The 241,761-nt window shown below is 39.9% G+C and overlaps 4 protein-coding genes across 6 annotated transcripts; 1 reads left to right on the forward strand and 3 right to left on the reverse strand.

Annotated features, from left to right (window-relative positions):
- Positions 1-1,011: 1,011 nt before the first annotated feature.
- On the reverse strand, positions 1,012-44,551 carry ABCD2 (ATP binding cassette subfamily D member 2). 2 transcript variants are annotated; one of them, XM_062018668.1, is made up of 10 exons: positions 43,004-44,551; positions 41,474-41,654; positions 37,118-37,239; positions 33,897-34,065; positions 30,666-30,760; positions 29,129-29,274; positions 13,184-13,329; positions 5,485-5,569; positions 4,773-4,898; positions 1,012-2,138 (listed from the first exon to the last, which is right to left on the reverse strand). In XM_062018668.1, the coding sequence occupies exons 1-10, from the start codon at positions 43,940-43,942 to the stop codon at positions 1,928-1,930; spliced, it is 2,220 nt and encodes a 739-aa protein (XP_061874652.1). In that variant the 5' UTR covers positions 43,943-44,551; the 3' UTR covers positions 1,012-1,927. The 2 variants fall into 2 exon arrangements, with proteins under 2 accessions (XP_061874652.1, XP_061874660.1); XM_062018676.1 differs by lacking the exons at positions 1,012-2,138; positions 4,773-4,898; positions 5,485-5,569 and adding an exon at positions 10,602-10,737.
- Positions 44,552-50,266: 5,715 nt separating this feature from the next.
- Positions 50,267-68,481, forward strand: REDIC1 (regulator of DNA class I crossover intermediates 1). Its single transcript, XM_062019960.1, has 14 exons — positions 50,267-50,611; positions 51,256-51,355; positions 52,087-52,136; positions 54,214-54,349; positions 55,211-55,343; positions 55,818-55,884; positions 56,860-57,060; positions 61,067-61,173; positions 63,688-64,220; positions 64,469-64,535; positions 65,165-65,225; positions 65,891-65,957; positions 67,032-67,114; positions 67,654-68,481. Exons 1-14 carry the CDS (start codon positions 50,267-50,269, stop codon positions 68,479-68,481), a joined length of 2,778 nt encoding a protein of 925 aa, XP_061875944.1.
- Positions 68,482-75,392: 6,911 nt separating this feature from the next.
- On the reverse strand, positions 75,393-228,345 carry SLC2A13 (solute carrier family 2 member 13). 2 transcript variants are annotated; one of them, XM_062018738.1, is made up of 11 exons: positions 227,580-228,345; positions 200,979-201,138; positions 192,789-192,997; positions 157,046-157,154; positions 123,769-123,932; positions 118,229-118,349; positions 106,327-106,452; positions 83,338-83,459; positions 83,071-83,223; positions 81,822-81,950; positions 75,393-78,947 (listed from the first exon to the last, which is right to left on the reverse strand). In XM_062018738.1, exons 1-11 carry the CDS (start codon positions 228,124-228,126, stop codon positions 78,928-78,930), a joined length of 1,860 nt encoding a protein of 619 aa, XP_061874722.1. In that variant the 5' UTR covers positions 228,127-228,345; the 3' UTR covers positions 75,393-78,927. The 2 variants fall into 2 exon arrangements, with proteins under 2 accessions (XP_061874722.1, XP_061874712.1); XM_062018728.1 differs by having other exon boundaries at positions 75,393-81,950.
- Positions 228,346-228,863: 518 nt separating this feature from the next.
- LOC133629362 (IgA FC receptor-like) lies at positions 228,864-229,538 on the reverse strand. Its single transcript, XM_062020046.1, has one exon. It carries the CDS (start codon positions 229,536-229,538, stop codon positions 228,864-228,866), a length of 675 nt encoding a protein of 224 aa, XP_061876030.1.
- Positions 229,539-241,761: the final 12,223 nt, after the last annotated feature.

Here is a 241,761-nt window from a genome sequence, read left to right on the forward strand (position 1 = left end):
ACCTTAATTTCTCATTCCTTTCAAAGGTTCCCAAAAGCATTCCTTTCTGTGTCAGTGAGATGTCCCAGGGGACTCTATAGAGAAAACTGATGAGCAGAATAAACTGTTGTCACCAGGAGAAGTCACAGGGTTACATTCAAGTCACAGACTCTGGAGAAGCAGGACAGGGAGCAGACTTACTCCATTTTCTGGAGTAAAGTGCTATACCAAGCAGCCAGATGACCACAGAGTGAGAAGGAAGATGGGCTAACGGCTAGTTCACTGGGCTGGGATTTGGCAGATGGTTGATTCACATTCCCCTTAAGGAAACAGTTGATACTAACTTCAGGGTGCTCAAACATTCCCAGCTCAGCCAAATACCCCCAAAATATTTCACCTCTTAACAGTTCTTAAAAGCATATGCATTGCCTCTCCTCATACTAAGCACAACACACAGAAATCTTCTAAGGGATCACGCTTCTTCTAGGAAAAAAGACCAAACAAACTTCAGGATTGCTACATCTTGGCTAAGGCTCATTTACCCATCTGCAAAGTCCCCCCCCTTCCCGACCATCACTCCCCAGCTGCCCATGCGCCGTGCACCTGAGGTCAGACAGAGCAGATCAGGAACTCTTAAATCCATTCAGATCTTTATTTCCAGTTCATGGGGATTTTGCCTCTGTCACAGCACTCAGGCCAGCACTGCCCAAGGGGCTTCTGTTCAGCGCACCTGCTGATGGACTGAGGATCAGGTGCCCACTAAACTGACACACGCAGCTGGGACAAGAGTGAGTACACCTGAGAGCAAAGCTGTGAAGGGTGTGCTTGCTCATAGGGAGGGCAGCACTCGGCCACCCTACTCCAAAACGTGGCAGCCACATCAATCAGTGATTACAAAACACTCACCCTTTTCACAGGCCTTTGCAAGTGCTGAGCATTTTAACTGGCAGGACAGCCGTGCCTGAGCATTCAGTGTGGACATTCAGAAAAGGAGATCTTCCTCTCCCACAGTCCTTCCCGCCACAAAGTGTCTCATGGAACAAACAAGTGTCTTTATTGTGATTTTACCAGTGAGGAACTGGGTCAGAACTGAACGCCGGCTGGATCTGACCCACGGAGCAGAGCAATGACTTAGTCAAGTGAAAACTAAATCCCTTGATGCCAGACACAACAGTTCATCCCCTCACCAGAGGTTACTGAATAGGGGACATAAATAATCCCCCAAAAGAACTGATGTATCACGAAGGGCAAAGAGCCTCTGAAGCTATATGTAATGCCATAAAGCACAGCACAAGCCTTTCACATATTTAGCTCTGCCCCTGCTTCTCTGTCACGAGGGCAGCGGACCCCTCAGACAGTTGTCTCTGCTCAGCTTACCGTGTTACTTCCTATGGAAATGCAGGTAGAGCTGTGTATGCCACTCAGTAGTACAACAGGATTCTAGTTTCACATGGGCTGAAAGAATGTTTCTTATACCCAGAAGAGATCTTTGCATGCATCTGCATACTCACCCAGATGCTGCCCCTGCCGTGCTCCATGCCTGAGTTTCACGCCGGGTTTGCTCTGCGTAGCAGGCACATCATACGCACACAGTCACCTGGTACAAGAGCACATTCTGCAGGCCAAGTCTCAGGCAAAAATTCACCTACAAAACCTAAGAGTGCTGGTTGTTCTTTTGCAGTGACTTGGGCTTTCACGAGGAATTAACATAAGCTGCAACGACTAATCTTATACTCTGTGCACTTGCAGATTTTCTTTTCACAGTTCAATCGCTTCCTTCCTTAAGACTAAAATGCTCAAGTCTTACATAGCATTCAGAGCATTATTTTCTGCTGGCTGTGTTTCTCTATGCTCTAAGCCTCTATCACAATGCATGCAAAGGATAATGGCTGAATCTGTAATGCTTTTAACTAAAAAAATACTTTTAAAAACATAAACCATAAATTATTTATTCCTCTTTGTCCATTGTTTTAAGCACTGAGTCTTCTCCCAAGATTTTACACAGTTCATTCAGTCTCTGCTGCATTTTGGGAATTCCTGCGAGCTGGGATTCCAGTCTCTGTTTCTCCTCGCTCAGTGACAAACGGATGGCGGTGTCCAACTGCTCGAAGCGCCAGCCACCCTGCCCGTCAAACTGCAGCAAGTGACTGTGGTACTTCCTGCAGCAGAAATCAGAACATTAGCAATGGCTCAGGGAACACACCAGTCATTTCTGCATGCAGATTGGGATGTGTGTGTCTCTTTCCAATGGTGCCTCTCGGGAAATTGGGAGTTGTCCAGTTTTGGGTCAGTGAAAGACTTTTTGTCAGCAACTGATAATCCCAGGACACCATTTCATAAGGGTGTTGGTTTTTTTTCACAGTCTGTCACCAGGACCTGCCTAGGCCACTTGGTGAAAGCCAGCGGCGAGGTGGCTCTCAGTGGTGATATGAGCTCCCATGGGAGCAGCCACTGCCTGGTGCAGCCTCATGGACTGGCTCCCTGAGGGCACACCTGCAGCCATACCAGCAGCAGCAGGAAGCAGGGCTGTGGAGGGTTCCCTCATCTCCTCCCACCCCTGGTCAACCTGGTGGCCTCCCTCTTTCTGCCTTCTTCTTTGAAACATCATCCGTGGCTACAGTTGCCTTCAATGCAACCACCAGACTCCTTTCTCCCCGGGGGCTTGAAGAGCAGCAGCAGACAAGGCTCTCTTCTCCTCCAGGAATGCTAGTCCCAGTTTATTTTATTTACCTCACTTCCTGAGAGAGATTTTATCTCCTTAGCAGAAAATATTTTCAGGCAGGCAAGGTGTACCTGAAGTTACTGGCAAAACTCTAGTTTGTTCAATTACACCCGAGTTTGTTCCCCTGCATCTTGTCAGGTTGGCTAAAGAAACCTCCAGTGCTAAAACATGGTTCAGTTTGCAAGTGGACAAAATAAAGAAGTCTGTGAGGGAGCCACAGGTCTTTCAGTGACTATCAGGGTGTGTGCCCTGAAAATATTCAACGGTGTATATGTGAATTTTGTCAAGACCTGACAAGACATTTATCCAGGAGGTGCAAGAGGAAGAGCAGAGAGTTCTCTTAGAGCTGCTGGTATGACTGTGTAATCCATCACTATAAATTACAGAAGATGAGACACATCATAAATGAGTGATTATAAATCCCAGCCAGAGAATGTGACATGAGACTCAAAAGAGATCCAGCTCCAGGCTTATATTCACCACTTCTTGCATATTATTCTTTGTGACACCAAAGGACAGGAAACTGAACTCATTCTTTCTTACGACTTCTTTCACACAACTTCCCACCCCATCACCATTATTTATAGGTGAGATGTTCTCAAATACCTGGTTTATTGAGCAGTGGTTTTAAAATAATGCCAAACTTAAAAAAATTAAATGCTACTTTTCTTCTTAAGTGTAATTAAAATTATTTTTAAAACAAAAGTCTACATGACATTTTCTGCCTGTCAAGATACCCATTTTTTCTTAACGTTCATGTCCCAATCCAACAAAAGTCATTTGACAGAATCACAGAGTCTTTAGAGTTGGAAGGGACCTTGAAAGATCATCTAGTCCAATCCCCCTGCCAGAGCAGGACCACCTACAGGAACACAGGAACTCGTCCAACTGGGTTTTGAATGTCTCCAGAGAAGGAGACTCCACAACCCATCTGGGCAGCCTGTTCCAGTGCTCCATCACCCTCACAGTGAAGAACTTCCTTGTATTTCTTTGGAACCTCTTCTGTCCCAGTTTGTACCCATTGCCCCCTATCCTAACGTTGGATATCACTGAGAACAGCCTGGCTCCATCCTCCTGACACCTGCCCTTTATGTATTTGTAAACATTAATGAGGTCACTCCTCAGTCTCCTCCAAGCTAAAGAGCCTCAGCAACTCAGCCTTTCATCATAAGGGAGATGCCCCATTCCCTTAATCATCTTTGTGGCCCTGTGCTGAACTCTCTCCAACAGCTCCCTATCCTTCTTGAACTAAGGGGCCTAGAACTGGTACACAAGGAAAGCTGGGGAAACAGAGAAGCAGACAGATAGAATTTCTTTCCTTTGAGGCAGCAGACTCACAGATTTTTTGTTATCAGTTTAAAAAAAGCAAATAATCTGACATCCAGATCAAGTTCAGAACAAATAGTCTCTGTTAATGTTAGCTCACATCTTCTTGATTTCCTTTTGCCCTTTAAAGCTTTTGTTTGTCCTATATATTCAGTCCCTACGTTTATCTTCTTTGAGGGACTCTTCCATACTTAGTACTGCCTCACTAGAATGTCATTTCTCAGAATTAGAATACTTCATTTTTTTTATAGACAATCAAATTCTGAAAGCTCACAAATCCTGCAGACAGAGGACACAACCAAAGTTAAAACATAAGATATATTAAGCCTCTGGTAGAACAAGGAACAGTTTAACCACTGCCCATGTTTTCCATCATCTCCTTGCCCTGGTAAACCTCCCCAGGGCAGCTCATGTATCTTGTCACCTTACAGAATAATCTGGTGATATCTGTTGTGTCTGTGGTGTGGTGGACTAACTAATTGTCTCTTAGATAGCTGCATGTTGCTATTAATAATTAATAACTGAAACATGCTTAAAAAAATAAGAGGGAGGAATAAATACATGTCAAAGAATGAAAAAATCAATGCTAAAGGCATTTACGTCACCATTACGGCAGACAAGTTATCTTAGAAAGCGGGAGTAGATATTGATTATACAATTGCCCTGGTATGAAGTATAAAAGTCAATTCACTGCTTGTCAGAAAGCTAAAAGCAAGGACCCTGATAAAGCCCTGAACATACTTACCAAAGAGAAGGTCTGTGTGTTATAGAAAGCAGGGATATCCCAGCAGCTTTTGCAGCTTGGAATATCTTTCCTTCAACATCAATGCTTACAGCACTTGTGCATTCATCCAGCAACGCGTACTTCGGCCTTTCAAAAGCAGATAAAGAACATTATTCCTCCATGGCTTGGACAGTATTCCCAAGCACAATATTTAATTGAAAGAACATCAAAAAGGAGAGCTGTGTTTTTGCCAGACTTTCATATGCAGCTGGAAGGTGGCTAGCAGCAACATCTAGTTTCCATGCATTATTCAGGTGCAGAGCCAGCTGACAGGATTAATGGGGTTTATTTCCAGGTCCATCTGAGTACACCGTGATCTAACTTCTATAGTCTAGTTTGACCTCATGTCCATCCTGCTGTCAAGCCATGCAGAACCTACAGCCAAGTCAGAAACTTTCTATCTACTGCTACATATGGACTGGGCTACAGGGATCTAAAGAAAGGAACATCTGGAAAATGTAATGGAATGTTGCCAAAAAGCAAAGCCTATGCCCAAACTAAAAGCAGAGCTCGTCTGAATAAAGGACAAGGTCTGCAGTCCTATGCAACCACCCAACAGTACTGCACATTGCATGCAGATTAGAGGCCACTGCTCCTCAAACTGTAAGAGGAAAACTGCAAAACTCTTCCTTGTTTTCAGCTGCTGCTTAAAAGAACAAATCAAAATGCTTACTTATGGTAAAACATCCGAGCCATTCCCATCCTTTGTTTTTCTCCTCCTGATAAGACATCTTTCCAATCCATGATGGCATCCCAGCCTTTTAAAACAATTAAACCAAAACACATCAGGACAATGTAAGTTTATGAAGGAAAAGCAGCTTCACTTGTGACATCTCTGCAATCTGCAGCCAAAATCATAAAGAGCAATTCCATTGCAGAAGAGTGCTGGAACATATTTTCTGAAATACCTCAGTGCCTTTCCACTGGCACTCAATTGGAAAAATGTCCCAAATATGTTGATTTTGAAAGTGAAATTTAACCTTTTCTTGGTCAAAAACTTTACTTACCATCTCTTTGAAAAAAAAAGGTGTTTTACCTGAGAATAATCAATCATTTTATCCTGTCTTGTTTGCTTTACAGAACAAACTGCCATTCTTTCTTGAAAGATGATAGTGGAAATTTAAAACCATAAAGCCCTACAGAGCAGTGCCAGACTCCACTCACTCCTGTAGGCAAAGATCAGTTGTCAGCAAACTCAACAGAAGCACCGATGCAGGTACAGGGATGCACTCTGTGTGCACAGACAAGCAGCTATCATACAAAACTCCTCACAGACAGCACGATTTCCTAAACAAACTTCCACTACCTTGTACTGAGAAATGACCACGCTGTTATAACACTGAGTATCCTTATTTAATATTCAGCAGAGGCTCTAACTGATTTTTTTCTGGGTCACTTTCAGGTTCATGCAATGGGAGCAAGTCAGTACTGCGGCGTGATTCATTCCCACAATGAAAAACTTCAACCCTACTGAAAACAAGTTTTCAGTCCAACAATCCAGATGGATAAAGTAGCAAAATATGTGATGTAGAGAAAACCTGATACGACATTTCTCTCACTAGATCATCTATTCATGAGACAGGCAGCTGGAGCAGGGCCAAGTGAGGAATAGAACGTTTTTCCAATCCAGCCCTGAAACACTGCAAGCAGAAAATCATCACCACAGCTAAAACCCCTTTTCTGATACTGCCCAGCTGAAAATAAACATTTGCCAGAAAAGACTATAAGCAAGGTCAAGCAAGGAGGGTGGGCTGTGTCATTTCTGATACCTGATCTAAGGTGGGACAAGTGAGGCTTGTGAAGGTGCAGGAGGCCAGGAGTGCTCTGCCCATGCTTGTTGCTACACTAGGGCTTGGTAGGTCTGAACAACACAATCTGGTGAGAGGCTCTGTGACTGAAAACAGGAATTGACAATACTAGAGACTGAATTCCAAGAATTTTCTCTATGCAAAATATGTAATGATTTCTTAATAGATGTGTATACAATTTGATTTAAAACCCAGGTGTGCAGTCATCAGAAATATATCACCTTTAGTGATCCTATTGTTTTTCCTTACTTTCCTCTTCTTCTTGTTCAAGGATCCCAGTGGGCAGACCACCCCCAATATATGGTGCTTTCTATCAGCTGGCTCCTAGCAAAGACCAAGCTGTGTAATGATTAACTGAGTCACCATTTGGATGAACTCTGGTAAATGGAGCAGATACAGAGGCTGCTGCTGAGCAGTTAGGGTTTCTGGGACCACACAGAGAGCTGAAGTGCTGTTCCACCAGCACCTTCAGATTCCAAAAACGGCTAAAACACCTGGAGCACTTCTTTTTGGCAGAGAGTTCTGGGGTCAAGGGATTGGAATGGTCCTTTATGAAAGCCACAGAAACAACTATGCTTCTAAGACAACATTTAGGCTACTGCTTATATTCTGTTATTTTTAAGCTGAGAATATAGATGAGCTCCAGGGATCTCAATTTGAGATAGGGTGTGGGTGGGTGTGCAAGTATGCACATGTCCCTTGGGGAAGCAGTGCCCATGTTCACAGAGTTTCTTCCAGATCAGCCGGCTTGTAAAGACTTACTAAACACAAAAAGGGAATGAAGTTCAAGAAGCAGCATCATCTTGTCATCAAAATTATACAATAATAGGGTTGGAAGGGACCTTTAGAGATCATCTAGTCCAATCCCCAAACCATTCTATTACTTCTTCTAAAGGTATAATGTTTAGCCTCTGTTTACCAGAATACAACAGTCATCTCTGTGTTTGCTTCAACTTAGATTCTAACTGAATATTAGAAGTGCATCTTGTCTCTTTCTGCCTCCCTCCCTCCCCGAACCTTCTTATTTGCCATCTGGAATTTCTCCAACAGAAGATAAGGAAGGATCCATATTAACATTATCCCTTAAAAAAAATTATTCTCTAATGTCTGAACAATTTCCTCTGAACACTTAGAGACACTGTGTCTCACAATAAACTGACTCCCTGCTGTGCATTAACAGTAATGTATCTACTTGTTCCTCTTTTCTCCTGCGGAGGTGTGACAGGTCAGTGAAGCTCGTTAGTGTTCTGAAAATATCAGCCAAGCCAGTGGGTTATGTCACCCATAGCTACATCACTTTGCAAATGAAGAAACAAAAAGGCTTGCCCATGAATGCAGGGATATGAAATGGTTTGTTCACTAACACAGCACAAATCTCTCAGTCAGTACAAACATAATCCTGGCTTTCAGAATCCAAATTCCTTGCCCAGTTTCTTGTTACATGTAGCCTTTGATTGCACAGGGTATGATGTCACTGTGATGGACCTTGGATGTCACAGAAATGCTTTTTGCAATCAGTAAGACAAAGAGCACATGTAACATACAGGGCAGAGTGACTGCAGTAGAAACCCGCACAGATGTCGGCAGAAACTGGTGACAGCCTCACAATAGCAGCATTTCATTTTCTTGTATGGCCTCATTTGGTAATTCATTTTTCCTCAATTTTCTGAAGGAAAAAGCAAACTAAATTTAACAACAACAAAAGGGTTATATCTGAGGTCTGTAGCACTGAGTAACCTTCACCTTTGAGAATCCTCACACTTAAGTGCAATACAGAGCACTCAGCGGCCATAAAAAGATACATTTGAAAGTTACTTCTCCAAACCTACATTCCATGCATCTCATCAGATGTGGACTGGAGTGTTACAGCTTCATGACAAAAGAAAGGCTGCTGCAGCAAACTATAGTCAGAGTTCACCCTGGTTGAGTTTTTGAACATGGAGGCCTCTTGCACAGCCTATGTCGCCAGGCAGCTGTCAAAATGGAAGCGAGAAGGGTGTTGTGCAGAGTGAATATACAATGTCAGAAGGAACAAAGAGACAATCAATTGCCCCAGCTCAGCATGACACTGCAGGGATTTGTGTCTGGATTTCAAAGCCACTGGAAAAGCCAGCAGAGCACCCCAGAGCTCCTGCTGGTACCAGTAACAAAAGCAAATCCAGGGCTAAAATGATCAGATGACAAAATCTCATGTGCCTGTCTAAGTGTTTATGCCTGGCCTCGAACAAAGATTCCCTGGACAAGACCCAAAGATATGACAAATGTACAAAATAATGAGGAATAATTATAATCTGGGGTGATGAGAAACCATAAACAGGTTGAACTTGTTCAGTAGTGCCACGAGCCCAAAGCAGACAGGCCTGGTCACGCGTGCAGCGTGCTGCTACATGCACTCGCAGCTCCTCTCGTGTGACAGGCTATCGGCAGCCTAAGGCTGCATCACGACTGACACTTGCTAAATGTAAATGGATTTTCAAAGCAGGTCAAAAAAGAACCACTTTATGTGTATCTACTGCACATCTCCATGCTATTACCTATGATTTCTGGATGTGTCTTTTCCTCACCTGTGCCGAATACAACTTTCTTTACTATACTCTTTTTTTGCATGAAACTACTGTTCTGGTAGAGTTAGCAACTCTGCACGTGTTGGTGGGAGCACCTTAGTGATAACATAAAGGTAAGTGACAAAACGGCATTCCTCTAGTATCCAGCAAGTGAGAAAAAAATGAGTGTGGGATTCAGTGGGAAGAGAATTCTGCCTCTAGCAGCAAGGAGGGCTGCTGTCAATAGCAGATGCACTGAATTCTTCCAGGGCTTGGGTTCAGGGACGTCGAAGATAGTGGGGTGGGGGATTCTTATTTTGGTGTTTTGGTGTATTCAGTTGTTATCAATCAAAAAAAGTTTCATGAGGGTAAGCAGAAGCTAAATGCCAAACTGGGCTACTTATTCTTGTAACCATTCTAGTTACTTTTATCCGAGTCAAACCTCATTGATATGAAAAGAGGAATTTCTGCCATTAGCAGCAACAAAAACATCAGGGTCTTGTTGGCTACTATACACTTGGAACCTGGTGACCCTTTAACTGATGTGATGTGGAAATAATTCAGCTAAAGACAAGAACATTACATCAGGACAAATAAACCAAGTCAGAGTTGTACATCTCTGGCTCCATCTGGCTTCCTCTTTACTGCCCACAGAGGGAAGAACACAAAACTGCAAAGCATCATATTATACACATGACATTAACGGTTAATTAAAGTATAACCACTTATAGAATCACAGAACTGTTTAGGTTGGAAGAGACCCTTGAGATCATCGAGTCCAACCATTAATCCAACACTGCCAAGGCCACCACTAACCCATGTCCCTCAGCACTACATCTACATGTCTTTTGAATACCTCCAGGGATGGTGGCTCCACAACTTCCCTGGGCAGCCTGTTCCAAGGCTTCATGACCCCTTTGATGAAGAATTTTTTCCTAATATCCAATGTAAACCTACCCTGGACCAACTTAAGGCCATTTCCTCCTGTCCTGTTCCTTGATACTTGTGAGAAGAGACTAATACTCATCTCACTGCAACCTCATTTCAGGTAGTTGTAGAGAGTGATCATGTCTCCCCTCAGCCTCCTCTCTCCAGGCTAAACTACTCCAGTTCCGTCAGTCACTCCTCATCAGACTCATGCTCCAGATCTTTCACCAGTTTCATGGCCCCCTTTGGACGTGCTCCAAATGAGCCAGGGAGCTTACACTCTGGTAGAGGCTTAATACTGCAGGGGACAGGGAAAAGGGGAAGAGACAGAGGTAAAGCTCTGAAGAAGAAGAGGACCTACTGAAAACATATTGAAGAGCAATAGTAGGTCTCTATCACTTAAAGATTGTCAAATACCTAGCTCCATTCTGAGAAGAGTTGATGGAAATGGTTCAAAATAGCATGGACATATCTCATACATCACTGAATAACTTCTGAATAACTAAAGATGATTTCATTGATTTTTTTTCCCCAATGCAGCACATTTTCAGAATTGTACATAACATATAAATAGAAGCTTGCTGGGAATTTTTCAGCAAAATCTTCTTCAATTGGAAAATGTCAGTGTTTGCCAACCATCAAAGCAGCCTGAAAAAAGAAAAAAGGACAGTTTGGTGCAAATTCCTTGTTCTCCAAGCTTTACATGGGTTTCTTCATTATTTTGTAAAGAAAGTTTCATTTTTTAATAGAAATAATTTTAGTTTAAAAATATGATTTTAAGGAAAAGAATAAAATAAAAATTGGCATTTTAAAAAAAACCAGCTATACATAAAGAAAAAACCACAAGTCATCCACTTTCAACAAGTATTTCTCTTGCTTGCAGGTTCAAAAATACAGAATATGAGTCTTTGTCCGAGACTGGGGAGCTCTACAGAACATGTAAGCACACGAAATCCATGTGACGTATCAAATCACATGTCACAGATTTTCTCTCTGCTTCTACCTTGGCACTTGTCTCCTGCAAATGCCCAAGGAGGAAAGGGAACAAGTAGGTGTATTATGGTCCTAAAAACCTCCTGGTATGTGGTAATCTCTGCCCATTTTCCAGCTTTGCCCACTTCTGTCATTTTAGATCACAAAGTACCTAAGACACATTTTTGTAACACTTGTTGGTGCAGACTTTTGCACAGCGTGCCCCTTCTGCTGAGTGGAGTCTCAGCAGAGCACCAGAGAACATTAACAGTGTCCTCAAGGCTATTTTATAGGTTGTGTGTGCCTCGCATGTCAAGTCAGGCAGGCAGAAGAGCAAGAAGAAGGTCAATAATAAACACTTTCTTTGACACAGAATGTGGAGTGAGACTGATCCAAGCCTGGGTTTTCAGGCTGGCAATTGAGTACACTGGCCCTAGCCAACAGCATCTGGTACATGGTGCACAGTCACTGCCCCAGCAGCAGCCAGATGCTCCAGCTGTAGGGTTACAAACCACACCGATGTGCATTCAGAGACTGCTGGAGACATGGCTTTGGCCACACTGTTATATGCTGTCAGTACATCTACAAGTACCAGCAGGCTACGAACACACACTCTACAGGGCCTTCTTGCCACTGACAATTTAACTACTCCTCCTTTTCCCACTCCCCATTCCAACATATCTGCTTGTTCTTCTGCAATCTGGGCACTTCACTTACTTCACTAAGTGACTCAGGAATACTGACAGGTAATCAGAATACTAACCAGGTAACTGACAGTTACAATGTCAGTGCAGGGAGTAGAGGACTTCTCTGCAATTATTCTGGTCACTGAATTTAGTTCTCTGCTCACTGTTTCAATCCTTGTGTCATGTTATCAGATCTGAATAACAGTATGAATCAGAATGATGTCAGATTCTTACTTTCTATTGCAACTTGAGGGCTAAGTCATCATTACACTGTTAACAAATACGTATTAACCCATGGAAAGATAGCATCTATCAATGGGATTGTGAGGTAGAGAACTACCTGCAGACAAAAATTGCTGCTTTAAATGATTACTACTTCCCACTCAAGAGACACGAAAAAGACACTACGTGAGCCTCCATTCATCCTTCAAAAACAAAATCCACCTTCTGCCTTTTGAACAGAGCAACAGGCTGCCATCCAGGAAGGGGAATTTAGACATTTCCTTGTGATTCCCAATGGCTGAAGCACTACTCTGTGTCGTCAGAATGATCCCAAGAGACACCAAGCACACACATTACAAGACAATGCACCTGAAGTACTTCTTCAGAAACGAGCACTGACAGCAGGCAGAGAAAGGCAGAGTACATCCAGCACTCCCTGACTTCAGCTCCTTATAGAGGTTTGAAGATTCTCCTCCTCTCCAAATGTTACTAACTTTGTCCTATATCTGTTTTAAAAGCATAATGATAGGGAGGAAATTCAAACCAGAGATTAGAGGCTGGTGGGAACAAAAGGATGAAAATGATTGCTATGTTTGGGGGAAAAAAGCCATGAAATGCTCCAGTTCCTTAAGACACAAAGGAAGCCTTTGGTATCTTGACATTTACCATGTCAGTGTATTTACAGTCTCACACTCTTAGGACAAAGAACACTGAGAAGTGGTAGATGGCAACACTCAACTGCCAGCCACTGTCATTTGGTTATTTTTAACTTGTTCACCCTGGTTCATTCCTCCTCATGGCACACAGTCCCGCTGATCTCACAAACGAGGGAGGTGAAAGCAGACTTGACTCCCTTTTCATTCATGTGCTTTTGAGTTGACCTAGCTAGTGACATTACAAGGTTTTGACACACATTACATTTTCTGTGAAAACAGAGGAAGGTCAGTGATCTCACAGTACCAGGAAAAGACTGGCCATTACAAGGTAACAAGGATGTTCAGCTTGGGCATGTGTTTACTAGGGAGGAGAGAAGCACCTAACTCTTCTCCCTCTGTCAGCATTAGGAGCAACAACTGTGTGTTTGTGCAGCTCCCACAACCACAAAGGGTCTGGATCCAGTTTCTCCAGTTCAGTAACAAAAAAAAAGCTCAGTCACACTACAGCACACGAGGAACAAACTTTGTAAAAGTTTTTTACAAAAATGTGCAATTTACCTCCTTCTCGTTGAACTATGTGGTACAGGTGAACCATGTGCAGAATACACTCCAGATCTTGATCTTGGTAGCCTTTCTCATGCATGTCATCCACTGAGTCTGGATAGATGACTTGATCTCTTAGCGTTCCAATGGACATGTAGGGCCTGAGAAACAATACAGAGAAACTTGTGATCTGGAGCTGGCTCCAAGCATGCACATCTTGCTGATCTCTGCAGAGTATAATGCTTCAAACACCACGTTGCTAAAACTGGATTTATATAGGAGTGCACCGTGGGTGAATACTTTTCTAAACTTACCCTAGGGCCAATGTATTGTTTCTGTAACAGCTGATTACAGGATAGCAGCAGGGGTAGCATTAGCATAAAAACAAAATGACAGATCAGGCAGAATAAATATCCGCTTCACAGCCCATTCAGAGTGCTTTCACTTGGAATCAGGGAAACTCAAGGCTGTATTCAAGGACTGGCACACTTAGAGATTTACAAATCTAACCCAACATGTTAAAAGCAAATTATAGCTAAAACATGGCAGCTCAAACTGAGAAAGACTTTCATGGTGCAGCACTAGACATCCAAGCCAGGCAGAACACTGACAGCCTCCTTTTCACACTGGTGTCTGGACTGGAAAACTGGGACTGGGTGTAACCTGCCTAACTCTAGAAGCCAGTCTGAACTTCTGAATTACAAAAAAAGCACACAATAGAAAAGTCGATCAGCTTAAACCTCTCAGCACCAGGTTCCCTTTGTCAAGCACAAAGTTGAGCTGCATGTGAAACAGCTTCTGAACCACCACGTTCCAGGACCTTCCATCTTACTAAAGATGGTAATACCATCCATCTCACTAAAACATGATGTCTCCATTTTGAAGCCAAGTCCTCAATCATGGCTATGTCCCTGGAATGGCTGTGCAGAGTCTCCACAGTGTCATGAGCTGTGCCTAGCCTCTGGTACAGCCCAGACCTCAAAAACTCCCCCAGTATATAAACAGTAAAGTCAGCTCAAAGAACAGTTTTACAGCTCTCTAAAAGACATCGGGCCATCCAGGCTAGGATAGCAAAGGCAATCTAAGATGCTTCTATTTGACCATCTCTTTTGATGTTCTTCTTCTAAGGATTTCTTGGGAAGGAAAAATATCCACCCTGCCCCACAGACACTGCTGATAGGTCCTGGAAGCTGGAAACACCCCAGGAATGATCTGTGAGATTTTGAGTTTAGAAAGTAAGGCCAGAGCTGAAGAACAGTAAGGCTCCAGACTCTGTCCTGCTTTCTGTGCCAAGAGTTATACTACCTGCTTGTGGGTTTGGCTGACAAAACAGGGCTAGTCTCATTAAATCTGTGGTGCCAGGTGATGTTGACAGAGACGAGCAGTTAAAATTGGACCAGTAACGAGAAGGCTTCCAGGCAACTAGCTCTTGCCACTGAGAACTGCTTCTAACAACTTCATGTGTAGATGAGGGGCTAGTTTTTCCCCTTGAACAGCTTTGGATCTGTGTGTTGGGAAGGTCTCAGCCATGCAGAGGTTCTCCCTAACAGATATGTAATACCTTAGCAGATTTCTTCACTTCCCTTGGAAGTGTCTCTGCAGAAGGGGCAGATCTACCCATTGTTCCATTGTTATTATGAGAGTCCCTAAAATACACCACAGAGTTATTTGAAAGAATTCATAATGCAACAGATGTAGACTTACAGAACTAAAGCTGCAATGTGAACTGAAAATCACATTCAAGCTGTCATCAGCCTCATTGGTTCGGTGCTGCAGATATCCCTGGTTAACTGTTTGTACCTTCCTGTAGTTGAACTACTTCCACCACCAGCTGGGAAAGGGTGGGAAGTGCAGGGGATCTGGACTGCTCCAAAACATTTGGCTGTCTCCCTGATGTGGGCAGGCACCCAGATAGAGCAAAACCAGATGGAGCAGGTCAAATATAAGCATTGCTGCTCCTCTTTGCTTTCTGATTATTGTGGGAAGAGCACTCCTCTGGGCTGCTGCAAGAACACTAGCAGCAAGTTCAGTGAACCATTTACATTAATGGGGATATTGCAAAATCTCAACTCTAAACATTATGTAACTTCATGAAGTAATGATATATTACATTTCCATCATGCTCTCCATCTAAACTCCCCAAGGGCTTTATTTCTTGCATATGTAGACATCAATTCACTTGCTCCAGACTGCTGCCATCTCTGGGACAGAAGACAGCAGCTCCACCTGCTGAGGCTCAGGAAAGTTTAAATTGAGTTGTGTGTAAGTGTGTGTCCTCTCCCATTTCATCTAAAGAGCTGGCGGGTGTGCTTTTTCTGATTCTCCTCCCCATCCCACTGGGTAACTTAAGGTGAAGCTGCAGGTAAGGACACAGGACAAAGTTACCTATCACATAATTTGCTTGGGGTTTAATATCTTACTCTTATGAAGTATGATCTTGTAACGAGTAGCAGCTCTGAGATTTAACTTACAGCACAAGCGGGAAGGCAGTGCTCAAAAGCACCATGCCAGGACACCTGTTGGCATGTGCTTTATTGAGTCACCAGCACCACTTCCTGGTACAACTGGATTTTCCTTGTGACCTCCCACCTGAACATACCAGTACTACCAAGCATGCCTCTCCCCACCTAATTTGCAAAAATTCAGAAAAACCCAGCCTGCAGGGGAAGAGCAAATCCCACCAACTGCTGACTAACCAGCAGAGAGGAAGAATGGCTTCTGCCTGTCCCAGGAGGAGGGAGAGCACGTTCTGCTTCCTCATCCTACAGCAAGCCACTCATCTCCCTGAGGCGACACTTCACCTGGCTTAGCATGAGATGTCTGATTTTGGGTTCCAACTCCTGCCAACAAAGAGAGGCACCTCTATGGTTGGTTTATCCCATTTATTTTAGGGTGGGGATGGATTGCTTCCTGGAGGCATCTTCTCCCGCAATGGAGGACAGAGCCCAGACTATTAACTTAGACAACTAACATACAAAGTTAGATGAGATCTAATCTAATTTATACTTTCAGAGTCTCATACTAAACCAGATTTCTCTATCTGTAACCTGTAGACAATAACCTCCTTACCTACTGTGGTGCCACAAAGTCAAACAGACTAAAGCCTGTTAAACATCAGATACTCTTGTAACTGAGGTTACATGCATGTGACAGCCACACATTAAGCAGTAAGAACTATGAGTAACTGAATACAGCAACAGGGAAAGTTTGGCTTTGCCAGTAAGCTCCTTCTTAAAATACTGTTCTCATTAAATTTTTAGCAGCTCAAACAACAAACACAATCTTTTTGTCCTCAAGTAATACTCGAATTTAACTGGACTTAATTGATTTCTGATGGAGTTTTTCCTTTCAGCCAGAGTGTCTGGGTTCCAGTCTCAAAGAAAAGACAGTCTCCAAAAGCAACTCCTCTGCCATTTGAAGGTCACATCTTTGATGGTAATAGCTTTGCAATTGTTCTTTCTGAAAAGATTCCTACACTGTTTCAGAGAAACGGGAATTAGATCAGCAATACTTTTTTAAAGCTTTGGTATCAAACCTCCAGAAAGCTGTGAAAAGTTACTGATTCTTACCTGGTTTTCTGGAATTTCAAGGCATTTATTGGAAAAGACACTTTCAGTTCTCATAAACTGATCTCTTTTTAGTCAGTTTGATGGTTTTATTGCATCATCAGTTTCTGCGTGGTGCACTTAGTACCTCACTTTGCAAAGCTATAACTTCATTCTGCTAGTAACAAGCCAGCATCCCTAAGGCTTATAGCTTCCCTGGCAGTGCAGGCTTTCAGGAAAGATAGCATCAAGATGTGCTGAAATCTGAAGCCTGTGATATAGACAATTCCCCAGTGCCCTATTGACACATGACATCGTGTACAATGTTGGCAAAACACTAGAGAAATCATATGGGGAGAAAGTACAAGTGTTGCCAATGATATGGCTTCTTTATTGAGCTCACTTTTGGTGGGGAGAGAAGGGGGCAGGTGCTACAAAACATTCTGTAGTACATACAGTCCCTCATCCTTCCAAACAGAAGACTTACACGCTGAAGCTGTTAGGCACAAAGAGAGAGGTATAATGCCAGTTCAAAGGGACTGTAGATTAACTTTACATACTGTCACCAGGCAGTACTAGCCTCTAGTAATTCTCTGATGTCTTGAAGAGGACAGGGCTTCAATCTTTTGGGTAGCAAGTTAAGGAAGATGACTTGCTTAGATGCCAAGAAATTTCTGTTCCAAAATCAGGACAAGTCACATCACTTGAAATGTTTAGAAATACTTCCTAAATGTATCCAAGGTGTTTTCACCTTCCATGCAAAATAAACTGTGCTGACAGAATTGATAACCTGTTCTGACTCTGTAATATTATTTTTTAAAACTATACCAAATAATCAATATGCACTTAGAGCAAACTAAATGGTCAGAGTCTTAATTATAAGCATGCCGGAATAAGAAAAGGACCAAAAATATAACTTCAAGTGACTGCCATCAAAACTCAAGGGATACTAGTCCAATTTAGGTGCCCAAGGAACTGCTTCCAGCTACAATCTGAAGCTCACCTTGCCTTCCTTGGCACAGGCTGTGATTAACACTTCCTCCATGGAAGGGAAAGTCTATGAACATGTGGCTTGTGATTCTGGAACCCATCTACATGCCTCTGACTGAGCAATCAGGATCCAACCTGCCATTTGCTGTCCAAATGTGTCTGCAGTTATTATTGTATGATTATTCTCAGAGATATCAAAGTTATGCAAGAAAACTATATATAAGGCAACTATAAACTCCTGACTGACCCATCTTTTAAGTTTCTGTCTCTGGCTGACAAGATGTCTCTCTAACATATCCAAGCAGAAGACAGAAAGGTGAACACTACTTGGATTTTCAAAGGAGATTGGGATAGCTTCAGAGTGCAATTTGGAGGGCTGGCTTTGAGATCCAAAGTAAACTGTGTTCCAAATATAGGCACCACTATTCAAGAATATGATACTGCAGCACAAGCTCCAGCCATGGAGGTATCTTCCTAGGAAACTTGGAAGATCTTAAGGAGTTGGTGCTTGCACTGAAGAATCTCCAGTTCAGAAAGCCAAGGGCACAGCTCACAGCTCCAGTTGTGCACAAATGCTGTGTGCACAATCCAGTAGGCAATCCAGTACAGCATGGACATAAGCTTAAGTCCAGCACAAAACCCTGCAGCTACTAGAGGGGCAAGATAAGGTGCTGTATGACAAGCAATGGCTGGCAAATCTCTTCCAAGAGCTGGGTTCAGGCTAAGTTCTTCACAGCTTGCAGGGCACTAGATTCCTATTTTTCTAGGCTACTGTTTTTCTAGGCTGAAGAGGAGTCAAGGGGAGGGCACTTTCTAGTCTTGCCACTGAAGCAAGGAAATCGCTGCTCAGAGGCAGCAATCATGTGTCTAAAGACAGTTATAGGAAAGAACCTAATTATATTCTATACTAGTCAGAGTCCTCAGTTGGAAGGAGGGAGATCTTAGTACCAATCACTGCCATATATCATTTATGTTATTCCTTTTCATCCCAGTGCTCTTTAATATAAAATGCAGTAACTATCCTAATCCTTCAGTAGCATTATAAAAAACCATATTAAAGGGGTTCTAATCTTATTTAGGTGTCTGCTCTCAGAAGAGGGCTTGTTACAGACCAAGGGGTTAGCTCTCCCTTAGCTCTCAGTTTGTCACCTTAAACCTTGGCCGGGGTTCAGCCCCAGAGCTCTCCTTTGCCATTCCAATGCATTAACTCTAGGTGTCTCCCTTCACCCACCACACACACTTTCTTGGATCGTTTTCCAAAAGCTCTGAATCTCTGCCTATCTAGGGAATCCACCCATACTTAGAACTTTCCATCGTGTTGCTGGTGCCAAGATCCTGATTTTCAAGCGCTGTAATACCTCGACTTGGAATCACCTCAGCACAACTCCAGCTCTTGCCATGCTCCTGATTTAGGTGACTATTAAGAACTCCACGATTTTCACAGCAATCAAGCTAGATCAAAAGTGATGCTCAAGAATTGCCAACCTCCATCAAATGATCTGGTTTCCTAATAGTTCTTTGATGATGTTAATAAAATAAATAGCAAAAAAATAATGGTGGTACCACTACTCCAATGTTTCAAAAATAAAATGTCTTGAATGAATGTGAATTAAGTTCTTTCAAATAGTGTTGTATCACTATTCTGACACATAAGGTGGCATCACCAAAGAGTTCAAAAATAATACAATATTTAGCAAAATGTTAAAAAATAAAGTCTCAGCTTATTGCACTCTATCTAGTTCAAGGGAATTTAGGGCCAACTACAGTTTCAGTAACCTTTCCAAAGACATAAATAATTGATCTTGCTTTAAAATACCCTACACTGAACTCTCCACTCAGAACTAGCCACGAACATCCTCTAAATATTTCAGAGCGATCAGTTACCGGAGTGGAATGTAATCAGCTTATAGCCATTAACATGGTTAAGGGGAAATGAAATGCACAGTATGAAAGGCTGAATTCTCAGTGCATATGATTAGAACCTGATATCAAAGGCTGGAAAAAAAAAAATCACACTAATCACTCTGTCTTTCTTTGCAAAGAAGCTATGCACATCTATGGGAGGAAATAACCCAGAAGGAAATCATAACCAGAAGGTAAAAGAAGCCTTTAATTTAAAGTGCTGTTCATGCTCAGGTATCATCTCATCTCATGGTTTACTTATTCACCATTTTCAAGATCACTTACAATATAACTAGAACTGGTCAGATGGCATAAAAGTTTCAGGTGAACAATTCACAAAATTATCTAGCTCAGTCTATTTGTATCTTGTGATTGGCAGACAACAGAAAGAACACAAGAAGACCTGTATAATTAAAAACAAATCCCAGACAATTTCTACCAAAATACGAGCTGCTAATACATTCTGAAATAACTGTACCTCCTGCAATGAACCAAATAAACTAGGCAGACTAATGAAGAAAAAACACTCTCCTTTTCTTAAACATCCATTTTTGAAGGCCGAGTCTTCTCATATCTCAGACAGCCCTGATGATAAAAGAATTACTAGGATGGATAATCACAAAGATCAATGAAGTGAAAAAAGTACAATGAGGTGTTTTGGACAACAGCCTAGTGTGCCAGTCCCATCAGGCATATTCCAGCGTAAGAAGCGTTTCTGATTTTTATCACAGCCATGCAATACAATGAGCAAGGAAGTTTCCCTCTTTTAGAAAGATCTCAAATTATTCATGGCTTTGCAGATGAGAAGTGACACCTTACTTCACAGAGAAGAGGTAGTGCAGGTAGTGAAGCCTCTAGAGCAGAGGATGCTTTTGCTCTGGGTTTCTACAACGTTTAGTTGTTCATGGCATCATTTTTTTCCACACACGGGATATGAATATGCAAGTAACGCTACAGCAATGCAATGTCTCCAGTGAAATACCCTGCCAACAAGTGAGAAGTCACACACTGTACTGCCTTTCTTCTCTAATCCTCTGTGTAACACTGCATTACACAGGACAGAACATGACAATGCAGAATAGAGGCGCACCACCTATATGGATACAAGGAACATGATTATAGCCATTTTCAAAGCGTTATAGGTACCTGAAGTGGCCACAGAAGAGCTGTAGTAATCTCTAGCAGAAATTAAAATTAATAGGGTGTAATTAATGCAAAACATTAGGCAGATAAACAAGCCTAGAAAAGTCTTCCCTCTTGGGAAAGACATGCTCTCATCTAAGGCTAGTGCACACATGTTGAACTGCAGAAAAAAATCCCACCTGCTTCATGCTGCCATGAGACTACGACGTAATTCATGACAAGAACAAAGAGCTGAAAATCCAGTGTCTGGGGAACTTGAGCATTATTTGCAAAAGAGACTCATTTCACTTAAAATTTAGTCATCCTGGTCTGAGTTAGCTGCCCCAGGCTGTCTTTGTAGTCAACAGAGTCCTCTAGTAAACTGGTATGTCCAGTAGGTCCCATGTGTCTCAGATGTTTGCCCTAGGACACAGGACAAACAGCATACAGACCTGAACTGAATGACTATTGTGTAGTGCAGCATTAGTGATGTACAGAACAGTTGACCTGAGTGGGCACAAGCTGGTGTGATGCCTTGTTGCAGCGTGTTGGGCTGTGCTGCACATGTAATTTGGCCTTTAGGCCTCTGCTGTGCTGCACTTATCACTTGCCTGCAAGATAAACTTTGCTGCCTAATCATAACAGAGAGGCCTGCAAGCAGCTCCTACTTGGCATCAGCAATTACACCAGCTGCATGTTCTTGTCTTTATCTTGAAGTGAAGCAGCATGCTCTCATGCTAACATCCTTTTTTTGACAGTAGAAATGATATATGGAATTGTTTACTTCTAAGAAAATCCTATCAGAGTGCTAAAGACCATAATACCAACGAACCTTGGCACAGATGGGATCAAGTGCAGCATAGTCTGACTAGAGGTATGTCTGATGCTGTATAATGCTGGGTACTGATGCAGAACCTGATGAGATGTAAAGGCCATAAAGATAATAAAGGGCCTGAAGCATCTCTCCTATGAGGAAAGGCTGTGAGAGCTGGGACTGTTCAGCCTGGAGAAGAGAAGGCTCTGGGACATCTCATCAATGCAAATAAATACCTGAAGGGAGGGTGCAAAAAACATGGAGACAGGCTTTCCTCAGTGGTGCCCAGGAACATGACCAGAGATGATGGGCACAAAATGAAGTAGGAAATGCCATCTGAGCATCAGGAAACATTTTTTGACTGTGAGGGTGACCAAGCACTACAACAAGCTGTCCAGAGAGGCTATGGAGTCTCAGTTCTTGGAGATATTCAAAAGCCATCTGACCATGGCCGTAGGCAAACAGCTCTGGGTGGCCCTGCTTGAGCACAGGGGCTGGACCAGATGACCTCCAGAGCTCCCTTCCAACCTCAACAATTCTGTGATTACCTATGCTAACAACTTACTTCTTATGTCTAATAAAAGTAATTCTTGCACTACAGAGTTTGAATATCTTTCTTACTGGCATCAACAATGAACACTTTCATTGGTGCACTGCAACAGCACATCACCTCCCAGAGGCAGATAGCTCGCTCATTCCGAAGCTCACACGAGAACGTCTACCTAAATGAACACAGATGAAATCTATCTTTGGTGTATAAATTGAAGGTTTGCTGCTTGAGCTTGTTGGAAGTGAGGGTTGAACACTTGTATTAAAAAAAAAAAACCACAGCTGTTTTCTCTCTGGAAAGTGGGTAGGTACTAGTGAACACTGCACCGGCTCCAAGAAATGCAAAATAGAATCACCATGCTGAGTAAAACTTCCACTTATGTTGGAAACCACAGTGCGTTGGAAGAGGGACAAAGGGTGAGATCCTCAGCCTGCAGGTAGGCAAATACAGAACTAGATCCTAAGAACCGGGTCTGAGTGAGAAGACCATGGAGAGGGATTAAAGTCCAGTATACCTTGGAGCTGGAACATAATTCTGGAGCCCAGGACACTGAGGCAAGCAAAAAACAGAGCTCATAGTGTATGGGAAGGACTACCACCTTCTCTTCAAGAGGAAGATGCTGGCTAGGTATACCCTCTGGACATTTAAAAGCACAGAGCAGTGCAGTGAGAGTTTGATTGCAAATTATGGTAAGAAGGAGAAGAAAGGACTTCTTTGCAGGGAAGATGATACAGTTGCTATTAGAGCTTTCAGCTGTCCTGCTTTCACAAAAGCCAGCATCCTTTCATATCATGCTTTTTATGGCAAGAAGGCTTTGTATTTTAACCAGTGCTCCTAGTGTTACGTAGCCAAGTTGCTTCTCATAACTTGATATGCACAAGGCATTTGAAACATGCATTTTGAGGTAAAATATTATTAAAACAGAAAACATTTGCCATTCTGTTCATCTGTCAAAGACTGTTGTTGCATTGTAGGGCTTTAAGCTGGAGATAATTGTTCAAGCTGGACACAGTAATAGCACATCTCTGCAGAAAAAAATGCAGCCACCAGATTACTCCCTAATATGCAAGTTTGTCCATACCACTGCCAAGCTACACAGCTATTTCAACCTGTAGGTGAATTTGTTCCCCTGACATTGCTAGAAAAACTGAATTTTAAAGGTGAGCATTTGTCTCAGCAAAAGTAACCCAAACCAGATTAAACAGATTGTCAGTTGCTTTGCTGGATGGATCCTATAAATACCAGCCACATACTACTCAGTTCTTATAATCTATTTAGTGACTTTATATTTATAAAATATGTCAAGCTTAACCTGACAATGTACTTAAAAAAAATTCTAAGCTTACTTTTCTCAGCTTTTAAATGAAGTTCCATAAACAGTCTGGCACATATATAGAAATCTAGAAAGGTGGTACAGCCCATTATTGGTGCTGAACGAAGACTTGCAATATTCAAAATTCTATCAAAACAAGCAAGTGGGTGATGGAGGCAATGCAGGCTCATGCTGGCAAGAACACGCTGTCCAAAACACGTTATGAAATACAGAGCAGCTGATTGCCAGAGATCCCAGTAGAAATATTCCTGCAACTGGGCATCCTTGCAGACAAAAATTTAGCTCTTCTGTACCATTGGAGAAAATGTCTCAAGAGAATGTAAATGGAGGAGACTCTACATATTAGTGACAGCAACTTTTGTGCAGGAGCCAAAAGAAGATCACATTGTGCTTTAAGTGAGATATCTCCATGAGTGTGGAGAATGAAGTCTCTCCATCATCTACAAAGAAGGTACAGAATCTGCTTTAACTGAAAAGATCACCAGTAAATAAGAGCCAATACTGAAATCTCTCTACCATGGACTTTCCTGATGATTTAAACTTGTCAACAAGGGTCCCCATTTCAAGTGTGGTAGTGGCTTCTGTGCTTCAGACAAATGTCCACTAGGAAATGCACTAGTCTCCATATGGAGTAAACGTTGAGTATGTATCAACACATCTCAATTCCTTGCCCACATTTAGTCCTCTTAGTATCTCCCATAGCCATAGCTTGCTCCAGATATACCCCGAGTCTGAGGGGACTGAGGGACCAAAACCCTGGAGCATGCTGAAGTCTTCTGCAAACATCAGCTTAACTGAAGCCTTTAAGATTGGTATTGGATTTGTGCAGCTTTTAGATCTGAACTAAACCCCAATGCAGCAAGCTGACTAAAGCCTTCAGTCTGTAATTTCTGCAACACTTTGCTTAATAAGACAATAGACTTGTAAGCTGTGCTTTTATTAGCTGACTCTTGTGTCTGGCCAGTAAGGAAGGCACCCTACATGGTTTGAGACGGAGTAGCAGCTAATCCATAAAGCCATTTTCTACCTCTGACTATTAGCGTAGGTGAATCTTGTTCCCAGCATGCTAACAAGAGGTACCATCACTACTTGTAACCAGCCTGCACACAGACCTGTGAGCAAGTCTTCAGTGGAATGGAGAGGTCTCCCAGTGATCCTGGCAGGCAAAGCTTCAGCTCACCTCCAGGGCAGCAAGAGAAGAACTTTTGTGCTCTAGGTGAGACAAGACAAGACCTCCTTCAATCAAGTACAAGCATTTCTGTATAAGTCCCAGTAAGATGAAATGGCAAAGGCTGTGCCTTGGCTGAGAGGATAGATAGCCTAATATCCCTCTCGGATGCAAAGCCTCACTTTTTAATGAGCAGCAAAATACTGAGTTAGCCTGTCTTGAGTTAAATCATTTGCAAAAACAAGACCAAAGTAGCAGTCAATTTGTTACAGCAAACCTGTATCAGAACAGTATGTATAACTGAATTATGCTATGTCATGTTTTGTGTTAACATTATCTACCACAGACCTTGCTCTCATCTGTCAGATAAGTGGTGAACTTTGGAATTAAACATATTTAAAAGGAGCACCATGAACTCGATAACAATGTCAGACAGAAAGATGCAGTGTGCATCTTTATCTATATAGCATGACATCAACTGATGGCAAAGTACTGAAGGAACAAGTGAATATGGTGCTGTACTATCAGCAAAATGCTGAAGGGCAATAGCAGTTGCCAGTGCAGTGTTGGCATGTGCAGTCAGCACAGTTTAACTCCAGCAGACCCTCACTGAAAGGATCACAGTTAAGAACTCAGCAGTATGAGCTTACAAGAAATTAGGATGTGCAAAATACAACATAGTTTATAAACATTCAAGCCAATCTAAATGAGCTGAGGCAACAGAACTCCGATAGCTATATTTGCACAGCACTTGAGCTACTTTTCTCATCAACACACCACATGCTAATGAGAAGTACTCAGATACAGAAGAACCATACATATACATGCTACATATGTATATCTTTTTATATGTAATATAAGGTGAATGCAACAATTTTGAAAGACAAAATCGCTATAAATTGTAGGTAATTAAGAACTGTAGGTAATCAAGAATTGTCTTAGGGAACAATCACATTTTAATGATAGAGGGCTCTACTAAATACCATCATGCTTAAGGTAACACTGGGATTATGCCATCATCTTCAGGGTTTCATGTGCTTATAATGTTAAAATGTTTTTTTATTTCTATCACTTAGAACTGAAATATTCTTGCTTGGTTTCATCCACATGATCAATGTCCTTGAGGCAAATCACATCAGACATTTGGATTACTCAATAGAGCTAAGAAGAAGAAATATATCTTTGTAGCTGATGCAATTTTGTTTTCTAGCCAAGGATATTTTTAGAATGCAGAAGGAAAAACACCAGACAGGAAAAGACTTGTAAAGGAACTCCAGATAAAACATCAGAAATAGAGCAGACATATGCAAAACCAAATAGGTTAGGAGGGTCAGAAAAACCTTCCAGCTGTTATGTCCCATGCTGTCCTAGCATTAAAAAGAAAGCAGCAAGATACAGGTATATAAATCCTGAATTATGAAGGACTAACAATATTTGATACTAGTGCATCTTTAGTTGCCTCCATTTGAGCATCTGATAAGCCTGGTAATATTAGAGATCTGCTTGAATGAGCAAAAGAAAGAGAAAGAGAATAAAGAATTGGACCATCACTATGATCACTGAGAAAGTAGTTGGGGTTGGTCTCTACAAGAATAGCACACAGAATTAAGAGAAACTATGCCTAGTATGGGAGAAACATACTCCTGTCACAAAAACATCCAAAGTACTGCAGAAGCAAGCTGGAGAGAAAAAACAGTAACAATGGACCAGAAGAAAGAAGTATAATGTATTAAGAACTACTCTGAGCTCTAAGAATGTGAATCAGTAAATCAGTCCTCAAGAAAGACAGAAGACAATGATGGCTATTTTATATATGAACTTTGCTAGGAAGACCTAAGTCATGGCAGAAGGTTATGGAACACCAGAGACTGCATGAGACATTCCTCCATGCAAATCAGACAGTAAGGCACAGCTGGTAGAAAATTATTAATAATTGATATCAATAACCCAGTGGTGATTGCAGCCTTACTGCAGCTTTACAGTGCAGACACACTGGGGAATATTCCTGTCGTGTTGTCAAGGTAACCTGCAAGCATGTAGGTGTGCAATTCTGCTGGCATTTTTATCAAACAAGGGAGAACTAAGGAAATGAGAGCCAACATGTGCAGAATCTGCGTTTCCTTACAATTGAAAAAGCTAAGAATTTTAATTGGAAAGCAAGAAGAGCTGGAGTAAATGTTAGGAGGGATTGTATGCCAGAGTTCACTAATTCCACTGAGATGGAGTCTCCATCAGACCATCAGAGTCTGGGCATCAACAGGACATAGTCTGAAGAAATCAGGCTACCTTCAGATACAGTGCTAATATACTGTTGAAAGGATTGACTGCTTCTTTAATTCTCTAAGTGCTACGTATACATCTTGTGGTCATATTCTTAGCACTGGTACTCATGCTACCCACTATATTTTTTGTTAATGATCAACTGTTTAAAATGATGCTTCTGAATCCTGATTTGGATGATGAATCCTTACCAACTAGAACACTCACAAAGCTTTTTTTTTTTCCATTCATGCTACCTTCTTGACCAGTTAACTAGAAGACAAATACAAAGAGGGGCTTAATGCAAATGTATTTTACTTTGCCAAAGAGAAACAGAGACATGGAAGAAGGGGTATGAGCACACATTCTGCCGGTTACTTAGGCTCCAGTGAGATGTGACAACTTCTTGAGCTGTGACCAGTTCCTAGCACTGCTCCATTCTTGAAAGCAAGCTGCTTTTGGCACCAATATGATGCTGAACTGCTCAAAGCCTCTTAAAGCCTCACCTTCTTCTGCTCACCCTCCTCTTTTACAGGTCTGTAATGGACAGGGGCTGGCCTACACTCACAGAAATCCTTGGACTTCTCTTCCCTGCCCCTCAGAATGGCACTTTGTCACATGAGCATCCACCAGAACTGTGAATGATCATAGACAAATTCTGCTTGGCCTGGCCCTATTTAACGGGAGAAAAGAAATCTCACAATGATTCACAGTAAAATCTAAAAAAAAAGCAGTACAGTGATGCTAAGGAATCTAAAAAGATAAACAGACCAGGACTCTTAAGGCTCTCGTTTTAAAGCCTACATACTGTCAAGTAAAGCTAACTACAAAGTGTATGCAGTGCTGATGAACTTTGGAGCACACAATGAGATAATTCACTTTTATATAAATCATACTTTTGTGTGTAGCTTTTGACCTCAGCCAAGACACAGGATTTCCCACGCATTTCTGGAATACTATGCTGGAACATTACAGAGATGAAAAAACAACCTTTTCAGTCAGCTCCTACTCACTGTGGAGTATTTTGTTACTTAGTAGCCACTGTATTCTCCACCATTCACTGTGTGCAAATGAGATTCCTATATTTGACTCAAAGGGGGTTGATGCAGAATTAAATATAACCATCAGGCTCAACAGTAACTGTGTCTACTCATGGAGAGCTCACTCCCCTGTTCTTAGACCACAGACATAGGTATACAATTAAACACAGTAACGTCATTCTAACTCACTGCCTGGACCACATAAGGCAATCCACACAAAAGTCAAAAAATCCCACAGATCTGTTGCAGAAAGAAAAAAAATTCAGAATAGTTTTTGTTCTGGCTAAGAATGAAACTGATTTTAAGAATGTCCCACAAAATGTGAATTCTGAAATACTGTTTTGAAAACGCTTAATAAGGCATTTTGCTTCAGACTCCTGAATGAAACTCTCAAGTGGCTCAGAAAAATGAAGATGGGTCACAATAAATTATACATATATTTGAAAACAAAAAAAATCTTTGTTACTTTAACCTGCAGCAAGGAAAATCTACTTATCAGTCAATATTTCCATTCAGCTGAACAGCTTGTACATTTTAAACAAGACTGAAAACTGTACCATGTATACTTCTTTTGCCCATGGGAAGAAATGAACTACAGAAAGCAATCAAAGATTCTCAGTGTTTGATTTTGCTTTTGCAAAACAACCTAGTTAGAAGTCTCTAAGGAGATATTCTAGAATCAATTGCATTAAATTATGTTCTGAGAGTCCAACAGCAAGTCAGAATACAAATGAAGCACAAAAAAACATGTTTCTCTGAGTGAAATGAGCACATATTATTAAAAAGGTAATTTGTAGTTAATATTTGATTGGATTCTGGTCTAATAGTGTAAAAGTTGAAGATTTGAAAGTTATTTTGAACAATTCAACACTTAGGAATCAAAACACTCTCACCTGTTTTGATTTTTGGTTTAAAGTAAAATCAGAATTAAGATCTATAGGTCTATTTCAAATTTCTTTCTGGTTCTAGTCTGCTCCCATGACCCTAAACCATCAAGGAGCTCAGTCATAAGAGAGCACAGTCTCCATCACGAGTGTATGTAAGCCCATTCCAATGACTGAAGATTTGCCTCACCAAAGAGAAGGGATGCATTTCTTTTCTATCACTCTCCACACAGCTGAGGTTGTGCTCACCACCCTTTAACCTGGCTGTCCATATCACAGAATGAATATGAGAGAAGCTGGGTCAAAATTCATGTGACCAGAAGAAAAGGTATCAGCTTGAGCAAAACACATACCTTTGTGGTATATAAAACATGTGCTGCGGAGGGGGTTTGTAGAGAACTCCTTCATACACAGGCCACAAACCACTCAGAATCCGGAAGAGCGAACTCTTTCCACAGCCATTGGGTCCCGTGATTAAAAGATTCATCCCCTCCTGCACCTACAATAGCAGTGAAAACACAAAGATGTTACTATGCGGTCTATGTGGCACAACACACTCTAAGACCCCTAGAGGGAGTTACATGAGCATTTACATAAAATTATTAACCATTTCATTAATTACCTGCATGTAGTTATGCAATTAAGCTGGAAATGGTGGGTTAGATATAATATGTGGGCTGAAATAATGAAAATATTTTATTGTCATTATAAAGTCTGAGCATTTCTATAAAATACACTGATTATATCACAACATCAGCACATCACAGACAGATATCAATTATCCTAACACAGACTGGGTCCAAAGGTGTTAACCATGTACAGAGCAGTGCTACGCCCACCAGTGAGATTAATCTAAGCTACAGGAGCCCAATCAAATGACTTGGAAAATTTACTTCACATTGTCCTTTCAAGCTTAATTACCAGTATTATTTTGGCTGTGATGCACTTGGTTTGGCTCACTTCAATACTACCCTGTGCACATCCGAGTGTTTATGATGCATCACCACAGTCATTGTCTATGCTATACATAAATATATTGACTATGTTATCTTTTTCCGTTGTTTTGTCTCCAGAGCCAAATGAATAAATATAACTGTCTCCTTGACCCTAAAGTTTGATTTCATAAATATGAAATTCCTACACTGAAGTCATTGCAAGTTTTGCCAGAGCTACAACCCTGTTCTCCCAGCTGCAAATTCCTGTAACCAACAGAGGTGGCAAGAGGAACACCCTGCTTTAGCTAAATTAAAGGATCTGCTGAAATTACGTATGTTAGAGTTCTAACAACTTCAGCTCTTTTTTAAGTTAATAACATCTGCACTGAAACACAAGATCAGGATATATAAGAAATATATGCTCATGTATATATATGCTCGTGTATAATTTAGTAAAGGTCATTCACTAAAATTGTGAGCAGGTACCAAGTGGAATTTGGAATAGCTTTGTAAAAACAATACAAGTTTTAACTAAATAAAGACTCCATGGTTGGGCTTGTGAACTATACTGTCAACTATTAATTAGAACTGCTCTTTGTGGTGACCAAGCAAAACTACAGACTCAATTTTTTCACTGTTGCTGTGAACTCAGACATTTAAAGGACTCTAAGTGAGTAAAGCATCCCAGTTTCACTGAAATTAAGTAAAGATGGATGCAGACTCACACATACACCTTTGAAATCTCAGGTGCACTAGCATCAGAAATCCTTTGTTCTCTTGCTTTGAGCAGGAGAAACTACATATGGCTGCCTCTATTGAGCTACTATGCCTACCTTTCTGGACTTCCCCTTTTATCCATATGCTCCTCCAAGTACTTAACATAAGGTACATGAATTCTGTGCTGTTTATGTTAATGTGATGGCAACAATCAGAAGATTCTTGCATATCATCTTACTTTGAAGTTTAGTCTGGAAACCACCACATCGCCATTCGGAGTAATAATAGGAACATTTTCACAAATAATTCCATGTTCAACATCAATAACTTTCCCTAGAAATAAAAGATATAAAAAAAAATAATCAGACTTTATGAAACCTTCCATTAAACAATGACATGTGAAAGTCTGTGCATGGCTGAGAAGTATAAACTGGTGAGTATCAATCTCTTTTATGTGCTCCAGGTTCCCCAGTGGGAAATCTGGATGATAATAAATCTTTGCTAGTCAGAAAGACACTGCCAGCAGTCACCAAGAGCGTGCAATGAATCCTAATTTTGATCATAAATAAAATGCACAGTATGCATCACAAATATATAAAGCACTAAAAAGATGTGTTCCTTCACATTCTACCTGGATTTACAGTATTTTGTTTTAATAAGGTGAGCAATATCAAACACTTAAAAGTTCAATGTCTGGACAATTTAATCAGAAAACAGAATCTGCTTTCAATACCTGCTCTGAAACTCAGAGCCCAGTTCAGTCTCCTCCAGCAACGAGAGCAAAGGACTAAACATTTAATGGCTTGCTTCCAGCTCTTTTTGAAGCCAGACACTGTAAACGTGTCTTGTAAGTATTTGAAGAAACTTGTATAACACTTCACTCCAGTAGTTACACTTAATATTTCGATTTCTGGTACATTTAAATATACTGTCTCAATCAGACATTTGGATACTCTGGACTTTGAAATAAATTCTTCTGGAAACAGTAAAAAATTAAACCAACTCCAACTTCTCAGTTGTTAATGGGCCGCTCTAACAGAATCCTAATAGCTGGGCTTCCAGACAATCACCAGAAATTACCTTTACAGACAAGATGCAAAGGAAAGAGATTTCTCTCAGTATTAGAAGGCTGCTTATTTTATAATTTAGACTAATCTGAACAAACTAAAATTGAACTAAGGAAAAGTTTATTACAAAAGGATCTGGTAGCATTTCCTTCACTTCAGGTTAGTTTTACATTTTCCATTAAGAGGGTCTTTGTTCGATTGCTTCCAACTTTGCCAAACTATAAAATCTGGGCAAAAATTTCTGTGCCATATATCAGCCCAGGTATTCTTTTTTTTCCTAAAACAAGTTTCATTTAAAGCAGTTCTGTGGTGTCTAACATAAGATTATGCAAAATGAAAGTGTTTTGCTGTTAAAAAAATTTATTTGGATACAGTCTAAAAATTCTAGTTAAAACAAATGTGGGATAAAAAATAGTAAGCTAAGTATTGAGGAAACTTAATTTTCATTTCCTAACTTCACAGTGTGTACAACTTTAGCATGCTTTTAAAGCATACTGATGTGTAATCAGAAATACATCTTGACAGCGTTTGTACAAGACGTACAAAATTGTATTTCAATTTTGAAATTCTGAACTATCACCTGTTAGAAACATTCCAACAGTTTTCATGTTTTCACAATGCTCTTTTGGATGACAGTAAACACAAGCACAAAACAGACACTCCTTAGTTACAAAAACTTGAACTGGATGATTCAAAATTAAATAACTAGTGTGTGTTCAAAGAGCCTTTAAAGGAAGCTGAATATTAATTATATTGATACTATTTTTTTTCTTTTCTAACAATGCAGGCACACATGTATGTGAGCACGAGTACTTTTACCCACAAATAAATCCACTCTGTAGGGATTTCTGAAGTATCAAGACGAAAAGAAAGGAGGAAAAACAGTATTACAATGCGACTTGTCATAGAAAGTGGCCCAGATTCATCTGGCCTAAATTCTACTTAAGTCCTTGTGCACAATGCTTGGTCTTGGCTAGCTGCCTCTGAGAGCCTACAATCACTCAGGAGCAAACATTAGTCACCACAGCTTAGGAGGAATTCAGACTGGATGAAATGTGGGACTGTAGTGGAATCAAATCTTGGGAAAAGGCTGCAGAGAAAAAAAGGAGTAGGGCATAAGTATACTAGACCAAAAGAGAACGTGAACAGCATGCTTGTATATCTGAACTGTATTTGGTTTTTGTTTTAAAATAGTTACCTAAAGGAGCCACCAAATTACTTTGTTGATCCAGCAACTACAAATGTTTTCTCTTGTACACACCAAATGTAACAGTTACAAAATGCAATTTCTTTTAATGTCAAATATTACCAAGACCTACAAGATTAAGACATCAGCTATTTCCACAGCTACCCACCATGCTGCATCAGATGGTTTGTTATGAAGAACTCTGTCAGATGACCTTTGAGAAATCTGTGCTGAAGGGCAGCACTATTGAAATTGTTGAAAGAAGTAATTTAATAAAGAATATTTTGGTGCATTTAACTCTACCAATGTTTACATTTTCAGAAGCCTAAGGCAGGGAATAAGGCTTTTCAAAACCATAGAGGGGAAAAGCAGAAGGGGTTTGTTGGAGAAACAAGGAAAAGTCCATGGTAAAAGCTGCCTTTTAAGTACCTCATAGAGAAGCTGGACGAAACAGGAAGAGAGAAGCAGTACATAGTAGTGCACAGTAAGAAGTGGACATACACAGAAAATGCTTTGGGGAGAGTGGAGACAAAAAGATAGTGGCACCAGAAAGACACAGGACAGGAATAGGAAGGATAAGGTATACACCGATCACTTAGGAGGTGAGGGGAAGCGTAAAGTACACCAGTCACTAAGGAGATGAGGGGAAGCATAAAGTTGTCAGCCCATTTGAAAATTGAAAGTTGAAAATTCCCACTAAACTATGAAAAAATGAGCCCAGGCTGATGTTTACTCACTGAAAATAAAGTAATATTTTTGTCAAAAATTATTGAACTAATATGTCTTTCTGTCTTGACCCATACAAAACAAAGTGATGAAGATAAAAATGTTACAGTCTCAGTTTTCTGAAACAAGAAGTCTAATGAAAGCAGGCACTGTCCATGTCAGAATAATAATGCCACCACCAATAATAACAGAGTTGAAGTGCCTTTTTCATTCAAAATTTTCACAGAAAACATTTGAGCAATCTTGTGTATTAGAAAAGCACTGTGTAAGAATAGAGTTACAACTTAGCAGGAGGTTAGAATGGAAGGCAATGTGGTCTCTAGGGTATTAAGGATGAGAGGATGATTTGTTGTGCAAACAAAACCACTGTTCATCTTCTGTCTCACTGTACCTGCCCCACACGCAGGGAAATACATACAGATATGAATTAATTACCTTTGATTTCTAAGGGCCCATTTCAGGGAAATACATACAGATATGAATTAATTACCTTTGATTTCTAAGGGCCCATCGGTGTGCAATTCTGCTTTATCTTCATTCTTGCTGTTGTTTTCAGACCCTTGAATAACAGCAGTTCTTTTGTAGATGCCTCTCTTCACCTCATCAAAGACTGAAAACATGTTGTAGACACGGGCAGTGTAGCCTGCAAGCTCAGTAACCTGAGAAACAACAAATGCCTCAATTCAGTTATACTTCACAAATTATGCAAATTAAATGTTTGCCCAAAGACTCGGGAAAATCTTTCACAGCTACTTTGACTCGGTGTTTCTCAAATGCTACTCTGGAAGGATGAGAGATGCATCTTTCAATGCCTATCAATTTTCATTCCTTGAGATTCTGTGCTAACCCATATGCCACCCACAGGTCCTATGAGCCAGCAGAGACAGTTTGAGTGGGACAGATTGCAGCCAATGTAAAGTATGATAGCTCTAGTAAATGAGGAGGATGCAGGGACTGCTCTTTTCTGTGGATCAGTAGTCTTCAAACAGCAGAAAATAGCTGTCAGCATATCTGAAAATAGAGAGCCTATCACAAGGAAAAAAATGAAATCTCTGCATTTCCGAGCAAAATAACATCCATAGAAGTGAGAAAAAAATGGCATCTATAATCATTTATGTTCAATTCCCTGTTTTCCTGAAACCTCCTGTGGGAAAGGTGTGCTCATCTTCATAAAAACAGGCAGCACCACAGCATCCTAATCTAAAACAGGGTGTAAAAAGGAAATTACTCTTCTGTCAACTGTATGATTGAGTACCAGAGCTAAATCTGAGACCCTGGAGTAGAATTGGGCATTTTTTAAGATGGAGAGGTCTCTTAAAAGGTTTTCTCTATTTTTTTTTTGCTCCTTTTCTCACAATTTTCACCTGGTGAAGACTGAAACAACAGATCTCTGGACCTGATAACTTCCTTTTCATAGGCAGCAACTTCACCAAGAGCTCCCAATCTATCTATTGTCAGCAAAGATTTAAACCTGAGCATCTTATAAATGTATTATTAGATCATTTTTAAAAGATTAATTTTTATACTAAATGCAGAAAACATCACAAGAATACCAAGAAAATTAGTTCAAGATTAAAAAAATCGTTAGCTTGCTATGGTTAAACACATACACACCCCAGGACTGAGCTCACTTGCTATGGCATATATAACGGCAGTATAAAATTCTCTATATATTTCATCATTTGTGCCAGATTCAGAAGTGTTAGTTCTAGACAACACACAGCCATCTCTCCACTGGAGATTAACAAGTATGCAATGTCTTGAAAAACTCAGTTTAAAAAGTAATCACTCAATGTTTCAACTCCATCACTGTCCATTGTTTTGCACTACTGATAATTGCATTAACAGCTGTGAAAAGTACTGGGCTAACACTACCTAAGGGAGCAGGTAGCACTGAGGAATAGTAACACCACTCTCCATACAGGAGTCTTTCCAGCAACTTCAGCAGGAGGTGGTGCCAGGACTGAGTGTTCTAAATAGTATTGGCAGGAGCATGGAGAGAATCTTGCTTGTGATGAACAAAACTTGTACAATTGTGACTCAAATAAACATAACTTACAGTAAGTTTCTAAACTATGACCCTACAAACTCACTCTGTCAAAACACTAAATACTACCACCTAAACAACTGCAAAGAGAAGTTGAGCCCTCCTCATCTGCATGCTGAATTACACTGACTCCAAGGAGTCTGCTTCAGTGTAACAGGTGGGCAAGAACTGGAACTTCACTACCATTTGAAGTACACTGTCCTTCAGAAACTGTCTGAATCATGAAATAAGAATGACAATGTAGTTAAAGCACCACAGTGTCTCTTGAAGATAAGCATAAATGTAAAATTGAGATGGAAACTCAGAGAACTGATCTTTGATCTCATGCTGGCTGGATTAAAATCTCACTATGTTATAAACAAAGTGACTTTGTACTTTGTGGGTATTTTTGTTTCAAAAAAATAAAACCACAATGTTTTCAAGTCCCCATGTACACGATACAAATGATTTAAACATTGAAAATAAAGTAGAAATTACATCGGAGTACAACAGGTTATCTGACAGTATCTTTAGAGCAGAGGCCAAAATGGGGAACAGCTAGAGGAGCATAGGTCAAAATCACAGTCCATTAGAAGAACTCCTTTTGAAAAAAGAACAGACTGGGTTTGCCAGAGTCCAGATCTAAAGGTGCCAAACCACCTCTCCATCTCCAATTTACAAAGCTGTAGCTATTATGGATGGATTCCAAGTAGCAGAATCCACAGTCTTTGATTAGCTGCCTAGCTTACATGTGCCTGGAAAAAGGGGTCCCCACCAAAGGGATGAGCAAAAAACAGTTAACACATGCAGAACCAACACGCAGAAGGAAATACTGAGGAGAGTAACACCACTGCCCCACTTTTCTTTTGCTTAACAGATGGCAACTAGAGAAACCCCCAGGATAAAAACTTTACTGGAACTTGTATATGAACCTGAAACAATACCTCTGATCTTCCAGATGGACCTCTCTTGCTTCCAGACTATTTGCTGTCCCAAGGTGGACTTTTTACTGCTAAGATTTCTTTGCAATTTAACAGGTTCACAAGATACTGAAAACAGTCCTACATTTTAGATGGCCAGGAAATAAGTATTCAATTCTCTTCATGTTTCACACAAAACATGACTGGAATAGGTTGCCCAGAGAGGTGGTGGATGCTCCATCCCTGGAAACATCCAAGACCAGGTTGGAGGGGGCTATGAACAACCTCATCTACTTGAAGATGTTCCTGCTCACTGCAGGGGTGGCTAGACTAGACCTTTAAAGATCCCTTCCAGCCCAGACTGTTCTGTGATTCTGTGATACTTCCAACAGAAGAGTCCCAATACATTGGAGGCAGACACCCTGAATTCAGGTCTATGCTCCAAACAGGAACGTGAACCTTTAATCTCTCACATCCCAGGAATTTTATTGCTCTCTGATGGCACCTGAGCACAGGTACTAAAAATGACATTTCTATGTTGCATCATACTGGCAGCTGTGCACTTTGGACTCTTTGTGGACATAACTCTAAAGATCTCTTGAACTATCAGTTCAAAGATCTCCAAGGACCTAGTTGCAATAGGATTTGATTTTTTAAATTGCACTTAAATATATATATATATATATATATATATTATTTGTTACATGTAAATTCTGATTTACTTATTTTTTGTTTTCTGTTTCATGAATAACAGATGTACAGTACCTCTTTGTATGAAGACATAATCCTTTCAATAGCATCTGCTCCAGAGATCAGCAAGTTTCGTGATGTAGTAAAAGCTTCTGTTCTTTCACTAACCATTGCCTGTTTCTGGCCATCTTCCAATTCTAAAAGTAAAAATTGTTTCCTGTTAAAATATTATTCTGAAAATTATCTCTACAAATCAAATAATTATTAGAATGAGAGCCATTATAGGGCAGCTTTTAAATTAAGAAAAAAATTAATTCTACGAGACAACATTTCAAAAGGACTGATGAATGTAACTAGCATAAATAACTTGGTAACAAAGAATAAGTGGCAGTCTATGGAATTCATCTTCTTATGTAAAATATCCTGTTCCTTTATACTGTCTACCTAGATAATTTTCCTTTTAGTATATGATTATCTAACACAAAATTTGCATATTATTAAAAAAGTGGAACCTAAGTAATAATCTGAAACTGATTTTAAATATAATTTTTACTACTTTCACAATCATTTATTTTCAGGTTTTCTTATTTACTGACCTCAGACAAAAGGAAACATTCATACTGTTGGAAATTTGGCAACATGATTGTATTTCCATAAGCAGTATTACTTTTATTATGAAAGGCATAGCTTGACTGATCCATTCAGTGGGATACTTCTCTCTCACAACACAGTTTTTCTCCTCATCTGACTCCAGAACAAAGTTGTGATGCTTTAGGACACTGCATCCTATTAGCAAGAAAAAATTTGCTCCAAAGAAAGTTGTCTCATAAGAACATGTCAGCAGCATCAGTCAAGGAGAAAACATCAGCACAAACTAAAGAAACTATGTGAGAAATAAATGTGTTTATATTTAGCATATCTACATACACTCTTGCCACCATGTGACCAACAGTTTCATTCACTATAGTCAGCTTGCAAGGTTTGCTTCCTGTAGGAATCAAGATTTTAAAAGAAGTGGTTGAATATTTTAAGACTGAAAGTTGTTTCGGTGTGAATAGTTTCATCTACAAAAAAATAAGACAACAATGTGTAATAAACTACTCTGAAAGATTTTTCACATGCAAGATTTGGAATGAAAATTCTCAAGGTTTTATGCATCACATAACTTTATACATATCTTTATATAGTGCTTAAGTCTGTTGCAGAACAAGATCTGGATATTACTTTTTTTCTTAAGTTTGTAAAGTTTTTCTAAAGTTTCTTTCTCAAGCTAAGTTGCTGCTAGGCATCAGGCACAGCAGGGTAACGAGTGAATCCAGTGTGGCAACTCCTGTATTAGCAGTAGTTACTAATACCCACAGTTTATGCAATGTTGATGGTCAAGAAAATCTAGGAGGAATTCCCTGCAAGTGTAATGTGACTGTAAATGTTATGGGCTAAGTCAAGCAATGCAAGAGTATAGCAAACAATATCTTTTTACTTGGTGAGTAACCATCTTTCTTCCCTGACAAGATCAGATCAGATTCTAGAAACCTGGTGTCTAGAAATCTACATGCAGTACTAAAGGCAGATGTGTCATTATTAGTTAAATCTAAATGTTATTTTGTTTTCACTTAAAGATATTCCTACATAATTACATCTGAATCACTGACATGCACTATGGGTAACTAAGGAAAAACCAATTTTTTAAATATTACCTCAAAATTTTGCTTAGCTATATAAACACCCACCATCTATATGTTACTCTTTCTGGCCTCAGATGTTTCTTATAACTATTTTAATTAACCAAGATACATGTTCAAACACCTTAGCTTAAATCACACAGCATCAGTACACCGTCAACTTGTATATAACCAAGCCACCTGAGACACAATGAGAGACATGCCTTTTAAACAAAAATTACAGAACTCTTGCTCATGCATTCCTCACTTATTTTAAAAAGCCATTCCCACTCCAAGAAGAATAAACTTAGGGGGTAGGAAGAATTCAGTTAACTCATTAGTAAAAACTGTATTGAAATTTGCTTCTTACTTCTCAAAGAATCAGTTTTTGCTGACCACATTGGGATTATAGCTAATGCAAGCCATGTAATGTAGAAAAACCACAATTAAATCATTACACAATCATGGATGGTTTAACTATATTAATGCAGCACTCCTCCTATATGTAAATACAGAACTTACTGACAGCTGCCTCCAGCACCCAGGCTAGCTCATCTAGCAACAGTTTATAGAGATCTCTAGAAACCATTGCATCTGTTATTTTAGGAGTATTTGAATAATCAAAATTTCATGCAACTGAGCAGCATTTCACTGTTCCACACACAAGCTCTTATATTACATACCTAACCCACCGAGACTACTTTTCTTGAACTTTTTATCCAAAACATTTTTCATATGGCTGGCCTCCTGTGATACAAGTGGTGCATGGCAACAGGGGCAGACAGTCTCTGCTTCTTACAGAATCTAACATTTTCCTTTTCACCTTCATTTAGGTAATTGACAGTCATACGTGTTTTATATACAACAAAGAGTGTTCATCACATCTAGAGAAATCAAAGTCTTGCTTCCAAAATAGTTACTTTCCACAAAGTGGCAAGAGACATGACATTTGGAATATTGACAGCTTAATCAAAAAAGAATGAAAAATGCTATAAAATGGGAATCTTGTCTTTGCCAGCTAATTTCTTCCCTGAAATATGTAACAGAATTGGCATATTTCAGTCAGAAGTATCATCATCATGGAAGATTCTTTTCTTCTCCTTATTGCAGGGGTTTTTTTTTTTACTTTTTTTACTCCCTTAAGAAGTATACAAAATCTGTTGCTTTACATCTTTAGTCTCAAGTCTGGCAATGCTATCAGTTTTGTGCATATCCCTGATTATGGAGATTTATCCTAAAATAATAAATCCACTACCTCTTTCTTTCAGATACGAACAAACTTGCATCTGGCTTGCTGAGGCACAAAGCACTGTTTTCCCAAGCAGGTCAATGGTAAGTTCAGGTCTGCTTGACCCTTTAACTACCTGTTACACTTCCAGCTGCTCTTGACAAAGTTGATTTGTCAGTATTACATTTGCATTCCATCATTACAACATGCCTCTGTTCTCTAAAATAAGCCCCATGCTTTAACAGTTTAGGTTGCTAGTACAAGTATTTTACTGCTTTACAGCATGGGCCATCGTTGCATCTTTCTTTTCTCCCACATTTGAAAAGTTGTATCAAAAGAATACTCATGTATAACAGGAATTTTATTTAGTTTAGCATGAAGAAGAGTTTTCTTTTTTTTTAATTCATGCAGATATTTACAATGTGTGGTTGAATGATCTTTCTCTTGACTGTACTCATTCCTGTCTCAGCGGAAAGACTCATCACTTTTTTTGTTGTGATGTTAACTTCCACTGTGAGGTGAAATGGCTTTGTACAAACTCTTCTGTTTGGAATAGGACCTTCTGATATTTTTGAAGCTGCTACCAGGATATAGGGCCTTTCTGAGCCATGTGATGGGCAGTGGCTTAGACAGCTTAACACTCATCTATATACCAACACAACTGCAAGTGACCTAAACCATGCAGAAGCTGCACAAAGTCATCCTACGTGTCCAACCAAACCTGTCCAGTTGGACAGCCCTGATTTGGAATACAACAACCATGATCTGAATGAAAAATAATTCATTAATTCCTCATTAAACATACCAAACTCAGAACTGATCCTTCTGCAGACATTGTAGGATCTGTGCTTAAAGAATCCTACAGAAACTGTAATCCATTGTGTGGTTTTAATTGCACATAAGAAAGGCTATTGAGGCAAACCTGCCATTTCTCTTTTACTACCCCTTCTTAATTACTTTTCTCTCTTTTCTCTCTGTTGTTCGTTTTTAAGTAGCACTGCTTGAGTCTCATTTTGCTTCCTAGGAAGTTGTGGATGTCAAAAATTATACCATCCAAGCCTGGAATCTGAATTTCACCTTCTCTTCTCCCAGGAAGCCAGGGAAAAACAATTCCTAACAGGTCAACACATAAGAGAACAATTACCTATAATTAAACTGTGGTTTATGGAAGGAAGAGATAAGCACTCCAGGAAAGTTAATAGTATCATTTTTTAAAGTAGCAGGAAATGCTGCAAAAATCAGCCTACCATCCCAACTGTGGATAGTGAAAAAAGATTGTGATTATCATTATAATCTCATGTGACACAAGGATCCTCTAAATCCTGAATTCATGCTGTTTATCAGGCTTATGTTCAAAGTTGTATCTTTTGCATTGCTCTTCTCTCAGCTGACTTACTATGTCTGAAAGTTATGCACAAAACACAGGTGCTGTAATAAAGTCTAGAATAATAAATAAATATGAATGGTATTCAGGGCAAGTACAGTCTTTTGAGGACATAACTTTCAAGAAACATTTAGAAATTAAGTAAAAACCAGCATTACCGCCATCTGCAAATCCTGTTGCGGTGATGATGGGCACAGCGACCATAATCATACCACAGCTACTCCAGACATACTTCATCAGGAACTGCTCTATCATGATGTACCACAGACGTTTAGACAAAATGAGATTCATTTGATCTGCCAAAGCCTTATAGCTTTTTTGCAGTTGTTTCATTTCTACCTACAGTTGAAAAAGAAAACATTTATACAATGCAACAAAAACGCCTATGTCATGTAAGATACATTCACGAACATGCATGAAATAATCAGTTACCCCAAGCTGTGACTTCTCAGTCACACCTACTGTGTGGTAGCTCATTTTCACAGTACTGTACCCTCACAGCAAAAGTGCTGTGGAAGCTTTCTGGAAGTCAGTGGACCTGGTTCTTATTTACATCACTGTTCCTTGACAGCACATTGGCAAGTTTTCATCTCTTTTAAGATCTCTGATATATACATAAGTAACATATAACAACAGCAGTGACAACAGCTGATTCTAATAAGATTGTTTCCATGTCCTTTTAATAAAACTGTTGATGCAGATTTTCCCAGTAACTGGAACTCCTCATACTGTAAAGCATTTGGCAATCGACTACCTCCAGTGACTTGAAGTTGCAGAGCCGATCCCTGAAATGCAATGCTGCTTGGTTTTGCAAGCAGTCTGAAGGAAGGGAGAACTATCCCAGGTGGGTTAACAAGTCAAAGACAATTGCAAGGCACTATGCATTCAGTTCAACCCAGCGTATGTGAGAACTGAAAAAAAAGTTTCATTTAGCTGCACCTAAAATATTACTAGAGGTAGCTTTTGAGAATGATTGCCTCTACCAAAATAAACCATTTACCTTATATAATCATTGAAAGAGTAATAACTCGAGCAGGTTTCCAACTTTCATTTTCACTTTATATGAAACAACCTTTTCTTCCAAATTGTGTTTGAAAGATGTTACAGCCAAAATCCACTTCTAATAAAAATTCAGAGAGCTCCTTAATAAGGTGGCTTTAAAACAAGCTGTTAGTTTATGTAACTGTGACTGCTGAAGTAGTGTACTTAAGCTATTTTAAGACTCTGATGACTACATCTTTGCTTAGCTATGTAAAACAGTGTCAAAGGGTGTAGTGCTCTCTGGGCTATTACAGAGTTTTCCCCTAGACATTCTGGAGTGCCCTGACTACTATTTTTCCAGCATTAAATCTGGTAGTTCATAAACACGGGTTAAAAAAAAAAAAAAGCCTGCAAAAGTTAAACTGAACGGATCAGGTGGGAGAAAAAAAACAACAGATTGGCTTTCTAGAAAAGCATAGGATCCAGCTGCAGAACAGGAACACTGTCAGAGCACAGCAGAACTGCGGTCTGCTCCCCCGAGATACCGTCTGTGAGACGGCATTTTCCAAAGAAACGGGAAGTGCTGGGCGTTACCAGGTTGAAATGTCAGAGACCCAAAGTGCTCGGGGCAGGCAGCAGAGGAAGCGCCGGCTGGCTCCGGCACTGCTGCAGCGACCCCGACACCCTACGATTTCTTTCCTGCTTACCTTATGCCCTCGGTAAAAAGCGATCTCTTCCACGTTGGCAATGATGCGTGAATGCATGAAGCGCAGATAGCCCTTCTTGTGAGCCTCCTCGGCCACCAGCTTTCCAAACTTGGGCGAGCAGGCTTTGAGCACGCGGGCTGTAGCGTAGACGACAAGCCCAGCCAGGACCGTGGGCCCGATGGGGTTAGCCCCCCGGGACCGTGCCGTACGGATGAGGGTGTAGGAGGTCAGCATAACGTCCAGGATTGGCTTGGTGAGGTTGGAGTAGAGATGTGCCACGGACTGTGAGAACATCATGATGTCCTCGGTGAGGGACTGGTCAGGGTTGGCCAGCCGCCCGTCCATGCTGATCACTCGGTAGTAAGTCTGGTTGGCAAAATAGGTCTCATAGGCGTGATCCACGAGGCGTGTGCGGAAGGCGAGGGCCAGCTTGCACTCCAGGTACCTTATGGTGCTGTTCACGAAAGTGGCCGGGATTGCAATCATCAGCCATTTGATTAATTTGAAGACAAAGCTCTTGGGCTTTTTCTCCACGATGCTTTTCACAATCTTGCCATCGAGGGCGGCCACATAGATGGAGAGGAAGGTCCTGGAAACCAGAGCGACCGAGTGGAGGCAGAGCAAGCCCAGCTCGGCGCTCACCAGCTTTGGGAAGAACAGCTTGCGAAGTTCCATCAGCTGCTTGAAAAATTCCGCGTTGACTGCCGGGGAGGCTCTGCCCTGGGGGCTGTCTGCGCTGTGCGGCGCCTCCTGGCCCCTCTCAGCCCGGCCGGCACCCCGCGAGCCGTCCTTGCCGCCCGCCCGCTGCATGCGCCTGCGGATGATGGGGTAGAGGATTCTGAGGCCGTACGCCGCAGCCAGCAGGCAGGCAGCCCTCTTCCCAGCGCTCGCTCTGCTCCATTGCATCCGCCGGGCCGCCGCATGCAGCATGTGGGTCATCCTGCCCCGCCGAGGCGCCGCTTCGCGCCGGTCCTAACGGGAGCGGCTCATGCCCAGCGGGAAGGCCGGCCCCGCCGGGACCTCATCGGGGTCGCCGGGAGCCCCGGCTGCCCGCCGGCCGCCCTGCCGTGACAGATGCCGACGGAGCCTTGCCTCCGAGGGGCCGATGGTTGCCTTCAAAGCGCGGCGCGTTGCACAACGCAGCCCGGCGCGGTGCAGCCCGCCCCGCCGACCACCATTGGCTGCGCCGCGCGGGGCGGCACCGGCAGCGGCCCGGCTCCCCCGCACGCCCGGGGCCCGGTCGCAGCAGCAGCAGCGGGGGATCTCCAGCGCCCCGCTCCGGGTTCACAACGGGCCCCCCGGCGCCTGGCCCCAGCTGCACCGTTGACCTCCTGACGCTGGGCCCGCCTACACGGCGGGTCCGCGGAGTTCGGCCCGGCAGTGCCCCAGCTCGCCTCGGGCTGCGGCCGGTGCTTTCCTTCCGCCTGCTCTGTGGAGCAGGCGCCGCCTCCGGCTCTGGCCCCGGCCCCGCTAGCGGCGCAGGGCGGGGGACGCGGCGCTGTGGGAGCGCTCGGGCCTTGCGGCAGCCCCGGAGACGCCGGGGCCCCGCGTCACCGCCGGCGCCCGCCCGAGCCCTCCCCAGCCCTCTCCCGCGCCGGGGGGGCTGTAACGTCGCCGCGAGGCGGGCGGCGGGCGCGCTAGGGCCGGGCGGGCGGCTGCGGGAGGGAGCCGGGCGGCGCGGCGGCGCCGGGGCAGCGCTTTCAAAACACGCGTAATTTATTTCCTGACCTCCCGTCCAAAGGAAACCGGTATTGTGCTCTTGCAGCCTCATTAAACAAAAACAACTTCGACCGATTTGCGCGGTCCCTGCAGCAAAACCAGCCTAAACTCACAAAAAGGAACTAACAGTAAAGGCAGTTTTCTTGCTGCCTTATTTTTCTCTTTTCCTAATTTCTTATTCCAGCTTCTTCACTTATTTGGAAAAGGTATTGCATTTGAAATTGCAGGTGGAGGATCAGAATACTTAAAAATACTTGGAGTCCTTTCAGCCTTTGAAAACAAGGTAGTAACTGCATCATCGGGTATACGATAAAGCCTTGGTTTAGGATCTGTGTGTAAAAGCACATTTGAAAAATGTGCCATGATGCGTTTACAGGAGTGCTGAGGAGTCCAGCCTTCCCCTAGAAAGGGAGAGTGAGGCCACCTACCTCCCTGTAACTCAGCATACACAGAGTTAAATCAAGTCACATTACTGTTACAAAACAGCCCTCCTTGGACAGACTGCAATGGTGATGTTTAAATAAGCAACACAAGCTTCAGGGTAAAGAAATTATATCTTTGAATTGCTTTCAGAAGTCAGGCACCACTTACCAAAACATCTAGGTGCCTCCCAAAAAGCCCAGTAAGCCAAGACCTGCAAGACAAGACCAAGATCTATTTCTCACTTCTTCCCAGGAGGTTGCATAAATTGTGTCCACGCTGGGCTGGAGAGTTATGTAGAGAAGATGTGGGGCAATCTTGGAGCTCAAATGAGACCTTGTGTCAGTGAGGACAGGCTAGAGATGTGGATAGAGGTCATTATAGCTTTTTTTAAAAAAAAATACACAAAATACAGCTAGGAAAATGTCAAAGATCTGACCCAAGCAGCAGATGTTGAGTTAGTAGGCAGCCCTTGCTTCACTGCAGATTGTTTTGTTAGTAAAATAGAAAGGCTCTTCAGTGCACAAAGACACTGACAAGACATGCTGGCTACAAAATTGCTTTGCTTAGGATTTTTTATTTCTTAATCATGGTCTCCAGTTGGGTACTTCCCATTCTGTCTTGTGTGTATCACAGCATACTCCTAGATTTTGCCAAACCACAGTTATTTGCAATATTCCATTACTGCAGCATTTTCTTACCAAGGGTAAAGTTGACAAATCTCTTTCAGTTCTGCTATCTGCTAACCTTTCACTTCACCAGCTCCTAGATGACTGAAGCTTTTGGTGATTTGGCAGTAAGTGCAGATGTAACACTCCACAGTCAGATGTGTGGGAACATTCAAAGAAAGTAAATCTGACCATGCAGCGATTCAGTCAATAAAACCAATGTGTTTTCTTCTTTTGAAAGTATGGAGAAAAGCCTAAACTGTTCTTTTAAATACAGCCTATTTTTCTGCTTCTGCTGCCTCCAGAGTTTTGTTCTGCCACAGTCCTTCTCTGTAACCCAGGCACAAATTCCTCTTTGTGGAACGTGGCCTTAGGTGGTAGATTTTTTTTTTTTTTTTAGTGGTGAAGGCAACAATTTTACTACATTTAGTCCTATTCAAATCTCTAAATATTAGTGAAAAAGTAATTACCAAAGCTGCAATAATATTGCTGCAGTGTTCAGTGATCTGTTGATACTAGAACCAGAATATTTTGGGGTTTATTCTCTCTGAAGGAGTACCAGATACATTTTTTTGGTCACATGGTTACTTTTCAAACACATTAAAAGAACATGAGCATTTTGTGAATATAGGAAGAGTAAGAGGAGCTTATCCTATTTGTATAATTATTTGATATTCTGTTACAATTTTTCACCATTTTAAGTCAATATTCCAGCAGAACAGAATGCCTTAATTCTGCTCCCAACAAAAAATGAAATTGTTTGTTATCCAAACAGCGCTTCACTGATGGCTGAAGTAATAGGATCACTGTCTATAGAAGTGATTTGTGCTTGGATACAACTGCAAAGCAGAAATGGGAGCAATGAATATTGGGCTGACTAAACACCATTATTGTTTGAACATGTAGGAACTAGAGTGTAATTATGGCAACACTGATCCCTCTTTTTTATTTTCTATTTTATGCCCACTGACTTCCCCTCCAGCTCTTCATCCTTGCACAGCTTGGTGACTGCAATAGAGATAGTGGAATTCAAACGTGCAGATTATTATGCAAGAGAGGTCAGTCACCCTTAGTCAATGATCATTTTTTGTACCTTTTGATTCAGTTTGAAAATATAAAACGTGCCCATACCTGATGCCTTATATGCTCTTACCACAGAGTCCAATGGCTGTGTCATCAGTTACCTGGAATTTCCTTTCTGCTTATGGAGTTGTGTGCTGTGCTATATAGACATAGAAAATTAAAAATAAAGGTACTAAAAAATAGATATAAATGATACATGTTGCTGTTTGGGATAGTTAACATTTATATACAGGTAGCTCAAGCAGATACTACATAGCTGTTTATATGTGCATGGATAATGTGTGAAACATGAAGTATAAATCCATACAGTGCCCATTGTTTTCAATTACATATTAATCCTGAGCTGTAAATCATTTAAAAAATACAATGTACTATAATGTGGTGAGCTAGGAATGTCTGGCTTTTTTCTTTAATTCTGAGCTATATGTTTACATACTGATGTGAAACTAGCAGGACCCAGTTTGAGCCAAATTCAACAGAGGACGATCATACAAGCTGTTTAAATACCTTACTCTGATGTACTTCCAAAATTTCTGTTGGCTTTAATGTCATCACTTAGATAAGTACAGAAATATACCCACGGAATTGGTTTGCAACATCAAGGCAAAGCAATGACAAATTAGACCTTTTCATCAGAAAAGGGCAGTAAGATAACCTGACCCCTGAAATTTTCTTCTTATTCAGCCTGTTTTAGAGAGGCTGTTGGCTATAATGGTATAACTTAGTAGAATATCCAGACACTGTAATTAATTTAGGATATGGATGGCTAAGCCAAGCAAAAAGCTTCAGTTTTAATGTGACAGATGCAGAAATATTTTGAGGAAGGGTCACTGTGGTGAGACTGGCCTGACCCTACCAAGCAGCTAGTTCCAGCTATTTTGGTCCTAATGAGGCTGTATGGTACCCAGAGTAGGCGAAGATGTGTTAAGGCAAGAGGGTAGAGAGAAGAGGGGAAACAGGAAGGTCTTGCTCTGCTGATTGGCTCCTGAGTGGAGGCACCACAGAGATGGTGTAAATGAGAGGCATTCCTGTACCAGATGCCAAAAGTTGTATGGTCAACATTTCAATGGGCTGCCCAGATGAGTTGGGGAGTCTCTTTCTCTGGAGACATTCAAAACCTACCTGGATGAGTTCCTGTGTGATGTACTATAGGTGGTCCTGCTCTGGCAGGGGGGTTGGACTAGATAATCCTTTGAGGTCCCTTCCAACCCTTAAGATACTGTGATTCATGGAGAAATGAGGTCTTACATCAGAGATACAGTACAATGATTTGGACTGCTTTGCTACATCACATCTAGAGCTGGTCTGATAAAGAAGCAGCATATTGGAGCAGAAAACTCAAGTGCTGAAGGTTGGAAAGCTGTTCTGAAGAAGATCCTGTGTAATACTACCTTAACAAAGGAACATGAGATGTAGGTATTCTGAAGAGTGTCTGTTAAAAAGTCACGAAAAAGGGAAATCTTTAGGGCTTTTTTCTTCTTTATTCTTCAGATTCTGACACATAGAGAAAGTCTCCTTGTTCTGTACTTCACTTTCTAGAGAAGCAATGAAGCTCCTTGAAACATTCTCACGACCTTTTAAAAATTAATAATGTCTTGAAATTATTCGAAAATATGACATGACTCAGAAACGAAAATCAATTATTTTTTTCAAATGTTGACAGTCAAGGTGCAATATTTAGACAATGGAAATCTAGTCTTATACATCTCAGGTTTTGTTTCACTGTTTACTTTGCCTTCATCAAAGAAATACAAGATTTTTTATTTTATGACAATTTCAAAGGTTGTCTAACTTTATCTGCAGAAAATATTTGAGGAGGGAGAAATTTCTTATGTTGAAAACTTAATTGAAACTGCAATGTCAATTTTCCTGGATTCTACAAACTACTTCTAAGTACCAGTTTCAATAAATCAAAGAAAAATGCAGTCTTTTCCTTTAAATCTTGATAATGCTATGGAAGAGTAGGTGTGGTACAGAAAATACCATATGTTAGAAAAACAAAAGAAATTTGATTATTTCATACCTGATACTACCTCTTAGACATAGTCTTAACAATATACACTGATTGGAAATGCAAATGAAATATAAAGGATTATTTCAAGTGATTAAATTAGTCTATCATCTGTCATATTTGCTGTAGAGACACTTAAAGTATAGATATATTTTACTATGAAGATAGCATCATTACAAGAAACAAGTATGCATACTAACCAGATGTACAGGGGCTATGTCGACAACAAAACATTCTGTCCAATAAGTTTGTTCAATTTAATTTGTGATTTTTAGGGAAGCAGAGCTTTTACCTTTTAGAAACTTTTAGCCGTGGATTCTAGTAACATCCTAGCAAAGTTAAAAGTATTAGAAAGAAAAAAACTTGGGTAATTTTTAATATTAAGCTCCTAATATCTGCTCTGACCACTTCTCACACTGTTGTACTAATGGCAAACAAACATTAGTACCCTAGAAAATGTTTGGCTAAAGATAACTCAGTAAGGAAACACCAGAGGGAAAGATTCATATAGAATTTTAATGACTATTTTGTAAATTATTGTCTTCATTTGATGAAACGATGGCAATGAGTCACAAGGAAGGAAGCTGTGGGGTTGCATTGCTGCTGGTATGTCCCAGGAGTACTGGGAACACCCACAGCTCTATAATGCTTCTCAATAAGGGCCAAGTGACACTTTGCCACTATTTACATGCAAAAGCTCATCAGGCAGCACCAAAGGCAATGACACCTACTAGTAGAAAATGCCTATTGCCCCTGAACTACCTGAGGAAGAGCAGAATGGGAAGGTTCTTCTCTCTTGCCCTAAAGATTACTGTAATTGTAATAGTGACAACCTGAGCCTGAAAGACAAAACATAAACAGCTGTGTAATCCTCTCCAATAATTGTAAATTTGATTTACTTGGGACAGCAAGATGTTTGCGATTCCCATGCAAAAGGGCAATGTCTTCTGGCAGCAGCCTGACTGGGAATGCCAGTGGGGGCAACCACAGCATCATCTCCTCCCTGTCAGCCTGCCCTGCTTAACTTTCTGCATCCTTCTCCTTTTGCTGACTTCCCTGTCCCACCCTCTCCTTCTTTCCCAGCACTAGGCAGCCTGGGGCATGGAGAGCAACTGTCCTGAAGCCAAGGGAGGAAGAGCCCTGCAGGAGGGCCCTGTGGCCTTGCCGGGAGGCAGCAAACCACCCCTCTGGGAGCCATTGCCCTGTGCTGGCTATTGGCTCTCCTCTCTGTTCCCAGCACCACACAAGACAGCTGTTCCTCTTTCATCAGCAGCAGAAAATGAACTGGGTCGGTGGCAGCCGGTGAGTGAAATGCTTTGAAAGTTACCAGAAATGGCTCCATGCTGAACCAGTGTCACAGCCATGGTGCCTGAGACAGCCATAGTGTCCCCTCACAGACCAAGCACAGCCATGGTGGGTATGACAGTCATGGTGTCCCCTCACAGACTGGACACAGACATGGTGAGTGTGGCAGTCATGGCATCCCCTCACAGATCGGACACAGCCATGGTGAATGTGGCAGTCATGGCGTCCCCTCACAGATCGGACACAGCCATGGTGGGTGTGACGGCTATGGTGTCCCCTCACAGACTGGACACAGCCATGACGGGTGAGACAGCCATAGTGGATATGGCAGCCATGGTCTCCCCTCACAGACCAGGCACAGTCATGGTGGATGTGACAGCCATAGTGGATGTGGCAGCCATGGTGTGTCCCCTCACAGAATGGCAGGGCATTCTGTATGTAGCAGCCTTGGTGTGCCCTCCTGAACCAAACACGCCTTCCCACTCCAGGCAGGATGGGTCACATTTGGGCCTATTATCTCTGCAGACTGGGGCTGGATGAGACTCTCTGGCCTGGGCCTTTCCTCATACTCTCACAACTGACAGTGATTACCATTTGGGAAAAGAGAGTATAGTTCTTGAGATTCACTGAAATAGTAAAATAATCACTGAGCTGTGCCATCTGCCTGTCTACTATTTAAACTCCAGACATTTTGTCAGGCATTTGAAAGCAGCTTTGCTGAACAGAGCTTTATAATCATCCTGACTTTATGCAGGATAAAACTAAAAGAATGCCTTACCAATCTGGAAGCCTCCCCATAAAAATGAAGTTTCTGCAAGTTGCCTATATGAAGCAGAAAGAAGAGATTCAGATTGGAAAAAAAAACCAACAATAAAACAAAACCGAACCCCAACTTTGTCCTAAATGCCTGCCTATCATACTACTCTGTAAGAAAAATCAGTGTGTAATAGTATTGTGCTTAGCAAACAGCAAATCATCCTGCTGCTTTCTGCTGCTGTTAATTAGCTGTCAGGATTCCTCAGGCAAGTCTGGGATTTGCATTTTAGGTGTCAGAAAAACTATCCATTACTGGGGTTTCTACCCACTGTAAGGGTAAATGTTATGTGCTTATGTTTAGAAAGTGTGTTCTAACTTTAAGCACAATTTAAAAAAAAAAAAAAAACAAAGATAAAAATGTAATTCAAGAGGATACTCCATATTTCTAACTCTCAAAAAAATTCTCAACTTACTGACCCAAGGATTGCAGCCATGGTCACTCTGCTGACAGCAGTGACACGGAGACCCAATTTTATGCACTGTGTCCTCTAGGCAATTAATTTAAGACTATATTTAACAAGTGAGATATGTAGTTTAAGGGTATAATTGTCTTCTATATTGCACAAACAACAGCAGCTAGATAAAACTTATAGTGACGATCTATTTTTGTTACCTTATTTACAAAATAGTCACAATATTCTCTTAAGTCCCAGAAGGTACAAACTTGTACTGTGCTGTTTTCTTTGCTAATATGGTCTTGTAACTATGTGGAAGCACAACAAAGAAAATAGGGAGAAATTAATATACTGACAAAGATTTCTTACACTATTTTAAGAAATTAAGAATTGATTAAATGTTGCATTAGGGGTCAAACATCTAAAAGCTTTTCCTTCTGAATAGTCAATGTATTTGGTACCCTAACATAGAATGTGGCCCTACTCCTAATGGAGTAAACCAGGATCCGTTGAAGTGACTTCAACAGAGATACATTGACTTTACTACCTGAAGGTTTGATCCAATATCGCATCATATCACAATATATCCGTGGCTTAAATTCTCAATAGATGAGAAATTCAAGCCATTCAATATTATACTTTCAGTATTAAAAGAACAATTATTTGCATCTTTCAGGAGCAGAGTCATATTAAAACAGGAAAGAAGAAAGCAAAAGGTAAACAGTTTCAGTCATCTTGGATTTTATGTTGTTATATTAATTCTTTAGTTGATTCCCTTAGGAAAAACTTTCAAAGAATTTGGAGTGAGAAACAAAACTGTAGTGTAACAGTTGTGTTTGCTTCACTGCTGTAAGTTTTAGAGTAGAAGTCTTGTTCCAGGTTTACTACACTAAATTCCAGCAGGAAGAGGAGGGAGTAGGAGAAGGCATGAATGGATAAACAAATGCACCTAAAGTTTTACTGAATTACTTCTATTGGTATATTTTGTTGGTATGTGCAGTTTTGCTTCAAGCCTCACAGTGACAACCATGTGGTCAGCTAGCCTAACACACACATACACAGCTCTTTTTCTGGGCTACATAAAAGAATGATTCATTTAAAGAAGTACTTTTTTTCTGGCATTTGCAAAAGTAGGCCATCTTATTTGTATTTTGAATCTGAAAGTGAAATAACAGAATCAGATTTATTCCTAGCATAGCAGAGGACATGTCTCAAACAGTAAAGAGAAACAAAACAGTTAAGAGAAAATAGTTATAACCAGAGTGAGAGAGGTCAGTTTCCTTCTCAGCAGCAGGGAAAAAAAGTCAGTATGGGGAAGCTCCACCACTGAAGCTGGTACTCCTCATTGCCCAGAACAGATGCACTGGCACAGGAGGAGGAAAAACAAGCTGTAAATATGGAGACAATCTCTGAAATTATAACCTTTACCTGAGAGAATGTAGGAGCAATCAGCTTGCTGTTCCCATTACTTTCCCAGTCTCCTGTAGGCCTGTAAGTCCTCAAAATACGGTTTTCTCAAGGATATATTGGTCTAAGCGACATAATTTATGTTACAACTATGTAATTTGCCTCAGTAGAGGAAAGACAACAGGAAAGGAACCAAGACAGAGTTCTTTTCAGTAATTTAATAATGCACTACTAAACACAGTGGTAATTTTGTAATTGCTATTACACAATTAATGGCAATTTAATAATTTAGAGGTGATGGCAAAAAAATAATTAGGGACATTGAAGGGATATGGATACATTTTGGGGGCGAGAGCTCCAAAGCAATACGAATGTTGAAATGTTGATTTGTACACACGCTGAATTTATGTGACTGCAGATAATCTTCTTAGCTGAAGAATAGGTATTTTCCATAGATTATAACCTCCTAGAAATGTAAAGATTGTGAAATATGAAATTATACTGGAAATTGCTAACAAACATGTTACATATACATTAATAACATGTAACCTGCAGTCATGAAAGGAATTACATTTCAGAAGAAAAGACAATGCTGGTTTGTATTTTGGCATAGCCTTCAGTTTTCAATATCCTTTTGTGATTAAAACAGAGAAATCTTACTGTTTTTATTTATCCATCTGCTCTGCTTGATGCTAATGATTTTAGGATGATTATTAATAGTCTCCTACAAAATGGAGCTTTTAGTTTCCAAAATTTTCCTTAATTATCTGCCTGACATTTTCATAGTGTCAGTCATACCTATTTTTATTCATTGCAACAAAAAGCCTTTCTGAAGTCACAGTCCTAGAGATTTTTCTTCTTTTCTTTTTTGTCTTTTTTTTGTGTGTGTGTGTCACAAGACTATTTTCTATGTTGAGAAAGACAATGTTGGAGAACAATAAACTCTGTGTCATTACAGATGTATGTGTGTATGTAATCTTGCTGATTTATTTGCCTGCTACCTTATGAGCTACCTAAAAAGCCCAAGTTTAAATTTTCTTAAGACTTTTTCCTTGCAACATTTTGATATGCCTTTTATCTTAACAAAACATTTTTATTGATCATGCCCAAAGTCTGAGGCATGAGTGTTTAAGGACTATGTTTTTGGCATGAAGAGAACAGTGATTTAGTTTGACTATTATACTCACAGTCTTTTTCAAGGCAATAAAAATAAACTACATAGCAGTAGGCGGGGTGTGAGAATTCAGAGAGATTTAATCATGTGGGTTTATTATTAGAAATTGTTTACTAAAACTTGCACAGTAATTTCAGAAGAATTCTATATCCTGCTGCTCACGTTGAAGCTTCTGTCAAAAAATTTATTCACTCTTTCAAAAAAAAAATTAGGAATTCTTTGAAAAGAAAAAACTTAAATCAAAGATGAAGCGTCTGGGAGTATCATCTCCTAAAAGTTCAGCAGTCAGTTTGGATCTCCTCAATCTATATGTTGTCAACCAGATATCAACCAAAGACGACAACACCGGTGAGTTCAGTGTAACCATGTTCTGACTTTATAGTCAACGGAATCAGTTATCCTTACCATTACTGCTGTTATTTTAGTTCTTCCACCTATAACTTCATGCTCAAAAAAGTGTTGTTTTTAAAATAAAAAATTGTCAGTAAAAACAAAAATTATGATTGAATAAAAAGTTAAGACACGAGAGGAATCACATAACCTTGGCCACTGCCTACTTCACCTTTAAAGCCTTAAGCATCTTCCTCATTCCATTCATTAATTTTACCCTGCATCCATTTCGTTTTCCCTCTGCCATTGAATTCATCAATTTATATTCCACTTCTATTTTTGTAACTTTTGGGGATATATGGAATAGTCTTTGAATTCTACCCAGAATGTCTTTCTTAAAATCCATCATTAAGCTCCTGAAATTCCATCTCTTTAACTTCAGTCCTAACTTTTTACCTATAGATGTGGCACTTAGGAACATGGTTTAGTGGTGGATGTGGCAGTGCTGGGTTTATGGTTGGACTCGATGATCTGAATGGTCTTATCCAACCCAAATGGTTCTGTGATTCTTGTCCACTGTGACATACACATAAACCAGATTGTGAAGAATTTGCTGCCCTGTGTTCAGTAAGATTAGAAGGTGACTGGGGAGGGCAACAGATCTTGTCAACACTCAGTAGATGACCATAAATAGTTTTATACTCTAATGTCATTTAAAATAGAGCTGTCACATTGCTAGTACCAAAGAAAGCAAAAATTAATATGGCTTGAAATGGATTAAGAAACCTAAAACAACAGCTTTTGTACTCTAATGAAAATTCAGGAAGCTCAAAACTTTCTCCAAGCCCAGCACTAATGTTATGGATCCTTCCACTGCAGAGAACATAAGGAAGCCAGTCCACATTGATATCATTGAAGATGTGAAAGTACCTGTTAGGAGGCACAACATAGAGCTTCCCACATCACCAATACGTCCACAACCTATGTCAAACTTAGATGACATCCAGAACAGGTACTCATGTGAAACAGGCTGTAGTTAAGCTATAATGAAAGGTGTTTTATGGTGGTCTTATATTTGGAGTATTAAGTAAACCATTCTAAAAAGTTTCACAATCACTCCTGGCATTCCAGTGACACTCTTACTATTAGAGACTAAATAAATGTATTCTAAATAAAAAACTGTACATAAGGCTAAGAGGTTTCTTAAAAAATAATGTTTCTTTACTCATGTCAGGTACATACATGGAGTTTATCTCCCAGAGCAGGCCACTCAAAACAGCGTTTCCACTTACATTCTTTTCCCATCCAACTTCAGACACCTTAAAGTGACTGACTCACACCCTGGCTGCTCATAACTGCTTAAGAATCAGGCTTTTTTAACATGCATGGAAAAATAATCTTTTTCTGAAATTAATACTCAGACTATTTTTAATCTTACAAACTGAGATCTCGTATTTCATGAGCTGGTTTTTATTTCTTTTACAAGGTTACAACAGCAAGTATTGGACAGCAGAAGGCAGCATCTCTCAGAAAAAGTAAAATACCAGCATAATGTAAGTTTATTGTTTTTCCTGCTGTTAAACTATTAATGTGCAGCAATGGCTGTATTTTTAAGTGATTTTTCAAAGGGTGACCAAATCTCATGGATACTAAAACATTTGAAATCTTCCTTTTTAAGGCTATATTGTTATTTGCCAGTCATATTTTATATTTGTCCCTGCTGTTTCTTACATATTTCTTGAAAGGCTCACCTTGTTTTAGGTGCTTTCCAAAATACCTAATGTCTGTGCTCTAAGCTAGTCACAAAGGACAGAGATTATGGGAAGGAGACTGAGCCTGACAGCATGTAAATTAAAAAATGTGCAGAAATGTGAAATGATGAAATGTGACAAGTGCAGACAGAAGTCAGTCTTCAAGAAGAACAAGTATAAACTTCAGAGGATACAAATGGGAAGTTCATTCCCTCATTGAAGTCTGAGTGAAAAACATTCTCTAGATGGAATTTAGATGCTTTATATGACCCATTCCACTGTTGGGTGAAAAAACAACTGAACAATAGTGTTAAAAAAATAGATCTGTTAGAAGACGTAGCTGTGGATACAGTGACATTTCATGAGTTTTACCTTCCAATTTCTTCTTGTGTTCTGACCTGCTTGAGTTAGCATTGTTGGTGTCATGACATGCTGGAGTACTCTGCTCAATGAAGTAAAATATTTTTCATTTTACTGCTTAAGAACCAAGTCAGCAGATCTTTTACTTACACATCTAAAGCTAAAAATGTCTCTCCTCAGGATAAGATTTATGTGCAGGCTTGAACTTAGGTAGGTACTTATGTGTTTCCCTGAAACAAGACCCTCTTACCTTATGTTTGTCATCAAAAATCTTATCAGAATACATTAAAATGTTCTCTTGCATGTGGTGTACATGCAGAGATGTAAAAGATACAGGAAGATTTTATTACTTTGAACTTTGCTTAAATCAAAACAGTTTTGGATAAATAAAATGTCTCTTTGCTATGTTTCATCTAGTCATCACAAGTAACAGGATTAATGTATGCTGACTCTCATATGGAACATGAAGAAAACATAGCAGGAGCTTTTAGTGACTGTCCATTGTCCTCTTCTGCTTTTTGGTCCTCTAACTCTACACAACTTTCTGAAGAAAACTTCAACACAAACCTAATGGGCAGCACTTGGGAACAGACCTATGGAGACAAGCTGCAAAATCGGGTTTGATTCATATTTTGTCATTTCCACATAATTATTTTAAAGTCTCTTTCATTTATTTGGAGTGTAGAACTAGTGTAATGATGAAGATAATTGCAAATAATCAACAGTTGTGTTAGGCTGGTGGCAATGAACATTTCATATCTACAAACATATTTCTTTTATTGCTATGAAATATGCTTAACTCAAGCTTTTGTTCACTGAGCTCTCATTATTGCTGATATCCACAGAAAGTTAGTCACATACCACTGGCATGTGCCTTTTGTTTCTGGCTTGCAATGTTGGTGAAAGCAAGCTGAAATGTATTGCAGTTATCAATACAACCTGCTCTACTATACAACTAGAATATATTGGTCTTGTATGATCCCATGCGATCACTGTGACCTAATCTGTAATCATGCAGTGTCCCAGGGTGTAACACAGTTCTTACAGTATTCTCAATGCTCCTAAAAGGATTGATAAAAGCTTGTTTTTTAACTCAAGTTTTAAAAATGATCTAAAGTGATTTCTTCGAATCCACATTACTAACTTTTTCTTAACTTTGAGTTTCTTACAAGAATCATCCTTAGAAAGGTAATAGCAAATCTAATGTGCTTTTAGAAAATGGATTATTAATTGAAAACAATAAAATAAATTCTACATGTATCACCAGTGGTATTTTGAAGTCTTGAGGTAAGTGAGGAAGGAATACTTCAGGGCCTCAGAAGGGGAGCTGTTGTGCTGTTCAGGCAATGGGTACACAGGAACCCACAGGAAACTGACCTGAAGGACAAAATTGCCCAAGAAAGAGGTTTTTAAAACACAAAGACAGTCCACCTCAACGTGCAAGAGAATGAGTAGGTCCTGGAGGCCAGTTTGGCTGCATCGGGTAACTCTGACTGAGCTCAAATGCAAAAAGGAAGTGTGGAAGGAGAGATGGGCAACCCAGGAGGAATACAGAAATACCCCGAGCTCGGAGGGGGCGGGCATTAGTATGGTCAGAGATAAAACTCACACGGGGTGAGGAGGACAGCAAGAAGGATTTCTGTAGGTATGTCATCAGCAAAAGAAAATCGGGAAAATGCTGTCCATGGATAAAAACAGTTGAGACGCAGTAACAAAGGACATGGAAAAGCCCGAGGCACTCAATGCCTACATTGCTTCTGTCTTTTCTGGCAAGGTTGTTTCTTTGGTACATCTTTAAACTCAGTAGAGAGTTTAGGGGAGAGTGGTACAAAACAGTAGCAAAGGAATAAGTTGAGAAATCCTTAGTAACCTGGACATAAAGAAATACATAGGACGGGAAGGGATGTTGTCATGGTTTAGACCTATCAGGGAACAAAAGACCACGATTAGCCTCAAGTACCGAAAAGGCTGAGAATTGCCTAAGGGCAGGGAGAGCTTAATTGCCGCTTAAGGTTCAGGACAAAACAGACCAGGCTACTCGGCTTGGGGAAGAAAACAGAAATTAATTTAATCCAACACCAACTAAAGTATAACCTTAAAACCCAAAACATAACCAAAATAAAACAACACAGAGTAGTACAACAATGAAGAGTCCGACCAGCCCTTTAAGAATATCTTCTTGCCACACCTCCCCTCTTCCCGGGCTCAAGAGCCCTGATCCCGGTGTTTTTACCTCCTCCCCCAATGAACGGCCCCAGGGTGCCGGGAGTGGGGGTTTCAATCAGTCTATTCCCGATGGCTTCTGCCGTTTGTCCCTCCTCAGGACAGGTGGGCTCCGCATCCATCCTCCCTGCAAGTCCGTGGGGTACCTCACACACACAGCAGCCCTGCACGGGCTGCTCCGACGTGCACCCATTCCAAAGGCTGCAGCTCCTCTCTGCCTCCAGCAGGCTCTCCAGCACAGCCTGGGCCATGGCCGTCTCCCCACACAGTCCCTCGCCCGTCCGGGCTCACTCACACGGAGCTGCTGGTAACTCTCAGTCCTGCCATGGGTCTCCATAGGTTGCAGGGGCACAGCTTGCATTCTCGCCACGGCTTGCAGAGGAGTCTCTGGTCTATTGCTTCTCCTTCCTTCCTCCTTCCCTGGCTGAAGGGTCCGCGTGGCCACCTCCATCTTCTATCACTATTACACCTCCTGCCAGCACTTCAAATTCCCGTCCCCTAAATAGTGATGGCAGAGGCGCCAGATTGGCCCAGCCGGGCTGGAGGTGGGTCTGAACCCAGGAGCCAGGGGAGAGTCTGCAAACTCTTTACCGGGTCTTCACTGCAACCCGCTCCCCCTGTTACCAAGCAAAAGCTGCTCCTTGCTAAACCAGAACAGATGCGTCCAAGTATATTGAGGGAGTTGGATGACATTACTTCAGGGCAGATGTCCATCATCTTTCAAAGATGGTGATCAGGAAAGCTTCTCAGTCGCAAAGAAATACACAAATGTTATGCTTACCTGCAAAAATGTAAGCATGGTCTGGGGAAGTATCATGTCATCGCTGTCCCTGAAAGGATTATGGAGCCAGATCTCTTGGAGGCAGTTTAAGGTATATGAAGAACAAGAGGTGACTCTGAACAGACATCTTGGATTTACCAAGGCCATACTGTGCCTCATGAACCTGATTACCTCCTGTGAGGAAATTACTAGTTCTATTATAAAAAGGGAGAGTGGCAGATTTTGTTTACCTTGACTTTAGGAAGTCTTTTGACAAAGTTTCCCATGGGATACTAGTAGATAAGTGGGGAGGAGCTACTAGTGGACAATAAGATTGGTTAAAAAAATGCCTCTGACCATCATACTCCAAATACCTGTCTAGCAGTAAAGTCTAACTGGCAACAGGTCAGTAATGGTGGGGATCCCCAGAGACTGATACTGAGTCCAGAAAATCTTCATTAAAGAGCTGGGCAGAAGGACAGAACTCACCCTCAGCACCTTGGCAGGCTCACACCCAATCAGCACAGTGATCATTGCAGTAGCAGGGCAGCTACTCAGAGAAGCAGAAGGTCACCAGGAACTTCATAGTTTAACATAGAGAAATACAAAGCACTGCACCTTGGGAGGAACAACTGGGAGGAACATCAGGGCAGGTGGGGCAGCGATTTTGCAGAGAAGGGCCCAAGGGTGCTGATGGACAATAAGTTGTACCTGAGTCCCCAGTGCACCCTTGTAGCAGCGTCAGCCAGCTCCTTAGAGGGCTCTATTAGAAACCCCACACTCAGCAGTCAAAGACAAGGGATTATTTACTCCTGAGCAACATATATGAGAACACATTTCAAATACTGTGACCAGTTTTGGGACTGTCAGTACAAAAGAGAGGTCAACAAACTGTAGCAAGGTCAATAAAGGGCCACAAACGTTTTTAGGGGATTGAAGTGCATGATGAACCTGGAGAGACTGAGCGAAGAGCACTTTCATAGCTTGGGAATAACAAGGCCATGAGGGTGTGGGGTGAACTAATTGATGATTTCCACAGTCTAACCAGAGTTACAGACAGCACAGAGCCAGCAGTACATGGTTAAATGGCAAGAAGTAAAAAGTCACAAGTTTCAACAATGGAAATTCTGTTTGTATAGGAAATTCAACATTGTCACAAAAGTAGCTAAGCACCAAAAGAGGCCATCAGGCAGACTGTGGAACCTCAGTCCTGAACAGTCTGGCCTAAACTTAAAACTGGTCCTGCTTTGAGCAGGTTAGACTAGATACCTCTTGAGATCCCCCTGAGAAAACAATTTCTATGATAATGTGATCTTCAGTGGAACTTCAGCTTGTCACAGCCTATGAAGTATGAAAGGATGGGGTGTTAAAAGGACATTTTGCATATTAACAGTGATATGAAAAGATGGAAAAGTATGAGTTATACAGAGCTCAGCTGGGCTGTAAGGAGGTTTCAACTCCTACTGTAAAGATAAAAAAAATACTGGAAAAAAATGTATATTGTTTGCAAATCCACCTTTAGAGTTTCAAACACCACACACCCACACCCACATCCACATATACACACTTATACACACAAACACACACACATATGTATATATATATAAAATGAGAGTCTGACAGCTTCTACTGTTTTCTCAGCCAGGAAATAGTTCTGATCAAGACTCTTGGATTACAAATCCTCCAAGCCAGTGTATTTTCAGGAAGTCTGATACAATGCCTCGAGAGTTGTTTAAGCCATTGCATAGGTAGGCAGCAATTTTATATTAAAAAGACAAATAACAGTCAAGTTTAAGTTAGAAAAATGCTAAGATAATCTGAAGTTTATTGACTTTATTTCTCATTGATTTTTGGTGCTTTTCAAATACACCCTGAAATGAAATGGAAAGACTGAACATACATAAATTTGCTGAAAGGCCAGAAAACGTGTATTTTACGTAGTCTCTTGGAACCATGACCTGTCTTTTGCAACATCACAAATATGATGGTGTGATGTGAACCCAGCCCGAGTGAGAAGCACACATTTACTGAGCGCCCACCAGCAGGGTAGCTGCCCCAGCTCTCATTAGTGCTGGACACTGTGGCAAGTGCTTTGTCTGATGTCCTTGATGCTGTAGCAATTAAGCAACTTCTCCACCTACATTGCTTATATTTGAGTTTCCAGGAGCAAAGCATTTTCTTTTCTTTCATATGTGATCCTATGATAGCTTCTTCTCTTTTTTAAGAATTGGTTCAAGAATGCTTTTATGAAAAGATACCTTTTGTTTCTAAAAGAATGGCTAGAAATCTAGAATATATTTCTTTTTCTATGTGCTGATTAAAAATAGTTTTAATCACAGAGGATTTAGAGCCAGAATCATTTATACTGAACATTTTATTTCAGTTTCTTTCTTAGGGGCTCTTGCCTGGGATCTAGAGGTCTTACAGGCCTAATCCTCCTTTACTCTTTATTTTCTAAGTCTGCTATCTGGTTAAAAGCTCCTGTCAGTCTCTATCTTTGGCTGGATTGAGCCATAAAAGAGGCCATGTATTATTTTTCTCTTCCTGAAGTACCTACAGCCTGTTTACTTTGGGAGTCAAGTGACTGATAAACTCCCTGACCACAAGATAACTAGATGAGCACACCAGCTTCCAGTCTTAGCCACCTTACTTTTCCCTTTTTTTCTTCTGACTTCTCCCCACTTTCTCCAGCAAAGCCTCAACTGAAGATAACATTCTTCTTGCTGTATATCTTGGCGAATTCCTGATGAATATCTTTACATTAAAGCCCTACAAAATCTCATCTCACCTACATCTCCCCTTCATTTCTCCACGGGCCCTCAGGCTGGCACTCATCTGCTTATGGCACCTCTCTCTGTCCATTCATGACTCACCAACATTTCCTTTCCAACTGTTATAGAATCATGGAATTGTTTCAGCTGGAAGAGACCTTTGACATCATTGAGTCCAGCCTTTGTCCTAGCCCTGTGAACCACTAGACCCTATGTACAAATCTATTTGTTCTTCAAATCTATTTCCTTTGTACTGTCCTTGGCATGCATCTGAGAGCTGTGGCACCTCAAGATCATTAACTATTAACTGCAAATTTTAGATGTTTTATTTCCTCATCTACCATTAGCTTTTACTTAGCATCACAAAACATTCAGCTGGAGTGAAGAAGGAGTCTCAGAATTGCTTCACAAAATGTTTTTACTTTCCTCGTGTAGATCTATACAAGTTCCATCAGAAACAAACTGTCGTGTGTTTAGCCTTTTAAAACTGTTGGAGAGGTTTCTGTAAGTCGACGACATTACTTCCTCATTTAAGTTTTCTAGGATCTTTATCTAATGCCAAATATTTGCTGATCAAAACATTTTTTTCTCCAATAAGAGTTTCTTGTACTACATTTCATTTTTCAAGTTCCAATGATATTATTGTTTAATGTTTTTTTTAAAGAAAGAGCCTTTTTTGAATGGCTGTCTTTGCCAATTCTTTCTCTCTGCTTCAGAAATCTCTCAACTTTTGCTCAGATTTTCTGAAAGGTCAGTAAGCAGATCAAGCCTAGAAAAAAGCAGTGAAAATATTAGATTAAGAGCCAAGTAAGTGAAAACATTATAGTTTTCAGGCTGATGATGCCAGCACCTTCAAAGCCACTGCTATCAGAAGTGGGGTACGAGCAAAACAAAATATGTGACTGCCTCCTGACAGTGGGATAGAACAACTCTGGGCTGAGTTAGGACTGCTGCCCACAAGTACAAATGGAAGTCACTTGCTAAAGAGTCTGGGAATTAAGCAGTACACAGAGCTTATCATGGGCATTCAGCGCAAGAGCAAACTCTACTCTGGAAGAACAGATTGTTCTCATGAACAGAAGAAGCTGTCTTCCTCTTTTGCCTTCCCTTTCGGTTTTTTTTCCCCTTAAAGTGGCCTTCTTTGGTCAGCTGGTGGAGCAGCAGTGACATACTGTGGCTGATTTTATAAATCACAGCTCCCTGCTCAGGAGTAGTCCACATCTTAGTATGTTTGGAGACATCATGAAACAGAATCCTTTTTAACCTTAACCCTCTTAACCTTATTAAAAGTGGAAATAAAAGACAGGGGATTTTTTTTCCAGTTGCAATAATATATATTTGGAGACAAGAGAAGTGTGATGAGTAGCAAAGTCTTTGAGATTTTTATCACCCAAATTATGATATTTTGTTGTGTTAGCAGTTAGTATTTTGCTTATTTATATATTGTTTTTTTCTTTTCTACCCTCCCTCCACCTCATCTCCCACCCCCAGGCTAGACTATATGAATCCTGCCAGGAAAAATCCAGTGATAATGACCCTTAACGATTCAGAAAACTGTGAAGGATTAAAAGAACCATTGTTTGATGTTGTGAAAGAAACTATAGAACTGAAAACTCCCCAAGATGGAAGTGATTGTTCCTTTCTGGCACTGTTTGAAGATGAGAGCCAACCAATCCATATTAATCCTTCCCCAGAGCATTGTCATTCTTTCGTTAACCAAAGCAGTACTGCCATTTTTTACATTGATCCTGATGACAGAAATCAAATGACTAACAGAAACGTTCCTTATGATACTACAGAGGCTTATCCTGCAAGCAGCAAAGTAAAATCTTCTGTAGACAGACACCTTGAAGGCATTTTCACTGCTCCAGAACAGGTTTTAGTTGAAAGTAACACCACTTCAAGTGCAAGATACAAGAAAACCAGTGGACTTCATAAAAATCACCTTCAGGACTGTTGTGAGGGACGACACTACTTCATACCCTTTGGCAGGAAAGAAAAACCTGCAAACCTTGAAAAAGTTGGTGTGTATCAATATCTTAATGACATATACTCTGGGGTTTATTCTGCTTATAAAGACTCTGGTTTTTATAACCAGACGTGTGTCTGCCCTGATCAAAACCGTGTCATGAATCTTCAGAATGCAGAAAATTAACTTTAAATCCAGTTACTTACAATATTTTTTATAAGCTGGCAGAAGCATTTGCTTTCAAATTTCATTTATGCTACTGTGGTTTAAAATCAAGGTTTACTTTTTATTTCTTTATTTTAGAGACATTTGCTTATCACCAACAGATTAACTTAAAGGAGAATATGCAGAACTATTCAAGAAAAAAATGGTGAGTTCCATAGAAATTATCACTCTATTAACTAGTGGTTAACTGCTGAATTGGAGAAATCCCACTAAGAGGACAAAGTTTAAACAGTATTACTGAGGATCCAAGTTTACCCAGTGAAAATAGTAGTGAATAATGTGAATAAACTCACATGCATTGTTCATCTGCCTATAAGTACAGAGAACAACTGCTTCATGGGACAATTCCGAGTCTCTGAAGTTAAGCTCTTGCTGTGACTTGCTCTCTAAAAGACTGTCTTTTCTTACTGACTTCCTCCTTCCCCAGAGGAAGTTAGCATATGTTGAATGCCCCATGTCTTACAAAAGATGGTTTTATCAAAGAGACTGATCCATAGCACCCTCTATTTTACAAAGCAGCACCAGCATCTGTTATCTCTCTTGTATTACATTTTGCATTTCAACAGAAGTGAAGCTTTGTGAAATAACAGATTCTTGGTGTTACACCAGATTCAGAAATAAGCTCAATGATCTCAACAGTGGGGAGCATTTTGTGGCTACTGAAGACAATACAAATTGCAGACAAAAAAAAAAGTTGCCACTATTGACTTTAATTTAGAAAATAAAAAGGAGAGGATATCACTTACCAGAGAACTCTGTGTTTGCATCCCTCAGCAAAAAGGAGTCTGTGAAAGAGCCAGCCTGGACGAAGAACCAGCTCTTTGCATTCGAACAGGTAACTTATTTTTTGTCAAACCTACTGTTCATACCATTCATTTAAGGTGAAGGAATGTCCACAACAGTTAGAAACTGAATTTAGCTTCACTGAATTAACTTCTGTGGAAGCTGCTTTTTTTTTGGTCATAATTTAAATAAGTAGTCCAGAAGAAACAGCTTGTAGTTAAGGGGTTCAGACTGACAGCTCTTTCAGGTGCCTCACTTCCCTGGTTTGATTCACACCTGAAATACACTGTGCCAGTTACCCATTGGCCCTCAGGCTTAGACTCTGCAGGCAGCACTCAGACATTAAGCCATGGGGCTGAGGGACAACGGGTCAGTGGTGGCCATGGCAGTGCTGGTGGAACAATTGGATTCAAGGATCTTTTCCAACCAAAACAGTTCCGATTCTGTGACAATATGCAGGACATTTTCCTATTATAAAGATGCTTTATGCCAGTGCACATGTAAAGAATCTTCTACATGTTTTACCTGTAAGTCACCCAGGTACACAGAGCATTGCTCAGGGGGTTTGTACCTCTGAAAACAGTTTGCAGTACAGTGCATTGACTCCTTTATGTAATACAGAAACACAGTGTAATACAGAAATCCAATGTTCCTCACTTAACCTGAGGTGCTGATCCAGATGAACCCTCACTATTAACACTTGCTTATTTTTAAAAGTTCTCAACAGCACAAGAGGAAGAATGTAAGTCTGGAGGGAGTTCAAATCTTCACAAGATGGAGAAGGGTTAGTATCATTTGCACATTATTAATTACAAAATCAGATTTTTCTCTACATGTGAAACTGAAAAGGTTACATTGAAAGCCAGGGAGAAGTGTTTTGGTCTTTTTAGGATGTTAGCATTTGATGAGGGCTTGTACTTTTGATCCACACAGCACTGTAGAAAGAAGACTAGCATTACCAGGTAACTAAGAACCATCTGTGTTTATTTTGCTTTCCCTTAAAGAGATAAATTCAGGTTAACTTCTCTCTGATGAGTATTATATGCATGTTTTTCATTGTCCCACTTCCTCCAAAGTTGTCCTCTAGACTGAAAAGCCATCTCTGGAAGTAGGGATAGCTGCTAAAAGAGAAAATAAATCCAGGAGAGAGGTCAGGAATGTGAGTCTGAACACAATATTCCTAACATTAACCTATAGTGAAAGGGCCAAGTAAATGCCAGTACTTCTCATTCTCTCTATTCCTGCAGATCTCTGCTGACTGAAAAAATCTGGAGATGTTTTCTGTATTAATTATTACCTTCACTAGGTGTTTGACAAGTGCCATTTTGCTGGTCCAGTCCTCCCAAACCTTTGTTCTCTTCCACCAGACGCCGTGCAGTCACTCCGTGTGCGGACAGAGCGAGGGGAGTCCGGAGGGAGGCCCCGCGGCCCTTTTGCTCCCTCAGGAACTGAAGGGTCAGCCCTGTTGGCTGTGATTCAGAGCAGAAGATCTCCCAAGGGCCTCCAGGAGCAAAGCATCCACTGTGCACTGCAGCCAACTGTGCAGGGAACCTGCTGCGTTCTCGCCCCGCCCCTGCTCTGCAAATCCCTCCCGCTCCGGGTAGCACGGCCCTGCAGCTGCTGCAGGCTGCTGAAGCTTTGGGGCAGCCGTGCCACACTAGCTGTTAAGATGTGGTGTCCTGAGAGAAGAATTGGCTTTTGCCAAGAACTAGATGGACGTCACTGACACTTTATTCTTTAAACAGTATCTTAAAGCTGCATCAGAAATAGTAGTGTTTAATTCTGCATGCTGTACTTGAGAGACGCATGTTTGAGGAATTTCTGGTGAGTAACTTTCCTTTTCATCTTGTTTTTGCAGACGTGGAGTCATCTCTCAGCAGCCAGTCTCCCAGTTACTCTCCAAGGCAGACAGAGAGCTGTTTCAGCTCCAGCCCAGACACGGTGAGTGCTGCCCCAGCAGGGAGGTTCATTCGAGCAGCATCTGTATGCTTAAGTCCACCCAAGGGTGGATGTAGCTGAAATCCTATTTATGGGTTTGTTTTATACAAGGCAACTTCATGTGTGAGGACGACAAGGAACTATTAGCTGTTAATTTTCCCAAATAGTTTAGTGGGCTTGTGGTCTGGACTCATGAGAATTCCAGGCCTTGAGGACTGTGGGAGGACGCCAAGCAAGCTCCTGCACTCTTCTTGATGCACAGCTGCCTTACACTGCACACCTGTGAGGCAGTGGGATTTGACACACTGTGTTTTCAACCACTCTTGAACACAAAAATACCACAATCTAAGAATGTAAATTGTGTGTGAGAGGGAAAACCTGCCTTACCCACAGAAGAATATAAAAAACCCACAAACAACTGAAACCAGACAGTCGTGGCTTTTCTGTTTCTTTCATTACCTTAGTTATTAGTTAGCCATTAACTTAGTCCTTAGTTATTGGACTAGTTAAACAGCTGCATTCACACAGTTCCGTTCGAACAGTCTGAAGAGGAAGAGACAGCCAGAACGAACCATCTGAATGAGCAATCCCTGAAGACAGATGATGCCAACCTTGTTTCTGCCTCAGCGAGCACAGAGCCCCTCCGGACCTCTCACACCAGGACCTTCCCTCTCCACCCCGGCAGCAGTTTGCCCAGAGAAGCAGCAAACCGTCCTCAGGAGAAAGACTCTATTTTACGTGCCACAAAGGGGGAAAACAAAAGCCTCCACGCCCTCGCTGAGGGCAGCCTGTTCCCGCCCGCTCTCCGGAGCGAGCTCGGCGCCCGCCGCACCCGGCGGGACGGTTGGTCACAGACGGAGTGCTCAGTCCCAGAAGTGAGGAGAGTGGACGTGGGCACCCAGTGTGGCTCCGGGCTGGTGTGCAGCTGCAGGCGCGCACGCCCCGGCGCCCATAGCCCTGCTGCCCGCAGTCCCGCCGTCTGCAGCCCCGCAGCCCGCAGCCCTACCGCCCGCAGCCCCACAGCCCGCAGCTCCGCCTCCCGCAGCCCTACCGCCCGCAGCCCCACAGCCCGCAGCTCCGCCTCCCGCAGCCCTACAGCCCGCAGCCCCACAGCCCGCAGCTCCGCCTCCCGCAGCCCAACCACCCGCAGCCCCACAGCTCGCTGCCCCACAGCCCGCAGCTCCGCCTCCCGCAGCCCAACCACCCGCAGCCCCACAGCTCGCTGCCCCACGGCCAGACCGCCACATGCCACCCCTGCGGGGCACGAAGCCGCCGTGGCCGCTGAGGCTGAGTACCTGAGCCTGGTTGGCAGGAGGACTCTAGAGGTGCTGAGCTACATCGATATCATGAGGGAGAGGGAGAAGCCGTGACTGCTACAATGGCATGGAAGGAACATAGATGGTTTGGCCTGTTCTCACTGGGTTTTATTTAACTGGCAATTTTGATTTACCTCGCCTGGTTAGACAAAATATTTTTTGCTGTTTGTTTGCTTTAAATTAACTGTTGATCTCCGTCTACTTCCTGCCATCTCTAACCATGGATTTCTGTAGTTCTCCAGCCCTTAACATAGGATTTTGCAACAGTCTAGGATTCCATAGGATTCTTTGTTTCTCTCAGAAGCAGAGGAAAGATTGTTTCACTTCAAAACATATTCAATGTGGCTGTTAGTTCAGAAGTATTGGCTAACTCCTATCTATTTTAACAGACAAAATAGCCTTTTCCAGATGTTTGTACTAAATACAAAAAGGGGAGACAACAGAAGATGTCTGCACACGCAGAACACAATGTAGTTAAAAAAGAACTAATCCATAATTTTTACAAACAAACAAAAATCTTACTTTTCCTTCCATAGCAAGTATATTGATTCATTCTCTGGCTGTTAATACTGACCAATCTTTTCTGTGTTTCTGTATTTTGCCTGAGAATCTGAATGGTTTCCTCTTCATTTCGGGATTTGTGTGAAGCTACAGCTCACAAATAAAAGTTTCTGATAATGTGGTTTCTAGGTGATATTCTTTCCTTCTAAGAAAGTTCCTAGTAAAGATGAGAGGGAGAGACACTGTTACTGACATCTACTTACATGTCCATATGCTTTTGTGTGTGTGTGTGTGTGGTTGACAATAGGTTTTGTGGATGAGGGGCCGTGTGTCACCCAGCTCTGATGAGAACCATCACTGTTGTCTCCCTGCTCATCACCAAACTAGTGGCTGTGGTTTCTGCTGGCTTTTATTTTTAAAGCTGAGAGACACTTTTAAAAGAAGGCATGCGTGCTCAGTTTGTAGGTGGATGGCTGTGCCATTTTAAACATAGTCTCAGAAATTTTGGTGGACTTTTCTGTATGCAAATTAAAACAGCAGTGTCTTTTATATCTCTGCCTTGTGTATGTGGGAAGTGGTTTGCACCACCAGCCTTCTGAAGTGTGTAATGATCATTTAGCCAATCCACTGCCCACTTCCTAAGAAGCAGAGTTTCTTTTTTAGGTTGCCTCGCTTTGTTGCCCAAGTGAGCTCCCTAGTCATTTCTGTTAGCTGAAACTGCAATGTTCATCTTCACAGGAGCTATAATTTATCTGAGCAGTAGTAGTGATGTGCTGGCAGCTCAGCCATGGTGGGTGGTTTGCAGGCACAGCTGTGTGCTCGGGGCCTTTGGGCAGTGCCAGAGTGTCCAACTTCACAGTCCCTCATAGCCAACACTGCTCCAGCTCCTGCCAGGCGCAGTAGCAGGGGCTAGTGAATACCAGGAAGGTGCCCAGCTAGCCAAGAAGGCCAGTGGCATCCTGGCTTGTAACAGAAATACTGTGGCCAGCAGGACCAGGGCAATGATTATCTCCCTGTACTTGGCACTGGTGAGGCCACACCTTGAATACTGTGTTCAGTTTTCAGCCCCTTGCTACAAGACTGACACTGAGGTGTTGGAGCATGTCCAGAGATGTTCACTGAAGCTGGTGAAGGGTCTGGAGCACAAGTCTGATGAGCTGTGTAGCCTAGAGAAAAGGAGGCTGAGGAGAGACTATATTGCTCTCTGCAACTACCTCAAAGGAGGCTGTAGGTGAAGTGAGGTTCAGTCTCTTCTCCCAAGTAATGACAGGAGGAAATGGCCTTAACTTGCATCAGGGGAGGTTTAGATTGATATTAGGAAAATATGTCTTCACCAAAAGGGTTGTCAAGCACTGGCACAGGCTGCCCAGGGAAGTGGTTAAGTCCCCATCCCTGGAGGTACTCAAAAGACAGGTAGATGTGGGGCTGAGGGTTAGTGACAGACATGGCAGTGTTGGGTTAATGGTTGGAGTCAATGATCTTAAAGGTCTTTTCCAGCCTAAATGCTTCTGTGATTCTATGAATAGCACATTACAGCTGAGCACTCCAGCACCGTGTATTGAGTTTATTAGCCTGGCAGATGCAAAACTGCCCCAGCCTACAGGGAACTGCCCTCACCTTGCAATGCAGATCATGCTCCTGAGTTCTGAGAGAGCACCATTGTTGCCAGGACTTTTAAACTTTTGTTTGGTTTACAGTGAAACAATTTCAGGCTCAGATAGATACTCCTGTTGTTCACAATGAGCTTCTGAGTGGGACATATTCCCAGTCTGCCCCTGCGAACCTCCAGGACAAAGTGTGCATGTTCGGACTGGGAAAGGAGACCTGGTGGTACCATCTGGATGTAGTGTATATACATCAGTGGTGGGGGAGGGGTGGTCCAAGTGAAGCAATACCTCTTTACCATCTGGGTTTCAGCCTGGACAGCCCCACTTCCCAGGAGGGACTGCAATGGTGCAGCACAGTGCCAGCCACGTCTCTGTCTGGCTGCACGCAAGAGCTGCAGACACATCTCTGACACTGGGGATATGGCCATCACCACAGATAATCACATTCCAAAGGCTTTGGATGAGAGCATATAGAATCCAATTATCTTATGGTTATAACCTGTAATTGGAAAGCAATGAAAAGAAAAAGCTGTCTTTGTGGTGGTACATGTGCTGCCAATGATATATATATCTATAAGGCAGCATCCTCTTTGTAGCCACCAGAGAAGTATTTTAAGGTTTTTATGTTACTGTTATTGTACTCCAAGGGAATCTTGGAGTGTGTTATCTCCACATGTCAGTGCAGGGATCCCCCTCTGCTCAGGTGCTTTCTTTCACCTCTCACTTGTTGGTGACTTTGGGAAGTGCTGAGTTTGGTATAATGGGAATCCCCTCTCTCTCAGGGTAGCCTCCACTCATGCTTTCTTCAGCTGATACTTCAGCCGCCGATGCTATTAATCCATCAATGTTTTCACCCACACCCAGGCACCATCAGCTTTCTGTGAGGCAACACCACAAGCAAAGATGCTCCTTTTTCCTTCATGTTGAGCCTTCTGGCAGTGTGCTAAACCTTTGGGGAGGCCACAGAAATGAGGGTGTTTTTAACCATGTTTGGTAAGCATCCATTTTAAGTTGATTTTGCTGGGAAAAGGAAAAAGTGTGCCTGTAATTAACCAAAAACAGGAGCGTTGGTTTAACTGTGGCACTCAAATGCTTCTAAATACAGATGGGAAGAAAGACTCTCCTACTGGAAATGTTACCTTAAGCTTCAATCAGAAGCAGTTTTAATATGCAGCTGATAATCTCCTTCCTATAAAATCAGTTCTAATTACAACAACCTCCAAGACAAGGTTTCCTGGGCAAGCACTGACAGAAGTTTTGTTTCATTAATGAGCAGTTTGTTGATGGATATTATTATTCCAAGAGCCTCCACAAACTTTGTAGAAACCCTTATTTCTGTGAAGGATCATTACTGTGGAAAATGAGTAGCTTAAGTCTTCATACAAGTGATTATTTCTCAGGTGGAAGCCGTGAATTGGCTTTTTAAGGGTTTTAGGAGACAGTAGATTCAGAAGGGGTAATGTTTCCTGGAAAGAATATTGAATTCCCTGCATCCAGCACAGGCAAAACACACAAAAGCAAATGTTCCCTCTAAAGCAAATGAGCTCTCTGCAACACTTTGTACTGGGTTTGCCTGACAAGGGCTTGCAGGGGTGGCTTCTGTGAGAAGCCGCCAGAGGCAGCAATTGGGTCTAATTTAACACAACATGGTGCAATGTCCTCAAGCGTGAGGGTGTTTTGTTAAGAAGCAGAAGGGCAGGAGGTGTTGGCAGAGCAGGGCTCAGCCTGGGGCACAATGCCCAGGGCTCACCCTGCTGGGCCTTGTCACCACCCAGCAACTGGCAAAGGCAGCCCGGGACAGGGAGCTGGGCATGGCAGGCAGGTCATTCTCTCTCTAGAGCTGTTTACAGATTAGGCTGTGGACAAACTGCAGTCCAGTGCCGAGGACATGTAAAAAAAAGTAAAATTGAAGAGTAAGCCTAAGAATATCTGACATTCTGGGAAAAAAACACCTTTTAGAGAGAAACTTAGACCATTCAATCTGCTTATCAAAAGGAAAACTGATTTTTCTGCAGAGTTGCCACTGCAGGGAGCAAATACAGGCACTGAGTGCAGTTGATATACCATTGGGTGATGGTGCCCACTACCTGTCCTCCTGCCTGCACAGAGGAAGGAGTGAGACAATGAACAATCCTTGCTGGGCCATAGGGTGAGACATCCTGTCTCTCTTTTCACTTAGTGCCCAGTTGGCCAGAGGGACTGGCTCTGGGAAGTGACACTGGCTCCTAACTTGGGCATGGCAATCCATGCTGAGGTGCTCACGCAGAAGCTGCTGCATCCTCAGCCCTGAGCTCATCTTCTGTCTTTGCTTCCCTCTGCCTAGGATGGCTGGACACTGTCCCCTGCTACTGGGCTGTGGTGTGGCAGAGGCACCATATTCCCACTCTCTCACCTCACTAACCCTCCCCACACCTTATGCCCTACTTGCTCTCTCCAGCTCCTCCCAAGGATTTGCTCCTTGCTTTTTCTGCCCGTGTTTCCTCGGCAACCTGATCCAGTCTCAGTTCCACAGACTCTTCATTCTGGAGTTCAGCTAATCCAGCCCCCTCTGCCCTCAAACTGCTTGTGCATCTGCCACCACCTCCCTGACGGGGCCCAAAACCCTCACTGCTCCTTCAGGTGCGGACCTTCCCCACCTCTCAATCCCCATTTCACCACTTTTGATGAAATTTAAGCAAGTGCATAAACCCTCTTTCCAAGGGAAATGGGCACATGGTTCACCACTTCACTGAAAGAAGAGGAGGCTTAATTTTTCCTTCTCACATCTGAGCCCCCCCAGGGGACGAGCACCAGTGTGCTGCAGCTTCTACTGTCCTTATATTGTGCTCAGCTCCTGCATCCTTGTGTGTACTGTACTCAATTCCATCTTCTGAAGAATAATCCCCAGAACAGGGCTTGCTTGGAAGTTTTTTATTTCCCTGTCCCCTTTTCTACTTGCAATAAAATGTACCTAAGCCCGTTCCTGTGTGGTGATTTTGATGGTCTTAAACATAAGACTCTGAGTAGGTCATTCAGGATGCATATTCCTTTCTCTTCCATCATATAATATATCCTTACTGCTCCGTATAAGACACTCTGCTGTTCTTTTCAGCATCACGGGATATTGCAGTACCCCAAATCAGAATGTGCTAGCTAAGCAGAGGCCTTACTTGCCTGAAACCCAAACCAACCCCCACCTCTCTCCAGAGGTCTCAGAGGTTGCTTTTTTCTTTTTTCCCTATCAAAATCAAGATGCAGAAAATATTTCTGGTAGTTCTGCAGTTAACTCTCAAAGGGCAAAAGCTTTCAAACCTCAGTTCTATGCAGAGCTTCTCCATTAATTAGACACACATGGGTCACAGATAGTTCAAGAAGCGAGTGAAAACCTGCCCTGAAGATCAGTTAATGACCAGCCCCCCAGGGACACTGGTGGAACTGCCTATGGCAAACGTGCTGACCATTACCCCTTGGATTTCAGCTGGTTGCTTGATGGACTGAATGTGTTAATCTCTCTGGGTCAAGCAAATGTGCTGCAAGTGAAACTGCAGCAGCTGAAGAGCCTGAGCACGTTCACGCAGGAGCTCTGTGTGGGCAGGGAGCGGCTGGAGGGATGCCAGCTCAGGGGATGATCACCACCAGGTCTCTTCAACCAGCTCAGAGCAACTCAGTAGGGGACCACCAAGATCAGGGAAAAAGGACTTTTTCCCTTTAAGCTCACCTTTAACTTCTCCACCTTCTTCCTAACTGTAGCAGCCTTGAAAAAAAAGCACTTTGTGCCACGCAGCATTTGCATGGATGACTTTGGTTCAGATTCAGCACCACCCAAGCCTTGATGCCTGGGAGGGTTCTGATCCTGAAAATTCTCACAAAGATTTGGGAGCAAGCGCTGCTACTGCCTGCAGTTCCGTTCTGCAGATGGTAGAAATCAATCTGTCGGTAATTGTTTTGTGATAGCAGCTGGAGCAGAGGGAAACAGGAGACAGCAAAAAAACAGTGTGTGACAGCAGAGGCACCAGTTTTTCATTATCCCACAAAGCTGCCATGTGGTTTTGGTGACAAGTAATCTGAACCGTAGCCGCTTGTCACCTTTATAAGCACTATCAGCCCAAAACCTAGAAGTGTGGTCTGTCAGCACACAATGATTATGGCTCCTCTCTCCCTTCCCAGAGATCAGTGCTGCCTGACTCGGGCTTGCCCACCAGCTTCCTGCTGCCACATCCCCCCACCAGCTGCACTGGTCTCTCTGCATCCTGCATCTAAAGGCTACAGCTCTGTCAGAGGAAACTCTGGACCTCTTGAGGGTTCGACTGTGGTACCTGTGGTAGAGGGAGGTAACCAGGCCAACGTCCTCTTGGTCCCTCAGTTGCGCCATGAAGTGGAGCTGGTGCAGCCCCAGCGCGGCTTGGCCACAGCTCTGCTGCTCTTTGTTCATCATCAAACTGGTTTAAGTGATTTCCTTAGTAAAACACAGAGAGTTAGAACATTTCCCTGTTAGAAACTAGCAACCTCTGCCCTTTCCCCAGTCAATAATCCAGTCTGAAGGTATAAATTGCCATCACAAGACTGGTCTGTGTTTGGGCAGGGGACTTTGAAAACCCATGGTGGAACATTGGGCTAGTCTGTGTAGCTGCATTCAGCTCTTCAAACAAATCCTCCAAGAAGGAGGGGACACTTGTCCAGTGTGCCATCATCACAGAAATGCTCTTAGAAACTGAAAGATGTCATATTAAGACCAAAGTTAGTCTTAACATTCACCTATTTCAGGCAAGTCTATGGGTAATTTTAGCTCATTTTGCTGAGAAATGCAATTTTGCATCTCAAAGAGGCAACCCAAACCAAGGAAACTTTGAGAAAGAGTCTGTTATTAAGTATCTCACCTTTTATTTTGTTCATTTACACTTCTGGCACTGACAATTCTTTGAAGATATTTATTTTTATGTAAAGACCAAACGTCATTAAAGCAATCAGAAGTCAGTTAAATAATTTTACATCACCGAAGTTTCAGAAAATGTACAACACTTTCATACATTATAGGCCTGGCTGGTTGCAAAAGGAAATGGCACATGTTTGACATGGTTAAAGAAATGACTGGGACAACCCAACAACTAGTTTTGCCAACCCTCTCTTTTGTACTGACCACCATAACACACACCCAGGGATTACAGTATGCTGGATGGCACCACGTGCACCTATTATTCAACATGGAGTTATGATTGTCAGTTTGGTCTCCAAAAACATGTCCAATATCCCACACAGAATTTGTCACAAAGATAGGGTTGATGGTTTTGCAGCGGTGTGAGATTCACGATGGAAAGCGGAGCCGTGACTCGTGCCCCTTCCCAGCCATGCCCTGGATGAGCAGGACACTGAGCACATGGAGAATACCCACGAATAACCCTTCAGCTATCATGGCGGGGACTGCCCAGACGCTGGGCCTCAGAGGGCTGGCAGGGTGCAGCCGGCAGGGCCTGTGGGAACACGGCACCCCAGTGCCACAGAACCATCTCTCACACCTGCCGAGGGGCCGGGGAGTTTCTCCTGCAGGAGTCACGACGATGGTCATACATTCAGTCCTCTCCAAAGTCTATGTAATTTTTAAGGCAGCAAGAGAGATTTGCCTTTATTTTAACACTCCAGAAACTGGTGTTTCCTTTAGAAACAGGCAGAGGATATTCACAATTAACGGGAGCGCCCCTTCTTTACACAAATGCCAGGAAAGGCCTAACCGAATTCTGACAAACTGTACCTCAACAGAAGGGAGGAGCGTAACTGAAGCAGGGCTGAGGCTTTCTAACTACATGTGCCAGATCATTCACATGTAACATCCCGTCTAGGGACAATGTGAAAAAGCAGGATTCAGACGAAGCCTGTAATTCGTGAGGCCTGGTGCTGGTCAGACTTCCCCTGGTATGAATGAGCTCTACTGAAGCCGGCGAGCGAGCACCTCTGAAGAGAGGTGTCAGTGAGATACAAACATGCCGCTGGTTCACACTAACAGGTCATTGTGGCTGAAGTTTATTCTCATATACAGAACTCTGGAACACTATTAACACCCATTTACAAAACACTACAGTGATGGTTATTGGCACATAAAAAACTCATTCTCTATATGAAAACATACACAAAATAGATAAGAACTGCCTTTTCTTTAAAATCTATATATATATAGTTGCCTTTAAGGAGTTTTAACCCCCAGTTTCACAAACAACAACATTTCTTTAACAATGTTCACCTAGATTTTACTGTGCTGACATTTGTAACACTGCCACAACCTAGACCACTTTGTGGATTATGCTGAACTGTACTGTATACAAGGCGATGAAGATCAATAGAAAACCACTAAGAGTTTTGCACAAAAATGTGACTTGTTAAAATCCAGAGAACGATTGAGTCACTTTATAGGCAGCAGCTACATGTAAGCTGTATATGTTACCCGCAATAAAAACACATTTTGCCATAAAGCACATATTGTGGCATTATCTGCTTCTGGCCTGGTACACAAAGCTCGATTTTCTTCCCAATGCAGAGGAATGGGTTTGGTTAGGTTGACTCTCTCAGAAAAAAAAAGTGCACAAATATCTTACTCTTTAAAGTGCTTTGCAGAACTGTCTCTTCTGCCATGATTCCTACCCCACAATCTCTGTGCTGTGAAGACTCTGCCACTTTCTCACACAGTGACGTGCAGCTAACAAAGCCTTTTCGGCAAGTACAAGTAGAAATTTCAAGAAGATCATGTTAGAAGAGCGTTGACATTGAGAAGTAGAAAGCTGGGCATAAAGCTGAGAAGTACAGGGGTCTACCTTTTATCAGCCCACTGTGTGCCTGTAGAACTGCACCCAGTACTCTCCTGGCCGAAGGGAAAGCCCTTGCTCAGGGCCCATAGCAACCCCTGAAAATCAGAGCTCCACGGTGCTCAACCTGAGTGACGAAGAAGGGCAAAAGACTTCACCAAGGAAAAAAGTATTTGCTTTGCAAACTCTGTTCCCGCTTTCTCGCTCCTGCACAGGCACAGGAGAGGAGCACTTTTGTGCCTTCTGCTCAGTCTGCCAGCCCCCTCATTCTCATCCACAGCACCAAGCATAGTCCTGTGGTCCCACCATCCTTCTCACACACAGGAGACAAGTCAGAGACTGCTCCTTTGGCTCCGGCCACCCATCTCTACTGAAACATTTCTTTCTTCTCTCTCAACCCTAACTCCTACACCAGTGAAATGCTGCATTTGCCAACCCATGCAAAAACAAGTCATCGTTGGAACAATGATCCTTGGGATGTATCCTCTCTTGTCCTCAAATTTTGGACAGGGTTGTCACTGCAACTCACAAGGCAGTGACATCTATGTGAGCAATCCAGGTAAGGTGCATGTGCAGTGATGTAACCTCGGCCCTCCACGAGTCCCACGGCCTTGCTGGCTTTCTATGTCTATTTTGAAAATAGGCTTGTTTCTCTTGTTAAAAGACTATTTTGATCAACAGAGTGACAAGGGGGAGTAACGAGTGACAAATTGTCTCAACCCCTCCTCAACACTTTTGAATTTCAACACGGTGAACAAACTCCTCTATGTAAATTAAATTTTAAAAGACTAAAAATGCATCAGGACTTATTTTGATACTTGCTGTCAACATGGCGAGTCAGGAGATTATCCAGAATTAAAATCTCTTAAATCATTGTGTATAATCAATACGCCCCACTCTGCCAGCAGTATCACTCCAGCACTCCTGCTGCACAGAATACCTGAAAGAAGCGTGCACTGCTTGTGAAGAAGCGATTTCATATCTTCTGCAGAAAGCTTTCAATCAAACAATGTTGTGCTTAGACATACTATTGATGCTACTTCATAAATTAAAATCCTGTCATCAGAAATTATTCATCTACACCTTATTCTTTTACTTGGAATGTTACTAAGTCTACCTTTAGCAAAAATCTCTTAAAACTTAAAATATGCACAAATATAAAACGTCTTTGCAATATAGAAACTTTTATTTAATCTTCTTCACACACTATAAACGTTCACAGATCTAAAAATAAAACCCTAATTGCCTAAGACTAATTTCAAGTATTTGACCTCATTTGTATTACACATGACGCTTGGTACTTGGTTTACTGTTCCTTAAGGTATGGAATGTTGTCCTGGTGTAAAGCAATCCTAAAAGGAAGACTCAAACCCAACTCTGTAGAAGGGAAAGGGGGAGCGACAATAAGAAAGCAGATGTGTTTTGCACCCTCAATGACAAATAAAATTTACAAGTTCAATCATTGTGCCTCGAGAAAGAGGGTACAGGATGCAAATCTTCAGAAAAGTGCTTTCAAGTAAGACTGTTGTGTGAGCAAACGAGCCCCACGCTGTACATAACTGAGGGCCACTTCTGAGAACGTCCATGAAACAAGGCTGGCAGAGAGAGATGGTCTGCTGCTGCTAAAATGCCCCAGCACTGCCTGTAAAACAGAAGAGGCTGATCTTGTGACAGTGATCTTTCCAGAGACTTTGCTTTGGTTATGCCAAATAAATGCAGAGGTTTCCTCTCCTAGTAGCCCCGACGTGGGAGGGACACCCCCTCTCCTGAACGAAAAGCAAGGGAACCTTCAGAGGGGTAATGGTGAGCATGGGCTTACGCTGTTGGAGGGATCAGAACCAAAGTCCCTGTTCTCAAAAGCCAGTAAATACTCACTGAAACATATCAACACCGCAAGCACAGGTTGTGCATTACACATCTGAGGGGAGATCTTATTAATATTTATAAATATCTAAAGGGTGGGTGTCAGGAGGTTGGGGCATCACTTTTTTCTATTGTAGCTAGGAACAGGACAAGGGGTAATGGGATGAAGCTGAAATACAAAAAGTTCTATTTAAATATAAGAAAAAACTATTTCACTGTGTGGAGCCCTGGCACAGGCTGCCCAGGGAGGGTGTGGAGTCTCCTTCCTTGGAGGTCTTCAAGACCCGCCTGGACATGTTCCTATGTGACCTGATCTAGGTGAACCTGCTTCTGCAGGGGTTTGGACTAGATGATCTCTAAAGGTCTCTTCCAACTCCTACCATTCTATGAGTCTATGAAATAAGGTTCTTCAAATATACATTTTTGAGTTTCAGGAAGAAACCAGTTTGTCCTAATGTGTGCCAAATATCCCTTTTTCTGCTTTCAAGTATTGCACCTTCGGTGAAGGTTTCAAAGAGGTGACAGCCTAACAGAGACATTGCACAGCAGGTGCATTTGCAGACAGGTCTGGAGACCAGAGCATTTTCAACAGCTGATGCTTCCAAGCACAAGAATATTGTGCGCTTCAAAGGGGTGCGAGATGGAAGGTGTGAGAATCCATCCCTCTCACTGGGAAGGAGATATTCAAGGTTAAACCACTCTTTGTAATGAGTTGTTTGAAATTCCCTCTGTCTCCTATGCTTTCCCCTTTTAGCCCCAGTCAAGTCACAGAAGGCTGCTTCAAAATGTGTTCTTTCAAACAAAAATTTCTTTGATTAATGAAATAAAAAAGAAAACAACACCAAATACGCCCAGTTGCTGAACATCAATAGACGGGGAGTGAGAATGCTCCCCTAGAAGGTCAGATAACATGATATCAAACTTCTTTACAACAACAAAACCTCAGTTATCCAACAAAAATAATTTAGTACCAAATGTCCAGTCTCAGTTTTGACAGTAATCCCACATTCAAAACATTTTTCAACCCCAGGAGAGCCCACAAAGCAAATTTGTAAAAGCTAATGAAACCAACGACTTCTTTAATCTTTACACAATGAAAACTAAATGTATTTTTACCAAAGAAATGAGAGGCAGCCCACAGACAGAGGAGATTTTCTACATTCTTTCATGAAGCAAACGTTTCAAAGATAAGAGTTTGAATCATGGCTGCTTTCAAACTCCTATCTCTGAAGACTTAAAGCAGCGAGGACAGGGCAAGAAAAAAAATAACGTAATATTTTTATGTAGCTGCATAAAATTCAATTTGCCAAGGCAAGCAATCATGGCAGCTGGATAAAATACCATTCACATTTTCATCACCATGCTAAAGGCAGCCAAGTTGATTTTTGCGCCTGGCATTTTCTTGACAATTTTGCAATGCTTCAGTAAGGCAATTAATATGAGGTACAGGCTTCTGCCCATTGCTCATATTTCTCTTTAGATCCAGCAAGACACTGGTTGACCAAGGACGTTTGAAGGAAAAACGTGCTGGGATTCATTTACTCCGCACATATGAAGATAAACTGAAGGCAACGTAATTATTCACCAGCAAAAGGCGCGGGAGGGACGACCACTGCACATTTTGCAGCACAAAACCTCTCCCATCCTTTTCTTGCTTTCAGCTCATGATATTTTGTGTTCAAAACTAGGCACAAACCCAAACATTCGAGTGCAAAAAAGGAAAACAAAAACTGTGGTTTTTTCCACGCACCTGAAGCCTCTACACTGTACTCAGCAATATATACCAGTTCCTTTGCACGTGTAGCCACATCCCTGGTTCTGTTTCCCTGCTGTCATGTAGTTAATTTTGGCAGTTTCTCTCACAAACACCAACTCTTGACCGTAGCGTGTACTCAAGGACAGCAGTGGCTACACAACCCAGCGTCATCTAGACCTAAGCCACCCTAGTGAGCCTCCACTCAGCCGAGCATAGCTCTCTGCTTGGTATCACAAAGAAATCGACATGGAAATGCTCTTCAGGTAAATTCAGGAAGTGTTCCCTCTGACAGACACAGCAGATATTTGTATTTTCCTTATCAGTGAAAGTTTTAAATGGTTACCCAGAGAGCAGCTGACGTGTCCCGCAGCAGGGCTTTATCCTAGGCTGCTACGGGACAGGGGTCTGGCAGATGGCGGCTACTTTCTGATTAGCTACTCTATTATTTTATCTTTTGTCAGTATTGAAGATAAGGACAACCCCTGACCATCTGGGACAGCTTTTGGTATTCATTTGGTCCCGTGTACCCTACTAAATACCTTGGGCAGGTGCAGTGTCATGCACACTTGGTGAATCATGTAATTGCAGAATTCAATCTTTTAGAAGCCATGGCTTTCAGTTATCAAGAAAACACTGGTATATTGAATTTTCTCCCAAATGGAGCATTTTTGAATATGAAGGCATTTTTAACCAGACAGTAGAAAGGAGAACCAGACCAGAAGCAGGGCAGTGAGGTCATCAGAGAGCTGCTTTTCCCCCAGAAGGCTTTTAAATGATTAAATACATCAGCAGCTGAAAATTATTCCACATCAGAAGCATCATTGTCAGAAAGATGGTAATTACTTCCCTTCACCCGAATGTACTCGATATACCTCCCTTCATCAGAATCTGACATACCACATGTACATAGCCTGCTTTCAAACAGAGATTCGATTTCCTCTAGCTTTTTCCCTTTAGTCTCAGGAAGGCAGCCGTAGATGAACATCAGGCCCAAGGCAGCAAACCCTGCGTAGAGGAAGAAGGCTCCTGCAACAGAAAACGGTCGGTTACAGCCGTGCCCACCTCTTCTCTGTCCCCAAGCAGAGGGAGGGCCAGGTGCAGCAGGCAGTGGATTTCAAAGGAAGGTGTGAAAGCAAAGGTTGGAGTGGCATCCTTACAGTGAGGGGCTGCAGGGCTGTGGGTGAGGGAAAAGGCCCTTTTATGGCATTGTTCCACAACCAGGTAAATTAACAAAAGTAATTTTATTTCACGTGGAAAATAACACACATCTTTTCTAGGCAAGTGCTTCTGCTGTTAAAATAAACATCAATTAAATAACTGCATACTCAGTAAAACAAATCAGGTATGAAAGGTGAGAACTTTCATCATTTATCTTAACAGCAAAGGACATACCCCTAAAATGAGACATTTAAGCAAAAAATAATTACTCAGGATTAAAAAAATGCTTGTGACTCCTACACCTAATTATAATTTAAAAGTCCTCTGTGGAGATAATTAGCAGTGAGAAAGAGCTCGTTTGCTCCACCACCCACCTCGCCTTGGCGGGCAGAGGAGGTACCAAAGCACCACCAAACCTGCCCCGTGGCTCTAGACCGGTGACTCAAAGGAATGACAAGTAGAGCTGAAAGGCTCTGTACTGGAAGGATGTGAAGGTCATTACAACTCCTTAGCAGCTTAATGTAATATAAATGACTTGTACTGGAGTGGCTGGGCAGTAATCTGACAAACTCCACAGGCTCCAGCAGACAGGACAAAATCGACAGCCGGCAGTGGGGCAGTAGCACCTTACGCAGCTATTTCTGCAAGGACCATCCGATACTGGCCTTGGATACCATCATAAACTGCAAATTTGCAGATGCTGCCTCCTTAAGTAGGAATCAGCATATTTCACTAAGTCAAAACTGGGTGGTGGGGTTTTTTTCCCATCTCCCCTGTTTTAATCAACTGTGTTCTCAGGTAAAGACAGAAAGAAATGTTTTTTTATGAAAGCTGAACCAAACCCTGTGATCCAGACAGGTTGTATCTCTAGATATAGTAAACCACGATGGGTTGAGAACACTGCAAATCCAACAGACTGACTCAGAATCACTAGGCAATCGATGTGCCAATGGTAGTACTGCATGCACAGATGCACAGTGCTTCTTACCATAGTAGGTCAGATACTCAGCTGTGTGCAGGAACGTCAGTGACACGAGCACATTGAACACCCAGTTGACCCCAGAGGAGCAGGCATTGCCTGTGCTTCTAGCCCACAGTGGGTAAATCTCAGAATTGACGGTCCAGGGCATAGGACCCATCCCTAAGAATTAGGAATAAAGATCAACCTCAGTTTAATGGCTGAACTCAAAAGGAAATGTAACACATAGCCTCACTATTTGGCATTTTACAACTGCGAAAACAAGCATTTGCTTACCGGGTGCAAAGAAAACCAAGTACAAAATAAGGCCTAGAAGTGCTGTCCAAGAGTATGGGGTGGGGCAGAAGTTGTATGCCCAAAACAAATCTTCCTTTTTGAATACTGTTTCATTTGAACACCTGAAAAATACAAAACCCCGTTCGTATTAAAGAATTTTCAGGGCAATAGGTTACATTTCAATATAAACATGGCACGTAACGTCTTACAAACAGCAGGCAAATGTAAAACTAAGATGAAAAAACTTTATCCCTGTTAATTTATTAAGGTCTTTGAACCAAATCTTAAATTCAGAAATTTGCTTTATCCCAAGTCTGGTTTTTGGGAGAGCCATCAGCAAAACAGTCCTGAACTTAAATACTTGCCTTACATCACAGATCTCATTCAAATGATTAGTCTTTACTATGCAAGTGGTCATACCAAAGCCAGTAAGACCATAACCACAGAATATCACACAGTGCAGAAAGAGCTGTGCCAAGGTCAAGTGAAGTTATGAGGAAAAGAGACTTAAGACTTTTTCTACACAGTGAAATAATTTAGAAGGGAGTAGCATTTCTAATTAGACAGTAAAAAGAGGAATCAGACCTGTACCCGAGCTACTGAAAGGAAAAGTGTCTCTACTCCAAAGACCATGTGGAAGTTACGTATTTTGACAAATAGGTATAAAATCAGGTATTTCCATTTGACTGGCAATATGATCAATTATTTTAAAGGAGCATTGGTAACTTTTTTTTCTGTTACAATTATTTTAAAATTAGTATTTGTTTAAAGGGACAAGTGATAATTGCCACTAGAGGAACTTTTCAGCTGCAACCACATCAATTGCTGCAGTTGAAAAAACAGGTACTTTTGGAAGAGAAGACTTAGGCAGACATCACTCTTTCATATGCAAACAATGTTATTTACTTGAAGAGAAGAAATCACAGGGAGCTGAGCATCTGTCTGAGTTACAATTTCCAGATCAGGTGACAGCTTATGTGAAGGATAGGACCCTCTCCTGCCAGTATAAAAACCAGGATGAAGACGCCTGCAAGGGATGATACTTGGGTAATGAGTGTTGAGACAGTGGAGCAACAGACACCCTGAAATGTTTTAGAGGATCTACCACTGTTGCAGTTCATTTTCAAAAGCAAATTCCAACAAAACTTGTCTCCTCTAACTTTTCTGTTAAGAAATGAGCAGTCAGCCTCAGATTGAACAGGAATATGCTAAACACTGATGGCCAACTCAACATCACTCCTGGGGCAGAAATCTTCCCTTATGCTGGCATGAATGTACTAACAGAACAACATTTAAAGTGGGATATCACCCTGCAGTTCCAAACCCCATTTCAGGACAGCTGGAAATCCAAAGTTCAAACACATGTGAAAGAGAGAGGTGAACCCAACATCTGAAACTCCAGTCAAACCCTACCACTGCCTTAACCTCAGTAAGCTGTAAGATCTGCAGTTCCACCTCCACTTGAGCAGCACTTGGCCAAGAGGAGCCAGTGCTCCCCACAGAATGCTAAGACCTTGATGTGCTACCAGCAAAGCCTTCCCACGATTTGCTTCCAGTCTTGATGTGAAAAACACATAGAAAACAGGCCACCTGAACATCCCTCTTAGAAAAAAGTCTCTCATGCTGGGACACAACAGGCTCATGGCCTCAGCTGCTGCCCGGCCCCTGGAGCACCCATCAGCCTAAGACACCAGCAGCTTCCATAACAGAGACTTTTCACCTGTTTTCAGACAAAAGCAGAATCATAGAAGTCGATCAAAAATACTGCTGCCATCCCTGCTGCTTCTTCATCTTGCCTCTAAGCATCACCTCAGATTCTTTCTTCTGTCACTTTGCTCTTTCATGGCTCAGCTCTGATCTCTTTCTATGTTATGGGTGCGAGACCCTGATCAGTCCCTGTCAGTGTCCACCCTGATGCTTCCCTACCACTCCACGTGTGGGTTGAACCAGGTTTGAGCTGTGTCTCAGGTACAAGATGTACAGAAGATTGAAATGTGCTGGAGCACCATGTATATGTTTAAACCCTAGGTTCCTTACACATTAAGGAAATGGTATTTGAAAGATGAATTACCAAGCACCTGGTGATCCCAAAGCCCCCTCCACTGAGCCCCACTCTGCTCTGCAGCTGTGCCACCCCAGAGCACAGGACTGCTCATTTTCACACCATTTTAACAACATCACTTTTGCTTCTTTCACTGTTACTCTAATTTCATTTGCAGGTGTTTGGTAATGAATACAAACTGATTAGCATTTTAAAACATCTTGATGCTGAGATTGGTTTCTCCATTCTGCCCAGCCAGATCTGCAGCTCCTCAGAGAGAAGCCTCATGCTTTCTCTCAAATACTACTGCCAAAAAAGATGTACTTGGTTTATTAACTCGCATCCATCTCCATCAGCACAAACCAACCTGCTGATTCACATAGACACATATGCCGGGAGGTCTGGATGTTGCCTTCCCCTACCATCCTTCCCCAGATGTGTCCTACTTTTGACAGGGTGGAACACAAATTATACAAGGGAAAAACAGATGTCTCCAAAGCCTCCTATGGCTGAAGGCACTCATCTATTCTCCATTGACTGCCCATAACTGAGAGAAAATTCTTTGCAAGAAACCAGATTCAGTGCATTGAAACAGGAAAAACAGTACTCGAGACTAGATTTAGCAGAAACCTTGCAGTAACAAACTGCCCTTTGCTTATCCTTCAGTAGCAAACCAGCATGGTACACAGAGTAAAAGCAAATATAACTGCATTTGCTGGTGTCCTGCAGTGCTTCATACATTTAAAAATACCAGTCCTTCAGGGCTGTGGATTTGTCCAAGCTAATTCTATTTGCTATACTGTTATTTCTATTATTTTGTTGATGAATATATTAATAATTACTGTGTAATGCACTGTAAAATTCTGTCCTGCATGTAGGGAGCATCTATGATGGGAAGTCGATGAGCAGCTACCCATGGCTCCACAAGCTGAAGTGCACAGAGGAAAATGCTCTGTAAATGGCTCACAAGTGAAATGACGCAGAGTTTGCAAATACCAATGCGCTGGGTAAGAGTCACACAGTAGAAACAGTGAAGACACATCACACAATTTCCTCTGAAATGACCGCCACAGTGAAAACACAATAGTGCTACACTGAAAATCTTTATGGTGCATTTCTTTCCTTATCTATTTTCTGCAGATAATTGGAGATGCACATCTGTTCTAATTAGTGAAAATCTGACCTTTCAACAACTGCTGCAAACAATTCGACTGACTGGAAATAAATTGGAACAGCAGTAGATTTCTAAATTATGGGGTTTATATACCTGGTTTCATAATCACAGAATCCACCCTTTATTAGATATTGTCCGTAGTTCAGAAGATCTAAAGCTTTGCTCCCCATCTCCTTAAATTACCTTTATGCAGCACATAAAAGAAAGGGAAGAAGAGCTGTGGTGGGTGGTCTGAAATGTTATTGCTTGTAACAACAGGATGAAATAGGATAAGACTATTTCCTTGAGAACTAATCCAAATTTCACTAATACTTGAGCCAATTTGGCTGTAGAATAATTCTCAAGCGCAACACTGAAAAGCACAGATAGGGAAATGGCTAGGCAGTACACAGCAGAGGCAAGGAGCACAGCACAAGACTGTGATTTTTCTTCTCAAATTTCCATTAATTTTTGCTTTGCTTTAGAGTGAGGACTGTGTAGCCCTAAAGATATGGCTTTTGTGGGAATTAAAGGTTTAATTCTGAACAGTTGATATATTTTTAATATGAAAGCTGCTGACTTCTCATTGTCTTTTAAGCCCTTCAGAAGCATCTTAAATGGATTTAGATCAAAAGTCTTAAAAGGTCAAAATTCAAATCAAATCAGGCTAAGGAAATAAATTACTTCTGAAGAAAGGCACTAATGTGATCATACATCTCCTTAAAATGCTTGTTAGAACAGGCATATTTCAAAACTGCACATTGTGCTACGAGATAAAATTTTAATATCAGGTGCTGATGGTAGAGAAAGATTTTAGACCTAATACACAGTGTCACTAATCCTCCATTTCTTTTTTCTAGCAGGAGTAAAACTACTTAAGGACTGCTCTTATGCCAGACTTTTGTGTCTGGGTTATCAAGATTATGATAATCTACAACTTACCAACTTAGTCTCCAGTGTAACACAAATATATCAAGTTTTTCAAAATGTCCTTTAGAGAGATTTTGAAAGCCTCCTGTGTGAGAGTGCTGACTTCTGTATCGTGCCAATCCAACTGAACAATTTATGTCAAACTCATGAACTCACCTTTTCACCTGAAGCCTCATCATGCAAAAGACAGGATCAAAACAGGCATATTTTAGAGTAGATGCTGGTTGGACTGAGAAAGCTTTTTGTGGAAGATGCTCGGGAACAACTAAGATTATTTATCCACAAGAAATTACTCATCCTGTGAAAGAAGAATTTGGGCCTCGACATTTGGGTTAGTTCTCACAACTTTGAGCCCTTCTTTTTTTCCCTGAAGATACTGTTGTCTTAACAGAACCCCAACTATCTTCAAATTACTTAACAGACAGAACTTGGCAAGGTACTAGATTAACTGTGTAATAATTTCACGGTAGTCAGACACGTAACTAAGGAGAACTCTATCCTGTATATCAATGGTCCCTCTAATCCACCTATATACATTGAAAATAATTACATGAGCACAACTCAAAGAAACCAGTGAAACTGTAAGGTATTGTTTGACTATAAAGGAGTATATTCTGATTTAAAGAAAAATTGCTGCTCTTTTCAGTGCTTAATTTTTATATACACACACAGAGCAAGATTCTACCTGAAGTATAGAGCAAAGCATAACTCTTTTTCTGAAAGTGAACAGATTAATTTAAACCCAAGTAATGTCTGAATCAATATTTCCTAAGCTTTCTCTCAGTCCCCTAGCTACTGGCTTCTGTGCCACAGAGAAGATGTACTGTAGCTCTACGCCTCCCTGGAAAAGTTTGCATCTACTGCTTTGACTTTGTAGTTCACATGGAGAAATAACTCATCCACTGAACCAGATGTTGCTGAAAATATGCAGATGAAGCTTCTTACACCAGATGACAGCAATTGAAAAAACCAGAAAAGAACAAACAGATGCATCCTTGAAAAAATGCACCCATAAAATTTCATGATATTCAGCTAGACATTGCTTAACCTTCATTACATAAAAATACCAGCAGCATTTTGGGACATTCATTGAAGCTTTTTGCTGTAACTGGCAAAGAGTTTTTAAAATATTAGCATGCACTTCAAAAACTTGGAAAAATAGTTTAGTTCACAGCAAGAAAGCAAATTGCACCTCAGCAGATGACTGAAAACCAGTTTTTACCACGCTGAGACTCCCTGCTATAGGATCTCTCCATTATACCTATAGAGCTCTGGGTGATATTCTGCACAAAGAACAGAAACCAGGACACTTTAATGGATAAAAGCTATGGTAATTGCCAATGTCCAAAGTATTTTTTAAAATCCTAAAATAAAAAGCCAGTTCTTTTCTCTATGCAACACTCTCAACGCCAAGGTAAGTTTAGCAGCAGCTACCTGTGGCCTAGTAGCCTAGTATGCCAACGTGAGAATTGTTCTCTCCTCAAGCTGAATGACTGGCACTTTGTACTCTGCATCCGGGAAACTGAAAGATACTTTTTTTAAAAAAAACTCAAACCAAACCTAGAAGCTCAGTTAATTTGTCCATTACAGAGCCAAAGAGTTTAGAGATGACTTCTTTATTGAATGCTGTAGGCTAAAGAACTGAGATTCTAGGGACGTTTTACATTGAAATCAGCATTTCTTACAGATCTGCTTGGAGGTAGCACATAACATATAGAAATAGCTGTCAGTTAATCATATGGAGCATCTTTTCCCTCACTGACCATTATCTTCTGATGCTGCTTTTGTCTTGTTTCTTACAAAAGCAACAGAGACTCTACAGACTGCCAAAATCTCCCTCAAATCAATCACACGGAATACTTCACTATGGCTGATACACCCTATTAAATTAAAACTTTACTTAATACTCCATTTACCCAAGCAGAAGATCTTACTGAAGTAATTTCTTTATAGAAATACTTCTAAGACTTAACTGCCTTCTGCCATGCTTGGATGGGTCTACTCTCACTGGATAAAAAAATGGCTGGATGGTTGGGCACTGAGAGTGGTGGTGAATGGAGCTAAATCCAGTTGGTGACCAGTCACCAGTGGTATTCACCAGGGCTTGGTGTTAGGGCCTGTTCTATTTAATATCTTTACTGATGATCTGGACAAGGGGATCAAGTGCACCCTCTGTAAGCTGGCAGATGACACCAAGTTGGGCATGAGTCTTGATCTGCCTGAGGGCAGGAAGACTCTACAGAGGGACCTGGACAGGCTGGAGTAATGGGCTGAAACTAACTGTATAAGGTTCAACATCTACATCAGTGCCAGGTCCTGCACTTGGGCCACAACAACCCCATGTGACACTACAGGCTTGGGGCAGAGTGGCTGGAAAGCTGCCCAGAGGAAAAGGAGCTGGGGACGTTGGTTAACAGCCGGTTGAGCATGAGCCAACAGTGTGCCCAAGAAGGCCAATGGCATCCTGGCTTGTGTCAGAAATAGTGTGGCCAGCAGGACCAGGGAACTGATAATTTTCCTGCACTTGGCACTGGTGAGGCTGTGCCTCAAGTGCTGTGTTCAGTTTTGGGCCCCTCACTACAAGAGGGACACTGAGGTGCTGGAGTGTGTCCAGAGAAGGGCAACAAAGCTGGTGAAGGGTCTGGAGCACAAGTCTCACAAGGAGCAGCTGAGGGAACTAGGGGTGTTCAGTCTAGAGAAAAGGAAGCTGAAGGGAGACATGATCACTCTCTGCAACTACCCAAAAGGAGGTTGTAGTGAGGTGAGGTCGGTCACTTCTCCCAAGAAACAAGTGACTGGATGAGAGGAAATTGCCTCAAGTCACACCAGAAGAGGTTTAGATTGGATACTAGGAAATATTTCTTCACTTGAAAGGGTTGCCAAGCACTAGAACAGGCTGCTCAGGAAAGTGTTTGAGTGGTTCCTGCAAGTATTCAAAAGATACAGATGTGGTGCTTAGAAACATGATTCAGTGCTGACATGGCAGTGCTGGGTTAACAGATGGACTCGATGATCTTAAAAGTCTTTTCCAATCTGAATGATTCTATGATTCTGTAATTCTCAGTCATGTCACAATGCATACCTGCATGCGATTTACTATGCTGTTCTGATTTACCTCAGTTCCTGGACTCCCGATCATAGATGAATATAACTTTTGTTTTTACATAATTATCTATTTAGCTAAAAATCTTTAGAGAGTTTGAATTCAAATACCTGTACTTTCCCAAACTGGAAATTTCAGATTTGCAACTGCATCTGAGTTTGCCCATTAATTAGAGAGCTAAAGCTGTTGTTAAATCTGAATAGACTGGGCAACAGACTACTAAAGCAACTGGTAGAAGCCATTGTTCCCTATGACAGTTCTCAAATACAAATCCCGTGAAATGGGTTCTTAACTGTTTGCCATTCTGGATGTTTCAATATCTTTGTAACCACACATTGGAGGATTCTGAAGGGTGGACAACACAGTTTCCGTGTCTCTTACTACATGAAGAAGTTCAGTTTTCTGTCAGTGCCCAGTTACAACATTGATTAGCTGTGAGTCTGAGCAAGCAGCTTTTGTATGATAACTCTAATCCCCAGTTTCATATCTGTTTCTGGACTGAAGGTTCTCCTTCATATAGCTATATCCTAATCCTGTCCTCTCAAAGTTTGCTGCTGCATTAGACTTCTTTTATCTTGTGCTGGTTGCCTACAAGCCATGCTGCTTGCCTTCCAAGTCCTTTGGCCACTTCCAGACCATTGACTGGTTTTCTATTCTGCTGTCACACCACATGTGTCAAGCTTCATTTTTCATCATATCTACCAGGAAAAGAGAGAGACAAATTTCTGCTACTACCAGACGACTGTCTGACAAGCTTCTCTCATCATCTTTCACACTCACCTTAAGAAATAAACTCAAACCAGGAAAAGGCAGAATAATGCTCATATCTAGTGTTAAAGCCCAACCATGTGAGATTTCACAGTCTACACCAGTCTCAGCTACAGCACACTAAAAACCTGGGAGCAGAAATAAGCTCCTGGTTTTTGTTATAGGACATACAATTCCTTTAATCACACTGTACACAGATTGACTTCTTTTTCTTCCCAAGCGTTTCTTACTCTTTTGAAGTATTAGATAGTAATAGAAGTGTCAGAAATCATCTGAAGACTCTGTGCTCTACAGAGTGTCCTATCCTAGCCCTAATTCTGATCGTGACTGGACACACTTGGTTTACCCCAGTACAAATTAAAATTAACTAGCAATAATTAAGTTGTGTGATTTCATAATCATGACCAAATAATAAAACACTCAAATATTATATTAGTAATGCATAAATTTCTGAGAGGTCACACAACTATGAAAAATAATAATTTGTTCACTTAACTAGCAGTCATACCTACCGAATTTTAATGGGCAGGATTCAAAGTAAAACCTGATCAAAATGCAAAATCTTAATTAGTTTTGAGCATAAGCATCTTAGCTAAATATCACCGTCCTTCACGCGTTCCTACTCACAATCATTTTGACTAATCATTAGACAATAGGTCACAGTTTCAAAATGTGGTATTTTGTGTTTCTTTTTAACATTGGACAGTTTTAGGTACAATATTAGCTGTTTAGTTGAGGAAGAAAAAAGAAGGAATATGGCCTATTTATTCCTCTTTTTTTAGTGAAAAACTTAAAAATTGCTCCAATTTTCAACAGAGAAATAAAGAGACAAAAGAAAGGTAATAAAGTTTTTTGTTTGTTTTTGTTTAAAAAACACTGTTTTCTGAAAAGGGATTATTTATAATATTAACATATTTAAAGAAAGTAACTGAAATAAAACCCTCAAATAACTAAATTTATTACTGAAGAAATTGAGTGCACAGAACACATTCCTATGCAACTTGATCTAGCAGGGGGTTGGACTAGATGATCTCTAAAGGTCCCTTCCAACCCTAACATTCTAGGTCTATTTATATCAAAGTCTAAGACTATACTCAACAAACAACAGGTAGAAGATGAGTTGGTTAACAGCCAGGGAAGGGGTTCACAGGTTGAAATCATAGCTGTAAAAATGAGATGCAGTATTCTCAAGTTAGGAAGCTATGAGAAGAATGGGCTTATTATGTATATGTACTATTTTAAGGTTTGGAAATGTAAAGTTCAGCGGTACTGACAGCAGTGAGTGATGATTCTAAGATGCAGAATCAAACAGATATAAAAAAAATTATCATATATATGGTAAATATAGATATTTATTAATTTTTATATATCTATATATAGGGTAAAACATTTACCATATTTATCATATAAAAAACCTTAGCAAATAGTTCAAAGATGGTTTTTGTAAAGACAGAGTTTTTTAAAATATATATTCTGAAAAGCTTTTCTCAAAGTATGACTCACTTATTAGCTTGATATGTTGCTACTTAGTTGCAGAAAATATTTCTGAAAAACACTGGAGAAAGCTTCACTGGAAGTGTATGTCATACAAGGTTAAAGTGACAGCAGGTAACATTAAAGGAGAAGTAAAGCTCACATCTGCTGTTTTGATGAGAAGACAGAAGAATACATTTAAAGACCAAGACTGTCAGTAATTTTTCCTGCTTTTTCATTTGGAGAATACAAATCCTGATCTCAAAACCATAAAAATAACCACACAAGGTTTCACGAGCACTGAAGTATCAGACAGTCCTTACTGAAATATTCTTAGCATGTATATAAACCTTGGGTTTGTTGCTTTTCAGTGACAGGTGTACCCTGTGCATCTACAAGAGGTTACGCCTGCTGGTTCATCATGAAATTTTGTTTAACTTTACTAATCCTAAATATTTTTTCTTTTGTTCCTTTTTGGTGTTTTGTTCTTTTGTTTTGACAGATTTTACCATTTCTTGCAGCTTCCCAACTACTGATATGCATGAGAACTCCAATCCCTTTTTAAACACAGAGGTGGGCTGCAGTAGAGTGCCATCAACACGTCATGAACCCTCCTAGATCCCAGTGCTGCATTTACAGATGTCTAGGCTAATCCTCACAAAAAGCAAGATCCAGTAAGAGACAGAAAAATATTTAGTTTGATTCTAATTCTCATACAGAAACATTTTAATTGGTTAAATGCTACAGGCAAGCCCTTGCAAGAAATGGCATCTGGGAATATTTAGTTGTTTGTGAAACAGATGCCGTTTCCTAAATCTTAAACACCACGAAAACAAAGCTATGTCTGCATGACAACCAGCAAAAAGGTAGCATAGAGGCATTCTGGAAACAGAATGAGCTATTATTTCCCTCCTGGTAGACACTGGAGTTGAGAAAGACTCATGGACCACCTGTGACCCCTAAATATGCTTTAAAGTTTGTTTAGAGTAGTTTGGTTGCACAGAAATAGTTCCCTTTTGGAACAACTAGCTTCACCAATGAGCACGCAGACATACCCATGCCTTCATCTAGTCATTGCTGTGCCAGATTATTTCTCTTGAAAGGAAGGACTGCTCATCAATGATTTGTCCATTTCTTGGAGAGACAAACCTTTGAGGGATCTGTGGTAAGTGCTCATTTGAAGGTCATCCCGAGGGACTCATGGACCTAACCTGTGCTGCATGATGCTTCGCAATGAAAACCAGATAGATTTGGTCCAGTACTTTCAGGACAAAAATGCTCATAAATATAGGACTCGGGTAATTTTTGTTAACGACAGATTGGCATTTAGCATCTGTGACAGACTAGTATATTAAACATTTTAGTTGTATGCAAACCCTGCTCCTTACCTCAGCACTCCTGGTCTTTCTCTGGATTGGAGCATTTCTACTGCTCCCAATGTTTTTGCGTGCAAGTTCTGGGTCATCCCTGCGCTGAGATGTTTGAGAGCTTATTGATGGAGCACCAGGCTCCAACCAAATCACTGACAGAACTGTGGTAATCAAATTAAATAATCTGTAGATTCTGTTTCCAGATCTAAAAGCATTCATGTTTTTTGACTGTATCTCCTTGCAGCATGAATACTTAATAATTAAATTACTGAAACAAAATGGCCTGAAGATTATGATGCCTAGTGCAACATTTCAGAATTTCATGCAAGTTTATCATTAAATAAATCTCTACCTAATGTTTGATCTTATTTTTCACCTGATTTTACATTTAATTTGCTTAATAATTAGCATTTCTAAAGTTCATTTGATTGCAACAGAAAAAGCAGCCATCTGCCTATTCACTGTAGAAGCATGAATCCTCCCAGGAGACAACTCTTTCCTACAGTATGTTAAGACAAATTGCCTCTATGAACACTGGTGGAAAGGGCTGAGCGTAGGGCTCAATAAGAACAAGTATTAGTATTTTAATATTAATTGAAGTAGTATCAGCAGAACAGCATGCAAGAATTGCTGGGCTGATGTGACTAAGTCTATCCTAAAAAACACAGGCAAAGACCGGCTGCAAATAAGGAACAACAAAGAACTGCATCTTTTACTCCATGAGTCAATAAACTAAAGACAGCTCAAGGCCAAAATGTTAGACATCTGAAGTTGAGCAAAACAAACTCTATCCAGATTTCTTATTCTTACTCACAGTTACAAGCAACCTTCATTGATGCTTGTTCTAGTCACTATGTATCACTAGTATTGTCAAAGGAATGTCATCAGCATCTCAAATGCATCACTGGAGTTACAATTACCAAAAGTAATTCTAACCCCATGGTCAAAAAAGGCCAAAGACAAAGAAAGCTAGGTGGCTGTTGTAACTCAATATGAAGGTAACTTAGAAGAAGTATTCACTGGATAAAATGAAGTTCTATTTCAGTGTTACAGTCTTGATTTTCTGAATGCTTCTGAACACAGCAGAAAACAATAAAGAAACATTAAAAAAAAAGGATTGCTTTTAATTACTCCAAAGTTTTAGATGTACCAAGGTATTGTAAAATATACATTTGCATACATTCATAATACATTCATAAACTTGGTTTATGAAGTTAGTAGAGAATAGTGAGATTTGATAGTTCAATTTAGAAAAACAAAGCAAATCCCACCCAAATCCAAGTCTCAAAACACAGACGCAACATGCTGACACAATCATAACAAGTTACCAGATGTAGCACTGAATCGTGATCATTACTGATCCAATTCATCATCTTAATAACTTGTTTGCCATGTTCCAGTCCTGAAGCCTCTGAAAGGCTGCCTGTCCTGCAAGCTGAGCGCCCGGCAGGCAGCCCAGCTCAGGGTCTGCTGCTGCAGGCTTGCTGCTGGGATTTTAAAACTAGTTCATTTACTGGTTATAGCACACAGCAGTCTCCGCACCTTACAGAGTCTGCCAAACCATTGCTGCATGGAAATGATTTTCCATAGAGCTGTTAAAACCTTAAAATCACAATTAACCACAAAGCTCAATAGGAAGTGAAGGGAGAACAAAGTACCAAAAATTTCCACTGAAACCAAAAGGAAAGTATGGGAAGATAAATATCATTTTCTGAATTTTTGTTGAACCCAAGACAAAAAACCCATAAGGACAGCAAATTTATAATACAGATCAATATTATATGTATTAGCATATCTTTCTTAGTGTTCCCCTGCTCTGTTTAATTTCTAGTTATTGACACATATAGAAAACTTACATTTTAATAGTTCTATTAACAAACTTTTGGCCAACGTAACTTTCCCTCTGAAGTACTGAACTGTTGCATTCAATTTCTGTAATAGACACAAATATTACATTTTAAACTGTCTTTCTGCCATTACAGCTGGAATCTATCCAGAATAAAAATTTGAGATCTTGTGTTCATCACTTTGAATGACAGAAGGGTATTTTTCAAAGGAGCTTTTCCCTGATTCCAGCAGGTGGCAATAGCTCCGCCCTATAAAGCTCAGAGAAACCGGTGCTTCAGAGGGGGAAGGAAACACTGCACCCCTGCCCACACATGCTGTACTGGGGAGGCTCTGAAATAAATCAACCAACAGAGCTGTCCGAAGAACGATTTCTCCACTGCCAGCCTTAACATTCAATGGAAATCATTAATGTCATACGTGAAAATGAAGCCCCAAGGAGATTTAAATAATACTTTAAGACCACTTCTAACAAGAGAATTATTTCATCCCTGATTCATGAGAATGAGCACTTAACGTAGAGCGTTGCTCTGCTTTGATCTGTGCATGCAGGTGCAATATCTGTGTCAAATCTAAGGAAAACACAAAAACTGTAAGTGGTTATACTATCTATAGTTTGTGATCTTTATAAAAATTTCATACCAAAGTCTTCATTGTTACACGCAACTCAAAATTGTGTGATCTGGCAGTAGAAGAACTCAGCAGAAATCAAAGTAATCATCTATTTTCTATGGTCTCTCTCAACTAAAAAGAACTTTACATAAATAAGTGCTTTTAAATGTTATTTTGCCAAGAAAATATGCTAAATGGGAACATACATTATCTGAATCACAGGTCTGAAGAACCACACAATCATGAAGAACCACAAACTAGTCTCTCATTATCATCTACGCAAAGCTGTTATGACAGCTGTGGAAAGCTACAGGGAAAAAAGTCTATACATCCTACAAGCAAGAAGAGATGCCCAAAGTGATGCTGTTTAGAAGTGAGACCTGCCATCTAACAGACTGCCCATTTCCTAGCTACCAGCAGGAACCAGCTGAGCTGAAGTGAGGTCACAACTTTAAATGAAATGAATCAGTAACTCCAGCTCATCTTGTGCCAGTGCGGGATTGATGTTACTGCCTCGATTCTCACAGAAATGAACAACACATGCAGAGAGCACATACAATAATTTCTGTGAATTAAACTCATCAAACATACTGAATTATTCAACAGTTGTAATGCAGAAATGTGTTAATTTATTTTCCCTCAAAAAGAAAAAATACTCTAAAAACTTCACCCTTCTAGGAAGGGATGATATCACAATTTTACTCTATCAGATGATGTGATTACTGAAGAATTACTTACTATGGAATAAAGGTGTGTAAGATTTGGATTAGAAATGCTGGTAAAGGTACAAGCTGCTGTACAGAGTTTGACCCCAAATGTTCTTTATCAATAAAAATACCAATCATATGCATCCTTCAAAAATATTGTCTGCCCACAAAACAGAGAAAATGCCCATTTAGTTAATACATTTAGGAGTGCAGAAAACCTAAAGGAATCTGCTGAGACAATTTCCACCGTGGATTTTGATTTAAATCCAAGTCAATAACTGAATACACGTGAAAAACAATTAATAGAAATATTTCTCTGTCAGAAAAAAATCCTATGCACGCTCCCAAATACAAGTGGGTTTCTTTTGCTTTGTCTCCAAGGCAGAAGGGAAAATCCCCATGTCTCTCCCAGCAATAGCTCCCTGCACACTCATGCTCCCTGCTGAAGCATCCTCTGCTGCCCCTCTCTCTGGTTCCTGCAGCAAGGGAACACACTGGGGCCGTGCTCTGCTCCTGCTGTGACAACTCCCTGGAAGAATTCCCCTAGTAAGGCATGGATGTCCTTCAACCCATCCCTAAAATGATGTGCAGTTGAAGAAGCTAATTATCAACAGGCTCCTGTGGGCAACAAATGACTCTCTTCTCCAATGTACATTTCATAAAAGAGACAGAGAAAAGCTGTAGGAATTATCCACTAACTTCAGCACACTGACAACAGACTGACAGCACTCTCATACACACTGGCATTTTCCCCCCTTAATTTTCCTATCTATCTCCTTTGTCAACTAGAAACAAAGATGCTTTTCAGATGGGAAACAGCTATTTTCGCTCTAGTCTTGTCTCAGCTGACCAGAGAATGAGACTGCAATGAGCAGAAAGCTTGCTCCTTCAACAGGATGTAAATCCAAATTTTAAGCACCACAGCATCTTCTTTGTACAGCTTTTAAGTGAAGAGCACTGACTGAAACATTTTTCCATTTAAATAACACATTTTTTTCCTCACACAAACCAGCATTTAGGAATGTTTTAGCTCAAGGGCTACTTGTGCTCTTCTATTCCAGTTACCTCAGCGTTATAGCATCTGAAGCAGTCGTTATAGTAAGTAACCCAAATAGCTGTCTGTATCTGTCTCTTCATCATTCTCTACCAGAATGCCTTTGAAATAGTAACTTAGCCTAAGATCTGGAAGCAGTGCTCAGTAGCAAAGTGCAATACAAATGAACAGAGAGAGAATAAATGTAGAAAGAATGTTTCAAACTAAATAGTCCTGCTTTAAAATTCTATTTTGTGCTGGGGTCTCCAACAAATACATTTTGTCTTCGGCATATAAACTAAATGTTTCCACAGCCAGAATATATTCACTTCACACAAGCCTGACTAGAAGTATATTTTGTCCTTCCTTTCAAGCATCCAGAATTTGCCACTGGTTGAGTACATATAATGAGTTAGAGCTATTAATAGTAATTCCTAAGTAATTACCCTAAAGGAATGTAAATAGTTTCAGTTTAGATTATCACGTGTCTCTGCTCATTATTTTAGATCTAAAATGCATATACAATATACAAAGGACCTTAATTGCTCACACATTAGATTCAGTTAAAAACAAAATAATAAAAAAAATATTCCCACTCATGAACACTAAAAAGAAAGAGACTGAATCTTCTGCTGAAGTTACAACAAAATTCCACTCTAAATTATTTAAGCACATATATAGGTTTTACCATATTTTTAAAAGCTTAAAAGATCTTATTAAGGTTATCAGGCCCACCATGAAACAATTTCCTTTTAAATGAATTTAAAGGTTCAAACAGGAAGAGTGGCTGAAAGGATCAGGACATTAAAATGATATTTATTTTGCTCCCTACTCCTATATCACCAATAACACAAGCTTTATCTACTATTGAGGACACAATATTCCGCATTACTTTATCTTTCTAGTCTCCCTATTTGTTCTTACCAGTTAGCAGAGATGGCAATAAAAAATGCATACAAGATTTCTGAAGTTCCTCTTCCACCTCCCTAGCTCTCCAGAATGACACCAGTACACGCAACCATTAGGCTGTGTGTGATTTTCCTATGTGACCTGATCTAGGTGAACCTGCTTCTGCAGGGGGGTTGGACTAGATGATCTCTAAGGGTCCCTTCCAATCCCTACCATTCTATGATTACACTAATATCCTCCTCCCAGAAAAGACCTTATGCCTTAGAGTTTAGGCTGACAAAGACTGTGACCAGTTTCAGATCTCCTTTTTGTTTCTATTTTTGCACATCTCAGTAATGTACATTAGATATTACTATGCTGAAGACACACACCTAATAGAATAGGACAAAGAGCATTTTGTCCTGTCACTCAGCTACACCAGGTTTCCATGTTTACTGGCAATGGTGAAGATAATCAGAATTTAACTCTATTTGAAACTCCACATATTTTGGTTTTCTTTCTTAAATGACCCCAGAGAGGAGAGGAAGGATTCTACATTCCAGTTCCTACTGAAGTCACGAATATTGCAATTTACTAAACATCCTGCATGTTGTACAGAAAGATACTTTTCTAAGGCTACTGGTTATAATTACAGCTTTTCTGAGTGCTGCCAATGTACACGCAGATCTAAATAGTCTATAAATCTTGCTACATTCCTGAATCACTTACTCACTCTGATACCTTTCTACTTTGCAAATGTGAGAACCACAACCCTGTGTGCAATCTTCATCTATTGATCTGAAGACTTAGTAAGAGACAAACTAGTTTCTCCTCTAATGGCTGCTGAATTGAGCAGCACTTTTCAATGTGGGCCCTTGTAAAAAGATTTTAAATCATCGTTTCAGAAACAAAATAATCTACCAATATTTTGTGCACAACAAAACAAGCAATGTTTACCTGCAGACAGAGGCGTACTTCATTTCTGGATGGCTGCTCTGGTGCTAGCCTTTCTGTGGTAACAGGAAAGGTCTGTATACCCATTTGCCATGACATACCGAAAATAGATCCTCAGTGTTTAAATGTGTGAACACACACATATACATATTTTTGGCATTAGTAAAGCAGTCACTGCAACTTTTACAAATGTACTTGTCACATCTGAAAAGCATCTTTATAAGACAGTGACTAGCAAAACAAGTGTAATGAGCTTATTTACGTCTGTCTTTATTTACAAGCAGCAGAAGGAATATGACTTTTCTAGAAAAATCTAATGTTGCTACAAAGAAGTAGTATTCTAATCATTTTGATCAGTCTCATCTGCTATGCATTAGACAACAGGCAGCACTATATGAATGTAAAGCTCCCCTGAATACTCCCGAGGCTGTGATAAACATTGACATGTCCCCCGTTGGATATAAACCAGGCTATTGTCTGAGAATCCAGCTAATGAACTCCTCTTTTTTTTTTAACCACTGGAATCTAGTTAGCGTCCAGGCGCAAATGCCAAGGTTGTTAAGCACATTCTTGTGGTAGAAACTCTCCTGAGGCTGGGAACCAGAGTATGACTGCCTGACCCTTTCCCTCAGATTGTCCAGGTAATTTAAACCAAATTTTCCCCAGAACAGGTTTTTCAGGTACAGTTACACTCCTCAGCAAACTGAGGAATATGAGCAGTAGGCACACAGTGATACATAAGAGCATTACTGAGCCTCTGCAAACACACTCCTAATTTTATGTGGAAGAAAGGAGCTCAGAAGAGCATCAGAGAGAGGAAAACGAAGAGCTTCCCAAATGCAGAGCTGCTCTTGCACTTGCCTTTGCACTGAATGAGTGAGGAACGTTGCTTTCTACTGATGAAAGCAGGATTCTCTATGAAGCATTAAACTCCCATGGCAGGGAGACGCGCCCCTAACAAAGTTAATAAAAATGGTTCAAGAAAGCAAATCACCCAGCTCCTCTCCCTTTACAGATTTGTGTTCCCAATCATCCTCCTTTGGGGACTGTGGAGACCTGCCAGCTAATTTTGTTGACAGGATGGCTTCTAGGCTTGCCTCTGATCTGCAGACAATGTTATTATTTCTTCATAATTGTTTACTGTATAAAATCAATATCTTTCTCTCCAGAGTGGAGAGAGAGTTGCTTGGAGTCACTCATGAGAGCATTTTAGCTCACAGCTGGGGGACTGCTGCAGAGTTGACAACATTCTTGTGTCAAGGTTAACATCATGTCAAGGTACTACCAGTAACTCCTTTCCTTGTGTGGTTATTCTTTCATCTGTAAGATGAAATATTAATGTAATATTAATGCAATTTAAAGTTACTTCTAGAGTATTCCTGGCTGGCCTTTAGGGTTACTGCAATTAGACAGAAAGAAGTTTCAAGGTTTCTGAGAGTACTGTGGGAGTAATAGCAACTGTGGGGAAGAACTAGATTTCAGTTTGTGCTCTGAAAGCACAGAACTGAAAGCAATCACCTCCACATTCAGTCCTGTCTGGTAGATAGACTCTGGCTGTGACCTCTGTGATGCCACCTGAGCTTCACAGTGGAACTTTCTCATAGCATCCTCATCTGTAAAAGTGAGATAATGCTTTTTATCAACTTCGAGGGGATTTTATAATTTGATGTTCATGAAAAGAGCAGAACTGCAAGCATTTCTGTGCCACTACTAAGTGCAAAACTTCTTTAAATCTTGGGGAATGGAGTCTGAACACAAGAACTCTCAGACCATGCTGTGAGAGAAGACATAGCTTTTCATCTTTTATTACAAAGTGAAAAATTAAAGAATATTTTTGCTCACTGTCTTGAAGCTATCCTTTGTATCTATCTGGGCAGAGCTGGAGGCAGCAAGGTGTGCATGTTAACTGGTTCAATAACACCAAGGGCAGCAAACTACGTAACTGTGCTGGTGTTATGGGCAAGATGGTCCTCTCTTGTTATCCCAATACCAGAGGCAGGCTTACATAACAGATTAAAGAAATAATTATTTAAAATCTCCATTCTTCGTCTTACATTTATGATCTTACGAGTGTACCTGTTGTGCACTACCTATGCTGCTTCAAGTCCTGACTTGGACTTGGTCAGATTTATTCTTATGTGGTCTTCCACCTCCAGGGTCACTGCTGGACAGAGAGTTCCCTATATTCAAAAGAACCAAAATGCTATATTTCTTCTTCAAAAACATTTGGACACTCTAATTGTCTCCCCAGGTTTCTATGACAACCACAGCAACATAAACAACCTTGCTGGCAGTCACAGGAGACTGAAATCTCTGCTCTCTCAATTCAGAACATACTGTAACTGAATAAATATGATCAACAATAAACACAGAGGCAGTGTTTAGCACACCAGGCTGGCACTGGGGAAACTTCTTGCAAATAAAAATACAGTACAGTATTTTATGATAACAGTCAAAACACTGCTTGTTATGCCAGTGTTATCAAAGTGCCTTGGGATCAACTGTGAAGTACAGTGCAAATCTATAAATCTATAAACAGGAGGGTTTTCTTTGTCAGCTTGCACGGCTGCAGAGAGCTTGAAAAAAATATGTCAAGGCTTTCTCTGTTGGTGCCTCAAAGCACCTCACACCTTACTGGTAGGTTACACATGAGAAACAGAGAAGCCCCTGAGCAAACGTCAGGACCATTGGGGCTAAGATGGCTGCAGACTGTCTGGCTGCACACACAACGTGTGATGTGACTGTAGGCACCTCTCCATGGCTGAAGCTCCCAGCTTCCCAGCAGGAAAATCATAAACAAAATGTGATCACAGCAGCAGCAACACACTCTGCATGGCACCGTCAGTCTGAGCCCAGCAGAAGCCATTTCTGTGAACTTCTTGCATCAGGGAAAGTAGTCAGAGCTGCTGCTTTGCTAACATGCAGGCAAATTGATGCCCAATGAATCCCACACGAATACTTTAGGTCTTCCTGCTCTCCTGAGCAAAATGAATGGCAGAATAAATTGGTCATATAAGGCCAGTGCATCTCTGGAGATTTTAATCCAATGCTGGATGGCATGAAGCTACCAGAATATACAGGAGTTACAAAGAGGTTGCATGTGATAATTATGGTTATCAGATGCCCACAAATCACAAAATCCTCTTTCAAATTGTTACATCAAGTTTTGATCATAAAAATGTCATGCATTTTAAATATAATTCCTACTGTACATCCAGTCTATGACAAAACAACTTAGTGAAACAGATGCAATTTCAAGAAAGAGAATAGATGTAATTTCTTCATGTAAGAGGTTCCAAAGATACACAAGGCAAAATTTCTTCACCGTGAGGGTGAAGGAGCACTAGAACAGGCTGCCCAGATGGGTTGTGGAGTGGAGACACTCAAAATCCACCTGGATGAGTTCCTGTGTGACCTACTCTAGGTGGTCTGGCAGAGAGGTTGGACTAGATGATCTTTGGAGGTCCCTTCCAACCCTTAAGATCTGTGATTCTGGTGTTTCACGACAGCTGTGAGCTTGTCTTAAGTACTTTTTCTCCCTGTGTTGCCAAAAAGAGACAGACAACTCCTGATGCTATGAGACGCAACTGGGGATGTAATTATGCTGTTCTTGCTGCAGCTATCTTCTCACTTGCAGAGGAAAACCTATGGCTTTATGGGACCAATTTTGCTGTAAAGCAGACTCAGGATTTGAGGAAGGAAAGCTGAAGGGGTACATGAATGTGAACTCTTGGAACACAAAATCTATGGGTTTTCCCTCTGGATCAGTACGCAGAAAAACCAGTACAGTTTTCTGCCTTAAGGCAGGACTTTCACTCTAGTGGCTACCAACATAACAAATTTAAAATGGCTTCATTTTCTCTTGAAAGATTTTGACCAGGGTCCTTATGATATGGAATATCACAGACTTTACAACATGGAAATATTTTGAATAAGGAAAGGAAATATTTCTTTTTTTCTCTATCTAATTTGCTTCACTAGACTGTACAGCAACAAGTGCTAGATGAGAGTGAATAATGAATATAAACAGATTATTGATGCCCACATTTACTATGTTATATAACATCACTGTATAATAAATAGTTTAATTTTACCTATCAACTACTTGTAACAGATCTGTGTTTCCATTTATGTGTTAGCATGATTTTGCCAACTACAGACATGTGACTTAAAACTACAGTATATATGAAACAAACGTTGATTTGGAATACACAGATCTGTTACCTTACAAGTATGAGAGTCCAAGTGCAGAGTGCATCAGGATATTAGGTAATACACAAGGTATGTTGTATACTGCACCACTGAAGACAGTTACAGAACAAGTAGTAACCATAATTTCACAGTTATTTATCACTATAAACACTAATAGCCACAAAAATCATTACATTGCTTTTAAATTAGGATTACAAAGAATACAAGCTACCCTCTTCTGCATCTGGAAAGAGCTACTAGGCAACTGTGTTGGTTTCACCTGGGATAGAGTTAATATTCTTTGTAGTAGGTAGGATGGGGCTGTAGTTTGGATTTGTGCTGGAAAGTGTGCTGATAACTCAGCAACATCTTACTGTTGAGCAATGCTTGCAACGGGATCAGGTCTTTTTCTGCTCCTCACCCTGCCCTACCAGTGAATGAGCTGGAGCTGCACAAGTTGCTGGGAGGGGGTACAGCTGGGACAGCTGACTCCAACTGACTCAAGGGATATCCCACACCATAGAGCATTGTGCTCAGCATGTAAAGCTGGGGGAAGGTTGGCTGGGGGCTGCTGCTGCTTGGGGATTGTCTGGGCATTGGTTGGTTGGTGGGGAGCAATTGTTCTAATTTGTATCACCTGCTCTTTCTTGGGTTTAATTTCTCTCTTGTTATTTAATTTAAAAATAATAATAGTTTGGGATTATTATTATTTTTTTAATTAAGTTATTAGTTGTTCTTATTTTAGGTCAGATTTTTTCTCACTTCCACCCTTACAACTCTCTTCCCCCCATCCTGCTGGAGGCAGAGAAGGAAGTGAGCAAGCACCTCTATGGTGCTTGGTTGCTGGCTGGGATTAAACCACGACAGTGTAACATTCTAATAGTACTGAAATCATAGAGAGGGCAATTCCAGAGTGATTTTAAATTAGTGATTCTACAATTAGTAGATTATTTTCGTACCTTCCAGTCTCTGTCCAATATGACTCACTGCCACTAAGGCACTTGGTTTTAACCTCCAAGAAATATACATGAAAGTTTAAAAAAAACCAAACCAAACCCCAAAAAGCCCAAAGCACACAAACTTTTGTGTATTTCCCAACTATCTTTGTGGTACGTGGCTGTCACAGATGAATTATGGTGAGGAGGTTTTATCAGCAATAATTATAGAATTCCCTTGGGGCACTGAACCATTCTAACCTCTAATCCAAGCCCTAATACTTATTACTGATAAAGCCTTTTCAGGATGTTGTTCCAACTCATGAAGCCACTACTCCTTAAGAACAGTCAATAATTCAGACAACTTGAAGACTGCTGTGACTTCACAGGGAATCTTAGTGCTGCTTAAGAATGTATTTTGCAGTTGCACTGAGATTTTTCTATGAATGCACACATCTTTACATGCCAAGTGCAATGTATGACATGAGACTGCTTTTAAGCACAGGAACACAGAAATCTGAAGCCACAAAACATGCTTTTGCCAATTTGAACTTTACAGGTTTTCAATAATTTTTGATTATTCATCTGAGAAACTTGGTTTCTTTGGTAGGCCAATGTTAGAAGTGTGGCTTAAAAAAAAACATTTAACAAGAAAATTAATTCAGAGGGCTTTAAGTGTATACCTAGGGATGATATCATTTTGAATGAAGACACCAGGGAAAAGTAACTTTCATAACTACTACTGTAGTTTTGCCATACTTTGTAAGTGGCAGAATACACTGACCTGACTGCAAACATCAGGGTCAAGGCTTTTATTTAGAACACCTCTTAGAATGTAATTGCTCATTTTTGACAATGCCAAGTTATTTTCTTCTTCCAGAACATCCTAAGAGGAACATTTTATGTAAAAGCAAAAGCATTTTCAGTCACATAAAATACACCACTGGCAGAGGATAAGATCAGAAAAATCTTGAAAAGTGACATACCTGCCCCAAGCTGCTTTCATTGTAGAATCCTTATCAACAGGAATGCATGAGGACTCAATAACACTTGATTTATTCAATTTGTAGCAGAGACCACAGTCTGGATCTAACATACATCCATTACAATAACTGAAAGAGAAAGAAATAAATACCTAAGCAACACTTACATTTGTACACATCAAAAACAGCAGCATCTCCTAATCAATCTTGGGATACACATAATCAAATTCTCAGTGTTGAAGACAAGAGAAGCTCCCCTAAGACTAATACAGATTGCTTTCACTTTCCTCTATACTACACATTAGTGGTCCAGTTGCAAACCTCTTGGTGACACTTGATGAGGCTGTAGGAGAATTCACTCAAGGAATGAACTTTAGTTTAAAAAAATAAAAGACAGATTGAGGTTGAAGAGAAAGACTCATACATCATATCCAATAATCAAACTAGGATTTGGTCACGTACAGATGTGGGAGAAAATCTGAGGTCATGATACCACATAGAATCATAGAAACATTTCAGCTGGAAGAGACCTTTAAGATCACCGAGTCCAGCCTTTGTCCCAGCCCTGTCAACCACTAGACCATTTCCCTAAGTGCAACATCCACCTGTCTCTTAAACACCTCCAGGGACAATGACTCCAGCACCTCCCTGGGCAGACTGTTCAAATGTCTGACATCCCTTTCACAGAATAACAGAATATTAAGGGTTGGAAGGGACCTCAAAAGATCATCTAGTCCAACCCCCCTGCCAGAGCAGGACCACCTAGAGTAGGTCACACAGGAACGCATCCAAGTGGGTTTTGAATGTCCTCAGAGAAGGAGATTCAACAACCCATCTGGGCAGCCTGTCTTTCAGTAAAGAAATTCCTCCTCATATCCAGCCTGAACCTCTCCTGGCCCAACTTAAGGCCATTTCCTCTTGTTCTATTGCATGTTACTAGGGGTATCTCCATGTGGGAACTTGGCACCTGAGTTCCCATTACGTTCCATGACAGAGTCAATATGTCAATGCAGCCAATTCACATACAGGCATTTAGTGCCCAAAAATATCCCACCTGCCCTTTACCTGCCACTGCAGAGTGGGCAGTGCTTCTGCAGATCACAGTTGCCAGCTCTGTACAGAGATCTCTGACTTCCTTGGTAGTCTTGAAGAGCAAGAGATGTTTGCATTTAGGCAAAGTTTCCTCCATGCAATCTTACAACCTATTCAAGTGACTAGACAATAAAAGTGTTTTCTAGACTCCACTGGTTGCACTGACCACCTCCTCACTGACTATGGAGAGCCTAGATGCCAAGCACCTTACAGATATCTCACTTAAATATCAGTCTAAAACCTGGCTCTGACAATAAATGGAGTGAATTTGGGCATGTAAGCTATAAAGGCATTCCAAAACCCTCCACGCAGTGCAAGTTATCTGAAAGCTTCTGGCACAAGCTTCTCCAGATCTTGCAAATCGTCAAGACCACTGCTGCTGTGGTTACACTGCCCAGGTGAGATATATTTGCATTGGTAAATACTCTGTTATATTCTAAGAGATAACTTTAGGAGTTAAAAATCAGAGAATGAAAAACTGTAAAATATCGAGTAAGTCTGGAAATTTGAAATGGAAATAAAACTTTGAAATGTAACATTTGGAAATGTATAATTAAGGTGACCAAAATAGCTTCAATATATATTCCTGTAACAACAAAACTAAGAAAAGAACCCTTTCTCAGTGTGTGTCTTTATCACAAAAATGACTTAGTGAATGAAGAAAAAATCTGCTTAAACTACTATAACCATTTGAGAAAAAGTAAAAGTAATTGTATAAAAAAGACCCAAGAAACTAAAGCAGTAAAGCAGATTATATATATTTTTAAAGTCTGAAAGTATACATTTAAAATCTAGTCATTCAAACTTTTCTTACAATGGCACTTCTAGAAGAGTTATATTAAAGTCAGTTCATATGGTAGCTGGCAAAGAAAGAAGGTTGGGAAAGCACTGAAAAAGAATGTATTCATTTACATTTTCCTACTTCTCCCAAGTTTCAGAAATTTGTGCTCTTTGTTATTGTGTGCTTCCTAGATTATCAATTTACTGTACAATTTCTATGTTATGTACTTTTAAGAAAATAAATCTATTTGAAGTACACCTTCCTCTTGCTCAACTGTCAAATTCAGGTTTGAAAAGCTTGTGGGTTCTTTTAAGATTAGGAAAGCTGCATTAACTCAGCTCTTTGAATAGAGATAAAAACTGCAGAAAACATTTTTACAATGGAGATCAAACAAAACTTTCAGGTAGAAGTCAATCATCTAACCAGAGTAAGCATTTCTTCTCTTGCAAAGATAAATGAGAAAATTATAGCTCTGCAATTATCAGTTGTGAAAGGACACAATTCCAAAATTACATCAGCGAGACTTAGTTATGTGTTGTTAATCAATATTAGGACAGCACTGGGCTGCAACCAAAGTTGTTGACGCAAAAAGAAGACTGCAGCTGAATAAAAACATTTTTATAAATCACAAGTGTGCTTAAGTATGTAAGAATGCTATGAAAAATAATGAAAAAATTACAGCATCTTCTAGTGAAAAGAATGCTATGATATCAAACAGGATGCTGAGATGTGATTTTCAAATTTTACGACATCTTCCACTGAAATTATGTTGTGTATTAAAGTACCTTTCAACAACATGAATTTCAAAAAATGACCCAGGGTGCTAGCACAGCCAGTATGGCAGCCTGGCAGAGACAGCAGACATTTCCAAATACTACGTGCTAGCAAGGGGAGCAGTTGATCTTGAGGTCAACTATGAGCAAATGGATATTCAGCGTCAACACCATGTTCCAAATTCAACACGTTAAAGTGGTCTTTAGGCGACAATTCTATTTGGAAAATCTCAGGACTCAAAGATTCTGTAGATTTGTTTTTTGTATGCTTTACTTCAAACAAAAATATAGCCAAACACATAACTGCAGCCAGAACATCAGCAGGATACAGAAATACAGAGGAATGACAATTAGACACAGTGATGAGTGTCATCTTTATAGTGTTGCCAGCAGAGGACAGGACAGGGAGTAGACGTCTCATCACTTCCCTCCGTGTCCTCACAAAAATAATGAGATGAATGACAGAACCGAATTGCGCAGTGTCTGCCGGGCCTATGGGGCTCACTCTACAGATGCTGCTGGCTATCGGTAAGCAGTCAGTTGGGAAGCTGAAGGTGTCTTATTTATTTCTCCTGTCCATCCAGTAGTCCAGAAAAAAACTTGATAAATTTTATTATTGATGCCATTGTCAGTCTACACGGCTGTTAGTTCATCTGTTCTTTGGGCTTTATTGGGTATGCACAACTGTATCTTCCAGTTGGCATTCAACTGGAAGGCTGCTGGATTTCATGTCATGCCAAACATCAGAGGTTATAGTTATAGTTTAAATAATTTAAAATTATTATTTTCCATGGCTTTTCTGAAGCTTGCCTTTCAGATTGAAAAGATAAATGACAATACAAACCCTTTACCTTTGGGTTAGGATTTCCTGTCATTAGCTAGATAGTGAGTGCATAAAATCAGTCTTTGACTTTAGGTTTTAGGGACAAGATTTATGCAAGAGAAAATCCAGAAATCAAATATACAAGACTTAAAGTCCTTTCAAATCTAACTTCCAGCAGACTTAGGGTAGGCAGTTGCTGTTCAGATCACATAGCATTCTTCTGTGCTTTTTATCAGTGACAGAAAAAAATCTGTTGATTTTGATAAGGTAGACAATCATTGCTTTTTCCAAGATGAAGATACATATTTTTTTTCCTCCAAAATTCCAATTGTTTCATAACATAGTAAAGCAATCCATGTCTGTTAATAAAGACTAATAATTACTGAAGATGCAGTATTAAATAAGGAAATTACTTTTATTTAAAGCAGCAGTTTAAAAACAACCAAAAAAATAATTTGCTGAGACTGCTTTACATTTATCTCTCAAAAAATGGAAATGAGATATATAGTAGTTTCAGGCTTATGCTTTTCTTCACTCTAGTCCCATTACTATTTGCTAAAAATATTGTTTAAAAATTAAAATTGAGCAACCATTCACATGCTTATAGTGATGTAAATAATTAGGACCCAAAATATACCAGGAAATGTAAAATATAATACTTATTCACATGTAACTATCTACCACAGATTTCCTTTCTGTCCTCAAATGTACCCTCCTATCAGCCCTACCCATATATACCCAAATATTTGTCAGAGTATAAATCTATTCCTACTCCAATACTCCTTCAAATCTATACCACAGATCAGCTATAGCCTTGAAAGCTCTATACCAGAATACTCCAGGATGTCTATGTATGAAAGGAAATTTGCATCCAATTATAAATGGGAGATACGTTTCCTGTACTTCACCATGAAATATTTATATTCATGCTAAGGTTATGAGCTAGTGTCTTGGAAACAGATTACTCTGTGAAGAGTTGGCTGAAAATTCCCAGGAAGGATGGTGTTCTATCAGACTGACAACTCATCAAGATTGAAATACCCGAGAGACATTATTTGATTTTGATGAAACCAGGCAGCATTACAGCAAAAAAACAACCTGCCTAGTTCCCTCCCTGGTTACCAGCTGGGCTCCTAGGCAACCCAACAAAGCAGTGAGTTCCTAGACTTCAGATGCTTCGGCCCATGTAGCACAATAACAGCAGCCAGAAATGTGAGGCTCCAGAAGTCCAAAGATGCTCAGCTTCTTTGAGGCTCAGCAGCATGAAGTCTGCAGAACAAAGGTTTCAGTAGCCTGGCCTCCCACTTCACTGGGAATTGCCATGGAATGGGATTTTTGAGTTCTTACTTCATTGTCAGAACATGTTTACTGGCAAGCCAATGGATTGTTAGAAGATTAGATATCCCAAACCTGCAATTCCCCACTATGATTCTGCCAACATAGTCCAGGTTTCCATGGTCTTATGTCTTCTTCATCTGACCAAATGGGAATATCTGATATCTAGAAAGCCTGACAGCACTAACTTCAAGTTCCCTTGCCAGCAATTTCTTGCCAGCCTGAGCACCAGTGGCTTTCAGAACGTTTGTGCTGGAGCAGTCTGTCTGATTAACTCTTCCTGAGGTTAAAGGTTGATCACAAAGATCACATTGCCTTCCTCTTCCACAGAGAACTTAAAGTACACAAATGAACTAATTGGCTAGCTGCGCACATTTTTCTTGATACCAAAATTACTGTTTTCTTTCTTCCTAACAGTGTAGTTTACCAGCCTCTAGTCCAGTCTCTAAAAAGATTGAATTAAATCTCTGACCTGAAAAAGTGATCCTCCAGATGCCAACGAAAGGTTCACAATGCTTCTTCCCGCTATTTATCCCCATTGCTTAGACTATGTCATACTTTGGAGTTTGACATTATAATTTATACTTTAGACTTGTAAATTGACCTTGTAAGTAATCACTTTCCTACAGTTCTCAGGAGTCTCTTAATTTGAGCTGCAAATTGTACCTTGCCACTTTTTGTTGAGTGATTTAGCAGTAAAAGACCTTTCTCTTATGCCCTTGCTCTGCAGTCATCATTTCTTTTTTTGTCTGTGTTTTTCAAGCTGAACTTCAATTTACAAACTGTTCAAGACATTTAATCAGTTTTCATTTTTGCCACATTTTTAAAAACTTCCAACTTTGCCTTCCATATTCTGTTATCCAGTTAGGAAACTGTATCAGTAAGTTCCTATTGTCCAGTTACAGAAATCCAAACTGAGCTTGATATTATGGTGGACTCTTTCCACTAGTTTTGGATTCATCACTCTCCGTGAGCACATGCTGTGCAATCAGTCCATGTATGTGAAGAAGTAGCTATATATAAATAATCTAATACACTTGCAACATGCATTTGAGATATTCTGTACAAGAGATTTTGCTCATGTCCTGTCTTCTCCACAGAGTAAATTCCATCATTGTGAGTTAGTTTAACCCACTGCTCCTGTTCTGCACGATGCAAATATTCATACTCCTGAAAAAGGTTTTCTTCATAGAACTGCAGGAACAAAAAAAAAACCATCTCAGGAAAAACATGATCCTAGGCCAGGCGGATCATTTATCCTACCTGACATGCCCTCAGGTTTACTCTTTGCTCTTGAGATTGGTTATGCACACAATCCTCTCCTTCCCTTGGCATGTGGTATATATGCTTTCCAGATCCTTACAAAAACACAACACATTGGAATGAAGTTTTCTTTGCTTCTATGCTTGTAATCTCAAATCTACAACCAGAGAATGTCTCTTCCTCCAGCCCCAACTGAAGTAAAATGGCCACGACAGCTGAGCTGAATGTCACCAAACTGGGAGGACTGGCTGATTCCCCAGAAGTCTGTGCCGCCATTCAGCGGGATCTCGACCGGCTTGAGAGTTGGGCAGAGAGGAACCTCATGAGGTTCAACAAGGACAAGTGCAGAGTCCTGCATCTGGGAAGGAACAACCCCATGCACCAGTACAGGCTGGGGGTGGAACTGCTGAAGAGCAGCTCTGCAGAGAGAGACCTGGGAGTCCTGATTGATAATAAGCAAAATATGGGCCAGCAATGTGCCCTCGTGGCCAAGAAGGCCAATGGCATCCTGGCATGCATCAAGAAGAGTGTGGCCAGCAGGTCAAGGGAGGTTCTTCTCCCCCTCTACTCTGCCCTGGTGAGGCCTCCTCTGGAGTCCTGTGTCCAGTTCTGGGGTCCTCAGCTCAAGAGGGACAGAGAACTGCTGGAGAGAGTGCAGGGCCATCAAGATGATCAGGGGACTGGAGCATCTTCCTTATGAGGAAAGGCTGCGGGAACTGGGGCTATTCAACCCGGAGAAGAGGAGACTGCGGAGGGGATGTCATTAATATTTACTAATCCTAAATGGTGGATGTCAGGAGGTTAGAACATCACTTTTTTCTGTTGTATCTGGTGACAGGACAAGGGGTAATGGGAAGAAGCTGGAACACAAAAAGTTCCATTTAAACATAAGAAAAAACTATTTTCTTGTGAGGGTGAGGGAGCCCTGGCACAGGCTGCCCAGGGAGGGTGTGGAGTCTCTTTCTTTGGAGGTCTTCAAGATCCGCCTGAACGTGTTTATGTGTCACCTGATCTAGGTGGACCTGCTTTGGCAGAGAGGTTGGATTATTTGATCTCTAAAGGTCCCTTTCAACCCTATCATTCTGTGATTCTATGAACTGACTTACATGTGCCTTCCAAAAAGACTCAACATATAGATACTAGACTCCCAGCTTCCAGGGAGATCAGATAGAAGCCATGTTCAAACTTGATTAAAATCATCCTCATGTGACTAAAACCTGCACATCATATTCAAGTATTACACTATCACTTTGGAAGCTTTTACAGAATAATTCCCTACATATTGATCCAGTTTTTGTTAAACAGCAGAGTCTTAGAAGTATTAGTAGAGATGTGAAGTCTTTATAGGTTACTATATGAATGACATCTTGCTCCTTTAGTAATGCAGAGATAGATTCAAAGACTAAGTGGAAATGTTAACAATGGTTGCAGAGTCTGCATTATTCTCACAGACATTATAGTTCAGGTAAGTCACTTTTCAGATCTTTGTGTTTAAGTTGATGAGAGGAGTTTTTCCTCATTCACATTAAAAATGCTTACCACACAGAGCTGACATATTCCTTCCCGTTCCTTACGATTTTAAATTACATTACAAGTTTTGATTCATAGGAGCAGCATGCCATCAAATAGAAAATGATTACAACATGATTTATCCTTATATTATCTACTCAATAAATTCTAAGCCTATGTTGAGGTCATTTTACAGTTCTACAACACAAACTGCCTATCTGAATTTTAATTACATTTCATAAGAGCTGGCAAAAATATTCTCAAATATGTTTATCTCTTTGCATACTTATAACCTTCCAACCTTAATATCAGAAGCACATTACTGATTTATTATTGCAATTCTCAGTTATTAAAATGACCAGTAGTTCAGTCACTTTGACATTAGGAACAAAATGAGGATCATATGTGATTACGAGTTCTTACATTATGAATATGAGTTCTACAACACAGTGAGAGTAAGGAGAATATTGACATCTAGTTTGCAGAAAAATCAGAGTGTCAAGTAGTTAACAAAACAAAGTACAATAGATAATATACTTACTATATGTATGCTAAAATCTAGTAAATTGATTAAAACCAGCTTGAGTTGGTAGGCTAGCTGAGTTTTTCAGGACTAACCACAATTAAATACATTTGCTAAATTCACAAAGAAAAATACATTTCTGCCTGTTAGCTACTTTGTAAAATTGCAATGCAAGAGTACTAAATATTGGTGCCTTCATCTCAGTGGTATGTATTTGTACAAGCAGCTTAGGAACCTTAACCACATGAGGGTGACTAATTCAAAGATGAACAACAGAGGCCTTGTGTGTGCCCAGTACAGCTGGCATTGCCTGTGTTATTTTAATCAAACTCGGAAGACAATTAGTTCGAGAAGGAATCTGAAATGTTCTTATGCACAAGTATCATTTCCATAAGATATGAGGGTTAATCTAAGCTTAATACAAAAGTTACATTTTCATATAATAACCGAGGTGAAAAATATTGCTTAAGCAGAATGAGTTTACATTATGTCTTTTACAGCTGACCAAATCTCAAGAAGTTCAGTGAGAGAGACAGACACATGAATGAAAGGATACAAAAAGTGTAAGAACACAAGGTAATAGGACAACAACAGTTTTCCAGAAATGAGTGAATATCCCAAAGAAAGGTAGTGTGAGACTGTTACACCTTTGATTTTTTAAAGATGAGAAAGGTGGTCAGGTAGCTCGTGCACATGCCCTAACCTCAACCTCTTCTCAGAACCAAGTAAGTTCCCAGTAAAAATGAGAACACACTTACGGGGTTTAGAGAAGTCAGAATAATAATGGCTAGCTTATCTTTCCAAGATGACAAATTTTGGGACCATGTTGTTATGTATTCTTAAATTTACCTCTGAGCTTCTCTGTGACCTTGATGATAAGTAAGCCTCTGAAGAGATTAAGATCAAAGAAAAGAGATGGTCACAGTGCAAATATCTATACAATCTTACATGGACTGAGCGTGAAAATGAAGTTTGTTTTAAGCACAGCACATAGATGAGCGTTCACCTTGCCTTTCCTCAGTAAGACACTCAGCAACTTCCACCTGCGAGGTGGCAAAGTGTTCAATGTTCAGTGTGTCCTGCTGGATTTGTGTTATTTCCATGATGACCTTGTGACACATTCCATTTTTCAGTGACCCATGGATTTTTTTTGGCTGTTTAACTATATTATGGTACATCTCTATCCCAAATGAAAATCTTCTACTCCACATTTTCAGTATATCTTATTTGTTTTCTGCAAACACATACAGGTAACTTGTAATTCTATTTGCATGGCACAGCTCTTTGAGAACATCATATTCAAACCCTAGGTGCTTTTTTGCATTAGAACAGTGACTGTATTCTTTATTTGCTAGTATGTTCTATCTTCATTGTTATTCTAGCAGCAGGAATTAATCTATGCAGAGGAATATGGATCTGAGGGAACAACAAACAGACTGTTTGTAGCACCTCTAAAGCTTCCACAATGGACACCCACACTTGAGAACATAAAAAGCATTTTTACATCACATAGTATCAGTGAAAATTCTGTCAGCAAAATGAATTGTACAGATGTTTTTATAACTTAGGAATACGTTTTTGGCAAAGACAAATACATTTTAGGAAACAACCCCATATTCTGAGATGGCAAAGCTGCAAACAGGTTTAGACTTTAAGTACACCTCACCTCAGAGAAACATTGTATCACCATTAGATGACAGAGACTACTAGCTGTATTTGCATAGGCACACATACGGAAAAGTGGTCAGAGAGAAGGCATTATGTGTTGATCTTCTGAAGTCCTGTTGTCTAGCTTTTCCAAAACTTTGATACCTTTTCAAGGCTTGCAAGATACAATACTATAAGGAATATGAGATAATCAGCAAGCTAAAACATGGATTAAACAGCAGGAGACCACTGCCATTAAGTTATTCCATTTTACTTCTAGCGTCTTATTTGTTAGTATCACTACAGTAAAATTCGCTACTCTACATGGCAACTACCTGTACAGCTCCTTTAATGCCATTATTCTTAGAGTAGAACAGAAAATTTTCTCACAACACAAATACTTTCTAAAATCTCATTCAGCTTATTGACCATGTGCACAGAAAGCAGGCATAGTCATACCTTGAACAGCCACTTTCCCAAGTCAAGTATAATGTATACTTGTATGTCATTCCTCCAGAAATAATTTAGGTAAAGGAACAAATTAATGTATACTCTCTATGTGTAGCTACAAGAGCTTGGCAGAAAAGCATGCCAGAACTAAGCTCCTCTGGAAAAACCACTGGAGATAAAATGTTTAAAATGTTTGTCCTCCCTTGATCCTTGCCAAAAGCAAATGATATTTCTTGCATTTACTGCTACCTTAGCTGAACATATGTGGAATTTTAAGGCTTTCTGATATGGAGACAGTGGCTGTTATCACCTTCCATAACAAATATTCATGATGCTGAGGGAATGTTCTTCCTTTTGACTCTAGCAGGGTCAGGGTTTGGTGATGTGCATGAAAACTGATATCCCAAAAATAGTTTTAGTTACATGAGTGTGAAAGTTGTTATTGACCATATCAATCCCTATTTTTAAAAGTCCTTTTAAATAGTGAATACTTTAGGCTAATTCTCTGATTTGTGGGCAACTGCATCATTAGTTTTGACTCTCTGCTTTTATGTCTCCCTAGTAAGGTATAAGATTAAAATAAGGTAAATGAATATTACCTTATTCCAAAAGGAGAGCATTTGAAAGCTCTTTCCCCTTTGTATCCTTTAATCACATTATTAGCCATTTAAAAAAGCTGTATAGGCACATCTCAAAAATTGCAAAATATAGTTCACTTTGCAGTAGCAAACAAGTTAAAATACAGTTTCTTGCATGTAGGGATTCTCAAATCTGGTAGTATCTAAGGTTGTAGCTATTAGCATCTATCTACACTCTTTTGAAGATCTTCCTTCCCCTCCACAGGGGCTGTGCAAACCTTTAGCTCCTCAGAATCTTTCACCTAAGACATTGTGCTGGCATGTGAAAAGCCATGAACCATATTTCTAGCCAATTCTGCTAGCAAACCAGAAGCATATCTCTCATTTCTAGATATTTATATTTACTGCAAACACACATAAAACAGATTTTGAACATAATAATTTCTTCAGTCATTTAACTAGTCTTCTCTCAATAGCAAATTTCCTAGTCTGCTAGCTAAATGAACAGAAGAGCACTCACATGTGAATAAAAGCCAGAAAATGTAGAAAATTATACATTCCTAACACCTCAAAAGTAATGTTCCTTAAAACTACAATTGCATATAAAAGGGCACTTTCCAACTACTATGGATAAAAATGGTAAAAAAAAAATCACATTTATTTGAAATGTTAATTGGTCAGTAATTATCTGAAGATTTATTTTTCCTCCACTCAGGAAAACAAAAGGCAAGGATCACATCTTCTTGGAAGAGTTTACAGCTGTTATACATGACAAATCTGCAAGTAGATGAGTAATAGCAAGCATTTTTGCAAATTGCTTTAAAAAAAACATTCCTAACTTTGTGTCCACTGTAAACTGAAGTAGGTGTGATATAACAGAGGAGATCTCAAGCGTGGAGTTTGCCACTTAACAATCTTATTTTGTCCAAGAAACTCCAAAGGGTTATTCAGAACATTTAAGCCAAGAGTCTAATTTTCTCTATGGACGGAACTGGGCATTTTAACCTTAGGTATCTAGTTAGTTCCTTGTACTAGATTTTGCGAATGTCTATTAACTCACATTAGTTCGTAAAAGTCATTTAATTGGAAACAATCCTCAAGAAGACTGGATGAACGATCATGAAATCTCACCTGTATTTCGTGCAGGTAGAGTTTTGATGTGAAGGATCTGGTGGATTAAGTGTGATTCTTGGCGAGACCTGAGCTGATAGCAAAAATCCCGAAGCTAGGATAATGAGTGCTACAGCAGTACCTAAAAATACAGATAAAGAACAATGTGATACTTTTGTCCAGAGCACATGAAATAATTGTCTATTGAACTGAACTATGTTTGGGAAGGCATCCATTACTATGCATACAGTAATTGCTAACGAGTTGTGATAAGAACCTAAGAAAAATACGCTTTGCTACATCCACATCTTGAGTTAGGTAAGTGCATCAGGTTTAATGCCCAGATAGTAAATTAATAGGTTAAGATTTTTTTAAATAGATTGAATTGGAGACTACATGAATGAATGGTTATATTCTTTTTGGAGTTGAAAATAACACTGTAAAGGTAAGATTAATTGTGACTTTGAAATCACTACACTTCTTCCCACTCCCACAGCCAGACTTGTAGGCTTTCCTGTAAAACAGAAAATAGCATCAGCTTTTTCACTGGCTCTACTTCCCTTTGTGGAATGTGAGAAACTTTACTTTTCATAAAAGCACCACCAAAAAGCCCAATGGCAATTTTGGATCTTGTTTCAAAGAACACACACAATATCTCACTGGAAAAAGTCACTTTCCATCTATTTGCTGCTGTCTCCTCCAACAAATTCCTTGCGCATGAGCTGGGCAAATGATGAGAGGGAAAGACCAAAGGGTTCATACTTTGTGCAGCAGGTCATTACCAGAATGTAAGTCATAGTTTTCCTACCTGATTTGTCACAGATATACAATATGCTGTATCATTTTATAAAAACTGATGTACTTCACTACTTGTGATACTACTGCAATTACCTCAAACTCAGGCTTACAAAACCTTTCCACCTTGCTAGGTGATGAAGCACCTAGTTCTGTTGTATAAAATACCCTGTATACTTATCTGCATACTCTCTATTACAGGGCATGTTTTATCTGAGATCACCTATAACATGTATGGTCTGATCTAAAACGATAAAACTAGTAATAACGTTCTTTGTGAGTTTGTTACTCACAATCTAATAAGTAATGATCTAATAATATTACCCTTACCATACAGAAAAAAGACTCAGAAACCACTGAAGCGTATCCCAGTGTAAGGCAGCATACATTAATAAGTGTGTAATGACGTAGCTTAAAAGTTGAGGGCAGACAAAGGATATTGTATTCAATTCCAAATACTCCTCTTCATCCCCTTGCTCTGCACGTTATAAGCATGTAAGTCATTTTCTCAGAAATAAGTCTGTACAAATCTTTACAAATCTTCACTACACAAAAGCCCTCAACGTGTCATTCCGGCAACCTTTAAAAAAATTCCACATTATCTGGTTTTTATTTGGAGTTTGGGTTCATTTCGTGGGTGGAGGGCAGAGGAGATGTTTTGGCAGTTTCAAGGGTGAGTTTGATGGTGTTTTTAAAGAGAAAAGCAAGAATTTCCTAGCAAGCAAACCCAAAATATATGACACTTCATGACATATAAAGAATATCTTTAAGTACCAAGATCTGTTCAATAGAATTATTCACGCATGTGACTGTGCAGCAGCCATGGCTAATAAGCACGAACATACACAAACTGGAGATGTTTGGACTACACATTTACCTGAACTGAGGGAACTAAGACCTTAAACTCAATCACAAACTGTATGTGGAGAAAGGACCTATCCACTATGAAATGTGGTTTCAGTTTACTCTATACTTGGCTTTGTACTGCTAAGGATAGTAGGTACACTAATGATCCAACTTCTCAGGGTAGGCTGGATATTGCAGTAAATTTACTGTACATCCAAAATACCATAAACCAGATAGCAAATATCTTTAGACAGGATTTATAATCTTATCTATACTCACTCTAAATATGTTTTGTCTGTCCTTTAAGTTAACCAAATATACTACCACTCACTTCCAGTAACCCTGCAGATGTCTGTTTTCTTTGGAAATGTACTGAACATGTAAACTTGGCAAATTTATGATATAATTTCACTCTGTGAGAAGTTTGTCTGTGATGAAGAAAAACATACAATTACTATACACCATTAGCTGAGATTTTTTAAAAAAAGAAGTGTCCTGAAGATATCTTAGATCTTCTCTGTTACAAAGAGAGATACAAATTGTCTAATGCCCAAGTATCAGTATGCTTTCAAACTGATGATTTCTGAAGGGGAAAAAGAAAAACACGAATGAAATGGATATTGCACTTGTCAAAATTGCTGCATGTTTCCCATTCAATAGCTTTGAAGAAAGAACGTAACTGAATAAAGAGAGCAAAAGAAAGAAAATGATGCCGACACATTAAATGAATTGGAAACTAAGACAAATGAGTAACTGTGGTAAGGAGGATTAAAGAGGTGGTTTGGGTTTTGTTTATTCATTTTGGTTTGGGTTTGGTTTTTTTGGCGGAAGCTATTTACTGTAATTTTCTAACGTCTCTGGATCTGAAAGGCTCATTTTTTCAAAAGTCGCCAGTATTTTGAAAATTATGAAGCTATATTAAACTAAACGTAAAACAGCTCTTCCTCAAATGTTTTCAGAAAGCAGGAAGAACTGCACAAGTTCACAGAATTAAATTCATTACAACAACAGTATGACGGTTTTTAATCAAAATATTAATGTTACTATTTTTCTACTGATTGTTCTCATAGCTTATCATCTAGTGAACATCAGACCAATTAACCTTTACCAAAAGAAATCCCTCAAACCCTTGCAGCAGCAGCCAAAGTTAGTAGTTTTGTTTTCATTTTCTGTAATGGGAGACTGGGGCATACCTGGCTTCTCTAAAGAGAAGCAGTTAGTAATAACCCAGCATGAAAGTTAGTGTCCTTAGAAACAGAAACCGAAGTAGAGCACTCAAATACAATTGTACCCCATGAGAAAATTCATCACGGAAAACAAATCCATGAGCAGATTTAGTAATTATCATTTTATGAAACAGTCCTCTTGCTAAGGAAAACACATCATACGCACCACTACCGAAATCAAAGTGTCAAAAGCTGCATTAAAAAACTCTAAATAGTAGAGAGAGATGATGTATTATTTCATTACTGTCTTCATTTGTATTTTCCTTAAGAAAGGGCTGTATGATAAAGAACACAGCACACAATGCAGAGTGCATCAAGTGATGCTGCAGACTGGCAACTGGCCGCAAAAGGATCAAGAGTATTTTTACCATTATTACTTTATGTCTAAACATCGTAAACAAGAAACTCTTAACTGCATTATTCTCCTTCATTATTTCTGTATCTTCTTTCTAGATTCCTCTCTGTTCCATGACTAATATTTTTTGTAAGATACATTCATATCTAAATTTCAAATATATGACCTTTGAATATGTAGCCAGAACTAAAAAAGCCAGGTTCTGTGATTGTATGAGAAGTTTACACGGGAATCAAACCTATGCAGCAGGGTCTATGTAAGCAACAAACAATTAGGGGCTGGCCAAATATATGAGGCCTTGGGGCCAAAGATATAAATGTATAAATATCTAAATACCATTATTTAATATAAATATAGAAGTATTTTTCCAACAGAGTATAAATGAGAGACAGCATCAAAGAACCAGAAGTACCAGTGCACTGCCAGGAGAGATCCACTTCACCAGAAAACAAGAAAACAGACAAATATCACAGGGGAAATAGGGCATTAAGCATAGGCCACATCTGGAACATTGTGTCCAGTTTTGGGCCCTTCAGTTCAAGGACAGGGAGCTGCTGGAGAGAGTTCAGTGCAGGGCCACAAACATGATGGAGTGGAGGATCTCCCTTATGATGAAAGGCTGAGGGAGCTGGGGCTCTAGAGCTTGGAGGAGACTGAAGATTGACCTCATTAATATTTACAAATACATAAAGGGTGAGTGTCAGGAGGATGGAGCCAGGCTGTTCTCTGTGATATCCAATGTTAGGACAAGGGGCAATGGGTACAAGCTGGAACAGAAGAGGTTCCAAAGAAATATAAGGAAAAATTTCTTCATTGTGAGGGTGGAACAGGCTGCCCAGATGGGTTGTGGAGTCTCCTTCTCTAGAGACATTCAAAACACATCTGGACAAGTTTTTGTGTGACCTACTCTAGGTGGTCCTGCTCTGGCAAAGAGGTTGGACTAGATGATCTTTTGAGGTCTCTTCCAGCCTTTAAAATTCTGTGATTCTGTTAATAGAACTGAGTCTTTCACCTTTGAAAGACACAGAAAAACTTATAAAAGGAAGATGTATTTTAACTGATCTGAAGGTAGACTGAGATAAAAAGTAGTGATTTGAGATTTTTGTTATGTTTTTTAAGACACGAGGAATGTGCTTAACCAGCCTTTTCTGCCATGACTGTATTTCTGAACTTGGATCATGAAAAACACTTCAGGTTTCTTGACTAAATGAAAATGGTAACATACCAAATACACATTTATTATAACTTGGAAATACCAAACTGACTCTAAATAGTGTGTCTTAATTTACACATTTGGGTAACTGTGTATCAAACCAGATGCCAAACTGTGTCATCACTGCTCTGCCTACATAACGGCATTCAAATACTGTGAGTAGATTGCTTCCATCCCTTGGGAGCTGCAGATGGCCAGCAACTTGGCAGGTGGCTCCCCACTCTGCTGTGCTGCATTAACTAGAAGTTTGGATCCCTGACAGCAACAACAGAACAAAATATGGAGACATTAAACTTTCCCAGCTAAATACTTATGAACATGATGTCAAGAGGATTAGAAACTGTTACTCTTTTCCAAATCCTGTTCTTGGAAATGCCTGAACTTTTCCAATGTTCATCCAGAGACAGGTATCAGTCACAGATTGCTTCAGCCAGAATGAGTACATAACATGGGAGCAAGCAGGGACAATATTGGGCAAACGGCAGGATGTGGCTGAGCGCAGTCAAAACTGCTCACTCTGCCTTTTCCTGCTTCCAAGAGATGGCTAGTGAATGAATTATGGCATTTGAATATTTGGACAAAATCCACAAATTGAGAATTCTGTCTTTTAGTACCTCTTGGAGGAGATTAATTAAAATCACATTAGTGAGGGTGTTTACTGTGCTCTATTTGACATAACTATGCAAAGAACCACACTATTTTTAAGAAAGTGCTGCAATGGCTATGCAGGATGCTTTCACCAGAAATTCTTGATTAGATGTTCTGAATTTCAATTAATGACCTACATATCACATAAACATACTATATTTATAAACCAGACATCCGTGAACTTCCATGTGTTTTATTCTTTAATTTGAAAAAAGAACATCATTAAAAAGCTAAATAAAAATACTGTCAAACATTGCTTGAAGGAAAAACTGCACCTGAAGGAAAAACTGCACCTGAAATCTCTTTTTTTAAATTAGCCTTTAGGTGTGGTGCTGTACTACTGGTCATTAAAAGCTGTATGATTTCAGGGAGAAGATGAGGTCCACATTTAAAAAGGCCTACTCTGAAAAAAAATAGCAATTGTTTTTATTTTATTAATAACTATGAGGAAAATACAATACACTGATTAAACACTTACCTGTTAAGCTACCAAGTGTAAGTTTCCGGCGACCCATTCTTTCAACGAGCCAGACTCCCACAAGAGTAAAAATGAAGTTTATAAATGCTGTTAGTGCAGCCAGCCAGATTGCAAGCCTGTCGTCTTCAACTCCTGACATCTGCAAAATCGTAGCACTGTAGTACCTGTGAGTGAAAGGAGAGACAAATATAAACACCACGGATTTCAATTTACCTCCTATTAGTTTCTGCTTTTAAATAAATAAAAGGTCATAACAAATATCAAGTGTAACCTCCTGCATAATGCAGCCTCAAACTGACAACTAATTACCCTGGGAAATCAGGTATAACTAAGGCATTAACTTGTGCTTGACTGAAGTTTTGCCTGGAAGACATCGAGACAAATTGTCATTCTGTCATCTGTTTATATTTTCAATGGTCAATCATATTCTGCTAGAAATGAGGTCTGCATTTTTAATTTAAATGAATTCAGACTTCAAGTCCAGTTGCTGTGCTCTATCTTTTCTTCTGCCAAAACATGCAGGACTTTATCACTCCCTGTACTGTCTAGGGAAAGACAGCTCAAAAATCAAATACAGTCTCACTGCCATTAAAGGTCATACAAAACTAATCTGTGGCATCCAACGTGTTGCAAGTGACATTCGTAACCACCTGGCTTAAGAACTTTGCAGTTTTATTTCACTGCCACTGAAGCACCTGAAATCCTGTCATATTACTTTTGTTTTAACCAGAATAACAACTGCTTTAAAATGCCTTAGCACCACATTGCAGGGATGGGAATCTGCACCCAACAGGAACATGTGACAGAATTTTTTACTTCTCTCTACAATGAATCAAACGTTCCACACAAACAGTAACTCATAAATAAATCAACTGAGCAAAATGAAAAAGGGAAAAAAAAGGGATGCCTTCTACCATTTTTCACAGAGATCAAATAACACAGATATTGTGCCTGCATTCTCAAGGAGAGATAAATAAACCCCCAAGAAAACATGAATAGTTTTGTTTGTACTGTAGAAGCACTTTTCATCTTGTTCTATTAATTTATACTGACTAAAATACTGAATATTCAAGCCCTCAAATACCTAGAAGTCTACAGGCTTTCACACAGTAACCATAAAAAACACTGAAGCTCACTTTTTTTTTTTTTCCTGGTCAAAATGCAGCTTGCTTTAAATGTCTCCTTGTTGACTTAACATCGAGGTGTTAAGCATAAGCTACTTGTTACTTCAAATCAATAATCCATGATAGACAATACATCTAACTGACTACTTCCAAAAGTGCTTGAGTCATTTAAGATGCCACCAGCCATGAATGACTGTGCCTATGGCTGGGTGTTACTGCCTCACCTGTTGGATAAGACAAGGTATTTAGATCCTCTCAGCTCCCTTCCTCTGTTCCTCTTCTCTATCAGTACAGCCATTCAAGGCTATGCCTACAAAACCAACTTGTAGTGCAGCAGGAGAGGATCTCCAGGGTGAAAACTGTTGGTACTGAGGACCTGGTATCTACACACATGAGTTTTAAGCCTGGCTCCACCGTCCTCCTGTCCACTACTGACTGCAACGCCTCGGCCAGGCTCATTTTGTTTACATGAGCGGCATACTCTGAGATCCTGGTAAGGGTGCGAATCTCAGAGGGACAAAGATTTATGATGAACAAATATCACTTGAATTAAAATACTAATGTGTCCTCAGTTCTCAAGGCCTGTCAAAACTTAGATTATACTGCACTGTTCTCGTCACCAAAATTGTCCAGTCTCTGATCTCCTAATACCACCTTTCTTCTTCCTCTTAAGGGCAGGAAAATAACAATAAATGTCAAGTCTTGACCTGCTGACACCTGCTATGAAACTCCTATTTATTTCCAACAGATAAGGCTTCAGAAAGTCACGTTTTTAACTCCACACATCTTAATCTTCTCAAAATCCATTTCTACTAGGAAGTCAGCATTTGCCAGTTGTCAGCAGCAACGTATAGCATACTGACCCCATATGGTTCAAAAAGCAAAGAAAAAAGAACCACATAAAAGCACAGAGATGGCTACTGCCTCAAATATATACATATAATCAGGTACCTTCCACCCCCAACATTCCTTCTGGTTGTTTATTGCACTCATTGCTTGTATCTTCTCAACTAGAAGTTTACTTAATCCATTAATAAACAACATATTTTGTTCCTATGGAAAACAAACCAGGACAATTTAGATTTGGCAAATCCAAATGCCAAGCTGCCAAAGCCTGGGTGCTAGGCAATAACCTTCATGTTTATCATGGCATAGCAGTCTAATTTCAAAAATCTAAAAGAACACTTACATAGATTATGATAACTACTAAATATATTTACTTATGTTTACCTATTTTAGCATGCCCATATTTTATACCAATCTGTGCAGCCTTAACTGCCTATTAATGTAACAAGATAACAGGCCTTTATAATTTCTTCCTGATGAGAAAAAGGTCAAGTTGTGATATTATACAATGATGATGAATACTGCAGCCCCTACAGGGAATGCAATTTCAGTGACAGAGATATGCAGTCCTATCTAATTGTCTGAAATGTAAAGACAATGATAAAAACAAATGTGCATCCCTGGAATTTTAAAGCAAATACTGCATGTTACAAAGCAAATAATACAATTACGACGTCACACAAACTAACTGAGTCTTTCAAGCCAGGCAGCTGCATTAGTACAAGACTACACCAATGCCAATCAAAAAGATGAACCATTTAGACAGATACCATCTTGTAAAAAAGAAACAGTACTACTACTAATAATACTAATTCATATTTCCCATTGATGCAAACAAAAATATCCCATGAAACTTACAAGAGTTTTATTTTATTTCACATTTCCCTCCTTTAGCAAACTATCCCACGTCCCTGTAAATATTTACAATGTTCTCAAAGACAGCAGGTTATTCTGACATATGCTTTGAATACATATGTATGCCACTAATGAGGAAAACAGGTTAAGCCATCCTTCACATTTCACCTTTGGGTGATAAAAGATCACAGTGTTTTTACACCTTACTAACCTGCATGATGTGGAATACAGAACCTACACTGAAATAAAATGCCTGTCAGTGGCTGGCTTAACCTGCCACATGCCACTAACTGCAGGAGGAGTGAGTAGGAAAAGGTCTCATGCTCTTATGTACAGGTCCTGAATCATTTCACCCACTCAAAGGCCTGGTGTGAATTTGCACAAGATATAATTTTGCTAAGAATTGAAAATTAATTTGTATAAGAATATTATCATTATTAACAGGTTTTAATCCTGCAGACATACATGCTTTCTTCTTTAGTCTTTTGTTCCCAGCTTGAACACAATAATCTTATTGTGTCTGGCATTTCTGAAGATTCAGAGATGCTGAAGATACAAGAAGCACAAGCCAGGAAACTCCCATTGGCATTACTGCTGCTGAAAAGAGGTGAGGCACATCAGTTTACTGAAAGATGGATTACATAAGCTTGAGAACACCTTCAAGAGGAAAGCAGGCTTCTAAATGAAAAAGTTTGCACTTGCCTGTCCCACCCTTTTACACCTATTTTATGAAAGAGATTGAATCAAGAAAGTTTACAGTTGACTCTTTCATCACTAACGGCCTGCAGAATTACCATGGCTTCACCAATACACTAAACTGTGGCAACTCATCTGTGTGGATGAACTCACAGAAACAGCAGGAGAAAGAAGGAGCAGCATATGGGAAATTACATGCCAAAGTACTGGAAATGAAAACAAGACAGGAACAAGTTGATATATTTGGAAGGAGCCGAAGACAGCAGGTGCTGCAGGTGCAGAGGCTCTCTGACAGGAGGGATGCTATGGCCCTGCTTAGCAGCATATGAAGCCTGGGGAAGGGAAACAGGCACATTGGCAAGGTGCTGTAGAAGCAGCAAAGTAAAATTATTCCTTGGTTAGGCTTGTTTGAAATAAGGATTTCAGAGCAATACAGTAGCATTTGATGGCATAATTTGAATGTTGGATAATGTTCAAGTTCCCAGCTTTACGTTCTGTACACCGCAGTGATAAGGGAAACATGGAAGCTTCCACTTGCAGAAGTTGCATTCAGAGCAACCACATACACCACATTGGAGACCTAGGCAGTTGCTGAAACTCTGCTGCTTCCCTGACTACATCTCTAATCATGTCTGCCTAATCTCTTAGCTTGTTTTTAGACTCCTTGCTTGAGCAGGCAGATGGGACAACTTAGATTCTGCAAATCCAAATGTCAAGCTACCAAAGCCTGGATGCTAGGCAATGACGTTCATGTTTATTATGGCATTGGTTAAATCGCTGAAGATGTAGGTTGAATTTAACTGTAGAGTTAAACTGAAGAGTAACAGTTAAAGCTGGAAATTAAATGAAAGATCTCTAAAGGTCCCTTCCAACCCCTACCATTCTATGATTCTATGAAAGCACTCAAAGGAACAAAATCTTGGCCATCATCTTCCTTTTCTCAAAGAAGAGATGAAGCTTCCAGCATAGAACAGAAAGCAAAGTAATTTCAATCTTTCCATCTTGTCTTCAATGTCTTCACTCAAGTAAGTGCCTAACTCTTCAACATAGCCTTTATGAAACAAAATCACCACCATCACCTCTATTTTATAAATAGAGACCACTGAGGCTTTTGGGAAAAAGAGGAAGACAAATGACTATTTGCAGTTATCTACCAGTCCTACCTGCAGCAGAGTAATGACACTCTAGAGACTCACTGAAGTTAAGTGCTCTCTGCAAACTAGTAAGTATAAAAGCAGGGAAAGAAAATTCCCCAGGTGTTTCACAAAACAGACCTTATCCAAGTCTTCATTGATTCTGACAACTGCAGTTTAACTTAAATTATGGCTAATATTCCAGGGAATTCTAATGTTGGAAAGCAGTAATGCTTGCCATAAGCTGTCTGGGATCCCAAAAAACGATATCAGTCCTCATTAAAATCAGTTGACTTGCTACAAGTATGTAGAATGAAAGAAAACCCAACAACAAAATAATCAAGATAGCTCTCTTAAGCCAAGGCCAGTGTCAAACAAAAAGGCTATGTACACTATAATGTTACTGTAAGAGCCAGGAGCTAGCAAGCTGGGAACAATGGGATCTCAAAAGGTAATGAAAAAAAAGAAACAGACTTTCCTTTGGCCCTAGTTCATGGATGCTTTCTAAGAAACAGCAAGCTTCCATGCTAAATAGATATTTATCTATTGGGAAAAAAATGCACTACTTTCAAATTTTGCTTATGAATAATAAAAAGATAACATCATAATTTAACCTTCACCTTTTCATCCATCGTTTAGTACCTGAATGGCAACATGTTAAATGTCCCAAATTTCCCTTTCAGACAGGCAGAAAGAAACCTATATATAAATAAATGCATCATGAAATTTTTATTAAAAAAAGGTGATTTCTGTGCTCCTTACAGGATCTGACCTTTCAGTCATTTTTCAGTTAAGAAAAATGAGGATTTTTTTCATGCACAGAAAGACAAAGTGTTACTCAGTTTGCACAGCACTTCTTTTCAGGTAGTACATCTTAAAAATATTACACTTCTAGTTCTTTTATTCACCCCAGCAGTGTCAGATTCCTCACATATGCTCTGTGGAACTTTTTATGGGACAGCTTTGTGTAACCCTGTTGCTAGAACTGCCTGTGAAAACCATATCACATTTTATTAGACAGCATTGAAATAACTGCCTAAAGGTACCATACTATCACCTACCACTGGAGTATATGAACCTTGTTTACAGTTTTCCTCATTATAAGCATATGAAAAATATATATGTATTTAGAATAATAATTTATATATATATATTAAATCGTTGGTTTAAAAACAGCCCTTTCCATGGCCAATATAAATGTCTCAGTCCTGAGAACATTAGCTGCACTGTTCCCCTTAGAAACAAATTCATTAGTATAAATAAATGTATGTTCTTGTAGAAGGGCACAAGTATTGCACAACTACCAGGGGCAAAGCAGCTAGTTCACAATGATTAGATAGGACTAATAGCTCACAAATGATATCTCTAACATTTTCTGCCAACTTTTCAAAGATCTTGGTATTGTGTTCACTGGGGATGGTACTACATTCACATGAATAAAGACAGATTGGACGTACTTATGAACTGTGGAATACACATCAAATACATGAATCTTACAGCCACAAAGCTGCAAAGCCCAAATTTGGCCTTTGATGATGTAACAAAATACGATACAATCTTTACAGATCTTTACATTGCTGCCAATTTACTCTTATACCGATTCCTGATTTCTGCTCGTTTATCCCCATGATGAGTGACAGTAATCACATCTCCTGCCTCTTTTCCTCCCTCCCAGAAGCTCTCTCAGGCTCCTGCTCTCTTATCCTTGCACAGAGTAGATTATTTCTGATATCTCCTCATTTCTGAATGTTTCATATTGCACTCCTGCTATTCACTTAACAACTTCTTAAGAATATCATCTGAAAACCACCATCCCTAACCCCTAGAAACCCCAATCCCTCATTCCCTCCCTTCCTTCAATTCATCTATTTTTAGGTAAGGGCTAAGCATAGGAGACTAGATTTCAAAACAAAAATACTTCCTTCCATGAAACCACACTTTCTTCTTTTTTAAAATAAGTTCACTTACAGACAATATACTACTTTGAACCTAAAAGTTTACAGAGTTTTAAATGTTCATACAAGACCAGAAACAAGGTCTTTGTAAATCTCCCAAATCTGTAAGTATCTTAGCAAAAACTAAGTCTTCCATATATAGAACTTCATTTGTATATTGAAGTCATACAAGTGACCAAAATAATTTCTCTCTGGCATAAAAAACCCCTAGTTAATATTCCAGTAACACTACAGATACTAATTCATATGTGAAATTTGATTAATATTCTATCATTTTCAATTTTAATTAGAAGATGTTGCATTAATATTTTTTGTCTTGTACTGCTTAGCATTTTTAGAGCTCAACCCAAGAGAATTATTCCAATTAATTGTTGAATTGCTTTCAAATAATGAATAGGTCATTCCAGTATCTTCTGATCACCAAGAAAAACTTAACTTTGATATAATAAAGGCTTTGTGGCTACCAAGCTACACATCTGTTTATTTTAAGATACTGATTGACCTTCTAATAGAGACTTCCCAAGAATTTGTAAATCTGAGTCTTGCCTATTTTGTAAAAATCGATCACTCGTTGCATCAAGCCTCCTTTTCATAGGTCACTGAACTGCACACCACTGTCAATTCTAAAATTGAGGGAGCCTTCAACTGTCTTTCTGCTTCCTTCCTACTTGTCCCAGTGTCACAATTGGCATAGCCAAGTGGTCAGATACAATGTTGCTTTTGTAAAAAATCAACAGCTCAAAATCATCTGCTGTCATAAAGGCTTTGGGTTTCTTTGGATCAGGTTTTAAATACTTGAACACAATATCCCAGTCTCTCCAGAAGAAAAAATGTCATGACAGACAATGGGCTGCATTCCTGTAAAGGCAAAAGGATCCACAAAGAAAAAACCTGATTTAATCAGAAATTAAGCTACTGAGATGACTGACTGGCAAAGGAATCAGTGAAAAGAAAATGTCAATGAAAAGAAAATAGAAAAAGATATAACCAAAGGCAGAAAGTATTACTGGGGACACAGGGCTGGACGAAGGACAGCAGAAATGAGAAAGTCAACAGTTTGCAAGTCAATGAGGAAAAACTCATCTGCAAGGTAAGCGAGGTCAACACGTGCCCTGGCACATGGTGCAGGATGGCAGCACCCAAGCACACAGCAATGCAGACGGTGCTGTGCCACAGAAACCTCTAGCATCGCTATATTGTTAGAGAAGGGCTCTTAAAGACACTGTGGTGACCCTAACACACACACTCAGTGATCCTGGAATAGACGATGGAAACCTACTTTAAGACATTGCAGTAAATATATTTTTTCTTCTTGGTCTGAATTAGTCTATTACAACATCACACACACAACAACAACAAAATCAATTGGCACTGATCCCACAGTCATTCAGGGAAAACTCCACTGTGAGCAACGAGGAATAATCGCATGCATATGTTCATATGAGTAAACCACAGCTGCAGTCACTACTGGGCACAATGCCCTTAACTAGTAACAATTTTAAGCATATGTCCCATATATGAAAAAAAAGAAAGAAAAAGTTATGGGAAATAACTGGTACAGAAGTCTTCCCTGGGCTCAAATGCACAGATGCACCTGTATTATCAACAGTCACTTCAGGACCACTTGAAAAACAAACCCAGAAGAGCAATTCTGGAGTGACACCATCTGAGCTCGTTACTTGTGGTGGCAGAAGAGAGCTTTTTCCACAGTACTGCTTTTGTCAAAAATATCTTGACAGCCTCAACTGACCATTCTAAATTTGCACTCAGGAATTTGTATTTTTAGATGTTTCTGGGCACCAAACACCAAGAAATGGCATCTACTCAGTGTTCTTCAAATTCATGCTACTCACTTGTGGTGCTTTAATTGAGATTTCTAAATCTAATCTCAGGTTTTAATATTCATACAATCAAATATTATCCTTGCAATATATTTCAGACATACACTGCACATAGGCTAGATCTCAACAGACTTGTATTTCCTCCTGCCTTAGAAATTAATTGCACAGCAAACTTAAATGTGTGCCGTGTGAATATTAATTTGGCAGCGTCTGCTTCTATTATACACAGTCTTTTCTGTTGTATTCTGTCCCATCTGTTCCAGTAGAAAAAGGAAAAAATCATGGCAGATCCAAAAAATTCCCTACAGGAGGATCACCAATGTACACATATTTCTTCCCTTGGTAAAACCACAGAAGTAACATCAACATAACACATAAATGACAATCAGAAAACCAAAGGCTTTGATTTCTGATGTTTGAGTGACTAATCTACCTGAATGCAGCATCTAGCTGTTGCTTTTGAAATTTTCTCTTCACTTTCAACAGTAAAAAATGCCTGAACAGTATAGTGTTTTGCCTCACATACTATAAAGTAATCTGCAAGCATCCTAAGCATGCTTTTCTGCCAAGAAACAAAGTATTGGTCTCAAGTTCTGATGCTCTAACTTGAGAAGTCAGACCTCTTCCTATCCACATTGCTCCTACACACATGTCACTCTAGAAGGAGATTCATGCTGAAAATGCATGAGGATGCAGGTAGCACCCCATTCTAGTGGGAGCCATTCCTCCTCTTGCCACCTCCTAGAGCCTGGCTTACTGCTCCCCTCTGGTCCAGCCACTGACTTTCATGAATCTCCTTCACAGACACCTCAGTCCACTCATGTTTTTCAGGAATTTTACCTGAAGAAATTGAATTTACTCCATGGATTTAGTCATTAGCTTGTACTTCCTTAAATGTCACGTTTCATCATGGCTAGGAAGTTTGTAGCTTCTGCACCAGCTGCCATTCATACATGCTAAGCAGAATTATCATTACTCTTTGGATGCAATGAGAAAACTGAAGCAGCTACAAAATAGATCTCTATCAGAGCACTCCAACACTATTCCAAGGTACTCTGAAAAATAAAACCATACCTAAAAAAGCACTGAATTACTATTTTGGGAATGTATATTTCAATGTAGCCTGTACAATGAAAGCAAAGTGTTGTGAATGTGCTACATACTTAAAAAGGACAAACACATTACTTTCTTCTTCAATATGAAACATTCCAATTAAGCACCACATATAAGTTATTAGAGCTATATAAAGCACTGAGAAGACTAATGTAATAAGGATTGATATTCTCTGCAGTGCAGAATAGCAGTGTTTTAATCTATGAACCATATGCTAGGCAATAGATTTGTTTGATAATCTCTATATCAGGTTATACACTGTGTATTTCTATTTGACAGGGAAATTCTGTTCTAAATTTACATAAACAACTTTAAAAATGTTCTTATATATGACAATCACATAGGAGAGAACTTACTGTTTATATTATGCATACAGTTTGGTATGAAGTGTGCATACTACCATTTACTGCTGTGGTATATAATATTTACATATCATTTGAATTTAAAACTCAATGAAGCCACTAGAAAATACATATAAAACAAAGGTTAAGATAAAATTACGTTAAAATATCTTACACAAAGTCAATTAATAGCTGAATGGACTATATGTTAGATATTTTTAAGAGTCCTTCTTGAAACAACATTTTAACTTCACTCTGAAATAATCAATGTTACTTGTGAACACCTAGTACAGACTAGATACAGAACAGTCTTTGTGTTTAACTGCATCAAGCAAACACTTCCCGCATCTACTGTCCATTTTCCTGTGTTGCCTCTGGGCAAAGATTACTTTCATGTTTATCATTTCCCTGTTGAAATTAATTAAACTGACAAGTTTTAAATACCTGGCAGCTTATACTATTCAGATCAATTATTCTATGTGCAAATACAGCTTGACTACCTACAAATTATGTTCTCTGTCCTTCACAGTTCACCATATGAATGGTCAAGATCAAAAATCTAAATTCTAATTTCATTTCTGTGACTTCGTAGCCTTCAAGACGTCAGTTTATCCCTTCATATTGGTTCCTCCTCTGCAAAAGCTTTTTAAATAACTTTTCCACACCCCTCATGAGAAGATTCATATCTAGATAATACTTGAAAATAGCCGGAAAAAAAAGAAAGGAAACAAGGTCTTTTCCAATCACAATGATTCTGTGATTCTGATCAGTTCTATTGCTCACCAGAAGTATGCTATGGAGGTCTGTGTTAGATCTTAGGATTATGCTGAACAGCACCAGTGATTTTGAAAAGGGGGAGGTGAAATGTGAGGTTGTTTTTCAGGGCAATTAAAATGACATATGGATCTTTCTCTTAAATTGTTAAGCATCTAAAACTTTCAAGAACCTAAAATTGCCTTTCACTAGTTTTCAGACTCCAGTAAAACAGTACTGTCAAGATGATCTTCCTCTCCATATGAGAAGCCTCTTCTGCACAGAATGACTGAAGGGACTGGCTCTGTTTTGAAGATAACATGCAACAATCCTCAACAAAACTTTAGCACTGATGTGCTCAAGTGATGAGTACTAGAAAAAAGCTTCAAAAGGCTACATTAGTCACACCAGCACTGAGCCTTGCATTTGGCAAACAGTAATTGAAAAAGTGAAAAGAAACTATTATTTTTTTATTAAAAGAAGAGAAAATATGAGGAAGAATAATTAAATTTCTTTAATTGTCTATTAATTCTGCAATTTGTTGAAAATATAATCTAATAATAATCTCAATACAGAACAATTTTATATCCATCAATGTACCATCTGACTGGAAATCAATTTAATGTATCAAAGAGTAACACCTCAGCTTGTGCAATTCTCAGCCAGTTACAGAACAATGGGCCTCAGTGGGAGTTACACACAATATGCTGCTGCTAAAAAAAAGATTTATTACACCTTACTATGACCTTACTATGACAATAGGGCCCTTGATTTCCCATGCTACTTCTGCTCCACCATACCGGGTGTACATTTACAAAATCAAGAAAATAAAACCTTTAAAATTGATGTGGCCTGTTGCATCTTATTGTAGGAAGTTTACCCTCTTTGAGCTCTAATATTTTAAAACATGAAAGATCTGACCTCTGCCAGTACCAAACTGAATGGTGAAAGGAATAAAGCATACAAGAAGAGGGAAGTGGGTTTGTGGAGTCTGGAAAAGACCACAGGTATTTTCCACAACCTAAACAGGGTTAGTAATGGAATCAGGCTCAGTCACAATCATCACAAGGTGCAAGAAGTTAAATTCCCACTGAAATTAAGGGAAAGAAGTTCTTTATCATGAGAGAGGTTATACACCAAAACAAGTTGCCCAGGGAGGATGAATCCATCCTTAAGAGTTTTTAAATCTCAACTGAATAAAACTCTGAGCAAGCTAATCTAACTGAAGGTAGCTTGGAACAGCAAGGTGGACCACACAACTTCTAGATATTCATCCTGAGTTAAATTACTCACTACAAGTTAACTAACTAGCTAAAGGTTACACAGTCATTTTCACAATCACACATTTAAGACATGCAGAGACTGTTTCTAATTTTCTTGAGATTTAACTAAAAGAAAGGATGAGAATAAGACTCCTAAATCAATCCTCCACTATTGTACTTCATAAATCAGTTAAGCTGCACCTTACATTTTGCTCTGTAACCATCCTCTTTCAGCAGTTAGAAACCGCCTTTTAAGCCCTTATTTATCACTAGTGGCAATGAATCCTAACTCTATTTCAATTTTATTAGCAAAAGGAAACCTTTCACACTAAGGTCTACAGCAAGAATACTAAATAAGGCAAGATTAATTAGTCTTTCCACTACAGTACTTTTTCTCACAACCTTCTGTCACATTGTCTTTGATTAGGCCTTTACTCATCTTATGGTTCTTGAGCAATGCCACCTATTCTCTAACTAAAGCTGAACTAAAAAATTTGTCATGCTAAAAAAAAAAAAGCAACCAAAAAAACCCATAAAAACTTTTACGTTTTATTAGGTTTTTGGCTGCCTACCATGAAACTGCCTGGCTTTCCCATAATGGAATAGTTATGTTTTCCTGTATTCATATGTTGATAGTAAAGCTTGCTGCTAATGTATGTAACACTCTCTCTTACTGAAACTTGCTATAATTCAGCTATTACTAAATACCCTTTTCAAAACTTCTAGTAAATGACACATCAGTTACTATTATTTTTTAAAACAATATAAAATATGTAAAATGTATGCATAAAGTCAGAAAACTCAAACATTCAAATTCATGGAATCAGAGAAGAGGAGAAGTCCTATTGCCTCAGCATCAACAATGAAGAATGAAGACAACTATCCCATCATTTTATTCACAAGATGAATAGTATTTTACACAAAAATTGGTTTTATACACATTTTTCATCACTCAATCACACTCAGTGGGCAAAAACATATGGCAACCTACACAAGGTTTGTTTAGAACAAACAAAGATGAATAGTATTTTACACAAAAATTGTTTTTATACACATTTTTCATCACTCAACCACACTCAGTGGGCAAAAACATATGGCAACCTACACAAGGTTTGTTTAGAACAAACTTCAGGGGTTTGTGTTAATAATGTAGCAAATATCAAACAGGATAATATTGCCTGAGTTGTCTTATGCAGGCAAAGGTAATTCACCTCTAGTATTTTTAGAAGAGTGATTACCTGTTTCAATGTAAACTAAGAAATGAATAGCAAAAATGTATTATCCAAAATGCACTGAGTAACTATGACTCCTTCTTCTGCTTTTTTCTGTTTCTTTTTTTTATTATGAGGAGGACGATCTGTGTACTGCTTGTAGACTTAATGTCTGAACAAACTCCTTTTGGTTTATATTCACACTTCATCCTGTATGTTCTACTGAAATCATTACCTGGGTGAATACTTATTATTTCTTATTGGAACAGTTAGAATGTTAGTTAGAATGGAAGTTTTATTGAGATAAATAATAGAATTGTACTAAATCTCAAGTGAGAATATGGATGAAAATCTGTTACCAGATGCCTTGTTAAGGTTTCTAGAGAAAACTAGTCTTTTTGATAACTTTGATTTAAATCTCTCAATTGAGACTTGGCTTGAAAATGTCACATTGGAGAAAAGTTTACACGTGAGAATTTTTATGACGGGTAACTGGAGAACTTAGGAGTATAGAAGAATTTTAAGTGAAATATTTTAATGAAGTAGCAATTTTAGAGCAACAGCCATCATCTCTCAGAAAAAGCCAATTCTACCCAAAGGTCTTTTTAGAAATAGCAACCCTAAATGAAAGAAAACTGCATCACGACCTGATATCCCAGCTGATGGAAGATGACTCCCTTCATGGTGTGCAAGTCAATGATTTACTGTTTTTGCAAAATTCTGCATCAGACAGCTGAGGACTGTGTCTATGTTTCCTCATTGCACTGGCTTTTTTGGTCTGCTAAGTACACCAGAAATAGCCTTGGAATACAAGTCCTTTACTTCTCAAAGTGGTCAAGATAAACTAATTCTAGAGGAGCAAGAACAGTGAAAACAAGAGGACAAAACACATCACATAAATGAAATTACTATGAGCTTCACTGGCATAAAAGGAAAAGTCTTCTTGTCCAAGAATTTCAGATCATCGGTCCTGAAGATGAGTTTTCTTTTACAAGAGTAGAATCAAAAAAAAATACAAAGCAATTCACTGAGCAGACACACCTAACTGATGAGGCAAGGGAAGACTAAAAAATCTCTTCAAGCAAAGTTGTCAATGAATAGATTTCTCTTTTTAAGGGAAAAATCCCAACCAGAAGTAACCCACAAATACATTGAGAGAGTGCTCCCACATTTTGCAATGATTTTCCTGGTCATATTAAATTCCTCAGATATAGCCTTTATATTGTTTAGATCAAACTACTTCTTGTGAAACGGTATTCTGTATTTATTATATACATATATATATTTATTACCATTTATTTAAGAATTTGTATACTTACTGTATAAACTAGGATCAAGTAATTTAGCTTTTCATTTACTTTTTTTTTCACTCTGAAAGTCTGATCTAAATTTGTCAGCAGATGACAGTGAATGACTAGTAGGGTGATGCTGCCTTTGTTCTGCTTATTCCCACTCAGAGCAAAGCATCTCTGCAAGTAGGAAATCTAGGTCTTCTGCATTCCCAATCATTGAATTTGAATGGGGCTGTTTTGTCATAATCCACCTTTTGCCATTTGGAGTATTTCACAATCCATTCACAAACAGTTGGATAGTAATAGATTAGTCACATACAGTGTCAGCCAAACAGTGACTGTCTGACAATTAAAAAAAGCTTAAAAAGTTAGAGAAATGCAGGATGCAAAACAATCCCTAAAACATTCTACAGTCCATTTTACTATCCGATAGAAAGAAACATGTAAGAAGACCCAATCTTAATTTGTTCTGAATATTGTTTATGCCCATATATCAGAAGTTAACAGACATATGAACATGCTAAAACTCCACTATTCATCTGAACTCTTGATTGTGCTTCTCTCTGATTTTCTGTCCTGACTGCTACTTTGTCCCTACTCATCACTTTTTAATTGGTCTTCATTCCATCTCAATCTATTTAATGAATCAAGAAAAACATCCATGATAAGCCCAAGTGAACTAAGAGAGACACAGATCAATGCTCTCAAACCAAAACTTGCTTGGGAATCCTTACCAAGAAATGAACAACACGTCACAGTCTGGCAAAAAACGTTTCACTGTAAAATAAAGCATATTGTGATGTAAAATACAAATATTCAGGGGTTAGGAAGTTAGAAATTCTGATGGCTATTGTACCCTCAAACACCAATACTAACATTGCAACTGTCAGACTGTACTTGTATGAGCAAAAAAAAAGATGACATCTAATAATTTCCTCACAAAGAATTGAAAATCTTAGCTTCCTTTATTAAAAAAGTTTTCATATATAATCAATAAAGCTCCTTTATCTCATTGCAGTCAATGCAAAGTATTATGTCTGGGGGTTTTTTTTCCTTTAAATGGAAAGACTACTTTTGTTAGAGAAATGAGATACTTAATGGCCAGTGCAGAAGATGTTATCTGTGGTATTTGGTAGTGCAAAACTGTGACTTTCCTTTTGGAAGGAAAGCCTGGATAAGTGCAGAGCAAGCTTTCCACCAGTGGGCATTGGGGGAAGTAGGACAGGAGAAAGCAGATCGTTAGATTCCACACTGTGATAAAAACAATTACTTAGAACTGTCTGCAAAATTACAGTGTTGGAAGTAAAACTTCAGAAAGCCTCATTCCTAAGGGTTGGATGCATTACTGAAATATCTGCTTCAATCACTGGAAAGGACTCATTGTGCTGAATGCTGTACAAATACAGAACAATTAAGTGACTTTTCACAGAAAGCCTCCAATGTAAATACACAGCAAAAAAACAAATGGGTGCTGACAGATGGGGAGAGATGAGACAATGAGGAAGCATCACTAATCCCTGACTGGCAACCATGTCAGCACACTGACACCATGGACCTCTTCTGCTCACGGAGATCTTGCTTTGAGAAGGTTGTCTTTATTTTGAAGTTCAGGAAAAGGACTTCAATTGCAGGCAAAATGGAAATTAAAAGCCTTCAACAGATAATACATGTAAAGTGGTTGGACTGAGGAAATGTAAAATTTGGTACAGCAGAGACAGAAACATCGATTTTTCTGAGTGGCCAACTGTACAACGGCACAGTCTATCCACCTGATAACTTCATCCTTTAAGGAAGAGAGAAAAATTCAAAAAGCTATGTTAAGCTCTTCACATCTATCCCAGTGGCTACAGTAAGCTGTTCTGCCCATGGGCAAAGCTAGTAGGCAGAGATCTGTGTGTTGAATAAGTCAAAGTTCAACATACTGTTCTTATTCAAAATATACTGGAGCTGCCTAGCTCAGAGCAGCTGAAAGCCTGGATCATTGTGGCATCATCATGTTGGAAAGCAAGTGCTACCTCTCACCACCTCACAATAATTTTTATCAGGAATACTTCTGAGAGAAGATGAAAGGATAAGTGTTTTGTCCTTGAATGTTGGAGATTTGGGCATCCCCTGAAGGTTAAGACTGACATGCTGCTTGCTCTTAAGGCTGCTGCCATCTCTTACCAGACTCAGTAACACTTTTTCTAGACATGAACCTTAAGCCAATTGCTTCTTCATTCAAGTCCCTATCTCAGACTGGCACTCAGAACTCTGAGTGACATAGCAGTCTGCATTTGATGGGAGTAACTGCTGAGCTGGGAGTTGTCAACATTTATTATAGGTATAAAGAGACTGACATATAATGGGAAACTGGAGATACATGTGTAGTTTTGAGAAGAGATTAAAAAATATCTTAATACTTATCTGGCAGATGCATCTATGTAGACTGCAAGTTCAAAAATTTCACTTAATTTAAAATATATCCAATAGCAGTACATATACAGTAAATAACTGTGGCCTTTGGCATTACAGTATACCTCTCCTTAGTGCAGATGTGTCATGGAAGAAAATCTCCTCAAATGCTGTGTCACAAGAACATCAAATTAATTACTGTGTAATTCACTGCAAAAAAGAGTTTACTTTCTTGAGCAGATAAAAAAAAATTACTGTTATTTGACATATTGCCCTTTGTTGGCAATATCTAGCCAGAGGGTTAAAAACCAAGTCTTCCTTAATGTTACTGGGGGAACTGGATCCCATCTGTAAGGTGGCATTCCCCTGAAGCAAATGTTATGCTCTCCAGTCAAGTCAGTCCTTCCACAAATACAGGTTTTGCTGGGTTTAGATACCTCTGTACAACTCAAGATCACGCCAGGCAGCGATGTACTTTTTCTGACTTTCCCTCCAACACTTAAAGTTAGTTTTTTAAAATCTTGCATATAAGTAAACACTCATTGAGCCACAGAAAATAGTCAATACTTTGAATTTCGAGAAAGCTAACTGACATGGCAAAACAGTCAGCCATGTCATATTGCTGTACTCAATCATTAATTAGTCTAATGAACACTGAAACCCCACCAGATAGGATGAAGTTGTGACTCAGAACAGCAGATGTGATTCTGATCTGAAACCTCTGGGGAGTGTCTGTGACTGAGTGGAAAAATCAGTCTGAAGAGCAGTACCACAGAGGAAGAAATTTCTGCCATGAAGGAAGAAATTAGTCCTTGAATGGCAGTTAATTTGTTCCAGACAGAGATTTTTGTTGTTAGGAAAGGAAAATGTCTTTTATTAAATGAGAATAAATCCCCAAACAAGTAAATTATTTCAACTCTATGGAGAACATCTAGTTTAGAAAGATACCATAAACAACAGTTGCTTATAAACTCTTCATAACTATGCTTAGATAGTAGTAATAAACTAAAGCATGGAACCTAAGACATGTTTACGTAAAAAGAGATGTTAAAATGGATATGTCAAATTTACTTCAGTGTTTCTGTACATGATAGCTTACTGTGCAGCAAGCATGGAATCCCTACAAGATTATGTTGTTAAAAATGCCAGAAGTTGATAGAGTGAAACGATGAGCCACAGAACAGCTTTGATATTGCAAAAGAAGATGAAAGACAGACCTTGGTGCAGCTCAGGCCAATAACTGTCACACAGCACTAGCCATCCTGCATGACCCTGCATACAACTCTGAATGCTAAAAGACTCAGGGAGAGCAAGAGTTTTGCAAGAGCTGAACTGCAACTTCTGCCAATCTAACAGCCCAAATTAGTCTCCCGCTTGAGTCAGGGAAGCTCAAAAGTATCAAAGTGTATCACTGTATGAATACGAATAACATGCACTCTACAAATGCACACCAGGAGGCTAACACTTATCACTTAGGGGTAGTAAATTCCTAGTCTGTGTTAGAAAATGTGCTTAGCAAGCATATAGACAAGTGCAGTATTTGTAATCCTTGTAAGGAGTGAAAAGATAGCATGTTCTTTGTGGGAATCTACTGATTGCATTTGTCCTTCGGCTGAATAACTTTCAGGAATAACTTTCCTTTAGGAAAATATTTTCTTTTTCAACATGGTCAACAGAACAAGCACAACCTTCTGAAGGATTGGAGAAAGAACAAAAGTTACACAATAGCATCTTTTCCTACCATTTGCTTCAACAAGATGCAACAGAAATGAGGGCTCAAGTGTTATCACAGCCAAACAAGACCTACTTGTTCAGTTTTCAAACGTCAAAAACCTAAACACAGGTCTTAGGTTCTGCTGAGAGCAAGGGCAAGTAAACTAAGCTTCTAACCACTGAATTAACTTCTTTTTCCAACAGAAGCTTTCCAGTACATTTTAAAGTACTCTCCATCTCAGATATGTTGTTCTCTCTAGCCATACTTCCTTTTTTACTTGCCATACTTCCTCTCTAGCATTGTCTGGTCTCCCTGTCACACCAGTTGTTTGCAGTAGCCTATTACACTATTAAGCAAATTAAGCTTTCCAAAACTGGGCAGAAGTTTACCATCTCAAATTGATTACCTATACTTAGTGCCTAATTAATATGTATTTCTGCATTGCTGAGTTTGTATAGACAGTGGCATCAGCTACATCTATGCAAGGAAAAGTCACTGTAGTTGCTCAAGTACAACAGAAGACATGAGCAGCAAAATCTTTTGCAGAGATGCTTAAAGGACAGGTCAGGGTTTGCAGAGAGAGAAGGAATTTGGCAATACGAGCATTTGTTTAAATTATTTCCTAACTAGCTTAAGTTAACAAACGTCAGAAATCAATAAATAGTGAGATCCAAATACCTGTGGAGACCTAACCAGTACTTTGCAAGACCTGTGTTCGAGATCTCTGTACAGTCAATTATATTTTTATATATATACACAAATATGTCTCTCCAACACAGTCGGTTTTGTCTGTGTTCAGAACTCTGTTAGGGCCCTAGTTCATTTGCACAATACAATAAGAATCATCCAAAAGCTGGTTTTTGCTTTAAGATATAAGCATCTAAAATAGGACTATATAACCTGGAAAATACAATGAGTTAATTCTTGCTAATTTTACTTATTTGAAACTCTAATAAAGCATAAAAGATACAAAAGAATACTGTAACATATTTGATAATTTTGAAACCATAAATGTTTTAACACAATGATTATTTCTCTACCATTACATGAAACAAAAAAGAAAATAAAGGAAAGTTATTTGCAATAAGTATATGTTTCCCTTAAGAGTTGTACTGTTTCACTAATAAGTCACTCTCCATTCCTACAGGCACCAGTAAAAAACACCTTGTCCTTTATTTCCATTGTAAACAAATGACATGATATGCATATATCACAAGCCGAAACAACACTTTAAACTTGGTTCTCAAATATTAAGATGGTTGCTGAAGAATCTAAAATTTTTGGAACATGAAATTGAAAAATTGCCATGACTAACAAGCATAATTTACACTTCTCGTTCTTGTAAGATGCCTTTTCTTCTGCTCCTGTGTGCAAATGGCACGGAGCTGCTGACTTAACACAGTGCCAAGGTTTCTTTTAGTAATTTGCATCTCACTGTAGCATTAAGCTGTGGTTACACAATATTTCAGTCCCTTGTTCTCACACTCTGTTAAGGGCTCAGACCTAGGATAGAAGCAGATTTTAAAGGTTACATTCAAAACTTTATTAAAAAAAGGCCAAACTAGTCAAAGTTTTACTGACGTCTCACCTCATTCCTCACAGCCTTGGATGCCAACGTGTGTACTATTTTCAGTACTTCACCTGCTTCTCTCTCTTATCAACACATAAGGGCAACGAGAAGGATTTAGTTTTTGTCAACTTTTGATTGTTTTCAAGAAGCAATTTCATTATTCTGGTACTAAATCTATGATAAAGAGCCTGAAGTTGAAAACACTAAGTCACCACCTTATAAAGTTTAACTGCTCATTTTTCTCATCTCCTTCCTTGATCTACAAGCATACCACAGAAATAATGTAACTTAGTAACTTAGTACAGTGAGGTAAGAAAGCCCAAATTGTCTTAGCTGATTATTTTTTATTTGCTTTCTTTTCCCTTTCTTCTTCTTAAAAAAATAAAACAAAGAAAAAACCAGAAGTCTGAATGACCAGTCCATTATTTCTCTGCTCTACTTTTACATTGTGAACCATAGAAAATAATTAGCCATCTTTGTAAAACACATGACACTGTGCTGATGATAATGAAGTCTCACTTATTTTCTTTCTATTTCCAAGACATCTATAAAATGTGTTTTGGCTGAGTGCAATATGCAAGTAACTCTTAAAAGGAAATAAAATATCTCAAAAGGATTTTTGCTCTTTCATTAAAAAGTTCCAAAATCACTCCCTGAAGTATTAATACCTCCTATAGTGATGTTAGCATTCTGGGGAAAAAGAAAACCACAACCATTTTCAGCAGTCACAGGTGAGTAACTCGTCACCTGCAGGTCCTTAGATCCAACTCACACCCCTCCAGCTCTGACAACACCTGATCTTGGAAGACACTCCAGGAAGGAGTTGGCCACTTTAAAGATAACAAGCCAAGTGTTGTTTAGTTTCTCCATGTTGATTTCCCATAGCCTCCCTCCAGGGAGAATCCTTTCTCCCTATTACCACGCACTCTCCTCACTGGCCTTACAGACAGTGTTCTTTCTTACTGCACTGAGGAATAACGAGTATCTTCAGTGATTTCTTACTTTGTTTCAATTTGATGATTGTTTTGCTTACCACACCTTCCATACAGGCTATTTTGACCATAGTGATTTCTTTGTTTTGCAGACTGCTCACAATAACAAAGTCTTGATTAGCCTTTAGATGCCATCATGTCTTATTTACAATCCATTTCTGGACTACTTTCATTTATGGTAAATCTTTGCATTGCACATAACCTTTCAACCTTTTTTTTCGTGTCTCTCAACCTCTGCAGCACAAGACATTTTGACTAGCCTGCAGCAGCTTAACTCTTATTGACAGACTCCAAAGAATCCAATTTACAGAACTAGTTCCTATGCCCTGAAAGTAAAGGTGAATAAACAGATCTAAAGGGCATCATCTTTCTTATTCTATGTTTGAATGGGATCGGTAATATATTTCACCGAGGTTTCTCATGGTGCAGCATCAGGCGGCATCTGAGCAAGTGACCTTTTATTCTTTAATATTGTGCCTTTTCAAGATTGGTTACATTGTGAGCTTTGAATTGTTTCACATTTATATATTCCTTGTTTTTCATCTAAGGAAAAACATCATCTTATTACTAAGAACACAGTCCTACATTTGAATGACATGTGGCCTCTAGGTTTTCACAAGAGTGCAAACATGACTCAAACAAAATCCTCTCCTCTTTACTACTGTACCGCATCTTAAGGGAAAAAAAAAAATATATAGGTTACCTACTGATATCTGATTTCCTGATAGGTCTCAAAGTAAAAAGACAGAGTTTTCTAGAGATAACAAAAATGTACAGTTCAACTAAATTATGTATATTAAACATTGACAATCGTCTAAGAAATGATTATTAGAAAGATAATAATGTAAGAGAAACTGTTGAGATCAAACTGTGCTCCAGGAGATGTCCAGAAAAATAATACATTAAAACTAACCAACCAGTATTGCTATTTAAGGAACTTCCTCCAGCAATTATTCATGAATGAATTACAAACATCACTGCTCTGACTTCATTTCATTACTTTCAATATGAACAATGTGAATGAGATGCATTTAACTGACCGAACAGCTACACCACATATATACCAGATACAAAGCAAAGACACTTTATCACACCATGTATATATTAGATATAAAGCAAAGAGACTTTACTCCACATAATTGCTTTACTGTAATTGCTAATAACCCAAGCCATATGTTTCAGCGAAGACTTTGTTCCCACCCATGCAGTTCACACATGTATAGCCCTGCAGTGAAGTTAATACTGTATTTTGAGACATGAGAGTTATTACCAAGGCAACAGATAGAAATCAAACAGTATTTATGATTTCACTACAGGCAAAAGGGTGAGTAGAAGCCAAAAGAAAAAGAAAAAAAAAAAACAACAGGAAGAATTTCTATTAAAGACATGAATCCTTCAACAATAGAAAATACTGGTTTAAATACACTTCTTCTTTACATACTTTGTTTTTAAGTTTTCTCCAATGTGACTGTCCTTCTTAAAACACACTTTCACATCCTGAAGAACTACAGGAACAGATTTTATCAAGTAACATTAAAAAAAAAATTAAGGTAAAGCAAAACAAGAAAAAGTACAATCAGCAGGACTGTTAGTTGTTTTTGAATATTTTTATACTAATGTCTCAACATTTTAGCTTTTTTAACCCAGAATTTGTATGAAAAATGAGGTTAAAATTGTGCACTTGTGCACATAGTCCCTGCTGATCAGATTTAAAAAAAAACCAAGTTCCAAGTGAGAAGACAGCAATAACTTGGTACATTAACTCCTACATGGTTCTTTAAACAAATGTTTTTTGAATATGCTATAAAAATAAAGAATAATATTTCCAAATAAAGATATTACAAACATTTTTATCGGTACCATTCAACACAAAACATATGGAACGTTCTTCTGTGAAAGCATTACACTGAAAAATGATGATTTAGTGAAGACATCTGACTCTGGGTTTTGTTGGGGTTTTAGGTTAGGTTGGTTTTTTTTTAATTGATATATCAGTCAATACTCAGAAGAATCTTTTTTAATACATCCACCACATTTAAAAAATAATCAACCAAGCCATTAGGGAGACCCTCTAGTAGATGGGTCTGGACCATGCCTAATAACTTACTGCTTGCTGTCATACCATAATATGTCATATTATTTCATTGTTCAGTATATGTTCTTCTAGACAATAACCTAAAATAGAAGTAAAAAAAAGACAGGAAAAAAGAAAAATATTTCATGTGGTAGTTCTTCAATCACTGAGTTAAAGATTTGAGTTTGGAAAAGTAAAACAAAGCACCACAAAAGCCCCACAACCAAACAGGTGTTCAGTACCAGAGAAATAAGCAAAAGACTAATATTTAAAGATTTATGAAATGGAAAAAAAACCCCACATCAAAATCCAGTGCTTCAAAACAGAATGAGAGCCTATAGTTAAGTGCCCATTACAGTACCTCACATTAGCACCCTGAACCTGCTTCCTCTGCAATTTGACAAGGTTTTCTGATGTTTATTTTTAAACAGGAGGGAAATTATACTGCAAATAAACATCCACTTCAGTATCATTTAATGTTTTTGGCAGTCTAGGATTTTTTAAGTTTGTCTAGGTTTTTTAAGTAGTGCTGGTGGTAGTGTTTGGCTTTGTTGTATTGTTTTAACAATAAACGGGTAGATTATGACAATTATCAGAAGGGAGGTAGAATGTAAAAGTTTAATTTAAAGGAAATCAGCCTTTCCTTTTAAACTTACATTCATCTCCTATGGCTACTAATTCCACCACCAAACCCCAAAATATGTTATTTCTTATACATTCTCTATTGTAACATTTTAAGCAATTAGAAATGACGAGTGTATCCTACTTTCCTCAAGACACTCTAGTATCTCTAAGCACTAAACTACGTTCTAATAACCATTCTGGATTTTATCTAATTTCACCCTATTACTCACACTATATAACACTTCAAACTACTTCCCTGATCTTCCTGGTACTCAAATCTTCAAAACTTTTACACTTGTATTACCTATTCTTTGAGTTCAAATACTGAGGACAAAGATGTATCTGTAAAAGCCATCTTCCAAAAGCTTTGGCCAGTTTGACTGACAAAGCAAGCAACTCCTTAAATAAGATGAACACTGTAAAGCTTTAATCTAGTTAACAACTCCATCATGATTCACTGGTTTGGCTTATGTCTTCTTTTTTTCTTTAAGTGGCTTAAAGCTGCGATTTCTCATTTCTATTTCAAAAGGAATGAGAACACAAAATGCATAGACAACTGGCAGTAGCACTAGAGAAGTTTCAGCCTGAGAAAAAAACCAAAGTTTGGTGTATAGCATTGCTCAAATAACACAAGCCACATATTTTTTTCTCTTTTTCTCAGATCTGCTGCAATTTTCCTTAGCTGGCCACTTCCTAGAATATTTACTAAGGCACACTCCCCTTACCAAGTAGTATTCCCTTCCCATGTTGGTATTTTCTAATGACCATGAAGAAGCAGCAACATCAGAGTAGGGTTTGGAGAAACTATGGTCAGAGTCCTCCTTGACCTGCACTGAGAGGGAGGTAAAGGTAAAGAGAGACAGAGAAAGCAGAGGATTGACTTTGCACGATTCCCAGTTGTTGTAAATACTACCCATGATTCCTGTAGACAGCATTTGGTGAATGGGTGTTTAACATTTCTGTTACATACTCCACCAGCATCTCAACTGCTGCCTTGTAAATCATTTCTGGTCAAACTAAAAGCAAAACTTTTATCTTTGAATCAGGCTTTGTCCTTGGTCACAGTTTCAAACCTGGTACTTCTGTCTTTAGGCTCTGTGACAATTTTCCAAATTATGTGGACAGATTTCCACAAATAAACAAGCAGTTCAGTTCAGATCTGCCAATTAACTGGAAAAAAGCCTATGCTCAAGGGTGTGGAAAACTTACAGCGTAAGCTGGTTTCCATGCAAGAAGCTAGTGGCCAACAACGACCAGCTGGTGACTATCAGCTCTTTGGAGCTGTTTTAAAAGGGAAAAAAACCCCATACTCTTTATTTTTAAAGAAACAAGCTAATCTGAGATAAAAGTTCACTGTGGAAAAACAGTTGCTCAATGTGCAAACCTTTCAGAATACCAGAATTTTCTCTCAAATAATATGAAATTGATAAAGGCATCTTCCATAAACTCTCATTTAGAATGTTTTACACTGAGACATCTGAAATTATTTATTAAACACAACTTGTTCCTCTCCAGAGCTGTTCTGAGTTAATTTGACATTATTTTGGTATAGCCCATATAACAGAGATGCTCGGTGTAACAGGAGAGTCACCCTTCCTAAAATATTTCCAGTCTATCTAAAGAACATCTGTATGCTGTGTAAGTCCAAAGATGCATTTCTTTTTTCCACTGAAGTTTTTTACATCATGAGTTTGTATGCAGTATAATATAAAGCACCTTGCAATAGAAGGATTGATACTATGGTAAAATGTAGGGTCACTTCTCCAAAGCAAGTTATTGGAAGGATTTATTAAAACCTAAGAAAATATTTAATAGATTATTATCTGAAAGGCAAGTGGACTTGCTCTATAAAGCTTCTTTTTGTTTTACTAAACATCTTCTAAAGTCTAAGGGCAAATGCAAAATTTAAAATAAATACATAAACTGGTCAGTTTACTGCAAAAAATATGGAAGGATGAACAACCAAGGAGGCAGCAGCCTTAATGTTATGGAGTCATCAGAGAAAATAAGACCTGTCAATCACCAAGACTCTTCAACTATCTTGACATTACAAAGCTGAGTTCTGAAAAGACAATAATGTAATTATCCTTCCTTCAGTCAGAGTTAAAACCACAATTGGGTCAGAGTATTCAAGATAACTGAGGCAACATTACTGGCCATGCAAGTATAAAGGCTACATGTTAGTGTGCTTGGTAATTACTGTTGCCCAATTTAAGTCAAAGTGAAGACTACAGTAAAAGAGAGACTGTTCTTCAGTAACTGCTGTGCATCTTAGAGGATAGTTTATAATTGAATTTAGGGTTTGTTTTGTTTGTTGTGGTTTTTGTTTATTTTAAAAAAAGTATGCTACTCCCTGGACTTCATTTTAAAACTCACAGCCAGAGAACACAAAAGAAATGTATGTAACCTTAAAAATCAATGTTGAATACAAACCACAAGGAAAATGTGAACCATCATTACTTTTTTCCAGTACAGCTTCTGTTTACAGATCACAGCAAATATTTTCCAATATACAAGTCAACAGTCAATGCTCTAGTAAAGTCTAATTTCAACAACCAACATACTCATTATAAATCTGTCATAATTTCTAAACACATTAATTCATTAATTATTAATCTCTCTAAGACTGATGATGATGAAAGAGAAGTCTGCTTCTACATGTGCTGCAACTCACAAAACAAGGTATTTATCCAATGACTTTCAAGAAAGAATTGAAAGGTTTACCTGCAGACTTATAGTCCTATGCTCCCTATTCAGGACTTCATTTCAAAAAATGTTTAAAAACTGGAATTTAAAGGGAAGCTTCTTACTCTTGACTTTCACAATCCCTTGAGGCTTAAGTGACCCATCCCTGTCAAGCATAAGCACCAAGTGCTGCTACAAGTCCTGCTAAGGTTACAGAGAGGTGCTGCCTCATGCTCACTCCAGTGAACAGAAGGTTTACAGCTCCCTGCAGGTTCCAGCTCTGCAGGCACTGCACAGTAGACCCAGTGATTAAACCCATCAGGAAATGTACTTTGCTTCCATTAAACTCCTCTTTAGCCTCTATTAAAACTCCAGAATTATCCTGGCTTCTTGCCAGTCCCATTCCTGTTCTCTTTCATTCTCTCATTTACATTCAGTAAAATATTCGTTCACTTTTTATCTTAATTGTTTTAATATTCTTAACTTATCTTCAAACCTTCAATTTCCACTTGTTAAATAACCTCCTCTTGTCCTCTTTTGTCTTTTCCTTATTTTATGCAGTTTTTTTCTTCTGTCATTACTCTGAGCTTTTTTCTTTCTTCATATAGTATTTTCTTCCACTGTCTATTTCTTGCCAGCTGGAAAAAGATGCTTCTTTTTATCAGCTCAATCTTTTTTTGTTGTTGTTCTTCTGTTTGCTTGCACAGATTAAAAAAGCAAGACTGTTAGAGCTCAGAAGCATCTATGGACCAAATCCAAACATCAATACATTTTACATGTGGATTCGCTTAACAGTTAGGAGATGCAAGGATATCTCCACAATAAAAAACCATTTTATTAACTAGGAATAACAGATCACATACAACAGCAAAAATATAAGCTTAACAAAAATGCTGGAGGCCATAAGCTCTCCCTGTTGACACATTATACCACCTTTCTTTTGCAGAAAGCTTTTCTCACACAATGTGAAAAGATAATGGCAAATTATGAAATTAGCATCGTATCAAGCTTAGCGGTTCAACTGCAGAACAAAATATTTTGTTTGGCTTTCATCAAGTCTGCTTGAAGATTTGTGAGAATAAGAATAATCATGATGATACAGCTGCCTCTTCAATCTTATGTCAGATTTATATTCTTGGGGGCACAAGCAGACTGTGTGAATATCCATCACCTCGCTCAAACTAGCAAGTCCCCAAAAGGGCAGTAGAAACTCCAGCATGGGCAACGTTATGAAGCTGCAGAGCACCAAAAATGTTTTCAGAAGTCCTAATCCTGCAGGGATGTAGCATAAACTAAAACATGCATGTACTCTACTGGTGTTTTTCACTAATTTGATTTGGTCAAATCCTTCAAGCATCCTCTTTCTCCTACCCCCCCAAAACATTAATTTCTTCTTTTTTTTCTCTTTTTTTAATAACAGGCTTAGATTGGATATGGAGAAAAATTTCTCCTCTGAAAGGATTGTCAAGTCTGGATTGGAATAGGCTGTCCATGGAGGTGGTGGAGTCACCATCCCTAGAAGTATTTGAAAGACATGCAGATGTGGTGCTTGGGGCCATGGTTTAGTGGAGGACATGGTAGTGCTGAGGTAATAGTCGGACTCAAAGGTCTTTTCTAAACCAAATAATTCTATGATTCTATTCCATTCTTATGTTATACTATATTATATATATTATATTCAAAGAAGAAACTGATGGGAAAAAACAGTACAGGCTGGGGATTGACCTGCTGGAGAGCAGCTCTGCAGAGCCCTGAGAGTACTAGTCAACAATAAACTAAACATGAGCCAGCAACGTGCCCTCGTGGGCAAGAAGGCCAATGGCATCCTGGGATGCATCAAGAGTGGGGCCAGCAGGTCAAGGGAGGTTCTGCTGCCCCTCTACTCTGCTCTGGTGAGGCCTCATCTGGAGTCCTGTGTCCAGTTCTAGGCTCCCCAGCTCAAGAGGGACAGGGAACTTGTAGCTAGAGTCCAGCATGGGGCCACCAAGATGAAATACAAAAAGTTCCGTTTAAACATAAGAAAAAACTATTTTACTGTGAGGGTGAGGGAGCCCTGGCACAGGCTGCCCAGGGAGGGTGTGGAATCTCCTTTCTTGGATGTCTTCAAATCCTGCCTGGACATGTTCCTGTGTGACCTGCTTCTGTTTAGGTGGACCTGCTTCTGCAGGGGGGTTGGACTAGACGATCTTTGAAGTTCCCTTCTAATTCCTACCATTGTGTGATTCTGTGAAAAACTAGCTACAAGTTTTCCCCTAAAACGGTCCTCTGTGCTCAGGTTTTAACTATGGAGCACCATGGGCTTGAAAATACCTGCACATCACTGTTTTTAACAAAATTCTGCAACATGTTATTATTAAAATGCTATTTGTAGTGACTGCTGTCCTGAAACCTCCTTCACAGGATCTTTGTCAGTCCCCTGTCAGTCAGACTTGTGACTCTAGGCTTGAAACAGAGCTTCCCTTTTCAAGATAAGAATACACTAAAATAATAAGAAACTAAACAGTTAAACAATTTGAGACTTGTTTGCACTGGTGTTTAGAATTGGGTGACTTGGTCTTTTACAGGACAATTAAAATGGCAAAAACAAAAGAATTTTTCTACTTTAGGCACTCCTATGGAAGAACAGTGGTACTCTTGTTCTTAGGAAAAAAGAGAATTAAAGTAAGAGTTCACTCAGCTTTTTTCTTTTACTGACTAAATTTATCATGCTAGAATTTGTTCCTGTGACAGTCGAAACTCCTTGGTCTATTTTTACATTTTGCTTCTTTTAGATCCACCTCCTCAATGCAGAGGTTGCTCTCATGCTCTTCCCACCAGCTCAGTAATATCCTGTTCGTGATGAGTTTCTGGTTCCTCATGGCTGGATGTTACACACTTACATAGCTGATTCAAACATTATATGCAACTATTTCTATCCAGAAACTAGATTTGTTTATTGCACAGTAAGATGGACAGAGCACAGTCTTCAACAATTCTTACAGAAGTTCCTCTAGTCTTCCTCTCCCTATTCTCAAGGGAAATCCAATTACTTTGTTGCTCTTAGTGGCTTCACTACTGGTATCAAATTTTAACCAGAAAATATGTTACAGATTTCTGAACTCTTAAGCATGGAAGCTCTAGATTTTTGTTGTTGCCTCCATGTATTTCTTTCAGGTATTTTTCTGTTCTCTCTTCTATTATTAAAAGCACTCAGTGATTTTTAGACCTTTGCAAAATTCCTCAATGTAATTTCCTACCTCTAACGTTCGTACATTTTGCTTAAAATTTGTGTTTTCTCAAACAGAACAGTTACTCAGTAAAGCATATAAAACTTGGGGAAGTAGTAATCATTCCACAACTGGTTTCTTCCTTACATTTTCATTTCACTTTTCTGCTTTTCTGCTTCGTGATTTAATTTTTCTCTAAATGAGCTTTTTAGATACACACAAACTCACTCATTTTCTTACAGTAAGATTTAATAAATTATATCAGAAATAGTAGAAAGCCTCAAGCCAGAAGATTACAGCAAGTCAGGGCCCATCATGGATGCTGCCTTGCTAACTGGACATGTAGAAGAGTCCCATGGAAATACATTAAGGTGGCAACTAGAGGCTCAATTCTCTGCTAGGGAAAGCCAAGCAACACCAAGCTGGATCATCAGCCTCTTCTCCTACGGCCTAAAATGGTTAACTAAGAAAAGAAGATTCACAACAGCAAAGTTACAGTGCACACCAACCAACAAAATATTTTTTGTGACTGCTTTTGGTAAATAAGTCTCCCCCAAAGAAAATGCCACACAATCCTACAACCTCCAATGCCTGTTTACCTGCTGCAACAGAATGACACAAGCAAACATGGAGAGGAAAACAGTGCTTAGAGAGTTAATATATTTGGTGGCTTCTTAAGTTACCATTTAATTACAACATTAAAAAGCAATAACCAATTCCAAAGCAAACCATCAACAGACAGCTGCTTGCTTATATTTGAAAAATGTCCTTTCATGGGACGATGTTTGCCTTGCATACTCAATAACTAGAAGTTTAGTTATATTGGATTATTAAAAAAATACTGCATATTGCAAATGGTTTACAAGGCAGTGCTTTAAAACAGTGCCTTCATTTGTTCATTATAGGTGTTTTCTCATTTTAAAGCTAAGATTCAATCAAGTTTTATAGTTGTAACTCTATCCTCCTACACATCCACAAGTAAATTAGGCTGATCCCAAGCTATTCGTAAAACCTCCTACATAAAAACGAGTTTGGATTTTAAAATATATGAAGTTTAAAATAAACAAAGTCAACCTAACAGTGTCATAAACCTGGTGAAATGTCATTTTTTTTTCCTAGCCTAATAAGGCATCCTAAAGTAGTAAGAACCAAACTGTGAGAATGACTGTCCTTGGCCAAAGGTTGAATCCAAATTGTGTTTAATAATATTTTAATAATGTTTATTATATAAGCTTCCCTAATTAACTTCTAAACATACTTCTACATTTGGCTTCTGTAACATCCTATGGCAATGAGTTCCACCACTTAATTATGTGTTGCACAAAAAAAAAGTTTATTTTAAACCTACAGCTGGGTAAGAGCTAAGAGTCATCAAAACTGTACTGAATAACCATTCATTGAATAAGGACTAATCATGCTCTTCCCATCTTCTCCATGACATTAGTATCTTTATACACCTCTTTTTTTTCTTCTGAAATAATTTATTTTCCAAGCTGTGTAGTCCTAGCCATTTCGTTCAAACATAGGCATCTCTTTCCTCATATATAACCTGGTTTATCCTTACTAAAAGAAAGGACATGTCTAGCTGTTTGTACTCTTCCAGATCAGTCACAGATGTCAGCATGATGTTCATCTAGACCTATAATGCAACTTCAAGATCTCTTTTTTGAGTAGCAACAGTTTAGACTCCTATGCATGTTAGTTCCCTCCTACAGGCATTATTGTATACTATTGTATAGTTAATATATATTCTATTTTCTTAATTTTTAATCTTGTATTATCTTGCCACAACTTGTCATGTTCACAGATTTGGAAGTCTTAATATTGTGAACGGTATATGAGTACAAGATGTTATTTTGCTGTTTAGCTCCTTTCACAGATTTATTAAAGCAGCAGAGATCTCCACATAGATCCTTGTAGGAGTCTACTCTTGGCTTGTGATAACTGATCTTTTATTCTTATGTTTTTCTTCCTACCTTAAAAAGTTATTAACCTGAGAGGGCTTCTCTCTCACTTTTGTCATCTGATTTCTTCAAGAAACTTTGGCAGCAGCTGTCATGAATTGGGACAATTAGTTCATATGAGATATACAGTTCTAACATGACCATGAATTCACATCCAAACAATCTGAAAGCTATAATCCGCCTATAAAAATCATGTTGGCTCTTCCTTAATAACTTTATATTCTCCATGTACATGTTCATTTTTCATATTAATAAACAAACATTGTCTCATTATGGGACATTTTGAATTACTTTCGGTAAGGACAAATATAAAACTTTCTAGGATGTAAATTCATGCAGATTATTTCCAAATTCAGTGATTACGTATTAGAATTACTTCAGATCTGGCTAAGTGTGCCCTGATTATTCCAGTCAATTTATTATTTTTCATTTCGATCAACTTATTCTAAAAGTCCTTCCCCTAACATTTGAATTTGAAACAGACCATCTGAGACATCTTAAATAAGCTCCAGTGCAGGAAGGCTGATATACCATCATTAACAGGAATGCAAAAAAAAAAAAAAGTCTTTGTAATATTTGCTGCTAAAGATTTCTCTTTTGCTAAGGCTCTTACATCATCCTTACTGGGTTTGCAGACTGTTAGGTCTTGGCTTGTTATGTGCCTGAAGAATTTCTCTAAGCTCTTTCTGTGCCTGTCTCCTGGTTTTCATGCATAACTTACCAGTTTTGCATTCAAATGTTTCCCACGTTTGGTTACAATTTCTACTTCATAAAGTCTCTCTTTATCTGTTACAAATTTCCCTCTTTTGCCATTTAACAGTCCCAGTTTTGATTTTTTTTCCCCCTTGTAACAGATGACCGATATTTTCTCTAGTATTTAATATGGCAACACTTGATATCACTAAAAGCTTTACCCTTTTAGCTGTTTCTTTTAACAATTTCCTAACAAGCTTGCTCCCTTAAGCACAGTTATCTCCACAAGATGTTACTGCAATATATTTCACACTTGCTTTTAAAACAGTATGGAAATCATATGGTTACTCTTGTAGGGTAGTTCAACAGTAATTTTATGCCACATTTGTGAAGGGCTACTCCACTTGTGATCTGATAGCTTACCAGAAAACCCAATAATACCGTTCTTCACATGAAAATCCTTTACATTTGCTGAGATTTCATGCACATAACAGAACCATGTACTAACAGGAAATGCTGCTTCTTTCAGCATCTTATCTCCTTTAGCACTTTACAGTAATTTCCATCTTGTTTACATGGTCAACAGCCTAACTTCCACTGTATTTTGATCTGTTTGCACACAAATTCAATCTGTAAGCATACTTCCTTGTTTTGACTTACATCGCTTTGACTGTAAACCCCAACATATAGCAATACATCTCCCAGAGTACAGTTTGCATTCCCATCTTCATATACGTGTTTGCCCTTATACTAACATACTTTCATACCAATTTTCTGAGATATCAAATATGTCACTATCTGGATTTCAAACCAGCATTCCAGTTCTGAAATTCAATTTTTCACATTTCAGATTTTGTCCAGAAGCTTATCTACAACTGCCATTGATCTAACTGTCTTTTTCTTATACTTAATAATGAGAAGCAAGCAGTAAATACATACATGACGGTGTTAATCCCTGACAGTTGTTGAAACATCTGCAGACCACAACCCACAATTAAGGCTCTTCGAGTTGGAGGGTATGTTAGCATTCTGCAGATCACAGGTCCAGCTTAAAAAAAAAAACACAACAACAAAAGAATACGTAATCGTTCTTAAATGATCGCTATCAAGACAACGCTCCCAGGCATATCAGGCTTTGCACCTTAGTTTCAAACAAAATTGGATTATTTCAATTCTTTTTGAACAATTTGATCATTTGAGTTCTGCTTTTCTGCACTATACTACAAAGATGATTTTCAGGAAGTTGAGGCAAAAAAAGGAAACCATTTTTGTACACAGTGTATACTACTGGTGGGAAACATATAGCTCTCCTATGACATACTACCAGATTATTGAGAGGTTATTTGAGAAATGCCATTAGTCACTCCTCAGATCTGCATCTCATAGATAAAGTATTCTCCCCAGTCCGCCAAAGACCCCAGTTTCCACAAACTCTTTGCAAGTGTGGGTACTCTGAAGATAGATCTACTCTGCACAGCTGTAAGGCCAGCAGAGGGAGCATAAATTAACTCATTTTTTTTCACACCTTTGCTAGCAATGGTTTGAGGCTGCATGCAAAAAGCAGGAAACAGTTTCTCAATGAAAAGAAAACAAAACATTTCTAACAAAAAAGATAAACTTTTCATCTCTGTTAATTTTAAATTTTCAAAGTATTCCAGAAAAAAGATACTACAGAAAGCTATATTATATCAGACAAAAATTTAAAACACTTGACTCCATGTTTACTCGAATTTCTTTCTGCCCAGAGTGGTATTCAGAGCAGAACATAGTCTGACAAAAAATGTCCATGTTTTATACATCTTATCACATCTGGTATATACACTCAGAATACCTAATATAGAATCATAGAACGGTAGGGTTGGAAGGGACCTTTAGAGATCATCTAGTCCAACTCCCCTGCCAAAGCAGGTACACCTAGATCAGGTCACACAGGAGCACGTGCAGGTGGGTTTTGAAGACCTCCAGAGAAGGAGACTCCACACCCTCCCTGGGCAGCCTGTGCCAGGGCCCCGTCACACTCACAGTAAAATAGATTTTTCTTATAGATTACAGTATGTATGTCAAAGTAGTTGCCATAAAAAGGAAAGAAATTAAAGTTTTACATTTTCAAAGCCTTTCCTGAACATATAGAAAATATTATATGCATTGATTTGGTATCAAAATCTCTATGGGTATATTAGTGAAAAACTGTTTACATGCAAAGAATTTCAGCTTCAGAAAGCTGACAATCTGTGAACAGTTTCAAGAACGGAACTCAAGAAGAGGGTTTAGATAACATTTTCTTCATTGAAAGATAATCAGACCTGCCTTAGAAAATGTTACTTTAATTAAAAAATTACAATATTTCCAATTCACATCTCAACTGTATCATCACTTAACTTTGCTTCTTTATTATCAATAGCAGAATGTGGTCTGACAAATTTTCTAGCTGGTTTCCAAGTAACATTAACATTCAGACAGCACAGAGTCCCACCTGCCCTGCCACACAGCCACACTGCTACCTTCAAAATGTTTCTAAGTAAAATCAACTGACAGATAGAGACAATCTGTATGCTTGGTAAGATATTCTAAAGCAAGACATATGACATCATGGTTCAGCAGTCAAAGCAGCTTTTCCTCAGTGGAAAAACAACAAAACCAGTACTTACTGAGCAGTCCAGAGCTCAGACATTTGGATTTCTTCTCAACTCCAGGCTCCACAAATAAAAAAGATTTACTAACAAATGCAGCTATGAACCTTAACTTACAAAAAACAGCCCTCAGGTTTTTATATTTGGCATCAGACCCTACCATGGAGACTTTGGGCTTAAAAACCTGTATCTGGCAACTGATTCTGTAGCATCTGTCATGAACCCAAGATGCTGAATGCCTGTAAGAGACGTTCTGTTCTTCACAAACTTTCTATGAAGTCTTTAATGGAGTTCAAAATCTATCTTTATCTTCAAAGGACCTTACAGTCAACCCTAAATCTGGACTATGCATCACTGACTATGCTCAATGAATAAGCTGGAACTCTACAGCAGAGGCTCTTAGCAAAGGAATCAGAAATATCCTGAGGAACCAATGCAAAGTTCTTAATTCCTGACCCACTCAGCTATTTGATGAAAGCTATGTAAAACTCTATTCACAATACAGCATTGTACAAAACAATTGGAAAGAAGGCATTAAAATGAATAGCTAAAAATTAAAGCAGCTGTTCTCAGACAATGGCCTGCAATTCAGAGTTACAAACTCTCAACACGACTTCATCACACAAATCAGTCTGTATGCCTGATGTGAGGCCCTGCAGAAATTTTAGAACCATGTAGCAAAGTTAAGGCCTTTATTTTATAACTGGAGACTCTAGAGCATCCACTCTGAAGAATTCCAAGTACTTACTGAATTTAGCTGACATCTGATTAATTGCATCAGAAAAATTATGCTAAAAATCATCGTACTTGAGTTCAAGTCAGAGACTTAAAAGTTTTACTCCATATCCATACCATGGCAACTGCACACATCAATAGGCATACATAAAATTAAAGGATTTTCTTTCATAAAATTCACAGTCTTCAGGTTTATGAACCAATAAACTGAATGAATGAAACAAAATAAATCGTTAATCTCTGTATTAAATAAGCTTTACAAGATTCACTAAAAAACTTGGACTTGGACTGTGAAGTGGCTGTTTTTAAAACAAAAAATGAGTGTAAAACCTTATTAAAATTACTTAGTCTTAAACCAAACTATACAATTTAGCATTTTCCTATAATCAATCATGCCATCCCTCTTTAGTTGAGTTCATATATTCCAGCCTTCTTAAAAACAAACAACAAAAGATAGTTTAGACCCATTCTCTACTGTTAAAAAACAGAGAAACAAGTTTTCAGAATTAAACAGATTCTTCTTACAAAAGCTTAAAATACCAGAAAACAAAATTTTGAAATCTCAAAAAAACAGAGCAACTTAATTGGTGATAGAACTAGAAGAAAACAGATTATGTGAAAGATACCCCAGCAAAAATTTAAACTGACAAATTTTACAAAAGGAAAAAATAGATATTTGTCTCTAAAAGTCGGTATTTCTCATTTATAACTCTTATACCTTAATTGCTATTGTTTTCTCTTCAGCTAGGAGACTTAGAACCCTTCCCGCATTTGAAGCACTTCATTTGAACTTGAGAAACCATTAAGATGTTTGTTTTCCTTCTTCTGATCTATGAATACAATGTCAAAAGGATGAGACCTCCTAATGTCATGATTAATTTAATGAGACCAGATTTGGTTGGATTTTTTGTGCTGTGGTTTCAGATAATTACTTTATATGAAGTAAACTTCCTTAATGCATATGTTTACAAGGGTTCAAAATATGCTACAGAGAAGGGCAGCTGAAGCTTGCTCTAGTGAGAGTGCAAAATGACAGCAATAGATAAAGAGCAATGGGAAAATAAAGACACTGCTGTTGTAGAGGTTGACATTACATGAAGTGATGATATATGAAGTGGATTGCTGTGGTCTAAGTGGCTTTTTCTTAGCCTGGTCTAAACTATCTACCTAACTATATATTAATAATTAAAAGTAAAAGGCAAAAATAGGATTTGGAAGTTTGGCTTCAGATCTAAAACCACTGTATTAGCTTACACTGAGCAAAACAAGGGCAGTGGAGCTGTTCTTGTCAAATCATTACTTCAGAAGAACAAGTGGTGCTTTCCAAATATTACATTTTATGAGTGGTTATGTGATTTTTTTAACATCAGCTTCCTATATTTCAGGTTTTATTCTTGTTCCTAGGCATAATCCACAAATAAGTTAGATTTAGAAACTGTGAATCACCTATTAAGGCACTTTCAATTTCCTCTGTAGGTAAAACAGATTGTATGGCAATCATAGGAGCTTGGGTGTGATCCACTGCAAACTAAAAGATACAGATACTTCTAAAAAAACAACAAAACAAACCCTGGTTCTAAAAGGAGCTTAAGTAATAAAAGCTAAAAATCAGAATAATGTGTATTAACAACATCTCATTCTGAAAACGTACTACAAACACTTCCAGGGAAATAAAACTATTGTAGATAGACATAAAACCAATCTAAAATTCCCCAGCAAACACAAGCAGACATCTAATGCCTAGAAACCTTGTGATCCACCATCTCTTAAATTACAATACCTGGCAGAATTTCACAGTCAAGAAACAATGGTTAGTGACTATGCCCTGCCAAAGTCCTTTGCAGGTTCAAACATTTTTTGCCAGCTAATCTAGGTAACAGGTTGTAGTAACAGCTTAAAACTATGTAGGGCTCCTGCCAGCATTTTGTGCTCTTGCAGTAAAGGATTCTTTCCAAAAAGGCAGGCTTAGCCAAGCAACAAGACAGTCACTCATGAGTTTAGCATCAATTAAGCTTAACCTTCAGAGTAGTTACGCAGACTCATTCTTGTCCTAATGCCAGCCAACAGCCTTCTCTTCAATAAATTTTCAAAGAATCTGTCTACAGTTTGAAACGGGACCAATAAAAGAAAGAAACTTTGGGCTGGTGGTCTGGACAACAGAAGACAGACATGGGAAGCATTTTTTTCTCGTTTGCTTTTCCTTACAAAATGACAGCTTCTAGCCCAGCTTTCACTGCACCATCTGCAGAACATTCCTCCACCTAAGACTCCTCTGAAGCACTTAAAGCTAGCTATTAATTTCTGCATATGAACGATACACTAAAGCAAATGCCTTTTCCCTCTCATAGCCTATTTACTTGATATTTTTCTCCAGGTATCAACTTAATTCATTTTTCCTTTTTGTAAAATGTACTGAATCACAAGTATCACAAGTAAAACAAAAGTTTGAAGACCAAAACTGTATTATTTATCCTGAGAAGATACAAAATCTTATCCAAGCACCAAGTTCTTCCCCATTGTCTCACAATGTTTCCAGTATCATTAGAAGAACTGGTCCCAGCACCAGAGAAAACTTCCTATTTCATGTAGTTCTCTATTCCTCAGAGAAAGTTCAACATGTTGCCTGACTATTTTTTTTTTATGGCATAGTTCCTCATCAGTCAAGAATGATAAAAGACTGTCAGCTTGCCTAATAACTGAGTTTTCCAACAGCAAATACATTCAACAATATAACAAGACAGTCTTCTCCAAAACAAAGCTAATTAGACATAACCACTTTGGTTCTAGAGAATTGCATAGTTCAAGGAGATTTTCCACACCTAGATGAACTGAAAAGGTTTTTTTGTTTGCTCAGGAAAGCTAGTTTTCAAATAAATGGTCCCTCCAAATGATCTTTAAGTCCACACGTTTAGAAGAGAAACACTAAGAATAAAGATTGTTGTTGTTCTGTTTTGACAGCAAGTTGAGTTGGTCTTTGGGGAATCCTGAAACAAAGCAATTTTCTTCTATTTGTAAAAAAAAAAAAAAAATCTTTCCCTTGATACCACATTGTTTGATATAAACCTTTGGTGATGGAAAATCTATATGACCAAGGACTTGCACAAAGACAGCATCGGCTAAGAATAACTTTGAATAGGACAAGCAGCAGCAGCAGCGAGTAGAAAAGTTAAAGAGAAGGGCATTTGGGGTCTGTATGACACATTCTTTATAAGAATGGTCAGTTATATGCAGGATGCCAGCAAGAACTGAGTGGAGCAGCCACAATGACCACCAAGAATCTGTACAGGCAGCAGAGGGATCCCCATGGGGTATTGTCAGACCTGTGGAGCGAGGGAAAAGAGAGAAGAGGTGGTTTATTTCTTTCTTTGAGAGAAAAAATGGAGTAGGGACAAAGAAAAGCAAGTACCACAAGTGCTTTCCTTCTAGCTGAGGCAAGTCCTTTAGAAATAAAGCAATAGCTGTTAAGGTAGAATTGTGCACACCTGCATGCAGCCTGCAATGTAGTTTGAGCAAACACGTTTCTTTTTATGGTCTGCTCCAGAAACTGCTTTTCATAGGAATCAGTGCTGTGACCCTCACTTTAAGCTGGAGAAAGCAAGTGAGATAAGGTGATGTAGGTAGCATTACGCAGGCACAGCCAAAATAAGCCAAGTGTTGTAACAGTCTGCAGAGCTTCCCACTCCACTTTCTCATCAAGTAATGAAGTGCAGTGCAGAGCATTTAGCTATCTGGAATGAGAAAGTTCTTTTTTGTTCATTTTAAGTTGAGGAAAGACACTTAAAAGAAAATTGCAGTCAAGGCAGTTTCAAGAGTGGGTTTTTTGATGCCTTTTTGGTGTGTGTGTTGGTGGTGTTGCTGTTGTTTTTCAATTAAAGGAACACCAAAAAAGCTCATGACTCAAAGCTCCCTCCAACCCAGTCAGTCACCTCCTCTCAAGCTGATCTTCCCTGCGTTACTGTATTAACACTGTATTTTATTTCCTGGGCAACATACTTAAGCCTTAGGATTTTTGCTTTTTTTTTTTTTCCGCCAAAACCTTACTATAGTGACATTGTTTTTTCTTTCTCTATCCCATGTTTCCAAATGAAATATCCCTGTCCCTGCCTTAAGCCAGTACTTCAGCACTGAAAACAGATTTTTGCTCCTCACCCTACAAAAGAATCAGACGCAGGGACACATTCCCAGAAGGGAAGGGGAAAAGAACTGAGAAAGGAGCCTGGAGGTCAACGAAAGTCTCCATGGGAACTTAGGATACAATCTGTTGCATGTTCAGTCTTCCTACTTTATTAATAGCACATTTAGTTTAGACCAACACCTTAAAAAAGTTTTTAAAAAGTACTTTATCTAGAGGGCCTGAAAAACTCCTCTTACTTTTAAAAATTCAGATGTCATTAGCATAAGAGCTTCATTAAAAATAAAAGGAAAAAAGTTAGAGATGAGGTCCACATCTAAACAGACTTTTTAAACGTGGTTTGAAATCAATATCATTTTAGCACAGCTCAGCTGGGTTCCAAAGCTACCACAGGAGAAAAAAAACCAAAAAGTCCCTATACATTAAAGTCAAAGGACTTCAACTTTGGCTTCCTAACCTAACACAAAGACAGCATCATCAATAGATATGTGGATGGCAGATCAGTTTGAAGCTAAAAATAATAAGTCTTAAGAAACTGCTTCAACATTTTTTTATTTATTTAAACTGAAGTATTTAAGCTTCAAAGTTGAGTTCTGCTGAAGACAGAAGAACAAATAAACACTTAGGCATTTCACTGAACTGCAGCCTAAGATCATACCTTATCTAAAAGTACTGGCTAATTTACATCATTTCATTATTAACCATCTTCTATCAGAAACACAAAGGCCTCTAAGAAAACTACTACCAATCAATAACTGCATAGTTTTTTTCACCAGAGAACCACATCCTGGGAGGAGAAGCAGGAGCACTGCTAGCAGGTCAAGAAAGTAGTTCTTCCTCTCTATCCAGCACTTGAAAGACTACAGCATGAGCAGTGAACATATTGCCACATGAGTGTGGAGGAGAACCACTGAGGTAGATGGGCTGGAGAATGAGCTATGAGAAGATGCTGAAACAACTTGGATGGTTCAGTTTTAAAAGAGAAGGTAACAGGAAAAGCCTCTGCTGTCTAAAGCTACCTAGTAGAGGGCCAAAGAGAAGACAGACCCCAGTTCCTCAGAGGAATATTAGGAATTAACAGACTATCACAACACTACATGACAGTGCATTTCATTCTACCTCTATTAAAACCTCACTGGCTTTCCATTATATATTGATACCATTATTTTTACAGTTATCTTAAGCAACAGTGACTGAAAAACAACCTTACATAGAAATCCTGTACAACTCAGCCATCTCCATACCTGCCAACAGCAGATCTATCTCTTTTTGCAATTTCAGTCCTTGACTTCATTAATCAAGAAATTGTCAGTCACACTACACTGACAGCTTTTATCCTGAATTTATAACCTCTGCAGAAAATACAAATCAATATTGAAATCAGCAAGTGTAAAATACTCGATTGACAAATCCTTTAGCTGGTATGAAATATGACACAACAATTTCAGTCTTTCAGTATATAAAGGAGACTTATACATTAGATGGGGAGGGACTTTTTACCAGGGTCTGTAGTGATAAGACAGAATGTATTGGTTTTAAACTAAAAGAGGGTAGATTAGATTGAATATGAAGAAGAAAATCTTCCCTGTGAGGGGGGTGAAGCACTGGAACAGGTTGCCCTGAGAAGCTGTGGATGTCCCATCTGTGAAAGTGTTCAGGGCCAGGTTGGATGGGGCTCTGAGCGACCTGATCTAGTGAAAGCTGTCTCTGCCCATGGCAGGTAGGTTGGACTTGATGATCTTTAAAGGTCCCTTCCAAAACAAACCATGGTAGGATTTTAAGAGCTGCATGCAGTTTTGGTCCCCTTTGCTTTCTCATCCTTACCTCAAAAAAAAGAAATATGGTAGAGATGGAGAAAGACTGAGAAAAAGGCAAAAAGAACAATAATATTAATGGAACAGTTCCAACATACAGCAGTAGTAATACTATTTTTACTAGGCCTCTAGTATTAAAATACATATACCATTATACCACACTAGTAATTATGTCTGGATTCAAAACAAGCTAATATTAACAGTCTGTTTAGTGCGATTTTGCCTTCATTATCACAATAGGCCTCTGCTCTAGCCACAGATGAACACAACAAATCAAGTACACTACCCTTCAAGCTGGAGGAAAAAAAGATTGTGAGCTGAGAGTACAACAAAAGTTTCATAAAATTAAAAGTGGTACATCTGAAGGTGAATAGAGAACACAATTGTTTCAAGATAAGCCAGAAAAAGGCCTGTATAAATTGTTAGATGCAAACCCAAAAGCATAGTTATGATTCACCATGCACTGGCCACTATCAAGATAGAATGGTGGCAAGACAGACTTTGTCTGACACAAATGGCCATTTTCACAAAAGTGTGAAAAATCCACACTTCAGTGCACGTGGGGTTCCTGTCTGTGATCCAGAAGACTGAGACAAATGGACACATTTTTGCTACTGCAGATTACATCTTGCTAGAACAGCAATATCACATCAGCCACCTGTAAGTACTACCACTGGTTGAACTAATAATTTACAATATAAAACTTCAGAGAACAGGTAATAATCTCATGGGCTATGACTCAAAAAAGTGTTCTTATCACAAGAACTGAAGATTATGAAAAGCTGATGTTCGTAACAGTTTTGAAATCTTCCAATTTCTGGAGGACTCCCATACAGCCTATGTGATCTTTTATGTTCCATCCACTCTGGAATTTCAGAGGTAACAAAGTACTGCACAGTAAAGTATGATTCTTCAAAATTTTGCATCAGATAGAATCATTACCTCAACGCAAAAGCAGCATAAAAGCAGTTTTCTTCCATTTGCACAAAAAAAAGCCTACAGAGAATCAGATTAGTAACCTCTTTGGTTTCTTTTTTAATAGTGTCAATGTTAGCAAAAAAATTCCTCCAGCAAGATGCACAGACTGTTTCTAATACCTTTACCATGAAGTCTTATTCATTTCCAGGAATTAGAGAGTGCCTCTGCATAAACTCCAGAGAATTGTTTAAGAGTAATTCTTGCTAGTGTACAATTGTTTGCACAGTTGAAATATTTTTTGCCTCTTGATTAATAGGAGAATATAATGTGAACCTTGCTTTCATCCATTCTTTTTTTTAAATAATTTCCAAACCTCACACCCATATGTATTGCATCATCAACTGTGACTAACTAGGTGAACAAAGGCTTCTAGATAAAATGGTGGGGTTTTTCTAAAAAAGAGAAAAAAATACTACAATGTTGCACAAAACTATAAAAAGCAAAATCACAGAAGACAAAATGCTTTAGGGAAAACAGAATTAATATTCCATAGTGGACAGTTCAAGGTGTCTCATGTACTATGTAATATATCTAACCTGCAAGCTGCTTGCCTTACACTATGTGAAAACCCTTCTGATCATTGTCAGCATAATGAAGGCAGAATGGCACTGCCTAAATGCCATGTGTATTTGCAGTTTCTTTTAAAATATAAAATATTTTAAAAGACAATTCTTTAAAAAGATGTTGAAAATCCAGCAGAGTGTGAGATGCTTGATTCCTCCTTCCCGGGGTTAAGTATGCACTACAAGACAGACACATGCAAGACAAGGATCTTTCTATCGCTTCTGTGCAACCTCACAAAACTAGCAGATAGAAAGGAAGATCATAAAAATTGTGTTAAATTATTTACAGGCCTGTGGCCCATTTTTCAGAAAGATACAGGAATTCTGAGAGATTTCCACATGAGTTTATGGTGATTTTATACCTTCACCCATCATCAGAAACGAAGGACAGTATCCAAACGATAAGACATTGTTCAGAAAACACTAACTTGGGTATATATACTTAAAAATATTTATGATGCGTTTTAGTCTCCTCCTGTGCTCTCCATTACTGACTTCTATCTGTTTAACAATTTTAAACAGAAATGTTTATGTTTTGGACAGACATGATGTTCCTGCCTGTGATTCCTATGCAGTAGTTTACAGCTGGTCCCCATTAGAGAAGGCAGGCCCAGTAACTCAAGGAAAATGGAAGCATTAAGAATGAAGTCAAGCCCTACCAGAGCTGCCATTTTGAAGGGGTACATTTCCACTCCATCCCCACATTCAACCATATTCAAATCAAAGCATTCAAGTAACCTACCATTTCTAAGGCATCTGCAGTGATCTAAGCCATTTCAATATCAGCAGATAGACTTTTTTTTCTTTGGCAATATACACTAACAATAATGTTAAAACACCACTTCTATAAATGTTGCAATAAGATTATTTTCTCGGAAAGCAAACAAGTTTCAACATGCAAGTGAGAAGGGCAGCAAGCTTCAGTCTGCAAGCCACTAAGAACAAACATGAGCCTCACCAGTAAACTGTAATATATATAAAAAAAAAGAGTCAGAGTGTGTACTCAAATCATCCCACTTTAAAGGAAGAGTGCACACACCTGCTTCACTCACAAAGGCGATCTGCTTCAGGACCACGATGACTGGTTGCACATACCATGATACCTCATCACGCGAGAGAAAAAAAGAGTTCACCATAGAATAACATCCAGTTTTTCCCAGAGAAGAATAAAGCACTAAGAAAGCCCCTGCACATCAAAAGATGAACAGTAAGTTTTAGGTAATGTTCACAACACAGACTTTTGCTAGCACGTTGCTGTCCACCAGGACACGACAAGATGCTATTCCAGACAGACACTGGTGTGCTGGCAGGACGACCTCATGAAGGATGCTACCAAAAACCCAGTGAAGTTTGGGAGCAGATGTTATTTGAACTTGTTTTTTTTGATAAGTGTCAATTTTTCTCCCATTATTCCACTATTAAGTACAGCACTGCCAAAGCAGTAAAGTTGACCCTACAAGTGCATTCTCAGGGCTTTACTTCCCACATAAGCAGGCAAGACTGTCCCTCACACCATCCTGCTGCTGTCACCCACCAAGTACTGCAGGGCTTAGTGCTATGCTACCACAGACTTCCAAGGAAATATCAAGCACAGGGTGTTGGTATAGAACACAATCGTTTCTCTACTGGAAGATCATATAGATAGGCATGGTTTTGATTCACTTACATACTATTTTGAAGGAATGGAAGCTTCCAAGTTGAGTTGGAAGCTTGAACATGAATTGTTACCTGAAATGTTCAGAAGCACATGTCAACATGATGTTGAACATGACACAAGACAAACTTCACACAGCAATTCACAACAACCTGATGGAACTATGTGCTCTGCAACTAGTGGCTATGGAACAGCATTTTGGTTTCCCCAAGAGCTCTTGGTTTTCCTAGATTTAAGGGCTCAAAATATCACTAGTGTAGTTGGAATTTCAGGCAGGCTTCCTGGCTTCAGAGTAAACTGCAGTTTTCCTACCTATGATCAGCCAGAAAGACTGTGGCACAGAGAAGGGGCAGAATTTTACCCAGATGTGCACACCCTCTCTAACACACAGGATCTACTTTTCCAGGATGTTTAACTACTTTCCAGAGGTAAAACATCTTGTTATGAAAAACAGATGTTTCAAAGAGAAGCGCTGAAGAGAACAGAAATAGTATAAAATCCTAGCAAATATTTCTTTAAGAACAAAAAAAAAAGGAGGGGGCAGTTACTCCACTTAAAATTTTCAGGCTGCAGAGACTGAGAAACCTGAAGGCATCTGCAAAATTGCTTCATACAATCATAGGTTACAATACATTGGTTGGCATTAGATTGGGTCGGGAAACAACGGAAGTTAATTTTCAGTGTCCAATATAAGACACATCTGCATCTTTATATGGATACCAGGAAAACATTCTCATGTTTCTCAGAGCATCATTGCCCAACTGCGCCTTCTGTCAGCTGTCATCAACCTATTAAGCAGGATGAAAGGAAGAATTCTTGGGCAGGAAGTCTGGGAGAAACTTGTAAAAAAAGACAGAGGGAGAGCAAAGCTGAAAGCAAGCTGCAGTGTTTGGACCACTTACATTTCAGGGTGGACTTCCAAATATCTCCCATTCGCTGGCCTTGTATTTGCTGGCTTTCTCTCAGCTGTCACAGACACTGAGATAAATGGCTGTGAAGTTTATCTCAGATGCTAATTCAGTTCCATTCTCCACCTATATACACATATACGTGCTCTGCACCAAAACAGCTAGGATGAAGACACAGCAGACAAGCATGGAAGAAGGTGGAAAGTCGGGGTAAGAATGACTTGCCTGACTAGAACATGTGGGAAAGAAAATAGCAGATATAAAATTTAGAAGTTACAGAACTTGTAAAATTTATAAAATATATAAAACTTCTAAATTTAAAAGTTTATAGAGTTTACAACACAGAAATGATATCACTTTTGATGAGCTCACATGCTCAGGCTGACTTTGGGAAACCAAAGTTTTCCATTTTGGACAGCACTTGGGTAACGTACTAGAACATGATGGTTTTTTGTAGAAACAAAAGATAGATAGATAAGGAAAAACAAAGTATGCCTCCAGTCATAAACTGATTTCTGCAAGTGTTTTGCCATAGGTAATTATCAGCTTACAAATGTATTCAGGAATTGTCACTCAAGTAGCTAAGATGCATCTAAAGGCAATGGTGAATATTAAAGATTAAGTATATTAAAGCTTGCAGAGTAACACTGAGACGCAGTAGCTGTCTGACTTGATCTCTGCATCTGAAATACTAAAACACAAAAGAATGCTCTGAATCACCAAAAATTCCCCAACTGTAGGTTCTTAGTGCAATACACTGAGTACTAGTTACCAGAAAAGCATGGTAACTTTGAAATCAACTCTACCACAAAGAAACGTAGTTTCCTTAAGGACACAAAATACTATGAAGTCCTTGCTTCCTTGAAGAAGTGTTAAGTTTGGCTGGAGCAAGGGGGTGGATGTATATAACCTCTCTCCCCTAATTATCTTTAGGTTTAACAATATGCCCATATACTAAGTTTTACAATGTATTTTAATGTGGAAGTTCACTCATTTGTAGAGAAAATAAACTTTCCTGGTCCATACACAGTTTAGGAAGCAGTGTGACAATGCGCATCTCGGCAAGTAAGGTACTGCAGTAGGTGAGGTCACCAGGTCAAAATCACTTGAAGCTGGGGTCCCTAGATGCACACCATTGTAGGTATTATGTCAGACTAGATTTAGCCCAGTTCCCTAGGCAGAACATTGGCAGGTGCAGGCTTCTAGAAGCTGCCCTGAGATCCTGTTATTGACTTGAACCTTCACATCTCCAAAAGTGCCTGAGTACGCTGAATGTATCATCCCTGGTGAGAACCAGTGGTTTAATTTCCCCTGAAAGAAGTTACTCCATGGGCACTGACACTACTTTGTGATCTGAACAAATGGCACGTGGGGGTGACCATGGGACATGAGAAGAGGCTCACTGCAGTTACACTGCTGTTCAGAGCCAAAATGCTAATGCAGATGCTGTCAATGCATCTCTTAACAGCTGACAGCAAGTCATAAAATCACACTAGGAAAAAAGCAATATGAGCTGCTCCTATGAACTATGAGGTTTTATTTTAAGTTAATGTAGAAGAAATACAGGATAAAATTATTTCAGTATTTTGTAACTCTAGCACAATGCATCCAACCATGCAGCAGCTCTCTAGGGGTTTGATTTTTATTGTTTTCCCCATCTTTTTGTTTTCGCCTCCTCACTATTAGTTTTGCAAGTTCAGTCTAAAACCTGAGAGTCACTTCAGGTCCTTTACCATTATTTTTGACACCTTTTGACAAGAAACAGAAAATTATTTTTTTCCTGCAGAATAATTTTTTTCCTCAACAGAACTGTCAGGCCCTGTTCCCTCCAGTGGAGCTGTACATCTTTTTAACTAGACAAGCTTAGTAAACAATGATAAAAATCATGGAGGCTGTGGGTGAGCAGGGGAAAAATGCCAGTTCTGAGGGCTGGCTAAATGCCCTGTTCTTTCAACCTGGATTTTCATGACAACCAACATACAAGGAAAAAAAAAATCTATAATTTTAGAACAGATTTGTCATAAGATTAAATAAATTAGCTTTTACTTTTTAAAAATCAGTTTAAATAAGTATTTATTACATTGTTACTGAAAGTTGTTGGAAACTACAGGCATGGTTTCAATCCAAACAGAAATCAAATTTTGTCCACTAGGAACAAATTTAGTAACTAATTCCTAGTGTCCACTAGGAACACATTATTGTTACTAAGTCAGTAGCTTAGTAATGTAAACACTGAAGAGATTAATTTAGCTATGTTACTGCTATTTGTCTCCTTACCTCCAACTTCAGGGAAGGCCACTAATTTAGGCAGATTTTTAAATTTAGTAGCTCTGGATACAAGCCTTCATGTAAAATACAAATTCCTTTCTGCTGTTCAAGCATGACACTAGCTTCTCTTTAGACCAACTTTCACACACCTTCTAACCATTTAAATGCCAGTCTCAAGGCAAGTGGCCCATCCTCACAGTCACCTGCAGCATCCCAGTTCACCTCGTCCTTCCTAGCCTCACCCCTCAGACATTAGTGACCACTCTGCAGCAGCAGCTGCTGAGGTCTCTGCATCTGTGCATCTCACACTTCCCTCACCAGTCAGTGCCGGTTGCTTAGAAACACCACCAGAAAAGGGATTTTGTATTGGTTTTAGATAATGATGAGCTCAACTGATAGCAGCTGACTGAAGATAACATTTTTAAAGTTTCTCCATATTTCAAACCAACCTTTGAGGTATTAAGAAAAAAAACTCAACACATTTACAGAAGCTGAGCAAGAGCCAGGACTGAATTAGGACAAAGGAAAGTAGAAACATGTAGATGTGAGTCTAGTTCTAATTCACTGAAAGAAGAAAAAAAACACCAACGAAACACACTAAACTTCAAGAGGTCATTTTGAAGAAAACAATTTACTGCAGTCAGATGAGAAGACTTTGGAGAAAATGTTTACTTGTGCTGCAAAAATACAACCAATCTTTTTCACATTGAGTCAAAGCACATCTGGGCATTTACAGCTGGCCCTTCCAGGTGTGTTGCAGACCTCTGACAAGGAATACTGGCTTTTTCACTTCCAGTCCAGATGTGAGAGTGTCAGCCAGCAGCTGTTTCTGCTTCACTCTATATACTATGGGCAGCAGTTGGCTGACAAAGATGATCTAGGTGACAGTGAAACTCGGGTGACTGAGTGAGCATTTTGCAGGAACACTACAAACTACATTCTGCATGTTTAGAATAACATATGGAAATAGAAGTGGTCCAATATCACTTATCATTACAAAAAAGCACACAAGTGTCCCATGAGAAATACTGAGGCTAGGCTATAACTCACCACCTACAACGGACAGTGAAGATGTTGAGACCCAGGAACATTTCTACCAGCAAGAAACACCTATAATTCAAAAAAACAACGGCTTCTACAAAAGGAGCTGGGGAGGCAGCAGTCTGTGGGAGAGGAACCAATAGAGAGGGATGAATCCACACACATACCAGCAAATGATATCAGCATATGTTGCCCTTACTTGTAAAGGACACAAAGAGGTAGATTTGTCTCCAGCACCCAGAAGCTTTGCAGCTGAGTCAGGCAACTGCTCTTCCTTCTGTGCTCTCTCCAGATAGCCTGCAGCAAGAGTGTATCCTGTGCCACTACAAAGCCAAGTATTTACCTCAAAAATACCCAGTGACTCTCTGCCACATAGCTCACTCGTGCTCAAATTTTCCACCAGTATCCACAGCTGGTGGATACACAGCTGATACCACCACAGCTACAGAGAAATAGCATTTAATGGAGGAAGGGCAAGCCTCCGAAGATGTGAGATGATGTTATTTATATGAGAAGACAGGCTGACCATTTTTTACTTTGATTCTTCCAGATAATTCACTCTGTTAAACTAACCCATAAGCATAAGTCTAGAAAAACATTAATGTCATCCCACTGTGGTATAAAACAAAAATCCAGATTTTAAAAAAGAGACTTTCCTCAGTAAAGGAGAGCAACTCAGTTCTGTGATTGAGAAGAGCAGTATTTCACGTCACCATTCATGTCTGATAGATGGTACTGCAATGACATTGATTTAAAACAGAAGGCTTTTCTATTCTCACTGGACAGAGACAATGATCAGAAATGTCACCTACGTGACACTCTTCTTCCCAGGCCTCAGGTACAGAGAAGCCTCAAAAGCAGACAATGTGACATAACAATAGCAAAAACATATAGTTCTGTAGAAAATAGACATCGACATTTAAATAACCATTTCAGACTACCAGTATGCAAAATGAGTGCCAGCATGCCTTTTCCTCTGTGCAAGCTGACACTGTATGATCCTGACTCTTCAGCCCATAAGCTCCACCAAGATATACTGCTATAGGAGAACAATCCCAACACAGCGCTTGTCCAATTGCATCACATAAACCAGGTCTTTTAACACCCTTCCGAGTAGCACACATCCAAATGTGAGGTATTTGCTTTATAATCTCCAAGTTCATCAATTACACTAACTCCCTGGGATATTATGTCACAAAGACCAACTGGAAAGACTGTATAGACTGTAAATGTAAATTTTAAACAAGTCTTTACACTAAAAATGATTTAATTTATTCCCATCTCAAGCACAGTGATACAGATCTAACATCTGTGTCTCCAACATCTTCCCTTATTTTACAAGAATGGAAATAAATATTTAAGAAGGTAATAAACACATCAATCTCTCACTGAAACAGTGATTTGGGCTTTTCACATTTGCTTTATGTTGGAAGGCAAATCTCAAAGATATGCAGATAGTAAAGAGCAGAAAACCAAAATGAATTATAACAAGACAACAGCTTTTCGGTTAATAAGAGAACAAGTGTGTGTTTATTTTTGTTGGCTCTTGCTTTCTCAAAGAGCACCACCATGATAACAGCAGTGTGGCATCAGAGAGAAAAATTGAGTGAATAGCGTAAGACTTTTCAGAATGAACTATACAAACAATTCAGTTGCCTCTTAAAGTCCGCTTCATATTTTATATACAAAAATACAGGAAAAAAATCCACAGACTATATTTTAAAAGAATTTCTCTAACATTAGTGGACATATCTAGTTTCAAGAATTGCAGAACACACGAACCAACTAAAAGCTATAAGACAAGTATTCACCAGAGCTCATCATTTAGGCGGGGTGTACATCAAACATGCATCAGGGATTAATTTGTGACTTGTGTTTTGACTACAAAGGTTTTCATACAAATATATGTTTCACCTTGGAACCAGTCAAGATGTAATGCACATGGATTTGCTGTCTGCATCTGTCTTTGGGGATGCACTGACCTAGTTAGCTACCTACTGAAATTTTTGGCTATCATTTCTAAAGTCTTTTGTGTTGCTTAGCATTAATTTTTAAAGAGACTTACTATGTCTGTGCATGGCAGCTCAGCTCACATAAGGAGAGCACAGGAGCACCCTTCATTGATGGCTTTGGGTTTCCAAAACAATTGAGAAAAGCATTACAGCACCCTAAACTTGAGAGATCACAAGTCAAGCACCATGCTTCAAATAGAACAGTATTGTCAGTTGAGGTAGATGTCAGTGACAGGTCCTATCTCACTATCAAAGTGTTCAGACTTGTGTGAGGCTACAGAGAAATCCTCTTCATAGGCATCTAGAATCCCAGCACAAGTCAGTGATATTTTATTCTTGTTTTACCTGTGTGGAAATTACTGAGAACAACCTCCAAACAAGGATATACAAGAGAATATCACCCCAAATGAAGCAGGACTACATTCAAAGGCCAAGGTGCTTAAGCCATGGAATAACAGCCTGCACACTTGCTTGGTTTAGTAGCACTCACTCCAATACATTTGACACAAGTGTCAGTACCAAGCCAGCTTTGTCAGCATCCATGCTTGGAGCTTCTGAAGAGCTTCCATCCCCAGCTGGCACAAATTCTCAGCCCTCCTCTCAAGGCGGATATACACACTCATGTACTTTAGCATAAAATTTTGATGATGGTCTAGTATTGCCAGGGTAGCTGTGGGAGCTGAGTCACATTACAAGCCTCATGTAGCCCTTGGAAATTTCCTTTGGTGCAAAGTCTGTGTCTATTCTCTCTCTGTAAAGTGGGATTAGTAGGACCTCATAGCATTGAGGATTCTGAAAATATTAATTATTCAGAGTCAAGAATCAGAGCTGCATACTTACTATATGGAGGCATTTCTTAAACAGGTTTCAAAACAACAAATATCTGTCCTGACAAAGGCTGAAGAACTTTGTTAACAGAAGGTAAATTCTACATAAAAGAAAAAAAACCAAAACCCAACCAGTTTAAACCCCTTCAAATTAATTGCTTTAAATTTTTCAAACATCTAGTGCTACCTTAAAAAGACCCCACATCTAAACACATATGAAGTGGGTTTGTGCAGCCAGGTTTTGGTAGTGGGAAGGCTACAAGGATGGCTTCTTTAAACAAAGAGCCTCTGGAAGCTTCTCCTGTAGGGCACAAGGCCAGTGACAATGAACTTTAGGATGGATCAGATGCTAACCAAGGCTGAGACAATTAGTGGCTACGATAAAGCTTCTGTGAATAAAACATATTGGAGAAGGGGAAGTTTCTATGCAGTTGTTAAACTGCAGCAGCGGTAGAAAGCAGTGAGAATGTGAGAACACCATCTCTGCATACACCAAGGTCACCGGGAAGCAGAGACCCACACACAGCCCATGGAGGACCCCACGATGGAGCAGGTGGATGCCTGAAGGAGGCTGTGACTCTGTGGGAAGCTCACCCTGGAGCAAGTTCCTGATAGTACTTGAGAACCCATGGAGACGGGAGCACATGCTAGACCAGGTTTGCTGACACGACTTGTGACCCCATGGGGGACCCATGCTAGAGCAGTCTGTTCTTTCTGTTTCTTCTGTGGATGACGCATGTTGGGGCACTTTGTGAAGGACTACACCCCCCTGAGAAGGACCCATGCTGGAGCAGTTCATAAAGAATTGTCTCCCATGGGAGGGACCCCACACTGTAGCAGTGGGAAATGTGAGGAGGCCTCTGCCTGAGATGAAGCAGCGGTAAAGTCCATCTGTAATGAACTGACAATAACCCCCATCCCCCTGTGCTGCTGGGGGACAGAAGAAGAGTCCCAGGAAGGAGGGGTGGAGGGAGGTGTTTTAAGATTTGGGTTTTATTTCTCATTTCCCTACCCTGTTTTGATAGTTCATTAAGAAATCGAACAATTTCTCCCCAAGTTGAGTCTGTTTTGTCCAAGACACTGGTTGCTGAGTGATCTCCCTGTTCTCATCTTGACTCACAAACCTTTCACTATATTTCTCTCTCCCCCATCCAGTTTAGGAGGGGGAATGACGGAACAATTTTGGTGTGCATCTGGCACCCAGCCAGGGCTAAACTACCACACACGTAAATCGGCTCCAGTTACTGAACCCTTCATCAGACAACACTCAGATTTAATAAAAATAAAATTACAATATTAAAGCCATCACTTATGTTCCACACCATAGTTAATCTGTGGTTAAAGCTTAGGCATGCATAACATATTAACAGTGTGTTTGTGAAGAACTGACAATTTCATGGATGATGAAACTAAAACCACCGCAAACTGGAAGAGGACTTGGGTAAAATATCATATATGCTCAGGCTCTTCTAACTCTTGATAGGTGCTATAGTCAAAGCATATAATATCTCGAGTCTGTTCTCAGTTCTACCAGAAATCAAATCATACTGCCCCAGTTATGCTTTCTGTAAAAACAGCAGGTTGACCTTGATCTCTTATCAATGAAGCTGTATAAGGGTCACTACCCTACAGGCTATCCAGCACATACAATCTTAGTAGTAAAAAAAGAGTTATAAGAGGAACTGAAGTCTTTATTTCCAGCTTATTTTATACACCCCTACCCAAACCACTTCAAATAGAGGAAAACTGGAGAAAGTGGCTTGCTTGAGCTTTTAAGGAGTTTTGCTCCATGCTGTGCTTCCCAACAGTTCATGAACACTGCAATTTTTTACAGTTCAACAATAAATGCTTTTTTAAAAAAGAGAAGAGAAGGCAAAATTTTCTTGTTTTCAGGATCACCACTAGCCCACACTTACAAGTTACTTTACCAAGCACATAAGAAGCTTGTTGATGTATTGTCACAGGAGTGAGTCACTGACTGTAGCAATAGATGTTCTTGCACGTTTTTACTAAGAAATGTAACAACAAGAAAAAATATGTACAGTCCTTACAGGCTGCACCAACTTTTCTCTACATTCACAGAAAAGTGAATTACTGAAAAACTCCATACAGACTTTCCCTAAAGACAATAAGAGTCTGCACTACATAGAGAATAATTTAGTTAGCTAGCAGAAGACCTTTAAGATCATCAAGTCCAGCTGTTAAACCAGCACTGTCAAGTCCACCAAGACATGTCCCTACATGCCCTAACTACACATCTTTTTAACACTTCCAGGTATGGTGACTCAACCACTTCCCTGAGCAGTCTGTTGCAATGCTTGACACCCAAGAAAAAATTTTCTTAATATCAAATCTAAACCTCCTCTGGTTCAACTTGAAGCCATTTCCTCTTGTCCTATCAATTGTTTCTTGGAAGAAGGAACACCACTCACCTCACTACAACCTCTTTCAGGTAGTTGCAGAGAGAAATAAGATCTCCCCTCAGTCTCTTCTTCTCCCAACCCCTCAGCCACTCCTCATAAGACCTGTTCTGCAGACTCTTCACCAGCTTTGTTGCCCTTCTCTGGACACAATCCACTATCTCAACGCCCCCAAGGCCCAAAACTGAACACAGCACTCAAGGTGCAGCCTCACCAGTTACAAGTGCAGGGAGATGACCATTTCCCTGGTCCTGCTGGCCACACCATTTCTGATACAAGCCAGGATGCCATTGACTTTCTCAGCCACCTGGGCACACTGCTGGCTCATGTTCAGCCGGCTGTCCATTAACATCCCCCAGGTCCTTTTCTGTCAGATAGCTTTCCAGACACTGCCCAAGCCTGTATCATTGCATGGGGTTGTTGTGACCCAAGGACTGGACCTGGCACTTGGCCTTGTTGAATATCATACAATTGGCCCCAGTCCATCACTCCATCCTGTCCAGATCTCTCTGAAGAGCCTTCCTGCCCTCAAACAGATCAGCATTCACACCCACCTTGGTGCAAATTGACTGAGGATGCACTTGGTCCCCTCATCCAGCTCATAGATAAAGAATAAAATAGAACTGGTCTCAGCACTGAGCCCTGACGAACACTACTAGTGACTGGCTGCCAACTGGATTTAACTCCACTCCCCACCACTCTCTGGGCTCATCGATTCAGACAGAATAGACAATTTCTGCAGAAGAATGGTGTGCTAAACAGTGTAAAGTCTTTATTAAAGTCCAAATAGACAACATCCACAGTCTTTCCCTCATCCACTAAACAGGTCACCTTGTCATAGAAGGATATCAGGTTAGTCAGGCAGGACCTGCCTTTCATAAAACCATGGTGGCTGGGCCTGATACCTGGTTGTCCCATACATATCATGGGCCAACACTCAAGATGATCTGCTATCAAGATAGTCATAACCCTTCACGAAAATCACTTCCAAAAATTTTTTCCAACAGAACAAGTACATTTAAAACCTTCTGGAACTAATTTAACTGTTAAATCCAAGTTTATTCTACAGGTACAGTTTGTACAAAATACATTACTGTATCTCAGGTCGAAAGGCAACTTATATAGTAAAAACAGTTTATGCATCATTCAAGGTTTATATTCTCAGTGGAACTCAAATTGCAGACAATACTTCATAGATATTTCAACTATTATAAGCCGTTGCAAAAAATTCTGAATAATACTACTGTGCTCATCACTATAGCAACAAAATACTACATCTTGGAGTATGATATCATATCGGATTTACATAAAATCGGTTAGTAGTTTTCATTGGTCATGTCTTAGAATTAGAACTCGTAAATTTTATCTAATGTAACACTAACATCTCAGTATTATTATTGCAAAATTTAAGCAAAAATTATGGCTAATATTAATATCAGCATAAAACAATATTTAAATTTGCAAATACATTAAAAGGGTGCATAAGGGAAAGTTTATCACCAAATAAAACTAGTATGTTCAAGAATCACCATAGGAGGGAAAAAGGATTGTTTGAAATTATCCAAGTAATAATAAAAGAAAACTGCTTTGAAACTGTTGAGCTAAAATTGAAGACAGCTCTTCAGACTCATGAAGTTCCAAATTACAAGGTGGGAAAAGGCACATACCAGATTTTGCAAGCTTGGTCCTCTCTACTGGAGTTACGGAAGAAAAGAAGTTTACAGCAGAGCAGAAGCGTACAAGCTTATTAAAACTACATTTCAAAATAACTCTCAGTAGATCCTGAAAACCATTTTCAGCTGATAAGAAAAAAAAAATATGAACTCAAAGCATATTAGAAGCTCCTATTTTAAGGTATTTTTGTGATGCATTATCTCCCAACATACCCATTATATAAACTGCACTGTCAAGTAAAACACAGTTGCATTCATGAAAGATCTTTGAATGTTTTCTAGAATTCATATTTTTAAGGGATCTGTCTGCACCTGAACAGAGAATATTTTGACCTCCATCAGTCATATTTTGTCAAAGACAGCACTATACAGACCAGCTGATATTTTCTATCTGGAGTCAGGCTCACACAGTACAACAGACAACCGGCTGCAGATGGCAGGGAATGTTCCTTGGATGAGAACAGAAAGCTAAACTGAGTGATGACTTCTCAAGTTTGTAAAACAAATAATTTGTCTGAAAATCCCTAAACAATAATAATAATAAAACCTAACTCCTTTGTAATGCTGCTGGGTCACGATGGAGTTGATTTAAATACAGACTAAATTAAGCTACATTGCAAAATATGTCTTTGTTTGTTTCAAGAATTTACATCTAATAAAGCATGTCAAGAAATATTTAAAATCAAAACATCATAATTATGCAGCCTTTGAGTACATATATTACTTCTAGGCTTACAACATTATTCATTAACCATATTTTGGTATATTTATACACAAATTGATTTCATATACAACTGGGCAGTTTATCCCTAATGAAGCATTCAACACCAACAGCTACATTGGCTCCTGGCTGCTCAGTTACTCAAAGCCCTTTCTTTAGGTCTTAACTCTTCCCATCAGTTTGGAACTAGAGCATTCAACTCCACCATCTCAGCACTACAAGCAGGAATTAGCTGGCGCAGAGCATGTGTCTTTTCATATTTCACTCACTGTCTTTGACATTGAATAAATACTGATTATCCAAACTTCTACAGACAACCAAGTGAGCGTTTACTGCTATGAATGAAATGTGTGTTCATAGGTAATACCAGATTCTCTGCAAATTCAAGTTGATATTTTCCTATCAAATATTTTCTGGTTATAATCGTAGGAAAATCCTCACTGTTGTTGCAAAAGAAGATTTCATGAAATGTGACACTAAGATCAACTGAAAGATCTAGTTTCGGTCTTGGATTGGCACATGTTCCCATTCAGCCAAATGAACATAAACATCTATAAATATTTCAGGTACGTGTCAAGCTCTGTCTCTGTCAGGGTATGGCACAACTCAAAGTGTATCTGTGACCAAAAAGATATTATTTGGTTTTTATGTGTGCAGGCATTATGCTTAAATAATAGCAAGTTCTGGCTGGAAAACATTATCTTACATATGAAATAGGTTGCCCATATTGTTGCCTTAAAAAAACCCAAAACCCTACAGATATTAAATCCTGGAGATCCCTATAATCTATCCTACTGATTTTGGGAAGATTTGGAGATCAAAAATTAAACAACTTGAAGCATACCAAGTAAGACAGATGGGGGCAGGATGATTAATTTGAGGCCACTAACTCACAAATAGGTGGTATTTGGGTATTCTATAGTTGATCGTTCTTCTGTGAATGTGCTTTGAACGATGTGAAGTTCTGAACAATTCAATCTAGAGATTAAATGGTGTCTCAGACCTCTTCCATTGTTATACTGCACAGTAATTAGAGTAGGATAAACACGTCTCACTATATTCAACCCTATTTATTTGCAATCTGTTATCCCCTACCTACCCCACCAATGTGGCGTTCTTTGGTAAACATTGCATTAATTTATCTTCCGTTGTAAGACTCTTACTCCTCTTGTCTCTGAGTATTACTAAAAATAATCATCACTTAACAAAACACTGAAATTTGAAGTCCCAACAAAACATGAAAAATGCAAAGGCAATACAAATCACCAGTAATGTTTAAATCTACTTCATCATAACAAAAGAGCTGTATAGTATTTATATGCAGACTCCTGTTTTTGCTACATGGTGAAGAGCGAGGAGAAATTAAAAGAGGGAAAAACAAGGTTTGGAAAGAGTTTACAATTAATTTTTTTAAATTCAGTATGAGGTAATATATATGGATTTTTCTTAAGCAAAGATATTTTTTTTCCTCTGGCTATGAAATGAACTATCCTGCAACTGCCACCTTTATTTTAGACTAGCAAGAGTCAGAACCACCTACATTTTAAATTTGCTTTATTGCCATAGAAACGTATGTTTGCTTTAACTAAAAAGGAAGTCTCCTGGCTCACAGCCAATCGTCCACTTTCTATATCATTCACTGCAGAAGATATTAGAATTTATTCATTTATATGTTCATATTTGCACTCTTAAGTGAGCTACATCCACCTCATCTACAAGGAAAATCACATGTGTTTTCTGTTAAGATATTTATACAACATTCATATTTAAATGAAAAGAAACTAACACAGCCTATATAATCACAGGATAGAATTGCTTTATAGTTATTTATGCTCTTAATCCATTTTATTAAATATTTGTAATTAAACCTTTCCATGTTCAATAAGTCAAAGCACATCAAAGAAAATGGTATTTTTATTCTCCTTATAAAAAAACACTACATAAATTGACCACTACTGAAACACTGGAGTGATCCTTTCGTTACAGGAAAAAGACATTTAACAGAATAGTGGTTTCCTGTGGGGGAAAAAAAAATACTGCTAAATACTGACAAATGGCTTTTGGTGGAGGAATTGTTGTTTTTTTTCTTTCTTTGTTGAAGGAAGTTGTTGGTTTTTTTCAGCAAAATGGAAACCTGAAAACAGAAATGGAGAGGGACCAGTCTTACTGTTTACTTTAAAAATTTATTATTTTATTAACTGACCCTAGGGCTTTATTTATACAGCTATTTTTATGACATGATTGAAATGTTGTTTAGTATTTTTGAAAGGTACAATTTTCAGAGAGTTTATACAAAAAATTTCAAGTTTGCAATGCGTTTGTTACAGTTCCACATGGCAAAATTGCAAAGCACTTTAACACTTTCAAAAAAAATGTGTCTAAAGAAATGGCAGTTTCCCCACAGCTAACTGTCAAGCAGAAATGAAGTCTAAATTAATTAGATAAATTAGTCATTGGGAATTATTCATGCAGTTATCTCACGCACACACACACACATGCTTCAACAATATATAAACCTCTAATCTACATGGACATTTTCCAGAAGACCAGTAATTTTAGAATACAAAATAGTGTAACAAACTTCCTAGAAAGTACTTCATTTACAGAAACACCACACAAAGTGTAAGCTCATTCATTCAGATGCTAAAAGAAAAAGGTGGTGCTAACCTTTCCTACTCTGGAGTGAAACAACAGAATGAGGAAGCTCTTTCCTAAAGGTCTGGCTCTATAGCAAGGCTACCACACTGCTACACAGTTTTTGAGCATCACTATGGTTTAGGTGATGTCATCTAAAAACACATCCAAAAGGAAAGCAGAATTCTAACCTTTTGCTGACCAAAAATTTTTGAATCAAACACAATTCTGAACTGGCTCACCAGTAAAAATTGTAAAAATTACCATCAAGCAGAACTGACAGAGAAAGTTTCCTATCTCCTGGATAAAAACATTAGATCTAAATACATATTCTGGCCAAATAGTCAATGTGGAAATATTACACCATGTTTCATTTATTTTCAAAGTGAAGAAATCCCAACAATTTGCTTGCTTAGCACAGGGAAAGCTCAAGAATACTTGTGTAAGGGAGCATTCAAAATGGATAATTTGAGAGTCACAACAGCAACATGCCACGAAGCAAACCACATTAAAGTACTCCTTTTTTAATTAGTTTTTTTTTCAAATCCATCTTCAAACAAAACACAATCCATACATGTCAGCAAGCCAATTGTGACAGGCTTCCCACTGTCTGATAAGATTTACTGAAATGCCTGGTGCATGAATATCAGAAGGCATGCAAGGATAGTTGCTTATTCTGAACCAAACCCTTCAAGCTGCTAGAAAAGTAAAGTGTCTTTGTAGTAGGTTAGTGCAGCCAGGTTTTGGTAGCAAGGGGCTACAGGGGTGGCTTCTTAAAAAAAAAAAAAAAAAAGGAGCTGTTGGAAGCTTCCCCTTATCTGATAGGGCCAGTGCCAGTAAATTTTAAGATGGACCCACAGCTGAACAAGACTGAGCCAATTAGTGATTGAGGTAACGCCTCTGTGAATAACATATTTGAGAAGGGGAAGAGGTTGCTGTGCAGTTGCTGAACTGCAGCAGCAACAGGGAGTGACAATGTGAAAACATCTCTGCAGACACCAAGGTCAGTGGAGAAGGAGAGGGATGAGGTGCCCAAGCACTGGAAGAGATATTCCCCTGCAGCCCATGGTGCAACCACCGGGGAGGCCCTGCCCCTGCATCCACGGGAGACAAGGGGGAGCAAAGACACACCTGCAGCCTGGGAAGGAATCCCATGCTGGAGCAGGTGGATGCCTGAAGGAGGCTGCGACCCTGTGGGAAACCCATGCTGGATCAAGTTCCTGGCAGGACCTGAGAACCCATGGAGAGGGGAACACATGCTGGACCAGGTTTCCTGACAGGACTTGTGATCCTGTTGGGGACCTACACAGTAGCGATCTGTACCTGAAGGACTGTTTCCCTTGCAGATGAGACCCACATTGGGGCAGTTTGTGAGGAGCTGTACCTGTACCCAGTGGAAAGGCCTCATGTTGGAGAACTTCATGAAGGGCCATCTCCTGTGGCAGGGATCCCATACTAGCAGTGGGAAGTGTGAGGAGTCCTCTCTCTGAGAGGACGCAGCAGCAAAGTCCATCAGTGATGAACTGACTGTAACCCTCATTCCCTGTCCCCCTCATCACTGGAAGGAGAAGGTAGCATCTCGGGAAGAAGGGAGAGGTGGGGGAGGTGTCTTAGGATTCAGGTTTTATTTCTCATTTCCCTACTCTGTTTTGATTACTAATAAAATCAAACCCATTCTCTGCAAGTTGAGCTTGTTTTACCCATGACGATAACTGCTGAGTGATCTCCCCATCCTTGTCTCTACTTGTGAGCACTTTGTTATATTTTTTTCTCCTTGTCTAGCTGAGGAGGAGGAGTGATAGAATGACTTGGTGGGCACCTGGCACCCAGCCAAGGCTAAACCACCACAGAAGAGATCAAAAACCCCCAAAGCTGTTATTTTAAAAGACAAGAGAAAAAGTTGGACAAAAGTCAGGCAGACAATATCTTGATGAAAGTCTCTAGAAAAAATAAAGCCTGACTAGACTGCAGGAGCAGAACATGGTCTTCTTATTCAAAAGAAGTGCAAACACCATTTGAACTCCTTTTTCCTAACCATTTCTTCCTATTATAAAGGTGCTTGAATTTAAACAGGCTGTATAAACACTATATTTACCTGACCACAGAGTCAAAGAAAACCTATTGATGTTAAAGAATCCTTAACAACTGATGGGTGGACCAAGTTCTGCCCTTATGTAAAACCTGTCACATAGAAGGCTGCAGAGGAAAAGTCAGCTCTGCACTGATTGTGTTTCTTAAAACACTGCAAAGCAGTATTTAAAAAAAGCTTTTTTAATTTTAATGATTATGCTGAAAAGGCTAAAATGAGACCAATAGGCAAAGTTTGCTCAAATACTTGTCTGTGGCATTTACATATAAATAAAGCACTTAAAAACCTTACATCCATTTCAGTTTCCACTCATCTTCACAAAGTCAGAGAGCAAAGAAGCTGCAAGATTATCTCTAACTTTTGCCACAGAACCTGCTATAAGAGCTAAATAATGAATCCTATTACTAAGCTTAGCAAAGTGCTATAATTATTCCTCAGCAGCATAAACAAAAAAAAAAAACCCAAGTCCATTAATATTTTCACACAACATTGTATATTTTGTCTGAAATCTTGCTGCATGTAAACAGGCAGCTCAAGCGGAGCATTAAGCTTAGAATTCTGTATTCAATGCTAATGCTGGATCCAGCAGGGAAACAAATGAAGAACCAGGTCATGTTATTGTTTTTTTTTTTTTAATTAACCAAGCTCTTGAATACCATTAGCAGCTCTAAAGGTACCATAATGTTATTACTTCTTAAGAATATACATAAATATAAAAAGTTGGACTAACTTGTTTAATTACAAAAACACAAGTACTTTCGGTGTTAAAAGGACAAGATACTTTTCTATAAATTTGACATGCTGTAGCCAACCCTTACAGATAACAAATATGAAACAGAGAATAAGAACATCTGAACAACTAGCCAAAAATACTTGTATTTGGCTATTCATATTAAGAAAGAAAAATAAACTATTCCAGTTAAATATGCAGGGTTGGGGGGTATGGGGGTTTCTTTGGTTTTTAAGAACAAGTTACAAATTCCTATTTCCTTGGACACTGCTGAAACAAAACATGCTATCCTTATTCACAGTCTCTCCTTTGGTCAGTTTTTACCTTACAAGAACCACAGTCTCTTATGAAAGGATGTCAGTCTTGTTCTTTTTTTTTTTTTTTCCCCACTCTAAAACATGTTTTCACAAAAAAAAAGATACCTGTTTCTAAAAAAAACCCATAGGGAGGAGCTGAATGTTCAGGGATGAACTAGTATTGGAGCAGAACTCAAAACTGTTCCCACCCATGTAGTCCTACAAGCAAGCCCTGATGAAGAGCGGCTGAATGTCAGCAAATTCAGCTTCAATCCGTGAATAACATCATTTGGCTTAAAACAAAATCATTACATTCAAATTTATTTTTTAACTGATAAGAGATGAAGTCTTTTTAATTCTCTTCTATTTTCTAGGCTTCAGAAGCTGTGAACTAATGCAAAGCTAATAACACTGTCAACAGAAAGCTAATTTTACTTCCAGAAACTTCAAAGTGAATCTTAAGTTGGTAAAAGAAACAAAACCAAACTCAGCCCTCTTGCCTCACAGTGCTTCCCTATACTTACATGAAGTTTTAGAGAGCTTTGGTTTCTCTTGCCCTTTAGGACTACCACACACAAAACTTGTCTGGACTTCGGGCAAATAAGAGTTTGCTCCAAAACATACATCTGAAGCAGTCTACCTGAAAGAATCTGATCTTCAGACAGGTAATTAACCACCATTTCCAGATAAACATTCAATTTATGCCAGCACGTTGAAAACCAAGGTGACAGATTAAAGGATTGGTTTTGGTCATAAGCCACTGAAGCAAAGCCAACTTGAAACTCCCTGCCAGGTAAACACGCTAACATGCTATAGACATTCCCAAACTCATGGTTACAAGCACAAACTGAAGGTATAAGCAAAGCTCTAAAATACTGCAACAAACTATTACTTTTGAAACATGACAGTCATATCTATACATAGCAGAAAAATAATAATGTTCTTTCTACACTATATTTCTCAAAGGTCATATCTGCAAGAATAAGTCAGCCTTTTAAAAAAAATTAAGGGTAAAAGGAGAACCAAAAATCTTATCATCTCTCTTTATCAATGTTTAATACAGTAATTCATACTTTCAATATTCCTTGCCAAGTTTTGTAGAAGGCCTTTTCTTGTTATCTGATCATATACTGAACTGAGTTAGCATACTTTCTCAAGACCAAATGTCTCCACATTTTTTTTGCCTACATTGCATGAATTTTAAATTATACAGAGGAATGCTTTTTTTTTTAAATATGTTCAACTCAAAACAAATTCCCATACAGACATATACAGGAAGGGGTTTTCTGTACTTCAGGGAACAGACAAAGAAATAATTCTACATGTCAAATGGTTAAAATACAAGAATGAAATCAAGGCATTCCTTTGAGGTACCTCTTGCTTTGGCCACTTTTCCCAGAGAAAAAAAAAATTCTAAGGCAAAGCCCACCTGGAACTGACTCTGGCATTTGGCATAGTCACAAGCAAGATTATCAGCTGACATGACTACCAGCCATACCGGATTGGGAATTTTCTTCAACAAATCCTTAGCTCAAGTCTTTTGTTTCCTTTTGCCTCAAAGACTTTCATCTAATTTCATGGTTACAGGTAACAACAACCACCTAATATCATAAAAGAAGAATTAGCTTCAAATAAAGATTGGAGTTCCTGGAAATGGAAATGTTCTGCACAGTCTTACCAGTGCACCACAGTATTGCCAAGTTTCATTAAATAAGATTCCAGCCCATGTCCAATAATAACAATGTCTAAATCTTTTTCAGCACCAGACACATTGGCCATTGGCCTAGGATAAAAAATTACTCCCAGAAGTAAGGGGAGAATTATGATTAACAATGGGAAGACTGCAAATAGCCAGAATCTCCCTAGGAAGATCCATGTCAAATGGTTCCAGCCAAAGCCATAGTCAAGAATACTAACATGTTACAGTATTATTTAAGGTGCAAGAAATATAGTGGAACTAGGAAGGACTGAGGATACCAATCTCCTGCCTGATAATATTCTAGTCGACAGCTAACTGGACAAAGTTATGAGCTGAAATCTAATGGTAATGAGGTTATTTTACCTTCATGTCGTAACACATTTATCGCCAACATGGAAGTACAAAACCTGCAAAAGGAGACTGACTCACTGATCCAATAGCAAACCAAATAAAGAAGTAAAATGGATCAAGCCTACAGGAGTTTGAGTGACATGAATGTGTTTTTCTTGGCCTCAAAAAAAAAGCAAGGGCAGTACATAAAAATGTATTAAAAATAATGAAAACACAAGAAAATGTCTTTTCTAGCAGGACCCATTCCATAACATCTGGTATAGACACTGAATGGTAGGTTAAATAATATTACAGTGTAATGATCAATTTTCCAAATTGCTCAGTGAATTTCACAGAAGCAGCATGGTTCCATGCACCACCAAGCCCCAGCAGTTTTACACAGCCAGAATTACTGAGCATAACGTGTGCCAAAAAAAAGAAGACATCTTCATGATTAGAAGTTGACATATATACATGGATAAAAACAGATAATTAAATGCAAAGGTCCACAGGCATAGCAGATAAGGTCAAGAGTCTCAACTCTAGTTCACAAATTAAGAGAAATGTGGGATAAATAGGGCTGAGGGAATTATACCACCCTTCTAGCATAGTTATGAACCATGGTTACACATCTTTCAGCTACACAAAAATAAGTGTCTGGTCTTAATGCAAATAATGTTCATTCAATCAAAATACCAGGTTAGTACTATACTCATCACTGCTGATATCACACAAAATACCATTCATCCTGGCACATCACAGCTCAGTAATGCTACCAGAGGGGCAGAGAAAACACCATGCAGTTTGCAGATGCTTTCACCAAGAAAAACAGTACAAAGCAATATTTTTCTATGATTTGCTTTGAACATTGGAGTGCTGTCAAACAAAGGAAATTATGATCTATTTAAAAATGTCTCACTTGGACTATATAACGATTTCTTTCCAGTCTGAAATGACCTCTGCGCTGTCAGTCTGTAAAACCTTTGTGGTAGATAGCTTTATTTTTTATGCACTTTTTTTATGCTGCATTTAATTCACTTCCAAGTGCTTGCTCTAGAACTAGCATTACAAATCCCACACAAGTTACTTCATTTATACCTATGTATTACACCACTCTAAGTGCTTACTTGCATCACCATGATTTGACTGCCTGTTTTTAACTAACATGCAGTACAGAACCTCTGTCTGAACTGTACTAAAAACTACAATTCAGCCAGAGTATGAGCCAGATGTGTTTTCCTACAAAGAGTCACCCCAGAACACATCCCTCAGAGATGTCTCTGATCCTTCCCTTGGTCCCAAAGCCCTTCTGACCATTCTCTCCCTTTTCTCTCTCCTGAGGCTTCACAGTCTGAGTCAAGCACTGGAGGAATCTGCAAGATCCACAGCATATTTGAAGGGGAAGGTCACTTCACACCTATAAACTACTGTTTCCACAACTCTAGAGGAGCTCTCTTCTTTCTAATATTTTCCTCATTAGTTCTTCTATGCTTGATTTTCCTATTGCCAGCTCCCTTTTGCACTACAGTCCCACTTGAGAGACGGATAATGTTAACAGATGATGGTTCAATAGACTTGACCAAGATTCAACGTGTCTTGTAAGGTTACTGCAGAAAGCAGTACCCTGCCCTTCGTGTCTCAAAGTGCAGTGTTACACCACCAAAAGTCACATTGAGAGTACAGAACAGAGCATGTAGAAGCAGTATTCATGACTGCCAGAAAGTAAGTCATTTGCATAACCAGTCATGAGGAAAGTGTTACAAAAAGATAGATCCTCTTCCTGATACCCATCTGAAAATACTAAGTGGTATCAGCAGTGGTGATTTGGCTGAATGTATTGGAATAAAGGACTGTGAATCATTCACTGAACAAGTATTCCACATTGGTACAAAAGACTTCTGGAAGAGAAGTTTGTTACCGAAGGCATTTTTGTTATTTTCCAGACAGAAGCTGCTTGATGACCACGTGGAAAATGCAATGAACTTCTCTGTTTTTATGACAAAAAATAAATCTAAACTTTTAAGAAAGCTTAAACAACACAAATGAAGTTCGTTTGTGATTCGTTATTTCTGTGACAAGAATAGTTGATGAAACAGTAACAAAAGATCCTGCAGTTTTTAGTGTGAGACTGCAGAATGTGTTATGGTAACATTCTGTTGATGCTCCAAGAAACTGGCTCGTCTATCAGTTAATAAAAAAGAACATCTGTTCTTTTTTAAGAAAGGAAAAGATAAGAAAGGAAAAGGCTCTTTTAGGTAAAAGTAAGATAAATTATTTCAATTTATAAAGTTATATTTCCTTGAATGTATGTTCACTGTCTGTTTAGGGTCATTAAAGCTTTTTGTAAAACTGGAATGATGTCCAAAAAGTCTGACGGGAAATACTACAATCATTTGTCATTGCTGTTACCCAGTGGTTTAAAACCTTGTCTGCCACAGAATAGGATAAATTAATACAAAAAGTATACAACAGTATATGAAACAAAAAACCCACAAGCAACTAAAACACATGTAACAAAATGAAATGCAAAGCCCTTGCAGAAGCACACATTTAAGGCATGAAAACCTGAACACCTGGCAATGAAACCATGAACAGTAAGTTGCTCTTGCACTACACATGCCAAATTCAATACTGAGGATCCAGACAACTCCTCAAGAAATGGATGTAATTAAAATTTAACACCACTTGTAAATACCACCTGTAAATCACAGAAAGGTAACAAAAGTAACGATGTCTAAAATAACTTTCATAATAATGAAGACTTTGAGTTAAATGGGATTAAGTGCAGTTATAACCAAGTTACCATCACAAACAAGAGTGACCACAGCTGTCTAATGTCTGTTTGCTCTATATTTTTAACAAGGGGGACAGCATGTACTTGTAACTACCCTCATTTTTTTTAATGCCTTTTGTTGACAACTCTGAAGCTGAGAGGAAAATACTGATTCTCTCTATAACCAAGCTTTCCCCTAGGCTTGATTTATCTAAACTCCAAGAACACAGGATGTTTTCAGGCAAGTGTGTGAAGGAAACCAAGAGACCTGCGCATGCCAGAAACCACCTCATAATTAGTGTGCCCGTCCAAGTTATAAGTGTATACAAGACTGATTTAACAACTGACCTGGAGTCAGTCCTACTACAGTCTTGCAAAACCACATTTAGTTTACAAACAGTGAAACAGTAGCAGAAGAAAACACTTGAAAGAGAAAAACAAGGTCATACCCTATAGCCCATTGACTGAAAATAAGGGACTGGATGGATCAAAAACCAGCTCCTTTTATTTCTACAAAGCATAAAAACATTAATATTAGACAACAAGTGGTATTCCAAAGAACTGAGCAGCCCAACTCCTAATTAGGATCAAGAACCTCAGCACAAGATTCTTAAATCCAAGCTGTTCTATGAATATCCACTTCAGATTTTTTATCAAATCAGCTTTAATGAGCTTCATTTCCCACCCTCTCAACTCCCCAAAACTGGGGAAAAAAAGTATCTAAAGCACCAAAAACATAATAGAAGAAAGAAAAGCCAGCCCTGCTTCACACTAGTGATGAATATTTTGAAAATCCCTTCACTGCTGTGACAAATAACTTTTTGCAGATTTTTATTTTTTGTAAGGCTCAAAGCCAAACTCAATGAGGCAATGACATTAGGTATTATAAGATGTGGAATCTCATTTACACAGACATAACATAACTTGCATTTTTCTTTCAACCAGTTCTGACAGCTTACACTATTTTCCTACCAATGTCCAATGGAGGCAGGAAATAAGATGAGCCTTACTTAATATTCTCAGGTTAACACTTCAAGCATAAAGGAAAGAAAAAATATGTAGAGGACAAAGTCAACAGAACAGTAATCTTGCTTTATAAGTACATGCATAAAGTTTCAAGTAACTATGGTGTAAAAATACAAAAGAGTAAAGAAAAATGATTTTATTTAGATGTCTTATTCTCTTGAGGGAAGGATTTTCAGAGGTTGCCTTTACTGAAGAAGAATCTTTATATTATATACCTAGTTTTGCAAATCTTTCCAAATGTTGCTTGTCCAGAATATGGTCAAACAGGATTTGGCCTCTGGATAATGCAGGAACTTTAAACTATTTCTGACCTCTCTAGTGTCTGTTCGGCCTTCTCCACTGATGAAAGAAATCAAACTTTATTTTATCTATTTCCACTCTTCAAGATGTGCATTCTTAAACCGAGTAATTTTTCAGTGCAATTCTCACATAAGCATAGGTAGTATAAACTTAGAATCTTATATAACTTCATTTTTTCATCATTTAATAATCAGAATTTCATTTAAAACTAAGACCATAGAAATACCTGTTCATTTCTGAAGCTGCCAGTATATATTGGTATATATACACACTGGTGTATATACACACAGCAGTATATATACCTGAAACAACAGCAAAACAGTCAAGAAAAAACAAAACATCAAGTTCCCACAGACTATGACTTCAACATTTCTTCTGATTTTTATCTCCTCATTGATAGGCAGAGAGGCCAACAAGCATTCAGCATACCTGCTCCAACTTCTTTTTCTTCTTCTTCAATGTTGTTTTTGATACTGTCATACTCTTCATCAATTGCCTGGTTGCCGCGCATTTGAGACAGAATCCTCCGTGCTCTCTGAGTCTGTCCTTTCTGAATGAGCCAGCGGGGACTTTCAGGAAGAAACAGGAATCCAAGAAACTGTATAACTGCTGGAACAGCTGACAAGCCCAGCATATACCTAGAAATAAGCAAACAAATAAATAAATAGACTAATGTGCCTATAAAAACATGCTATGAGAAGACTCAGTTACAGCTACTCAAGCTGTATGATTTATTAATTAAACCGTCCTCCTCTCATACTCTTTATCAGTAGAAGTTACGCAGGCAAGAATCTTATTCTGCAAATAGTGGAGAAAACAAGACCTTCCCTTCCAGTTCCAAGAAATATAAAGGAAATATTGACTGTCACCACTGATCCCACAGCCATTGGCCCTGTGGATACTAAGTCAGGCTACATAAAAATCTTGAAACACTCCAGTAGTTTAGAAGCTGATAATCCCTTTGGTGAAGATAAAAGAATGAATAGAAAGAGAAGGGAAAGATACAGACAATCAAGAGATACTGCTGATGGCAAAAATGAGACCAAACTCTTGCTAATTGTTTTTTTTCTTAATTACCAATGAAAAACCAACCAATGAACAATGCTTCATTTGGGCAGCAATGTGTGTATACAGACATATATGACCAAGGAACACACCTCTGATATAAGGACATGCTTGGGTTACTTTTGAAAATTTGACTATAAGCAGAAACACTATAAAAAAATTAATTTCAACAGCACAGCAATTTACACCACATCATTTCTAGAGTCTGCTCTTAAATTTTCAGCCAGCTGCAATGTTAGCATTTAAATCAGAACTGCATTTTGAATGCCAAAAGGGAAGATACTATATATAGTGTTAAGGCTATAATTCTCTTCACAGAGAATTACCACTGGCTGGAGAGTTATGCTTCCAGGGATCCACATTAACACCTGTGACAACACTCACAGGTACCATGATTGACTTCAGTTAAAGCAGGGGGGAAACACTGTAGAAGACAAGAATACGTATTTAAACATAAGAAAAAACTATTTTACTGCTCAGGTGGCGGAGCCCTGGCCCAGGCTGCTCAGGGAGGGTGTGGAGTCTCCTTCCTTGGAGGTCTTCAAGACTCATCTGGACATGTTCCTATGCGACCTGGTCTAGGTGACCCTGCTTCTGCAGGGGGGTTGGACTAGATGATCTCTAAAGGTCCCTTCCAACCCCTACCATTCTATGATTCTATGATCACCAACTTTCATGGCTGGTTCTGCTCTATACACTTGACATTTTTATATTCCTTCAATAAAACACTAAGAAGAAGAACAAGAATTGCAGAAGCATGTATAATTTTGTTCTGCTTTTTAAATCTGACCTTTTCTGTTTTTGCACTTCACTGAGATTATTTTCATTTTCATTAAGGACTTTAAATGGTGCTGGTGTCACCTGTACATTATTACAGCTATCACTGATTTCACATCAGTGGCTATAATCATTACAACACCTCCAGAAACTAGCCCTCAGACTGAATACTGAGGTAGTCTGTATTCATAAAGAGGTTCACCCCTTGATATCAGTCAGGAGATTAAGGAGATCTGCTAATCTCTCCTCTCGTTCCTCTCTTCATACCCCAGGATGCATGCTTTCATACAGACAATTTAGCAGTCTCTCACCTGCATGTTTTTATATAGCACTCTAAGAAATGAGATTGCTAATAGAGTAGGAAAGAGAGCACAACCATTAACAGAAATCTTGTTTCAGGGCAATGAACCAAATGTATTTCTCAAGTCCAAATGCATTTTGGATGAAAATGGAAAAAGACTTTCTTGGAGGCATTTGCAGATTTAATAAAAAAAAAAAAACAAAAAAAACCCAAAACCAAGAGCAATACAACAGGGCAGAAAACTAGAGAATGAGGAAAAGAACGTTCAAAAGGTAATGCTAAGAGGATAGCCATCCCATGACAATGTGCTTGCAAGCCAGCCTTCTCATCCCCAAGATCAGCTCTCAAGTTCTTCCCAGAACCAGCAAAAAATTTTGAAGGTCATGCACGTAAATCTTGCACTACAATGATATCTACAAGTAAGTCTCTTACTTTCTAACACTTTGAGAATGGTATAGCTCATCATTAGTTAGAAAAAAGGCAGAAAGAAGAAAATAAATTTAAAAAGAAAGCTTGTGATCAGTTGAGTAGTCATCAGCCAACATATCTAACAAGTGTCACTAATTCACTAATTCTCTCATTCCTCATTCACTAATGTTCTCATTCATTAATGTCCTCATTTCTTCCTATGCTCTTCTCTCTCATCAAACAGCTGTATAAAGAATCACCTTTACACTTATACCATTGAAGCTCACCAAATTGTATATTCCATACCCACATTAGGGTGATATTTAGAAAGCTTTTCCATTTCAAATGAAAAGCAATACAAGCCCATAGAGATTAAACCCACAATCGCTGTATTGTGTCAAGCAAAAGCAAAAAGTTTTTAGGTTTGAATGCACCTAAATAAACAGATTCAGTCTTTCACACTCTTATTAGCTGATTTTTGCTTCTCCAAAGCCCTTCAGTCCCTTAAATGCATCAGAGCCCTCTAGAACTAAGCAGTTAGGTACCGGCAATCATCTTGGAAGGCAAAATCAATTGAGGCTCCCAAAAGCTCGATCCAGCCTGTTAAAGCTACCAGTTGGACTCTATTAGATTGTTTATCACAGGCAAGATGAAATGTACAGAAAGTGCTTGCTCACTGAAGTTAGTTTCCAATCGACATGTTTCTGGTCAAAGTTGAGTACAAGGTGCAGGCCAGAAGGAAAATGTTCAGTTAAGAACACACATTCATTCTAAGTTCAAAAGTTGTTGCAATTTTCAGATCAAGCAATTCTGATATAACCAATTTAGAGTAAAAGCAAGCAATTTTAGACATTTCATGCAGTGAGCCAACTTTCCAAAACCTAATATAGTTCTTTCCTATACAGAGTACTAGACCTTGCATTTGAACCCAGATGTCTAGCAGACCTGACAAAATCCAGCTTGAAATTTAATGTCTGCTGTAACATGTCTCCTTCTCAGACACACTGCTGCAATGCTACTAATAAGATGGCTTTAGCAGGGTTTATCAAGCCAACCTGCCATAATGGTCAGGTTAAATATTTGTTTTCTTTGATTTATTTTTAATTTAATACCCAGAATTTCGAAGAATAAGCCAAGAGAAAGTAATTGTTTTTTGTAGCACTCCAAGACTTTGCCATTCAGTCATTAAGAGCTACAATAACTGCTGTAATTCTACTTCTTATATGTCATGACTCTGGAGTGAATGTCAGTGATTTCCCTCTATGCATTTGCTGGGCATCCTTTCCAAATGGCAGACCATCAGTACTCTTCCCTGCTCAATCTTAGGTTGCAGTAAACTAGCTGAGGACAGACATATACACAATCCCAATCCCAGTCCAAATCCCAAAGCTGCTCCAGCACTGCAGCTGAGAATCCGTAGATACTTCACCACTGACACAGCCTCAGTTTCTGTCTAACACATCATCAACAGGTTCACTTCACTTTGCTCCACTCAGTCCAGTGGAACAGTATTTGGCACATACTTAGAACACAGCATTACTGGCTTTGCAAAAGTTATCCAGATAAGCCAGGAGGCTGCAAGAAACAATTATTCCTCACCACTCAAGACATTGTCCTGAATCATGAGATTTAAACATAAGAGAAAACTACAAACCAGGAAGAGCAAAAGATCACTAGGACAGTCACAAAACTGGAGCGTATGACATAAAAGAAGAGGTTGAGAACTTGGTTTGTGCTGCCCAGAAAAGAGATGATCAAGAGGAGGTCTGACTGCATCTTTCACAATCGAAAAGTTGCTCATAGAGAGATGGAGACGGGCCCTTCTCAGATGTACACTGCGAAAGGACAAGAATCAACAGTCACAAGTTGCGAGGAAAATTTGGACCAAAGACGAGGGAAAAGAATTCTTCTCACTAAGGGACTGAGCTGAACAAGTTGTCTTGAGAAATGGAAATGTCCATTGCTGGAGATTTTCAAAAGTCAGCATCTCACATAGCTCTGATCAAACTCCCACCCTCCTAGTCTTACTCAATCCACAGGTTTTAGATTTTACTTTTCATTTTTCCAGTTCAGATAGGTTAAAAGGCCTGAATTTCACCAGCATAGTTTATTTTTTCTGGTGCAAATAAAAGAGTAAGTTATGCCAGTGCAGTTGTCAGAACAGCTGTGCAGTATTTCAGCAGGTAGGGGTTCCATTCCTATTTGAGGTGTAGCAGCATATTGAAACATCAGTATTTTACAAAAGGATGAAACCTATATTTGACAACAATTATTGCCTTCCCCCCAATCTTCCACTTCAGCTAAATACATTTCCAAAGTAACATATCAGAACATGGTAACTTGTGTGTGTAGCAAATTGGAATGTTATTTTCCACTTAAATAATAATTTACATACAATTGTACTTGTTAATCCCACCTCACTACTGGTTTTGGAAACTGATACATCGTTTTCCACAATTCCTCTTTGACTGATCTTTTCCAAAAAAGCCTAGAAGTCTTCTTTTGGGATACAGAAATTCAAGCTAGGGAACATCTTAGTTTATCTGAACAATTAAACAAAAACCACAGCCCCAGTAAGATCAATACTTGTCAGATACTTTGTTAGCTTTTCGTTTTCTTCTGATATGCTGGTATTTACTGACACACACAGATTGCAAGCCTGTCGGTGCCTCCTATGTGTCAGTGCACTAATGGGAAAAAATCCCAGAATTACATCCACAAAAGCTTCTTTCAGCTGAATCCCTAACCACTGAGGTAAACTCAAAAAATCTGTCTGAATAGAAAGTGCATGATGCCTCTAAAAGTAACAATGACTCAGAGTTCTGTTTCTAAAAACATATCTTGTCCATTCATTCCACCCAGCCCCATGCACAAGGAGCCAATACACCAGCAAATTATTTAGGTTAAAAGTTAATTTACAATAATAAAACAGCTGCTGAACAATTGACATCAGGGATCAAATATTTTAGCTTGTATTTTACTTAGCATTGCATTACTGCATGCCATTAACTTTTCTCAAAATTGAACATATTTCTTTAACTGCAGAAAAGGATTAGCAATCCTATAAAACTAAGTTTTTCTTTCAGTGAAGACTGTTTCTCAGTTCTCCATAAGTCGACATGACAGTCTGCCATAGAACATACCTGCACTGTAATGAAAAGGTCAACAAAAGCTTCATGAAAAAATGCTATTTTCATTTGCGCTGAAGTAAGCAATGTATTTTTAGAAAGCACAAAATGGAACTAAAACATAAAATTAAACAAAAGCAGCATAAAGTGATGTTTTTCTTTAGGTCAAAATGAGACAACACAGTCAAAAAGTAAAAACCTCAAACTTCTTGGATCTTCAGAAACACAGTATCAGAGAATCTTAAGGGCTGGAAGTGACCTTGAAAGATCATCTAGTCCAACTTCCCTGCCAGAGCAGGTCACACAGGAACTTGTCCAGCTGAGTTTTGAATGTCTCCAGAGAAGAGACTCCACAACCCATCTGGGCAGCCTGTTCCAGTGCTCCGTCACCCTCACAGTGAAGAAATTTTTCCTTGTATTTCTTTGGAACCTCTTATGTTCCAGCTTGTACCCATTGCCCCTTATCCTAACATTGGACATCACTGAGAAGAGCCTGGCTTAACCCTCCTCACACCCACCCTTTATGTATTTATAAATGTTACTGAGGTCATTCTTCAGTCTCCTCCAAGCTAAAGAGCCTCAGCTCCCTCAGCTCCACTTCATCTTTGTGGCCCTGCACTGAACTCTCTCCAGCAGCTCCCTGTTCTTCTTGAACTGAGTGGCCCAGAATGGGACATAATGTTCCAGATGCAGTCTCACACAGGTACAGGAGATGGGGAGCAGAACCTCTCTCGACCTGCTAACCACAGCCCTTCTAATACATCCCAGGATGCCATTGGCCTTCTTGGCCACGAGGGCACATTGCTGGCTCATGCTCATCCTGCTGCCCATCATGACCCCCAGCTCCCTTTCACCTACACTGCTCTCTAAGAGTCCATTCCCCAAGCTGTACTGGTACATGGGGTTATTCTTTCCCAGATGCAAGACTCTACACTTTCCCTTGCTGAATTTCATTAGATTTCTCTCTGCCCAACTCTCCAGCCTGTCCAGGTCTCGTTGAATGGCAGCACAGCCTTCTGGTGTGTCAGCCACTCTCCTCAGTTTAGTATCATCAGCAAACTTGCTGACAGTGCCCTCTGTACCCCCTTCAAGATCATTAATGAATATACTGAACAGTACTGGTCCCAACACTAGACACAGGCCTCCAACTAGACCCTGCCCCATTGATCACAACTCTCTGCCTTCTTCCCTTCAACCAGTTAACAATCCACATCACTATCTGATCATCCAGCCCACACTTCCTCAGTTTTGCTGCAAGGATGCTGTGGGAGATGGTGTCAAATGCTTTAGTGAAATTGAGGTAAACCATATCCACTGCACTGCCACCACCTAGCCACCTGGATATATCGTCATAAAAGGCTATCACATCAGACTGATCCTAATGACCTTCTTGTCCTTTATATGCCTTGAGACCACCTAAGGTAAGTTGTCCCATCATCTTTCCTGATTAGGAAAGAAAACTGTAGACTCATTAAGAAATTAACAACTTTGTTTTAATACATGTTTCTTCACATACTACAAAAATATAATCTTCCAAGTCCTTTACTAAGTACTGAGTCTCAAATTAATTGTTGGTAACAAACCTCAATCACCAGTGCACCTCATAATCTCTCTTCAGGTCAACTACAAGCCAGAGAGCATAATAAATGTTTATGTTCTGAGTTTTTAGGGGTAGGGAGAGGATCCTTCAAGTGAGAATTTTCAAACAGCAAAATGGTTTCAGGCTGTAGGAACAGAAATCGATGGGCCCACAACAACATGCGTTCCTTTCCCAAGAGTGTTTCCAGAAAAAAGCATACATAATTAAGCACAAGTTTCCAGAAGTTGGAATGCATAACTTATTCCTCCTACACATTTCTGTTAATTATTTTTTTCTTGTCAGTAATGCAAATAAAATACTGAGCCATTGAAATTTCTCATGTCTCTCAAGTGACATACCACTATAAAGATGGTAGGTACAGGGCTACAATCCAAAAAGACTTAGTGATATCTACAGGAAGACCATAACAGTAGAGTAAAAGAGATTCATATTATTCTATAACCTAAACCTTTATCTATAATGTTATGCTACAATATCCTTCAATTTTGATTGCATCACTATCATTCAAATTAAGAATATTCTAAATGCACTTCTACTTTGCACGTAAAGCATCACACTTATTAGAAATTTGCCTTTTGAAAAAATCAGCATGTAATTATTCTAAATGCAAAAGGCAAGCTACTTTCATCAACATCATGACAACCATTCAAGCTTGTTGATGCATATTTATTGCTCATCCATTTTAAAGTTTAGTACAGTCAAAAAACCTACGCATGCTGTGAATATAAAGCCTAAATGAAGGACAGCAACGTGCTCTCGTGGCCAACAAGGATATCATCCTGAGATGAATCAAGAAGAGTGTGGCCAGCAGGTTAAAAGAGGTTCTCCTCTCCCTCTACTCTGCCCTGTTGAGGCCTCATCTGGAGTCTTGTGTCCAGTTTTGGGCTCCTCAGCTCAAGAGGGACAGGGAATTTCTAAAGATAATTGAGTGCAGGACCACCAAGATGATCAGGGGACTGGAACATCTTTCATATGAGGAAAGGCTGTGGGATCTTGGACTGTTCAGCCTGGAGGAGACTGAGGAAGGACCTCATTAATACTTACAAGTATTTGAAAGGTGTATGTCAAGGGGATGGGGTGACACTTTTTTCTAATGTCCAGTGATAGGACTAGAGGTAATGGACAAAAGCCGAAACCAAAAAAGTTCCACTTAAGGAAAAACTTCTTTACTGTGATCCTGTATAGATATCATTTAGCAAGACTTAATTATTAAAGTTCTAGTTTAGTATACATTTTTATCACTTTATATGTAAACTCTCTTTTACTAACAAGAATTTTAATAGCTGTCAACCAAATCACAACCATACTAGCTTTGCTTTTAGCAAGGAAGACTCACAAACCTCCATCCATCCTTTGCGAGGTAGCTGAAGAGTCCATCAACGACACTTGCAAAAAACTGCCCTCCAGTGATGAACAGAGTGTTAATGGTGACTAGTCTGCCTCTTAAGTGCGGTGGAGCAACTTCTGCGATGTACACTGGCACAGTCATAGATGCTACACCTACAAGAATAAATTCAATTACAGTTACAAAATCAAAAGAGATATCACATGTTTTTTTCATCATAAAATATGATGCCATTTAAATGGAACATGCTGGAAGAATTTGATTTCCAGGTTCCAGAAGATGAAAAGAAAGAAAATAAAACTAATGAACTCTAGAAGCACACCCAGAGCAAAAAGGCACACACACACACTGGTTCCTAGCAGCTGTACTGCAAGTTCAAGGTCTGATGTAATGATACAAGGAATAACTCACTTCAATTCACATTGTATATATACTAAGATTAAATAAAAAGCATAAATATATAGTTTTGACGCAAAGAGATGCTATGATCCAAGTAAGCACTTTATGTCAAAATGACTACCTGAAGATGTCGAGTGTTCCCAGCTGTGAGTTTAAGCAGAACTTTAGCATGGTTTCCACCTCCAACAAAAAGCAAGGACATGCATTATTATTCTCATTATTGTTACATAATTTCATTGTTATTATATAGAACAGATTGTTGCTTGACTTCCTTGATTATTTCTTGGCTTAGTTATAAAAATATTTTATAAGCAGTGCTAAAAACGCTATCACCATAAGGAAGCAAGGGCTGAAGTTAAAACACAGCTGCCTTTTATTCTGTCTTAGCAGTGGTAGTATTTCCTGTGAATTATGCGATGGCTCCAAAAGAGCCATTTTTGCAAAAGACAGAAATGCCCATGTGGAACACACAAAGGGTCATGCACACACATGCTTTGGCACTCCAAACCCACCACCAAAGTTGCACTCTCAAAGGAAATTTCTGTCCCTGTTTCCTAATGAGAACCAACAGTGACAACCAAGAGCAACACACAAAACCACGTTTTAACTAAAGCCAGCTGAGAGACAACTTGAGCATAGTGAGCACGGCCAAACTGAAGCAAAGACATCACGTTTTCCAGCCTGGGTCTGCTCCACTTCATCCACAGCCCCATGCCAGCATAGGACAATGCTGCACCTTCATCAAGAAATGGGGTCATCTAAATGCAAGCGCATGGTTCCTGAAGCATGGGTAGGGTTCCTGACTCATGTCACAGCAGAAAGGCTTCATCATAAAATGTCGGAGCTTTCAGCTAATGCCTTGCTGTCTGACTTGTCAAGCTAAGAGCACAAAATCATCTTTAGCAACAAGGTTAGCCTGAAAGAACCGCTGGGAGCCTCCAAAAGCTTGAGTGAGGAATATGGACTTTTAATAATAAAATGCCATGAGAAGACCCTTTGTCAGAATATGTAAACACTCACAGCAGCCTCTCAGTGTGATAACCCAGTTCCCAGCAGAGCCTCTCAGGATGTCAATGCCTTCTCTTCCTACTGACTAAGCAACCCATATGGAATTTAAAGAAAAAAAACCAAAACCCAACAAAATAAACCACAATAATGTGTCAGGAAAAATCATTAAAAAATTATTCAACCATTTTCCAAAGCCAACCAGAATGCACCACAGAAAAAAAGCTTCAAATGGCCTTTTGCATGTTTGACAGAGAATAGAATTTTCCAACCATTAGAGATATTTCTCTCACATCTTTCACATCAGCATTTGAACTACTTATAATGAAAGCAATGAAGGTAGCTTTTATGGGAAAGCAGAGAAGCACAGTTGCTTTCTGCAAACAAAAGCTGCCAAGGACACATGTAAGGCAGCAGCTCACAATGGGGTGGAAGGGAAAGGGCCAGGGGCCTACAGTTGCAGCAGCCCTAGCCTGGGGAGCCTGGGCTTTCCTGCTCCCTCAGACTCCCCTCTGCCTTGTGCCATGCCACCTCATTCCCTCGCTGCAGCACAGCCATCTTCCCACTGCCAAGACAGGACACCCAGCTCCGCGGGGCCAAGCCTGAAGCCCAATATCATGGTCTCTGCCTATGATGGGCAGCAGAGGCCTAGGAAAGGCTTCAGCAGCGAAACAGGGACCAAATAATCCCCTGGCTATGCCCTAAGCAAGCTGCCAATAATCGTCAGATCTGGTAAACCAAGAAGCTTGGTATCTCTGGAAGGTTTTATTAAGGCCACTCTTTGGTACTTTCTTCAGACCAATCATCACTAAAACCCCATGGAATCTCAAAGACTAGGAGGGAGGGAAGTGAGCTTGCCAGTGGCTATTTTATCATTTCACCCATAAACACCTTCTCTGCTGTTTGCAAGAGTAACATGGAAATGAGAAAAGATGATTAAATGCAGAGCAACAGGAATGAAATAAGAGATCAAGCCCTCCAACATGGAGCTGACAGATATAGAAACAGAACCTAAGGAGCTAAGAGTATTAGTTCAAAAACACACAGAAATGTCTAGACTGACAGGGACATTTGGAGATCGTCTAGGCCAACCCCTATTCAAGCAGGGTCAGCTAACACAGGTTGCTCACAACCACGCTCGGTAAAGTCCTGATCATCTCCACAGGTGGATCTCCAACCAAAATGATTCTGTGACATCCCTGTCAGCTTTCTCATCCTGAGACTTTTCACAATATTCCTGTCACAAACAGCCTTTTGGATTTTTACACAGACATTAATTTCTCTACTGGGTTTTCCAAAACCTGTAGGTTCAAAGCATTCAAACAATAACCTCAGTTCAGAAGATAAATTTACGCTATGTGTTTTCAGTTACCATTTAGATACCAAAACATATGCTTTGCTGCTATGACTCTGGAACAGAGTGCAACAGAAGGTTTCAGGAAATGGGATGAAGCAATTAGGGGAGTCTTCCCATTTTATCTAGCTGCCATCCAGCAAGCATCCACACACGAAAATAAAGTTACTTCTAACAAAATCATCAGCAGTAAAAAAAATGCTATTCTGAAACTGATCAAATTAAGGGAAAAAAACACCCCATACCACTTTAAGGAAATAATGTTTTAGATTCTATAATGTTATTTACATTACAGATTTGTTTTCAATTGCCTTAGAGTGCATCAATGTTCTCCAGATTTTCCTCCTCAAACTTCAGTTTAAGACACACTAGAACACAGGAAAGTAAGTTCTTGTGAAAAGGCATAGCTGGCAGCAAGGCATTAAATGTTAAGTAACTACAAAAATATCTAAAATTCATAACAGTATTCGTTATGTAGTCATTTTAGTAGCTAGATATTAAAGAATTTTGAAAACAGAGAACAGCTTCCCTGGCAAAATAAATACAGCTGGAACTGAATCTTTCCTTAATCTTTCATATGAGAACACTTTCATTTACACTTAGATTACATTTTCTGTTAAACTGCTCCCACCAAATAAAAGATTCTTGCTGCAGGCAAGTATATTACTACCTAACCAATAAAGCTGACAAGTGACAAGATGTGGGGAAAAGAAAATGAAAACAATTAACTGGAAATCTGTCAGAGAGTGTTTAAGCTACATAGTGCACTACAGCTATAAAATCTGGGACAAGAGTAAGTAAGCCCGATCTTTATTTACTTGAGTAACCAAGGCATTAACCTTCTGCCCTCATTAAAGAATATAATTCAAAAAATAATAAAATAGAAGACTAAGTTTTGACAACAAGATGCATCCAATTATTACACAGGAACATAACATGGTGGACTGGAATCATTATACTATACGTATTTTTCACTTTAGAGGCTAATTACTAGAGCTGCTGCTATTATTTGCAGACTTACCCTTGGAAAGCAGAGACAAGCCAATGCAGAGCTGAATTTTAAGACAATCAATAGAAAGCAGATGTGCAAAGTCATCTTGGAGTCACACTGCCATCCAGAAAAGTTTTGAAGTATGAACATGTAAGTATTATAAAGAATTCATTAAGAACTTCACGATTGAAGTCCTCAAACCTACTGACAGGAGAGATATAAAGGTCACGAAGGACAACTCCTATGATTAGTAGGAGATGTTAAAATATGCTTTAAGAAAAGAAATTAAGGTAGCAAAACCAAAATATGAAAGAATAAATCCAAGTTCTTGTTTATAAAAAGCATTTCAGAATAAATATCAGGGAGACAGAATAATTTTAAAGACTTCTTTGGAAGACCAGATGGATATAAACATATCCTGTAAAGACCAGGACTTCAACTACAGCTCCAGTCACGAGTCTAGCAGACATGAGGGAAGATGCATCATAAAAACAGCAGATGAGCAACAAAAGCTGGCAACAGGATAGATGCACTTTTACTCCTGGCACAATAAAAAAAGCTCCAAGCTAGTAGAGATGTAAGCGTCAGACATTTCACCTGCATCCAATGATAACCAATGTCGGGGCAGCAAAAACATTGGGAAGGATTTCTGGGAATTTTTTTCTTCTTGCTGTTTAGATTACTACCCAAAAGGTTCATAAACACAAGAGATAAGTGACAGGAAATGGGTAACTTCAAAAAAAAAAACCTCACATAACCAGTTCTTCATACTTCAAAATAAAGAAGACTGATAGTTATCTAAGAGTTAAGGAGGCGTATTGCAGGACCTAGTATCTCTCTGCATGATGGTTCTGTCCCTCCTGTCCAGCTCAAGCTGATCCCCTGCATCACCACCAGGTAAAACAGGGGATACATCCAGCTAAAAGTATATCCACCTTCTCATTAAGGGGTCTGTATCTTTTACCTCTCTTAAACAATTCACAATGAAATCAAAAGCTTGTACAGGCCAATAGGCAAGACTATGCATAATAATGGAGACAGGCCTGAGTGGCCACAGGACTCCAGACTGGCCATGGGGAAACTAAAATCAGGATATGAAATAATCACATACACATACAAGAAAAAGCAAAAATACCCCTGACTCTATTTCAGAGTACAGCAAATGAGATGTTCACTGCTATTAACAACAAAGAATATTCAGCACTTACTACACAAATTTCTATTGTTGGAGTTTCAAGTGAACAGGCAGAAACAGAAGCTACTAAAAAACATTTCCTTCCAGAATACTCAAGGGAACAAAGCATTCTTCCCTAGCACATAAAGCTGTACTGAGATACTTAACCAAGGTAATGGTTTTGTTTTTTCATATATCTTAGAATGAACTTCTAAAAAGCAAATTTTCATTTAAATGTTAAACTTTAATGCAACCAACTTTGAAGTTTACTTCATTAAGAAGCTGCCCATAGTGGTTTGTTTTACTTACAAGAATCTCAAGCAGCTTTAGCAAGTGATTCCACAGACTGGGGATCTTCGGAGGCAACTGTCATGGTTTAGTGAGGAGCTGCTTTTGCTTGGTAACAGGAGGAAGGGGTTGCAGTGAAGACCCAGTAAAGAATTTTTGGACTCTCCCCCAGCTCTTGGGTTCAGACCCACCTCCAGTCCAGCTGGGCTAATCTGGCACCTCTGTCATCACTATTTAGGGATAGGAATTTGAAGTGCTTGGGAAGAATTGTAAGAATGGTACAAGATGGAGGCGACCATACGGACCTCACAGTCAGAGAAGGAGGAAGGAAGGAGGAACACCAGACCAGAGACCCCTCTGCAAGCTGTAGTGAGAACGCAGCTGTACCCCTGCAACCCATGGAGGGCAATGGCAGGACCGAGAGCCACCAGCAGCTCCATGTGAGTGCACCTGGACAGGCAAGGGACTGTGTGAGGAGGTGGCCACGGCACAGGCCGTGCTGGAGAGCCTGCACGCTGCGGAGAACACCCACACAAGAGGCAGAGAGGAGCTGCAGCCTTTGGGATAAATGCACATCAGAGCAGCCTGTACAGAGCTGCCGTGTGTGCGAGGTACCTCGTGGAGGAGCAGGGAGGACTGGTGCAGAGCCCACCTGTCCTGAGGAAAGGCAAATGGCAGAAATCATCAGGAATAGACTGACTGAAACCCCCATTCTCTGCCCCCCTGAGCCATTCAGCAGGGGAGGAGATAAAGACCTGGATCAGGGCTCTGAGACCGAGAAGAGGGGACGAGTGATGAGAAAGTGGTCTTAAAGGGCTGGTTGTACTCTTCATCGTTGTACCACTCTGTGTTGTTTTGTGTTTGTTATGTTTTGAGGTTTTATGGTTATGCTTTAGTTGGTGTTGGATTAAATTATTTTGTTTTCTTCCCCATGCTGAGTAGCCTGGTCTGTTTTGTCCTGAACCTTAAGCAGCAATTAAGCTCTCCCTGGCTTTTGGCAATCCTTAGGTCTTTGGTACTTGAGGCTAATTGTGGTTTTTTGTTCCCTGATGGGCAAGTTTATGGCAAAGAGAATCGGGAATTAAATATTAATAAGCAGCTTAACAGAAGATGTTATGCTACAAGAAAGTCTGAATACAAATTTAAGGTTTGGTTGTTGTTTGGGTTTGGGTTTTTTTTAATTAAATAGTAAAGTCCAAAGCAGACATAAGGAAACTTGACAAGCTACAGATGAACACACCAGGCTAATGTTTTCTTTCAGCAACTTTTCAGGAAATCTGATAAAGTTCTTATATCTTGGATACCAGACTTGCAATCTAAATCCAGTGCCTTGAAACACCATGGATCCCAGAACTACGAAGGATTATACAGACAAAGAGACTTTAATCCAGTCTTTTTTCTAGTCCTGTTCCCCACAAACTACACTAAGGTTTTTACTTCTGACAAAAACAGCATTCTCACCAACAGAAAATTTTAGAACACTGCTAACATCTAAGCAATAATAGTCAAGAAGACTCAGGCAACACATCAGCTAAGTTTTTGAAAGAAGTGGTGAGTTCCACAATAATTGTGTATTTTTTACTGTCAGTCTGAAGAAGAATCTATTTAAGTAGGTCATGGAGCAAAGGAATGTCTGTCATTGACAGAATTGATACATTTTAACTGCAAAAGGTTATTATTTATATATATTTTATATATTATGTAAAAGTTATTATTGGCAGCACACCTTCCCCTTGCAATCTCTGCCCTAAACCAGATTAGTAGAAGTCCATTTCTTAGCAGTGGCACAACTGTACTTGGCTACAGCAGAGCTCTGAAATATAGAAGGGCAGTGGAACAAACCACTAGCACTAAAACCACCTTGCTTTGTGAGAACACAAATCAAAGCAAGAGGGAGATTTAGGTGCATCTCCTTTAGAATGAGGGTCCAATGTCAGACTTCATTGAAGTCCTGCATTTTATTTAAGCACTAATTCATTAAATCAGAGAGCCGGTTCATCACAGTTAGAGAACCTGTACTGTTGAACATCTAATACACAAGTAACTGCAGATCTTTATATCCCTATCTATCCACTAGCCCAAACCAGAGTAACAATATAATACTAATAATTAATATCAAAACCTTATGTGGCATCCAATTGTGAATGAGTCCAAGGCTTGTAACAATCTGAAGAAAAACAAATGAAGCTCCTCGCTAGTTGATATTGTTTAAAATTTATAGAACCACCATGTCTTAATGAGCCTGGATGAACAATCCCTTCCATGAAAAATGAAGAGTTTTTTTGTTGTGTGTATCAGTAAGGCTCAAAACCACAAAATCCTTCTTTGTCTAAAAAAACCAAACTACTCTCAAATTGTGTCCACTAGAAACAACCTCAACTTCATATTGTAAACACAAACTCCCTGGAAGATAGCACTAGCCTTTGTGAGTTGCATTACACACAAGAGTGACTTCAAGTTTCAAAATTCTCCCTCTAACCAGAAGACACAGATGCAAAGCCATTTCAAAAACAAAAAAAAAAAAAAAAAGATGCCAACATAGAGTACAAGTTCTGTACTAGGAAAGTACTAAGACCACTCTCCAGGGCAGTATCTTGCAAGATGACCATAAGGAAACCACATATAGTAGAGAGATATGAATACTTAACAAATTGAGTGATGAAGAAACGACTATTTATCACAGTGCTTATTTGTTGCACTGAAATTCTGCAAGCCAAGGAGTCTTTCTAGTCTGGGAATAGGATGGTGATGAAATGGAAAAGAGTGACTCGTAACACAAGGCAAGATGGACAAGAACTTACCAGGCTAGGGCATGAAAGTTCATTAAAATAAAACTTAGTTTACTCAGTCTATTAAAAAGAAACTCAAAAGCTTACAAAAAATTTGCAGGACTCTTTAAACAACACACATGCAGTAAAAAAACCAAACAAATAAACAATAAAACAAACTACCCAAGGCCAAAAAACTGCAAGCATTCATTTCTGCCTAATACCATCCCAGTGTGGAGGGGAATCCAAAACATGCCACATCTGTGGAGTTACCAGAAGAGTAAGCAAGCTAGAAAGGGAAAAATACTTCTCTGGGAAAACTATCGAAGAGTAGAAACAGAAATTTACACTGAAAGTAACTAGTTACAAGTGTTAGAATGACTTTAACTGCAGGGTAAAGTGAAGACTTCAACCTCAGCCTCAACATTAGTATTATCTGTAGAACAGCTTGTTTTGGGAAGAGTATTTTTAAAACACGTGGGGTTTTTTTTCCTATCCAAAGTTATTTTAAGATTATTCAAGGTTACAGTAATCCAAAAACATGTTAAGAAAAAATTTCTTTCAAATGGCAGTTAGAAGGAGAGAGTCTGATTTAGGTAACCAGAGACAAAATAATCAACATCCAGAAACTTAGAAACAAAGATCTTTGCAACTGTCCAAAGTGTAAGTGCATGCCTAGCACTACAGATGTCAGATGGTTTAAACTTCTCAGCAACTCAAAATTAGTTGTCCACATTCCATCTTTCTTTATTGTCAGCATATATTCCTTTTCACTTAGGTTGTGAAACACCTAGTCAGACATTTACCCGCTCAGCTGCCCCAGCTCCTGAGTATCATACTAGAGGACCTCCTTCTCACAGGCTGACATACTGGGAGCCTCTACTTGGAGTTCATGACTGCAGATCTCCTTCCAGAAAGCTGGCACGTTTAAAACAAGTCATTCCCTTTGTGCTGCTCAAATCTATCCCCAGACCTAGCTTTAAGACCTACTCTGGTTCAGGTTATTTCAAATTATTATATCAAAAGCATTCCTTTAAAAAACAAACAAACAAACAAACCCAACAAACCAGCTAAAAGGCAGCATTATAAAAATGTAGCAATTGAACTGGTAGTTAATTGAGCCAGCTCATCAGTGACAGTTTCTCCAAAATACACAGGGAAATGGTTGCTAACATACACCTACATTTTCAACAAGCAAATGAGTTAAAAAGTCTTTTATTCAGTCACACAGCTATCAGCAGCTTTCAACAGTGATATGGATTCTCACATTTTTCTAACTTGACCCAGACAGTATCAGACAAATTGTTTCAGAAACAGCATTTTTAGGAATGCCTAAAGAGGAAAAACTCTTTTCTCAAAAAGTATGTGTGTGTGCACATAGGTATGCAGGGAAGGAAGTATCACTTCATTCAGTGTCTAATTTCCTGTGGTTCTCTCTACTGGAAAGGTACCAGGAACTGTGGAGAAGGGCATTTCTGAACCACTGTAACAATTGCAACAGCCCTAAAAGTGACTAAAAGCTACCAAAAGCAACAAGCAAAAGGTCCTAAATTGTTTTGTTTCTGAATTAATTTTGATCAAGCACTATTTGCAAAGATTCTGTGAGCTCACAAGCTGCGGAAGATCTTTCATTGTGACAGAGTGAAGTGGCACATATTTTTATGCTACTCAACACAACCTTTATTTTTACCATATTGCAAAAGCTTCTCACTTCAGAAAATAAGAGCATTTTTCTTTCTCTTGAAAATTACAAATACAACATAGTAGTTTTCTTTATGACAGCTTGCATAAACATGTAAGACGAGCACTACTTAACCTACTTTAAAAGTCAAACTTTAGTTTAAATAAATAGTGACTGATATAAGCAATGTTTTGCTGTAGACATTCTTTAGCACATGCAGACTACACACTATATGTGCTGCTGGCTTATGCTTAGGAAAAACAGGCAGATTAACTTGGTGGAGCCCTGAGGCAGTCACAGCCAAAGACAAGGATCTGCTTCCCCAACCAGTGGCTCCTCCTCTTCCAGCAAGACAGCAGATCAGGATGCAAATCTTTATCTCAGCTACTCCATTTCCTCTTCCTGACTTTTGATTTGGTGGCTGACGTGGACTTGAGCTAAGGAGCAAGACCACAACAAGCACTAACGGAGTGGCTGAGGAGTAGCCATCCAGTTTCTTCTGCCGACTCAGACATGCAAACAGCAATTTCCAGCAGGGAAGTATGGGTTTATTATGACTCATGAAGATTTGGCAGGACTCATCTGCATAACTATTCATATATGTTAGAAAGCCAGCATTACGAACACCATGCAATTTTTCAGATTAAAAAAAAACACAAAAACCCCCAAAAAACCCAAAACAACTCTACATCAAAACCCTCAGAACAACACTGAGTCCTTCAAGGATCAGCAAAGATTTTCTATGCAGATAAGCTTTATTTTTAGAGTACAAGGGTAATGATTTGAAAATTACACATAAAATGAATACTCCTTTCCAACTTTGCACTTCTGTTTATACACTAGTTTTCTTCTTTGTTAGTTCTACTACAGTGATGCTCTACCCAACTTATAATGTCTAAGAAATCTGATAACTAAACAGACATGAACCTGCTGTAGAAGATGAACCATGGCTCAGCTAAAAGCATGCCTTCAACTTAAACCTGAAAGTCCTCTTCAGCTAAGAAGCAACCTGGTTTTAACAGTGCCTCTTTCTGTTAAAACAGTTAAACCAGTTAACATTTCAGTAAACTGCTTTAAGTTTCAGTCAATTAAGTAGAAATGCAACACATTACTACAAACATGCAGCTTAAGATGAAGATGAGCAAAAGAATGCATTTTCTTACCTACCACTTGCCATTAATTTTTTAAAATATAAGATTAATCTCATTATAAACTTGGTATTTTAGACAACTATGGAGTAACAGTGAATGTGTTCATTCGCTCACTATTCTGGAAAGCCAGTCAAAAAAATACTGTCTGTCTAGTTTATGTTCCCAGTAATTTTGTGCTTGCAATGGGTAAATACATTGCAACCATCAATGCAGAAAACTGTATTTTTATATGAATTACTACAGTTAGTTACCCACTTGTGCCAAAAACAGCATGGTTTGTAGGAAGATAGGTGCTAGTTATATGGTTTTGTAAGTATAGCTCTATAAAATAAACACCCTGTAAATGTTCTATAGCCTAAGGCCTAATTTTTTAAAAAAACTAACTCTCAATATCATTACAATGCAAGTAGCTCTCATCACACTAATCTAACTATCATTATCATGAAAATACATGATTCATGTTGACTGTCCAGTTTCCTTCTATACTAGCAGTTTCATACAGGGGATTGTCACAAACACAAGTGATCCATGTAGAGATGATAAAACATACTTTTTTTTTTCCTCCCCATTTGGGAAAATAAATGGTATCTGTATTTGCAGTATTGGGGGATTGGGGGAAAAAAAACCCAACAAGATACCTTTGAAGGCATGCACACTTTGCATGCGAGGAGGAGTAAGGGTGTACCCAATGCACACAAGTTAAGTCAACAAGTTGAGACTGTAGTCCAAGTGCTGTACATTTCTTTGCTTTTTGAGAATCAGCTTAGCTTAAATGTCTAGTTTTCATGCAACTTCTTCCCATGGTCTAGTGCTTCCCTGCTACAATTTCATTAACAACTACTTGGTGCTAGTGAAATGTAACTGTAATAGGAGAACATCCTACGGAGGAATCCCAGGTAAGGATCTCTCAAGTAAAGTAGTTACGTCTCTGAAAGGGTTCTGACTATTAGGACAAGGATCTTGCACTAGACTGCCCTTAGTAGAGGGACAAACTAGTGCTGAACTTCTCCAGGTCACATAAGTTTACTCCTAGAAACTACTTGCAGTAGTCTAGATCAGCAATCACAGCTCCAGGTTTTGTGGTGTAATACTCAAGCTGTTGAGTGATACAAGAGTACTTTACCATATTTTGGTGTCTATTTACTTCTATAAGGTGCTTATACTGACAAGAAGATGTTACAAGTGAAGAATAAAGCTGTTCTATTTGTGGCGAAAAAAGAAACAACAACAAAACAAGACAGTAGCTGTCAAGCATTAAAGGGAAAAAAGGAACAGATCAATTACTCCATTATCAACATCTAAGGGACAAAAAAGCTGAGGAAAGTCTCAGCTAACCAGGAGTGGGTGCATGTTGCAGGTGTGAAAAAACTAGTGCTAAATTTTAACAGGGAAACAGACTGACGAAGAGTTTCCTTCCTAAAAACAGTGAATATCAAGGCCTCTGGAAGAGACAGGTAGAGGACAGAAGCTCCCAGCAATACCTGGGAAATGCTGCTCTCATAGCTTTCAGCCTTTGACAACTTGCAGTCTTTTAGACACACTATAAATGGACAGCCATCATCCAAACAATAAATGTAATTCTGCTAACAAGATTGCTTTGCTCCAACTTCTATTTTGCCGATCTCCTCATTAATAACAGTGCTGAGAGCAAACAGATGTGAGAACCACAGATCACAGGAGCACGGTTCCCAAGGTCCTCCCTCAGAAGCAGCTCTTTCCTGCTCTGTTTTCATTCCCTGAGCATGTTATCAGGGGAGGATTCAGGAAGAGCTCCAGCGAGCCAGCAGTGAAAGCTGGTCAAATATCATAACATTCTCAGTAAATCTCGTTAATTGATACGAGACTCTGGTAACTCTAGACAACCTAAAGAGTAAAAGGAAATAAAGATGGGTATCTACAATGCCCCTCTGTAACTCAGAGCACCACGTTGATTCTCTCATCCAGTAATCTGCTTCATTTCCCCTATCCAATAAGAGAATAGCAAAAAGAAATGTAAGAATTAGCAGCTGCCATTTAAAATGGCATATCTGACAGTCCCATTGTATTTAACATAGATGCGGCAAATACCCTTGTTAAGATAAAATCTGCTTTTCCTGTGACTTGCAGTGCTCAAGTTGCAATAATTCACTAAATTGTAAGATAATCAACTAGGCAATGAAATACTCTGCTGTTTCAGCTTGCTGTACCCCAGCCTCTGAGTGCCTCAACTTCCTTTTTCTCTGACCAACAGCTACTATAGAGAGTTCCTGTTAATTTTACTTAACTCCTTCATATCTGCTCCCACTAAGAAGTGGACTTCGTCCTTCAAACAAAGGTTTACAGTTAAAAATGACATCACATTCTCTTTCAAGGGGTAAGATATTCTCAAGGCACATCCAAGTTTTGAGTGAAAAGATTCATGCACAAGCTACCACCAAGAGGAACAAGTAAACCCTGGATCCCTCTGAAATGCAAACTTTGCAGCTCCTGCACTTCCAGAATAACTTTCACAGAGAAAGCTAATAAAGAAAATTTCATATTTGAGGATAACTGAAAATCCTAACACCAGAGTGGGAAGGGAGCTCTAAAACTCCCACAGTACTTTCCAAAGAAAGCCTACAAAGTAATTACTGTCTCTCATCTTGGTTTTGCCTATAATCTGGACACGTTTCACCTGATCTTTTAATTAAGTTTTCATAAAGCAAGATCTAATTAAAACATCAATTACAGTAAAACCTAGCTACATATAATTGAATTTTCACTCAAAAGCAAAAAGAATTGATTTTATTTACATTTTTAAAACATTCCTGGTCTACATCCTCTTCCTTATTTCCCAAAACAAAAGGTAGGGACTGCTCACAGTACTGCAGGATGGCAGTATCAGGAGGTACAATTAATTGTCTACTGGATGAAGAATCATTTAGTAGAGCACTAATAGACTAACTGAGTAGGAAAGAGACCACTTGTGATAGCTTCTAATGAAGTACTAGGAACCAGCAACAAAGCACAAAAAGGTGACTGGGTCACTGAATTATATTACCCACTCCTGCCTACCCAGTTAGTAACATTTATACTTGTATGTAGTAACAAAACAGTAGACACACAGTATTTTCGCTATTAAATTTTACATGCCGCTGCAAAGCATACATGTTGTTGACAGGTTTATATGCAGATGAAGTTGGGAAGAAGTCTCTGTTCTGGCAGAATGCTACCATTCACAACATCAAAGACAACCTCCTTAAGAGCAGAAACTCCTGCTTTAACAACTCATGACCTACCACAGTAATGTAATGGCTCAAAAAACTTCGCACAAACTGTGCATCCAATGCAGTGTATGCTTTCAGCAAGTCAAATATCTATTGCTCGCTATCCTCAGGTACAGCACAATCCTCCATTCAAATACTGTCAAGTTTACATGCACACACATGCATCTGCGCACTTCAAGTTTATACTGCTCTTCTTTCTTAAAAGACTTTTTAATTGCTAAAATATACAGAGCCTTTGAGTAATGTTTCAATGTATCAGAAGACTCACGCATGTATAAATTACCAAAAGCATTTAGTAGCAAAGTGCTTTATCAGCTCTCGTGCCAACTGCATGTAATGAACAGAAGAGGCTCAAGGGAGTAATTGAAAAATAAGTGTAGTTAGTGATACAGCATGTCAGATTACATTCTGGAAGTTAAGTCTACATTAGCCTACTGAGTCACATCTGAGAAATGCTCTATAGAGTTGTGCTGATTTTAGGGAATCTTGCATTTCTGTGCACTGACAAGTATGTGACAATTTGTAAAAATGTATTTATTAACACACAGTTTGTGCTTCCAGTTAAGTAGAATTACCTACAGTTACAAAGCCAAGTGGGAATTATGTAAAAGCCACTAACTGAAATCTGTTACAAATCATTTGCCAGTGTTTCAGTAGGATTTGAACATCAGACTTCCCTGACCCCAGGCCTCTCTGACTAGTACCACCAACTGCATGCCTAAGGCCAAACACAAAGCAAAGAGAGAGAGAGAAGAGATCTGACTGCAGAGGAAATTATCTGAGAAACTGAAACTCAAGACTATGAAGTCCATTCACACAAATGGTTGTGCTGAACAGGTCATGACTGATATAAGATTATTATTTGTTTGTAGCAAGTCCAAGAATGCCTTTCAAAAATGCAGGCAAACATCAACCCCACGTTAGAGAAGGAAAAGTGAAGACAAAGTACCACAGTCACTGTGAGACCATGTGGCCACGAAGTGGCAAATCCAAGAATTAGATTGGTCTTATGTTTACATAACAACAGATGGTGCATCAGATTTGAGGTCTCACAATGTATAAGTCCTTCAACAGTACAACAGGCAATTTCTTATTGCAATATTTAAAGTTAGAAAGCCTTCTGAGTGTCAAAATAAAACAACCACATGCATGTATTTAACTTACATTAACATCAGGCTTGTAATTTGTCCTTGAGATTATAAAACTGCACAACACAAAAACCTTCATGTTATGGCAAGATGAGTTCAAGGCTATGTGTCTCTAACTCTTTGTATCAGCATGAAATAATTGTTTTTTTCTTGCAATAGTATCCTTGCTACTATTGCTTCTACAGCACACAAGCAAACTCTGATAGTTCCAGCTCCTAGGACAGGTAACTCAAGCTAGTATTTGCATTGGCAAGATTTACTGACACTTAGAAAATCAATGACTACAGATCCTGTAACAGGACAAATTTGTCAAGTACAGAACATACAGAGCAACTGTGGAAGTGAAATGCAGTAGATCAGACTTCTCAGTCTATTATTGCTTCAGGGATGTATGTGTTTCAGTGAGCGATAAGCATGCCAAATAGAAATCCAAACTAAAGAGCAAGCAGAGCAACTCTGAAAGGAGAAACAGTAGACCAAACACTCCTTAACCTACTATTGCTTCAGGGAAACAAGTATTTTATCACTGATAACATATAACAAACAGAAATCCAAACAAAGAGAGCTACACTTTGCTTCTGGATGATTCAGCTACATTGGGAACATATTTGTACAAGACAGAGAAGTATGTACAGGTATTTTTACAACTAACAATTTGCTTTAAGCATAATATTATAGAATATAAGCCTTTACAAAGAAATATGATACGCATCGTCTTCAAATACCAGCTTAGAAGTCTTATAAACTTCTCTAACAAATGTACCTAAAGTTCTGTGTTTCAATTGTAGCTCAGTATGACATCCATATTTACTTTACAGACTTAATTTTACATGAACCTACAATTACCTGATGAACAGATTCATATCTCCTAAAGCACTGTACTAACTAGTAGTTTATCAGCATCATGAGGTAAAGAAATTAATGTTGCCATAATGTCACTGGAATCAGGCTGGCTTAAAATTGGTTAGAGTGCTGAGTTACTGTCACAGCACAGATGAAAACTAGTTGTTCTCTGAGGGTGTTAGACCATACAAGACTACTAAGCCAAGAAACATACATCCCTACTTGACAAAAAATTAACAAAGATAAAAGAATTGAACCAAGAATCATGTCTTTCCACTTGATTAAAACATTCAGAGAAGCAGAAGGAACAGCTCCATATCCCAAAGCAGTTTTTCGTACCTTCTCCTGTCCTTCAGAGCACATCTATAGAATCCGTTCCCAACATACTTATCCTGAACATTTGCACACTTGCTTAACAGCATCCTCTTGCATATCTACCCTCCATCACATTTTTCCTCGCCACAAAAACACAAATGGCATCTAATTAAAATACTCTTTAATATAATTTTATTTGATTACTCAGTTCTGCCTGCTCATGCACACACATAGAGTTCTCTAGATGTATGGATTCCCACTTCCCAACATAACTATCTGGGAGGCCTGGATCAGACATTCCTTCTCAACAACATGGTCCAGGAAAGACAAGCAAACAGGTGAGTTACTGAGGTCTGAGTAGTGCTACTTTAGCATTTACACTTCCAGTTCCCCCTTCTTTGGACCAGTGCAAGGAAAGTGGTTCTTCTACATCCCAATCCAGATAAAGCTCATTTATACAGGAAACTTGGGGATAAGAAGTCATTGCAGCTAGACAAATTGAAAAACTGAACAGTTTGATTGTTAACAAAGTGGTCCACGAGAAGTCCCCATCACACCTAACATGCACAGTTCCACTTCATGTATCCTGAAAAGAGCCTCTAGAAATAAGGCAGAATTTGGACTAGATGATCTTTAAAGGTCCTTTCCAACCCTTAAGATTCAGTGATTCTGTGAATTAATAGGAAAGCTTGAGACATCAAACTTAACAGGTAGGCCAGGCTTGCCCTCATGCGGCCAGCACACAGTCAAAAGGGTTTATGCCTCAGCAACCCATTAAAATGGTCACACACGAATCCGTACTCATGGATGAAAGATACAAGGGACTGTATGACCATGAGCAGAGGCTCTAGTAAGCCATCCAGAAACAGGTTAAGATCCTAAGTAAGGAAAACAAGAAAATATGCACACAGTCTCTTAGAAGTTTCAGCATTGCAGACTGAGTTACTGAGAATTAACTTCTGAATAGACTAAATATTCTAAACAAGTGGCTCAGATCTTACTGAAGATGCAATCAGTATTAGAGGAGACAGGCCTGCTGGTCTTGAGATGAGGAAAAGCCTTTGCACTGCCGCATTTATAAGCTCAGAGCACTGTTTCTTTCTGTGCAAGGGAGCACTCCACATCTAAGAGGATAATGATTAATTGCCCAGATAGTACTTGGGTGTCAGGCACAGCAATTAACTTTGAATCAGAGAGAGCCCCATAGACCAATATAACAGACAGCTTATGACTCCGGGGAAGGGAGATTGGGAAATAGGCAGGGACAGAGAGAACCAAAGTCAAAAGACAAGGTGCATCTTTTCACACTTTAGAGTCACGATCAGCAGATACAAAAGAAAGAAAAGCAACAACATAAAAATTATGTCTTGAAGCCACAGCTTTTTCAGAAGCCCACAGACTGTTGAACATGATAATATTTTGTTTATCTTAAGCAGTAAAACTGCAGACTGAGGTCAGGAGAGAAGTGAAGAAGTGAACCTGCAGGACAGTTAAGACATATAGAGGTAACTGCATACAGGTGTAGCCAAAAGTTGTGCTCTGCCCCAAAGTTAGATTTTTAAGATAAATAGTAGCTTCTCGTCCAAGCTTTCAAATAATTTAGTAAAGTACATGCCCATTTACTAAAAGAGAAGTTGACATTATTTGTGTAATGCTCTACTGAACTTGTGCCCAGATTTCTGCTATATGCACCAATGACTTTTCCAGGAACATGCCAGTCAATGATTATGAGAGAAAAGTACCTACATTCAGTGCGTTATGTCTTCTCCTACCCAAGAACTACACACATGACAAAAGCAGATCCCAGTACTCAGCTCAAAATATTACCACAGTGATTGAATTCCTGGGCTAAAACATTGTGGCTGCCTATACACAGCATTTAGTCTTTTCCATCCCTTTATTCAAGGTCCCAAGTTTGTCTGGGTGGCTCTGGCTTTTTATATGTACCAAACTGTTCCAACGTGAACTGGACTGGTGAGGTCAGCAGCACCTATGATTAATGCAGGAACAGGGAGTCTATGACGGAAAACACCTAGCTGCTGAACTCTGTAGTGAATTAAACCAGGCTTACCTTTTCCCCTCAGGCAGATTCCCCATTCCTGTGCTGACATAGCTACTACTGACCTCAACAGTCCAATAATCAAGGACCTGTGAACAAACAAAAAAGGTCACTTACAAGCAAACATTTGCTGAAATGCACGCTTAAAGTACTCACAGCTTCGGTCTTAACTTGTACTTCCTTCATGCTCACTGTGCTCTCATCCACTTGTTAATAGTGGATCTCTCTGGTTGAAACTATGGTGGATCCCAAAAACCCACAAAAAAATTAACCAACCAACTCAATAAATCAAGTACTTAGTGGAGAGTCCCTTTGATTTTATCATCTTAACCTCTAAACAAAACTTCTTTGCAAACAGAAACTTAAGTTCAAAACAGCAGTTAGGCAGAGTGGGCTCTAATTCAGCTAGGAATAACAAATATTGACCTGAACCTTAATCACACAAAAAATACCACAACACACAGTGTGTCTCTCCTACTATCACACGTTGGACAAGGATCCCAAACAACTATACTAGAACTTAGGCTCCCAACACTCCGTGTTCCCAGCTGCACCCTGTTCAAATAGGCAGCAAATACACTGCCTACCTCCAAAGCACCATGTAAGCTCTGTGCTTCAGTTACCTTTCTAGGTTGCTGAAGTTGCTCAAGTCTCATTGTCGTTTCTAGTTATCTACCACTTTTTCTATAAAAAGCTCAGGAATAAGTAATTTAAGTATACTTATTAGCTTCAACACACAGCTTTTGCTTCCAGCTTTCTCCAGGCACCTTTAAGACGATAGACTTTTTTTTCCTCCATAATTATCTGAGGTTTTTTACAGTTGAAGGGCAAAATGTGAAGTCTATTCCATAACTGCCTGTTCAGCAGAGAAAATTGTGTCATGCTCAGAAGGTGGCTGGCTTCAGCATCAGTACCATCTTTCTTAAAGAAATTACTCAATTCTGACTGCCTATCCATTCCTGAACGTGCAGCTGAAGAGACAGTAAACCAAAAATCGTATTTTCTCCAGGTTAAGTACTAGCAACTCCTCCAGGATTAGAGCGGTAAAAAAGTAACGGGCCATATTGTTTGACTCTTTCATTACATTGGTTAAAAACCCACCGAACTACCAAGACAAGAATCAATGGTAATTTCAGGGAGGAAAACCAGAGAGATAGGAGGAGCTCCCTGTTTCCACCAGCTGGTCTGGTCTTGCTTTGGAGGCTGAACTGCATTTCAGGGTATGAGGACAGGATGGCGCTACTGCTTCTTCTCTCTTCCTGCTTCTCAGGGCAGAACAGCTCTGCTCTGCTACTGCACTAGGGAAAAGGAGAAAGACCTGTAGCTCTGCTCCTCAGCAGAAAGGATACAGAAGGATTGTTATTCCTTGTTTCTGTCCCAGACAGAAAAGGTTTGCCTGCAGAAACACCCACTTCGGAGAAAAAGCTGGAAAACTCTTGCCCTAGGCCTCCATACAGGCTTCTAAAGCTATTTAATTTTGTCTAGACTATGAAAATATGGATGACTGGTAGGTGAATCTAATTTTGGATACACGTTTTTGTTTACACAGCAGGTCCTCCACCATTTCTGGCATCTTCTGGTTCTGTGTCTATTGCCTGGAGATCAACAATCATTTCATTACTGCCTCCGAGACAACTGAGCACACAGCTCTATGTGCTTCACTGGCTGTTGATTAGATTAGAGAGCTCCTCAATACTACCAGTCGGCAAGAGACCTTTGAATACTCAGACCTTCCTAAATACACAGAGATGTGTTGAAAAGAGGCAAGAAAGTTCTAGATATGAGGCCTGACAGAACTGCCTTCCTGTCAGCCCATGTGCTAAAAGCATCAGGTGTCACCCAGATTTTCCACACTGCTTGGAAAGTTTTTTTGCCTTGAAATTGCCTAATCACTCAGGAGATGAAGTAGAACATGCTGGTTGATGTAAAATGCTCACTATAACAAAGGACAAACCTCAAGGTTGGTGCCAGGCGCTTCTGGAAAATATCAGCTCTAACGAGAACCAAGAAGCCTTTCAGATTCACCACAGAGGTCAAACCTCCTCCAAAGGGCTGCTCCCTTGCTGAATTACACCGGAAAAATCAGTGAGGGGGAAAGAAAAGTTCAAGTAGAGAAGCTAGGGTGACAGCTTCTGAATACACTCAACTGGAAAACACATCTGTAGGGAAAAGGGGAGAAGATCCCTAAGGGACAACTAAAAGACAAGCCCAAGGTAAAAAGCTGCACGTATCAATAAACATACACTTTAAAAAAAACACAAACACACAACTGCTTCAGTGTCTGAGCCCACTAACACAACAGCCACACAAAGACATGGTTGAACTCCCAGGAAAGTCAATGTGGGAGCGATTCCCACAGCATATGTGGGACTCAAAACAAGGATCTGCTGTTTGGAGGGGAGGAAGATGAGAAGGGTCTCTCCCCAGTTGCAGAAGAGGCAGGCACCCTTGCTGTTTAGCTAAATAAGAGAAAGAATCAAGGGGAAGACAGGAACACGTTTGCTAACAGGACAGCTGAAACCATGCCATGACCTACCCACAGCCAGTCACATGCATTTGGGGCTCCGAGGCCCTGCAGTGACATCGCTATCCACACACGCAGGACAGCTGTAGGGGACTTAGGAAGGAAAAGAACACAGACTCCCTGAGCTAAGAAACTGAACTTCAGTAACTGGGTATATAAACAAGCAAAATGAGAAACTACCTACCAAAAAAGTCACCTTCAGAACAGGCATTTGCTTTGAATAAATCCTTAAAAAAACCACACGTCTAAAACCTCCAACAAACCAGAGGAAAATAAAAAAAAATGAAAGAAAATTGTGTTTTTTAAAGCTCCATTTCTTCACTTATCGTAAGTAAAATATATTTTAGAAGAAGCTGCATCATAAGACCCATAGAAAGATAGCTTAGCTAGAGAAATGACCACACACTCAACCAGAGCTCTATCGCACAAGATCTCTACAACATATTTAATAACTGCTTCTCTTACTATTTGTTCACAGACATAATCATTGCAAAAAGAATCCAAAGGGAGGGAGAACACTGCTCCCCAGATTTTCAAGTCACTGGTTTTAGGCTTTCTGCATCTCCAAAGACTATCCCAGCTGACCTAGTCCTCTTCACAAGCTTCATGTCGGCAACACTGATCGTAGAGAATAGATTAGGTTCTTACGATGCAGGGAACCAACCCTGAGCACACACAGCAACGCAGTAGCTATAGATCCTGGAAACTTGGGTGAGCATCTCTGGTCAGTGGCAGAACAAGGGATGATTTCAACAACGTGGCTATTCATCTCTCCATTCCCCTCCACCCCTACCACACGCTTATACTAACAAACCACCATCTCTGAAGATAAAAATACCATATGAGCCTTTGGATTCTGAAAACTACAAGGATCTGCCAGAAGCAGCACAATGTGTTTGGGGGGCTGAGGGTGACTCTCCCCTTCAAAATATACTAGGGTATAAACTCATTTTTTAAAAATCTGGTAGACACTCACATATAAAAACAGATTGAAGTTTTAGAGTTTCCCTTGGGGGGAGGGGGATTAATCTGAATTTTTTTCCAAGATAAAAAATACAAAGCACATGACAAAGCTCAGTAGTACACTAAATAATAAACCACCTGCACACATCGACTCATCTTTAACAGGCAACAGGTCATACTGGTTATTTTCCAATATTTTCACAGCATACATGGTAGTCCAGCTGGTATGGTGAACTTTTACATCATGACTCTTTTAAAGATAATACAGAGCTGATACTACACAATGCAAATCCTTTGGTTAAATTAGGTTATTTTTTCACTTGCTACTGGACCTTGCTGTCAGTAGAAGCCAGTCCCACCAGGGAAGCCCTGAACCATATGCCAACGCTTTTCACTCCTGCCTAATTCTGTGTACAGACTTGTTTCCTCTGCTCAGAAAATGACCTACATATGCAGTAAAAAGATGTTACCAGGAATGCTACGTATGTCACATTCAAATATAGCCTTTAAAAAAACCCTACAGACATTTTGAGTACAAAGCAGGCACTGAGCAGTAAGCTCACACTGTGAAGACACATCAAGCATCAGCAAAGTCAGGAGTCAAAAAGAAGACGAGGCACCTAACCAGTCAGGTCTCCATTGCATTGCAGACCTAGTAACAGAATGCATGCACAGTCCTAAGCTTTCACAAGGGCTTGGGTAGCATGTGCAAGAAGCCACACATTGAGTACAAAACCAAACTACTGAAGAGCTGATCATTAATTGAGCACCATCTATTCTGCATGCAGAACAGAAGAATCTAATCATGCAGCTAACAATTGTACATTAAGATAGAGATCAGCTCTGCACAAGCAGGCTTAATTCTGTCACTTCCTGAACTCTGCATAGCTCAGCTTTCCTTCCACAGCTGGTACATAAGTGTTCTTGAAAAAGTGATCTGAACAGCACACTACCTGAAGCACCACGCCAGCACTCATGCTTAAAGGCCTTCAGCATCCTCAGATGACAGAAGGATAAACTGCTCCCACTGCCATTGAAGCATATGTGGCCAATGGCTTCAGACAACAAAGTGACAGCAAAATTAAGACATTGCAAATTAGTGATTGTAACATGAGTCTAAGAAAGAAGTGACTCTGCAAAGAGCTATTTATTTTGTCCTTTTTGGTCTCTACTTCTACGTTCTCCATACTTATTCTATAGTCACTCTCCACCTCCATTCTCACAGCAGCAGGTTTTCCATAGAGTTAACTCTCATCTATGGCCATGCCTGGATTTAACCTCTGGTGCTTCAGTTCTGGCCTGCCCTCATAATTTAGTAGGGCAGACCAGAGATTAGTCAAGTGAAAAACCTTGCTTTCCTACCAAGCACGCAGACTACAGCGGACAACACAAAGCAAACCTATGCTGACCCTTCATCCCATACAAGTGTGGATGCTCATCCTTCAGCAACAGGATAGGGCCTTTAGTATTATCAGAGGCAAAAGGTCCAGATTTGCCTTGTACTCAGTTAATGTTTCTCCTAGCTAAGCTCATATGATCCAATTTCCTAAATGTCTGAATTTTGCCCACATTTGCTGTAATAAATATCTGCCCAAATGTTGCATTCCTGACATCAGGCTCAGCCACATTCCTGAAGAGCCAGACAGCAGAGCTGTGTAGGGCAGGCACAGGGTACAGAATGATGGCCATAACCTTATTCTTAAGCCATTTTGCCTAAAGTTGTCATGAACTATGTATTTAGAAACTCAGACCTGAAAAAACCTAAGTACATTCTAAGCTCATGATGAACACAGTTTCCCATTTGTTTCATTCCCTGTATTTTGCATTTACACCACAGGAAGAGAGGGGAAGGGGAACATAACTGTTTCCAACCATAAAAATCTGGTCAACAGTTGCCATGAAAGAGGACTTTGACTTGTCCTTGAGACAAGGTCTTTATTTTCTGGAAACATCTCCTGTAATTGCTGGGGAGAAAATGAGAGTTTTTCTCTCTCAGAACAGCTCTATAGAAAATGGTAAAAAATGGACAAAACAGCCAAGTGAGAGATGTTCCTCATCTCAGCATATATCCTGTATTTTTCATCCCTGAAAGTTTACTTGTAGCCTTTTATAAAGCAGTCACAAGAAAAACAGCCATTTTCTCACACAGACACTATTAAGAGATCACTGTGTACTGGGGAGGGCAGAACCAAGCCCCATAGGTATCCATCACACACCCGCTTCTACAGTGACGTAGTACTGCCCTTCATGCAGTCATTCATTTATTAAACACAAGCAAATGTATTTCTGGAGCAGATCTTGATGTGCAGTTGGGACATAGACAGCTACAGGAAAGAGACCTCAAAAACCTATAAAATCATGCAGGATTAAGAAGCTTTTTCATAACACCACACCATCAGAGGCAGGTGGCTCAGCAGTCTGCACGGCTGCTGAAGTGGCACATTACTTGAGCGACCTCTTTACACCAATGCTCAGAAGTTGTTGCTCACTGTGGGCAGGAAAATGGTAGTCAGAGGGCTTCAAGAGAAGAAAGGGAAGAAACTGGTTAAAAGTTCCACCAATTTCTAATACCTTCATGAAGTTATCCAGGCTCCCTCTGGTGGGGGATTTAATGTGGAGATTGTTGCAGTTTGCTGGAGGAGAAAGGTTTTGAACAGTTTTGAACCATATTTTTCTCTTTTGTAAAACAGACCATGTTAGGATTGAACTCCACGATTTTTGGAGTCTCTTGTGATGCTTCAGTCACCATAACTTAAGGTAATGCTTTGTTTCTGGCCATAAGCTCCATCACATAAAAAAGAGAAACGTTTGATAAAAAGAAAATGTCTTAATTTTTTAAATCTAAATTAGTGTCTTTGTGCTCCAAAATTCTCAGAACATCTCTCGGTCCTTACTTTAGCTCTCCAGAACCCCAGCAGAGTCACCATCTCCTTCCCTGATACTGTAGGGAGAGGCCAAAGAGATCTGTCTCTTCCCAGACCACACAAGATCTACAGCTGTACAAAACAACAACTCCTAGCTCTCAGTTTCCATTTCTGTGGTTTATATATTAATTATATTAAGCCCCAAGTCTCTATCCCTCCAACAATACCAATTCCATTTATTTGCACCACCATTAGACAATTCCGACACGTCTCTATCTTTCCACATAACAGACATAGGCAGGAGTCCTTTCCTCTCTCTCCCTCCAAGTTGTCAATGTAACCAGCTCCAGTCAAAGAACAGGAGAAGCTTTACAAACACAGAAAGACGTCAAATTTGACATTTTAGTATCCACTTCTAAACACACGTACTACATACTGCTACTAAAATACCTCTTCTGCCTCCTCATAGTCAAATTTAGTTTTCTTGTCTCCTGAACATTGTAACAAGTGTTACCTACATTTTGCATTTTTCATTTAAAAAAAAAAGCAAGGTAGCACTTAAAACACCAAAAAAACCCACACAGCTCAGGGTAGGAAAACTGCAACCTGAGGTAGTTCCTTATTGTACAGGAAAATCAGCTTGAGTCTTTCAAGGACTGAGTCCATTATGTTTCTGACAGCCCTTATTATGACTGACTAACTTTTTTTCCTTATTAAGACCACGAATTGCATCACAGCATGTATGTCTATAACAAGCCAGAGAATTCAAAAAATTTTTCAATGGCTAAGAAACAGAACTTTGCTATGTAGAGGAAAACAAGTGAAATCCTCAATTTGTCCTCTCGCTTTTCGATACAAAGGGCTGCAGATTGCAGTTAGAAGGATTTACTTCTCTCTCTTCCCTTTTTTAGTACCTATTGTAGTTTAAAGACTCTGAATGACCTCATACAGCAATTCTTAGGTGACTGAGTATAATTCATATTGCTGCCTGAGAGGACAGCAGCTGAAGAGCAGCCACTATTCTGGGGATATTTAGGATGTAGTTGGCTCAGAAACTGGTCTCCAACATCAGAGGAAACACTCCTCATCATTTCGAGTTCTTTGGGATAACAATAAAGTTTTACCTGAGTCTACTGTTTGCAAGTTACACACCGCATATAAGGAGGCTACTTAAGAGCAGCAGTTCTTCTTCGGTTCTGCAGGATGCTAGTAACGAAACCCAAAGTCTTCCAAAGCAAGCATCATCTCGTTTGACAACAGTGATTACTACCTCATTTTGTCCCAAAAGCATTTTTTTAGTACCTCGTGAAAACATAAACCGTGCAGGGAATAAGAATTCTTTACAGTTCAGAAAGACAAGCATGATATCTTCTTCACTCCTGACCGCCCAGAATCCTCTCAAATGCAAAGCTTACGGTTAAAGCTGTTGGCACTGACAGACCACCCTAAAGATGAATTTTGCTTCTCCTCGTACAGAAGCCAGACAACTCTCCCCAGAATGGGCTAGGACTACACGCACCATCTGGAAGTAAAACGGGAGAGAGAAAACACAACTCTCCCTCCTTTCCCACACCCCGCGGGGATCTCCAACAGACCCCACTCCTGACTTCAGCCCAGTGAAGCACCTCTGCACCCCACGGGCCAGCGTTCGCCTTCTGTCTGCGGGCTGCCGGACAGAAATGGGTCGTGACGGCGCAGAGGCATGGACAGATTTTAGGCTGGGTTAAACCTGCCTCGGGGGTCAAGAGCTGGGGACCGCCGTGGGCAAGGCGCGCGGGGAGGAGGGAACCCGTCGGGGGGGGGGGGGGGGGGGGCGGCACTCACCGATGCCCAGCCCCACGACCACGCGTCCCCCCAGGAGCGTCTCCTTGTCGCGGGCGGCAGCCAGGACGCCGGCCCCCGCCGTGAAGAGGCCGCTGGCCAGCAGGATGCATGGCCGCCGGCCGCACAGCCCGTTGAGGACGCCGCCGGCCAGGGCGGAGAGGGCGGCGGCGCCCACCGTGCCGGAGACGAGCAGCTCCTGCCAGAGGGCGTCCAGGTTGAGCTCTCTCTTGAGGAGGAGCAGGGCCCCCGACACCACGCCGGTGTCGTAGCCGAAGAGGAAGCCCCCCAGGGCGGAGAAGACCGACACCACGTAGACGAAGCCGGGGGTCTCGTCCTGCTGGAACTGCCGCCGCGCCGCCCGCTCCAGGTCGCCGCCCGACGCCGCGCTGTTGAGGCTGGAGCACGACTCGGCGGCGATGAGGCTCCGCTCGCCCGCCGCCGCGCCCGAGCCGGCGGACCCGTCCGCCTGCCGCCGCCGCTTCTCGCCCATCAGGTTGCTCAGGCTCCGCAGCGTGTACTCCACATTGTCGCTGGCCTTGCGGGACATGGGACGGCCGCGGCGGCTCCCGCCCCAGCCGGGGGAGGGCGGGCGGCTGAGGCGGGCGGCTGCCGGGTGACTCTGGCTACGGTAGCGGGACCGCCGCTGCCGGCAACCGCCTGTCCTCGCCTCGTCCGCCCCTGTCGGGCCGCGCTCAGCCGGGTCGCATACTCCCCGCGCCGCCGGGCAGACTCGAGGGGAAGTTGCCTGCGGCGGCCGCCGCTGCCAGCGCCCAGGCGGAGCGGGAGGCGGGGGCGGGCGGGGACAGCGGCGAGCGCGGCCCGGCGCGCGCCGGGGGGCGGGGCCGCCCCGCCCCGCTCCGCCGTGGCGCGCGCTGCCGCGCGTGCGCAGCCCGCAGCGTTTGCGCACTGAGCTCAGCGGCGCCGCCGGTCACGGCCGCTCTCCTGCGCCGGAGCCGCGGGCGGCAGGAAGGCGGGCGGCGGCTCAGAGCCGCCTGGAAGCTCGGGGGCAGGTCCCGCGGTGGCGTGGGGCGGCGGGTGCTCCTGCTGGGCGGTCCTCGCCGGTGCGGGGAGAGGGGCTGCCGGCGTCGCCCACCGCCCTGCGCGGCTCAGCCGAGCGTCTGACGCACGGCAGCATACCTGTTCATTTAATATCTGGATCGTTTGAACAGAAACGGCGGTTAACGTTCGCGCTTGTATTGTGTTTTCAAGTGACAAAGGGAACATTTCGGCCAGTTGTTAAGAGAGAAACTGGTTCGTAACCGTATAGAAGTTTGGAGTTCGTTCTCAGGCGTATACACAGAGCACAGCATTTCGAGAATTCCATCTTTGAGCATTTTTATAGCGGATTTTCGTCAAGACGAAGCCGAAGGTCCGGCCCGGGCAAACCCGGGGGCCGCTGCGGGACGGGGAGCAGCGCGTGGTCCCGCGGGTGGCGGGAACCCGCGTGCAGTGCGGAGTCCGCGGGTGGCGGGAGCCTGGCGGCAGTGCGGGAGCCCGGGGGCAGTGCGGAGTCCGCGGGTGGCGGGAGCCTGGCGGCAGTGCGGGAGCCCGGGGGCAGTGCGGAGTCCGCGGGTGGCGGGAGCCTGGCGGCAGTGCGGGAGCCCGGGGGCAGTGCGGAGTCCGCGGGTGGCGGGAGCCTGGCGGCAGTGCGGGAGCCCGGGGGCAGTGCGGAGTCCGCGGGTGGCGGGAGCCTGGCGGCAGTGCGGGAGCCCGGGGGCAGTGCGGAGTCCGCGGGTGGCGGGAGCCTGGCGGCAGTGTGGGAGCCCGGGGGCAGTGCGCGTCCCGCGGGTGGCGGGAACCCGCGTGCAGTGCGGAGTCCGCGGGTGGCGGGAGCCTGGGGGCAGTGCGGGTCCCATGGGTGGCGGGAGCCCGGGGCAAGTGCGGAGTCTGCGGGTGATAGGAGCCCACAGCTGTCAGGCTGGCACCCCGGGAAGAACAACAGTATGATTTATGCGTCATGGTATATGTAATACCACATATCAAAGTAAACGAAATTTCCCATCTGACTTGTCTTCTGTAAAGATCTTCATAATGAGGGCAGCCGGTAGATGGAGAATTTCGGTAATTAATTGGCTTGGTTATTCCCAGCCCACGCCTTGTGAGCTGCACTAGTCATAGCCACATGAGTATCAAACTTAGATAAGGGAGCAAAGTCCAGCACGGCGAGCTGCACAAAGCCTCTTTGGTGGTGTGCCTCTGCCTCAAGGCAAGCTGTGAAATGGCCCAGATAACACTGACTAAATAAAATAGTGAGCTCTGGTTACTGAAATGAATGGTAATAACAGTTATCTGTGTACTAGTGACAAGTGTGGCAGTGGATCTGTAACTACAATAAGTCAGCTTCCATGTCTGAGCATATGAGAAAATTAAACAGATGTTAACATTCAGTTGGTTTTGATCAAGATTTGGATAGCAGGGTGTGATTGGCATGGAGCATTCTTTAGTCCTGTTATAGAGCAGTCAGGCCTGATCCAGCACTAGAGCAATAAACAGTTTCAGGTTGTAGCATCAGGAATGAAGCTATGTTGTGCTGTAGCAAGCTATGCCCTCAGGTCCAGCAGGTCTCCATGAGCAGACTGACTTTCGTTTCTACAGTGCCATCAGGAGAGAGATCTGTAATTTTCCAGAAGTCTCCAGACTTGCCCAGCAAGCACAGAGCTCAATACTTTTAATGTATAAGCCCTAAATAAAGAATGTGGGACACAGTGCATTAAACAGAGAACATTCACACCAAATCCCTTGCCAGCCAGAAGGAATGCCTTCAAAGAATGTTGTCACAACAGCTGGCTGTCACAAAAACAACCCATCTTTTTAACAGCCATCTCAGATGCTGGAAGCATTCTATATGTTACAGTTAATAGAGGCTCAAGAGAGCAAGCATAAAGCTTTTGGGTTTTTTCCCATTGCATTTCCATTTCCAACACAATCAGAAACAGACATAATTTCTCATCAGGTCACACTGTCAACCTTATGTCTTAAAACGATTCCTTGAAGAAACACCACAAAGAAGTTCACCTGCAGGGCACACCACACTGAAGACTGACTTCACGAGAAGGAGAGAGATCAGTTTGGTTTGTATTTACTTATTGTCTCCGTAGTACTGGATTTCATGATAAGAGCTGACTTGTAAATTATTTCACAGTAATACAAAACATAGTAGGCATGATCGGTAATCTAAGATGAGGGGTCAGATCCAAGAAGGATTTGTGTGGATTTTAGGCATGACATTATGCTTTCAAGATATTAAATGCTTAACTGAAACACTGTTCAGATTCACAGCACTACCTGTTCTCTCTTTTAAGGTGTGTTTGCACAATTGTTTGCCAGGTGGTGTTGTGAACCAGATCGAAGAACTAGTCCAGCTTTAAGAAACTCTTTTTGTGTGTATCTTTCTTCAGCAGAGAGCAGGGATAAATACAGGATTTTAGTGCTCTCATTTTGTTGATACGTGGCATACATCAGAAAATATCCTCCAGAAAACTACAGAGTGCTTTGTGCCTGTGCCCAGAACTCCCCCAGACCTGAACAGCTGGGAGTTGGCTCCCGTCTCTCTGTTGGCACTCAGAGTTGGTGGGCGAGTGCTAGAGTCTCCTGTGGGACTTTAGTCCAGCCAAGAGGCCCTGTGAGATACTGTAGGTCGTTTGTGTGACAGCATAAAGAGTGACAGCCTCACAGAGGAAGCAGAAGGCCTGAATCACAAATTTGTTTCAGCCCAGGAGGATTCAAATCGCTCTCTTACCCCTCAAGAAGATTGTAGGTTAAATGGGGAAAAGTTGGACTCTTAAAGGAAATTGGATTGCGGTTTTGAGAGCCATGGGGCCAGCATAGTGGGGCAGAAAAGGATCTGCTTGTATGGCAGAAGCAGGTCCAGCCTTGTCAGTGCTGGTTATCCTCTTCCCATGAAGTCGTGGTTGTGTTTAAAAAAGAGAAAAAAACAAGAAGCAAATCCCCAAACCAAGAATGCTTCCCATCTCAGTCAGTGCTGTGGGGGTGGCCATGAGGGCTTTAGCCTCACGTAGGCCTTTAGCAATACAGTGTGCAACCACTTATGTTTTTAGGCTCCTACACTAATTTCTTGTTCATTGGTGCTATGATGCTCATAAGAGACTTATCATTATTATGATATATTAAGATATATTCTTTTGCCACAAGTGGAATTGCTATGTAAGTTGAGAAATACCACTGCACTGGGCTGAGGGAAATCATCTAGCAAATCACCTGAATATGCACAAAAGATCAGCAAACACTGTCAATCACAGCAGCTTGTATCATGTCTGAAACCCTGGAAAAGCACTGATAGGGATGCCAAAACCTTTTCTTACAAGCTCAGTTTGCATGCAGTTCTGGAGGTTCAGAAACATTTTCTCCACACAGAATTGCACATTATCAGTGTGCCAAGGAATAGGGTTGGCTACCACTTTATACAACACACATTTCTTCTCTCTGACAAGCCACAAACCCTCATCCTGGACCCCACCAGTTTGCTGAGATTGCTACTGTGTACTGGTAATATACAGTTGGGATTATTAGGAACAGTCTCATTTGAAAAAAAGAAAACCAGGGTCTCTAAATAGGAATTCAACACCAGAAACAATTTGAAATAAGCTGTGTGTTGCCTTCAAACTTCCTTTTGTTTCCAGATTCATTGTTTTCTTGCAGTGTTGTTTGGTCTGTTTTGGCAAGAAGATACTTTCAGAAACATTCCCTAGTTTCCTTATCCCCATGTAACATTTCCCTCTCCAGGCATTGTTGCAATCTTGACAGAGACATCTCATTCCTTTATCTGAACGTGTCTGTTTCGTAGCTCTCCAAGCAGTCAGAGTTGTTTGTAATCCTTCCAATGTTTGCTAAGGCTTCTCCCTTACATGTACAGGTCCTGGCTAGACCTTTCTCTGATATCTCAACAAAAGTTGCCCTTGGCCTGTACAAGCTCTCCTGGATTGGACAATGTTACGTGGGACTTGAATTCCTGGGTGTCCTGGCTTGCAGAGTGACTGTTGGCCATTTACCTTCTGCTATGGATATCCAAATCTGTAAACTGGGACAACACTGTTGGCCTCCTCTGTAAAATCCTTTCAAAATGAAAGTAATATTAGAATTTATTAGTAGGGAACTGACTGACGCTATATGTTTAATCCTGCTGGTCAAGTGTGAAGAGATAAACTGTCTGACAAGTACAAAGTTACAGTGTGAATGCTGGGAAGGGTGGGGATGGTGGTGATTGCAGACAGAAGCCGACAAAACCATGGGGTGATGTGTTCCTCACCTGACAAGCAGAGCTGACCCCAGCATAGCTAAGGTTGCCTCAGGCTTTGTACCACAGGTTTATTCCCACCAAAGTAATCATTTGAGCTTACATTTTGCTCTCGCTTTTTCTCATGCTAAATATATGAGTTCCAGCAAACCCACTTCAGACCCATTGAAAATGCAACTGTAACAAACCTGTGGGCTTGGAAGTTAATTGTTTTCTTTTTAAGATCTCCAGCTTTTTCATACTGCAGAACAGCGACTCAGTTTTTGGCAGGAGAACAGTTCCTTTCTGCCTTTGGCTGTCAAAAGAAAGATCTAATGAGATTTGACTGAAACAGAGTTTCTGATGGAGTCAGAAGCAATCTGTGTAGGAGTGTGCTGCCAAACCCAGGCGTGCCCTGGGTGTGTGCCCAGGGGTGAGCCTCAGGCAGTCCATTCCCTGCGTGACTTTAAAACTTAGGGCCTAGCACGTCCTGAAAGCCAGCAGCGGTGTGAAACAGAGTGGGGGAAAGACTTTTATTATTGTGCTATTTGTAATTTTATTTGGACTTTTATTATTGTACGATTTGGAGGTTTGGAAAGATGGTTTACCGGGTTACGAGCCTTACCAAGTCATTATTACCTTGGAGCAGTTATAATTCCTTAGTTACAACACCTGGCAGCATCAAAATCAAGGACTTAGCAGACCACTACCCATGAGATACCAGAGAAACACTGCTCTCGGTACACCATATCTTTAAACAAATGTGTGCCAACACCAAGCCACTTGTCTATCTGCTAGACAGAAAACCCTTTCAGTGCTGCAGATAACCCCAGAAGAACAATAGGTCATCTCTCAATCAGCTGGGATTTCTAGGATTGGAGAGTAACCTCCTCTTCCAACATCTAGCCTCTGGTGTGTGTGACAGACACATACATTCAGGAAGAAGAGAACCACATGCAAAACCATCAGTTTCAGTCCAAACCCTCTCAATTCTATCATTCACTAAAGCAAATTTGATTTATGAGAGTCCATCTCTCTAAAAGGTGGACAGTACTTCTAAACCAAATCCTCCTGCAGATTATGTAAGACCAACACACCAGTTGTCCATCATTTAATGAAATAAAGCAAACAAAACAATAATTCAGAAAGGCTTTTAGGCTTATGTATGATGCTATTCTGCATCCCTAGAAAAGTAACTGCTGACCCAGCATGAGTTCACTGCTTAGTAAGCTCTCACCTCTTCAAAGCAAAATCTAACCGACAAAGTCCCAAGAAGTGGAATCCATGTGTTTTAAGCAGCAAGATAAAAGCTGGCTGTGCTGTCAGCCCTGGCATCACATAGTATCTGAGTATAACGCTGTACAGAAGTGCTTTATCCAAAGCTGCAAATGAAACTGGAAACAGACTGGGAAGAATTCAGCGACTGAGTCATTAAGTTGGTCATACCCTCTGGATCTGACAGATGGTGAATCCGTCAAAACCTGTTTTGTGGATTTTTTGGGAGAGAACTGTACAATAAGGGATGAGCAAGTTTAAAAAGGAAATTGAACCATGTGAATTCCCTGTGCAAAGGCAAAATACATACCGAGAGTGCCTGAAGTTGACTGTTAGTGCCAGGAGATCATCCTGGCCTGTGGAAGATGAAAATCAGCAGTTTCCATGGCTGGGAAACAGCATGGAGCAGCAACAATCTGGGACTTTTATTTGCCTCCTTGCTTATTTCTTTCTGTATCTGTACTTCAAAAGTTCTATTTCCATCAATTATGGATAGATATCCTTTATAAGTCTATTTTGCTAGGCTGTGAGTATTAAAATCTGCTACATTTTTAAAATAGGTCTTCTGTGAAATGTTTTGTGGAACTCCCTGTAGAAATGTTAACAAATTCCCTGACAAGCATCACACCTGCCACAGTGATAATTCCAAATATAACATTTAACACTCAGGAAAATCACATTAATGGTGATTCTTGACCCTTTCAAAGCAATGGATATGGGAATGCACCAACCTCATGGGAAGGTTTACGCCATCAGTAGGAAGTGTTGAATGGTCACAGATTATTCATCACAAAGTAACGCCACTGTTTTTTTAAAAGCCTCTGTGAGTTCAGTGAGGGCTCTTGCCCACAGTCCAACACTACCACACAGCCCTGGATGTGTCTTCAGACGCACTTCTGATGGTGCTGAAGGTGAAAAAGGAAGGGTGGGAGTTAAATGCACAGGGACTCCCTAGAGGCTTTCTAAGGTGCCTGGCTACTTCCACTAATGACAGAAAATTTGTTTACCTGCTTCTCTCTACAGTTACAAATTCTGCTCCTAAATAAGACAGATTTGATCTCATCCCATTTTTGCCCGCAGGCACCTGGCACTGAGGAGAGCAGCTGCATGGGCAGGCACAGCTGCACAGCCTCCACCCTCCCAGCCACGACCCTTGGTGGGCAGGTGCATGGATACAGAGTATTTAGGAAGGACTGGCAGGGACAAGCAGGAAGCAGCATAGTTGCATTAAGAAGCACTTTGTCTATGCAGTGCCCCAGTATCAAACTGGAGATGTACCTGCTAAGAGTTTCTGGGTCAAGATCAGAGTGGAGGAGGAGGAACCTGGGGGATGTTGTGATTGGTGTGTGCTACAGACTGCAGCCTGTGAGGATGCAGGGGCTGAGGCCTTCTGCAAACTAGAAGTCTCTAGGGACATGAGCTCATGTCCTTACTGGGGATTTCAGCCACCTGGCTGTCTGTTAAAAAAGATACATGGCTTCAGGCAGGCAATCCAGGAGGTTCTTAGGCTGCAGTGGGGATATTTTCCTAATACAAATGCTAGAGGGGGACAGTCATGGCCTCCTGCTTCCCTCTGGCTTGACCTCCTGCTGATGAGCGGGGAAGAAGCAGGGGTGAGAGTAGTGCTTGGGCTGCAGCAGCCATGAGGTGACAGATGCAGAGGGGAGCTGGGATGGTGGGCCACAGTTAGGACTGTGGGCAAGCAGAGCGACTTACTCAGGACATACTTGTTCCTGTGGGAACAAGCCATGAAGGGGAAGAGTCCCCAGAAGAACTAATTGGGCTTTAAAGAGAACTTCCTGAGAGCTCACGCATGAACTATCCTCTTGTGCAGGAGCATAGGAAGCTTCAGCTGATAGCCCATTTAGCAAGACAAGGACTATCTTAATGAACTCCCATATAGATAGGGAATATGCAGGAAGCACAAGCAAAAAGGCACTGAGGGGTAAAATCAGGGAGACTAAAACCCAGCTGTCACTAAAATTAGTGAGAGCCATAAAGGGTAGTGCAGTAAAAAGAGATACCTGTAGGTATGAGTTTGCAGGTAGATGGGAAAGACAATGTGGTGACAGACAACACAGAAAAGGCTGAAGTAATCAGAAGCTTTTTTTTGCATCAATTGTCACATGTGAATTGCACTCCCTGGCCTTTGCAAGTACCAACAGATGCTGAGAAGGGCACTGAGGAAGCTGCAGTTAAGGACACTGAGGTGACTTGCATGCGCTGCAACCCATGGAGTCAGGTGGTGCTCCCTCCAGAGCATCAATATTGCTGGCTAGGGTCAGTGCAAAGGTCACTGCCCATTGTCTACAGACAAGCATAGCAGGCAGGAGAGGATCCTGATGACTGCAAGAAGGTTAATGTTACAGATATGGGTTTTTTTAAAGGCAACAAGAAGGCTGGAAGGAACCATAGGTCAACCCGACTGATCCCCAGGGAAAGATGGTACCTGTGCCCAGAGATGCTGGCACAGGTTACCTAGTGCTGTGGTGGAACCCAAGCTCACCTAAGCCAGGTGGCACCTGTGCTGAGCTTCCCTCTAGCTCTGGTTCATGTTTGAAGCCCTGGTGCAGGCAGCCTCAACAGGTGTCATAATGAGGAGATCCACTCAGTGCAGAGTGGTGAACTGCTGAAGCAGCCCCTGGCAAGTTACAGGAGAGGCTCATTTCTGCTCCATACAGACGCACAGGGTGCTGGGGTCACCAGTTTATTCCTTGTTATCTTCAGGATGCTCATCTGAGGGAGTGCAGGGATACCCTGGATAAGGACACAACTTTGCCCTCCACGCAAGTGGCATTTGTTCAGCACCAAGAGTGCGTATGGCACAAGAGGTGCTGGGAGCTCACTGGAGGACTGCAATGCAGAGGACCACAACTGGTGCAGTCACCTTCATGCCACCTGCCAGGAACAGGCCTGGGAGCAGCCCATCCCCAGCCATTCCTGGGCTTTGTCCCACCTGGTGTGCTCCAGAACAGAGGCTGGAGTGAACTGAAATTTTGCTCTTTGGCCTATTAGGGATCAGCACTCAAGCAATTTGGCTCACTAGCACTATCTTATTTAGCAGAGCAGAAGAGCCTCTGTGCGGGCTACACAGGCAGCTGTAGCTCCTGCCTCAGCACTTCTGCTTCCACGCTTGGAGCAGATGGTGTGAATCCCCATTCCGATGGAGGCGACTGGGCATCCTGCCTGTGCTACAGCATTTCACACAGAAAACAATTAGGTCCCTGAGCGGCGTAGCCCCGTGTGTAACACAGACATAAAAGTGAGGCATTGGCTTACAGAAAACAACATATGGTATTGTCAGTAGAGAATAAAGCCATATATATTTTATGGATTAATGTGTTCATATGACACCGAGGAGGTAGTAAGGATGGTTTTCAGCTTCCCTCTAAGCCATGATAATGGCTGATAAGTACAGTTTAGGATATGTGTGGCTTCTTCCTCTGACAGTGACACATGCAGGTGACACTGAGTGTGCAGTTAGCACAGAAATGGCAGGTACCTACCTGTTAATCAACAATACAGGTATCCTGAATACACCCTAGGGGAACACAGCCAAACAGCTCACAAAGAGGTATGTAAATGAGGAGATAACAGAACACATTTAAGGACTGCACCAAGAATTGTGCAATGAGACTGATACTCTTCACAACAAGACTATGACACTGTAAACATATTAAGAAAGTGTGAAAGGTTTGGCTTTGATGAAATGTGTGTGCTTACTCTCAACACTGAAGTACACTAAACTTACATTTTATTTGTTGCAATTCTGCAGCTGTATACAAATCCTTATGACAGCTTCAACTTCAGGAGGAAACACCTAATAAAGAAGTGGAGATGTAATTGTTCTAATTTTTCTAAGAGTTAACAGATGAAGCATCTTTAAGGGAAAAGGAATCATTAAAGGAGCATAATTTGGTGAATGTATTTACCACTGTCAACTAAACCACAGTTCTATGAGCAATGGGGTGGTGATTGCTTAGGACAGATTGCAAATGAGAGTGTGTCTTTGACGTTTTACTCTTACACTCAGCTCTCCAAAACTGGCAATTAGAGAAGCATGGATAGCACCATGGTAGATAACATAAGAGTGAGAGAGAATAAAGAGGGAGAAACAGGAGAGGATGAAGACAGCAGAAGCAGCAAAACAAATTTGAAGTACAGTAAGGGAAAATCAGAATCAAAGAAGTAAATATGCTCGTAGGCTCAGCAGTGAAGATATGAAAAACAGGGCAAAAACGACATGGTGAATAAGCAGGTGGAAATCCAAGTTTCAGACACTAGTTCCAGATGGTTTGGGTTAGGTCAGGAGAAACAATCAACAACCAGCAGCTTTTAAGGCAAAAAAAAAAGTCTGAACATCAGTGGTATTTGAAGAAAAATGAGTAAATAAGCAATTGTTTGTGGTACAATCCCTCCTTATGCTCCCTCTTGCCATTGAGATTTACACTGCTTTAAAACTCAGCTGTATTTGTTTGCAATGTGATGGTGAAGACATGCATCAAAGAGCTTTCAGGTTGGCATTTATTAGGAAGAGCTTCTGCTGAAGCATGGGGCAAGCCTTTACTAGGTTTCTTTACAGGATGTAATACGTAAGGGCATTTTTCAGATCTGTCTCCAAGCTTAAGCCCCACACCCAGACCCACACATCATTCTCTGGCAAGACCCATCCCAAGCCTTCTCGTGAGTTGGGGCCTTTGCAAAGGTTGTGTGCACAGCTGCACATTCTCTAGGGATCTACCCTGATCCTGCCTTTCTAGGAGACAGGGACAAGAGAAATGGATGGGGTTCCTTTCTACTTGGAACCTCCTTTCTCTAAACATCATCAGTCTTCACCAACTCAACTAACAGCTTTGGGTTTCTGCAACAATTGTCTTTGCCAAATGAAGCCAGGATGGGCTTGTCTCTCGTGAAGACGGCTGTGAACTGGACTCTGACTCCTCTACAGGGATTAGCCTCCTTGTGACAAACACCTTCCTTCAACTGCAGCTGATTTCCTCTGAGGCAGATGAGCTTTGGTCCCTGCAGACCAGGCTGTCTGCTGCTCTCTCTGCAGAAATAACCTCTCCGACAAGGCCATTTCTTCTGTTCCTCTGAGTTCTGTTTGAACAGGAAAAATTACTTCAACATCACAGTGATCTTTCCATTTTCCCCAATAATCTTGCTGTGTATATTACATTGTGCTTTGGGGCCAGCAGAGCTGCAAAACAATGTTAGTTTTTTGAGCAAACAGCAATATTAAAAAGGAGATCTTGCCCTGAAAGTTTATAGTTTAGACAAACTCAGAGACAGGAAAAATGGAGCTGGCTTATCAAATGAACAGAGTTTGCAGTTATGTTAGCTGCACTGTCCTTATTCCCCACCAGAGAAATAGAAGGGAAAGTAGAGGAGCTGTGAGATAGATTATTTCTTACAGGTATGTTGATTCCTCAAGTTCATTCTTAAAAAGCAAACAGGGAAGAGAGGCAGGGCATTGTGGCACTGAAGATTACACTGGAACTTTCCATAGTACGAATGCATCGATGGCTGTCATTTGAAATTTCTACATCAGCTATTTGGGAGTCACATGAAAGAACCAAAGAACTGGTTGGGAAATAGGGTTCATCAACAGATATCAAGAAAACTATCTGAGGCTTAAGTGATAGAAATGAGAGGATCTTCTTGGATGTGCAAGATCCCCAAGGAAAAGAATTACTGATAAAAGAAAACAAACCTTTCATATTAGACCACTGATTTGTTGTAGGGGGTAGCAACCATAGTGAGCAATGTTCTCTCCTCATAGGTATTATCTTGTCTGTGGCTGTGAAAGCTGCCACTGTCAGTCTCTTCTTGCCTCAGGTCACCACTCATTAGAGGTAAAGGACCGCTCAGGGCAAAGATGTTTGGGAGTGGTACTGTGGGAAGGGACCCACTTCTATTCCCCATTGCATTGGGTGTCCAGCTGGAACTCTTCTGGATGGTAATTTTAGGTGCTGAGATATCTGTGTGGTTACACTGCTGTTCTCTGGGAACCTCTGTTCACTCCCCCTTTCTGATGCAACGTTAAGAGCCAACACCCTGTTCTAGTTTTATTTTGTAATTGATTTCCTTGATGAGTTGGACTGTTGCCTTAAGGTCTCTTCCTTGACAAAAATGATGAATTTTCCATTCTAGACAGACCCTGACCAACCCTCTGAGAAAACAAATGAGCTTATGAAAAGCACCAAAGGAGACCTGTTGGTTCGGAGCAATATAAATGCCTGATAGAGGCCAGGCTTTCTGGACTAGGGCATACTCACATTAGCTTTATCTCTGAGCTGCTGAGAATCTTTTGCAAATCTCTATTGAAATATTTGTCTCCATCATGTTTTTCCTCTAGAAGATTTTATTGTCCCTTTTTAGAAATCACAAAACAGGCAGCTGATCTAAAGTCTTCTTTTCTACCCAGCAATCATCATCTCCTGAGGCCAAAGCAAAGAGATAGCTAGTCTTCTCAGTCCCAAGATTAGAAGAACTGTGTATCTGGTTACTGGTATGATCGAATCAACATGTTTCTTCTATCATTTATGCTTTGGAAAAATTTTACTGACATTTTCAGGAAAAATCCAGACTGAGACAAATGACAAACTGTAGTCTAACAAGGTTAGAACTGTGTCATATTTCCAATGGGAAGCACTGAACATCTTTAATTGTGGCTGGCATCTGAAGAAGTGAGAGTACATCTGCACCACATACTGCAGGTTCAAGCATGTATATCTGAACTAGAGCAGAGTACAGCTGGCAAATTTATCATTTAGACAGGGGTTTTACTAATGTGGGGCTGAACATCACACTAATGATGAACAGTTAGCCCAGGTACCACTGAAGGGATGAATATTTAGTAGCATGGCTGCCCTGCTATTTGGCTTATGGCCTTCCATTTTATTGCACTTAGTGTCAACTACTCAACACGCTGCAACCTCATGGAGGCATCATAAGCTATCTTCCATTAGTAAGCCATGCCTGAAGGTGGTAACAGTTGGTGCTCAAAATTTTCCCGTGCCAGGAGAAAATGGATCCATTCCTTTCTACTCAATCATGAAGAATGTTGTATCTCCAAACTGTCCATATGTGATGAAAGAGTAAAACAGTTGCGCTGTAGAATGGACTACATCTGGTATAAGCAGTGGTCTTACATCAGCAAACTGCCACACCAGATGTGTTCTGTAACATGAATTTATCTTGGGGACTGATCCTTACAAAAAATAATAAAAATCAGTGAAGAACTCACAATGGCTTCAAGGGATTCTACTTACATCTATAAACACTTAAAGGCTCAGATTTGCTCATATCTGCTACCCAGCAAGGAAAAAAAAAAGCACCAGGCTTTTCACTAAGCTTGTAATTGTTCAGAAATGCATCTGGATACCAGAATGGGCAAAAGAACATACTACACTAGCATTCACTAAATAAAGCTAGAAATTAGGACATTACTCTTATGCTGGGAGAAAAGTTACAGCAATAGAGTCTTGGGGAAGGGGAGATTAGACCAGAGGGTCACAGCAAGGCAGGCACTGGAAGTAACATCACGGCCAAGAGTACCTAAGCAAGATGAGCAGAGCAGGCCCAGTGACAGTAACCAGGATCAGCCAGGAGTCATAGTGTCCACAGACCCACCATAGCATTAGGGCAGGTCCAAGGTGAAGCAGAAAAATC

This window comes from Colius striatus, chromosome 1 (genome assembly GCF_028858725.1).
Source record: "Colius striatus isolate bColStr4 chromosome 1, bColStr4.1.hap1, whole genome shotgun sequence".
Taxonomy (NCBI): domain Eukaryota; kingdom Metazoa; phylum Chordata; class Aves; order Coliiformes; family Coliidae; genus Colius; species Colius striatus.

Coding starts and splice junctions, on each gene's coding strand:
- SLC2A13 (XM_062018728.1), bottom strand. CDS start 228,126: ATGTCCCGCAAGGCCAGCGACAATGTGGAGTACACGCTGCGGAGCCTG. Junction 83,460..106,326: donor ATGAAAGCAGCTTGGGGCAG/GTATGTCACTTT, acceptor TGTATTTTTCAG/GTGTTCAAATGAAACAGTAT. Junction 81,951..83,070: donor TGAGTATCTGACCTACTATG/GTAAGAAGCACT, acceptor TTTCTGTTGCAG/GAGCCTTCTTCCTCTACGCA.
- LOC133629362 (XM_062020046.1), bottom strand. CDS start 229,538: ATGACGCATAAATCATACTGTTGTTCTTCCCGGGGTGCCAGCCTGACA.
- REDIC1 (XM_062019960.1), top strand. CDS start 50,267: ATGGTGCCTGAGACAGCCATAGTGTCCCCTCACAGACCAAGCACAGCC. Junction 57,061..61,066: donor GAGACAAGCTGCAAAATCGG/GTTTGATTCATA, acceptor CTGTTTTCTCAG/CCAGGAAATAGTTCTGATCA. Junction 61,174..63,687: donor TTGTTTAAGCCATTGCATAG/GTAGGCAGCAAT, acceptor TCCCACCCCCAG/GCTAGACTATATGAATCCTG.
- ABCD2 (XM_062018668.1), bottom strand. CDS start 43,942: ATGACCCACATGCTGCATGCGGCGGCCCGGCGGATGCAATGGAGCAGA. Junction 13,330..29,128: donor ATGTTTTATATACCACAAAG/GTATGTGTTTTG, acceptor ATTGTTTCTCAG/GCCCTACATGTCCATTGGAA. Junction 4,899..5,484: donor GCTCGGATGTTTTACCATAA/GTAAGCATTTTG, acceptor TGCTTTTGAAAG/GCCGAAGTACGCGTTGCTGG.